At 38.0% G+C, this 250432-nt stretch overlaps 6 protein-coding genes, 1 long non-coding RNA gene and 1 other non-coding gene across 16 annotated transcripts; 6 read left to right on the top strand and 2 right to left on the bottom strand.

Moving 5' to 3' along the window:
• Positions 1-22455: 22455 nt before the first annotated feature.
• Positions 22456-58807, top strand: TACR3 (tachykinin receptor 3). The gene is made up of 5 exons (XM_005517971.3): positions 22456-23129; positions 35905-36093; positions 37835-37985; positions 55397-55593; positions 58492-58807. Exons 1-5 carry the CDS (start codon positions 22660-22662, stop codon positions 58805-58807), a joined length of 1323 nt encoding a protein of 440 aa, XP_005518028.1. The 5' UTR covers positions 22456-22659.
• LOC148184171 (uncharacterized) lies at positions 53634-109584 on the bottom strand. Its single transcript, XR_015772672.1, has 6 exons — positions 109490-109584; positions 61653-61935; positions 61165-61228; positions 57054-57276; positions 55734-55861; positions 53634-54875 (listed from the first exon to the last, which is right to left on the bottom strand). It is a non-coding gene; the product is annotated as an uncharacterized LOC148184171 (long non-coding RNA).
• Positions 109585-109816: 232 nt separating this feature from the next.
• Positions 109817-117506, top strand: LOC102110750 (radial spoke head protein 4 homolog A). 2 transcript variants are annotated; one of them, XM_005517969.2, is made up of 6 exons: positions 109817-110501; positions 110943-111177; positions 113444-114190; positions 115352-115490; positions 116310-116427; positions 117034-117506. In XM_005517969.2, the coding sequence occupies exons 1-6, from the start codon at positions 110269-110271 to the stop codon at positions 117251-117253; spliced, it is 1692 nt and encodes a 563-aa protein (XP_005518026.2). In that variant the 5' UTR covers positions 109817-110268; the 3' UTR covers positions 117254-117506. The 2 variants fall into 2 exon arrangements, with proteins under 2 accessions (XP_005518026.2, XP_087912742.1); XM_088056616.1 differs by having other exon boundaries at positions 116285-116427; positions 117034-117150.
• Positions 117507-118385: 879 nt separating this feature from the next.
• CENPE (centromere protein E) lies at positions 118386-156454 on the top strand. Of its 4 annotated transcripts, XM_088056807.1 has the most exons (46): positions 118386-118523; positions 118732-118823; positions 119671-119760; positions 119839-119957; positions 121060-121179; positions 121514-121595; positions 121790-121857; positions 121939-122010; positions 123532-123583; positions 124400-124487; positions 124666-124792; positions 125442-125561; positions 126604-126762; positions 127086-127230; positions 128240-128334; positions 128647-128703; positions 128784-128951; positions 130915-130989; positions 131214-131336; positions 131676-131810; positions 132295-132472; positions 132949-133103; positions 134561-134875; positions 135685-135996; positions 136170-136328; positions 136823-137032; positions 137564-137860; positions 137977-138135; positions 138923-139165; positions 139658-139867; positions 140864-141148; positions 141265-141423; positions 142207-142449; positions 143501-143743; positions 144612-144812; positions 144895-145044; positions 147511-147723; positions 148945-149154; positions 149676-149885; positions 150982-151203; positions 151846-152046; positions 152606-152718; positions 153209-153306; positions 153874-154033; positions 154444-154706; positions 155509-156454. In XM_088056807.1, the coding sequence occupies exons 1-46, from the start codon at positions 118468-118470 to the stop codon at positions 155604-155606; spliced, it is 7350 nt and encodes a 2449-aa protein (XP_087912933.1). In that variant the 5' UTR covers positions 118386-118467; the 3' UTR covers positions 155607-156454. The 4 variants fall into 4 exon arrangements, with proteins under 4 accessions (XP_087912933.1, XP_005518025.3, XP_087912935.1 ...); XM_005517968.3 differs by lacking the exon at positions 130915-130989; XM_088056809.1 differs by lacking the exons at positions 154444-154706; positions 155509-156454 and having other exon boundaries at positions 153209-153317; positions 153874-153985.
• A 3275-nt stretch (positions 156455-159729) lies between these two features.
• On the top strand, positions 159730-171745 carry BDH2 (3-hydroxybutyrate dehydrogenase 2). Its single transcript, XM_005517493.3, has 10 exons — positions 159730-159806; positions 161198-161278; positions 162741-162819; positions 164735-164831; positions 165341-165449; positions 166643-166703; positions 167335-167448; positions 167961-168019; positions 168709-168801; positions 169872-171745. The coding sequence occupies exons 2-10, from the start codon at positions 161207-161209 to the stop codon at positions 169923-169925; spliced, it is 738 nt and encodes a 245-aa protein (XP_005517550.1). The 5' UTR covers positions 159730-159806; positions 161198-161206; the 3' UTR covers positions 169926-171745.
• Positions 171746-172116: 371 nt separating this feature from the next.
• Positions 172117-198645, top strand: SLC9B2 (solute carrier family 9 member B2). Of its 4 annotated transcripts, none has more exons than XM_088056115.1 (12): positions 172117-173003; positions 175567-175666; positions 176819-177002; positions 178324-178494; positions 181171-181313; positions 183065-183192; positions 184079-184254; positions 184794-184900; positions 186027-186176; positions 188551-188659; positions 188828-188964; positions 198539-198645. In XM_088056115.1, the coding sequence occupies exons 1-12, from the start codon at positions 172630-172632 to the stop codon at positions 198632-198634; spliced, it is 1875 nt and encodes a 624-aa protein (XP_087912241.1). In that variant the 5' UTR covers positions 172117-172629; the 3' UTR covers positions 198635-198645. The 4 variants fall into 4 exon arrangements, with proteins under 4 accessions (XP_087912241.1, XP_087912239.1, XP_087912240.1 ...); XM_088056113.1 differs by lacking the exon at positions 198539-198645 and adding an exon at positions 189945-194071; XM_088056114.1 differs by lacking the exon at positions 198539-198645 and adding an exon at positions 189945-194071 and having other exon boundaries at positions 176822-177002.
• Positions 198527-204511, bottom strand: LOC102107097 (uncharacterized). The gene is made up of 3 exons (XR_015772641.1): positions 204377-204511; positions 200900-201109; positions 198527-198651 (listed from the first exon to the last, which is right to left on the bottom strand). It is a non-coding gene; the product is annotated as an uncharacterized LOC102107097 (transcript).
• Positions 204512-218179: 13668 nt separating this feature from the next.
• On the top strand, positions 218180-241024 carry UBE2D3 (ubiquitin conjugating enzyme E2 D3). 2 transcript variants are annotated; one of them, XM_014261868.2, is made up of 8 exons: positions 218180-218617; positions 232886-232949; positions 233035-233066; positions 235528-235605; positions 236438-236543; positions 237872-237965; positions 238470-238519; positions 239537-241024. In XM_014261868.2, the coding sequence occupies exons 1-7, from the start codon at positions 218594-218596 to the stop codon at positions 238516-238518; spliced, it is 447 nt and encodes a 148-aa protein (XP_014117343.1). In that variant the 5' UTR covers positions 218180-218593; the 3' UTR covers position 238519; positions 239537-241024. The 2 variants fall into 2 exon arrangements, with proteins under 2 accessions (XP_014117343.1, XP_005517546.1); XM_005517489.3 differs by lacking the exon at positions 238470-238519 and having other exon boundaries at positions 218181-218617.
• The last annotated feature ends 9408 nt before the right edge of the window (positions 241025-250432 follow it).

Raw genomic sequence — 250432 nt, forward strand, 5'->3', positions numbered from 1 at the left:
TTATTGCATGTAACAGACTGGTAAAGTCAGAGGGGCACTCTGCTAGCTTTGGTAAAACAATCACAAGATATGTCAGTGCAGCCAGAATGCAACACCTTAAAAAGCCTCTTTAAAGCAGTGGGTTTTTATCAAACGTTAAGTGTGGGGTGACAGAAATTCTGAAACAAAGTGACTAAAATGAAATCGATTGTGATGAAATGAGGAGCAGTGAAATGGACGGAACCTTGCTAAATTGACTCTCATTGAAGTCTCAAGATGTCACTTCCTTTCATGAAATGAAGGCTTTCCTTTCATGAAAGGAAATGAAATCTTGAAATCAGAGATTAAAGTCTAACAAAAACTCTGGAAAGGAGATATGATGAAATAAAATCAATTTAAAAAAGAAAAAAAGAAGAAAATTTTGAAAAGAAGTTGACTACAACCAAATGGATTGCAATGAAATGAGGTTCAGTGAAAAGGACCCATACTTGCCAAATTATACTCACTGAAATCTTGAAGTCAGGAAGACAGAAGAAACTGATAAAAGGAAATGCTGGGAAAAGGAAAAAATTCTTCACCAAAGTGAAAAAAATAAAAGGGAAAAGAGTGACATGAAGCGCAGGGAAATTGACTGAACCTTGCTGAATTGGTCGGCATTTAAATGGCAAGATTTCACTTCCTATCATGAAATGAATCATTTCCTTTCATGAAAGGAAATGAAATCTTGAAATCAGGGAACAACGTCAAATGAAAAGACAGGAGGAGAAATTGATGAAAGGAAATTGTAAAAAAACCAAAACCAAAAAACCTATACAAGTAATGTCCAACTGGACTTACACTATCAATAGGTACTCCAGGCGGGGTGAGTAAAATGGACAATTTAAGATCTTAGTACTTTTCTCTTTGTTAATGTCAGTTTCCTTAAATATTTCTTCAGTGGTCCATTTTCACTCACTTCCAGCATGTATTAAAATTTTCTTAAATCATGATGCTGAAGATGGTTCTGTGTTACAGCCTGTTCTATACTATTACAGCAGCTGGGAGAAGAGACAAGAAACAAAGCCCTGTTAGAGTAAGTTTCCATAGCAGTTTCTCTCACAACAGGAACAGCTGGGAAATGGGGTGATGCAGGCTCCATATGCTACCCTTTAAGCAGAATTGGAAATGGAGATAGGTAAGAAATTGTAACCAAAAGTCCCAAATTGCAGGCATTCCTATTTAGCCTCTGTCAAGAAGCAATGGCTGTCAAAACTATCATTTCAATACTCTGAAACAACAATGTGAACTGGCTGATGAATTTACCTTTGAGGACACATTGTCACTCCCAAGCTATTCCTCTGTACTGGAAAGTCTTGCCTTTCAGCTGTTTTTTCAATACTATTTTGTAGTATTTGAACAATTCATGTTTACAGGAATCACTATTACGCATAAAGAAAAAAACTTGCAGGATTTCTATTAGAGTCTCTATGTTGGGAAAAAGAATTTGTTTTCCTCCCTAAATGATGTAAAAAAGTCAACTACTTGGGCCTCCTCATTAGCCTAAAGGAAATGCATCCTATCAAAGCCAGTGTGAGATGGATTGGGTCCATGCCTGAGACAAGTCATTGCTTTTGTTAATACAATGATTCATGTGTAATAATAACAGTGAGCACTTGCATGCTGTTTATATTTGTATTTTCCAAAAAGCTTTATAAACATTAGTCATTTACATTACAAAACAAGCATCCAAAAGGAAATGATTATTAGATAAATGCCTGAAGAACACAACCTAGAGGTATTTTCTTTAACCTTTTGCCATGATTTGACTTTCACATGCTTCTACCATAAATCCCTGCCGGAAAATCATTCAGAAAATTACTGTTAATTACTGTTTACAAGTTTATTTTTCTACTTCAGCTGCAGAAGTGAACCATTTAAAAGACAGGCTGTCTTACCCCTTTTCAAAAATCTTCCTATGAACTAGAGTCGTTGCATTTAAACAGCATCAAAGGACAAACAATGGGAGGCTTTGTGAAAGGTGGCTCTTCTTCATTCAGAATGCTGTTGCTGTCCTAGATGGCCCGTCCATCTCCAAGCACAGCCAATTAGACACCATGGTAATCTTTATTAACAACAAAACAGGATGTTTCTCCTCTATGTTTCTCACTTCTCTCAGGCAGCTATTTTCAAAATATTCATATTTAGAGAAAAAAAATATTGCCAGCTTTTACAAAGGAAAATAAGTAGCTAGACTGACATTTAATAAAAATTTTACTATCATTTATAAGAGTTTGGTGGTGGATGATCCTTCTTTGAAATTAATTCTGCCACTTTTCCAGGGGCTTGCTTTAGTGGACAGTAGCTACACAGTGAGCTCTGTTATTTGTGCTGCTATATATCCATCAGCTGCTTCTTCCTCAAGCCTAGCACCTTTACATTTCCCCAGCTCTCCTTCTCTCTAATTAGCACCAATCTTACAAGTGTCTTCAAAGAGCTGGAAGTGTGGCCTTCAGCAAGGAAGTGCCACACACAGGTCACTATTAGATCAATGGGGAACTCTCCCACACTGCATGATTTATTCACAGATATCCGTATCAGAGGCTTTGAAAGGAATGACTAGGGTGTGTTTTCCCAAGGTGTAAAAACAGACTAACAAAACCAGAACATTTCCTCACCAAAAATGCAATAGTCTCTTCCAAGAAGACTCTGTACCTCAATTTAGATGCTTTTGAGATAATCTGAATAACTGCTAATGATTTTGTTAATTCCAGGCTCACATACAAAAAAGAGCTCCTGAACAATTCCTTACACAGTTTTGTTAGCTTCCCCTGGACTAGTTGGGCTGATAAAGGGCTCTGGTCCGTTGCTAAATCAAAATTCAGACCCAAATGTCTGAAATTAATGCCATTACTGAACTGCAAATACTGTCACTCTCCTGAAAATATCACTAACACTTATTAATGTTTGAAAATACATAATTTTCCCTCTTCAGTGTTTTCCATTGACTCCCCCAACATCTCTTGCAAAATGTCAGCATTCTTCTTCAATGACAGTATATATTTTTTACAGTGTTTGATGTCTTATTGCTGTATTACTTAATTGATTGTTTTCTTAAAAAAGAACCTGTACTGACCTTTAAGAATTAGGTATGACAGACAAACGTAAACAGCCTCCTGCCCTTCTGAAGCAAATGCTATTTTTTCACCTTGTCATTTAGGCTGTCTTCAATTTTCTCTTGTCAGTGTAATTTTTAGATTCTTATCCCAAGAGAACAACAGTTACTCAGTCAAGGTGTTTCTGGCACAGACTTTGTTTTTCAGGTATAAGGCAGATTAAAAGATTAAATTAATCAAGCAGCCTGATTACCATATAATCATAAAGTTTGGTGGTGTATAATATTTAATGTCAAGTCCAACTGTTAACCCAGTACCACTAAGCTATGTCCCCAAGTGCCACATCAACCCATCTTGCAAATACCTCCAGAGTTTGCAGTTAGGTACATTTATCCATTTCTAATCCATTGTCCTACCAGTCTGAAGACTTAATACTTCAAGCTGTTGCTTGCTTTTCATCGACCATAATGCATATTCCTTATAGAAGAATTACATTTTACTCATCATTTAGCATTTTACTCATTATGATCATCCTCCAGAAACTTTAAACTACCCACAAAAGGCTGAGACTTGGGGCTGTTCAGCCTGGAGAAGGCTCCAGGGATACCTTATAGAAGCCTTCAAGTACTTAAAAGGGGCTTATAGGAAAGCTCAAGACAGACTTCTATCAAGAGCATGTAGTGATAAGAGGGAATGCCTTCAAACTAAGAGTGTAGGTTTAGATTGGATACTAAAAAGAAACCTTTTAATGTGAGGGTGATGGAGAACTGGAAAAGGCTGCCCAAGAAAAGGTTGCAGATACCTCACCCCTGGCAGTGTTCAAGGCCTGGCTGGATGGGGCTTTGAGCCACCTGGTCAAATAGAAGGTGTCCCTGCCCGTGGTGGGAGGATGGCACTAGATGATCTTTAGGATTCCTTCCAACCCAAGCCATTCTATGATTATTCAGTAGTTTTCTTCTACATTTTGAGCTTTCTATAATTCTGAAAGGCACTGCTAAAATTGCTAGCTAAGGCCTACTAAGAATCTAATTGAAAAATTCAGCCCAACGAAAAATCTTAGGAATTAGAAGAAATCATCTTATTTTTACACACTGTAAAAAAGCCTGTAATAGGGAGTGATATTTCTCTACAGGTTTTGACAATCTATTGATGTTCCTTTTCTTTTTTAAAGTCCTACAAGAATGCCTATATTTTCTCTTAATAATCCAAGAAAAAACAAACCGGTGAAGTCCTGTTACTGCCTCAGTTACAAATGACTGACTCATCGTACAACAAAAACCTGCCCTTCCCTATTCATTAGCTGATACATAGATAATTCTAAAAGAAATTTAGGCACCCCAGTCTTCTGTCAGGGCAATTCCTGTGTCTCACTTATCCTAATCTATAACCTCTCCCAAGGGATGGCTGCTTCAAAGATTTCTACAGCCAGACTCCTTTCCACTCTCTCTTTCTCTGGACACCCATCCTTTGCAATTCCCTAACACAAGAATAAAGATACCAAGAATCCAGAAGTTTTTTGATCTTTTGAAGGCAAAAGTGGTCCAGTGAAAATCCTTCTCATTTGCATTCTGGTTTCTCAGCGTATGTTTGAAGTTCTTCAAATTGCCTTCTGTGAGACTTTATCTTATTTTAATGAAAGAAATTTTAAATCCTGCAAACAAAAACACGTTATTTCCAAGAGCTTTTACTACCAAAAGAGTCAGTAACAACTTTCACAGAATAAGCAGCTTTTTCCTGTGGCCATGGGCCCACCATGTCTGGCTTTAAATGGCTGCTTGACCTTTAGAAAGCATTGGCTTATAGCAATGAAATTCACATATTAACTATTCATGTTAATTTGCATATTAACTACCAGAAAGGGTATAAAGAACAAAACACAATTATACTGCTCTATTAATATAAAATTCAACTATAAATACTCAGAAAAAACATACAGGTAACTATAAGATTTGCAGATAAAGGCAACAATATTTAACAGAAATGAGACTTATGGTGTCATTTACAATTGGGAAAGTTTAAAAATATTATAAATCCTCTACTTGCAAAAGAAACACATCTAATACATCTTAACAGGGTTTGGAGAATATAGAAAATGGCTATTTCTTGAGTTTTATAAACAACAGTATTAAGAAGAGTCTGAAGAAATTAACAGGCCACAAATTTAAGAGACAAGATGTAATATCTTCTTGAAGCTGGATATTATTTTCTTTTGGATCTATCAAAAGTATAAATAAAACCCCTTTTTCCAGGTCTCATCATGACTATTAAGAATGGTACCCCAAATCTGATCTCCTCAGCAAGTTCTCTGTTGATATATTTTATATATTAGTAAAGGCCTGTATGCACAAACCAGCCTTTGAAATAAGTTGTGATATTAAAGGCTAAAGTCCTTGAAACCTTCATGCAGAAGAGAGAGTAAAGCAAAACAATATCCTTGTGTGTAGGAGAAAAAATGTAAACTGTGTGTGTTAGCCAAGAGTAGCTTACTCTGCCTGCAGACCCTGTAGAAGCCTATAAAAGGTGTACTAAAGATAGAAATAAACGGCGTTCACAATTACTTCTGTGAAGACTGGTGAATAAGCTGGCAGTCCTCTCAATATTTGGCGCTCCGAACGGGACACCCTGCGGACAGGGGGGCTTCAGTGGATCCTCGCAAGTGGAGCCTTGGACCGAGGTTGGTGGAGCGGATCTGAGAGCAGATAGATGCTGCCTTGGATCGGTACCAGATAGGCAGCCTGAGAGCGGTGAGACGCGGAGCGGTAGGACGTGGAAATTCAGGCTGCTATGGGGGACCGAGAGGCTAGGGCATAGTAGAAGGGTCGCAACCTTCCCTCTCGTGGTTTGCTGCTAGCATGGAAGCGGAATGTGCAGCGGTGGAAAAACTGCTTCTCCGCATCCTCGTTAAACGAGGCGAAGCAGCCCAGGAAAAGGACCTGGATATGTTCATTATATGGGCTAATTGTCATGGGCATTTGCAGTGCCCACACTGCTTTTTGCGGTGCAAGAATGGACTGATATATCGGCTCTGATATGGGAAACGGCAATCACGGAAAAGAGCAAGGACACTGTGTCTCTCGGTCGAACTTGGCAGATTGTAATTAATACCTTAAAAACCAGAAAAGCGAGACATGCTGAGGCTGTGAGCCCCGTAATTCTACCTGCGTCACAGCGGCAGATGCTTTTACCTCCCACTGCTGGGCAAGCACTCCTATCTATGCTGCCCATGGAGAGAGGGAGAGAGAGTCAAAGAGAAGAAAATAATGAGAAAAAGTTCCACAGCGAACGCTGAAACAACGAACAGAATCTGTTCAGTTATGGCAGGATGTGATACATCCAGAAATATTTGCTTCATTTTTGGAGTCACTTTTAGCATTACAATCTTATTTAAGTTCCATCTTTACCACCCTGGAAGAAAAGAAGCCAAATTTAGATTGGTTTCCACCTGAACCAGGGGGACATGGGGGAGCGAGGTGGGCGCAGAGAACAAAGGCACCCTCGGGGTAGAAGCAGCGCAAGAAAAGTTCCAAGGCCACGCTGATAAGCTGCAATGATTGCCGCTGTTAGCACCTGGCCGTGAGAGACTTTTCGTGTAACATCGCCTGCTTTTGTAAAATCATGCCCCTTTTCCTCTATCTGCAAACAGCGAGAGAGAAATTGAGAGAAAAAACTGCATTTGTTAAAGTTAACTTTGTGAGGTTTTTTTTTTCTTTCTCTCCGTTTTTCCTCTCTGCGAGAGTATGTAGAGAATGTGAAGAAAGGTAAGAGCAGAGCTGCAGCAGCAGGGCGGGCAGTTCATTCCCCCGCTCCCTCTCTAAGAAAAAGCACCGGGATAGTACCCAGTTTGTTAAAAAGTCATGATTTATTGGGTTTTCAAAATGTTTTTATATCCATTGTGGAGTTAATTTTGTGTTTTAAGTAATTATGAGTTTATGCAATTGCAGTTTTTAGGATTTTACTAGAGAAGTTATTGTGATTCTTTGAACATCAAAAAAAAAAAAAAAAAAGAAAAAATTTTTAACAGAAGTTGCCTTGCAATAATTGGTTTTAGAACTTAAGGTTAAAATATGGTGTGATTTACAGCTTCAAGGAAAACCTTCCAATTAATGTTATCTACAGAAGAGATTTGTGGTTTAAAAAATAATTAGTTAAGAGAACTTTACTGTACAAGACAAAGTTAAGTTAAAGTATATATTATCCATTTGCTTGTTTTTTCCACAATTTTAAAAAGGTAATTTTAATGTGAGTTCTTTTGTTATATAAAACACATATAACTGCATATACACCAATTTGGATTTTGGATTTTAGTTTAAAAATTGGACTTAATGTTTCTGAAAAAATGTAAATGTAGTACTTTTGAAAAGTGCTACAAAAGCTGGATGGCAACTTGCCAAATCCTGTGTTGTTGTGGTTTTTCTCTAGAAAAACCGCACTTTAAAATCCTAACCAATTTAAGCATATACTAGGTAAATTCCTGTTATGAATGAGTATTTTTAGTAACATTTGCAGTTATTGTGGGTTATTCTCAAAGCTAGATGACATAGAATTGTGATGTATTTGTTACAGTTTTCTAATCTTTATAGTGAATCCATGTTATTGTTATATTGTGTTTAAAAGGTATATATCAATATATATATATTAGTTGCTTTTTTGTAGTAACAGAATAAGATTAAGTTATGTTTTTATTTAATATAGATTAAGTGCTAATAGAATTAAGGATAGTCAAGTTTTATTATGTCTAGGCTTGAATGTTTTTAAGTTAAGTTTTCTAATTTAGATATTCTTTTAAGGTTAAGTTTGTTATTTCCTTTTGTTATAAATAATAATAGTTAGGTTTAAATATTGTTTAATTTAAATTGTTTTATGTTTTATTGGAGACACTTGTTTAAACTGCAAAGTATAGTTATTTTCCTAGAGAGATGAAGACAGTCACAACTGAAACAGCTGTGATAGAACACTGATGAACACCTGTTTGTGGATAGAAGTGAATACAGTCTGTGACACCTGTGACTTCATTGGGAGTTCTATTGAGTTGTTGCAATCTCTGCAGTTTTGTTTGTTATAGCTTTCTTATTTTTCAGTGTTTCCAGAATTTTAAGAAGATGTATCATTGTTGAAGATCAGCTGCCATAGGAGAGGCTTCAGATTAAACCAACTGCTGCATGGTTTAATTGGTCTGTAACCTAAGGCTCCCGATCATTTGCTTTGTATAAATGCATTTCAACAGTTTGCTGTGCTGTAAGCATCTCATAGCTGCTACTATTGAGAACCTTGTTTTAGAAATGAGTTAAGAGGCAGCTTTCCAGTTAAAACTTAAGGCCCTGGCCAAGCCTTGACTTTACCTGGATGAAATGTTTGCCAACAGATCCAGATGTTTTCTGTACCAAATCAGTATTTGAGTCACTTTTTGACTCAACAATTTGACCCTATTAATATGACAGCTGGATCAATTTTGAAGTGAGCTTGGAGAATCATTTCCGGAGGTGATTACCCAATCCTTCACTGATCTTTTTTTTGTTTCTGTTTGTTTGCTAACTATGGGATGCTGGTGCAGTTTTTAGTAATTAATAGTAGTTTTATATTACATATGTTATTAATAATGTTTATGATTTAATTGATTTTTAACTGGTATAAGTTCTTATTAATTGTATATGGTTTTGTGTTGCTGTTGATGTTTATAACAGAAGTACATCTCATTTTATTTTTTTTTAAGAAAACAGGGGAGATTGATGCCCTAAAAGCATTTGATTAGTGTAATTCATTAACTTCAAGGAGAGAAGTGTCTGTGTTTTGTTGGCAGGTTCAAAAAGGTCACCTGTCCATCTGACCAGACTGTCTGCCTCTGAACACACGAGATCCAGTGAACAGAGATGTCATCACACAGCCTTGGTACTCCAGATATGGATCAGAAGTGGACCTGTCAGGACACAGTTGTGTCTGAACACTATACAGACAGTTGCCAACAGAACTTTTATGTTGTTATTATGATGTTGTGTCTCTACCAATTTTTCAGTTATCCTTTGTTTTAAGATTTAGAAGGATCTGAAGAACAACTTGAACATCAAAGCCCTCAGTCACCAATCAGCTGCCAGCTGACATCACGGGAGCAGTGAACATTCCAGGACTGAATCGTGTTAGAGAAATTCTGTAGAAGATCTAAGAAGTGTAGAGACTCCATTTAACTGTATATAAAGCAAATTGTAGTTGTGTGTTTACCCTTTCAGCAAATTGCTTTCACGCTTAGACTACATATATACCAGAGCACGTGTGTTAAAGGTAGTTAGATAATAGTTTAAGTGTTTAGCCTGTGTAGTAATTGTTATGTTAGTATAAAGTATAAGTATTCCCCCTTCAAGAGCTAATGTAAGCATCTGTGAAAGTTCATTTAATGTTAAAGTTTTAGCTGTGAGTTTGCAAATATGATGTCATTTACATGGGACAAACTGCTTATGGTAATTGTGCTGTGTGTAACCCCAACCAGCTGTCTGCTGACTAGCATCCAAAAGCGGCAGAACATATGGGTCACTCTGGCACATTGAACTGGCCAAAGGCCAATGTGTCTAAGCTTAGCCACACCTGGAAATCTTTTCGCACCTGTCTCGTGGGAGTCCCTGAATGGGATCTTCCAGCATTTAAAGGTTTTGTTAGAAATGAGATTCGACTGAATCGATTGGCAATGTTGCAAGAGTGTAATCGCACTGTTGGCTTCATATTAAGACAACTTGAAGCCTGTTGGCAAGCAAAAATTACCAAAGTTCTCAATGTTACAACCCTCAGAAGAATTAGATTTGTTAAGTTCCACCAATACCTCAGGTGGATGGATAATGTTTGAACCCCCGACAAAAAGTCATTCTAACAAAGTAATGTAGCACTGAGCTGCAGTCAACCGTATAGTTGATCTCATTACTACCATTGAAAGTGAAGCCTTTATTCGTGGTGCAATCTCACAGGACAATTACCAAAGCGATTACCTAGTTCCATATTCCTAATCTGTGGAGATAGAGCATGGAATTAGATTCCTGCTAATCCACAGAGGACCCTGTTATCTTGGGAAACTCACTTTGTTCCATCCAAGCTTACATCAATTGCTAAATGTAGCTAGCAAAGTGAAAAACATCAAACAGTCAAAGTGAAGCCTGAATGAATTAAGGCCTAGCAACTCTAAAAAGGCTCGCTTGTTAGACTAAGGAAGGATTGAACTTAATATCCACAATGTTAAGTGAGCTTTCAGCCGATGTGAGTAGTGTACGTCATGCAGTCTTATGAAATTGAGCTGCAATTGACTTTTTGCTCTTAGCACAAGGACATAGTTGTGAGGAGTTTGAAGGCATGTGCTGTCTGAATCTTACTGATCATTCAGCTTCCATCCATAAGCAACTACAACAGCTACAGGATGGGTTACATGCCCTGAAAGAAGATAGTGACCCCACTGGAAGTTGGATGGCCAGCTGGGGGATCACTGGATGGTTGAGGTCTCTTGTGCTAGAAGGGGGACGGACTTTACTTACAATGTTAATCGGGATGACAGTCTAAGTTGTATGTTATCTTATCCAAAGCCTGGTTTGTGCAAAAAGAGAAAGGGGGAATTGTTGATATATTTTATATATTAGTAAAGGCCTGTATGCACAAACCAGCCTTTGAAATAAGTTGTGATATTAAAGGCTAAAGTCCTTGAAACCTTCATGCAGAAGAGAGAGTAAAGCAAAACAATATCCTTGTGTGTAGGAGAAAAAATGTAAACTGTGTGTGTTAGCCAAGAGTAGCTTACTCTGCCTGCAGACCCTGTAGAAGCCTATAAAAGGTGTACTAAAGATAGAAATAAACGGCGTTCACAATTACTTCTGTGAAGACTGGTGAATAAGCTGGTGGTCCCTCAATAGTTCTCAGGACACCATAAAACAAAAAGCTGAATGGCACGCTGGCGGAAAGACCGTAATACACTTCTTCAGTTCTTTGTATCTCTGCCATAGAAGACTACAGCTGATCGTTGTCATGTAGAGGGTTCAGCTTTATCCATCTTTGTAGTGGAAAAGACCTGGTGGCCAGCTCTTCACCCAGAAGCTCACCTTTCAAGAGTCATCCTGTACTTACCTGGAACTACTGAGGCCTCTTTGTCTGGATAAAAAAACAGCAGCAGCAGCATCATTGTATTTGAAATTCTCAATGGCTGTTGAATAATATTTTCATTGCAGCAGAAATTCAGGAGAGTAATTTACTTCACTGAGATTCCTTTCTTTTAAAATTGAAGGTTTTTATCTCTAAATCTAGTATCACACATTCTGTGCCAACAAGGAAATACTATATACAAATTTTGGAATTAGAACTTTTGGATACATGTACTTTTCAAGACTTAACATCATAGGATTGAAGGAGAGATTTCCACTGGACCAATTGCTCAGTGAAGCCAATGGTAAAAATAGAAAAGGTGAGATACAGAGATATGGATATAGATATAGATATATTAGCACCTTTGCATGGGATTTGGAGCTAGGGCTGTTAACAATTTATAATGATAAAATACATCCCAGCTGTAGCTAGGAGTCTATGATTCTGCCATAGACAAAAGATGCAGAGTATATACAGCAGAAATGATTATGTCCATTTTCTGTGCTGGGAGATGATTTCCTGGATTAGATGATTAATTGCATTAGCAAAGCATTTTGCAAAAAACAACAAAGCCTGTGGGACAAAGAGCCATTCTGACATTAAAGAGCTCGGTACAAAGGTGACAACATACATTGATTAGCATAAGAATATGAATTTGTCAATCATATAAACCTGCAATGCCAGGTTGCACTTAGCTTTACAAAAAGAACAGTTTGCTCTTTTCAAACAAGAGGTGACAGCAGTGAAAAACACAGTTGATTGTCACAAATTAATGGCAGTTGTGATAAGGAAGTTGCAACTGGATAAGGAAAATCCTTTTTTTATGTCCATATTATCAAAACACAATTTCCTGGCATTATGACTTTGGGCTGCTGGTAAAGAGATGCCACAAGCTGTATACTATGCAAAAAAATCAGCCTCCAGTGTACATGAGAAATTTCAGTATGTACTCTGGTCCTGAATCTAGACAAAAATAACAACACAGAGTTAGAGATTTTCTTCCCCAAGAGGAAATTCTCAAAAGTTTAGATTTTTTAAAAAAATATAAAAACCAAAAAATAAAAGCCCCACCCCCATGCAAAATGTTTTGCAGTATTTCACAAAAGAAACCATTTCCACGGTCTGCAAGTTGAATGCTTTCATCTGAAGTCTGGAGACATGAGAAGCATCTGGACTCTGGTAATGGAGGATGAATAAAATTCTGCTGCTGAAAGACAGGGGTCTAAACAAGACTGCTCTGTGGTGACAGATAAAACTGCATCCGTCACTGTGGATGCCTATTGAAATTCATTGGTATACAAGCCCTAATATAACCACAGAAAAAAACAGTGTTTCATTCCTCCCTCCTCTTCCTCATCCCCCAAAACAATTTGCTTCAGTTTCCAATTACCTTCAATGTTTTCCTTCCAATCACTTATTCCAATCTGCTACTCAGTGATTTTTCATTTACCCTTTAGTCCTTTCTTTGGATTCCTTCTCTCCAGTTTTCTCTCTTTTTGTAGTGAATGTAAATTTGTTTTAGTAGCTATCATTGTCTACTTCCACAGGTTCAGACTTCAATTGCTCCTTGCTTTTCCTTCTTGGGCAGCCCACACACTTACTCAGTAAGGAACAAGAACATGAAGGAAAAGCACTGCTTTGCAGCACGGAATATTAGTTCACCTTTTGAAGACAGCAGTATTTCATTAGGGCAGTGCTGGAATTTGTACACCAGCCCAAGATTTCCCTATCTTTATCATCCATAAAAGAAAATGTGTGCTCTACAGCAGGAGAGATGGAGGGCCCTTTTCCCACCAGATAAATCTGGAAATAAATCCATTAGATAACACTCTGAATACAAGAAGTCAGACACAAGAAATTGGTTTCTTCAGCCTACAAATGCTACCTCTACACATTCTCTACACTACAAATTCTACTCAATAAAATTAGATTATCTGAACAATTTAGGGAGACAACAAACATTTTATCAACACCCACCATCTGGTTTTAAAGGAGAAAAAGATTTATAAAATAGCTTCAATCTCCAGTTCTTGCTACATAAGAACAAATTCTTTTTAGACAATAGCCTGAAGGAAATGTAAGAGATATAATCAAAAGATTTTTTTTCTCTCTCTGCCTCAGAAAAGGTAAGGAAGACTTACATTTTAATTTTTATAATTCCAGTTCCTTGAGCTCCTTTTATAGTCTTTTTATCAGCTACTGTCTTACAAGAGCCACTGCACCAGGCAAGGGTAATTGCATCTGTTTTTCTACAGTGAGGCTTAGTTTGTAAGTTTATAATTCCATAGAACTCGTTTTCATTTGTTACCTGTTGGAGTCAAACATCTTATTCAACAATAAGACACAAAAATTGTCTTCAAAACATCCTTGTCTGTGTTTGTTTATGTGAACAGTGGTGTGCACATGTGTGAAAAATTCAGGCTGTGAGCCTCCTCCTTTGCTGTTTACCTAGACAGGAAAGGTTGTTCATGTACTTTAAAAGAAATCCAGTAAAGCAAGAAAGCATTGTTAGCAAGATATTGCTCCAGCTGTCAGCCCTAAATGAATGGCATTCTTTAAAGAGAACAGTGTTGTTGCCAGATTAATATGAGAAATCACCAGAGGGGCAAATACTATCACTGTTAACACAATGACACATTACAGGTGTAGACACACTGTCAATCCATCTGCCTTGAATCTGGGATCAGGAAAGCAGTAGCAAGGCTATCTATTGATTTTTTTTATCATTTCCGCATAAAAGTTGGGTTCTTGTTCCAAAACCAGCAATGAGGATCAGAAGTGGCTGGTTACTTGAGAATTAATAAAATTAATCTTAAAAGAACATGACTATAAAAATAATCTTAAAAGAACATGATGATAAAAATCTAAGTACCTTCTATGATATTCGGAAGTTTTTAGTCACTAAATAAATCTAAATGCTAATTCTTGGAGCCAAATTAATAAGATGCATTCTTTACAAATTATATTTAGTTACTACATTTTGCTTTCGTGCCTCTCCCTTCCTCTTTGCTACTGCTTGTTCAAAACTCATCTAGTGATATATGTCATATCCACAAAAAATAAATTAGGCTAAGTCATTTCACCTTAGAAAATTAATTGCCTTCCTTTCTGTTGCCTTACAACGCCGCTGGAACTTGCTGAATTATTGAGAAAGGTTAGGTCACTTGAACCCTTGTTCTCACTTAAATAATCTCTTTCAACATGAATATAGAAAATTGGATTAATAGGAACTCCTTTGTAAATAGAAGTCATAGCAGAAATAGGAATAAGCACAATGGTTTGCAGAAAAGGTGCAAGAGAATGAATGACTTCTTGAAGCCACAAATTGAATTTCACTGATATGGCAGTAGCTGCTTTTTCTTTCATTCCAATTCCAAAGGAAGAAGGAAGGTCACGCGACAGAAAAACAGAACTTTAATATTAGGGAGAATGTAGGAAAACAGAGCAAAGGCATGATATTTTAGTCAAAGCCTGTCTTCACAACCCAGCTTTCAATCCAGGTGACAATTCTAAGGACAGTGTCCTTGAAGCTCTCCTGGAACAGCAAGAATAAAGAAAAACAATGGCAATGTGCATAAGAAAAAGAATGTTAAACAAAATGTATTAACCAATAGTAGCTTTTTAAGCAATGCTCACCCTGTCAGACCCTATAAAAGTGTGCTGAAGATAGAAATAAACAAAGTTCACTATACCTCTATGAGGACTCAATAAATATTCTGAGAGGTTTTCCATTAGGAGAACAAAAAAATACATTTGTATTTTTTTGTAAACTTTCAGTTTATCTAAACTACCTTCTAGTCAAGATGCTAAGTCAGGAGCTTAGCTTCTGCTATGGCTAAGTAGGAACCATCAGTAAAAGACAGACACAATCATTTATTAAGACATGATAATTTCAGTAATAGGCTCCATAAAAGTTTACATAGGTAATTCACATGGTATTTTGGACAAATAAATGAATTATTTTGCTGAACACTAACTAGCAGAACTTTTGGCTTAAGAAACTTTATAGTTTAGAAATAGAAGATGTGTGGTAAAATGTCATAAGAATGTCATAATCCTTGTGCATCAGTTTTGACAGTCATTTCTTTTCCACTGACAGTCACACAGGTAAATGCACAAGATATGGCAAGACCTATCACCAGTTAGGCGACAAGGTGGTTTAGGATTTGGAAAAGCTAAGTTCAGATCTCCTTTCCACTTTTATCTCAGATAAAAAAAAACTGGATTCTAAAAAAGACAGGGCACAAATCAGATTACAAAATGTAGAACAGAACAAAAGTGGGTTTGCACATGTGAGAGAATAGCTGAAAATATTTTCATTTTACCCTTTACTTCCCATGCAAAATAGATATATTTCAAGAAAAAAGTTTGCTATGTTGCCAAAGGCTTCCTCCTATATTTATTACACATTGGCAGATACAGCTTTTCTAAATTATCATATGCCTACCACACAAGCAATTACAAAATCCACTTTACTTTAATCCTGCTTTAGCACTTAGAACATAAAATAATTTCTGGTAAAAAGCCATAAGAATGTAGTAATGTCAGGTGTAAATTTGTATTTTTACTTTTTTTCTAAAGAGCAAACAACTATTTCTGTGCTGACAGGACCAATTTCATACAAACATTCCAATTAGTCTTCTAAAGTAGATGAGAAGATACTTTTTTTAAAAAAAATACTGTCTAGATAGTATTTTAAATATGTGAATTGCCTGTAGTGCTTTATATGAAGACCAATCCATAAAAATTTTATTTTAGTTTAAAAAAAAAAACATATAGACTATTCTCTTGATACCACAATGATAAGATAGTATCCCCGGTTATTAAAAAAGCAAGTCAAAAAGCCTATCTGTTTTACTTTTCAGGTAACAGTGAAACACAGATGTGTCACTGATGCTCTATAAATAATATGGATAAAACTATCAGAAAATCTTACTTTCTGATTTTACTCAGCACTGAATTACTGCGGTTCCATTCATGCCTTTTTAACTTGCTCAAGACCTTAAAATATGTATTTTATTATGTAAGAGTATGTATGTAAATTTATTATATACATGTATATAATTGAGTAGCTTCAAGAGTCAGAAAAATCACCAATAAAATCCCCCTTAATTTGGATGTTTGTAAGCAAACAAATATCTGGGAAGAGCCTGGTAGGAGACAAAGGAAATTATTTTGCCAGTACACATCTTTTTAAATGACTTTGGTGGACTTGCACTTTCAGGTGGCTATAGCAGCTACCCATTAATTTTAAGGCTGTAGGTTCTGAACCTACAAGATCCAATTGAACACATTCTGACTTAGGTATAATTCTGTTGTTAAATGTAACTTTTAAAAAAGTCATTACAGCAATTGAAAAGACGAGAAGAACATGGGCAAACATAGAAGTCAGTTGGTAATTCATCTTACCTATGACATTAGACAGGCACTTGAGAGGTTGGAGAAAGATGAAAAGGAAGAAGTTCCTGGATTTAAAATTGCAAATAAATTGTCTTCCACTAGAGAAAATAGAGAATGCACAGCAGCTAGGAAAAAAAATAGCATCAGTGAAGGTCCCCCACTAATTTGTGTCAAGGGCTGCCACAAAGAATGTAAAGAGGAAAACAATAATAGCAGGAAAGAAGACTAACCACAATAACCCAAGAATATGTTTATTATACCATGGTCCATTTCACTTTGGCTTTACCTCCTCTCCAGATATACTGCTGTCATGTAGAAGAACCACTTGAATCAATCCACTTTATTTCTTCTAAAAAATTGCTAGTATCACACTTTGTATAATGTATTTTCCTCTCAAAGCCCTAGCTGACCAGGAAAGCAAATGAGTAAGAATTACTTTTCACGGAAGGACTGTGCCCTTCAAATTACATTTTGGCACAGGCACCTCACCATGCCAGCAATTTAGCACCCTCAGTCATGTCCTGTGTGTAGCAGCTAAGGAACTGAAGGATCAACTATGCTGATGACAATCGAAGACATAAATTTAGCTTTTCAGGAGGATCAGAAGATCGAACTCTGAATAGCTGAAGAAATCTTTCATCCAGGAAGAAAAAAGTTTTCTCATACAAAATAATTTGTAAGTATTATCTGAAATTCAAAATAGTCTTAATTTCTACTTACTGTTTGTTTCTCATAATTCATCTCTAGACACATTGAGTTTAACTTTATTCTAAAAATAGTTCCAGTGGAGTTGCGTCTCAGCAACTTCACTTCCAGAATCACCTTCCAGAAGAAAACCTGTCTTTAATCAGTTCTTTGGCTCTGATTTTCCTCACTCTTTGGCCCCCTCTAGCCATGATGAAGAGCCACACACTATATTTCTGGTTTTGGTCTTTCCCCTTTTCTGCAACATCCTTATTTGTATGCTTGTGAAGCTGCTAAATATCCTACTGAGTCATTTGCAGTTGGTGACAGGAATAAGACTTTTGCATTCATAAACAATTATCAGAAACCAAGTTCAAACTGAGTTTTCTAGCTGTGTTTTAAGCTACACAAATAAAAGCAAACTGCTCAAAATCTAGGTGGTTTGGCACTGTCATGACAGCAACACAATGCAAGTGCACAGCCATGATAAATAGGACAGTGCTGAGCATCCTTAAATTGCATAAATTCTGCTGCCCTACCTAAACCTTTTCATGACTGACTGATGGACGGGAGATATCAAAGCTGAAGAATAAAAAGAAGCTCCTGCTGAAGGATCATTTCTTCCAGCTGGGCATTGGAGGAACGAGGCAGGGAAAGAGGTTATTAGGCTAAGCCTAATTAAGCAAGCAAATCCAAAACCAAATGTAAACTCCACAATACCCTCTGTTCTATATACAAAAGAAAGGACAGAGGACAGGCTTTGTAAAACCTCTTAATGATGCAGTTATCACTCATGCTAAATAGAGATACTGTGCAGGCTGCTATTTTACCACAAATCCTTACTTGTGCAATAACAATGAAATTCTCTGTCTCTCATTCCCATAGCACACAGAAAAAATTAGTGGAAGAACAATTTCCAACAAAAACTTCACACACAACAGAAGACCTGTAGTAAATTAAATCATAATCTCATAAATAGCTAAGAAAAGAATAACTTCTAAATCTACCTTCTAGTCAAGATGCTAAGTCAGGAGCTTAGCTTCTGCTCTGGCTATGGAGCCAACTAAGCTGGAACTGTGAAAAAAACAGCTTCAAACTATGTAACACAAAGGAAGAAGTAGAGACAATCACATCTGTTCACACTTTGGATATATCTTTTAGATTTCCTAGTGTTTCTGTGAAGCTGGGGAGCTGCTAATAGTGACAAGTTTAACCACAATTTAAAAGTACAACATGCTTTCACACAAGCACAAAGTAGCAGTCAGTGGAAAAGCAAAAGAGCAAACGACCATCAGGAAATAGCAGGTAGCAGATGACCAGAAGAAAGTCACTCTAAAATTGAGTAATAGCCTTCAAGAGTAGGAAATTGAACATTCCCACTGCAAATATACATAAGCTGGAATGGTGAAAAGTTAGCCTAAGAAACCACATACCTGTAACAGTTCTGGAAGAAAACACAGAAAACACAGTTACTCTATACTGTCTATGAGAGACTGAGAAAAAACACAGATCCTTGTGTTAGCGTTCAGGAACACATAATCACAGGATGATTATATGAAGGTGCTTTATGAAAGAGCTCTGGGTGTCAGGGGTACACATACCCAGATCTGACCCAACTTGGTTTTGAGCTGAGCATGTTTTTATACTCTATTGTTATATAACTTACATATTAATTACGAAACTTACATTGCTCTATTGTATGCTTTGATTTTACCCAAGCATGGATTTCTCATGATCCCCCTCAAACCCCTAACATAGTTTCTCATGATTCTTTAAACAATAATTATATCTAATCACATCTAACAATTGTATTATTTATCATATACTGACTACACAGGTGCAGTTTCACATGATCTTAGCAAGCATGAGGTCTAACGTTTCCCAGGGCCTACTTTTTCCAGGGCTTGCCAAGCCTAGCTTTATTTCTAACTCCCTGAATTTTCTATGATTTTAAAATCTTTTACTATCACTTGTCTTTTGTACTACTCTTTTGCATAAAGTGCATCCCAGTCAGGCAGATTACACTACTCAGAAGTTATTAATACAAATTTTCACCAAAGTTATTGTGGAATTTTTTTGAGAAACTCAATGCTGATTACCTTCAGCTGACTAAACTTCAATCAGTACATCTGTAATCAATACAAATTTTGATGGTGAAGCACAGCTGACATCACTATATATGTGAATTTCCTCTATAGGTAAGATCCAATTAATGACTGGCTGCCTAAAATATTTTCTTACTTAGTTAAGTAAAATGTTATAAAGGCAGACCGCCCTATTTTTTTTTGTAGTCCTTCAGATGTAGGAGAATCTGGTTTTGCTCCAATTGATTGTACCAAACTACTGCTCTGTGGTTTCAGTAAGAGTGAAAGCCAGAATGACACAGAGAATTTATTCTAGCAAATTTTTACAGTCGTCTCCAAAAGGTGTCATAAATATACACCATGGGAGACTGATCCAGCTGCCCAACATTTGTCCTGTGCTGTTCAGTTTTCCACTTCTCAAAACAAAACAACTCCAGATATTCAGCCACCTCATCTGCCAAATACATGCTGCAGGCTGATACCATCCATCTTACTGAGCTAATAAAAAAATCTAGGTTGTCCTTTTATGCTAATGGTACCCCACAGTTTTTCTTCTCACGTATGGGGGAGAGGGGATGGAGAAGAGCATAGTGTATAACAATTTCCCTACAGGGATGTCTTATTTCCTCAGGGTGCCTCTGAAGAGGAAGACAGAATCAATGACATTTTGATTTCTACACTGCAAAGCTGACACCTGTGCTGGTGGCCTGGCTGACATCGCACAAACACAGACTACAAAAAGCTTCCTGATTTGTGTTTAAAGTAAGTTGCAAGGACTCAGTTTACCTACACTTCTGCTAGAATAAAGAGATGTTGCCTTGTTCTGTCTTCTCACATTGTGACTAGGAATGCATTGAGAACAAATTCCCTTGGGGGCACTACAGATGATTAGGGCAAGACACATGGGAATGGTCTCTCCTCAACACCTGGCGTGCAAAGGCAAGCAATTTTTCATGACAGTTAGAACAAGCTTCATTCCAGAACAAGAAATTAGACCTCTGCTTTCAAACTCAAAATCCAGCCCCCAGTTTGCAGCACTACTGGATATTGCATATTTTTCAGGGAAATCTGAGACAGAATTTACACATGACCAGAATGTGATTCCATGAACTACAGCAAGTGGTTTGAACACAGATCCTTTATGTTCCTATACAGGGGAAGTCACCACAGTGCTCTACAGGACTCTGCTCCTATTGCACACTTGTCTGTACTTTGTGCTAGAAATAAGGTACCTGTGTCTCTGCTGAAATGAAGGAAAAATATAGCTGAGGTTGGGAGAGATGGATAGAAGCAACAGAAGCCTGTGGGACACTTGTGCGACTGGTGTGAGAATGTGAAAAACACATCAGCTTAGTAAAAGGATAGTCTGGAGTTCCTAGTTTGGGCATAAAGGTGGAAAGGTATAGGGCACAGGGCTGGGTTTGTACTCTGGCTTTCAGCCATATAAAAATCTTGAGTGAAGCTGCTGGAATCAAAAGTTGAGTGTCCAACTCTCTGTTACAACTAGTCATTGTTCCTGACTCTTTGGAACCACCATTTAAATTTTTCATCTCTCAGACTGTCAGAGATTGTCTACAATGGCTTTCTTCAGGCTCGCCTCCAGGGAAAGGAAGGAAGAAGAGGCAGGTGAAAGATTTAGAATTCAAAATGGAACTGTGGGATTAACTCCAGTGACTTTCCTGTTACAAGCATCTGCAGTGCATGAGTGGGTTCTAGATGTGCTGTAGCACCAGGTGATTTACAGCAGAGCTTCTGTGGTCTTCAGCAAAGCTTCTAAGCCTGACATGGGCAGCTGCTCAGGCTGGGGTAAATTGGTAAAAGCTCATATGGAAACAGCCACAATTACGTTCATTCGAATTAAAACTGCAACGAAGACCTGACAATTAAAGTGCAGGCACTGCTTCCACTGAGTAAATACATCAGGGAGAAGTGGTACACAGGAGTATTTGATTTTTGTTTGAAGCTTTTGTTTAAAAAGTACTGAATGTGTCATTGCTGATAGGGACATTGAATAGCTCCCACTGCTGTGAAACAATTGAAACCTCTGCTGATGACAAGTAGTAGCTCTAAATTGTTGAAACATGAAAGATTGGCACTAAAAGACGTTTTCTCCCTTAAGACTGCAGCCTATTGAATAACAAAGGTTTGTCAGTTGAAGTCCCTTGCAATCAATCCTTGCATTCCTAATGCCAGCTGTTGTTAACATATTAACAAGAAAACTGATTTTGGATGTGAAAACATTGAGTGTTAAATTTCCTCATTTACCCTTCTCGACCATTATAGGAATCATTGAATATTAAAATATTGGTTGCTCAAAATAATAATAGCCCTAAGTGTGAAATAAATGCAAATCAGGAACAAGAACTGAAGTAATTTTTTTTCCAAAGACGCAAATGAAACAAACCCCTAATATTTTGCCTATAACTAGGGACACCTATGGGCTGCATACTGTTTCAGTATACATGTTTCAGTAAACATGCAGTAAACAGGCTTTATAAATGTTTCTTGATATCAATTACATATTACAGAATGAAAAGTGAAATTAGAGAGCAGCAGAATGTATTTGTTTGTCTGAAAGAGTCACTATTCTAAATCTGTAGGTAACAGAACGGTTTAAAAGAAAGTGTATACTAAATGAAAATAGAGCAACAAAAAAAGCAGCTCTGAATTGATCTGGAATAAATTCATCTGGAAAGAGCTTTAATAAAAAGGCAGCCTCAATCCTGGGAATTTCAACTAAGCCAGCTGATTAGCCCTACAAATACAGGGCAAAAAGGCTATTTAAAAAAGGAAGCACAATAATGAAACTTTAAGAAAGACAATATAAAACAAATCTCTCAACATAAACGAGATGAGAATTCATTTTCCCTGTGATGCTTTCCACAGCTCCTGAAAGTGCCTGCTGCTGGCAACGAATGAAACGCAAGGGGAGGGAGAGTAGAGGCAAAGAGGTGTTAGCTTACCAGCCGATGGAGCTTATCGCTCCACTCCCTTCGTGACGCTGGGAACTCACAAGCCTATAAAATGTGCCTTGGCTCCCAGTCCACTTCTCCTTGAGCAAAATCAAAAGCAGGAGGCTGTACAGAGGAGAAACAGGATACTGTCTACTCTGAGGTAGCTCTCCTGACGTGTCTGTTAGAGCATTTCTAACAGTTTGAACAGCATAGCCAAAGATCTCTTCTAACAGCTCTCCTCCCCAGTACCTGCTGTGCTGCCTTGCTTCCCCCTTCTTATCTGTTAGTGGGGTTTTGGGAGGGTTGAGAGAGGGAGGTTGGAGAGGTACATCATTCCTGGAAGAGAGGAGAGAAACACCCAAGATGACTTCGGACCCCACAGCCAAGTGGAACACGAGCAGCAGGTGGAATGTGAGCATTGCTGAAGCAGGTGATCCCTGGGGAAAGGCTCTGGAAGCAACAGCTGTAAATGCTTCTGCCCCTGTAGCCTCCTCAGCAGGCAACTTCTCCAATCAGTTCGTACAACCTTCTTGGCGCATTGCCCTGTGGTCTCTGGCTTATGGTGGTGTGGTGGCAGTGGCCGTTTTTGGAAATCTTATTGTCATCTGGATTATCCTGGCTCACAAGCGCATGAGGACGGTGACAAATTACTTCCTGGTGAATCTGGCCTTCTCTGATGCCTCCATGGCTGCTTTCAATACTCTAATCAACTTCATCTATGCACTGCACAGCGAGTGGTACTTTGGAGAGGCTTACTGCCGCTTCCACAACTTCTTCCCAATCACAGCTGTCTTCGCCAGCATCTACTCCATGACAGCAATCGCTGTGGACAGGTGAGAAAAGAGAAAAGTTTAGGGGTGAGAGATTGAGATCAGATTCTCTGCCAAAATAAAAATACAGAGATGATAATCATAGTGATGAGAGGTGAAGATCTCAATAGTTCATTCATTGTGCTCCTCTGCACTTCTTTAGGATCTCTCCCTAACACACATTTTTTCCTGGTCTTTGGTCTTTCTTCTTCAGTATTCCATTGTTTTTATTCTGCTTTCTTTTATAACAAGCATTTCCTCTCTCTGTTTGACTTCAGCTGCTTTCTGTGTTCCATCTTTCAATACTTACTCTGTAACAGCAACTCAGGGTTTTGCTTCCCACTGTGAAAACAGTATCTCTCAGCCGGTCTTCTAATGCATAGTGATAAGGAGTTGTAGAGATTGTGTGTAAAGGGAGAGGATTTCAAATTTCCCTCTTCTCTGTATTTCTGCAGATGGCAGAGGCATTTGCCTCCTCTTCAGAAATCACTCCAGACCCTGTTTTTAACAGCTTTTCTCACAGTCAGCTCTGAGATGCTTTGTTCCTGCTGATTTTAACTAATGAGACTATTTACATCGCCATCTGTGCATATCTGGAAGTCTGCTAAGAACATAGTTTCAAAGTGCTCAGGTTTTTTTCTGATTTCTTGAAGCAAAATAAAGCTTTGTGACTGTCAAAGAAAAAAGATCACAAAAAACTTTACCTTAGTATTCCTGATAACAATGGAACAGGGCAGCTGTAGTGTCTATACAGCAAAGGGGAAATGTAGTTGCTGGGTTTCCTACACAGATGCATTGATGGACTCTGTTTTTCAGAGACTGCTGTGTGCCTCACCTGGAAAATGCTTCTTTCTTTAGTATTGTTTTCATGTTTTCTGTGCTGGAGATATAACTTACTGATTTTTTTTCTTTTTAGAAAAACAGACTGATTTGTATTTCAGATATTTTATGCCTTTAATCAATGCACTGAAATTACTCACTAAATTACTTTTTACATATTCAAATCACATTATATATCTTACTGAACTGACTTGTCAGAACTGCAGTATTTCCAAGTGATAGTAGCTAAGATTTTACAAGGTTCAATCCACCTTCTGAAATGTTATTTCTCATTTACAGATACAAAGATTGGGGAACACTGTTGTGCCTTTTGTGCTTGTGGACAAGTTCATAATAGTACTCTTCTGTTTGCCCTACTAATTGTGAATTTTCAGTGGCATTCTCAGCTGGATGCATTTCTGTTCTGTAAAGCTAGAAATGAGAGCAAATGGAATTCTTGGCAACTCTTTTACTTTTCTCCTCTGAGGATGGGAGAAGACATGAGGAAATCAGAGGACTTTCCTCCTATCAGTGATGTATCTTCTCAACTGTTAATCCCCATTAAAAATTTAAAAGGTAGTGTAACACCAGTGCGACTACCTTTGACCAGGCACAGATTTCTTTTATTGTCTTTTGGAGTTTCACTTAAGACTCTCACCTAGCTTGAGGTTTTCAGAAACATAAAAGGGTTTTAGTTGAAGTACTTAAGCAGTTTGAGCTGCGCATTTAATAGTTACTGCTGCAGCTCATCAAGTCATTAGTTGAGCAGTTACGTGGATGCTCTGAGTAATATCTTATTTAATTTTTCCTGACAAAATTATCCACAGAGATGTAGTACTTACTACTTTGGCAGTTTCTAAATGTATGCTAGGAAACTGGGAACAAAAGTGAATACTCAGTTCCTTAGCAATGTATACTGCATTTCCAGGGTGAGAGAAAATAGCTCTGTTCCACACTGACTGAAGTGCAATGGATAGATACATATATTGGAAATGTTTTCCTTGGTTTAGCAATGCAAAACGCTGGTGGCTCAGGAGTAAATAACTAGTTACTTACTCTGATCTAGTTCTTGTCTGAAAATCCCCTAAAGAAATCACAGTTTGCACCCCCATCCCATCCCCCAAGTTCACCTGTCTCCAAAGGTAAATTAAAATCTTCCCAATGAACAATGCCATAGCTGTGTTTAGGTAAGCTCTTTGTAGTACCGTAATGTATCATGTAAAACAAATGAAAGAGCAGTGTATCCCTCCTTCCCTGTTCTCACTGCTATTCCTTTTCCTTTTATACCAAATCACACCTGATGCATTCAGTGCCTTTAAACATTCCATGGCTACCTCTGCTAAACAATTCTGCCAAGCTGAAGAAACCTAAGACTCAAAATAAATCCCAAGGAATGTCCTTGGATGTACAGACTGCCCTATTCCAGAGCAAATATCTGCTGGGTGGATGTATTTTAAACCTTTGGTACTCATTTACCTTTTGTAAAAGTTCAGTCATTTTAACCAAGTAAACATCCTTATATGTTCATTTAATCAAAAAAAGTTAAACCAACAAAAGCTACAAATTAGGATAAAGCTGCTGAGGGAACTGAAATTATGGGATCAGATTATTTTCCTTTAGAAATTGTTACCATCCCAAAATACTAAAGGTTATTGGTTATAACTCACTAAAAAGTATGTTGTGATATGCTCCACTGGTTGCTTTAGAGCATCCAAATGTTCACAGAGCATAAACGTGTGACTGTGAACCTGGACATCACTGAGCAGAGGTCATGGACTGTACATGTTTCCTTTCACATCTGATCCTGTAGAACATTCTAAGTTGTGTGAACTGTGAGATTACTGGACTGACAGAGTTTTGTGGACTAGGCACTTCCTGCAGTGCGGGTGAACTGCACGTGGAGTTGAGGATGCAAGTATCCAAGACCTGATATCCTGGTCACTGAACACAGAACTCAGATTTATGTGGGTTTATTTACACTTCTGACCATCCCTTCCTGGTGTGGGTTGTTGGTTTTCCCCCCTGCTTTCTCCTTTTCCAACTTGCTCTTTGCAGTCTACTGCAGAGATGCCACAGGTAGCTCAAACCCAGTTGTTTCAGGCACCAGAAGCAGCAGAGATTTTACACTGTGCTGCTTCATGGGCATTCACTCCTGCATGCTTCTGTAGCTTGTGCTGCACAATTCCACAGTTCCATTGCTTCCAGTGCTACAGCTCCTTTAGCAATGTTATGGGGATAAACTGGTAAACAGTCCAAGACAAACTGAATAAGAGATAATTCTGGAGCCAATATACCCTTGTCACTGACCAGTGCATGATCCTAAAGGGTCCATCCAAGATCCTAAACTCCAGTTATGATCATGGCAATACAATATGTGACTGCAGTACAGTTCCTGGACATACAAATGACAGTACATTATGCTGAATTTAGTCCACCCAGCCATTGAAGACCTGCTGTCCTTTTCTACAAGATCTTAGCATGCAAAGAAGGTGGTTCAGGTGTGCCACTAATTAATTTTGAGTCTAAAGATTGCTTCATTATACCAGTTCTGTGTGTAAGTATAAAAATTCTCTGCCGATACTTGATGGTTAAAGTGTAAGTTTGGAGATATAGCAATATAGCACAAAATAAGGTGCCTTCAGTGGAGCACTTAGTACTGTGCATTTTTTCCTGGTTTTAGCACATTTACTGTATTTCTTCCTCAGTTACTTTTCTCTCTGCAATTTCATAATGATTTTCTCACCTCAATTAATTTAACTCTTTATAAAAGCAACTCCTCTGGACTTAAAAGTATTCTAATAGTGATGGTGAGTAGTTGCCGATCCTATTCATATCTTAGCATTTCTTTTCTTTCTAGTATGCAGGCAAGTTTTTGGTCTTTGAAGGTAAAAACCATTTGTTTCATTTTATTTGACTTTATATTTAATATTCGGTTTTATTTCTCCTCTTGCACAGTCTTCTCTCTTTTTTATGAACCCTAGTATTACCTAGTTTCTAGCATGCATATGTATGTCCTTATTCAGTACCTGTCATTCTAGTTTCCCACCTTATTTTCTCACTTTTAATATATCTACAGAGGCACACCTATACTGGGTCAGTTTTCTTTTTTTCTGTGACACTGTTCAGTTACGGATGGCTGTTAATAATCCCTCTACACACTCAGACTCAAGCAAAAGTAATAGGATACAAGCTTGTAACAGAAGACAGATATGAGACAAACGCATGATTCACCTTATAAAATAAAATCCAAACTCATCATATATACACACATCCTCAAAATATCACTTAAGCTCTTCAATCTCTCCATGTGTATTCTGTATGAGCAGTTATTATTGTCACAAAATAGTACCACAAGCCCTATAAATTAACGTTACTGAAATTATGAGGCAGCTGGCACACTGTAAAGCATCTTATCTTAGCAGTAGAACACATTTTGGTATCAGTCTCTGCCTGATTTCCCATTCCTGGGACAAATTGCTCAAGGCCTTCGTGCACCATAAACATTATAAACCGATATTCCTTCCAAACGATCCATTATCTATTATTAAATATCTGTTACCTGTCTTGTGTGCTCCGAAATACTAAAGTACAGGGAAATGTGTATGTGTGAAAATGATCTCAAACATTTCTAGCAGGGTAAGATATGGAGTGCACAGGGCATGACTCTGTGTTGTGGTCATATGGTAGCAGTGTCAGCAGAAGATGCACATGAAGAAGGTCTATTGGTCCTTGCATTCTTGAACATGAGCTTGGCACCAAGTGTTTTGTGCTTGGCTCACTGGTGAATGGAGGAGGCTGAAGCAGTGACAGACAGACAACCTGCACTGCCAAGCCAGCTGCCACACCTGGCACAGAGCTCAGCTCAAACAGAACTGTAGCCTTTGGCCCCTCTTCCATTCTCTTTCCCTTAGATTCAGAGGTCTCAAAGTAAATGGCTTTCATGTAAAAGAAGTGAGAATTTGCACTGAACTTGTGAGAGAGGAGCATCAGAACAGGAAAAATAAAAAAGGAGATGGAGTTTTTCTTCAGGTTTCTTGTGCTTCACAGGCTAGAGATCTGCACCTTATATCTGAGAATATTTTCACCAGAAGAAATGGTGAAAAGAAATGCCACTTTACTGTCACAGCTGGCTTTTCCTAAAGCCTCCCGTGCCACATAACTACAGAAGACACTGCCTGCCATACCCCTACTACCACACTAAAGTGCAATACAATGGGTTTTTTTCAAACTAATGGATGACTTGAAAATCACGACTTCAAGAATCAGCCTTGGTCACTGCACATCCTGAAGGGAAAAAATGCAAGATATGCTTTAGAAATTGTCACTATTATTTCTATTCTTAGTTTGCCAGCCAAACTATAGAATTCAAAGAGGAAATCCCTTCCCCATCTTCCTGTCTTCCTCAAAGAGTATTTGAAGGTGAAGCACATCTTATTTGTGGGTTCCGGTATCTGGGCTGCCCCCTGAAAAATACTAGTTCTCAGAACTGGAGAGAAAGTTCAAATATCATGAGCTGAAATATTAAAGAATATCTATTATCTATTATCTGGGGGTAATATAAAAATATTTTGAAAATTTGACAATTCTCTTTCTTTCTCTCTTATTAAAGAGGTGAAATAGTTTCTGCAGAACATTTTGATGCAATGGCTACAGTATTCAGCATGCAGAGGCCTAGGAAAAATAAACCTTTTCTTGCAATGGTACAATTTCATAGTGATTGAGCAAAATAACAGGATTTCTTTTGCAGTTTTGGTCAAGATTTATGTCAGAATTACATTATTAATAACATGCTGGGGCAGTCTGGGAAAAAGATACATGCACAACAGTTATTTTTTCCTTTTTGTTTTGTACTGAGAAAATATTCTATTGAAGAACCTGCTTTCAAAAGGTACTGTAAAAAAAAAAGGTTGATACACCAGTATCTTAAGAAATATAAGCAACATTTGCAACAGCAGCAATCCCCCAGACTTCTTGGTCCAGACAGGAAATATCCAATAAGTTTGAACCTTATGTTCAAACAAGAAGTTTTAGACAGAATCTTAGCCTTAAATACATACTCTTATTAATAATTTAATGAAAGCTATTAAAATATGTTCTGTGGTTTATGCAATGTAGTCTCTGGTGCTTTTAAAAGTTAGTCAAGGGTTGGGGTGATGAGTTTTTTGCAGAGAGAAGTTTGTTTTATTTATTTATTTTCTTAAATATTATTGCCTAAATGCATGTTTTTCTGACTAATTTACCAACCAGGAGAGAAAGTTGTATCCTTCACATATTTGTGTTTCCCTAAAATAAAATTATTTCAAGATAACTGCAGAAACAAAAAGGAAGCCACCTAGATGACAGGGGCAGAAACATAGACACTAACAGTGGTTTTATGCAGCTGGAGTTGTTTCTACAGACTTCACAGTGATACGCATCCTTGATAGCCCAGGTAGATAATATTAAAAGAAAAGGAGAAACAGAAACCTTTTTGTCAGGGGAAGTCAATCTATCATTTTATGAGACAGACCAAAGAAAACTCTTATCCCTTTTCTATCAATATTCGTAACTATAGAATACATTGTGTAAAATCACTTACACACCCATAAAAATCTAGCCCATTGTCAGTTACCAGATCCTCCCCAAGTAGAAAGCACTGTTTATGAGAGCTCAGCCATCCTGATGACTTTCAATATTACTGGTTTTAGGTAAGAGGTACTTGGAAGCAAGGCATTGGAAGCTACTCCTAATTTCAAAAAAACTTCAGTGTTTCCCTCTGCTCAAAGCACAAATAGCCATTCACCCAGAGCAACACACATTCCTCTGGGTAAATCAAGGCCAAGTTATACCACTGGGATATTGTCCACTGATCTCTCAAATGTATCATGTGTTTATCTATCATGTTGTCACACACTTTCTTTATGGCATTAGCACTACACAACAGACCCTTCCAGGCATCAAAACCAGTCTTTCTCAACAGTGAGTTATAGGCCTAAAGAAATGGCCACAGCCACTCTACCTGCAGAGAAAGTCAGACTAAATAAATTAATACAAAACAGTCCCTAAAGAAAAGAAGGAGCCTTGCTCTAGTAGGTTGCAGATAGAGATTAAAGAATACAAAAGTTAGAGATTTTGTTTTTGTCATACAAAAAATGCCTTTTAAATCTAAGTTCATTCCATCGTCTTTAGTCTACTCTATATAGCTTACCTTTTGGAGAATTTTCCACAGCAATGTTCTAAACAAGGGCAGGGAATGATAGCAATTTCCCTAAGTTTTTAAAATACCAATTGATTCAAAATACAAAGTCTTAAAACCAGCTTCTGTCTTGAGGGAATAACAGCTTCTGTGTACTCATGAAAGAAGCATGCTCTGCTATCTCCTGTTGACAAGCCACTTACATACAACCATTATGATTTTTCACTCAGTCTCTTCCTTTGTCAAGTTCCAATTTCCTGTTACAATCTGGGATCATTACATTTTGACCCATGTGAGTTTATAAACACACTGTAAACAGGTGAAACAAATCAATTAGGATGATTAAAGTCTTCCAACTGTGTCTCCAGACGGGCATTTGTAGGATCCAATTTTGAACATCATTTTGTTTTAATAACATCCTGTGTATTTTTGACACAATTTTCTAAATGAGGTGTTAAAGATGAAAGGTTTTCCTGGCTGTGTTAGCCAGTGTATGCTGTTTTACAAAAAGACAAATTAGGTTTATTTTTTTTCTCTTTTCTATTGTTGGGGTGATACACAAACTTTGTAAGCTTTTACAGTATGCAGCAGCTATTTGGCTCGTGTTACTTGAAAACTGTAAGAAAGATACATGATTATGAGGCCATTAAAACTACTGGCTTAAAGAGTTTATCAGTGTTATTCAAAAGAAGACTGTTTCTACTTTTGTTTCAGAGAAAGCAGGTTTTCTTGATTTGGTGAACCCAAGACACAAGAAGAGCAGAGTCTACAATATAGACTCCAGACAAACAGAACAGTTCAGAAGGGAACTGGATCTAATCTGACCCCAGCAGCTAAGAAATGAGTGCAGCAGCAAGTACACCATGAGGCACCAGCCATTATATCATGCAGCCTGAATGATTTCTCATTAAGCCCAGTGGAAAGACTCTTGCTGCTTTCAGTAGTAATCAGTTAGGGACAAAGATTAACACAAGATAAAGCTGTAAGAAAAGTGATGACAGTGGGATGTCATATGGTCACAAACCACAAAATCATGTGCTAATGATGTGCATATGAAACTGAAGTGCTACCTAAAAATGCTTTAGAGTCATACATGGAAGAAAATAGTGCAGCTGTTGAGCAATCCACATTCTTGGAAGTGCTGGCTTGAGTCTACCTGCACATACTTCTATCCCTGCATAGCAAAATGCGCATATTCCATCTTATAATTATTTTCCAAGTATAAATGTTTTGTTGGGTGGGGTAATAATGATTTTTGCTTGTTGTGATAAATGAGTATCAGTTCATTCCTTTCAGGAATGTATAATTTATATCCCTGATTTGTTGTGTGGAATAAGTTATCTGTGGCACTATCAGCAGCTCCCACTGGAGTGAGAAAGCATTAGAAGTCCCATCTTTAAATCAAGCCACCACAGTGGGAGTTCAGAGCCCTTTATTCAGCACGAAGTCACACTGCTCAAGCCTGGTGACAGACTGAACATTAAATGTCCAAAGACAGCAAAGCAAATTGGCACAGCACCCCACTGAAAAAGTGTCTGCGTGGCTCCAGAATGGTTTTCAGTGGTGTAACAAGCCTTCAGTTGCTTGTAGCCATTAGAAATCCTCCTTCAGCTCAAATATCTACCATCTTCTACTGTCCTTGGAGATGAGGTGTGGAGAGGTGCAAGGTCTGTGCATAAATATCACAGAACATGGTGAACCATGAGGGCTTCTGCATTTGTCACTGGCTTCAGAACAACTGCATAAATTTAGCCACTACATACATAAAGAAGGCATTAATCTATCTAGATAGCATCTAGAGGAGGACTGCAAGGCTGGTGAAGGGTCTGGAGGGGAAGCCTTAAGAGGAGCAGCTGAGGTCACTTGGCTTGTTCAGCCTAGAGAAGAAGAAACTTGACAGGAGACCTCATCACATCCTCACAAGGGAAACCAGAGGGATGGGCAGTGATTTCTTCACTTTCTTGGCTAGTGAAGAAGAGATAGCATGAAGCTGAGTCAGGGGAGGTTTAGGTCAGGTATTAGGAAAAGATTTTTCACCCAGAGGGTGTCTGGGCACTGGAAATCTCCTCAGGGCAGTGGGCACAGCACCACTGTCTCAGTCCATGAAGTGTTTGGATAATGCTCTCAGGCCCACTGTGTGATTCTTGGGAATGCTCCTCTGCAGGGTCACGAGTGGGACTCAATGATCCTCATGGGTCATTTCCAACTCAGGTTACTCTATGATGAATTTCAGACCACTTGAGAGTACTGTGGAGTAGCAAAACAGTCTGTAAGACAGACAACATCAGAGCATCCATGAAGTCCTGCTGTTCCCCTTGCATGCTATTCATGGTTGGCTGATTACACAGAGAAAAACTCCGGGAGTTCTCTCCCATACACTTGCAGAGGCAGAAGGGATTGCCACCACATAGCCACACTGACAAAATTATCTGGTTTTATGCCAGTTCTACTTACCTTGGAATCTCTGGTACACTAGGACTGATTTTTGTCATGTCTTTTGCTCTCAGACAACCCCCAGTTTCCTTTCTTATTCTCTCCTCTCTCAACACAATTTATATATGCTGTTATTCTACAATTCTCCTTTCTTTGCTTCTCCTATTAGTTTCCCATTTTACTTTTTTCACTTCTATTTTTTCATTTAGCAAACTGCTCCCCAGTCTCAGTTCTTTTGCTAGATCCTTTATCTCGTCATTTTCACTCCTTTCACTCCTGGCCTACTCAAGAATTCCTATTACCTCTACACCATGTTCAGCACCATTCAGTGCACAATTCAGACAGCATGTCTACTCTTCCCCCTTGTAACTGGAATTTTGTCATCCTCAATATATGTAAGAATATCATCCACAGTAAAAAAATTCTCCATAATGACAGAGCTACACCATGAAACACAACAGACAGTTGTCAGCCATGGGGAATTGTAATATACAGGGGCAATATGCTCATCATACATTCATATTATCCCATCCTTAGCCTCCTTATCTCACTGATTTTCTGAGCAACACCAAAGCATGGAACCTCTAGCATGTGCTAGCAGGAGCTTTCATTCCTGCTGGAAACACCCTTGCTGAATGGAGAGAGATCAAAAGCCAACTGAAAAATTAGCTACTGCTACTTCAAACTGAGCCTAAAGAGATGCAAACTACCCTTTGATACCCATAATGGCAAGATAACATTTACAGAAAACTAAATCATAAGCAGGAGCATGTGTGTCTCCTTTGCAAATGACAGCTAACAGTGCAGGAAGAACTCAGGTCTTTTCAAGGCTTCTTTTGGCTAAGGAGATAAAATCCAGATTCTGTTCAAATGTGGAGATAGTTTTTGACCTGCAATGAATGGCCATTCCACCTTTTCTACTTTACTTGTGGCAATGACGGCTTCTCTAAGAAAATGCTACCAAACATGTATGACAAGTGAGTGAATGTAACAATTTCCATTATAAAGCAATATCTCACTATATTACTTAAGCAATTTTGTTTCTAAGGAATGCAACTTAGAGAACTTACGCTTACAGAACACACTGTAATTGTTAGTGTACTGGCAAAGTAGAATAACTTAGATTTGTTATCAAAGGCTCTGTAACAGAGCTGTCAAACTCTCTTCAGCTACATCTATCCTGCACAAAGATATTATTGAGGGAATAGTCAAAGTTCCCTTACTTCCTTCCCATTTTGCTTATTAGAATGACTGCCTGCTACATATTTGTAATCCATCTTGTGCAATAGCTAGGCTGTTGGCTTATCACTCAAATTTGAACTCAAGAGATAAATAGCCTGCTTTTAATCTGATCCTTGTCCTTTGACTTACCTTACTCAGACAGCCAATTGTTAAAATTTCCATCAGTACAGCTGTATGAGTCATTTCACCCAAACAATCCATGTCTTCAAAGGGCAGACAGGAAGATAAAACAACCAAATTTTATCTTAGGCAACAAGAACTACTGTTGGTATCTATTGGGAGTAAGAATAATATAACTGGGAATAAGAATAATGTGAATGTAATAGAAATCTGACAATAGCACATAAAATAATAGCAATGTGCAATCTGCAGAAAAGTAGCAATTAAAAGGAATAATTCCAGGCTAGGAGAAGATGCCCTAAGCGTCTCACAAGCATGTGAAAATGATTATTTGTTTATGGCTTATCACTTACTACAAGTAAAGACCATCAAACATTTGGACAGTGGTTGGCAGTCCACACAAAATCCAGCTCAATTTGAAAGACAGGGTTCATGACTACCTGACTTCTTTATCAAGCACTACTTACTCTTCAGAGAAGAAGGGAGCTAGGTGGTAGGGGGGCAACAACCCAACTGCTGTTCTCAAGAAACAGAAGACACCCAGCACTCAAATAAAACTATTTCATAGCATGTAATACCAAAAGCACCAGTTTAGCTGAAATAAAACACCAAAAGGCACATAAAGGAGAGGGGAACTAATTCTTACTCTGTGGAGAAAAAATATCAAAGTGCAGTAAAAGCAAAAAATGAACAAGCTTAAAATACTGTATATGGAAATTGATGATTCAGAACTGAAACTTTTTTAGATCACTCCCTGTTTCTGACAGCATTTAGGTGTTTTAAGATACTAGGGTACTAGGGCAGTTATCGTGTCTACTAGAGAAGGCATAGCACTATTGTGACCACTGTTGGATTTATCACATATTTTATCATTAACTATAAACAGAGATAGCTTTGCTAAAACAAACATCTGTTCTGTAATTACTCATCTGTCAAGTATAAAATTTTCAAAAAAATAAGACTATCTTGAGTGAAATTTGTGTACCACTGCAGGTAAATATGGATGCAGAAGATTCTTGCACAAATTCTTATCAGGAACAGTAACTTACCAATATTATTGTTATTGTCTCGTGGTTAATGTCTGTACCTAAAATTCTTGGGCAAGTCTGCCAATGTGTACTGTAACAATTAAAATATATCACTCCTTCTTTCACTTGAAATGAGTACAAGTCTTTCAATTGCAGCAAATACAACTCACCAAAAAATGATTGATACAAATTTTGTGTCTCCCTTGTTCCTTGTTTCTATAAGATCAAAAGACAGAAAATAGGACTTGTTTTTCTATTACTGTCTGTCTAGATGCTCTCTCTCGTTGCTTTTTTCCACTAAGCTTCTACATTGTAATTACTTAGAAGGAATTTTTTGATTATTTTTTGCCTGTTCTTCTAAGGTTACCAGCATACATGAATTGCAAACACAGTTTTGGGGCAGCACAAAAAATGCTATCCTACCTGGGAGTATGGGAACTGAGAAGGCAAATGAGATGTTTTCTTGCTTTATACATCTATTTTCCTTCGTGCTTTTACCAGTTCTGAACCGGCCCTTCCCTCAGCCTCTGTATGAATCACTTACTCCAGTGTTCTTTGAAATAAATGCATGTGGACTTATCAGGTTGCTGTAGCTTTGGGACAGATGACTAATAATCCTGACAGCTTGGCTACAAATTTTTGTACTAGAAATAAATGCTGTATGACCTAGCAGAGTAACAGAGGATCCAGCTGCATTGATGCTTTTCTATCAGGCTGTACAGTAACAGAAGGGTCCTACTCTTAACAAAATAGTTTCTCTACTGATATATACATATATGATTAACTGGGTGTCCCACGGCTGTAAAATGATATCCAATTAAACTTCTTCATTGGACCTGAACCACACAAAGAGCACAATGACATCAGAACTGCAGGAAGAAAAATATCTCTGCTTTTACCCTTCTCTTTTATCCTAAGCTTTGGCTGATTATAGATACATATGAATCTCTGAAAAGTTCTTACTTTTTGCTTTCTTTTACAGATATATGGCCATTATTGATCCCTTGAAACCTAGGCTCTCTGCAACTGCTACCAAGGTGGTCATTGGGAGCATATGGATTTTGGCATTCCTATTGGCCTTTCCCCAGTGCCTATACTCCATAACCAAGGTGATGCCTGGGAGAACACTTTGCTATGTAGCATGGCCAGGTGGCCCAAAACAGCATTTTACGTAAGCTTTTGTTCTTTTAAACTTGTGCATGATGGTGTCTAGACTTGCAATGGACTTGGCAAAATCTCTAGCATCCTGCAGATACTCTACACACAGAATAACTAACAGCTTTGATCACTGAGAAATGCAGAGCCAGTTCTCTAAGTAAAGATGGTAAAGCATTATATGTGATAAACTGAAAAAAATTATTCTCTTCCACATCTCTGAGTGGGCTCCCTCCTATGCTGCACTTCCACTGTCATTGCTCCACCTAAGTTGGCTACTTCTATAGAGACAGATATGGTCAGAATTGGGAACATAACATGCAATCCAAAGCAAGCTTCCTCTTTATCCTAACCAGGAAAACAAGGATTTCTAGTCTCTCCTTAGAATTCCTTAGGTTGGAAAAGACCTCTAAGGTCATCAAGTTCAAGCACTAACCTTACACTACCAAGTCCACCACCAGACCATGTCCCTAAGTGCCATATATGCATATTTTAAATATATCCAGGGATGGTGAATCAATTGCTCCTCTGGGCAGCCTGTACCAATGCTGGACAACCCTTGCCATTTAAAAAAAAATTCCTAATATTCAGTCTAAACCTTCCCTGGCACAGCCTGCAGCCATTTCTTCTCTTGTAACTAGGGAGAAGAGACAAATACCCACCTCACTACAATCTCCTTTCAAGTAATTGTAGACAATGAGAAGGTCCTAACCAGATTTTTTCACTAGATCTCTTCATAGGAGGGCTGGATTTTGCAGCTTCATTCTGTTACACTATAACAGTTACTTAAGTCAGATATTAGTCCAAAAGAGAAAACTGGATAACCTGCAACTGGTTTCACTTTCTGAAAGTGAGAATATCAGTCAATTAAATTAAATATATCCTGTTTGTCCCTCTAGTAGAATTAGGAATAAGTGGCTGCTTAGGCATCTGTCCTTTCATGTCTGCACTGACATTTAAGAAAAACATTGTGTTCAAGGCTGAAAGCCTGTGTAACCATCTAGAATCAAATTTGACCTTTTGCTCTTTTTAAGGCAGGTGAAAGAAGTCCTGGTCATGTGCAATTTTTATCACTTTAGGAACTGTACACAGACATTTCTCTTTAGGGCAGGAAGGTCACACTCAGTGACAGCTGGGGATTCTTCACTGATCATTCACTAGGATTTTATCTGAAGTTGGCATTTAACCAGGAACTATAAGGAGACAAAAGAAATTCTCTTTGTTTTACCAGAGTTTACATCAGCAGTGGTGACTATACTGCACACAAGTCACAGATCTGTGTTGTCTACATGGAATAGATTTGCCATATGAAGAACAGTGGGTGACAGGACTCTTATCAGGGGTTTTGCATCAATATATGACTAAAATATTTATTTTCCTCTTTCATTTGTGGTCCAGACTAGAGCTCCAAATGCCTAGCTTGCCCTCATGATACTTGGCTGTGCAATTATATCAGCTCAGCTGGTTATGGACAAACATATCTTATTCTGCAGTCACTAATCATGATAACTAGAGTCGTTCATAATACATACTAGTGCAGGCTCAGCATCAGACACCCCACAAATCACATGCATTCAAATGCACATAAATTTGCAGTGCAATCCAAGACTTTCAAAAAGACAGTGAAAACACCAAGGACTAGCCAGTTTATGCAAAACATGCTTCGTGTTAAAGTAGCAGACTTGATTTCTAGCAGCCCATTCCATTGGTATAGCTCCTCTGAAAGCACTTACCACCTTAATACCTTCTCGTTGCAGGTATCATGTTATTGTGATTGTGCTGGTCTACTGCTTTCCACTGCTTGTCATGGGCATCACTTATTCCATGGTGGGAATTACCCTCTGGGGAGGAGAAATACCAGGTGACACATCCAACAAATACCATGAGCAGCTCAAAGCTAAGAGAAAGGTACTGTTCCGGTAAATCCCACTAAGTGGATACTTATAAAATCATCTGCAATTGTGTTGCAACATAGCACAGTAAATTCTTTCAGAAAAACCAAATCACTTGAAATAGCAGTAATGAGAGACCTGCTTCAATACAGAATTTGATTATGTTTGACAAGTTGTCTTCTCTGTTCACTGGCTGTTCTTTTTGTAACTTTAATGCTTGTCATTAAATAAAGGAAACATTTGGGTTTTAACTTCTTACTCCACATGTAGCAGCACATACCGTGTCTGCTATATCTAAACGAAGGCAAAAAGTTTAGCCTTGGCAGAGTTAAGATACTGAGTTCTGAACAATGGGCTAGCAAATCATTAGCTCGTTAGGTAATATTCTCATCCTACTGAAACAAAAGTGAATCTTGTAGTAATTCTTAGGTGATTAAGGTCCATGCATATTTGAGATAAGCACTGATCAGCCTGTTTGTAATAAACAAATCAGAATTTAAACAATAACTTTTTTGTGAGAAATGCAAACAAGTTTTCCCAGATATTTTCTTTCAATCTCTTTCACTGTAGGTATTGCTTAAACTAACTAGACTTGGGATTGTTTATGAACTAAGTATTTTACTATCTCCTATAGTATATAGGAGATATATATAGTATATAGGAGATATATTTTAGTATATAATAAAGATAGTATTTTACTATCTTTGCTAGATCAGTTTTCCTAATGTTGCAGTGCAATGAAGGTTTCTCTCCCATAACATTCTTTTTTTTTAACCCAGCTTTTCTTGTTTAATAAAGTGGCCTTCTGCTTTTCAGTTCAGATTTTTTTTTTTATACTAAAATGTATTGAACCTTTCAGATTTGAAAAAATGGTACCCTAATACAAACTTCTAATTCACAATGATGAGCACACTTTCAGTTGCTCGATTTGCTTCCTGATACTGTATGTTTGAACAGTGGAATATGCTACTGTGCTGCAGCAATAACAGAGTGGGGCGTATTGGGTCCTGAGACAACATGAGATCTCCTGAAAATTCTGGAGAACACTAACATTTTCATTTCTTTCAGGACACTGCAGAAATAACTTTCTGTAGCAGACACAATTTGCAAAAGCAAATGTGGAAGGGAAATTATTAAATTATTGCAAAACCAGGACATGCCAGAAATTCAGGACTTTTTATCATAATGACTAAGTAAAATAATCATATTGTGACATAGAAACTAGAGGTTTCTGAAAAGACAATCTGGCCTTTACTATATGAAATAGAAGGCCCAATTAAATCTCTTGAATACTTTAAAAACAGTACCTGTTTAGAATTCTAAATATATACAGGAGACAAGGAAGAGCATCCTTAATTAAAGGATTTTAAATGTGATAGTATGGGAATGCATACCTTCATGGCATGCAACAAGGGAATTAAATTATGTGCAGATACATTATAACTGCATCAGTGACTTTATGGGTAGAGCTCCATGACAGCACTTTAGCTACACTGCTGTGCTCTCCAGCAGGATTTATGAAATAACTGGTATTTGGAAAGATGAATCATAATTGGTTATTCACAGAGAGGAACTAACAGACTGGAATCCAAATAAAGCCATAACTCAGCCTGTCTCTGATAACAGAGCTTGTGCTTTGCCTTTTCAGGCAAAAAAATAATCTATTTTTCTTGCTATTTAGTATATAGGTATCTAGACATATGGAAAATCTGTGCACTTATAATGAAGGAGAAATATAAAATGGCTGACTATGTTTCCTATCAGACAATGTTACAGTGCAAAGGTGTCTGATTCGGGCTGTTTGAAATGATATTTAATATTAAGAATGTAGTGAAGAGTTCATGTAAGACCTTTAAAAGAAACAATGTTTGCTAACAAAAGATTTGAAGCTTGACAAAGTTGCCAACAAATGGTCTTACCATTTCATATATATGATTGGGCAATACAGTCCTGAATCCTCCTGAAAGCAACATTAAGGGATGAAGGATTCAAAGAATAGACTGCACATTGTAGGTTAGACAACACAAAGTCATGCTTAGTACCTTTAAGGTCAAAGACAAAGTATTTAGAAATTCAGGACTGGATTAAACTACAAAACTACTTTTGCTTTTTTTTTTTTTTTTTTTTTTTTTTTGACAGACAGCTCAAATATCTCAGGGACTGACCCATTTAAATCTGCCAGACATCAGTCTTTTGAACTTTTGAACATTTGCTACATGAGGGGACTTTGCAGCCATTATCCCTTCTTCTTAAAGCTCCCAGCATGAGACTGACTGATATTCAGCTGAACATCATTTATTCTCCTGCAATTCCCATTTTCACAATATGGAATTATAGTCTCAATGGTGTCATACATAACAAGTTTATACAAGTGGCTCATAATATTAATGTAAGATTTACTAGGTCAAAATGTTCTTTATATTCACGGCAAATACTTGCTCTCAGATGTTGTCTCCACACCCTGCTTTTGCTATCTAACAAATTCCAATCATTCTTTCAGCATTACTTAACCCATAAGAGGGAATAATCCATGTACCACAAGTAAAATCAGTTAGTATTGTTTTTATCAAGAGATACAGTTCTGATACAAATGTTTTCTGAAAAAAAGAACATTTATCTCAACAGAAGATGCTATTGCCTGGCCACAATGTGAAGAATACAGAGGAACAGAAAACGTTCTCTGTAACTTCTATATTTCCTTTACTGTTCCTTTTACTTATGACTGTTAACTTTGTGATAACGTGTCACCAGGCATCTTTTTCAGTAATTTTCATTCCTCCACACCTATGCTTCTGCCTGTATTTTCTGTTTCCCCTAACACAGCTTGAGGTATCATCTCAACTTCTTTTAGTAATGAAGATTGATTAAAAGCCACATTGTTTCAATATATTTTTTTTCTCAAATATGAGTATAAAACAAGAAAAAAGTCCTACATGTTTGCTAGCAAATCACAGTCTCTGAGATTTCCTGTGTGAACACTTCATACATATTTCTTTGGTTTGCTCTCTTTCTTTCCCCTCCTTTTCCTAGATTTAGAGGAAGTCCAGAGAAGGGCAGCTAAAAATGATCAAAGGACTTATGAAGATATTAAAATGGCCTGAACTTTTAAGATTGGAGATAAGGACATTAAAGGACAAGATGTCAGGGTTTAAGGAAACAAAAAGGGGGTGGATAAAGTGACTGAAGAACTGTTGGTGACCAAATCCTGAAATACAAGAATTGATAGGAGAGCAGCACAAGGCTGGTAGAAGAGAGAGCACTTTAAGAAAGGATAATTTAAAAGTCGGTAAAGGGCGTCTGATATGTTCTCCTGCCAGATGCTTATGATGTCAGAGGATCCAGAAAAGTTTTAGGCAGATTAACAAACAATAAATTCATAAATCATAGTTTTTTTTAAGGTTGGAAAAGACCACCAAGATCAACAGGTCCAACCTCTAACTGGTCTCCATGGTCAACCAGACCACAACGCTAGGTGCCACGCCCATTCATTTCTTGAACACTTTTAGATATAATGACTCCACCACTTCCCTGGGTAGCCTTTTCCAATGGCTGACAATCCTTTCAGTGAAGAAATGCTTCTTGATGTCCAAAAATTCTCCTTAAGGTCCAAGCAGATACTGAAAGGATGAATCAGAGATGCACTTCTCTTTAACACAATCATGGGTGCCAGGGCAGTATTAGGAAAATAGAAAATGAAAAATGGCCAGGTTCATGAGATTTCCATAAACAGGACCTCCTACTGCCTCTGTGACATATTAGTAGGAGAGATGGGCAACTGTCTGATTCAGAAGGAACTGTCCTATGTCTTTATGCTCCTGTTTTTACATACCAGTGCAGCTATAAAAATACTCCTGACTTCTCATTGGCTTTCAGTGCAACTAAAAATTTCCTTTTTTATTTCTTTACTGCATATGAATACATAACATGAAAATACATTAATATATATTTTATACCACACATTACAAAGAAAAGTACTAATTAGAAATAATGATACTTTTTCTAGCATTAAAAGGTAGCCTTCCAGGTCAGACCAAGAAAAAAAAAAAAAGATAGTTTCCCTATGGGGTAGTTTATTGTGGAGCAGAGGCAGGGAGAAAAAGAGAAAAGGAAAAACAAATCAAGAGAGTCAAAGCCTAAAATATTGCAGTATGGCATCAAAACTCTTGAAATACTGGATTAATTATGGGCTGACATTTGAAAAAACAAGACTATACTCATAATACAAAGCTTATTCTACATAAATAGGTGATGAGAGTATTACACTATGAACTCACAGATCAGATGATAACCAATAATTAACTCTGAAATCAAAGATCCTCCTAGTTCACAAGCAACCACTAAGTCTAGACAGACTAGGATTAGATATTGCTCCATTCATAAAACCTTTTGTGAAAGTTTGCATCCAGCCATGTGAAATAAAATGTTTTGACACTCTGGGTCCAAGGATTTGTCTTGCATGTGACTTCCTACACCATCTTGAAACTTCACTTTTATCCTACATATTTGTTCAGACTTCTTCCATATTGGAAAGTAATTGCTTCCTCATGGGACTACATAAAGACATGGGATGTTTAAAATCTTCCCAGTTATTTAAGCAATCCATCTTCTCCTCGTTTATCCTAGCATGAGAACCAGCACTGCAATCTCCCCTAATTTATATATTATATGCCATTTTCAAAATGACATAAGGGAATAGAAGTTTAATACAGCAGTAAGTAAATATAACTTGATTAACCTAAATTTAGTTAAAAATACCCCCTTAAATCAACTACTCTACACAAATTTGTACCACAGACTTCAAGGGAAAGCCCATCCTTCACAGCTGATGGCCTTATATACACTGAATCAACACGTGTGACTAATTTTTAAAAGTCAGACAGTAAGAAACAGAATTTTTTGGTCTTTTTTCAGGAAATGGTATGCCAAGGCTACACATACATCAAAATATTCACTAGACATGTTTAGATGTCCAAAGAGAACCAAATCCTAGAATACACTGTATGTAAGGTGAAGGCATCTGGACTACACCTCACCCAAACCTACCACGCAACAGCAGTCTGCTGAAGAGTACTCATACTGCCATTGTGCTGTTCCCATAATTTATTTATTCATGGGGCATGAGTGTTTCCACCTTGAAGATTCATTTGTGCTTGTGCACCATGGACAGAAACAACTTCCAGGGTGGTGTCGGAGCACTTTGCTCACACTGAGCAGGTGTCCACTCCAGAACGGAACAAACACACACAGAGGGCCACGGGCACTTTCCCCTGGGAAGGCACCTCTTCCCTTTGGCTGATCTTACATTTCTGGGAGTGATATGTGAAACAACCTACCCAGCCTGTTGTGGGGTAATGAGGTGCAGAAGCTCAGTTTGCTATGAATACTGTGTATCTCCTGCCGAAAATAGGGGCCTGTATAATTTACTGATCCATCAACACTCATCTTCTGTAAAGGGGTCTGCTCTTGGACTTTGCAGAGATTGACAATGAAAAGAAAATGCAAAACAGAATAAATAAATACTAGAAGAGAACTAACACAGAAGATTAAGCTTGAGAAATAAACACTTTTTAAGGAAGAGGTGATCTCGCTGATCTAAGAGTCATAGCACTATGGCTTATATTATAATGTGTGGGTGGCTGTATTGCTTGACTAGCTGAAATTTCATACAGCTACAGTGAAATTATCATTTATCCAAAATGCTGATGTATTGTGAGCACCTTGCAGGCCAAAGCTCCATCATGATTGAAAACCACAGGTGCACTTCGGTGCAGCCACATTCACAAATTTAGCAGTCATTGCTCAGCGCATTCAAAAAGAAAAAAAGACTTGGTAACAGGAGGTTGAAGAACAACTTAGGCCAGGTAGCACCACTTCTGTGCACTCCACTGCTCTGTTATCTGCCAACAATCAAGAGAAACAGAGATGCTTTTTAAAGATTGCAGTCCTTACGCAGAAATGTCCACTGATTAATTCCTCAGGAAACTAAAGGTGTAACAAAAATACCAAAGTGGCAGCTCATTATGCCCGTAGACTGTTTCTTCTATGCAAAATACAAAGAAGTGTCCCAAAAGTCTCTGAAGTTATTAGTCCAAATCTATGATTTCATACTTTTAAGTCAGTCTCTTCCAAGGTAATAATCACACAGTAATGTATCTCAGACTTTGTGAAACTACTCTAGAAATTAAATATTTTTGAAGAATTTCATATCAATGAGTCATGCAAAGTTTTAAACATCAACTGGTTCTGTTCAACAATGTCACATTTCTTACTCAATGTAAAGAAAGAAAAAAAACAAATCAGGAAGATTCTCAGATGCTTTTAAGGGTTCTCCAGAAAACAAACTTATCCCTTCCTTGCCAGACACTGGAAGATGATGAACTGCATCCAGTGGTTTCTCCACTTCTTCACTGAGTGTCAGTTCGTGTCTTTCAATATTAAAATGTTAAATGAAAACAGGACAGGAACCAGCCTTCAGGCCTGTCACCACAGACAACTCTAACAGAATTCCTCTGATATCATCTTAAACCTCCATCTTCTAAAAAATCTTACCAATCCTAGAGTTCAGTTTTCCGGGCTAAATTTCTTTATAGACAGCTCTATCTACGCCATTATTTCAGTTAGTTTCATTAATTACTTAACATGCCTCACTGGTATCACCTCTACAGATATTTTTACTCCTATTTCTTCTTTCAGTCTTTGTTTACATTTGGTACATAAATGAAACAAGTGCTTCTGATCTTCTTTTATATAATATCATTATGCAACAAGTGACCAAAACCAGAGAAGGAATGAAAGCAAAGTAGTGTCACCATGGTCCTACACAGGCATAACTCCCTGTTCTCCACTGAGAATGCCTCATCTGGAACATCCTAATCTCTCATTTCTTTCTTTCATTAAATGGATGACCTGGTGCTACAATGAGTCTATAACATCTGTCTCCTCTTCATTTGTTCATGACAGGCAAACAAATTCACAGTAGCTAGTTTTATTAGTCCTTAACTGAGCAAATCCCAGAACTCTTCTGAGTTTGATCCCCACCTACCACAGTACCAGTCCAGCAGTTCCTACCTGTCACTGCCACCACCCCACCTAGGGACACAAACACTACTGGTACCATACAACATGTATGACCAGCACTGTGAAATTGCATTTCTGCTCCCACAGTTCTTCCACATCCCAGTTCTTTCTCTGCCTTGCTTCTGTAGCAGCAGGGTTGCCTAGAAGTGTCTTGTCATCAAACTTACCTGACATGCCTTTACTGTACAAAACTCCTCAATAAAAACATTAAATGAGGCAGATCTCAAGACTGATACTTAGAGAATATATCCCAGAGTGGAGGGAGATAAGTATTAAATACTTTCTAATAAAAATATTTTTTTTCTCAACTACCTTTCCAGTGCAAAGTGCTTTCCAAATCATGCTCAGTAATGAAATGTAAACAGGCAAAATTACTTACAAAAATTAATAACTGAAGATAGGTTTCCTCTCATTCTACCCCAGGGCACGTCTTACTATGATATCCTTAACTCTGACTATTTATAGGAAGTATGAAATAGCCTTGTTAATCTGGTCGATTCAAACCAATCTTAATGAAGCTAGAGCCTGACTTCACAAACTGATACACATGCCTAAAACTGGGTTTGTAACCCTGTAGAGATGGAGCTAGTTACACAAGGAGATGTGACATGATGTTTAGTATGCTTCCTACAGAGCACAGATGCTTACCCTGCCTGCTGCTCTTCTCCATGGCTCTGCATCTGAGAGTCAGGACTGGCCATTAAGAAGGTTGTTGGACCAAACTGGAGATTTAGTGTTCCGCTAACATTTTGAGCAATTGTTCCATAACTGTAGACAAAAAAAAAAGACAAATACCCTACCAGACTCACCAGATGGCTATTAATACAACAGTCAAAGTCTCTACTTGCAAGTAATTGCTATTACAGCCAAAAGTTTGCATACTAGAATTTTTAAGCTTATTTTCTCTTAAGTTTAAGAAAAACTTCAAAAGGGTAGTGAGGGTCAGGATATTATGAATATCTTTCTGGTGAAAATACTAGTGGAATAATTTTCCAATTTTGACCAGTAATACATTCCCATAATTACCTCAAGTCTCCACAAGAATACAGAATACTGACAGGAAAGCCTGATTTGGGCATTTTCATTTACAATTAATTAAGTTCTTGCACAATCACCATGCTGATTAATGTATGACCCCCTTCCTAAACACATACACACAAAGAGGCACATTTTTTTCCAGTAGATGAGGCAGAATAACCAATAATCTTTGGTTTTAAGTTGTAAAGAGTTCTGTTAACTCTTTCTATTACCAAGTGTATGGACTGAAAACCTACTGAAAATGTAGGGAATGAGCAAATTAATTATTCATCTTGTGAATCATGATTTTTATTTCACAGTCTCACTCTTCACATGTTTAGAAATTGCCTAGGGAAAGATGGGCACAAGGTACAGGGGAATTACTGTCATTTCATGTTAAATCCAAAATATTTTTTACAGAGCTATTTTATGGTCTTAGAACTTCAGAAAATAAAGGGTTCACTTGTTCTCCTTTTCAGGAAATCTTTTTCTAGCAATTTGTCCTCTTTTTAATGATCTGCCCATAATTTTGAACAAGATTTTGTATTGAGGTAAAAATAAAGTCAGACCTCCTCCTGAGCATTCTCTGAACATGATTGACATAATGAAATATAACAAAATTACTGGAAGCTGCTCTTCTCTGCTATCTCCAAATAGCTACAAAACACTCAAGCAGCTGTATCAGCTTCCATTCACTGCCTCAAGTTCCTAAAACTCAGCTATGAACTGTGAACAAGAACATCTTTCCACATCCATCGTCCTTGCTTCAAGCAGCAATCACACAGAAATAAAAGCAGATTAAATACTAAAAACAGCTTTGTACTGTGCATAAACCTTGACAGTGTAAGTATTTACGTACAAACTGATGGAAGTTTTCTGGTCAATACTTTTTTATAGAACAGCTGGCAACATCTCCAGGTCAGGGGCAGATTTAAGAGACTGGTTCTGCATGGTCAGTGATTAGGCTCAGAATTGTGCTCTTACAGTTGCTGTGATATTTCTCCTTGTTATTTTTGTATTTCTGATCACTGTTGGCAAAAAATTATGTGAAATGTAAAGTCTATGCACAGTCCAAAGGGCAAAAATTTCTTATTAATGGTTCATATTTTTAAGAATGGAAGTAACACAATCTTAACAGACAAAAATTTCAACAGTGCTTAACTCCAATATTAGTGAGCCCAGTGTGTTTTCAAATGCATTGCTTAAGTACACGTTTGTTAATAATAAAATGAAGATATGTATGAGAAAGACAAATGAAAGCCAAGTGTCTCTTTTTCAGCATTCAGATTTTCAGAATGGAGATTATGATCTCCATGTTTCAAACTGTGGAATTGGGGTTTTTAAGACAGACTTCATTTTCTCTGTGCAGTTCTCCCCAAGTTCAAGTTTGGGACCTGGCCCTCCAGACCGACAACCTTAACATCCCACATTCAGGACAAAGTGTGTTTTTTAAGCTGCAATTTTTTTCACCAGCATATAAACAAACCTTGGAAACTCCAAAAGTTTTTATTGTATCATCTAATCAGCAGCCAAAGTTATCCCATTACATATCCTAAATTATGACTACATGAATAGTCCTGTGTGTGCATGGGTGTGTAAAAACATGTATATATATATATTTACACACAGATGGAAGCGAGTGCGTAAGAAGCCCCTTCCTCATCGAGTCCCTCTAGGGAAGTCGTGAACAAATTAATTTTAGCATGAGTTTTCACTGAGCTCTCTGGAATACTGCCAAGCATCTGTGTGGTGAAAAGCACAGGAAATCTGATGAGATCACTCATTTTGGAGGACTGCAGAGCCAAGGCCTGTATATTCAGCACAACAGAACTGCAGTTCCAGTATTACACTTACACACTTCCACGTTCATTACGGGTTGCTCTTCATGTCAAAACAAAACATAATTTCAGCACAGGTTTTTTCTGAGTTAAAGCAGAAATCTAAACACTTACACACAGAGTGTCTGTTATGTCTATTAATGCCTTCACCTAACAAATCTAATCCTTTAACTCAAGCATTTAATTATTTAGAAATTTCTCTACCGAAACACTGTAAATAACCTCTTCAAAGAACCTTTATCTCATTACTCATTTTCTGAGGTGGAGAGAAGTAGTTTTTTTATTTCTCCAGGTTTTAAAGCAGGTTTCCTAGGAAATAGTTTCAGCCACCCTGACATGGGTCAGCTTATTCCATGAACTGGGATATCACAGGAGTATCAAGCCAATGCAATAACGACCATGTGTTGACCATTATGGCCAAGTCATGTGGCTACTTTAATACTTGAAGCATTGCTTGTCTGTACAAAAGTAGATGCTGTCAGGAGAATGACACTCCTGATACCTTTCATCAATAATTGACCAGAGCATGTACCACTTTATTGACCAAGTATTTCCAGAATGTTCTCTATGCGAGTTACAAGTCTACTTCTAATAAATTCACAACCTTGTACAGTCATTTGGAGACTGACAAAAATAAACTAGGTGCATGAAATGCAAAACATAAACCTTAACATCACTGACATTAATAGTTTCCTTTGAAGTCAATTTAAATGAAAATAGAATGGGGGACAATATTAAAATTTTTTGCTTTTTTTTTTCCTTAGGTGGTAATAAACATTTTTTCTTCAAACTTTGAAAGGGAGGATGCTACTACTACTGTAAACACGTAACTATGATGGCAATTTAAAAATAGCTTTAACTGTGCTTTTTTTTCCTAACAGAATTTTGCCATGCAATTTAAACAAGTACAGTCCAGGAATAATTCATAGTTATTTTCTTATCAACAGAAAATAGTAGAGCTTTTTCAAACTACGTAGTAAGCAATCTGCATTCCTTCCCATTATGTTCTTGTGCCAAAATTCTAGAGAAATATGGTAAACATTCAGATGGCTACTAATTATATAAATCACTTATTTAATCCTCCTAGGTGAATAAGCTGGAAATAAAACAATTCAAAACATAGTCTTTCCATATGAAATAAGAGACCATGCTCCTGTTTTGAAGATAACCAAAGGTACCCGTCTCATTTTAGGTTCAGGAGGACAGTTTTCATAAGGAGCCCACATAAAGTAAAACACAGATAGGATGCTATGCAACTTTTGCATAGTTCATTGCCATAATTCATCATAGCATTAGTTGTTTATTGCAGTGTCCAATATATAATATCTAGTTTTCAAAAGAAAACATTCACTAATGCCATGTCTTCAGAAATCTTATATGGAAAATTAATTTAAACATTGAGCCTATAACAAGGATAAAAGTTCTAGAACACTTTCAGAATTGTATCAGTAAGTCAACTTCAGAATTAACTACCCCTATTAGCAAAACAAAAGAAGATATGTTTATTTTATTTCTTCCCATATCAAAACTTATATTTGGTTGGAGGCATGGAAATGAATTATGCCCCATTATTCATTCCAGGTAAGGAAGGAAAATATTGTAAAATAAGTGGTGGTATGAGCCCTAAGTACAAAAGCACTAGATTAGCTTTTTCACTTTTTTCCCCAAACTAGATCTCAGGTGGATAATCATGCCCAATAATACCAATCTCACAACAGCCATTCAGAGTAGTTTTCTAAAGAACATAAACTTCTTATGCTATTCAGTGGTTAAGACCATTGAAGAAATTATACAAGGCCACCTACTTTTACTTGCTGTCCAGCTTCCAGAAAAAAACTCTTAGTCTGAGCAGCAGACATTAGCATATTGCTTAATATCCAGCAATCTCTTGTGAGAAATTGAGACATCTTTTATTAGATAAAGTAACATAAAACTTGTGTAAACTTCTCCTTCTTGCCCCCAACCAGCTTGTAAAATCATTTGTTCTCCAGGAAAATAAAAGTCTGAGCAAAATATTTACCCCTTTTTTTGCAATGGAACACATATTCCTTGACATGTTGAGAGAAACTCTCAAAGTCTCAAACTCAAAGTGGCTCAAAGTCACTGTCAAACCTGTGTTCTATGCAACTTCAGGGAACCATAATTTAACAATGGCAGTAGCTATGACCACCCAAAAATATCAAAATAATTGCTTTTATTTTAGGGGAATCCCACATTTTAGTATTTGGAAGAAAGCAAACTAATTAAAAACTACTTCACACTAGAAGATAATATATTTTTGAACTTTAGAGCTTAACTAACAAAGTAAATGATTATGAATTCTGTTGGCAGGGATTATGCAAACTGAAATGAAAAACAGTTTCTTTATTTCAAGTAATTGAGAAAAACAGATGGAAAGCGCAAAACGGAAGACTAAAATTATTTGGAGCACTGGAACTGGCAAATACTTTACCTGGCTGAAAGACTTCCAAGCTCTCATACTTTCTCCTCCTAAAAGTGCAACTATTAAGAATCCATCCTTTCCTATGGGGTGAAAGAATACAGAAAATCCCTGACTCTGTCAAAGCACCTGGTACCTTAGAAGTCAGTTCCATCTCTATTGCCAGTAGAACTATCTTTGAATCCTAACTTTCTTGCAGAAGAGAGATAGTTTACTCCAAATAAGCACTGTGGAGAAGCAAAGGCATACTGGTGTTCCTTTCTCTCTGGTGTTTCATGTATAACTGCCATGTAGTCCACAGGACTGGGAAGTGGATTTACTGGCTGCATCCTAACATGCTGGGAAAAACACTTTGTGAAATGTTAGTGTGGCATTTTACTTCTCCCAAAAGAGCTCAGGACATAAATTATGATCCCAGGGATTATCTGTGAACTGTGTTTAAGATGTACTCATGAATAAATAACATCCAGGACAGGGTAAACAAGACATTCTTACACTCCATGGGTTCTTAAATAATTTGCTTCTCATTTATATCTGCATAACACCCAGGAGTAAAAGTTCTGAAAGTAATTAAATTGTTCTGTGTGATATAAGTGCAAATGAAATCAAAAGCCAAACTCCTGTACTTGTAGAAGCAGCAGCATCAAAGATGACTTAGAAAGGCAATAAGGAGCTGCAGAGAAGATTGAAAAGGAAATGATTGCATGGTCCAAGTCTTAGGTATTGCTGGCAAATCAATGCCTTGCAATGAGAATTGCTGTATTCCTCCAGCAGCAACTGAGTCTCCAGAAAATCATATGTTATTCCTAATCTTTCAAGAGCTGCTCTCAATGCTACATGTTAAATCAGACTACATTTCTAGCTATTCTTCATGCAAAATAAAAACAGGATGGAAAAATAAATGTACTTCTGTTTTTTCTGAGTGTAGCAGAATCAGTTTAGTTTGTTTTCACCTTTACCGTTCTAAATGTTTCACAGCGAACTTGCAAACTCCAATTCCAATGAACTTATATTGCTTTTGCTCTTTTAAATACATTTTTTTCTCATTACATCCATTAATGGAAGAATGCCTCTTACTCAGACAAAGGATTTAAAGGAATGAACAAGACAAAGCACATAAATTAATTTTCTTTTCTAAACATAGTTTTTCTTAGACACAGGCAGCAGTGAATCAATATCAGCAGAACAGGTTGATGAAAATCAATGTATAAAATAAATACTTTGATTTTCCATTTACAAATCTAGCCTCAAGACTTGCATGAAGGTTGCACAACTGGGAGACTCAGTAAAACTCATTTAACAAAAGTATTGCCTAGAACAGAAAAAACCCTCTTTTCTCCAGTCATGCTGCCCACAATAAACACAGAGGGAGACTGAACAGAACACCAGGGGAAAATGGTGCCACTGGGATAAAAGGTTTTCACTACAATTCACATTTTGGAAAGCTCCATGGTGAAATGGCGGCAGGAGCAGAGCTAGACTTTAAGCTAAGCAACTGAATTCAGTCATTTTCTTGCTTTAGAAATGTTTCCTAATGCACAAGAGCAAACCCTTATTAATGAATTCTATGCAACTCAGAACAGAAGGAAAAGCAACTAAAAAATGGTAATATCGCAAAAAAGCGGAACATAACAGACCTATTAAAAAGAACTTTTTTTCCAGCCACAGGTTTAAATAGTCAAAAAACAACCCCAGTGCTGAAGCTGTCTTTTATACTCTGCAGTTGGACCTGTAAAGAGTCACTGGGGTTTCTTTAGTGAAACATCACACTACTGGGAAAAGACAATCATGTTTTTGTGATAAATTCATACTGGACCTGTTTAATTTCTTTTTTCTGTTGGTTTATGGGCATCTGTTCATCAGAATTTATTCCAAATATATTCAAGGTGCCCTGGGCTTATAGGCCTTGAAGTCACTTTCTCTTCATAATTATTGATCTAATCAAGAAATGAAACTTTATACTGGAAAGACCAACATTAGGGACAAGAACCTCAGATATAAACTGCAAGGTATGGCCTTGCACAGTATATGCCTCTCTCTGAAAGGGAAAAGGACATTGGGAATAAGCTCCTTCCTTTTCCTCGGATTCTTTTTTTTCCCTTCATTTCTGCCAACACAGTCATTCTTAGACTATGACATGAGAACAGACTAGGGTTTTTTGATTCCTCTCATGACTTCTGCATTTGACTTTAAATTTAACCATAATTGCCCTGTGTTTACAACAATTTTACACCACACAGACTTGGAACATCTCACTTATCTTCTCCTAGGAAATACTTCAATAATTGCACTGTACTATATAAATATTCAAAATGACATGCAAACCTGAATTATTAAGAATGTAATGCGCTTCACTGTCTGTCATTCAAGTGACTTGTTACTTCACAAATTAAATCAAACACTAATGTCCATCTAAAATCATCTGTACCTTATTTGTCTAGTTTGACTATTTGCTTCAGAAATTTCTGCTTTCAGGATGATGAGGACTTACTATTTAATCATGGATTTCCAGACAGAAACAGCAACAAGAAAACCTTATACTAATCTCACTCTTTTAAAAGATGATGTTTGGTTTCTTTTAAACAAAAGAGTAACCTTGCAGGAAAAGATGCAATTCTCTGGGAGTGATTTGGCATTTTTCATTTCAAAACATAAAAAAGTAAACATTCAAAATTAGAGATTAATTGCCTGAAACTGTGACAAGAAAAATTGTGGATTTTCTTTGCAGGGTAAAAAGTTAGTTGGGGATTTCTGGTCCCTTGAACAAAATCTGAAATGTTATATTTAATAGTAATTTAAATCGAAGCTTCATTCTGCCATAGTAATTTCTGCAGCACCTGAAATCTAAAGGCTATTTTTTGTACAGATAGTGAAGATTTATTAGCTTTAGGAGACCTTTAAGTAGACTCTGGAAGCACTTCTTGTCTTCCCTTCAACATTGCACAGAAAACTAGGCAATAAGCATTTGGATGTCAGAAAAAAGACAACTTTCTTTTGGAAAAAATTAACACAACTGAGTATGCCAAACAGGCAATCTGGACTACTCCTGTGTTCCTAGCATCTCTGGGGCATGAATGACAGTGTTCAAACATATTAAGTTACATTAGTTCCTGGGAAGCTCTACTATTTTGGTCCTCAAGCACTGCACAGATGAAACATACACTGTAAAAATCCAGATTTACCTGTTTACACTTTGAAAATTTGGACACAAGTCCTTTCATTATGTACCTATGATATTCCAATGATGACTAATTCTAGGAACAGTTTCACATGCACAGCTGGTCCTGCAAGACTTGCTAATTAAATATCAAGATAAGTAATTAGACTCTCAAGGGTTCTAAAATTATAGAAGTCCTGAAAGGTGCTGAGGTAATACTTATCATTCCTGACAGATCTAAAAACACAGCAACAAGCACAGTGCACCTGTAAATGAATGACTAATGAAATGGTAAAACTATGGACATAAGGCTTCTATCTATATATACAACATGTGCAGGGCAGAGGTGTAAGTCCCCAGCAGAACAGCAGAAGTTATGTCAAAAGCAGTGAAATAGCAAGGCCATTTAATGATAGACAGTGATTTGACAACATATTTTATGCGTCACTTCACATACATAGTTTAGTCCAGATATGTCTATCCACATAAAATTATAACCTCTTCCCCCCCACCACCCCAAAAAATTGCAAATATAGTCACATAAACTTCTGTATATGCCTAGATGTAGACACACAGATGTTTATGTGAAAGGTAAAAGTGATACTACGTTTTGGTGCGTTGCCTTCCATTATAATAATACTGATCTTCCTGATCACAGATGCTTTATAGTTAACTGATGAAAAGTACTTCAGAAGAATCAAGTTATTATTAATGTTGTATATGTGGCCAGATACCTCTTTTTTACCTTAAAGTGATAATCAGTGCATATATGTCAGCAATAATAAGTATTCTTATAAGCAAAATCTTGCACATTACAGTCCCGTCCAGCAGGCAAGGTTGTTAATTGGTGCCAGCTATTAAATGAAAAAAAGCTTTCTATTTCTCATGGGAAGATGCAATGCGAGTAAAGGAGAACACCATAACAATTATATGTAAAACTTATGCTAGTTGGAATTTTATAAAAACATTAACCAAAGACATGTAAGTACAGGAAATTTCAGCTCTTTGGATTTTTCCCCTGGTAAAACTAGAAACAGTATGAAATGGCACCTTGTACAAAGAAAAAAGAAAAGGAACTGTTCATAGAGATCCTTGTTATTCCTCAGTATTCACAGGTACAAATGAACAAGAGATTTCCCAATATAGATCTATCATGTCTAGTTCCATTTTAGCTACAAAATAAAATCTGTGGTGTAAACATGTGACATATTGTGCTGAAAATGGCAGCTGGACTAGTATTTGACATAGGTGAAAAGAGAAAGATGGGAGTGAAAATTTTACATTAGTTGCAAGATTTCTTCATGTGTTTGGAGCACAAAGCAAAGTTCCTCTTCATTTATGCTTACTGGAAACTATGGTAGCTACCAGATGTGATGCCTGCAGAAAACAACAAAAAAGGATCACCAGCCAAGAGAATTGTTAGGCCCTGAAATTAAACAGGATGCTGCAGTTGTTCATTTCCTACAACCTAGCGTTATGCAAATCACATCTAAAAACTGGGGACAAGAAATGGACTTGCAGACCACAATAAAAATAGACACCAAGGTCAATAAAGGCCAAAATGAGGTGTCCGAGTAAAACACTCTGTAACCTTATGCCATGATTAGATGTACAGGAAAGTGATATTTTATATAGCCAAATATAAGTAAGCAAATACATAACTTGTAAAAATCAATACAAATAAAGGAAAAAATTTCATGTTATTTTTCTTTGGAAAAAGAAGATCTCCATTCAAGAAAAAATTAATTAAGAGAGTGAGATTAAAAGGAAAAACTAAACAAAAGCATATTCAGCTTTCCTTTGACTGACTTTAAAAATTAATTACAAGAATGTTATTAATAGATGTTGAAATGCTAGTCCACATAAAAAAGGCTAAATATCATTATTACTTCTTTCAGGTGGTAAAAATGATGATTGTGGTTGTGCTGACATTTGCCGTCTGCTGGCTGCCCTACCACATTTACTTCATAGTTACTGGGATTTATCAACAATTAAATCGGTGGAAATATATTCAGCAAATCTATTTAGCCAGTTTCTGGCTTGCCATGAGTTCTACAATGTACAATCCCATTATCTACTGCTGTCTTAATAAGAGGTAAGAGCTGGTTATGAAACAAGGTGCGTAAATTCACCAAGAACAAATTGCTTAAATGGAAAAAAAAAGGAATAGAATTTTCACTTAAGTAGTTTTCAGTTAGTAGGAAAGAAAACAAAATGCAAAAAAAACCCAATCACCTTTCTTTAGGTTTGTAATTGAAAAGAATCCCCAAAACTCCGAAGGAGGACTTGCAGTAAATATTTTGGTCTACTTAAAATTTCAGAGCAAAATTCAGCTTTCAGAAACCAGTCCTTTCCATGTCCACCTGCAAAATGAAAAAAAACCATAGCAGTTTAATGTCTTTTGGTTTCCAAAATATTAAAATAAAGAAGACAGTAATAAACAATATAGAATGCAAGCTGTATGTTCGCTAATTGTAGCCCAAATTTTGTTTTGCTGGAACAATTTAATATAAAATGTGATTTACTGTGTTTTGTATATCTTGGCATGAGATTTCTTCTGTGCTCCAAGATCTGCAACAGGTTGACAAATATTATACAAATGTTTACATTCTCATTACTTAATACTAAATTACAGTATTGTTTGATAGCAACACATTTTGCTCCGAATTTCAAAGGCACTGCATCTGCTGAGTTTGGTGATGTTTTACAGATACTTGCTATTCTGAGACTACTGCATTGCAAAATGAACTCAAGTCTTTTATTTCAATTTATAGGACCAGGATCTACACAATCATCATCCTGGACATCCTCTTTGCTAGTATTTCTTCTAACACTATTGGATAAAGATCACCAAGAACAATTAATTACTTCACAAATCAGTCAGTATGAACCAATATTGAATAAGCAATCTTAAATATTGTTTCAAATCTCTTAACTTATGAACCAGTGACAAGTTTAATTACTGCCAAACCTTATAGCAACAGTGCAAGGTATTTCTAAACCCTCACTAAAGATTATACAGTACCTGACAAAAGGAGTCTAATCAAAAATAAGTGAACAAATCCTAACGAGTTTTTATTGGTGTAAAAACACTGGCATCTTCCTCCTTGATGAGAATAACTTACGATGATTAACATTCATGATCTTTTAAAAAGACAAGGTAATGACTAAATTCTTAGAGGCTTTTGCCTCTTTTCATCATTTACAACTGTTTAAAGATGAGGTAAAGTTTTAGCATGCCAGAACAAAATCATAACTCAAATGGCAAATTTTCCATTAATTTCAACAGAAGCCAGATTTCAGTAAGTGTCCAGAGTCTGCAAAATCAAAGGCAAGGAAGAATGAGGCCTCATATTTTTCAATTACTACTACAAAACTTCTAAACCAATCCTATTTTCTTCAAAAACTTTTTATGCCATAGTTACAAAAGTATTCATAAAAAAATAATATCTCTGATATAGCTTATGTTGACACTTGCAAACTGAAAAATTAAATGTCTGGATTAAAGAATACAGCCAAAGAAAAATTACTATTTTGAGACATACTAAAGATCACCTTGTTCAGAATTTGATGCAAGAATGAAATCCTGGTGACAGTTATCTTATAATTAAGTTCCATATTGAAATGAAGATACCAGAATGTCTGCTTCCTTTTCATTAAGTAGGAAAATAGATCTTGTTGCTGGGAGTCAGATAAATTCATGCCTCTGCTGGATTTAGTATCAGACAGAACATCTATCCCCAGCCTCATCTTCCAGGCTAATTAGGATATTACATATCTAGATAAAGAGAGCATTATTTCAAGATGAAGAAATAAACATGCCCTGAATTAGAAAGAGGATGGAAGGTACCAAGAAAAGTAATACAGTTTAAAGATGTTTTGGTTTTACAATTCCTATCACTAAATCCATTTCCATTAGAGGTTCTTTCAGTATTTTTCCAAAATATGAACTTGTAAACAGAGGATGCTAAATAGCAACCTACTTGCTCGGTTGTCATCATGTGAGAACTCCACAGCAAACTTAAAACTTTGAGGAAGGAAAAGTCACTTCTGTGAGATCCATTAACTTTAACTGAACGCCTTATCTGCATTTTTACCTGCAGTCTACATGTGGTAGTTGATTGCTTAAAAAAACTTACAGACAGGATAAACCACAGAGCTGATTGTTAAAACAAAACAAGAGAAGCAAGACAAGTGAGAAAGTCAGATAAGCTTTAGGTCTAGGTGAAAAGGTGTTCTTTTTCCAGTTAGACACAGATACAATAGGGAATTGCTTTTCTAATATGTTAAACTTTTATTCTGGAAATGCATACATACAAAACATAACAATGGTCTTTAAGGTGAATCCCTGCCTCTGTATGCGTATTGCAAACACTGATGCTCGAGCCTCAACATGCCTGTTTGTATATTGCTCAAATTCAGATTTCAGCTTTCTAGGAGCCTCTTAATAATTAAAAAATTATTTTCCATATATTTTAAATGAAGTTATTATGAATGAATTATTAACCATTACAACATTCCCATACAGGTATCTGTAGGGAATATGGAAAAGGATATGGAAATTTGGCAACTGGGATGATGTTTTAGACAAAAGAATATTACAAAGTTTCTTGCTGAAGTAAGATGAAAATATATGTGCAGATTTCATTAGAGGTCAAATCAAAACAATTTCTGTGGAGACAGTTCTATGAAAATTAGTGTTTGTTTATTATGCACAGACAAAGGACAGGAAATTCATTCTAAGGAAAATACCACTGTTAAAATGCAGGGAGAGTATATAGAAAATCAGAAACCGAAACTAGTTGTTACCACTATCTTTTTTGCCCTACTCAGACTTCAGTCAAGTAAATTCCCACTGACTTCACCATATCCAGACTGAAGGGCAGGATAATTGGCCAAGTCAGTGTCCTGCCAGCAGAGTGTATGTTTTCAGATGAAGGCCTGGGGCTGCCTCTCTCAAGCACAGGCTTTCACCAGGCTTCTTTCCTCCTAGGTTCCGAGCTGGCTTCAAGCGAGCCTTCCGCTGGTGCCCTTTCATTGAGGTGTCCAGCTACGATGAGCTGGAGCTAAAGGCAGCCAGGTTCCACCCCACCCGGCAAAGCAGCCTCTATGCTGTGTCCAGGATGGACTCCAGCATGACAGTGGTGTTTGACACTAATGATGGGGACAGCATGCACACCAGCCATAAGAAAAGAGCAGCTCCAAGGGACATGAACATCAATGGTTGTTCACAAAGGAATTCCAAGACAGTCTCCACGGCCTCAAGCCTCATCAGTTCACTGCACACATCAGCAGATGTTTATTCTTAAACATATCACGTTGCTAGAACGGCAACGGCGGACAATGTTCTATTACTTTGGGACTTGGTATTCATACCACAGGAAAGCAAACCAGATTCCACCAATAAATCCCAATTACAAATATTGTGAGACTTCTGTGAATCTCTTACTTTTTTTGGTTTGGAAATAAAGGGGAGTTAAAAGACATATGTATGCCTCAGTCCAAAAGCATAGTTGCACGTTATGCACAACAATGTTTGTAGGAATTAGCCAAAATAAACCAATGGCATAAAAAACTTTGTTTTAGTTGTCTCTGACCTGTGGCATTTATGTCTGACTTATTGAAATGTAACAGGCTCCTTTACTTATTGAAACAGAAATGCCCAGTGTTTTCCATTATGAGTGTATTAATTCCACAGTAACAAAATTATATGAGATTTGATTATAAAAATGAATTTATAATGAGTACCTAATGAGCCCCAAGTATATTAAACTGGTTTACAATTTAGCCCCATTCCCAGAAAAATAGATAAAATTAAGTTCACATGAATACCGTACAGCTCTGTCTGCAACAGTAAAATTTTGCAAATATATATGAGAACAGGAGAACATGACAAAGAGCCTAAGTTAAATTCTACCAAAGTTTGCATATTAGTAAACATTAGACACTAATGGGATCTCTAATACTTCCAGAGGAATATATTGCTTTGATGAACATCTCATAGCTTTGTATCTTAGTATTAAGGGCAAGGTCTGTCTCCGGTGACCTTAACAGAATCTTTCTGATTGACTTTAGAAAGGCCAAAAGATTAAAAATTAGAAATTCATATATGAAAAAAAATACCACTGTGGCAATGAACTCTTCTCTGTGGAAGATTAAGTAACAAGATGCATGATGAAAAACTTCCACTGGAAAAAAAAGCATTTGAGCTCTTCAAGAATTTTCCACAACTTAATTAAAAATAATCCTCCTCCTGCCTCTGAAAATACACTAGGCATTCTTACACAGATACATTTCCACTGAATTCAGACAAAATCCACTTACCAACACTGTTGCAGAGAAAGCTGAATGTAACAGAAAAGGGAAAAGGGACTAGAGAGCAGACTTTTAATTAAATGACTATCATTTGCATGGATAGACTGGCTACATAAATGTTTGTTGTCAAACAGTTAACAAAAACATAAGCAAAAGAATGTGAATGTCTTCCTGAGTTAGCCAAACCAGTACACAACAGTGTATATCTGGCTGAACCCAACACAGTACCAAAGCTAAGGAATTGAAAAAGTTTGAAGAGAGAAAGGCTTGAGCTGGCTTTAGTCCACATTCCTTCCCAGCAACTGGGTATGATCAGCATTGTGACAGTGAGTATATTAAACAAGACTAGTAAAACACAAATCTTATTAGTATTGTGATTCATGTATATAGTCAGTTGTTATCTTCTGCTAAGTGTAACTTGTATGGTGATTTCAGTGCACTGTGGTATCACTTAATCAAAATCCTGTATAAGGTAAAATATCCTCAAATACATAAACCTGATACATTAAACTATCCATGTATGGAATAATTAAAGAGCCTGGTCACAGACTATTATACTCTCATAGAAGCGTATCACAATTCCAGACTCACACCTTTTCTATCTATGGCCTGATCTTAAATCCACTGAAACAAACAGCTCTGTTCGTTAATGACTTTCCTTTTAAATGTCAGTCCATGCTTTTCAACATTCTGTTCCTCTAAAAAAACAAGTATTTTCCAACATTGTAATTGTTATACTCTCACTTCTGCTTGTTGGTAATTTTTTTAAGTGTGTAGTAATCCAGAAAGTGTTATGCAATGCCTATAAAATACTTTTAAATTTTTTCCCCTCAAATATTGTTTCAAGAATTTAAAAATCTTCACAGGTTTTTAACAACTCTGTTGAGAGGATCCAGGATAGCCACACACAAACAAAAACATGACCCTAAGTATATTGACCTAATGGTCATGTACTACAAACACATGCTCATGTACTATAAAGTCACTCATGTACAACTTCTAAGAAACATACATAGAGAAAATGTATACTTGTTAAATAAACAGTGTTTTCTAACTATGGCTATTACAAAATCAGTGTTGATAAATTTATTGTTTTTAAATGTAGAGTATAAAAAAATGAAAAAGCTGTATATAAAAATACAGCAGCATAAATGTTTAAAACATCATCTCCATGTAACTTTTAGGATTCCTCATTGACAAATATCAATAAAGCAATGGTGGCTTCCTTACGCTTGTACCTCTAGTGAAACAATTTCACTTGAAGTGTTTTGTGACGTAACCTCCTGGACAACTAATCCACTGATAATCTCGCTATATTTTGGTGGGTTAGAGGCATCAACAACACACTCACCATTCCTGTAGTTCTTCTCTGAAGTCACAGGATATTCCTGTACTGTAAATGAAGATATCTGTGCCTGTAATTACAGCATTGCTTTAACAAAACATTACAGTGATACACGGTGCAAATCAAACTCTGTGTCTCAGCCCTCAAGAACATGCAGAGTTACACAGTTAAAAAGCAGCACAGCAAAAGCTGTGACTGACAGCAGCTTCCATATGAATTACTAATTCAGAGCAAACATTTTCAGCAAGTGGCCTGGTCACTAAAAATTTCTTATAGGCCTACTGACATCCCTCAATGAGTGTAGAGGAAATCAGGTCATCCTCATCCTTGAGTCAATAAGACTGCTCAAAGCAGTAGTGGGCATGCAGAGCACATGCTCTTGTGTGATTGCTGGTGAAGCACTGAGGCTATCTCATGTCTGCAACCTTCAACACACATTCTTTAATTTTGCTAGGAGTTAAGGAAAACAGACAGATACACAGCTAGCTTCTTACCAAGAAGGGTAAAAATAATACTCCAAAACTGCATCAGGAAAGGTCTTCTGACCTGGAAATCTTCTGAAACGTGTTAGTCCTTCTCACTATAACAGTTCATAGTACTTCTGCCCAGGCTCCTACTGGAGTCTGCCTCTAAAATGTATATGTGATGAAGAGGTATCATTCCTCACTGAACAGCCATTTTGCAAGGAGATACACTTGGTAGAGGGTTCTTTCACATCACCAAAGACAAAAAAATCATCATCAGCTTACTCTGTCATTCCCTTGACATTGGCTAAACCTAAAAAAAAAAAAAAAAGAAAAAAGAAAAAATAGAAAAGAAAATAAAACACAGTCAAACCATTTTATAAAGTTAAACACAACTACTTAAACAATAAAAAACCTCCTCATTTCTTGTCTCAAGTCTTTGTGGCGGTGCATTCTCCTCCCCACACTCTTCCTTGGAACCACTCTACAACCTCAGAAATCCCCACTGGGTCTTGGTCTTTGTATGAGGAGTTGGGTGGTCAAGGTTCCCTCGACCATATGGGAACTCTTGTGTGATTAAGCTTGGAACATCCCTGAGATAAAGGACAAGAGCACAGTCAGTCTCCCACTTACAGCCTTGAGACTTGCCCTGGCCCATAACCCAAGGGGAAAAGTACCATTGTGATTGGAGTTTTGAAAATAATTTGAAATTGTATTGGAAACAATTTGGAATTGTTTTGGAAACTCCCATGCTTACTGATCTGAGGAGGGAAATTTTAAAGCTAACATCTTGCTACCCTATAAATAGGGGTCCTAAGTGAGGCCCTTTGAGCTTCCCTGGACTTCAGTGGGATACACCAGAATCTCCCTGTGGGTGGGATGGCTCTCAGAGCTTGCAAACTCTTATGTTTGTGAGAAAGATGATGACATGGCATAGGCTGATAAAGACTCTCTCCTTGAGCCTCAACCCTCATCCACTGAGAAAAGCCAAGGCACTCGACATGGGTATTTGACTGAAATCAGAGGGAATTTTTCACAGGTACTTCTGTACACATTTCATTATGTCTGTGTGCATGCATGTGTGTGACTTGATTTAAATACCCTATAGCAAGTAAAGCATAAATACTGACATCTCAGAACTATAATTAAGTAACTGCTGCAATTTTAGTCAATTTTAGTGAATTACTTTATAAATGCTGGATTAGTCAATGGATTAAGTACTGCTTAAATCCTTTAAACATGAAATGTTGATCAGGTCTAAGGCTAAGTTTGTCAATGGGGTCCACTCTGAACCTTGTGACTCTATGAGAAAGTCTTCCTTACCCTTTGCACCCTTACCACTTGCATCCCTGGCCTCCATGCAAAGCATTCTAATGATTTTAAAACAATATTCCTTTGTATGCTTCACCTACATAGTAAATAATAGAGAATATTGCCATTAAAATTTGTTGCACTTTCACACATTTATATTAAAACTCACTTCTGCCAAAACCTGTGATAGTGATTCTTTAAGCTACCTAAACCACTCAATTGTAACAAATTGGCGTAGTCAGTAGAATACTAAATCAGGATTTGCAACAGTATTCCACATAAAAGCATGATCTTGAGAGGAAAAATGAACTCCAGGCAAGCTCAGGGTACTCAGACAGGATGCATTCAGCAGATTGTAGCCTGGATCTCTTTGGCAGGAATCCCTTGACAGCTTTCCTTCCAGTTCACTTACAGCACATTTTCAAGGCTGGGAGGCACTGGCAGACCTGCACAGTGTGAGTTATTTGCAGCATGTTTATGTCTGGCAACTAAATGCATCACTGAGGAAGGTCACTGATCAATACCAGCATATATTTTCAAAAATAACATACAGAAAGAACTGATAAAAAAAATAATAAAAAATAAAAAATAGCAAAACAGGTTTTAGAAGTTGGTGCTTTTATCTAAAAAAAACATTCAGGTATTTTGGAGGTGGAAGTTTCTCCTTTAATACTGGGGAATTTTTTTCACACCAGTGAAGAGAACCTATTTCACTGATATGAATTTCAGAACCTTTCAGGCTATGCCCACCAGGATACAGAATTTAGAGAAGCTCTTGTTCCTTTTGCATTTATTTCAAGGCTTTTGAAGTGCCTATTTCAAGTAGAAATTTACTGCTGAACTTCCTCCTCTAACTCAAGATCCAGTTAGAGCTGTTTGTTAAAGGATACCTCCAAAGACTGCTACAAAAGATGCAGGAGGTACTACTAGGGATATATCTGGATACACAGGATATACCATTTACAAACATCTTGTGAGTTTCCAGTATAAAATAATACATTCAATTAAATTTGTGTCTTCCTGTTCATAAGCAGATTCAAGTGCTTCTATGTTCATAAATCAAAATGATCTGTTGAGACCAGTCAAAGATAATTCTTTATCAGTCCATGAGTAGTCGCTGTGGGTATTTAAATACAAATTGTATTTAGATGGGCTCATATATCACATGGGATGTAGTTACTGGCTAATTGAATTGCTTCTCTCTCATCTATAAAACTGAAGCATGCATTTTGTATTACAACTGGAATCATATTTCCCAAAGCAAAGGTTTAAGCTTACAAATACCAAACCTGTCTGAGTACTCTGTAGCAGCCCCCGGAATCACTATTCCTAAGTTTCACAACAATGAGTTTTTCATTGCAATATTTGTGATGCAAATGGAAAAAGGGACACCATGAATTGTACTTCCCAAGCACACTTACTATGAAAATTCATGTTTCCCAGTTTGCTTGGATTTACACACTTTAAATATTAAAAAGCCCAAAACCAACCAAGTAATAAGTTAATCAGTAGGCATTCACCAATTAAATCCTACAAATCTGCCAAAACTTGAAATGCTCAACAGCTCTTCTACAACATTGCCCACAAATTCATATGCAAATGAAAGTAACAAATGGAGTCTGTAGATATTATACACATCAAGACTTCAGCCAAGCTCCTTCTTGAATGAAAGGGAAAACATTCTGGACAGCATCTCCAGATCTGCAGAGTTTCTGCCACATGAGGTCTGACCAAGGACAGCAAAATGTTCCAGCATCAAAGGACTTCACAGAGCAGCCCAGCCAGCAGCTCTTTCCTGTTTGCAACACTGAAATCCATATCTTGTATGACAACTGAAAAATTTAAGGCATCAAGGAACACCTCCAAGATCAAAGGCACAGCTTTGCCTCGACCTGAAGTTCTACTCAGTAGTATCTTATACTAAGCAAAGTAAGCTTTTATTCATAATAAAATACTCTAATTCTAATATATTCAGAGCCATCATTCGTTTGAATGAGTTTGGAACCTTGAAAACATTTAGACAAATTCATCACCAAGAAGGCATGGGCCAGGTGAGGTGGCCCATTTGGAGCAGTTCTCCTGAGAAATGGTAACTTCAACAAGGCAGAAACAAGTGATCATGGAAGCATTATGATCCTCACTTCTCATCCTGTGTATGCCCTGCACCACAGCACCCTCATGGCTACTAAGTCATGTGATTGTTGCCACCCAGCCAGGCTAATGTGTATGAGGTAGGAGGACCAGTACTAACCGAGGAAGGAGAAAGCAGTCAAACAGCTTACCCCTGGCCCCAAAACCCCTTTTCGTAGCTTGTAAGACCCTAAGACTAATAGGATGTGGAGATACTTCAGAGCTAGAAGCAGATAAGCTGAGGTACAAAAATCAGCATAGAGCTCTGTGAGGGCCAAAATTTACCTTACTACCACAAGTAAACTTGCCCATGCTGGCATTTGGCTAGACCATTTCTACTATCCCTAATCATACACATCCCACTCATAGTACATGTAGCTACCTCCACATTCCAAAGCAATTCTTATTCTAATGTGTACCAGGGATAAAAAAAAATAAAATAAGAAAATCAGTCTAACCATCTGCAAAGCTCTCAAAAAAGGAAAGGACAGAACTTTTCACACACCCTACACACCTCCCATCTTACTGCCAAAACAAAAGCCTCCTTTCAACCCGAGAGAAGCTTAACCCTAAGGCCATGAGGGAGCTGTGGTGCAACCTGACGGATTTCCCAGCATGGCTGCAAGCTCTGACACAGAGAGTTCCACACCTTACCTCAGAATAGACCTAAATACCTGAAAGAGCCAGGAGTGATAATCCTAATTGCCTTCTACCAGATAATTCCATTTACCTTGCCTGCCACAGTGAAATACCAGGGTGGGTGTCTCGCATAAATTCTTTGAAACAGAGCAAATAATGGACATATACACACACAAGTTCCAGGGTAGGAAATTGACCCTGAATGGAATCCACAAGTTTCATCCACAGAAAAGACCTATGCAATTCCCCAGTGCTCCTTGGAACCTCAGCACTGGTTTTGGGGCCCATTCACAGAGCTCAGATGCCTGCAAGAATTTTTAAGTAATATAAATAAACATCCAACAGGAATTCAGAAATAAGATATTGGGATGACCAAATAGTTGAATGCTAATAATCTTCCCACCTTCTTCCACTGGCAGGTGAGTATTTCAACAGAAACCCATATGGATGTGTCAGAGGTTGATATGATAGAGAAAAGTGTGCTAATCATATCATTTTGAGATACAGCTTTGAGGGGATCTGGATGACCATTTGCCTAATCAACATAATGTGACCTTCAGCCTGAAGCACATGTTCCTGTTCTACTGAAAAACTTTGCCTGGGAACTAATAATTGCATAAGGGCCTTAAGTCTTTTGAGGCCTCTGAGGACTTGACAAAGGAACTTGGCGTTCAGGTACCAAAATACTCAGGAGCCACTGGCTTTAGGGGTAATTGAAAACAGAAAAAAACTCCTCTTACACAGGGCACCGTATGTTTCTGGATATATTCGAACAGCTGTCCATGTTTTAATTGACAAAGCCCTGCTAACGTTATTCCGTCTTTCCAATCACTGCAAAAGCTCCTAATTAAGGTCAAACACTAAATTAACTTTGCTAAAGAGGTAGAGTACATATCAGGGCTGTTAATTCTGCAAGATCTACAGTTCCTGCCTGAACCTAAGGGTAGAGAAAAATGGAATAGATTAGAATAAGAAGCTAATCTTTTGCCTGACAAATTTGACAAATTTGCCTGACAAATTGACAATTTGCCTGTGAATTTGAAATTCTGAAAAGCACTGTCTCTGGAGGGATGTTCACCAGTGTTGGAGAACACCAGAAGCAGCAATTCTAATGCATATCTTAGGCCACAAAAGAAGGAGCTTGCACACTGCTGTTCTGCAGAGCACTAAATCATGAGGAAAAGAGCCAGGAAGCTCACCTGGAGTTACTTGTGTCTACCTGGCAGGACCTAGCAAGCACACTACTCTAGATGCACTGGTGCTACTGACTCTCAAACCCTTTTCCCAGTTTGTACCATGCCTTTTCTCTCCTTTGGCTTTTTGGGGTTTTTTTTAATGTGATATAGTTTCTCCTCAAACTAAGAAACTTCATCTGCTCTCTCTTCATGGGGCATATTTAATCATACTAAAGAGGAAGGCACAGAATTCTGTTGTCTGTGCTGGGATTATACACCAATCAACCTCCGAAGAAGCAGCATAACTATCCTGAGAGCAGCTGACACTTGTAACAACTGAGCATCAGCAGGATGCTTTTAAAAACCCAGGACTATGAACACAGATGAAATTAGCATACATAACTTGTTACCACAAGTTATTGATGCACAGGGTCAGACTTGACTATGATATGATCAAAAATGGATTTTACTCTCTTCTAACACAGCTTTTCTGAATGCTTCACAAAATCACACTACTGCAGCATAACACACTGATGAAATTCAATCTCTTGAAAATACTTGGAGCTTGCCATATTTCTCCAGTAGATTAAATAGTGTTACAGATGTCAGTTTCATCATCAGCTTCTGCCCATATTTGTAAATTCCACTACTTTTCTCTTGCTCCTCTAGCAAGATTATTAAGACAATTATGTATAGCCTTGTATAGTACTTGTAAGGCTGCCTGGAAATGGCCCCATTGAATTATTGTGACCTCCATAAGAGAAGTGTGTTAGAGTTAGGCCACTAAAGCTGAGAAACACAAGTCTCCAGCTCTTCCTCCTCTTTTGTTAGGAGGTTTTTCCCAAATTCTGTAGATTGAAAGGGGTTAACTACATTTGTTCATAACCTTAAAGATGAGAAACGCAGAAAATGCTTTGGCGCTCCACAAGAAAAAAAGCATTACTCTGTAACACAGATTCAAAGCAGTAAATATCAAGCTCAAGACTATAGTTATATATTTTGACCTTAAAAAATTAATACAAATGCTTTTAAATAACACCCTTAGAAATAGCTGGTTATTCATTCTATTTCAAAAAATTTCAGGGGGAGAAAAGAGGAAAAGATAATGGGAAAAGAGAAAAGAATAGAAATAAAAGTAGGTTAATCTTGTCTACTCTGAGGGAAAGCAGTCAGTCTCTAAGCTATAGAAATCATTAAATGTATCTTTTTAAAGCTCAGCATTTTCCTCAATGAACACACCAGAAAAGCTTTTACTGGAAATAAGGGGGGGGGGGGGGAAGAGAAAGCAAAGGTAATTCCTTAGAACTTGCTTTCCCACAAATGTTAAGAGAGCTTTTTTTAAACTTTATTTCCCACTACCAGATAAAGTACAAACATATCTGTACCATTCTAATATGAAAAAGCAATAGCTCATTTTATATATCAAACTGTGTACCTGAGGAAGGCACTGGGTAAATACAGCACTGTAAACTGACAGGGCATGGATATGTCTCATCTCATAGATATTAGTATGATAAAATAAATTCTTATTTTATTATCCTAATATATAAGCACTGTATTTCTCTCACATTAGTAATATTATACTGACTAAGGTCTTGCCATGGAGTAAGACCCACTGTGCTGTGTATCTCACACAACAGAAAACAAAACCACTGCTTCAATGTGCTTAGAATTAAAATGTAAAACAAAGAATGACTGACAGATGAAAAAAAGGTTTGCTAATAATATTAGTCAGCTTGATTAGGAAAGGTTCTCAAAATGTCTCCTGGTTCTCTCAATAGAAAAGTACAATGCCTCCCTTTCCTGGCAAGGTTAACACTGAATTCACAAGATGGTCTGAGAGAGAGTATTTGGGACCAAATACAGTATTCTTTTAACTGCATGCAACAAAGTTAAGTCACACAAGGTTCACTATGATATAACTGAGAAAAAAATCAACTCATATTTTCATTGTAATGTTTCATTTGTATTCATTCAGGTAGAAAAAAATCACTATTTTTCTTAGCTTTGTACCTAACACATCCATTTACACAGAAATTGAGAACTTGTTAAAATTACAGAGCTATAAATGACAAGATTTGTTGAAATCATAAGAGTCATAGAATATGCTGAGTTGCAAGAGACCCACTCAGTTTATCAAAGTCCCACTCCTGATCCTGCACAGGACAGTCCCAAGAATCACACCAGGTGCCTGAGAGCACTGTCTGAACACTTCTTGAATTCTGTCAGGCTTGGTGCTAGAACCACTTCCCTGGGGAGCCCAGTGCCCAACCACTATCTGGTGAAAAATCTTTTCCTAATATCTAATCACTTGGCTTTCTGGGCTTCAAGTTCACACTGCTGGGTCATATCCAGCCACTCACCCACCAGCACCCTCAGGCCCTTCTAGGCAAGGCTGCTCTCTGTCTGTCCATCCCCAGCCTGTGTTGGTACCGGGGGTTGTCCCAACCCAGGTGCAGCACCTTGCACGTGGCCTTGTTAAACCTCATGAGATTCCCATTGACCCACTTCTTAAGCTTGTCCAGGTCCCTCTGGATGGCATCCCAACCTTCATGTGTGGCAACAGCACCACTCAACCTGGTGTCATCTGCAGATATGCTAAAGATGCACTCAACATCTTCATCTATTTCATTAATGAAGATGTGATATAACTCTGGTCCAAATACAGACCTTTGAGGGACTTCGCTCCTCACTGATGTCCATTGGAGCTCTGAGACATTGACCACTACCCTCTGGATGTGATCATCCAACCACTTTCAGATTCATCTGACAGTCAACTCAAAATCCACCTCTTTCCAATTTAGAGAGAAGGATTCTGGAGAACCATGTCATCTTTATGGAAGCCTAGATAAATGAAATGTGTAGCCTCCCTTTGTCCACTGACATAGCCACTCAGTCATAGAGGGCCACCGTGTTGGTCAGGCAGGCATCACCCTCATGGAAGTGAAAGAAAAAAAGCACTTCTCCATACATTAAAGAGATCTTAGGTATTTCCACTAAGCTATTCAAACTCTTTGATTTACTGAATGTAAGAAAAGCCTTTCCTGCTGTACAACAGTGGGTGTTTGCAAAGAAATCTTAGAATTATAAGAAATGTAACAGCCAGGGTCTGTTCCCAGAACCTCATGACTTTTGAAAGCACTATGTTGGTGAAATAAAATCCTTACCTGTGGACATGCCGCATCCAACAGAGGCAGCAGGTTGCACAGCAGTCTTTGGCTTCTGCTAGAAGAATTTTATCTTTCTTTCATCCTAAGACCCTTGGATCTACCAGCTTTTAATGATCTTGTTTACCATATTGACACAGGGTTTATGATCTGTCCCAAGTGACTTTTCCTCCACAACTGATACTTATCTTTCAGTTCTTAACTAATCCATCATGCTTAGAAATCTTAACAGCACAGCAACCCAGCCACAGTCCTAATCTTTGAAAAGCACAAATCTTTCTTTCTAACTGCATAAAAGCAAGAACTTGTAATAGGCAAAAATCACTTAAAAAGACAAAATCATTTTAAAAATTGAACATATTAAAAATCAAGAGCTGCTTTTATACATATTCTAAGAGATATTAATAGGGGTTATTCGACAATTGGTCTACAGTAATCTGAGCTCGGGATGTCATTGGTGTTATTAAGAAAATACAGAGCTTCTCAAAGTACTCGTGGTACCACACCTGACATGGGAGGGCATTTTAGTGAATTGAGTGATGTGGATTTACTACACCTGAATAGAATTTCCCACCACTATCTGGAACTCACTAGCTTCTCCTCAGTTGAGAAAACAAAGGATGAAACAGTTTAAACCATCACAGTTTCTCTTCTGTATTTGAGTCATTTAGTTCACATCAAGCAAGGTCTTTTCACAGTGCAGAAGAGCATCTTTCTCTGAAATACTGAGAAATTCTGATTCCTGACAGTCAAGGGAGATGTTTTTGAAATAGTTCAGCATCTTGCCAAAGATGCTTGACAGTGCACATACTAGATCTTATAATGCTGTGAATTGTGATGTTATGAAGTAGAGATGAAAAGAGCACATTTCAGATCAATGCCTTTTTTTCAAATATGAAGCAAATGCACAGAAAACAAGCTATTACCTCAATGACAGCTATAGACTCAAAAGTCACAACTTAGTTGCTTTATCCTCTGTGAAACAGGTTTCAGGTGCATGTGTCAGAAATTGGAACTCAGGTAGCTGGTTGTCCTTTTTTCTTATCCACACAATTTTTACTCTGCAAAAGTATCTAAATAGAAATGGGCTGGACTGAGAGGTTTTTTAGAATATGTATTAAAGTCTAAGAAATGGCTTGCCTGAATGACTGCCATAAGTGGAGCATTCTGTTCCAGGGGAAGAAAAAAAGCCCCACAATAAACCTCCACAACATGTGATAAAAGCCCCAGCAACACAGTAAGAAACAAAAAGAAACTTCTAATTTAATGCTACAAACTGATACGTATACATGTGTGTATTAAATTATGTGGAACTTAAGCTTGCTGCAGACCATACGGAATAAAGGGTGGAGATTGTATTGTGCCTGAATATTAGAATCACTTTTCCCCACAGCTGCCCTCACAGTGCTATGATTTGAATTCATGGCTAGAAATGTGTTGATAACATAGCAGTGTGTAGGTACAAATTACAGAAATCACTATATCACTCAAGGCAGAAAGCTCTCTTAATATAAACATGAAACTTGTAGGCTGAAAGTGTATTGTACATTCTCTGAGCAACTCAGGGACTGAAATGGATCAATCACAGGCATAAAGGAAAAAGCTAACAAAAGTATCAGTGAAAATTATTCTTGGGCAGGTATCTTACAAAATGCACACACCCTACCATTACAAGAAAAATAAGCACAGCAATCATTCACTTCCCTTGTGTACCAAGAGTTATTTGACACCTCACATATCTGGGACATACTACTCTTTCTTACAAGCATCACAGAAAGCACACACTCAGCCTCAGCTACTCCCTTGCTATTGCTAGTGTTCACCATTGAGGCCAGGGCATCATTTCACAGCTAAACTAAAGCTAAATGAGTTATCATTCGAAAATATTATGTAGCACAACACCTTACAATTACAAAGCAACTGAAAGAACATTAAAAAAATATAGGGATCAAATCACAAACCAGCTTAGAGAAGAAGAATACCTCCAAGGAATCAGAAACTGAGGTTAAGAGAGCTTTTTAAGAGAGCTTCAACTCAATTACTAGATAAATGCCTGTGTAGGTATTTGGGCACATAGGTGGATTCCCTGAGACACAATCAAGTAGTTTGATACCTAACCAGAGTATCATTGTCTCTCTTCCCATTGCAACCAAAATCTTTTCATCTTGATGAACTTGGGACAGAATTTAAGAACAAATGTTAAAAGTCAATCCCTTTCCCCTTAGGAACTGGTGAAACTTACCGAATCTGTAATTAAAATGACCCACCTCAGGCACATGCAGATGTTGCCTAGGCCTCCAACCAGAAACTTCAGTGGCACCCATTAGAAGTTTTGCTAAAAGTTCTGTTTTAGCAAGTAAAGTACTTTCTCATAACCTCTGATTAAAGCAGTACAGGGAACATCAGGCCTTGTAGGTGTGCGTTACTTTCACAGACATCTGTAAGTTTAACCCATGCAAGATGACAGACCAAGAAATCTGACACCATAGAGCTTGTAGGTGAGACAGAGTGCTATAAACCACTCTTCTCACAACTAGACTCTTCATCAGTCCCCCTGCAAAATGATGACTATGGGAAACAATACATTGGTAGGCTTTATAGGAACAACAAGTACTGTAGTGTCATCTTCAGTGCATTAAAGATGACCACTGCTGGTTTTCTACCACAGAAATGTGTCGTGTCTAAATTTTCCATCTGATAGCTTTTTGAAAAAAAAAATATTTCTTACAACATGTTTTACAAGATTTTTCCTACCATCCTTTAAAGAATTAGAATTAACAGAAAAGAAACAGAAAGGTCTGTTATTTGTTCTGTCATATGATACTTCTGAGGAAAGCACAGATCTTCCTTGGTTTTTGCAGTTGGTCTGTTTCATTACACCTCATATTTATATCAACATTCACAGCAGTAGCCCTTTCTTAAAAAATGAAATTCAGTTTTCAATAATGTATTATTTTCTCTTTCATTATTGAACAAATTTTAGTTTTCTTCTTGTTTTTTAATTCCACTTTTCTCCTTATATGTTTGTAAAGATCCTTACTCTCTCTAGTTTCTTTGCCCAATAGTAAATTACTGTTTACATTTGCTTGTCTGTACCGAGTAGAAGAAAGGTAGAGAAAAATCTTCTGAGGCTTGACCTTCTGCTAGAGCACAAGTCATAGCAGACTCTAAAATGCACAGGAATGGGTGGCAAACACCATTGCAGTAACAGAGCAGTACTCCTAAGACAGTGAGCTATACGCTAATGCCCTCCCCATCCTCACATACTCACACTTTGTGGTGCATTCAGTTTTGCAGTTCTGTCAGTACAAAGTCTCACAGGCAGATCTGTTGTCATACAGAATCTTTTGGAAGAATGAAGCTAACACTTGTCCTTAAATGTTTAAACGCTTTTGTGGAATATAACATAAGACAAAGTCCTGCAAACTTATTACACCAATTATTTAATTTTATTTCTAACAAATCTCTAGGCTGAATTTCAATTTTACAAAAAATGCACACATGTTGTTTTCTAAAAGTAAAGAATGATGCTTCAGGAAATTGAGAAATAAACTATGTCTACACGTCACAGATTATTAGATCTGTCATCAAGCTGTTCTCATTATTTTGCAACAGGTAAAACAGACAATAGTTAGATTTGACAGTGGTTTACTTGCTGAGATGTCTTAAATTGTTAATGTGATGGATTTCAAATTCTCATTGATGGTTGCTAAGATATCATTCAGAAGTCAGCACTCAACTTGGAAATGTGTTCTGCTGTTCAGCTACTACCACTGGAAAACTTCCCATCTTTACATATTTACCTTAATATCAGCTCAACACAACTTGCAGCAACAGAAAGCTTTGCTTGAATCCCTAGTCTCATTAATTTACTGGCTAATGCTACAGCAAACACACACTACTGTAAAAAGCAGTAACAAAAATAGCAGTATCTAGGACAGTCATTCTATTGTGATAAAGAAACTTAGACTAAATAAACTAAACTACATTGAGCAATTAAGAGGTACAACTGTATCAAACAGTATGAAGCAAGAGTACACACCATGAAGATTCTAAAAGAAAATGGGAACACCCTTGAGAGTAAGAACTCCAGCTGAACTGTCCTTTTCCCATCAGTGAGTATTCCCTTTTTTACCAGCAGTATTTTCTTTCCATCTAGCCAGTAGAATGCCTGTTTTTAGAGACTTTTGAGAGGGTTTGTGTGTTGCTCGTCAAGCTGACCTAGACACATGAGGAAAAAAATGGTCAGGAACAAGAATAGTTAAAGATGTTGAAGCAAATATCTGTGATAGACAGAAAGGATTGGTGTGTACAGAAGGCAATTTTTTCTCAGGCAGATTTCTAAGGGCCATCACTCTGGTGTTGTTCATTATTGCTGTACGTTGTACTATTTTAACTTCAGTAACTGCCCTTTGACTGCCAAAGAATGAAACTAATACAATGTGGGGTTTCTTTGATCTTTTTGCCATTATGCACTTTTGCTTCATGTGACCCAAAACACACAAGAAAAGTGCTTTGAGTAGAAGAAAATTATTCCTTTCAAGTGACTTCAAGGTACATATATGTGAAGGAGAGCAGGAATTGAGTCTGAGTAAAAGACAAATTAAAGACATAATAACACTGTAAAGAAGACAGAAGGGCAGGTCACCGGTAGATACAGGAGCCATTTCTAGCTACTAATTCCACTGCTAAGCCAAATCACTTTTGCAAAACAAGTAGCTCACTTCACAGGCAATAATAAAGATTTCAAGACAGCTTTGGTCAGACACATTATAAAGGGAAAGAAATTGCACAGGTAAAGAATCTTACCCCTATAAAGGACCTGTCTGTATTTGCTCCTTTAGAAACCAGGAAAACTATTCTTGTTGAAACACGCTTCTGCTGAGTCAGGTGTTAAAGCACACCTTAATGTTATTCAATAAGGACACAAAAAATGAAGTGCTACAAATGACAGTCTGAAATTGTCCTTTAGGTCCAATCTTCAAGCTTTCCTATGCCAATATACAGCTTTGTGCTTAGTTATATATGCAACAAATGCACTTGGGATATCTTTCCACACAATCACTGAACAACTGCTTTGAGAAACAACAAATATACACAAACATAAAAGCACTAAAGAAATCCTAGAAAAAATCAGCTACCTGCAGATTCCCAGACTACATTCCAACACTGAGAAAATATCAGAAGCAGTTTTGGAGCAGAAATGAAAGAAGAAAGTCAGAATTTCTGATCTGGTGTCAATGTTTTATATGAATTAACTGCCTATCTCTCTGTAATAGAAATGCAATTTGTTTGTAACAAAAATGAAAAAAAAAGCTATTCATGACTGGTTACTTGGAGCGGGGATATAAATGAACTTTCTAGCTACTACAACAAATTCAATGTAGTCTACAGAGGATTTTTAAATTTTTTTATACAGTTCATATGAAGATTTTACAGCCTTCTACTTGCCTGGATGAATACACAGTCCAGTTTGCAAAAGGAGAAAAAAATTTATCCCAAACAGATTGTTAACAAGAATCTATTTACTCTTCGATATGCTCTTCTTATCTAGCTTTCAGCTATTAGAACAAATGAAGAATATGTGTAAAATAATTCATTTAAAAATGGCAACTTATATACCAAACTTTATCTATCAAAATTCATTTAAAAATGGCAACTTGACTAAAATCATAGAAAAATAACCATTAGCTAGTCCACAAAAATCTGAACACCAGAAAGTCCTAAACATGGACAAAATACTAAACTGTTTTACATTTTTTTTCTCCCCCTGCATTCCCTTTTTTGTTTAAATATAAAGTGGATCTTGAGCCAGCAAAAATGAAGATGATTCTTTCTCCACTGACTTTCCGTGAAAAACACTAACTTTTAAATCATATTTAAAAGTTTAATTTCATAAAGTTTCTTTTGCTATTCCAATCATATCAAGAAGACCTACACGGCATTATCTGAAAAAAATACAAACAGAGCAGCTGACTGGCATAATTTATATGACACATACTCAATAGGAATAATAATTCTTTCACAAAACGAGTTTATTATATTTCAATATTATCACTCATGTTTTTGGAATTTTACTCCATTTCCCCCCCATATGTCAGAGATTCCATATCATTGTTCTAAAAGATCAGATTTTTTATCAGTTTCAACCTCTTGTTGATTCAAACATTCTATTAGTGATAAACAGATTAGTAGAATAATGAGTTCAAAGTATCACTGTGAGAGTAGGAGAAGTTGTAACGCTGATGTGAGAGCAATATCTTGGCAATTTTGACTCTGAATGTAGAGCAGATGCATGAAAAATGACCCAGAATAAATAATAACTGCAGTCACAACAGAGCAGAAATTCCGTAAAATCATAACCATGTTGAAGAAGGAGAAAGTACCTTGACTTACAAAAGAGGAGCTGAGTCCTACTGAACACATCACATCCAAGATAAGAGAGGCTGGGAGGATGCAAAGGAATTTCTATTCAATTCTCAGCTTGAGGAACAATTTCAGCAAACAATTCACCATATTTTGTGAAAAAGTGTTTCCCTGTCTCCCCAGAGAATGTGTCTAACCAAGTTTCCACATCTTTACACAGTAGGCAGTAATGATTCCTAGTTCCCATTTCCAGACTTGTGATACAGAATACTCTTGTATGCTGATTAAAGGAGACTTACATGAATAAGATGCAGTGCAAGATATCCTAGGAGGTCTAGATAACACGTTTTCCAAATAAATGGAAAGAATACTGCCAAATACTGCCACAGGAGTCACTGACAAACTTTTCTAGAAAGTAGTACTACTACCAAAGAAAAATACTTAAGAGTTATAAGAAACCTACACAACAGGAGTAGCTACAGGACAGGAAATAAAAATGGTAACTTCCAACCAAGAAATAACTTGTGTCATTCACATCATATGCTTGACTTGCACTTAAGCATCCATATTTCTGTCTCTAGATACTTTTGTTGCTGGTGGGAAGACTTGTGAAGGTATCCAAAATACAGCAGTACTAGAGAACTGACTGGAATGGAAAAAAAAAATCAAATAAAATTTAAAAAGAAAAATTAAAAAAAAATTGAGCAGGATTTATTATCCAAGGAGAAGTTTGAATCATTGCCAGAAGATTAGTTCCACTAATGAGAAGGTAAGAGAACAGAGATAAGAATAAAAGCCATGGAGCAGCAAACACAGGATTAAGACAATTCAAATAACTCTGTTGTCCAAAGTCAAATTAATAGCTCCCAAGTCAATGTTCCTGTCAACCTGGGATAGCCACTGTCTGAATCTCCTCATAGTTACATTCTAAGTTTCATTAAATCCCAAAGATTTTCTTTCTCCAGTTTTTTTTCCAGGTAAAAAAAGTCACATCTTTCAGACGTGAGAGACAGAACAAGCAATCTTTCACACCTAAATCTAGTATTTGCCATAATCATTCAGTTGAGTGCACTTTTTCTCTGCATCATTATTAGAAATGTCCCCTCTCTATATTTATTGTATCATTTTTAAACTGCATTTTAAATGCATTTCTACTTCAGAGGTTACTCTCCTCTTGTTCAGTTCGGTAGGCTTTCATGCACTAACCAATAAAAAAGACTACAAAGTAGGAAAGAATTCTGGTAAGTCAGTTACCAGTAAGTGAGTAGTAACCAGACTCATGGGCTACATATTTATTATTGACAACCTGCTTGCTTTTGAAAACCAAAGCTGGACTATATTTAAAAACCAATTAATTGTCTGCTAGAAAACCCTGTTGGTGCACCAGCCACGTATGTACCCTCATATATGTAAAGGCCTGTCTGGTTTGTTCCTAGATCTCACAGTTCAGCATGAAGCCTCCATAGGGCTCATACCCTTCAAGAACATAGTATGAAAAAAAGATACCAGGTTTAGAGCACAGGCAGGACTGAGATCAAGAGCTATGAACCAGGTGCTGGCAGGGCAGAAATGGGTAAAAGATATGAGGAAATGGTACTAGAATGGAGATTGCTGGTGAATGGCACTGTATGAGTCCACAGGTATACCACAAATATCATAAGGAAACTGCAGGAGAAGTTGACAAGGACAGCTGGAGTAGCTGAACACTGCCAGGACACTTGCAGGAAAGAAGTTCCTTGAACTCTTGCTCATCAACACAAAATCATTTTGTGTTGCAAAGCACAGAAGCTTTGCAGGTAACCTTGAGTTACTGTGGTAGCCTTCTGTCACCATGAACCACACACTGAACAGAGATAAGGCTGCTCCCTTCCAGCATCAAATGGGGCTGGCATTGCAGCCTCCTGTCAGCACTGTGCTGATATTACAGAGGTGGACAGAACAAAAACTGTAACTTTGCTTTACAACACACACATCCTCACACATTGCTTGGCTTCACAAATAACCTGTTTACATTTCCTTGGAAAACAGTTCATAATACGGTGACGCTCCTATCTTCTTTTGAAGAAACCTATTTTGAGTCTTTGAGCACTGAGTTTGGCCTGTGCCCTTGTCTCAGGCTACTTTTTTCTTTACAAAATTTCAGTAACTACTTTACTAGGCCTGCTCCATATCATAGCACAATCTACCTACATTTTTCTTGCCTGCTTCACAACTTAGTTTCTGGATTAGACTTCCTAGAGAACTAAAGTGTTCTTCCCTCCTATGACCTGACAGAATTATTTACATTGCAGACTTATGCATGCTCAAGGAATCGATATTGGTACATTGCTATTCTGAATGAATATAGACATTTATAGAAGAGACAGATATTTAGCAACTTGTCTGCAAAAATATTCTAAGAAAAAAAAAACAGTAAAGAAATTACTTTATATGTCTCCTGAATAATGCACAGGATAAAAAAATTATATAAAGTATCTCCATTAAAATAAATAATTTCCATAAATTTAAAGCCACTTTTCAGGAAAACCACATTTTCATTGACAAAAAGATTATCAAGTTCTGTCTTGCTCTACAATCCCCTGGCACCAAAAAAATTGAACAAATGCATTACCTTGACAAAAAATTTCTCTAGGATATGCCATCTTCCAGTAGTAAAAAGGCAGAATTTAGTTGCAATGCTTTTATAATTTAAATTATGAAGAAATCTGAACCTCCACTAGGCTGGTAAAAGAGATAAAGTTTGAAATATTTAAGTCAAGATGAAGTTAAAAACTAAGTCTGTCTTTAGGCTCATCATAGCACAGCACAAGGGCTAAAGGGTTGACAAAAAATCAGCTTAGACAGAACCTGCACTAACAAAATTATTTTGTGTTTTCACCAGTTGCTAATTCAAGTCTTTCAGACAAAAGAGTGTAACTTCAAAAGTAAAAACAGCAGAAACCTCTTTCTCTCAATGGACAACAGAAAAGATCCTGGCAGCAAATATGATAACATTTCACATGGAATAATTGAATATAACAAAAATAATGAGCTGAAAATAAAAATGCATCTTACGTGAGGTGCCCCATAATAGTATACTTCAAAGAGTGTGATTAGTTTCTGTCTGCATTCTGCAATATTAAAAAGTCCTTCTGCAAGCAATGCTCATCAAATAGAAGCCATCTTCAATTAACACAGATTCCTTGTAACCAAAAAAAATCATTGTTTCACCCTGCGAAATAACAAAGAAGTAGCTCTGAAGACACAGCAGTTTCAGGATTCTTTGAGTGTGCAATCTGGTCACAAAGAAATGGATGTATCTAAAGTTTGCAAGATGCTTGGTACAACAGGATAAACATAGTGTAACTTCTTTATGCTGGAGAACAACATAAAGATAAGAAGTTGCACTATCCTCCAGCAGATTTCCACTTACAACCAAATCATTACAATGAAAATTCTCTTCTCACACAGCAATGGATGAACATTATGATGTTAGGGAACTTCTCCCACCTTAAATTATTCTATGATTCTATATCAATTTTTAATCAAAACCTCCTGATAGTTCTATTCCGTTGACTCTAAAGAGATGAAAAGGGTTCTATTTTACTATTCCCTACATAATTATGTAATATAGTTTAAAATCAATAGATGCCTTGAAAAGAGACACTATCATCTCACTGTTATCCCTAGAAGCCAGTTCTGTGTAGACACAGTTTCATGTTAGCATTAAAGTGGGCAAGGAAAATTTGACATATAAATGCCATTGCTAAATAAAGTAGAAAACTACCCTGTCTTCTGGAATGTGTCTTCCTCTCCTTCTCAGGGAAGTTAGGATTCCCGCTAAATTAGATCAGTTGGTAACGGAGATACTTAAATTAAGATACTAATATTCTGCCTTCTTCCTGATGAATTCTGGTAAGATTTGAATTACTTTGTTTGAACAGCCATCATTTTCTTTGCATACATTGCCTTTGAAAATTATTCAGCACAGTTGCCTATGAACCATTTAAACCTCTCCTCCAGTGTATAATTTTAAATTTTATGATTTTAAAAAAATCTTACCTTTAATCATTATGATTCATTTTCTGTCAAGTTGAGTTTTATTATTCAAAAATATCATTTCTAGTTTTGATGAATTAGTGTCTAAAGGCTGAAATGACACATTTATATTCAAAAGCAGTTCAGAAAAAAATTTCTTATCCAACAACAGTAAAACTGTTGCTATTACATTATCTGAAATCTATAGCCTACCTCTTAGCTTTATCAAGTTTTTCTCTATTCCCACTTTCTTACTTGCTCAATCTTTTTTAGATCTTACAGATGCAAATAGACCAAAAAGCTGAAAATGAGAAGTAAACTCATTACAATTTCTTATGAAGGACTTCTTGCTGATATTCATAAATGTCTGCTGAGAAGTTCTGTGTTACCAGTATACATTTCAACCAGTACACCATGTTCCCTTCTATGCTGGTAAAGTAACCTAAAGACTAAAATTAGGACAGGAGGTGGGGATGAGAGCCACATACAAGTGCAAGAAAAATCAAAGAAAGAAGAAAAGGCTTTTTGTATTGTTATTAATAATTATTAATGCATAGTAATACAATTCTCAATAGATTTCAGATGTGAGCAGGCTCTGTATTTTAAAAATCTATAGGTCACATGCCTTCTGTTTGGATCCACATACAGGCACTAATTCAAACTTCTGTTTATAAAGACAGTTTATCTCCCAGCCATTCCTTGTATGTACACTCAGTTAAATGAATTATTTTCACAGATTGAATTTATTGCCAGTGGGAAGCAATGCTGCCTGTACTACTAGCAACTCTTCTGTTGCCCAACTAGGCAGCAACAATAAACCACATAACATACCTCTACTCATAATTACTAAGCTTTAGCAGGGAAAGTTCACAGACAAGGTAAAATTGGGTGCTGCTGTGGGTCTCAGCTAAGCCATTGTACTTTCTATCAGTCCAAGATCTGTCCTTAGTCAAGTGAAAAAGCTAGAACAAGCAATAGCTCAGGGTGAAATTTGACATAAACCAGGAAGTAGTCCTTAAGACACAAAGCTTTATTTTAAATAGGCCTTCAAATTTCAGTACAAATGACCAGACTCTTGGTTTTTAAGGATTTGACTAATAGGGCTGCAAACAATGTAACAACCATCAGCTTTTGTGCTCCAGCACCTACTCCTTGTAAACCAGGTAACAAACAAAAGGTCTATTCCTTCACAAGTGTGTTGGACAAGGGTCAATGAGAAAATTATGACTCTGATCTGAGCTGCCAAACTAAGATTTAATTACAGTTGTACATTTGTTTTGAACTCAAGAAAAGTAGAGTGCTCATAAGTATCTCATTTAATGACTAACTCAACCCCTTTTTTCATCATAAAAACAGAAAATAAGAAATGGCATTCCCTTTGGCTTCATCTGGAGTGCTGCAAGAAAACCACTCTTAGATATTTTGTAAATCTGCAATGTGATCAGTCCTGTACTGTCCTGTAAGTTATCGTAATTAAGCAGTTACTGATACTAGAGGCTGACCTGTCACTGAGGCTGTAACTCAGTGCCTGCTATCACGAAGTCATTATTCAATAGTTACAGATTCAGGCAGAGAATATTACACCAGTGACTCACATCCTGAGGATTTACGCCTAATCACAATCCTACAATTGGTTAAATAATGACTACACTCATCTCAAAATATTCACTTATGTGTGATAATTATGTAATTAATTATATAATGATGATTTAATTATATAATTATGAATTATTTAATAATTCATTTGTCAATAATAATTTTGTCCTTTTTTTTCATCTTCTCAGAAAAATTTGCATTCCAGCATTCCATTACATCTTGAATTGGAATAGACAGTTGTTCTTCATGCACAATAGAGCTATGGTATTTTAAATGTATGGCTAAGCTTTCAGCCCTCTCTCCAGCCTTCATAAAAGACAAGCACCTTGAAAGACAGGCATTAAACTTTCCCTGAAGACAGCATCACTCAAACTACTAAAAAGACAAAATATATTGATACAATATCAATAACCATGAGAAGGACAGGAAATGTAAGCATTCTTGAGACAGCAGAAACAAAGAAAAAATTTTCTTAAGCATCATCCCTTGCCTCACTCCCCAAACCCAAGTTCAGGGACTTCTAACCCCAATGACAAAAAAATGCACATTTCTCTTGCTTTCTTCAAAATAGTTTAAGTGCATTCTTTCAAGTTTTAATGTGGGGAGAAGATATGTGCTAAAGCTTTTACTTCAGAAGTAAAGAATAAATAATGGACAAATATATTCAGAAAGCAGAGAAACAGCTGGCTATAATATATGTCTTTACACATGATGCTATGCTGGTACATTTAGTTAAGGATTTAGCTCAAGGCTGTCTTGATGCAGAACAAAGGCAAAATTCCTACCACAGAATGCTCAGGCATGAGGTATTGTAGCATTTCTTTTGTTTTAATTTTATATTCTTCTAATTCACCTGTCTTTTAAAAATGTTCTGCCTCAAACTGTCAGCATTGCATTACAGCAATAATTAAGTGACTTATTGCTAACATGTTACCTTTGAAGCTCCAGAATGTCAAGAAGGGCTGAAAAATGGATTGTATGACATCCATTTCCCTTCTGTGAGAATGGATCAGACTTCTCAGATTTATTGATTCTTTTTTCCAACAAACCAATCATCATCTAACTTATCTGTTCATAAATCAGTTATGACTGTTTCACATTACTATCCATGTATGACGAAAAAGTCTATAAAAATAATAAGAAAAATTATTCAAAATGTGTATTGCACAAACCACAAAACCGTTTAGCTGCAGAAAAGTAGAAACTGAGTAAGAATAGAATAAATTAAAGAAAAAACCAGGAATTTATAAATGCAAAATCCAGAAAAACAGATTTCCACTCTAAATTAAAATGACAAATCCGAATTATTTCTATGTTGATATAAACTTTACTTCCTGAATCTTAGGTATTTAAATGGCAACTCAATACAACATAACTTCAACCATAGCTTGTTCCTGTTGAGATTGAGCAATTCATTCTACACAGCAGCATAAGGAACATCACACAGCTTGAGCTTACAAGGGTTTTTCCAGGTGATTAGTGACAATTTGTCAATCTTTTTGATAAGTAACCCTTCATACATACTTCACACGTAGTGCATTTGAGAAAAATTTAAATTACTAAGGTTTACATGGTTTAAAAACCTAGTTATAGGAGCAACAGGTCTAGACTAAAACAATGGCTTTTGTTTCAGCCTTCATATATGCATTCATCTGATAAATTTTCCAAATGTGCTCAAAGAACTTCCTCCTTACTCTCATAAAGTGTTTCACAGCTTCACTTGTGACAACCATTACTTTGCTAGCTTTGCATATAACAGCAAGGTTCCTTGCATGATCATATTGTCCAGGATTTTAGTGGCCTTGTGACCCAGATGGACCTTTTCAGCAGCAGAATGTTACAGTTTGTCCAAAGTTTTAGTTGTTCTGCTACTGTTAATCAAATTATTGAATCCCCAAACATTCCACAAAGCCAAGCTCCATTTTCATCACCCTATTCTACCAATCTTTTTAATAATCTCTTCTATCTGGATTATTTTTTCATTTTGCCATTTCCTCTGTCATCTTACTTTACCTTCACATCACTTTAATTTTTCACCCTATCATCAAGCACTGGTAATACCACTGTTATTTATAAACATTGCAGGAATAAAAATTACTTCTCAGTCTCCCACTGAGACTGCTGCTTATTTTCCATTGTTAATTACCTTACGATATTTCAAAACAAAATCTTATGAGGATGACAGTCACAATTAGGCCTTACCATATAAACAAGTTGGCTAGAACTCTAGCGCAAGGTAATTTTACACTTTATGGAAAATTATCTCATCATGCAAGAAAACATGCTCAGCAGTGTTCAAGGGAAATAAACGCCAAGAAGGCAAACCTCAGCTGTCATCACAAACCATGAAACCTGACATCATACATTATGCTTTTAACCTTTCTAGAGCAGATTTCTTTTGTATACTATTACCCTATTCCTACATTAATGAATTTCTGCCTTAATTGTCAGATTGCAGTATCATGCTGTTTGTGTCTTGAAACTAAAGTTCACGCAGAGACACACGTCTCAAAGGAATATTAAGTTTGTTGATGACACTAAACTGGGAGGAGCTGTTGACTGTCTCAAGGGAGGAAAGGCCCTGCAGAGAGACCTTGACAAATTAGAGATGGAGAGTCAGCAAGTGTATGAAGTTTAAAAAGGGCAAATATCACATTCTGCACCTGGGACAGGGCAGCCCTGGTGGTGTGTAGAGACTGAGGAACAAGAGGCTGAAGAGCAGTGCTGCAGAAAGGGACCTGGCAGTCCTGGTTGAAGAAACCTGAATGTGAGCCACTGTGCCCTGGCAGCCAGGAGGGCCAAGCTAGGGGGATCAAGCACAGCATTGCCAGCCAAGCAACTTGCTGCTCTGCACTGGAGCAGCCTCACCTTGAGTACTGTCTGCAGTTTTGGGCTCCATGATACAAAAAAAGACGCTGAACTATTAAAGAGCCTAAAAAGAAGGGCCACAAGGAAGGTGAAGGGTCTGAAGGGGAAGCCATATGAGAAACAGCTGAGGACACTTGGCTTGTTCAGCCTGGAGGAGACTGAGGGGAAACAGAGGGACAGACACTGATCTCTTCCGTCTTGTGACCAGTGACAGGACTCAAGAGAATGGCCTGAAGCTGTGTCAGAGGAGACTCAGATCACATATCAGGAAAAGGCCCTCCACCCACAGGGTGGTTGGGCACTGGAACAGGCTCCCCAGGGAAGCAGGCACAGCACAGCACAGCAAATTCAAGATGCATTTGGACAATGCTCTCAAGCACATGGGGTGACTCATGGAACATCCTGTGCAGGGCCAGGAGTTGGACCCAATAATCCTCATGAGTCCCTTCCAACTCTGCATATTTGGTTTCTGTGGTGAGTTGCACTGGAGTCATTGTCCACTTTCTTTTCCAAAGCAATGTTCATACTAATTTTATAACCAAAAACTATATTCTGCTTTTTCTGTAAGAAAACAATCAATTTAAGAGAATGGTCTTATCAGTGAGTAATATGCCATTAGCCTAAACACAGCCAGTGTCTCTGCTAAAAGGCTGTAGTAATATACGTCAGATATTGCCTCATTGCATTTAATTAGAACATTGCATTTCATTAAAACATTACTTCCATTGAGGTATTTACTTCTACTCAATATGTGGAAATAAACATAGGCCAAGCTACTAGAACATAACATTGACAGAATGACTGCTTAATCATTAGTTTAGTTCACAGACCCCATAGCTTCAGGCTAGAAGTTCCTTCTCATTACATCTGTGTTCATAACAATTCAGAAAACATTTACCCTACACTTCTACAGGAAATATTAGTTTACACTACATGAACAAAATTTGTAGCAAATAAGTTTATTACCATAGATTCAGACCTGAATTAGAAAATTGTCTTGCAACATTTCCCACAAAATAATATTCTGCAATGCAAAAGAGAAGTGGTCTTTGTCTTTAGTTACTAGTTCAGGGGATTAAGTTGCTACTTGCTTTTTCTATTGGCCTGTCCATAAACTACAGACAGAAAAGAAAATATTCCCCTTCCCTCAAACAAAGTCACACAATGCATCTGTCAGCATTCACAACACTGCTACACAGTTAGTGCACAGCAGCAGCCAACCAGGCTTCAGAAGCTTATCTGGTAACCATTTGGACAGTCTTTGAGGTACGTGGACATGTTGGCAACCCAGAAATTGATAGATTTATGCTTTCTTTCTATACACAACTTTATTTACATGTATTGACATAAATTACCCATTCCAGGAAATGCTGGCCAAGACCACTGCAATGAATCTATCATCTCTCAGGTATTTTTTCACTCTGACAAGCAACCGACAATGCTTTTTATAAATCCAGGTTCATTGTATAAAATGTGTTGGCCACTGACGAAAAACCTGAGCTGCAATTTAAGTTTCTCTTATACTTTCAAGTTGGGCTCCTGACTACTCATCTTCAATTGCTGCTTCATATCATGGTTGGTTTTCAACAGTTTTTCTCTCAGTATTTTGTGAGGAACATCTAGAGAGTTGGCAACACTAAGTGCTGAAGAAGCAGCAAGCCTAAGGCCAGACCCTGTGCTTTGTCTGTAGGATGGTACAAATGATCTTCAGCAACAGAATTTGAAAAGTAACTATCAGCCTACCACATAAAGGCAGAGATGGACAGGGTTTCATTCAAGAAATAGGGATTGTGGGAAACAATCTATCCTTTTAACTTGCCAAAAAATCATCAAGAGGTTAAAGGGAAGTGGCAAAAAGATTAATTCTTCTTTTGCTTACTTAATCTCCTTCAGTCTACTGACCAGGTTCTGTATACTCTTCATTAAGAACTTGGATCTAACTCCAGGTTAAGAGACTATAGGCATATGAAGTAAATACAAATCAGATAATTTCATTCAGAACTAACCAAAGCAAGAGACAAAAAGCCTTAAAAGTCCTAATCATTACCTAAGAAACACTTAGCTTCAGTTTTCACTAATTTAGTGGACTCGATATCAAGTCAGGCTGTGATGGACCCAGAAGCTAATGGGACTTTGAGAAAGAAAAGTGACTCCATTGGCTAGGTGGGACATAAGTCCAAGCTTTAGACTTCTTTTCTGCCTTTGAATAGTAATTTCAGATTTTACCCAGGATTCACTGCCATATTTAAAAGCAAAAATTGAAACAGGAACTTGAAATGCTTCAGAAGACTAAAGAAACCTGAGGTTTCTAGGCCAGTGTCCAAAAATACAGCGGTCTATCTGCTGTCTGTGAACACAGGAGGACTGAATTTGCCTACTGTGGAACTCAAATGTCAACTCAAGGTTTTTCCAGTACCACATGGCTTGGTGCAATCTTCTTAGAGTACTGTTACTCTTATTTTTTGGTTAGGTATGAGAAATTAATGACTGAGAAGTGAAAGACTCTGAACCTTATTCTGTGTTCCCCAACTGTACAAAGAAAGACCGTCGTCCATAATTATTATAGGGATATATGTCTATATCCCCTGTACATTTTTATAGAATAAATTATTTCTTAAGATAAAAAGGCAACAAAGTCAGCATTTCAGGGAAGAAGAGAATTGGCATATAAAATACAAATAAAATATAATATATATATATAAATATATAGAATATAATAAATATATAACTATATTAAAAATTTATATATAATATATATAAATACACTACATATAAAATCATGAAGTTTTCCCTTCAAAGATGTAAAATTCTACATTCATATATATACACATGCAATTTGGGAAACTATAGCATTCAACAGAACACATTCATTTAGGCAATGACCTCTTTAAATAAATGTTACAGATGTAAGATTGCTGCAGCTGTTTGGGGGAATAGCCATCCAAAGACCAAGTGTGCCTTGAGGACTCAGATCTTGTAATAATTCCCTCTTCAGTCAGAGGCTTTCTGTAAACAGATACATAAAATTATTTCTATAATCAAAATTAATGGAATAAAGACATTTAAACGCATCTCAGCTTCAGTGCCTCATTTTTTCAGTGCTCTGTCATCTAAGCATTCTCCTACTTCACCAGGGCTGGAAGGGAATAAATATATCAGGGAGAGTAAAGTGTTCATATCATTGTGAATGCATTATTTTTATGTATAATAATAGGAATAGGCATTAAATATAATTTGAAGTCTTACACATATTCCAATGCAGAGGAAATACTAATTTGAGCCTTAATGAAACACTGTAAACAGAACAATATGGTTCTCTATTAGAGAATTCACAGTGCCAGATGCTGATCCTGCCATTATTTATGCACAGACATAACTCCAAGGACATAAGTAGTCCATTGACTGATTTATGACTCCAACAAGTGTTCCCGCAATCAAACCCAAACTATTCAATGACAGGCAACAAGTGAATTACCACCCAGACAGGGAAAAATAATTTCTGAATCACTTCTGAGCTGAAGCACATTAATCAATTCCCCTTTAAAATATTTTCATTTTGATTTCCCAAGAGACTACAAAGTATCTATGCACACAGATTTTGATTTAACAGGATTCCACTAACTAGCAGTCTCCCAAATATAATCGTGGAATTCTCTAGCATAGAAGCTAATTATCCAAAACACTGCTAATTGTGACTTTTATGTTATGCTAGTCAAAAAGAGTTCTAATTAATTTGTATTGCCCTGGAACTTATCTGCACAAAATCAACAAAGGAAGAAAGATGCCATGTTGCACCAATGGGTATGAAAGGAGAGCTGAAGCACCCCCAGCTATTCATCCACAGACAAGCTCTGATCTCAGAACACAAAACTTCATGGGGACTTGTCTGCCGACACTTTGTTGACACCAATATAACCTTTATGTTCCATAACTGATGTTCAGATGTCAAAGCCTAGCAACTTTCCCAGTGAGGAAAGAGGTTAGGAGTTTCATTAATAAGACTCTTTATTCACTATTTATAGAGATTGCATCATTTTTGATGACTAAGTTGCAGAATAAACTTTTTCAGCAAGATCATTTGAAAACTGAGACATGTTCACATCATATAAACTACAGTCAGTCATTTTTCATAACTTTTTTAATGTGTATAGATTTTAGCACTTGTCACAGGGAACTTTATTAGTATATTGGTTCTGTGTCTGATAATGCTCCAGAGACAACTCAAGAAATTCTATAACACACAGTTATCTAGTAGCATCCATATACAGATGCTTACTTCAGGTTAGTTTATGTCATCAGGCACAAGATTTTGAATTTAAGCCAATTCAACTGGCCTTTCCACAGCTTTTCATCACCAACCCCATATGCCTGACTCACTACCTTTTCAAAGTGCAATTTACACAAAGCCCTAACTCAGCATACCACAGTGAGGCATTTCCTTGCTTTCCTTCCTGTCTTTCAAGTCAGCATTTAATCCTATTCATTCAAAACACATCCTTTTTTAATTCCAGGGAACACAACAGAACTACCCTAAAAATAAGGCTTCCATCTTCAAGTGTGATATTTTTGAAATACAAGCTTACTCAATTTCTGTTGCAAGATGAAACCAGTTTGTGTATAAGATGACCGATTGAAGATTTTTTCAGTAATACTTTTCATACTGTTTCTGGTTTTTGTGTAGATCATTATTCTGCTGTTTTTCTAGTATTTACTTCCCAAATTACCTCTTTTCAATTAAAAAAAAAAATGCTGAAAGAAAAGGAACCAGAGATGGAGAATTATCATACATCTACATATACTACTTTAAGGGTGCATTTGTGTGAAAAATAAGAGAACAATTAAATGCAAATAGTTTACTTCAGAGTTGTTAAGTGTTTGACAACACAAACACATCAGGCCTTCCTTTTCCTATGTTCTCCCTCTCCCTGCTTGGCAATTGTAATCTACAGACAGCTACAGAGCCACATGAATATGCAGTGTTGTCACTGCAGTGGCTGCATAGGTCAGTAGAGAGGATCCCAGAACCACGACTTCAGGACTCTAAGATGATTCAGGACAAACCTCCCTGGAGTTCAATCTCATGGCTCCTGCTGCACCATGAGCTACAGCTCAGTGAATCCAGTCTCTGCTTTACTGGGAGACCAATTAAGCACAATTCTGTGCTTACCCAAACCTTGCCATGACTGACATGCTTGTTCTGTTATCCACCCCAAACACAGAGCTATTTGAGTGTCTGTGGCTAACAGTCCTCCAGATTCCTTAGTAGCATACTTGAGTTGAGGAAAACACTGCCATGCACAGAGCACAGAATTTTAGGGCACTCAGTGGGAGAATGTAGTTAGGAATAGGGGTCTACATCTCAAACAAATTTGGAGTGTGGAAAACTCTGCAGCTCACTTTGGATCTGTTGATAGAAGACTAGAAAACCATGGAGAGACCATTCTCTTCAACCTCAAGTTAAAACAAAATCTTTGTGCATTTAAGCAGCAACAGCTTAAATGTTGCTATGTTTTAATATGTTAAAATAATTATACTCAAAAGCATCAAATGTATAGTCTCTTGATAAGACAGCACGTTTACCACATCAAAAATATTCACAGTAGTTTTTCCAAAGAATGTTCTTGAAAACATTATGAATTAAATACGTTTACAGAAGAAAAGTGTCAGAAAGCGAAACAGAGCAGAAAGGTTATAAAAGACTAGCAAAATAAAGTTCTATCAAGTATAGCTAGTGGAACCTCATTATTTATTTCACAATTTTTATCAGATTTCTGAGCTTTCTAGTAGGGAAACAGAAACCACTATCAGATCTGGATAGTTTCAGAGAGCTCCTTGTTTAGTTCAGAACTGATTCCTACTACTTGTAATTATTCCATCCAAAAATCTCAGTAAAATGTACATTGGAAATGTTCTCAATATGCCTCCCCCCATTTTCCAGGCAGGCAGAAAACCATGAGCTTCAGTAACCAGTTACATGTAATGATCTTGCTGCATTTTAAATTTACTCCTTGCAACTAACCCTAATAAACCCTACCTTCCAGTAAGGTCAAACCACAGTCAGCTCCAACTTCTGTCTGCTATCCAACCTCCCCATGCATGATCATCCAAAAACATTTTAAATTCCATCCTTGCCCATTAACCAAGTGAGAAATAGGTTATACAAAGCCACAAAAACTGAAACTATAAAGTTATTCAGTACTAACATTACCAAATAATCACTTACAAAGACCAACACAAGACTTCCACCTTGTTTTATCCATGGACAAATACAAATAAACACACTAAACATACACTATTTTAGCTGCCTGCTGGTACCCCACAGTCAATAATATACCACTATGCACAACATTCAACACATACTCTGGAGCAACCAATGCCAAGCTCCAACCAAGTATTTGGCATAATCTGACTGCTGAGTTGATCAAGCTGAACTGAAACTAAAAAATGTGAGAAGAAAGCCTATCTGTTATGTCTTTAAACACTTCATTTTCTTTGCATATTTATTAAAGTCAAGATGTGTCAGGTAGCCATTCAAATGTGGAAATAAAATATGCAAGAAAACCTGAGCAGCAGAGTAGGTGCACTCTGCCCCCATCTTTGGGGGCATCCTGCTGAAGGAATACAGGTTGATTTTATTTAGCTTAAAACTTGATAAATCTGGTAATCAGGTGATGCAATTCCCATTTCTTACACAAAATAATACTAAACTGAAAAAATCAGAGGCCAAATTTGTGTATTGGCTTTATGTTCATGCTTCAAAGCATAATACAACCTGAAGCTGACAGTGCTTATCTGACATCCCTTTAACGTGCCCAGGGGAGCACAGAAAAATACATTATTATATTGATTTTTCAAAATGTGTTAAATATCTGTCCACCCGGAATAACTTAACTTCATGCGGCATTTTAGCTGCTGGAAAACAGTGTTCTGCTCTCCTCTCCCTTTGTACTGCAAGGGACTTCACAAAGACAGCATAAAGGAAAAGACTACTAACTTTTCACGAGTCTGGATCAAAGCTTACTAAACTTTCACAGTCTTCTGCTACCAAGTTGATATCTTTAAAAGAACAGATATCTTTAGGAAGCTAAGAAACAGCAATAAAGCCATTTTCCCAAGTCACTGATAGTCAAACACAACAACACTGGAGAAACAAAAAAAACAGTAAATCAGACTCTGTGGCTGAGAAGAAACACCCGAGTTTAACACCACTTTAGCACAACTACTGACATATCATTCTTTGCTTTCAGCAGCATGTACCATTTCAAAGAACCAGAACCTAAGCCAAGGATAACGACAAAATGCTGTCACACCAATCACATTTTGGCAAGAGGTTTTCACACCTTTTTTTATCAACTTAGTCCAAATTCTTGGCACTCTCATTTTATATTACACTTTTCGACTTGTCCACTATTATTATAAAGAATCATCACAACTACATGCTCCAGTTGAAGGTCTCATTGAGATCTATTTGCTTTACACCACCATTGGACATGAATTTATTAACAGCAGGTATGAGAAAGCAACTTGTATGTAATCACCAGTACTAACTGAATCTTGCAACACTTCCATGTTCTAACGACAAATGACACCACTAAGGTATGACTTAATAACACTTTTACCTTGTAGCAAGTCTAAAACTACACAGCTAAGAGGAAGAAGCAAAGCAAAAGGTTTTTTTTCTAAGCTATATGTATAGAGAAGTACTAATAAATTTAAAAGGCGCTCTAGTCTACAGACAAAAAAAAAAAATCCAAACAAAAAAAACCCACCAAAACTCTGTTTGTGTCTGTATATGTTCTTTTGCTAAAATGCATCTCTAAATTTGAAGATCTGATCAAATATCCTGCCAGCTTTACACAAGATGATTTGGCAAGTATAGAGCCTAAAAGCTGACAGCAGATAAAATAATATTTCGTTATTTCATATTTTATTGCTCTTCTGAGAAAACTCAGTTTGTATCTTCCTTGGCTGCAAACTACCAAAACCCATTAAGTCAAGTCTCTTCAGAAGACTCCTCCTGGAAAACAAAACATTCTTTTTCAGAGTAGTAGAGTACTTTGGCAGTGGGGCAGGGAAGAAATTGGATGAAAGGTGTGTTATTTTGAAGTTTTTTATTGCTACCTAAGTTCTAGTCAAAACTAGGTTCCAATTTGCTAGCAATTAAGAAATTGAGGATATCTTTTCCTTCCTCTTCCTCCTCCCCAAGACACTATGTGGCTAGTTTTCTTCAAGCTTCCAAGTCCTCAGCTGAGTGGCTATGCTATGATAAGTAAACTGCACATACATATTTTATGCAACTCAAAAGCAGTGAGGTGACCTATCTTCCCAATTCTGTAGGAAAAAACTAAATACAATGTATGATGGCTAACAAGTAAATTTTCCCTACAGCATTTCTATCTCAACACAAGAAACAACAAAAACAATGATCAAGGATTGACCACGACTCCTTGTAACATAGGAAATATATTACCATAGACTATATTTGAATAGGTAGACTAGCAACCAAGTATTGGCTATATTTTTACCTCATCTGTCCTTTTGAAGAATAAGCAGTTCCAGCAAAAAGGCTGGTTTACTTACAAAAGAGAAGGAAGGAGTAAAAGCTACACAAACAAATGAGGCAGTCACTTGAGAATAACCTGATTGGGTCTAGCGTTCTTTATGACTACACTAGTGAAAACCAAAACCCATATTCATGGCAGTACACTATCTGTTCATTGCAGCATGCTGCTTCAGTGGACTTATTTTCATACTTAAATGTGGGTGAGGGGATTTCTGCCTGATTTCTCACAAGCTGACATCCTACCTGCTCTCAGGACAGTTCTGCTCACATTCAGCCAACTGTGGTATGAGGAGTTGTGTGAGAGCAGCTTTCAGCCATAGGCTGTGTACTCCTGAATGAGGGTTGTTAGCTCAGGCTCAGAGCTACACTCATTGAAGGATATTGTTTTGGACAGCTCGAAGGGCACATGGGGTGAGATTATATCTCCAGGCAAATAACACCATGGACAGAGTATTATGTTAGATTGAGACCAGAGATCTGGCAGATCTAAACTCTAGTTTTCATACATCTTGCCCCACAGGCAAAACAGTACATACATCTAGAAATTAGAGATGAAAAGCCTTCCTTAAAAGTCTTAGAAAGTTACCTGTTACTCCTAGGACAAAACTCATGATTGTCTTAACTTTCTTGGTGGAAATACTAATCAATCCTTCGGCTATGAATTATATTTTTTTTAATTGCTACCTATCAGTTAATGTTCAGTGTTATTGTGTGCTATCAGAATTGCAGCCCTACCCTATGAGGAGCATTACAACAGAGATATACAAATGTACATAGCTCATATTCAAGGAGAGCAGCCAGAAGAATGATAAGCTTATGAGCTGTTTGACTAAATCACCGTGATCCACCACCATTGAAAAACTGCTTATGTTGTGTCGCTCTATTAGGAATGGCTGGGTAAAACAACACAGACTCTCACAGAGTCGGTTAGGAGAATATCTCGTAGTTTATTACTTCAGGTTTGTTTTATAGACTGATAAGTGGAAAGTACAGAAAGGAAACTCTCATTGGTCAGCAAATCACTACATCACCATCATTGGTGCACACTACCCCCTGACTTTCTCTTGCAAAGAAAACAAGAGAGACAACAACACCTGCAAGGGCTGTTTTCTGTCTTTAAGAATTGTTTTGAATACTCCCATTAATTTCTCGGGCTAGCTTCTCAGGCAGGACTGAGAGCTATGTGGCCTGTAATTTCTACAGGCTCTTTGTTTCAGAGTTAGACACAGAGTCCACAATGTTGTTTAGGGAAAATTTGAACTCGGAAGGTTTACATCCATTTCTCTAAATTAAAGAGACAACAATGCACACAAGCAAAGATTTTGTCATTTGAAAAAAAAAAATCTGAGGTTTAATTTAGCAAAAATTTTGAAATCACACAACAATTAAAATAATTAAGGACCTAAAAGACTGCATTAGTGAATCTCAGTCTCAGGAAAATTTGAGAACTGGTTTCTTTCAGGTCACATTCTAAGAAATCCAGTGTGCCCATGAAGAAAGTCAGAATCCATAATATAAAAAGAACATATTAAAAGAAAAAAGCTCAGAATTACAGTGTGCACAGAAAGAGTTTAAACTATAGGTGTAAAAAAAAATAAAATCACAGCAATCACCTAACGCTGCTACTGCCATTTCTCAGAGTGACTTTCAGGTTGATGTCCCACACATGCAGAGAACTGAGCAAAGCAGTTCAAAATTGACCTCTTCCCAAACCAAACCGATAACTATGCTTTTTCCCACCACTGAAGTCCTCCGTGAAGTCTTGTGGGGAAAAAGTATGAAAGAAAAGAGAAGATACATTAAATAGATTTTTTTAAAATTATACGGAGAGGGTGCTTTCTTCCATATTGATCTTCATTAGTGTTCTTTTATTCTACACCAATTTAGAATCAGAATCAGTTCTTAGCCATGCCAGAGCCGACTATAAGGGAGACATATTAAATTCATTGCTGAGATTTATAGGCACAGATGGGGCCTGACATTTTAAAAGCAAAACAAAAGTTAAGTGTGTTCAAATGCAAATGCTCCAGGACAAGCTTAGACTTCAGTTTTCACCCCAATCACCCATCAAAAACACAGCAAAAAAATTCCTCTCCTCCCCAGCAGAATTAGGGCTCTAAATTATGTTAAGAGACTATAACCAACACACATAAGAACAGAAAATAATCACATAATTCAAACTCAAACCAATTGAAAATGTTAGAAGGTAGATATTATCTAACCAGAGGACAGCTGTGGACCAAAGAAAGGAAGATTAGGATGAATCATCAAATGAATTCTCACATCATAATGTTACAAATAATATCTGGCCACCCCCACATCTCTAATTTTTGTGAAAGAAAAACATTTTCCTTCCCAATGCTCTCCCCAGAAAGAATAGTGTTCATATCTCTTTTAATGCTTCCTTTATGTTTTGTGATGGTATTCAATATTTGTACAGCAAACCAAATATCCTCAATATTGGATTAAGGGATTACGTGCAGTGGGTTTTGCAACCATTTTCATTTTCTCACTCCTATCACACCAGTATTTGCCAAGCTGAAGTGGGCTGGAGGCAAGTTCAATTTCCATCTCTGCTCAGGGGAGTGATTAAATTTAGCTGATGCTGAGAAAAGGAAATTCAGTGTGATGAACATAGCAAGACTTGACTTGCAAGCCTGTGAGACAGGATTAGTACCATAAGCAAAACAGAGCTACCAAAATACCTGCAGAAAATATGGGGACTTACAAATAGGAGGGGGAAAAGTAGGAAGGAAATGGAAATTTAATTTATTTTTTTTAAAAAAACCAAAAACACAAAACAAAAGCAAAAAACACCCAAATTCTATCTGCCCAGGACTTAAGCACATTAAACTCCATTTTGTATTTCAATATCCAAGAGCACTAAAATTTTACTTTCATGAGAATCCCCTTTAATTTTGAGACAACTTGGAATACAATTTGAGGATTGGATTGAGTGGCTAATATGCATCTTTTAACAGAACTGAAATGGAAACCTAAGTGAGTTCAACTCATGTTTGGAGTAGATTCAAATTTTACAGGAGCTCTTCATTCCTGGCAATAAGACATTAAATGGCTGCCTCTTCTTCCTCTAATAGGAAGAATTATTCAAACATTTGCTTGTGGCAAACTGGAATAACCTTTCCTATAAACTGAAACTTTCCCACCAACTGCAACAGCAGGCATCTCTTCCCTCAAGGAGATCAATGAACACTTCAAAATTAACCGTTGAACAAAAAGGATAATTTCTACTCATATAGCAAATTGAACACCTTGTTTTGGAGTTATTAGTCCTTTTTTTATATTTTTTGTTAACTTAATCAGATTCAACTGAGAGCACCACCTTGTTGAGACTGGCAAAAAAATGTATTGACCCAGCACAACTATAGACAAAAGTTTTCACTATTTTTGCTATTTAGAAAGAGCATGGTGTCATCTTAAGAGCATAATGTTATCCCTCCTGTCAGAATGAAGGATTATAATGTATTTTCCAGGACTGAAACAAACATATGCAATGAAGTGATTTTTTTTTTTAAAACCTGCTTTTCCTCAAGAAGGAAAACACAAAGGTGTTTAGGGATTCTTTTGGCTTTTTTCTAAGAAAGCAAGCAGATCCCCTGGAGTTAAGACCTGTTAACTTGAGTAAAAGCTAAGGAACAAAATAAGTTCAAAATTATTTAATTCAATTTTCATTAACTGTTAATTTTGAAAGCCTTTTCAGTTTTGAATTATGAAAAATATAATAATATTTATATTAAAAATATTATATATTTTAATTATGCTGAACTATTCATAACAACTATATCAGATACCAGCATATTAATATCAACAAAATAACCCTGTTCATCACCAAGTGCACAGAACCATTCATAAAAGCAGCTCAGTTTGATAAATTACCATCGACAATATGTGTGTGGATTCATATGCGCTTTAAAGAATGATCATATCCACAACTAATTTACTAGTGTACTGGTTTAAGTAATTTTACTAGTAAAACTGCACTACTGCATGGCCCACCTGCCTAAAGCAGTGTTATGTGTTATCTTTTCATTTATTCATTTTGGTGTGGGGAAAAACAATTAGCAGAGAAAAGGGTTCAGTTCAGATGTGCCTTCCAGATGGTTAATGTTAATATCAGCACATTCATACTACCTGCTCTTCACATATGACTCAAGAATTAGACTTGAAGTTGCTGAAACCTTGACTATTAATTGACCATAAATCAATTCTTGCTACTATTTTGAGAACATTTCACTCAAGATTAAAGCCATTTCATCAGAAACTAACAGATGAGTGACAGAAATTATATATATCAAGTATAAAATATCTTCTACAACACAAGCTGAGTATATTAGATTATCTGCACTCTAAGTCATATTAAGAGTGTTCCTGCCATGACTACACAACCACAATGCAAGAAAATGCCCCATGCTAACACAGATGCCAGTTGGCCCAGCAGCTGTTGCAAGAATGAATTCCTACCTTCTACAGGTAAGATGTTGGCTGCTGCTCCCATATGCCTGCACATCACCACAAAAAAATAAAGTGAATACACTTGTAATCCCAAGACAAAACTACTTAATGATGAAAGGATAAGAGGTCCTTAATTTTGCACAGAGTCATCTTGAGAAATAATGTTTGTTCTTGTAGCTCCCACAAAGCTACAGAGTTTTCCTAACTGCCCTCTATATGAAGTTCAGAAATACATCTCTAAAGAAATGTCTCTAATTTCTGAAATTCATCTTATTGGAAAAGAATAAAATATTTCAGTAGTGAATTCTTTAATTACAAACAGCACAACCACTCAGATCTTTCTCTTGGTATTTTATCTCACCTGTGTCTCACCAGATAGCATATAGATTATATGCCATAAATATATATGTCTCAAGTAATATAAGGAAATCTCTTCCACTTTTCCCAAGAGGTTGAGTGAACTGTCCACTTGTGAGGTTTTTGCAGCATAAACATTTGTGACATCAAATGCTGCCCTGGTGAGTGCTATTTACAAATTGGTGAAGGACAGAAAACATTAATTTAGTGTCAGATTTGCTTTCAAGATACAAAATTCATTCAGTCACAGTAGAATCAGTCCACACTTTTAAATGTGGAACTAAAGCTAATTCTCTACATGGCTTCAGTCTGTCTGGGGATTCAAATCTCCCATGTAAGTAAGGCGTAAGATTTGCTACCCTAGCTACTGCTCCACATTAAGCAAACGGGCAGTGCCCAATTTCAGAGAAACACAGAATGAAGTCAAGAGGGGAACTTCAGGGGCAAACATCCTAAGTGGCTAAAAATCTAGATTAAATAAAAACTAAAATACAGGCTGACATTAAAACCGTAACAAGTAACCATTCTCACACATAGCTATTCCCTATTATATTTACTCCTGTGTGTATTAAAAGAAGATCCAATACTTCCAAGCAGCTGATTTGTGGGGTTTGAGTTTTGGGAATCAAATAAGTTATTTACCATGCATTTGTTAAAATATTTTCCACTCTTTCCCTAAAGGTATTAGCAGAAAAGTCTTTCAAGATTTGCTTTTCAAAGGCCTTTCTTCATATGAGATGTAAAAGTTCCACCAGGACAAGTATTTGATACACAGAAACTAATGAGCTATTATTTAACTTCATCCTAAGTGTCACAAGCCTAAAGCAACAAGGCTTAATTAAGATGATGTGTGCCCCAAGTCTTCTCCCAGGAAACTGGTGACTCACAGCAGATTCCCTTCATTGCCAGATAGATGCACAGAATTATCTGAACACATCTGTTATAAATATATGAATGGCATGAAGTCTCCTGCTGTTAATTCAGATTGATTACTTGTTAAACACAATTAATTGAGGCAGGAGGGAGCTTAACTGATGTTTACATAAATATATTTAAAATAATGGAGAAAAAGTACTTGTGGTATTTCAAGAGAGATTGAAGGACTGTTTGAACATCAGATCTTATATGTGTTCAAATGTAACACATGGAAAACCGTAAAAAAATAAATATTTTCTTTTTATCTTTTACTCTTGTATATCTACTAGTTTAACAGATTTCAAAGTTTGAATAATATAAACTAGACATGGTAGACCCTTTTTTGTTCCTAACAACAAATAAATTATATGCCTTCATCAGGCAATGATTACTTCTAAATCCTAATTAATTCACAGGCTGATTACAGAAACAAATGCATTACTAGACGAAACTTATGCTCCTGAAAGTACATTACACCTAACTAGAGAAATAAATATATATTTCTATAAATTTTTGTCCTGTGTTCATTGCCCTTCCATTGAATCTCAGAACCAGAAGGGTTCTAAGCCAGCTGAAACTGAAAGACTGCAAACATTCAGTGAGAGCCAAACCAATTTCTCAATTTTTGTAAACTCACCATGATTTTGCCTTGATCTCTCTGGGCTAGATCTTGGGAAACCTACCAGAAAAGTCTCAGCTTCCTCTTTGTTATTTTTTTTAATACAGAAAGCTTTGATCCATTTTAGGAGGACAGCTATTGTCACTGCAACCCCAACTTCTTTCAAGAATGTCACCTCTACAAGTAAAATATTGCCTTTATCTGCTGCATTAGGCATGGCCTCTCAATGTCTTCTGGAATATTATTGGCCAAATCTGTTTGCCTTTCCTCAAACTAATCAACTTGTTGATTAGTAAAACATCCATCAGCTTGATACTCTAATCTTATCTGCTCTTCTCAAAACACCCCTGATCCTTCCCTTTGGAATTAAAAGAGGTAGAGAAAGTTGGAAGGGGAAAAACAGCAATATAGTATAAAGAATACCACAAGAGAGATTTTCATCTGCCAAAGGGATGCAGTTTTATGGATTGCAATAGAGCTTCTCTGATTCAAACCTGTTGAAAATAGCTTTCTAATTACGATTGTATCCATTTAGAAATTATTATAACTATTTCTCTTCCTCTCTCCATCTTTGTCCAAAATAAAATGTAAAAATTAATTTCAGTTCCAAATGGGGTTTACTTAAATACAGTATCTTCAAAGAGTGGCACATTTAGTGCTCTTTTGATAAAAAATCCTCTTGTCTTTTCCCCATAATTCAGGCAGTAACTTCTGTATAACTAAACTTGAATGAAAAGAGGCAAGCTCTCTGAATAATTTTTCTGCTAACACCAGACAGAAAATCTCAAATCAGGGCAAAAGGTAATTTGTGACCTTACTGCACTTGCTCAAGGAAAAGATGAGAGAGGACAAACTCCACAACATAGTAACTGAGTTCTCCCTAGCAGGAAATTATTAAACTTCCATTCCTCTCCCCACACACCCCAGGTGAATGGAGCTCATAGACACTAAGTTATGAGCTCTCAGACTCACTCAAGGGCAAGATCCACAGTCAGGAAGAAAAGATGGAATGGAAGATAGTTGTGGTAAATTAATTTATAGCACATACTTAGAGGAAATGAACACCATATCAGCTGCACGGAAAGATACACTTAGGTCAACAGAGGCAGCTTTCAAGAAATGCCTTGGACCACAACTAAAAATGAGAGAAGGTAAGGCTTGGGAAAGAAATACAACTTCCGGAAGAAATCAGAATTTCAGAAACTACAGTTTCCCAAAAATAAGACACATGGCAATTCTTGCCATTACTGTGTTTTGATTTTTATTATATTTGAATCTCTGTGTTTCTCATAATACAACCAGAAACGTGTAAAAATGTTAGGATTAAGAGATGTAAAGTTCAAAGTACTAGTACTTCTATTTAGAAGCCTTTTTCCCCCATTTTTGCATTTTGATTTTAATATTGTACTTTCATATTAAGCAAATGAAGGAAAGGCAACATGAACTATACAATTAAAAACTGGACCTGATTTTTTTTAAGCATCATGTCAAAATAATCCAGTTTTATTACTGCTTAGTTATCAAAGGTTAACTTTCTGATCACAAAATTATTTAATACACAGAGTGAAAGGCTGATTAAGACAACATGGCAAGAATTGTTCAATTACTAATCATACGGAGATCAATACAAAATCTATACCTCATTCAAATAAATTTCAAACTCTGGATTACACATTAAAAGAAGCTTTGAGTCCCTAAGATCTCAGGCTGAAGAAGTGCCTCTTAAAAACATGTAAAGCATTCACAAACCTGGTAATGAAACCAACTAGATGCTAATTTAATCTCAACAGAAAGAAGAATATTAATACACTGTGTCTTCAGGCACTGGGTAAGCTAATTCAGAGTCATATGGTGCATAATTAAACCTCTTAATTCAGAATTCCATAGCCATGATATTCTTCTGAATACAAATAAAGTGTCTAAACCTATTCAAAAAGGTTTTGCTGCTTGTCTCAATGCAGCAGGTAAAGCAGTACCTCACAACACCCAGTAGTAGTTATCAATAATACTCTCAACCTAAAGCATCAATTACCATGAGTTGTCAAGAAGAGTGGAAATGCAACACAGGGAGCAGGCATGTTAAGACTGCTGAAAGTTTTCCTGTTATGATTTATTTTCATCTGCAAATACGCCGCCTTGTAAGTAAAAGGCGTAGCTTTCTTCTTTTAAGAAAGAAGCATTATTGTAATTGCTTCACACTTATTTATATCTGTGCAAAAAATTAGGGGTTTTTTTAATGCATGGGTTTAGTATGTCCTTCTGTGAAATATCATAAATGAAAAAACCATAATGCAGATTACTTTCAGACAAGATTTGGAGCCACAACTGTCTCTCTGAGACAACTAAGAAACTCTACAAAGCAGTTTGGCCCTCTGAATGAAATCATGGTCACTTCAGGAAGTAAATCACTGTAGGACTAATAGATCATACTTGGACCTAAATTCATTACAGAGAAGTATAAGCTCTATTGTGAATTATTTTAATGCCTGGAATTTTGCTCCCCATGTTTGTTCTCTTTACAGCTATGACTGTATCCTGGAAAACCACTGTTGGCTGTGAAGTATTAGCACTCATTGTTTTCATCTTTCCACTGACAGTACTGGATTCTCATAAGAATTTACTCACACCTGTAGTCCAGGGTCACAGTTTTGTTTTATAAAAGATGAAAAAAAAACTTTGAATATTAAGCTAGGAAAAGTAATTTTGTAGCCTACTCAAGTCCCCACAGACAGAGCCAGTTCCCTTACTCAGATGAGACAAATATGATTTGAGGCTTAGCCTGAAGGGAGTTGAATTCAGGTCTCTCCCCTAGTGAGATCTCTCCAGGCAAATATAAAGGGTTTGTGCCCCAGCACCTGTTCTTCAGAAAACAAGCCCTACTCATGTCTTTGTACAATAAAGAATAAGGCAGAAAGTTGCCTTCTCCTTCGGTAGAAGATTAATAAAATTGGAGTCATAAACAGATAATTGTGACCCCTTTCCGTTACAAAAAAGGTGACAAAAGCCTGAAGAGATGCATAATTTATAGCATATGATGACAGAATTTCCCAGTCATTAACTTTACAGTCCATGCATTGAGTAAAGTTTGGTTAAGTCTTTTTAAATTCCAAACACTTTACCCCATGCATATTAACTCCAAGCATCAAAGAGTTCTCAATCTCACTCCAGACAGTTATAAGTGAAAAGTTATAGCCCCAAGGTTTTATATACTTAAGGGCACATCTTCAGATGCTCTTACATTTTCTTACCTAGAAACAATATTTTTTTCATATTTTGACAAAGGAATGCAAAAAAAATACGGTTTAATATTAATGCTTTGAACACTTATTAACACTGACAGCAAAAGAAGCTGGTTTTTCATCAGCAGAGCATAGATGGAAACAAGTTTCAAATGTAGGTGAGCAAGATACTGTTTAGAACGGTTCTATAAATATTTTGCAAGAAAAACAGACTAACAGAATCTGTTATACTATCTAAATGAACTAATATAACTATTTTCTAAGGAAAACTTATATACATATAAAACAGGATAGAAAGTCAAGGCATTGCATAGTTGTTAATATAAATTAAGGAGAAACATCTGAGACACTTCATAGGTACTCCTGCTTACTTCCCCTAAATATATTCTTTTGAATGCTCATGCAGATTTTTGCTTTGTTTATCTTGTGCTTTTCATAGAGGAGAAAAAGGACACAGTGACTAAACAACTAAGTGAAAATAAAAGCTCTATTCAACATAATAAAAAGTAAGACAGAAGAAAAAAATCTGTTTTTAAGTGAGTACGTTTTTACTAGGAGAAGATCGTTTACAGGAGTTCTACAAGTTTGGAAAAAAGAAAACAGGACAAAATTGTCTGCAACAATGGATGCTGATCATAGACATCAAAATTAAAATGAAACAATGTTTGAACTTGTAGAAATTATTTCCAGATAAAATGACTGATCTAAGAGCATGTCATGAAAGCTCAAGGATAGAGATAGATTTCTCTTGATTGGAAATCAAAGTGATCTTTATAGGCTCACTTCCCCATTACACTTTGAGTATCATTTCCAATTAAAAATGCAATTGCATTATTAACTCAGTGAATACAATTTAAACACAGTATTTTGAGTATACTGCTATCCTCAAACATGTCCATTATTACATATCACACAGTCAAAACACCCTAATATAGGACAATTTGATTGGGTGTTATTGAAAAACAACATGGCCTGAAAAACTGAAATTTTTAAAAGTCATATTCAGTAACATGAATTTCATGACAGGACTGCAATATAAAAATGGATTTTTGAGTAGAATTTCATATTCATGAAGTCTAACATGACAAGCTCCTCCTGTAAAGAATTAGGTTATACTTACATGCATGACTAATGCTAGTGAAATACTTAAACCTCTTCTTTATATCCCAAAGTTCCACAAAACCCTGTAGTCATTTCCAGTTTCTAATGGAAAGAATTCCATCTACATGTCTGAAGGATTTTGATTTTAGAATATTTATAATTATTTGAAAAATAGCGAAGAACATGCTTCTATCCACCTCATAAGTATTTGAAAGGGGAAAGTGTCAGGACTGGTTCTCTATTTCTGCATGTTTTAGTCAGCTTTGGTAAAATACCGCTGAATACCCTGTTTTACACTGCTGCTGTGGACTATAGGGCTTACTATAATAGAGGGGAAAACGAAAGAATCCATCCTCTCCAAAATGAGAGTGCTGTGACGCACACAGCTACAAAAAACCCAAATAAAGACTGAAATTTTTAATCATCCTTAAGTATTTGCCCTTGCTCAGCTTCATGAAAGAATAAAACCTTTCTATGTAATCATTGTAAATTGAATGCAGTATCTAATAAATATAAAAGATGACTCAGAAATGCAGCAAAAGTTCCAGATCTGCCAAGCAAAAAGTGAACCTCCCTTCTAGTAATGACAATAAATCATTGCTCCATTTTAACTGTTACTTAATTGACTCTTCACTGAAACAAAATCCCCAAGAATTTCCATAGTGAACAAAATCTCCCCTCCCCTAACCCAACCCCCCAAAAAGGAGAAATTTACAGGCACAGCAAGATAAAAACAAGCCTGGTAAGGTTTTACAAACCTTCAAGCAGCCAAGGCAGAGGAGTGTATTTGAAGCTAATTCCACCACACTAGTGCAGCAAAGATCCTCAGCTCCCATAGACCCATTTTGCACTGTTGCAACACAACAATCACCAGGATCTCTACTACTCTGAGGAACAAATTGAGTGTCTTCATCATGAACCACTGAATCTTTGATGAGAATAGTGCTGCAACACACTATTTATTATGCATAGTCAGAACTTTCTGAGGGAAGACCCCATCCCACCAAGACATTCAGATTTCTCTGCATACCAGCTGACAAAACTACGTAGCAGAAGCTGAGCTGGCACTATGTGGATCCAAAACAGGCTCACTTGAACCCCATAGCACATCTGTAACATGCTAGCAAGAGTCACTCTGCCTTTCTTCCCACCCCAGAAACTGTCACACAGCTCCAAAATCTGCAGTTGTGATCTAAGAGACTTGTAGGAAATGGATGGTTCTGAGCACCAGCACAAACCACCTCGGCAGGCAGTGGTTCAACTCAGCACTTAAAAGACGCACAACTGCTATACCCTCTTTTCCAGAAAATTCAGCTTTCTCCTCTTAAGTATCAAAATCCACTGTTTTAATCTAGTACTAGCAGGTCAGAAATAATACATCAACATCAATGAAAATTAATATAAATTAGAGATTCAGCACCCAGAAAGCACTAATGCTGTCCAGTGCAATTTTTAGCCAGTTACACAGTGACCAAAGCCAGAGAAATACCATCACCTTCAGAAATAGAAATCACATACACAAAGACATTACATCTCAGAGCCTAAAAAACTATCAGTTCTAACTATCAAATTCTTGCACTTCTCCTAACAAAAATCCTCACATATCACTGTAATAATATAGTTTGAACAAAAGCTTAGTTTACAACAAAGCTTTAGAACTCAGATTACCAGGTGATAAAAAAATGTTTTCCCCCTTGTAACATTACGGGTCCATGCCTATGCTGCTGCCACTGCACCATTACCTGTAGCTCATGGTGATTTTCTGAACTCAGGGAATGTAAAATACAGAATTCTCACATGAGCATGCAAAGTCACACTCTGCATTAGCCACAGAGGCTCTCTACCAAAAGCCAGAATTAAAACCAGTTTGTGTCCCAGCATATATCCTCACCTATGTCAAAACATGAAAATGAAATGACAAAGGACCTAATCTCACTTTCACAGAAGTCAGTAGCAAAGCTCCTGCTGACTTCAATAAGAGCAAAAGCCAGCACTAGATCTCCAACAATCATTATTATTTCCTTCAGAGCGCCAAATGCATTTCCTATCAGTCCCCTGAAGAAGGATGATGGTCTCTCAGCTTTCCAATAATATTGCCTCATATAGAAAAGCATCTCAGACTGCCAGTGCTAATCTAATGTCTATGACCACCTGAGGAATACAGTTTGACTTCAGCATATAGCTCAAAGGAGAGGAATAAGTCTCCCTATGGGAGATGAAAGATACATACCTGCAGTAACAACCCAGTGAAAACTTTGGAACCAACAGAAAAAAGTCTGCCATATTTTAAGGAGAACTTTTATGAGTATCGCTTCCTGTCTGAACAATAAACAGTTAAGATTCAGGTAATAATATTTACTTTTATATGTACAAGAACTTCCTTAGATATTCAGCAGGAAATTTCTATCAGAAGTGACATACAAAGAACTTTGACTAGATAGAAAACTATATCCTGAAAGTGATGCAGAAACACATTTTTATCCTCTATGGGTTTAAATAATGGATAAAAGTGGAAACTCCATTACACAACTAAAAACACTTATTGTATGTTTAACCAAGCATATAAATTGCATTTTTGGAACTGCAGGAGAAACAAATGTCACTGGCTTCTAAACTGAATGTATTTATGAAAAAGAGATGAAAAAGTAGTAACATAGTTCATTGTCTTTCAACAAGAATTAACAAAGGTAGCAAGACAAAATCTGTGCTTTTCAAGTACCTTTCCTCTTGAAGTCATTTGGAAACAGCCAGAGCAAGCATAAGTATTTAATCCATGAACACAGTGTAAAGAAAAAGCTAAAGATCATCTTCAGACCCTCAGGATCTAGAGTCTTGACCACAGCATGTCATTTAAAACCAATGCCATAGAAAATCCAACAAGAACCTACTAATTAGGCCCTCCCCTTAAGAGAGTTGCCAGCACACCTGCAACTACTTGATGGAACAAGCTCTGAGCAGAAAGCAACAGCAGCTGCTTCCTATTGTATAGGCTGGAACTAAGTTAAATTTGCCTTGCCAGCTACACAGGAGAGATCAGCTTCACCTCATTAGTTACAGGTGCTACTTACTGATGTGGAGATGAAGGCATTTGTCTAGGAAAACACAGTTGGGACCTGAATCTGGGCTTTCCAATTCAACACTTGTTTGCAAAGAAATCAATAAAGCACAGAAGGATTATCAGCTGAAAAGGGAAGCTTTCTTTATGTTGCCTGTCATTCCCTTCCCAGTGCAAAATTCACATGTTCAAAATTCACAAATGAAGCTGTATAGAAATGCAACAGATGTCCAGTTCTATCTGCAACATTTTATACCATCTTTGGATCTCCATCTCAAAGCCAGTAACAGGTTCAGTTTAAAAAAAAAATACTGAAAAGCAGAATTGATTCCACAGGATAAGAGATAATAGCTACCTGGCCACAGCAGAGAAAATACAAACCTCCTTTGGAAAGGAAAAACATTAATACTTTAGTTACTGTTCAGCTAATTAACCCATACTACTGACAATGATCAGAGAATGATTATTCTGGAATATTGCACATATCCATTTCCTACTTTTTGGTATCAACAAAAGACCATCATAGCACCTTGGTGAAACATCCTTCTGCAATAATGTATTATTTTTACTGAGCCCTCGCATATTTTTACATGTGTCCTAACTTAAACAACTGCAATATAGGTGCCCCCAGTTTTCTTTCTTTGCTGAATAAAATTGAAAAGACAAAGCACTTGCCCTTTCTTGAGCAGCTACTTCACTCAGCACACAAACGGAAAGGTAACTTAGTTCATACAGCTTTAATAGAAGTGAATTACTAAACAAGTTTTCTCTCCAAATATGAGATATGGAAATCAAATAAAAGGGAATCCACAAGTAATTTGCAAGTACTGTATCGCCCTCTGCAGTCAATGGGTAAGTTCTGCAAAATTAACCTGGGCACATCCCTTGCAAAGATCAACAAAAAACCCTCCACAAGTAGAAACTCAGCAGAACTTTTTTATGAAAATGTCTTACTTGTTGGAATCATAGGAACACAATGCAGAAACTTATTAGTTCTTGATATAAATGTTCCACCTGTTAAGGATGTGGAAAAGTATGTTCTGCTGCTCCTTCACAATGGGTCAGATTCCTTAATGAGACTTCCAGCATTTACTCTCTTGGAATGTGACAGAAGTTAGCCATATCCATTACATAACTCTTTTGTGGTTGCTTCTAATAAATATCCAAAATAAACTGCACTTTTTAAAAGTTAGATTAGCTGATCCATCAATGACAGAGAAGTATATTTTACAGTTCAGGTACTGAACTATTTTATTTAACACAACTTACAGCTTTAATAGGGCATTTTGCTGAGATTTTTACAGCACTGTACTGGATTCACCCTGGCTGGATCCCAGGCACTCACCAAAGTTGGTTTTCTATCACTCCCTCCTTTGAACCAGAGGGGGGAAGAAAAACACAACAGGTGAGCGGAAGGGTCATTCATCTATTACTGTCACAGGCAAAACAGACTTGCCCTGGATAAATAGACTAAATCCTTTACCAATGAAATCAGACTAGGATAATGGGAAAGAAAACCAAATCTTTAAACAACGTAGGGTTTGAATAGTGTTATAAAAGAAAGTTAATTAAGACCACCTGTCTCCCTAATTCTTCACTTTCTCAACCTGTGATAGTACTCGAGGAAATAGCATGAACCTGAGTCAGGGGAGATTTAGGTCAGATATCAAGAAAATATCTTCCACCCAGAGGGTGGTTGGACACTGGAACTAGCTCCCCTGGGGAAGTGGTCACAGCACCAAATGTGTCTGAGTTTGCAAAGCATTTGGACAATGCTCTGGGGCACATGGTATGACTCTTGGGGTGCCCTGTGCAGGGCCAAGAGTTGGACTAAGTGATCTTCATGGGTCACTTCTAACTCATCAGATTCTGTAATTCTCTTATTAACACTGATTGCACTGCATGACAAAACTAATTTCTATACAAGCATCTTCATTCCAGCTCAACTTATAACTGCTTGGGTTTTCTTCCCCTTGGATCAATTAATAGAAACTTTTTAAGCAAATACCAGATTTTACAGTATTTTTTTTCTCTTAAAGAAAAACCTTTGAACTTTATGAACAGCATATCACCTCTAAAACACATATGAAAGCAATGAAGATAAATTAACTACTTTTTAAAATAAGATTAAACTTTTGAAGACCCATTCTTTTGCTCTCAGCAGACGGCTGAAAGACTCGTACCACAAACATTCAAGGAAAAGTATTAAAAGCATTTGATGGTTTCACAGGACCGGTTTGGGTTGGAAGGGACATTAGACATCACCTATTTCTCACCTGATACCATAAGCAATGACGCAAATCACTACAGCACATTGCTCGGGACCCCCGTACAACTCAGCCTCAACCACCTTTCTTTTACTATCACCCCGTGAGTGCCACTGAAAGTAATAAAGAAGGGCTTAAAAGCCCCACTGGAAAGGGGAGTGGCAGCTGGGGCGGGTCACTGGGGCTGTCCTCCCTCCCCGCGGCCGCGTTCCCCCGGCGACGCCCCGCCCGCCGCCGCCGTTGTTGCTCCGGGGCTGCGCGGTGTCCCCGGGCCGGGCCCCCAGCGAGCCCCAGCCCCAGCCCGGGCCCCCAGCGAGCCCCCGCCCCAGCCCCAGCCCCAGCCCGGGCCCCCAGCGAGCCCCCGCCCCAGCCCGGGCTGCGGGAAGGGCAGGATCGAACCCGCCTGTGGGCCGGACACAGCCCCCACGCTGCTCACCCGCCCCAGCGGGGCCCCGGGCAGCCGCCCTCTGGGACCCTCCTCAGCCCCAGACGTCGGAACCGAGACCGGCTCTCTGGGAATACCCAGGAGATAAGGCGAGAGTCCGAGCAGCCACGAGGACTGAGGAAAAGCATCTCTCAGCCGCAGCAGGACCCCCAGCGAGCACAGGACCAAAGGAGGAGTGTCGGCCACACGGGTGCAGCAGGACAAGCACGGTGTCGGTCACAGAGGCCAGTTCAAGACCTCGGCCACCCACGGCCGGCAGCGCCAGCCGCTGAGCCGCTGCAGGTGCCACAGCTAAACATCAGCCAGGGACAAGGCTCTCCAGGCACCGGGGACAAGGCACAGCATGGACGAGTCACTGGGATCAGACCCTTCGGAGGAACCACAAAGTGCCGACCCACAAGATGCCTATGAACGTGGGCATGGCCCTTACCAGCCACACGAACCGGGCTATGGTCTTGACCAGCCCGGATACAGCCCATACGAGGATGAGATTCCTGATCCCCAAGCCCAGATGCTGGCAATCAAGAATGCAAAAGCCTATTTACTGAAGACCAGCACAAAATCTGGCCTGAATTTGTAAGTCTGAAAAAGGATCGCAATCAAAAAGGGTAGGAAGTTATGAGGGGAGAGAAAGGTAAAAGGACAACAGGAGGTACATATAGAATGGGATTATCTCATCACTAGTGATACTTGCATGTGTCCAATATATTTCAGAACCAAAATTCCTAATGGAATTTTATAGAGAGTTCAAAAAGGAATTGATATGATTGAGAGTAAGTTTAAATTCAGATTCAGCTCATAGATAGATGAGGTATATATTAGAAATGGAAGATGGGAATGCTCTTAATCAGACTAGCTTTAACTCTAATTCACCTTAATGCTCCATGATTTCCTTTCTTCTAACTATTCCAATGATTTCTCCAAAGATCCAGATTATTAGCCTTTACTTTTTTTTACTAGAATAATATTCTAAGACTTTTGTATAGTAAGCCAACAATATTTACATTTATATGACAGATATGATCATTTTGCTAATATACTAACAAAGATCCTGGATGAACAGCCCACAAATGTAGTAGACATAATTGAGAATATCAGCAAGGATGTGAAGTGGGCTCAGTTTCGGAAAAAAATGGACACTCTCCGAGATGAACATCTGATTCCTCCAACATTTGAAGCTGCAGAAAAGTGTAAAGCTTTGTTCGTCAAGGAAGGTGGAGAAGAAGAACATGAAGAAGTAGAAGAAGAGATGGTGAGTTTTTATCGGAGTGAAACAGGTACCAAATATAGCAGGGAAGGGGTGGGTGGATGGTGGGAAGGGAAAGGGGAAAGGGAGGAAGTTGTGGTTTCTTCTGTAGGACTGCCCCTCCTGACCATACAAATAATTGTAGTCACAGCACCATGTACCCTCTTCACAGCTGAGCTCGTCCCATATCTAGTTCTGAAGAAAAAAAACATCTGGTTACTTAGTTGTGATTTTTTCCTGTAGTAAATCTAATATCCTGAGCCTTTATAATCAGGGATGTTCTAGAGGCGATGAACAGAAAGTAAGGTTTATAATATGTCCCATATGCCAGATCAGCACAGAATATTGCATACAAGTTTATTTTCTTTATATAAAAGGGATGTTTCTTTACCTAAAGTGACCATAATTCTTGATGCCAGTTAGACAATATTGTGCACAGCTGCTACTGTAAAATAGCAGAATGCAGAATTCTGTGATTCTTCCAGCTCCTGGTTGGTTCCAGTCTGTCCTTCTCCAACTGAAACAAAATACGGTTTTAATGAAGAACTAATACAATTGAAAAGACTTCTTAAAACAGGATTTTTCATTATTCACTTGCTTATATGCAGAATCATTCTCATCTTGTAATGATAAATACAAGAATATAAATGAGAATTCTAACAGCCAAGGAAAATCATTCAACAAGATGTTGATTTTCATATGAAGTTTATTCAAATGAATTGCCATCACAGACTACAAATACCAACCACAGAAGAGATAATCCTTCATATTTTCTATAGCCTCTTGTGTATCTTACATTAACAGTATAGGATGCTGAAAATGGACAAAAATGTAGGACAAAAGTTTCAGAAAGGAATTCTGAATTTTTCATACTCCTGTCAATCTTCCTTTGATATAAGAAACCTGTCAGATTGAAAGAAATTCCATATGAAACTAGCACTCATTCTTCCAAATTCCCCCCCCGTCATATCCAACTTCTGATAACTCTGTGTTGTATGATCACCTACCCACCATTAAATAAGGGTGGTAGAGCAACTAGAAATACTTAATTATTGACCTTGTTCTGCTTCCACTGAAGCCAGATGGAGTCTTACAGTGGACTTTGATAAGAGCAGGGGGCAATATTTTAAAAACTACAAGGAGCTGTATGCCAAGCAACATTCACCCCAGCGAAGTGTTGTTGGTCTGGTGCCAGAATATATAAAATCTCTATTATCTACAACACAAGGGGCAACAGTGTCACTGTTTGGCATCAAGGCCTCTTAGCTGACATGCCCTAGCACTGAATCCCTTGTAGATCTTGTGTAAGTATGCTGACTTTTCTTATTTTGCAGTAATTAGGAGTTGAATTTTGAACTCCTGTGTTCTAAGAGCTGCAGTTCATCTGTATTCTCTTCTTTACCACTAAAAGATTTTCAATTTTTCTAAATGATAGTAAAAATAATAGTGAATGAATGTCTGTGTCTTGGTTTGAAAAGACAGATGTCTGCTAAGGAAGGCAGGAAAATTTCCCTTGAAATGGAAAATGCAAACCCCCTCCCTCTGAATTATTATAATTTTGAAATGAAGGTTTCTTAGGCAAAGATATGGGAGCATGAATAACTAAGTTCTTTACTAGTATGTATAAATAAAGAAAAAAACTACAACTTAATAGGAAAATTAAAATAAAATGCAGTAGTACAAGAAACACTGACAGAATACAACCTGACACCCTGTTGGTCAGGGTGTTGGTAGCAGTCTGTTTAAGTGGTGGCTGCAGCCCTCCTGGAGTGACAGATGTGGTTCTGTTGAAGCAATGATCCCATAGGAGGGTGCAGTTTTCTTCTGAAGGTCTGGTGGTGATGTAGAACAGTCTGGTCTTCTGGGAATCCAGTGGAGAAAGGCTGCCTGTGGTGTTCTGAGTCTCAGATTATATCCAGGTAGGAATGCTTGGCTCCTCCCCCTGGGTGGAGCAGCTCCCAATGGGATGATGTAATTTTATCAGTCATGCAGTGAGACTCAATGGCCCATTAACAGAAGAGATCCCCCTGGAGAGAGGATGGGTCATGGAAGGGATAAAGAATAATGCCCCACCTGTTTTTAACAGATGGTAATATAATACTTACTTTTTGATTGCATCTTGCATTGCAACTTAGGACAGTCTGCAAAGCACTTTGAGATAATGAGTGGCACTACAGGAAATGAAGTATAATGTCCAATAGATAACATGTTCAGTTTTTGAAAGAAATAATTATCCTATTCTTTAGCTCTAACTCTGAATCTTCTTTCCTAGGGACAGCCCTCTCTACCAAATGTGATGGAAACAGCCTTTTATTTTGAACAGGCTGGAATTGGCTTGAACAAAGATGAATCCTATTACATATTCCTTGCCCTTAAAAATCTAATTAATGTTCATCCAATCCAGACCTGTCGCTTCTGGGGCAAAATTTTGGGCCTGGAAATGAACTATATTATAGCTGAAGTACAGTTACGGGAAGGGGAAGAGGAGGAAGAAATAGAAGAGGAAGGAGAGGAAACTATTGCAGAAGGAGAGAAAGAGTTGGGTGAGGGTGAAGAAGAAGAGGAGCAGAAAGAAAAAGAAGCTGAACCACCAAAGTCCACCTATAAACCCCCACCTGAGATCCCAAAAGAAGCAAATGGGACTGGGACTAATAAATATGTCTACTTTGTCTGTAATGAGCCAGGCAAACCCTGGATGAAGTTGCCTCCAGTGACACCAGCCCAGATTGTCTGTGCCAGGAAAATCAAGAAGTTCTTCACTGGTCGGCTGGACGCTCCTGTTGTGACCTTTCCTCCTTTTCCTGGAAATGAGGCCAATTACCTGCGCGCACAGATAGCTCGAATCTCAGCAGGAACCCATGTCTCTCCCACTGGATTTTACCAGTTTGCAGAGGAGGAAGAAGAAGAAGAAGGAGCAGATACATATGAAGAAAATCCCGAGTTTGAACCTCCTCCTGTGGTTGAAATGGTGGAGTCCCTCACAATGTGGGCACACCATGTCAAGGGCATTCTAAATCAGGTGTGTGCCAGCATAGCTCCCATGGACCTTCGATACCGCTCACGCTGCAGTGCTTGTAGGGTTACAGAATATGGATGACACTCCTCACCTGCACATGCAAACTATTCACCAGAAATTATATTGGATGGAAAGATTTTTATATAGAAAATATATTTTATATCATGTCTAATACCAAAATATCTTACATATAAAACATATATTTTATATGGTATATAATAATGTAAATATCTTGTATGTATTTACATATACCAGATATATATATATGTATTTATGAAAGTTCTAGGTTTAGTACTTTTTCCAGTGATGTGTTCTTTGAAAACTATTGATTGAAACCTGTCTTTAAATAACAGTATGGAGCTAGGCCCTGATAGATAATAATAATTTCTTGCAGTCTTCTGTATTAGGTTTTCTGCTTTGAGATCCTTATGTGACAAAAGTGTTTAAAAATCTCTTTTCTTGGGTAGGATGCTAAAAAGCAGATAGCTTATGTTTATATGCCAAATGGAACTTACTTGGTGTTTTCTTGTGTTTAATTTTTTGTTTTATACTTTCTGGTTTTAAGCATTCAAATGAAAAAAACTTAAAAACATGTTCTATCAGATGAGTGCTAGAAAGAGGTATTACTAGTTAGGTTTTCATTGCTGGATGGTTTGATGGCCAGTCTTATCAATTCAAGGATGCTAGTGTAAAATAACAGCAAATGATAGGAAATAAGGTTTAAAGTGACTACCAGCCAAACAATAGTTGTAAGAAATAAAATTTATATGCATTAGAATCTTAAGAGCATTCTGTTATGTTTCTCAGACTCATAACCAAATAACAAAGCAGATTTTAAGAAGAAGGGGTAAGCCCATAGTTTGCAGTAACTGTTAATCCAAACTGGCCAGGAACTGAAGAATACAAAATTACAAAAGGCTGATTACAGAGGTATAAGGTTATTCTCAAACAGTAAGCAGGAATGAATGAGGGGAGGAGTGAGGGGAGCATTCTGCCCAGAGAATACAGTATTCTGTTAACAGCATATCAGTTATGGGATATGTACTTTTCTTCTCCCCATCCCTTAACTGTGTGTGTGTCTGAGCCAATTGTTTTAACTAGTTTTAACTCGTATTCTTTCAATGATTGTTACATGTATTTATTACTTTTCCACATCAATTATAGGGTCGCTGTTCTTGGATTAATCCTTCTCAAAAATCAGAGGAAAATGAAGAAGAAGATGAAGAGGAGGAAGAGGAGGAGGGAGAAGAGCAACAGGAAGAAAGAGGACCACCCCTTCTTACTGTAATCTCTGAAGATGAAGGTATTCTTCATGGAATATGAAGTTTTTGACAGAGAGTCGCTAGGAATATTGTCATTTAGCAGTAAATATTTGAAGTTACAGAACTCTGACACTTCTCGGGGGAATATACCTTGCCACTGTAGGGTAAACACATTATTTTACAAAATCAATCAAAAGCAAAATGGTTAATAGTATTGACATTAAAACTGAAATAATCAGGTTTACTAGGTAACCATCTTATTGAGATTAAAAGGAAAAAATAACTTAGACTTTTCATTTATTGCAAGTTCAAAACTTGAAATACATTCAGCTATTTTTATCTCTTCTTTTTAGGAAAAAAGATAAGTGTCTATGTGTAAATAAATATAATGTTTAATATATACACACATGCACTGATATACATTAGTTGTATAAGAATTTAGATCTCTTAGCATACCACTGCAGCAAATCATGGGAATAAGGGAGCCTGAATATTAGATTACATCAATATTTGATTATTTTCCTACTCTGTTTTTTAATCAAGGTGAAATATAGCTATAGAATTTATCCATAAGTGATTAAAAGTCCTTGACAAAAGAACCAGGGGTGAGTGCTACTGAATTTTTTCTGTATGTGGGGGGTCTACCAGCATTCCTGTGCTACCTACCCATACATGCAAACTACCTGTTTGAAAACAGTGTGCCTACACTTGCTGTTTCTGACTTCTGGCTCTTCTGTTGTGCAACTTAATATAAACCTTGCTTGAATTCTGTGCAAGTCTTTTAGCTCAGTCTAAAGGACTTTTTTAGATGCTCATCAAGTCCATCTTTTCATAGACAATGTGTGTTTGGCTGTCTCCAGGCATGAAAGACATCCCTGCTTGGACAGCTCAGGCTTCTACAAACCTGATCCCGCAATATTCTATTGCAATCCTGCAGTCTAACCGATGGCCTGGAGCTTATGCCTTTGCTTCTGGCAGGTGAGAGTCCACCTGACAAGGTTACAGCACTGACTGTATATGCTACACACAGGTGCCTCTCTAATGCAGGCAGTTACTTTATTATTAATTCATTGACTGAATTCTAACTATTCCAGAGACTGGTGGAGAAGGCCACTTAAATGTGCACAGCAACAGTAAATATGTATTTAAGACTGAAAACAAATAATCATTGGAAAGGCTAACATGAAGTTAATGGATGTAAATGCTGAGTTAATATTTGAGCACAGTCATTGATTTAAAACATATTCTTGTGTCTGTGGGACATTTTACAAAACTAGCTATATTCTGTAGTTCTAATGTTAATTTGTTTCCACTACACGTGGTTATTACCTCCATGTTTATTTCCACTACACAGTCATTCCACTACACTGTACTGCAGTGCAGTGCAGTGACACTTCAGCATTTTAAATAGATGTATTGATAACCATTAGAGCAGTTAAAAAGAGGTACCATGTTTAAAATTCTTCTGCTATAGGATATCTGCACCACAGTGACTTCTTGCGCAGCAGAGTAAGGATGCCTGACAGTGTCTCTGCTAATATTTTGTCAGGGGATGAATGTGTGACTTTCACTTCTCTTTCCCAGGAAATTTGAGAACATCTACTTTGGCTGGGGTCACAAATACAGTCCAGAAAGTCACACTCCTGCACTGCCCCCGCCAGCACAAGCAGAATTCCCCAGCGGGCCAGAAATCACTGAGACAGTAGACCCCACTGTGGAAGAGGAAATGGCTTTCAAGGTTGCGCAGGAAGAAGCCTTAGCCGAAGCTGAGGAAGAGGAAGATGAGGAAGGGGAGGATGATTAAAATATGGAAGAAAACAGATTGTTTTAAAAGTTTGAACATAATCAGCATTTAACGTAGTCATTTATTTGCTAACCTCAAAAGAAATGCAGTTGGAGTGTGCCTTCTTTTTTGATTTCTGTAGGCTTTTCTTTGCAGCTATGTTCATCTCCTTCCCTACCCCTCAAACCTGCCCACGCTGGCATGAAGGCTTTTTCTATGTTTGTTTGACTAAGCAAACACAGTCTGCTTCCTAAATGATACCGATTTGAACTAATAACTAATAACTACCACCCACCAGATGTTCACACTTTCTAGTCAATACATATATACATTTTACTTAAATAAATAAATTTTTTCAAAATCCCATGAGTGTCACTTTTACATGTAAAAGCATACTATCCAGATTCGGTAGGCAGCTTATTGAGGTACGGGCTCAGTGCAGGGCAGTGACACTGCTCATCATTGGCACTCGGGGGCTGCGCCTCCACTCCCGTGCTCAGTTTTGGGACTCTCAGTGCAAGACATGGAGATGCTCGAGCGCATTCAGAGAAGGGAGGTGGAGCTGGGGAAGGATCTGGAGCACAAGTCCTATGAGGAGCGGCTGCAGAAGCGGGGAGTGTTGAGCCTGGAGAAAAGGAGGCTCAAGGGAAGCCTTATCGCTGTCTACAGCTGCCTGACAGGAGGGGGTAGCCAGGTGGGGGTCGGCCTCTTCTCCCCAGTTACAAGCAACATGACAAAAGGAAACAGCCTCAAGTTGCACCCTGTTCACATGGCATATTAGGGAAAAAAAAAATCCTTAATGGAAAAGGCTGTCAACCTCGGCACGGCTGCCCAGGGAAGTGGGGGAGTCACCATCGCCGGGGGCGTTTAAAACACCCGTGTATGGGGACGTGAGGACACACCCTGAGCGGTGCCACCTGGGCGCTGCCGTCAGGCGGGGGGGGGGGGGGGCGGGGAAGGTGTCGCGGGAGCGCTCAGGGGCTGTCAGTCCCTGACCGTGGCCGCCCGCCCATACCTCCCCTCCAGCTTGTGCGAATGGTGCGCTCCGCGCACGGCGTGCGTCCCTCGCGGGCCAATAGGGAGCGGCTGCGAGCGCAGTTCAAACTGCGGCGGCGGTTGGGGCGGGCGCTCCCTTCTCCCGGCGCTCCCGGGCCCGTCCCTTGTCCCGGTTCCGCTCCTCCTGTCCCGGTTCCGCTCCTCCTGTCCCGGTTCCGCTCCTCCTGTCCCGGGCGGGTATGGCGGACGAGGGCGCCGTCACGGTGTGCGTGCGTGTTCGGCCGCTCATCGCTAGGTGAGCCGCCGGGCGGGCAGCAGGGGGAGGCTCCCTCCGCACCCCTGGGTGCTGCCGTGCTCCCGCACCTGGGGCAGGGAGGCGGACGGGAGGGGTCCGGAGCGAGGGGCTGGCACCCCTCGGAGAGAAAAGGGGGTCGAAGTAAGGGGCCGTGTTTTGGGAGCAAAATCCTCGCCCAATAAAGGTAACAGAATGTCTCTTCTTTTAGAGAAAATGCCTCAGGAGATAAAGTGTCCCTGCACTGGAGAAGTGAGAATAATACTATTTCCGACGTGAATGGTACCAAAATATTTAGTTACGGTAAGAATGCGAAAGCAATTGCTTTACTTAGATGCTTACGCGGAACTTTGCTATTGTACTCATGAGCATGTCGGCTGTGGTGAATGCCGTGAGCTTCTTTAAATGCCCCCCAAGCCTCCCAGCTTCGTAATTCCGAAGGAGTGTCATTGGGGGACACAGGATTTCTGGTGTAGGCAGTACTGGGATGCGCTTTTGAGATCAGCTTCCTGAGGGACGTTGCTTTCTCTGTTCTGGTTCATGCCATAGTGGCTTTGGAACATGTTTGTTTGCTCTGAAATCCAGTTACAAATGGACTAAACAAGGGCTAGTCCAGAGCATTTAGGGAGAAGGTTATGGGAGAACACAGTCCTAGAAGTGACTAGTGTGAGTGTTGGATCCTCATAACTGGCTCCCTTTGAGTCTTCTCATACTGGTCGACTTTACTTGTTAATATGAATGTAGCCACTGCAAATATTTTTCCCAAAATACAGATTCAATGAAAGCATGCACCAGGCTAGGAGTTTAACAATTAACGTGTCCTGTCAGGCTTCATCCTTGTAGATAAATTAGCCAAAATTTTGTGGGATTAAATGGGATGACCATTTAACTGTTCATCATTCTTAGGGTTTTTTTTTAACTTGTCTATCATCTGTGCATTGTGTCTTTCTTGATTTTGTGTTTAATATTTATTTTAAAAGAAAACTTTAAAAGCTTTGTGTTAGTGATGTTATAATTATATTTATATTTTAATTAACCTACAAACAATTATGCAAATTTACTGGATTTGAAGTCAGGAATACTAAAAGACAGCTTGTTTTGGTTTGCAATAGAGTGGATTCACATGCTTTGTATCTTTTTTTGTTTCAAGATCGTGTCTTTCACTCAAGTGACAACACTCAGCAGTTGTATGATGGTGTAGCTGTTCCAATTATACAGTCAGCTGTGCGAGGCTATAATGGTAAGTTTTAAAACTGTGTTTAAATCCTTTTTGTAATGTATTTCAGAGATAGTCTGTAAAGCTTAACTGTCTTTCTAGGCACGATTTTTGCTTATGGACAGACTGCTTCAGGGAAGACTTACACAATGATGGGGAATGAAGATTCCATGGGCATTATCCCTAAGGCAATTCAACATGTGTTCAAAATTATTTGTGAGGTGAGTAATTCTATTAAATTGAAGTGACTGAAAGGACTAGTAATATTTGTGATGGTTACATAAAAGTTAATTTTAGTATCAAGAGTCTTATGAAGGAAATTAATTTATACTGCACTATATGTTGCAGTTACTTTGCTAGCCTGGCAAAGACGAGTGTTGCAAACAAAAAGCTAATGGGACTCTATTAGTTGAAATCAAATCAGAAAATAACTGAGGAGCAAAACATGTGAAGTGTGGAATATGAACAAAACATACTCCAAATATATTAAACTGATTACAAATAAAAATAGGTACTCACTTGTTAATGTGGTAGATAAGATAATGTGAAGCGTTGTGTTTATTCTGCTATTTTAAAAGTCTAAAAAATTAACAGTTAAAGACTGCTTTTTAGCAGGAAGAATGTGACACTATATTTACTTATTTCAGGCTTATGAAAGAATTGCCAATTCTTTTGTAATAATTAATATTCTCAATATTAATAAAAGTAAGGACAAAGTGTACATTAAAACACTGATTTCCAAAACAGAGTGCTTGCTTCTGCCTTGAGAGTTTCAGGTAATTGTTACCAGTGAAGTGAAATGGTCTCTGCTCCTTTAAGGAGGTGCAGAGTACCCTTAGAGGGTTTATAGAAGTAAACTAAAAGCAAGAAAATTTTCCTTGAGTCCATTGTGCTGCCTTTCCTCACCACAACATTCTCTACCAAGGAGGCAGGGGAAGAAGGAGAAGCAGCAAACTAAATCTAAGCAAGCAAAGAGAGAAGACAAGGTATACAGAGAGGAAGGAGCCTAAGCAGGAGGAAATTGGTTATGGAAATGGCATTTCAGTAGGAGAATTATTGTCGTGCTTCTGTAGGACGGTTATCTTAATTTTGTAACCTTTTAGAAGTGGTATACCATTAATGCAGCTGGAAAGAGGCGGGATAGAAGAAAAATTATTCTGTATTGGTAGATGCTAATGTACAGAAAGACCGAAGAGAAAGAGATCTGTGGAACAATGTTCAAACCTTTATCTCCAATATAAGAATACTTGCATTAAAAGATGTCCATCAGTCTGGTTTTTATTTGGTTTTTTTGGTGTTTTTTTTTTTTCCTTTCAACATTAGATTCCAGATAGAGAATTCCTGCTAAGGGTTTCTTACATGGAAATCTACAATGAGACAATTACTGATTTGCTTTGCGATAATAGGAAAAAGAAGCCTCTGGGAATTCGTGAGGATGTTAATGTAAGTGGCTGTTATGTTTAAGTATTGTATCTGCTTGGAGTAAAAGAAGTTGGGGAAGAAAACGCCCTCAGAAGCATCCAGTAGAAAACTTTTCTGCGACAATCTCTGTAATTGTATCTTCAGCATTAGGAAACTTTTTAAATCTGTTGTTTGATTCTTGTGCTCTTGGGCCACAATTGTGGTCAAAGTCTAAACTTTACCCATGCCGTGCATTTGGAGTAAAAAGACATTCAGCTGTTGAATAAATGCCATAATAATTGCTGGTAAAGTTAACTTTATGTACTGAAGTGTGTTTTGGAGTTCAGCAAAATTTATTACTCTGTTTATTCTATAGAGGAATACATATGTAGAAGATCTGATTGAAGAAGTGGTGGTTTCCCCAGAACAAGTTATGGAATGGATCAAAAAAGGAGAAAGTAAGTATTTAGACAATGTCAGCTGTTAGCTTAAAAAAGTGTTGGTTAATCAGGTATATTTAGAACCATGGAGTATCCCTTTTGGTTTATATTCATAAACCAAAGTTTTTCAGGAAGTTTTAAAATTGTGCTTTTTGTCTATTTATCCCCAGTTTATCAGATAAGCAGAAGTATTCTAATACTGTTTTTGACAGGAAATCGCCATTATGGAGAAACAAAAATGAATGAACACAGCAGCCGTTCTCACACTATCTTCAGAATGGTAAAAACTGTTTCACTACTGGGAGTGGTTTTATTGTTTTCAAAGTAACAAAAACTTCATTGTACTTCATTGCATTTCTAGATCATTGAAAGCAGAGAACGAAGTGACCTTGCAAATGCAAACTGTGATGGAGCAGTCATGGTTTCCCACTTGGTAAATGTCTATTTAATATGGGGTACAGCTTAACTAGAGAATTTACTGTTACTGGTTGTTTGAGACACTAATGGTACTTCATAATGACTTACAAGAATTCTTTGTTGTTAACTCTGACAGATGTTTCTTAAGTATAGAGGGAGACTCCTGTGGCATTATCTAGAGAAGATGTTCCCACCAGAGGGAATTCTACATGAGAATTATTCATGCTGGACTGGGGAGTGTCATGATCTTCTAGGAGCATAAAGGACTATGTCAGAGAGCTCTTGCATTTTGTTAAATATATCTTCCTTACAATTGTTCCTGACAATTGACAAGTCCTGTGAAATACCTTGTAGAATGGGTAACCTTAAGACTTCCCTTATCCTCAAATTTAGCTGTTGTTAAAATAACATATGGCCTACATCTGCAATGGCCAAAAGATTGGGTTTTTTTCCAGAAGTAACCCCACTTAGCATGTTTTTGGTGGATTACTGGTATATGAAATACTGTAAACTGGGGGGAATACCATTGGACATCTCTAGGGAAATATTAAGGTTTCAGAAACCTTTTCTATGGCCTTTCCTTGAATCTCAGAAAATTATCTGAAACAACTGCAGGAATGGAACCAATGTGAAACTATTTTGCTTTTGCTTTGTGAAACAATGTTAAAATCTGATGAGCACTCTTACTCAGAATTAGAAATAGCATTAAGTTATTCACATGCATTGTGGAAAGAGCCTTCTGTCCTGGTTTCGCATGAAAAAGCGCTGAATGTAGGTGCTGCTCATGCAATATCTCAATAAAGTAACGCATGCTTTTTGTGCTTACCATAACTTCTGGTATCCGCTCTTCCTACACCACCCCCTCCGCCCCATCTCAGTTCCAAATGACTTTAGATTAACCACGAGTAGCAGGGGTGAGGGGAGAGGGATTTTGGCCCTCTTGGTCTGTTGCTGTTCAGTGGAGTTAGTACAGGATTTTACTCCTCTGAAGCACTAAACTGAGGGTTACTTGCTCAGGCAAATCATTATGGGATGCCATAATGTTCTAGTTGGCTTTGAACTAGGTTCAAAACCCAGAGGTTTTTCCTCTAGTAGTTCATTTCTTTTCCTTATCTCCACAATGACAGGCAAGGAGAGATATACAGCCAGCTTTGGACAGGACACCAGATAATCTTACCTAGCCTCTTTCCCATGAAAGATTCCTACAGCTGAAATTAGTAGTTAACACTTCTGTATTGAGAAACTGTGTTTATCTTCTTATGACTGAGGGGAGAGGCGAGTTTGAAACACTTTTTGGGGTGGAATAATAGAGTTCATACAAACTTACCCCACACCTTTGTGTATCAATATTTGAAAATACTGGTTGTGTATAGTAGCTGTGCATTAATTCCAGTAATGACAGACCCTTTGCTTTTTTTTTTTTTTTTCCTTGAAGTTTAAATTTAGTTTATGGAATTCTTAGCAGAGATTTAGAATTATGACGACTTAAATTAAATTGCCTCAGAACTAACCTGTGAAATATTTAATGAATTTGCAGAACCTGGTAGATCTGGCAGGCAGTGAAAGAGCTAGTCAAACAGGATCTGAAGGTGAGTGTTAAATGAGGCTCCACTGACAACAACTTCTGTTAATTAACCCTTATGAGAAACTATGACAGAAAGGAAATAATTTGATCCATGTGCTATTGTGTTATTTATTGTTTATAAATAAGGCCTTTTCCCCTTGGTAGGACAGGATCTACTCAGGAAAAGACTGTAAATGCTGTGAAGTGCAAACAGTTAAGTAGTAATATGCCTTTTCTAGAATTGCAGACCCAGCAACAGTCCTCCACTGAACTAATAGAATGGAGGTGACTCAGTGAAGGTGCGCTTGTAATAACAAAATCACAAGAAGCTTTTTAGGGACTTGTGTGTAAAGGTGAAGAGTGAAAAGATGGCTTACTCTTCAGTTCAGAGGAAGCTTGTCTGTTAATAGTGACAGCATGAAGCTGCACCAAAGTGCCTTGATCACAATAAAGTGATCTGAGAGGGACACAAGTAAGTCTCTCTTACAAAGAATTACTAACCTAAAACTTGTATCTAAGACTGGTTTGTTATATGTGTAAATGTGGGCATTTGCAAAATTTAAACAGGAAGCAAAATTGTAATTCTTATGGGCTCAGGTGCTTATTGTGTAAAGGTTCTAAATGTTTACTTTTGATTACTGTTTTATTTCAGTGCAGTTTGGCTACCATAAAGGATTTGGTACAGCCTGCTGATGGGTAAATAGGGCATTGTGGCACTTAAGGTTTAACTCTTGTACAATCAATCCCTCTGAGCACAATGTAGCACAAAACCTTGACAGGTTGAAAATGTATCTTAATATTGTTTGAAATTTAAAATAATGATAAAATGTGTGGTACCTAGGTGTTCGACTGAAAGAAGGCTGCAATATAAATCGGAGCTTGTTCATTCTGGGCCAAGTTATCAAAAAACTTTGTGATGACCCTTCTGGGTAAGCCACTGTTTTTATACCTGTTCTAAGATAAATCACTGCTAAACTAAGAAATTAAAATCCTTTATTTATGAACTTATGTAGGTAACTGTTTCAAATAACCTATTACCTCTAGAAAATATATTTACCATGTTTATGCAGAAATCTGATTTTTTTGTTGTTGCCTCTTTTTTATTAGCTTCATAAATTACAGAGATAGCAAGCTGACTCGAATTCTGCAGAACTCCCTTGGAGGAAATGCTAAAACAGTTATTATTTGTACAATTACTCCTGTTTCTTTTGATGAGACACTCAGCACTCTTCAGGTAAAGCTTCTCACCTCTTCTCCAGCACTAGTCATTGTAGACAGGTTTGAGGGGTGGAAAACATCATCTGCTGGATCTTTAATGACTTGAATCTTCTGAAGGACTTCTGTAAACTCAGAACTTGAAATATTTTTTTGTACACAGCATCTTTTCCCAGTCCTTGTGCTAGGTTGTCTACTTGGAGTTTTTTGGAAGTTGGAACAAAGCTCCTTCTCTCACTTTGCAGGCAGGAGACAACCACTCTTGTCTTGTTTGCCTTTTCCAAACATAGTTAGAGAAGTCTTTGCTAGCGCAAGATGTTAGGCACTACAGGAATTGAACTGTTAATGAGCAGTATATTTTCTTTAGGTAGGATTGTCTCCCTTTTAGATGATCTTTTGAGCTTTTTATTAAATAAAAAACAACTTGGGATGCTCTTACTTAAATGTTATGCTTCATGTTTTAGGTATTAATATCAAGCAAGGAAAACTTAACTTTTTCAAAGCTTAGAATACATTAAAAATAAGCTAATTCACATATTTGTGTCCTATTGTATGCTGTTCTTTTTCTAATAAACTCTCCCTTTAATTCTGTTGGGAAATATGGGATAAAATAAGTCTTTTTAGATTTTTGTTCTTCAACTATTGCCCATGAAAGCCTGTTCTTCCAGTTTGCCAATACAGCCAAAGGAATGAAGAATACACCAAAAGTCAATGAAGTACTTGATGATGATGCCCTCCTGAAGAGATACCGCAAAGAAATTCTGGATTTGAAAAAGCAGCTGGAGGAAGTATGTAATAAATTCAAATAAATCAGTCGTTAGTACTGATAGCTGTTTGGAGACCATCCATTTTAAACCAAAAGCAGTTAAATTTGGAGGAGTAGATGAACTCTTTAAAGTGATAGCTGCCATTTTTGTTGAGAGAATAGAAACTGAATAAATAGTCTAGAACACCTAATGGTAGTCAACATCTCTGTGTGCAAGCTAAGGCTGAATGAGATCAACTGACAGAATTGTTAATTGGCTACACATAATCAGTAGGTTAACATAATTAAGAAATGGAAATTTGTGATGCCTTACAGCACACTTCACTGATCAAAAGAAACAATTAATATAATTAATTAATCTAAGAAGTGATTAAATGTCTGTTAAAGATCCCAATTTCATATTATTTCCTGCCTCGATGTCTAACTTCAGTTTGAGTTTCGGGAAGTTGCAACTTCATGAGTATCACTGGCAAAACTTAGGTCATGTATAGGTGGAAGTGCATTCAGAAAATGAACAATAGCAACTTCTCACCAAACAATGTAGTCTCTGATGTTTTTCCTTCTTAAAAATCTATGGAGCTGTGGAACAATCTTGGAGGTCTTGTTAGACCACAGATGATTAAACATAAAGCACAGGAAAATAACAATGCTGAACATACTGTTCTAGTGCATTAAATCAAAGAATGCGCATGTTTTATTGCAAATTATAAATATCCTTAGAGAAAATTTTTAGAAAAATTATTTCTTATTTTTAATGATAATGAATTTGCGGCATGAGCTTGGGAGTATGTTTTCTGTCTTCTTTGATAGCAGGTAGCGAGTTATAGTTGAAAGAACCTGAGGCTGTATTGTTTCTGGGAGTTTGGACCACTTCCAAATACTAAGTCTGCAGTCAAATTGTAGGCTAAATTCCTTCAGTTTCATTAGTAAGGATTAAAGATTTCTCTTCCAGACTTAAGAGTATATGTGTGTAGCTGTTTTTAAGTATCAGCAATTGTGTATTTTCTCTAGGAGTAGTTTCTGTTCTTAAAACACCAGTTTGATTAATATTCTCTTTATGGAAGGTGTCTTCAAAAACTCAGATTCATGCAATGGAAAAGGACCAATTGGCCCAGCTGTTGGAAGAAAAAAATTCCCTTCAAAAAGTACAGGAGGACAGAATACGAAACTTAACTGAGATGCTGGTGACTTCTGCTTCCTTTGCCTCAAAACAGAATGTTAAAGTAAGCACCTGTTCCAGATCTTGCCTGATAACTCTGAAATACTTTGCAAAAGGTAACATTAAATACATAGGGAAATTTTCACCTTTTTTTTTTTTTCATATTTTTAAAGGGCTAACTTTTTAATTAACTTCTGACTGTCAGTATTTCCTTGTGGTGAACAGACTGCAGGGACTTTTTTGCTTTCCAAGTAATTTTGAGGAAACTGCAAAATACTGTATAGTAACTGCTGATACAGGTACTGATACAGAACTAGCCTGAGCCAGCATTTACTCTTTACCTAGTGGTTTGGTTTTATCACTTTTTCTGTAAATCCTTTTTTAAAGGCCAAGAGAAGAAGAAGAGTTACTTGGGCTCCTGGTAAAATAAACCAGGCAAATGTGAACTTTTTTGAAGACTTTGAAAATGCAATGCCGACTGAAACAAAAAAAATGAAGTTGTCTCTGCCATCAGTAGGAGATGCGGAGGATTGTAAGTAACTAGATGGTCTTTGATGTCCTTTCCAACGCTGTTCTATGGTTATCCAATGACTGTTCTATGGTCTATTTCATTTTCTGTGAAATTCTTGGTAAAAACTTTGCAAGCATTGCATTATATTTTGCAAATTACATTTTGATCCTTTGATAGCACAAATTAAAAAACAAATTAACAAGACTCCCAATGTTCCTGTAAACACCTTTCAATGAAAGTGCTTCTACCATCCCAACTTCCCTGGATGTTGAGCTTTTAATTTCTTAAAACTGAAGGGGAGAGCTTTGAGGTAAGTGGCAGGGTCTACAAACACTTGCCATGCAGCCTACCCACACCCCATAGTTTTTTGGGAAAGTGTTCTTCAACACAGACTACCCATTTCAACCCATGTTCTCTCCCCAAAAATGGTGAGGTGTGTGTGTAAAATCCCCAAATCCTCAACAAGAATAGGAAGTAATTATTCAAAGATCAGATTGAGACAGAGAAATTTAAGGATTCATAAGAGGAGTGAACTGAAAATTGTAAAAGAAATTTTTCTAAGAAAATTGAACTGAAGTCAAGAGTACAATTTAGCAGTATTGTTGCTGATTTACATCTTTCATCCTTATTACCTCTCCTGTCAAACGTATTTGCTTGCAGGTTAATTGTTCTGGGCTTTTTTTTCTGTATGGGGGTGGGGTGCTTTTTTCTCCTTAAATCTTGTAGGTTACTGTTGAGTGGTTCTTTCCTTGACACTCAAACTTTTCCTAGTCTGTAGTTAAGTATATATTCAGGATTTGGTTTAGACTTCATTAACTTGTGATAAGGTCATCAGCATAAGTATAGGGACTGGACTTTGGTGGTGCTCCCTTTTATAACAGAAGATCATGAGTCATAAGTCTTACTCAGTGTGCTGTGTTTTTTGCCATTGAACGATTGTTTCCAATGTGGTAAAATTATTTTAGGAGAAAATTCTTGATGCTCAGTTTTAAATTGACTGGTACTTTTGTTAATATCCCTTTCTTTTCAGCTACCTTAGAGAATTCTGAGTATGACAGCACTATCCTGATGGTTCCTGATCAAGTTTCAGAAGCAGAATGGATTGCTGGTCCAAACATGAATTGGGTAACATCATAATCCATTTTGACTTTCTGATACTGTGCATATCCATAACATGCTTCTCAGTAAGATTTACCTTACTCTTCTGTAGAACACCAGTATTCTGTGTCTGCAGAATTATTGAAACTGGCTAGAAAGTCTCTTGGACATCTCTGTCAAGTTGTAGTATGGTTCTGTGCTTCTATGGGTTTGTGGCAAATGATCCAGACCTAAACTTTGGTCTTTAAACAGGGCTAGCTGTGGAAAGACAAGCGTCAAGGAATATAATGTTCAGCTTGCTTGATCTTGTAGCTCTGCTAACTGAGAATGTTTTTCTAGACCCAGAAAGACTTTGAAGAATCTGTGCAACTCTGTGAAGCATTAGCACTAGAAAAGGTAGGTCTGTTCTGAATTTTCTAGAAATAAGGCCGACATTACAGAAACAGCTTCTAAAGTTTCTTTTGCTGCTTCTTTAGGACATCGCTGTAAATGAGGTCAACATCCTGCAAGCAAACTTCAATAACCTAGTGCTGGAAAATGAGCAGTTGAAGTCAGAAATAAATGAAATGAAAGAGAAACTGAAGGAAAAAACAGAAATAGATGAATTTGAAGCACTGGAAAAGCAAACACAAAAAGATCATGAGGTAAGGTGCATTGAAATAGAGAGATGCAAATTCTCAATGCTCAATTGCTTTCAGTGTACGTAGCCTTGAATGTTGATTCACAAGCAGATGGTGTTATAAGCTAAAGTCAACAACAGAATGAATGAACCCAGGATTTAAACTGGATTTACTTGGAGTGTAGAATTCAGACAAATTTTTGGACAGTTACGTACTGAAGCCTGGTTAAACATGTATTTATGTGTATATAAGTATCTGTATGCTATTTTTATAAATATGTGATCTGAATTTCAGTCTAAATTTCTGTGAGGCAGTTGTTTTGCTGTTTATATACATTTAGACCTGTTTTGAAGTTAAAGTAAGGTAGCTAAACCATATTTCCCGTATTTCTTGTGCGAAAGATCTTGTCTTACTTCAAAGATAGCTCATTTTGGTAATCCACGGACTACATAAGCATTACCTTTTAACATACTATTTAGCTTAGTCATGAAATTATTTTAAAATAATACTTGGAATAGTAATGGTAAAAGCAAAACATTGTATTTTGTGCCAGGAAGTCACAAAAATGTGGAGTTACCTATTGGATAACTTAGAATATAGGAAATGCTGAGTTTCAGTTCTCTTTACCTCTTTGTGTGGTTACTGGAGATGTTACTTGTTTGTCCAAATGTTTATGCTCTGATTCTGTAGTATAAAATACTTACTACTTGTATTAGGTTCTACCCTGCCTAAAGGCTAGACTGTGAAATAAGTTATGGCAAAAAAAAAAAACAAACCAACAAAACCAGTAACTTGAGGTACTGGGACGTGGATGTATTATTCCATTTCTTTCCTGATACCTTTGCTGGACATTATTGTGTAATATCTTCTGATCATGACACCAGTTTGAAGTTTGTTACATCCTTTTGCATTTTTATTTCAGGTAACAATTTAACAATGCCAGTGCTTATTTGCATTGTGTTCCCTTGCAATGATCTATGGATCTTCAAGTAAATGGATCCATAAAATATTACCATTTACCTTGTATTTAAGATTCTTTTTAGAAGACCCTTTGTATGCTAGACTGAATGTGCTATCTTCCCTAGCTAATTTTTAACAAATCCTAAGTTAGAGTTTTCCTGCAGTTTTTTAGTGTCTAATAACAAATGTAATGTCTAAAGTAGTTTATATTGCAAGAATTGCTTTTTGAATGATTTGTTTTCAGATATCTGAAGACAGTTCATAAAATGGAAGCATTTATTGATAGCCATGTAGTAGATTAATTATAGCAATACTGAAAGGCCACATATTTCACCAAATATATTAGATGAAATATATCGGTTTTTATAGGTAAACTGCTTAGGAATACTCACAGGAGGGTGCCTGTTTGAAAGCTTTGCACTCATCTTAAATTTACAGATTGCATTTTCTTACCTTTGCTTGTGACTATACATAAGTACTTGTGGATGAGTGCTTATTGTAAAACTTTTATAACAAAGACAAAAAGAAAGGAGCTTTTTCAATTTCTATCTGGTCTTCTACTTGTGACTTCTTTCACAGAATGCCACTAAATGTGTTCATGGCTTATTTTACTTCCATTTTGGCACCTTCTTATTCCTGTTATTGAATAGATAAAATCATAAATATCTGCCCTGTGTCATAAAAGCTACTTAAGATGACTAGAATTTGAAGTGTCGTATCAGTACAATTCCTGCATTAATTGCTTTGATCACGTTGCTCTTGCTTGTAAAACTATTGCAGATTAAATTGCACTTGATTTCTTTCTAATTATGGGGAAGCTAAAACAGAGCTCTGCATCTCATGTATCCATTTTGAAAGAGTATGCAGCATCTTGCTTTGTAGCTGTTTAAGTAGATGTGTGAGTATATACTAATAAAAAAGAAAACACAAGATAGACCTGGCTTGTTTTCATGGTGTTGGCAACTAAAACTACTGGTGTGGGTGCTTTCTAACATCCTCTGCAATTTTGCTTTAATCTGCTCCACAGATTCAACTAATGCATGAAATTACCAAGTTAAAGAATCTAGTTTCAAATGCTGAAGTGTACAATGAGGAACTTGAGGTGAGCCTCTCCATGAATTTACAGTAGTAAGACTTGTATGAAATACCATATCTGCTGAGGACAAGCTAGACATCATTGCGCTTGGGTTAATCTTACCAGCTAAGAGGAGGATATGTCTAAAAACCATGAATGCTTTCTGTGTAAGTTTTGATAAAAATACTAACCTGAAAATCCAAACTGACTACTAGAATCTTCTTTCCTCCTTTTTTTCCTCCAACTTTTAGGCAGAAATAAACGCCAAACTGGAACAGCTAAAAGAGAAAGAGAACAAAATAAAAATATTACAGAATCGTGTGGAAGAATTACAAAAAGCAGGAGTGGAAAAAAAGGAGACATCTTTTTCAGTGGTAAACTTGAGTTTTACTGAGTTTAGAGATTACTTTATTTTTTCTGAGTTGGATTAAACTTAGGCATAGCCTTGGTACGATGAACATGTTTCCCTTCCGATCCTGGGAAATTTTGTTTTACAAAGATTAAAATGTTAATTACTACATATCATACAGCATTACTCTGGGGAAGTCAACCTATGAGAAATGCTGCTGTTTATCCCATCTCTCAAACAACCTGCCACTCTTTCTCTTAAAGTTTTCTAAGCCTGCATTTACATTTTTACCACATTAAAATGAACACATTTGCTTTATTATGGCTCTATAGTTTTTCACTTCTTTGAGTGTTGTCTTTTTCAGGGAGATTCTGATAAACTGATTGAAGAAATTCAGCAGCTGAATAAATCCTTCTTAGATAGCGAAGCCATAGCCTTGGATGCCAAAAAGGAATCTGCTTTTCTCAGAAGTGAAAATTTGGAGTTGAAGGAGAAGATGGCAAGTAACTTTTATTATGCCATTTGTGGAAAATAGGTCTCCAGGAAAGAGATAAAAACAAAGTGAAGGCTTTTCCCATAGGAGTGGGTTGTTAGTTTTAGGTTTACCAGGAGCAAGAGAGACCAAAGCAGCAGTCTTTAGGGCATTATTAGAACATAATACTGCAGACCTAATTTTACCAGAGAACAAAGGAGGATAAGAGATGAGGACTCAGAAATGGGATGGAGCTGACTTTGAGCTTTGAAAGAGTAAAGACAAAATAGTAGTAGCAGTTATGGCCCTGCCATATGGCCATGCCTCTAAGGCATGTTTTGTTAGAGAACTCTGACAGGAATGTAGTTAAGTTGTGCCTTATTCTGCCATATGTGTCAAGGTCAAGCTGGTCAGAGTGACAACAGAAAATGTACCAGATGCATTATTTAAATGTCAAGTACATAGACTTTTATTCTGTGTGTGACTTGTGTGTTGTATTGTTTTCCTGAAGAATGAACTCTTAAATAACCACAACCAAATGCAAAAGGATGTTCAATTATATCAAAGCCAAATAGAAGCGGGAAAAACCAGTTACCGAAAAATGCAAGCTGACTTGCAGAGAGAGCTGCAATTTTTATTTCAAGAAAACTCAAGACTAACTTCACTGATGGAGGGTAAAGTTCCAAAAGGTACTGTTCCAGGTGGTGCCTTTCCACTGCTCCTCTCCTCCCTTTTCCCTGTAATAGTGGGAGGACAGGCAAAGCTTTGGCTCTTGTCTTCCTCAATAGATGGAGACGATGTCAGTATAAAGCAATATACCAGAGTATCTGGTATTGCTGGCATGGAGTAACTATTTGAGCACTTTCTTGAACATTCTGGAAAATTGCAGCTTACAGAATATTTTGCATTTTGCACAGTCAAGTTAATGAAGATTGTTGGAGAGACTCTAAAATATACTGGATATCAACCTAACTGGATATCAACCTAACAAATGCTGACAGAATTCAGACCAGGAGCTTAGTTTTTTATTTGCTGGCAGCAGTAAATTGTACTTTTCTGGAATTATAAAGATATGACATCTCAAATGCATTATAAATCTGCTTAATTTAAAACATGCTTTTTTTTACTCTTGCACTCGCTTATTAGTCTAAACTTAATTTTCTAGATTTGCTTTCTCATGTGGAGCTGGAAAAAAAGGCAGCTGACTTAAAAGGAGAACTAGAAAATGCTTTGAAAGAGAATGAGCTTCTACAAAAACAAGTAAACGAGCTATCAGAATTTCAATCTCTACCAACTACTGTTGAGATGCAAAAGAAAGAGGTAAAAAAAAAGTAACCTTTTTTCTTGGTTTTGTATTGTACTTCACTGGTAGTGTATTAATGGAGGCCTATTGGATATGAAGTTTTAATGCCAAAAGTTGTCATGTGTCAAACTGAGACTTTACAGTTAAGTTTGTTAAATTGTTGCTTCTCAGATATTTAATATTTGTACCTAGGAATAAGTTTATGTTTAGTTCAGTGTGTTTAGTCACTGACTACTATAATGAATCATGATTTTCTGGCCCAACATTTGCATGTCTATTTGCTATGGTCACCACTGACAACTGAATGTATAGATATAATGGTGTTTGATCCTGGACACTATTCTAAAACCGATTTTTTGGTCTAACTGACCAAAAAAAAATGTCAAGATACCTTAGCAAAAATTCTGCTTGAGAAATGAGAGATTTACCTTGCAAATTCTGGAAAACTTGTTAGGAAACTTTTATTTCGTGGAAGGTAAGGGGTTAGTAGACTTGGTATGTTGTAAATATTTTAAAGGGTTTGTTTGCAAACACTTTCTAGGTTTCTTTGTTGCAAGAACCACTTGCTACTAAGTATGTGCAGTGAAAATTATTCAGGGCAAGTAATCTACAAACTTATTAATGCTTTGCAAAGAGTTCCAAACCCTCCAAGGGTCTACTTCCACTAATCAACAAAATGTAATTAGATGTTAATGACTTCATCTCTGTATTGATGCCTTAAATTTTTAGCTTTTATATTTTTCAGATTCTGGACTGCATTAGTGTATAACTCTGAACTGTATATAAAATGCTAGTTAGCTTTCTTCATATTTGGGTCAGACTAAACAATCCTTCTGGGCCTGGGAACCAAGGTCACACCATTTGCCTCAGGCCCTGGAAAGCATAAACAAAAGTGAATGGCGGGTAGGAGAGAAGCAAACCAGGGGAATGTGACTTCATTACTTGAAGATATAATTGGACAATTAACCTCTGATGCGCAAATAGACCAAATTTATATCCATCTGAGATCTGAGAAAACCTGTGACTGTTGTGCATCTTGGGTGTAGCCTCTGCCAGGCTTTTGCACTGCCCAAGGTGCCCTTTGAAGGCCTTTTAATAAATACCTACTTTATTGTCCAACTCTGTCTAGCCTCTGTTCTAGGTAGCTAGTCCAAGGCATCAGTATCATAAAGTATTGGTACATGTGAATATTCAGTTTAGGAGTCCAGTCTTAGCTCAAAGGTAGGAACTATTGAAGAAGATCTAAAGTGTTAGAAGAAGGATTTCAGGGAAGGGGCTTGACTGCCTTCCTTATCTTTTAAAGTGTCTTTTCTAGATGATTCCCTCCCAACACAGCAAAACCCAATGTATTGTGGTGTATGTTTGTCTGCGCTTTATTTCCTGTATTTTCACATGTGCCTGTTTTGTATTATGTAGTTTTGACAAATAATGATTTAGAAACCACTATATATTAATATTGTTTTTCTGTCTGCAGATTCTTGAAAAATGTGAGGAGTTGTGCTTATTAAAATTGGAAAATGAAAAGCTGCTTTCTGAAGTATCTCATAATGAAATGAGACTTAAACATATGTCTGAAGAAATTGAAAAATCAAAAGATAATCTGACAGATGCACAACTGAAGTATGTGAAGTCTGATGAGGAATATGTAGCACTTAAAAAACTCCATGAAGAAATAGAAAAAAAATACATAGCTGCATCAGAAACCAATGAACAAATGAAGCTCCAAATAGAATGCCTATCTAAAGAAGCACAAGAGTCTAAAGCAATTTTAGATGAAGTCAAATTAGAGGTCAGTGTCAGCTTACTCCTTTTTACATATGAGACTTGAGGAATTAATTCATAGTTCTAAAAAAGAAAGTTTTGGGAGAAATACTCCTAAAGGCGTAAATGGCAATACCACTGACTTCCTCTGGCATGAGTGGGTATTACTTTTTGTGTGCCAGGAGTATATCGAAGGATTGGTCAGCTCAATGGTCTCTTTTTGTAGGCAAAGAAATACATCTTGCTCCAGATTATTCTGTAATTGACCATTTAATTTTTTTTTCTCCATTCTTAAGAAATATCTTTATTATGTAAGTTTTTTTTTCCCATCAGTGCTGCTCTCACTTACTCTATATAAAATCATAGAAACAAAGTTTCCTGATTAGCAACTGGAGACCTTTTAGAAGGTTTCATCCAAAAAAGAGAATCGCCACAGAAATTGGCCACTAGAATGAAAAAATAAATATAAAGAATTTTAAAAAGAAAAGTAAGTTAAACATACATATTTTTGACAAAGCTTTGGGCAGTGCTCCAGCTGTCATATTCCACCTATGGGTTTGATAATTCCTAAACTATGCTGCAGTTTCACATGTATGTTTTAGTGCTATGTTTTAGAAAGACTTCTCTGCTAAGGAGCCATCACAGGAAGGTTCCATAAACAAATGCTTATTTATTGTGGGCAAGAGTATAAGCTGTGACTTAAAGAGAAATTACAAACTTGCTAGCTAGCATCTTTTGTCATTTCTAAGGTCATAAAAGAATCTGAGAGAACATGTCCATATAATGGAGTTCTGCATTACAATGAAAGTGTCTGTCCTTTTCCTTTGCAACCTTAAGCTCTCTAGCAAAATGAAAGAACTGGAAGAAAAAACAGCAGAGCAAAACCAACTTCTTGAGCTAAGAGAAAATCTTATTCGGACTCAGCAGAAGTTAAATGAAATGGAGCAATTAAAAGAGGAAGAAAGGATTAATGAAGTGAGACAGGAGGCCGAAGATCTGGAGATCCAGGCAGTTTTGCAGCAGCTTACAGAATGTCGGGAAGAAATAAAAATTCTAATCCAGGAAAGAGATGACCTGAAGCAAAAAGGGGAGACTCTCCAAGCTGAGGCAGAGCAACTCAGAGAGGATATAAAAGACACTGTTTCAATGGTAGGAATTTTGCATTTTTTGAAACAGACCATACATGTTAGGAGAAAGACTTATAAACTGTATTAAAATGTTTAGGAGAACATAGGAGTATGATGTTTTTAATCAAGGAATGCTTACCGATATTACAAAATATATGTATTTTCTTTGTGGATTTTCTCTCTTGTATTCTAAAGAACATCTTGGCACATGAAGATCTGAGAAATACACAAAGTTCTCTGCAGGAATCCCAGAAAACTGTCAAGAAGTTGGAAAAAACGATTTCTGAAAAAGAATCTCAGATTCTGAGTGTTGAAGAGGCATTAGGGAAAACCATTAAAGAACTCCAAATACAGGTAAAACTTCATGCAGTAATTAAAACAAGCCCAGTTAATCTGCTTTAGTCTCTTCTGCGTGTCCTTAAAAAGCTTTCTAGGCCCTTGGTAATAACAGGTGGGCAAGAAAACAGTACTGGCTAATCCAAGTCTTTACCAGCTGCTGCTGTTTCTGTAGAGCTTCAAAGCGTAATGTACAGTTTAATAAAACTTTGCTTAACCTGTGTGCCCCGTGGTTGTGAATTTCAGTGGTGGCATTGGATGGGAAATGGAAGAGGAGATGAGTGTTACTTAAGTGTAGAAATGAGGCTGATTTATATTCAAAATATAAATAATTTCATGATTTATAATAGTCCCAATGAGAAGTGTAACACATGATTGTCAGTGGCAGCTCATATCCCAGCATACTGCAGAAGGCTGTTATAAATACTGTAGAAGAGTGAATTAAACATAACTTGGGCATTTAATTTTATATTGAATTGATGAAAAGGCTGTCTTTGTGTGTTTTTTAACAGATCTCAGAAATGACAGAAGAAATTAAAATCATCACATCAGAGAGAGATCAGCTTGCTGAGGAGAAATTGGAAAGTAATAGCTGTAGAGAAAGTGATCAGCTTCAGGTGCAAAAGGAACAAATCATTTTCCTTACACAAGAGAACCGTTCATTGCAGGAGAAGCTGGACAGCTTATTTTTGAAAAAAGAGGAGTTTGGAGAAGGAACTTTGGTAATTATGCTAAAGCTGTAATGGGAAGCTTGCCTATTTAAACTTGAGTGAAATAATTGCAGAACACGCTGCAGAAAGGGTCACTGTACTTGGCTGTACCTCATTAGACTCCAAGTTTATTATGGTTTACTTATATATTATAACATTATAATAATAATAATAAATATAGAGATATATATGTAAATAGTAGGAGAATGATTATAAATAGAATATTAACTTGATATGGGATAGTGATGATCTGTGGTGATCTGGACAAGAATGTTCTTTAAGTAAGTAGATGAAGCTATAAACTATCTGAACAGGGTGTTTGACTCTTTTAAAGCATAAGTGGAACTGACTTTTTTTCCTGACAGTGGAAGGGACATTGCAACCAATACTTCCTGTAATTGGATGTGTTGATTGCACTCCTGTGTGTGTGTTTTTATAGCAGTGCCTCTGATTGCTGTACATAATCAATCTGTCAAAGGTGTCAGATAAGTTTTCCCTAAAGCTACTTCCTGAATGTGTTTACTTTACTCTCCTACAAAACAGGTATCACCAATGCAAGGACAATCTATGGAGCAAGAGTTAATTCTTCTGAGAGAAGAGCTGAGCCATGCACAAAGGAAATTGCATGAAATGGAGGAAGCAAAGGCCAGTGAATATCAAGGAGAATCTGAAGAAATGGAGAGAACAAATGTTATTCCAAAACCACACGACTCCCAGGAAGTCAGCACCCAGACAGAAAGAGATGATGATGATGATGATGATGAATTTAAAATGCAACTGGAAAATCTCCAGAATGAGAGGGAGCAGCTGAGGGAAACTCTACAGGAGACAATTAACAAGGTAATAAAAGTAGTCCCCTTCCTGTAGGAGAAGAGCTTCAGTAGATTTCAGCAGATAATCTGTCTTAGATTTGGAAGTGTTGTTCAGGCGTTAATGTACTTTAATTGTGTCCAAAGAACTCGGAGATGCAGGAAGAGTTGAGATGTACTCGTGAATCTCTTGGACAACATCAGGAGACAATTGCAGAGCTGAAGGGCAGTATTTCAGAGAAAGAAAATCAGCTCTCGAGGGCACAAGAGGCGTTGGAGGAAAAAACTGATGAACTGCAGCAGAAGGTGAGAAGCAGTTTTGTCCAGAAAGCCAGAAGTTCTGTTGGCTTTGGCAGCCCGTGTCTTCTGCAAACCTCAGTTTGCAGGGGCTCCAGTAGATGTAATAAAGAAAACTGAATATTTATAACTAAATAAGTCTTGGTGCTGAATGACCGAGTATTTTTTGGAAGCAACAATGCACTTTGACTTCTGTCCATTTGCCGAGTCCTAGATTTCTTTCTATTCCAATAATGTAAATTAGCTAGGTAATTCTGAAGATCCTCGAGCACTTTTAGGACACCTTAACTCATTCTTGGATTTATTACACTATTATAAATTTGTTCTCTACATTTATTTTCACGTCTAAAGCCAGTGTGGCTTGTAGGCTTCACTTTAGCATATAGTAACATCTCCTGTCTACTGTGGATACAGCAATTGGGGCATTTTTATGGATTTAGAATATTTTACACCTTTTTCTACATTTTACTTTTGCCTACTGCTAAGACACAAGCACTGACATTTGATTGGCTTTTAAACAAAATTGGGTTTTTTGCAGGTTTTTTGCTTACCACAGCAGGAAATCATTGAGGATGTCTTCTTAAAATAGTCCATTTATAACAAGCCATATGTACACACAGTGCTTCTGAATGATGATCCAATAACATTCTTCAGTCCAATCCTCATTGCTGGGACACAAAAATTTAGAAACATGAACTGTTACTACAATTGTTTTTTCTCCCAAGTACCAAATTATTTTTGCCCATTCAAGAGTTGATTATTAATACCAGTACTGTTTGGGATTTGTTCTTTCCAGCTCACTGAAGTCACTGCAAACCTGACTCGTGTCTCAGCTGAGTATGGCAACCTCATGGCAGAAAAGGAACAAACTGAAAGGGCAATGAATGAGCAAGTGTGTCAGCAGCTTGAGAGAATCACTTTACTTAACCAGGAGAGAGATGAGCTACAGCAAATGGTAGAGACTTGTAAAGAAAGGGAAGAACATTTGTTAAAGGTTCAAAGGCAGTCAGAGATCTTGAAGGACAGCCTAACAAGCAAGGTGAGTAGTGTTGGTGTTTAGTCACTATTACGTATTTTGTTGTACCAAACTTGCTCAACAGAAATCTTATTTTTTAATTCTCAGCACATTATTTTTATGGTTGGTAAATGAATAAAGGATTTTGTCTAAGTGTCTTTGCTGATATTTAGTAATAACGTCCTCAACTTGTCTCAGCCTTGTAATCCCTCTGATTGGTCCGTCTTCGGAATGAATGTAAATTTATCATATGTGTGCATATTTAATATAATTATCAGTATTTGAATATGTATTCCAACTTTGAAAAGACATTTTGTAGACAGCATGAACTTAACTGGGTTTTGAATTCTTGCTGTTTTTCACGCTTTCTGAGTAACAGGTTTGGTTTGGAAGATTTTCTACTTTGGTTATAGTGGTTTGATGTTAAGAACACTGTAGGAGAATGAATCACACAAAATTTGGCCTTTAATTTTGTTTTCAATTGATGAAAATGGTGTCCTTGCATTTTTTTAATAGATCTCAGAAATGACAGAAGAAATTAAAATCATCACATCAGAGAGAGATCAGCTTGCTGAGGAGAAATTGGAAAGTAATAGCTGTAGAGAAAGTGATCAGCTTCAGGTGCAAAAGGAACAAATCATTTTCCTTACACAAGAGAACCGTTCATTGCAGGAGAAGCTGGACAGCTTACTTTTGAAAAAAGAGGAGTTTGGGGAAGGAACTTTGGTAATTATGCTAAAGCTGTAATGGGAAGCTTGCCTATTTAAACTTTCACTTGAGTGAAATAATTGCAAAAGACACTCCAGAAAAGCTGTTTTACTTGACTGCAGACCATTAAACAGCAGATTCATTGTTTATTTGAGCATATATAGATCTGTATATATATAGATCTGTATATATGTGTGTATATATAGATATATATACACACATATATACTATGTGTATGTATATGTGTGTATATATATGTGTGTGTGTATGTATGTATATATATATATATATATATATGTATATATAGACATTTGGTGCCAGAATGTACAAATGTGTTTTTCTGTAAGTAAAATATTGATATAGGATGGTGATGATCTGCATGGATGTGGTTCTTATAACCAAGTAAGCTGAAGCTAAAAGTTGCTCATCTGGAAATGATAATTTTGCGTTTTTAAAGTATATGTAGAACTGAGAGACATCACAATCAACACTTTGTATAACTTCATGTGCTGATTTGACCTCTCTGTGTGGGTGTGTATATATATAGATAGATATAGATGAGCTCTTCAAAAGAAAAGTAATGTATGTGCATTTATTCTAATATTGAAGGGGTAGCGGACAAACTTTAAGTAAATAATTCATATTCAGGCCTACCTAGCATTATGTACTGCTGAGACTAGAAATACAGATAAAGTCTTAAGATTTGAGACGGGAGAGATTTGTTGTTGGGCTTTTTTGTTTTGCTATATTCCCCTCTGTGATTAAACTATGGCAGTGAAATTCTACTTCTGATGACTTTAAGAAGTTCTTCAAGTTTTATTTTTACATGTTTCTTATTGCAAGAAACTTAAATTGAATATGAGGTTTGGTCAAATTTTGATATACTAAAAAAGTAAAATCCTCTCTAAAGTAGTGTTGCTGTCTGTTGTACATAATCAATCTGCCAAAGGTGTCAGATAAGTTTTCCCTAAAGCTACTTCCTGAATGTGTTTACTTTACTCTCCTACAAAACAGATATCACCAATGCAAGGACAATCTATGGAGCAAGAGTTAATTCTTCTGAGAGAAGAGCTGAGCCATGCACAAAGGAAATTGCGTGAAATGGAGGAAGCAAAGGCCAGTGAATATCAAGGAGAATCTGAAGAAATGGAGAGAACAAATGTTATTCCAAAACCACACGACTCCCAGGAAGTCAGCACCCAGACAGAAAGAGATGATGATGAATTTAAAATGCAACTGGAAAATCTCCAGAATGAGAGGGAGCAGCTGAGGGAAACTCTACAGGAGACAATTAACAAGGTAATAAAAGTAGTCCCCTTCCTGTAGGAGAAGAGCTTCAGTAGATTTCAGCAGATAATCTGTCTTAGATTTGGAAGTGTTGTTCAGGCGTTAATGTACTTTAATTGTGTCCAAAGAACTCGGAGATACAGGAAGAGTTGAGATGTACTCGTGAATCTCTTGGACAACATCAGGAGACAATTGCAGAGCTGAAGGGCAGTATTTCAGAGAAAGAAAATCAGCTCTCGAGGGCACAAGAGGCGTTGGAGGAAAAAACTGATGAACTGCAGCAGAAGGTGAGAAGCAGTTTTGTCCAGAAAACCAGAAGCTCTGTTGGCTTTGGCAGCCCGTGTCTTCTGCAAACCTCAGTTTGCAGGGGCTCCAGTAGATGTAATAAAGAAACTGAATATTTATAACTAAATAAGTCTTGGTGCTGAATGACCGAGTATTTTTTGGAAGCAACAATGCACTTTGACTTCTGTCCATTTGCCGAGTCCTAGATTTCTTTCTATTCCAATAATGTAAATTAGCTAGGTAATTCTGAAGATCCTTGAGCACTTTTAGGACACCTTAACTCATTCTTGGATTTATTACACTATTATAAATTTGTTCTCTACATTTATTTTCATGTCTAAAGCCAGTGTGGCTTGTAGGCTTCACTTTAGCATATAGTAACATCTCCTGTCTACTGTGGATACAGCAATTGGGGCATTTTTATGGATTTAGAATGTCTTGCAACTTTTTCCACATTTACTTTTGCCTACTGCTAAGACACAAGCACTGACATTTGATTGGCTTTTAAACAAAATTGCTGTATCTTTTTTGCTTACTATAGCAAACAAGGAAATCCTTGAGGATGTCTTCTTAAAACAGTCCATTTATAACAAGCCATATGTACACACAGTGCTTCTGAGTGATGATCCAATAACAATCTTCAGTCCAAATCTCATTGCTGGGATAAGAAAATTTAGAAACTTGACTGTTACTACAATTGTTTTTTCTCCCAAGTACCAAATTATTTTTGCCCATGCAAGAGTTGATTATTAATACCAGTACTGTTTGGGATTTGTTCTTTCCAGCTCACTGAAGTCACTGCAAACCTGACTCGTGTCTCAGCTGAGTATGGCAACCTCATGGCAGAAAAGGAGCAAACTGAAAGGGCAGTGAATGAGCAAGTGTGTCAGCAGCTTGAGAGAATCACTTTACTTAACCAGGAGAGAGATGAGCTACAGCAAATGGTAGAGACTTGTAAAGAAAGGGAAGAACATTTGTTAAAGGTTCAGAGGCAGTCAGAGATCTTGAAGGACAGCCTAACAAGCAAGGTGAGTAGTGTTGGTGTTTAGTCACTATTATGTATTCCAACGTTTTGTCACTGATGTACTGAACTTGCTCAACAGAAATCCTATTTAATTTTTAATTTTGCCTACTACTAAGACAGAAGCACTGACATTTGATTGGCTTTTAAACAAAATTGGTTTTTTTGCTTGCTGTAGCAGGAAATCATTGAGGATGTCCACTTAAAACAATCCATTTATAACAAGCCATATGTACCCACAGTGCTTCTGAGTGATGATCCAATAACATTCTTCAGTCCAAACCTCATTGCTGGGATAAGAAAATTTAGGAACTTTTACTGTTATTTTGATTGTCTTTCCTCCCTAGTACCAAATTATTTTTGCCCATGCAAGAGTTGTGTCTTAGTTTAGGGCAAATTAGGGAGGAAAACTCCAAATGGGGGTTTTCCAGGGAAATGACCACTCCCCACCAACTGATCCTAGAAAGAAAAAAAATTCCTTGGAGAGAAGTGGAAAAAGCTGTTTATTTAACAGAAATTGAATAATATTAAATAATAAAACCTCTCACTGTTTGATGTGATGGCAAATCTAGGAAGAAAAGTCCTTTTCAGGTGGTGTAGCTCGGCTCGCTCAGGTTTTTATCAGTCTTTTCGGCGCTGGAAAGGACCGAGGCCCAGGCCCCGGTGGGCCACAGGCATGACCTCCCGGGGTTTGGCTGGGTGTTCAGTCCAGAGCAGGTTTGCACAGATCCAAGAGAAAAGGGAAAAAACAAAGGTCTGGGGAGCTCCTCTGCCTCAGCTAGCTAAAGCTAACTAAAAACCAGCGAGAAGCTCTGTCCTGCTGTCTGTCCGTGCTGCAGACAGCACAGTCCAGGAGTGGGATGTGTGGGAGTGATGTTTTTCCTTAACACAAACTGTGTGCTTCTTTTTCCCCCCACTCTCGCTCTCAGAGCCAGTCTTAAAGGGGCAGAACTTAATATATAACATAAACTAGATGATTGGGGATACCAGTATCATAAAGTCACCTCAGGACAAGTTGATTATAAATACCAATATTGTTTGGGATTTGTTCTTTCCAGCTCACTGAAGTCACTGCAAACCTGACTCGTGTCTCAGCTGAATATGGCAACCTCATGGCAGAAAAGGAACAAACTGAAAGGGCAGTGAATGAGCAAGTGTGTCAGCAGCTTGAGAGAATCACTTTACTTAACCAGGAGAGAGATGAGCTACAGCAAATGGTAGAGACTTGTAAAGAAAGGGAAGAACATTTGTTAAAGGTTCAGAGGCAGTCAGAGATTTTGGAGCACAGTCTAACAAGCAAGGTGAGGAGTTTTGGTGTTTATTCAGTGTTTTGTATTTTGATGTTTTATTACTGATATGCTTAACATTTGCTCAAACTATTTAATTTTTAATTCTCAGCACATTATTTTTATGGTTGGTAAATGAACATAGGCAAAGGGTTTTGTCTAAGTTTCTTTAGTGATGTTTAGTAATAACATTGTCTACTGGTCTCAGCTCTGTAACCTATTGGATTAGTCAAGCTTTGGAATGAATGTAAATTTATTATATGTGTGCATGTTTAATAGAATAATCAGTACTTGAACACGTATTCCAGCTTCTTAAAAGGCATTGTGTAGACATGAACTTAACTGGGTTCTGAATCCTTGGTGCTTTGCACACTTTCTGAATACCAGACAATGTCTGAAAGTCTTGGACTTAGTTCTTGCCAACTCATTCTTTTCATAGTGTTTGCTTTTAGGCCTTTCACCTTTCAAACTCTTCTGTTGTAAATCAATGAGTATAATTGCGGATTGCTTCAGTTTAGCAAATATTACTCTTCAGTAAAGATATTGCCCATTTTTATGCTCATCTTCTATTTATTTTAATTTTCTTTTGATATAGACTTAGGTTGATTGACTTTTCCTCTGATTCATCTTGCTTATGGAAGACCAAAGTTGACTGATGAGGGCTTTTTTTGGGTGTCATGCTATTCCTCTTCCTTGTAAATTTTTTTCTATGTTATTAAAATGCCAATTTTTTTTTTTAACTTTTCTTTCTGCTAGAGTCAATTATAGTAATTAAGAATTGTGATTTTTGTATTTGACTCAACTGATATGACTACTTCATAGGGTGTATCAAGACCATGACCATCAAATTGTGATTTGTGTTTTTCTCCACTCTTCATTGTAGATTCAAAAGTTAACTGAGACACTAAATAGCGTATCATGTGAGAAGGACCAGTTATTAGCTGAAAGAGCTAGTCACTCTTTACAACTTAAAGAACAAATCTCATCAGTTAATCAAGAAAAAGATGAGCTACAAAAACTTCTTCAGGGTGTCAGGTCTGAGCGGGACCAGCTCAAGACAGAATTGCAAAGAAATTCTGAGATGGTGAGTGTTGCAATTTGCATACCTGAGTTACTCATAACTTCTCATCTTGAATGGTACTTAAATATGTGTGCTTTTATTTCAGTGTGTTGAAACAAAGGCAAAACTAGAAGATGCTTTAGAACAACTGAAGCAGAGAAAAGACTTAAATAATATGTCCATTCAGGTACACCCAGTGGATATTGCAGAGCAGGTGGCTGATGACAGCTTGAAAGAAAAAATCTTGAAAATTAAGGTAAGCTTATTTTTTTGCTTGTTTTAAGGATGTACGTAGGAACTTAATGACACTTGTCATGGAGCATATGCCTCTGTTCATTATGTATAAAATGGTTTGCGTATCCTGCTAAGATGCTGCATACCATGGGCTCAGTTGATTTGCTGTTTTTCAGTGATTGCACATCTCATGCAAACCGAGAAGTTCAGTTTAATGTTCACAGAACATCTCACCTGCTTTCATTACCATCCACCCCAATTAAAATAACTAGTCATGGAGAATCACAGAATCATTTAGGTTGGAAAAGACCTCTTAGATTATAGATTTCAACCCTTAAACCAGTACTGCTATGGTCACTACTAAACCATGTCCCTAAGTGCTGGATGTAAACATCTTTGAAGTAGCTCCAGGGATAGTGATTGCACCACTTCCCTGGGCAGCTTGTTCCAGTACTTGACAGCCTTTTCAACTGAGAAATTTTTCCTAATAACCAGTCTAAATCTCTCCCAGTGCAACTTATCACATGTTACTGGAGAGAAGAGGCCAGCCCCCACCCTCCTTTCAGGCAGTTCCAGAGCAGTAAGGTCTTCCTGTGGTCCAGGAAAACACCAGGCCAAACACCCCCCACTCCCTCACCAACACCTCACAGGACTTGTGCTCCAAACCCTTCCCCTGCACCATTGTCCTTCTCTGGACGTTTCCCAGCACCGCAATGTTCTTCTCGTAGTGAGGTGTGGCCTTGCTTGTGCTGATCCCTTTCCTAGGCCTGCTGGCCACACTATTCCTGCCACAGCCAGGATGCCATTGGCCTTCTTGGCCCCTGGGGCACACACTTGCTGATGTTCTGCTAGCTGTTGACCAGCACACTGGGAAGTTTCCCAGACACTTTCCCCCAGCCTGTAGCATTTCAGTGGGGAGTGTTGTGACCTGGCAGTTCCCCTTGTTGAACATCAAACAGAAGCACTTTGCCACTTTGGTTTTGTTAAATCCCTGCGAATTCTCCCTTCCAGTATTCCCCATCAAATACTAAATTGGTATTAGTTTCATTGAAGCGCTTCTGCCCTCAAACTAGGAATTCCTCAGACCTTTTGTTAGTTAGCTATCCTGAGTGTATTTTCACACAGACATGAGAAGTGCTACTAACCTACTGAAAGCCAAAATAAACCACGATTTATGACTGTGTATTGTTGCATATAAGTAAAGCCTTATATAATAAGGGCCTTATTACCCGTGTAAAATCATGGCTCAGGCCTGCTGCTTCAGCTAAGTAGAAGGGAACTATGAGAGAACAGTTCAGCTGGAATAGGGCTAGAGAGATGTGAGAGACATGGTGTGTAACTGCTGCATGTCCACATCCTGGTGTATGCTGGTTGGTTGATTTGGGTTTGTTGTGCCTTAAAAGTGTGTAAACTGATAACTGGCTAACTGCTTAGAAAGGCCTGCTTTTTGCAAGAAAGGGCTCTCCTTCACATTGACTGGGCACTCTGTTGTTACATCTGGCACCCAAGTAACAAGAAATAAAATTACAATGAAAAAGTAAACTACAACCAACAACAAAGCCTTGCAAACCCGAAATACCAAATTACAATGAAGAAATAAATTACAACTCAACAAAACAAACACAACCCTCAAGCTACAAAGTGCAGAGCTCAAACCCTACAACATAGAACTTCCTTTACGAACCACAATCCAACGGAAAACAAAATTACCAGCACAACTGATAAAGTTGAAGCATAATGAAGGAGGTTAACATCAGCCGATCCCTTTTAAGAGCACTCTCCCCTTCTGACATCTGTAACAGATAGGATCTTGTCTGCTTCTTCACAATGTTCCAGTGTTTTCACTGTGAGGCAAAGAGTTAAGAAAACTGGTGAATCTTAGTTCTTTCAACTAAGAACCAAACATGGAGAGAGTATGTCAGGGGGGTTTTATACTTATTTTAAAATGTATAACATAAACATAATTAAACATGATACTGGAGTTGGAGTTAACTGGGTCTTCAAGCCTGTAGCACTACTGAGCCTCACTGCTTGTTCAACCTTTCTTTTCATGGCAGAGTGCTAGGACCCACTTCATGAGCCCTTTTCCTTCAAGAAAGGAGAAGCAGATAAAATTTGGAGTCCATCCTGAGGGAAGGCTAGCTGGCAAACTTGTGTTTGCCAATTAACAGCCACTATTTTTTTTTCATGCCTGTTTTACAAGTCTTGATGTGACCAGGCAATCTAAACCACAAACACAACTGGAGCTTGTGAAATGACTTGCTGGAAAACTAAGAAATTATCTGGGTTTGTGCCTGGATTAGTGATTTTGTCATATCCCTGTGGCAACTCAAAACTGAAGTCTTAATCATAATAACTTTTGCTGTTGTAAAACCACACTGTACTAGGGGTTAGTCCTGGAGTAAGGTAATTTATTTTACGTTTCTGTTTATAGCTAATCACGCTTTTCCTTATTGTGAACAAATTAATTTGTTTCACTTGCATTTAGGAGCTTCTTGAGAAATTCCTAAATGTGGGGAAGAGATACGAATGTCTCTCTACAGTGTCTCTTAAGCTAAAGAGTGAACTGAAGAGTCAGAAAGCACTGATAGCTGTGATACTGCCTCAGCTTACATTGGAGCAGAGTAAACAAGTCAAAACTCTTCAAACTAAAAATGAGGAAATGAACAGTCATCTCCAGAAGTTATTGACCAAATTGAAGGTACCAACTTAAAATGCTGAATATGTGGATGCTTCATGTATATAAATGCTTGGATTTGGGTTTTGGGTTTTTTTAAATAAGCTCTCAATGGTAACAGCGAAGATTTAAAATATACTCTAGCTTTGGCTTTTGAGAATCCATACATTGGAGAAAATAAGTTGATAGTAATTGCTTTGCAATCTTAGAAAACTGGAACTACTTTTTTTTTGTAAATCAAACTTTGTTTTTAACTGTAGTTCAGCTACTTTGCACAGAATTATTTCATTATTATTATTCTATTTTAATTGGAAAATGCAATTTTCTTTCTTTAGTCTATAAATCAAATAATAGATGACTAAGTATGTATTCCTCTGTCAAGGAAGGAGACATGCAAGATGAATTTGATATGTTTGCTTACTCTGCAAAACTACCCAAGTAGTTCAATGATTTTACGGCCTTGCAGATTTTCCCCAGTTTGAAGTCAGTTTCCCCATTGGACTAAAATTTTCAGCAAAAAGGTTAAGGGTAGTTGGGAAAGAATTCCTGTTAACATATGCAGAAGTACAGTAAATGATAAAGTTTCTTGCTTTTCTTTATTTACCATGAAATATTAAGGGCTGAGGGTTTTTTGATTGGAGCATAGAAACATGCACAGGCTTGGAGAGAGGGTGTGAGGTTCTTGAGAGTCAGTCACGTCCATAAATATCCATTAACATGGAATTTGAACTAATACTCCAAAGAGCCTCATTTTATAATTTAACTCAGCTATTTTAGGTTTATTAATTTTTTCCATAGGTGGCTTTTAACTTTGATGGTTAAATTTAAGATTCAACTAGCAAGCTCAGCTAGAATAAAGTTTTAAATCAGCATGGTGATTTTATTCTCATAGATCATCTGTACCTCTCACAGCTCCAAGAGAAAATAATTATAAGCAAGAACACTTTGCTTTGTTTTTCAAAGTTTAGATTTGTGGAAGGCTGTCTAGAGCCTTTTAGACTTCTTGGCTTTTTGTGGAGTCTACAAAAAATAGCATCCTGGAAAAGTGCTGTCTCAGCTAAAAGGCTTAAATGCCATTACTGTAATGCACATGTGAACCTGATTTTCTTAGTCAAGGGTTAACTATAGTGGACATTTAGAGGCTCAGAGAGTAAACAGATTTAATTATAAAATACTGTATTTTAGCTGGATGCAGGGTACAGCTTTAAAAAAGGCTTACTGACACATCCTGTGCTTCTGCAATAGCTTCTGTTTAGTTCTGTTTGCACAAAGAAAAGAGAATATCACTCTACTGTTCACAAGTATGAAACGGAATTGCTTGAGGAAAAAAGAAAACAAAATCACCTACAATCCCAGATTCAACGTCTCAGGAAGATTGATTTGAAGCAGAATGAAGTATCATCTCAAGAGTTAAACAGCAGTGAAGGGCTGCAGAGTTTCCATTTACATGAAGAGGTAATATTTGGGAACAAAAATAGACATAAAGATCTATTCCAAGGCATAGAGTCATGTGGTGGTGGGAATCTACTGGCATTGGGTTTATCTGTTAAAACTTCACTTAAAGGAGGTGAAGGAGTAGAGTTATTTTGTTATGCTACTAGTTCTGTAATAAGAGGATTTTGCTTTGTAAAGCAGCTGAAAATAAAATTAATAGGTTAGAAAACAGTGGGAATGTTACTTACTTATTTGCCCTCTACAATACATACTATCCAATACCAAGATTGTTCTAAAACAATGAAATAAACTTTTGCTAATAAGCACTTTGTTTTCCCTCTTTCCACCTGCCCCAAGAATGTAGATTGTCTTCTTGCTTTCCCAATAGGGTGTAATTTTAAGTCTAGCAAAACTCCTTTTATATGATAATTAGATGCTAAAACAGACTTACTGCTGTACTGATAGCTGAGAGGACAGAAGGTATATTTAGACATGTGATAATCAAACCAGTATTTAAATTTTAATTCTTTTTTTTTTTTAAGAGCATTCTCAAAGATGTATCAGAAATGGAACATGAACTTCTCTGCATAGAAGCAGAGTTACAGAACGAAGAAAGTGCTAGAAAAGAAACAATACAGTTCTGGGAAGCTTGTTCAGGAACTCACTGGGATGCAGAGGAACTGAAAGAAGAACTAAAAAAAGATAATGAAAGGCTCATGCAAGTCCTTAAATTCTGGACTCCGAAAGTAAAGGTAAAATTAAATGTTATAGAATCAGAAATGTATTTTGTGTAAGCAGTCTGCAAATGCCTATGATGGAAAACAAAAGACAAAAAAGGCTCTTAAATGATCATTCATTTATTATCAGCACTTACTCATACTTTAGCTGTCAGACATAGGGATACTTAAAAGACTTTTAAAGATTCCACATGCATCCAAACTTGGAAACTTGCTTTCTAAAAGATTTTCCAGGTAATAAATGAGAGCGGGTGTGGGGTTGTTGATTTGGGGTTTTATTAGTCTGAATTCTGGAAAATGTTATTTTTCTTGCCCAACTTTATCAAAGCTACTACAGTCATTTGTAACTCTCAGTTAAATTTATATTTACACTCATTTCTTTCTCATGCTGACTTCTTGCCTCTTTTGGAAACCTGGACAGCATTTTTCAGGGTTTAGTGCTTCATGAACAGGATTTCACGAGATTTCACCTTGCTGATTAAATCTGAAGTTTAGCTTACTTTGAATAGTTTCTTTTGTAGTGTCAATAGTGAGTCTTGACTTCTTTGGGATTTTGCAGTGTTGGCAAGGTTTTTGGAAGAATTTCCTGACCCTAATAATATGTGGATCAAAGCTTTTAACAAACAAACAAAAATCTAGTAAACATTGTCATTTCCTGACAATTGTTAAGTTTTGATTTATCTGACATGTTAAATATTTGAGCTTCTAGAATAGTCCAATATGTAGGTTTAATTTCCTTTAGTCATTGAATACATTCTAGTAAAAAAAAAATCTGTGAATAATTACGGTTTTCTGTGGCTGACATTCAGAAAGTCTTTCCAATGTAATTCCTTTGTTTCTCTAATATGAGAGTTTGAGTTAATGCAGAAATACTGGTAAGCATGCAATAGACTATCATCTCTTGTGCCCCTTCCTGCCTCCCTCTCTTCTGGAAATGTTCTTCTGAGTGATAATGGTACTATTTCTGACAGTAAGCATTTTCAAATGGAGCATTGAAACAACAATGTGAAAATAATACAGGCTAATGTACTTCCTGTGTCTTCGCTTGCCGTATTTCTAGCAGATTAAAAAATTATTTTAAATTATTCTGTATGATGCTGCTGATTTTCAGATACTCCTTGAACTTTCTTCAGAGCTGGATGACAGAACTGCTAATTATAGTAAAAATGCTGATGTTGAATTAAAACAGAGAAAAGAGAAAAATGAAGAGTTGCTTCAGGACCTAAACACTCTAAAAGAAAAACTGGCCTCTGGTGGCTCTGCCAGTCTGGCGTTACAAGAAGAAAATTATAGACTTCATAATAAATTAAAGGCTGCAGAACAAGATAAAAAGGTACCAATACATGTTTCTAAGGCAAACTTCTTTGATGCTTGCTTTCTAAAGGAGAGTACTCCAAACTGAAAATAAGAATTGGTGGCAACTGTAAGTCTATGCCACCACAATACTAATAGAGTACACTTTATCTTAGTAGCTCTTTTATTTCCAAAGTGGAATTTTGAGCTTTTGCCGGTAACATGATTATTTTAATTGCCTGATTTCTGCACACAAAGAGATGTTTAGTTTAGAAATTCCCATGAAATGTTTTTATTTGCTTTTGAAGTATTGATTTTAATAGGGTGATACTCTTGATGCTTCCTGTAAGTCCATGGTATTCAGTATGTCAGACATGAAGCTCGAAAAGAATTCTCTATTCACAGGAATTGAGAACTTATTTTCTCTCTTCGATTTTTTATGTCACAGTTACCATTCTCCAAAGCACTTTTTCTTTTCTTAGACTTGAGTGTTCTAGAATATTAAAAGATGACACAAAACAGTGAGCTGGACATGAAGAGTTACCATAGAGCCTGTAGTGTTGGATTTTTTTTTGGTGTGGTTTGGGTTTTTGCTAGTTCATGCTAAAAATATGACCATATGCTGTTACTGTTACTACCTTTTGACATAACTGCACATAACTGATTGATTTATATATCTCAGGCTATGGAAGTAAAAATTCAGAAGTTGGAAAATGTAATAAATGAAGTAGGAGAAAGTGTCAAAGAAAAAGACAAGATAAACAAGTTACAAGCACAGATCAAAGTAAGAACAGAGACAAGTGAGCTCACCCAACTTCAAGCCAAACTGAATGAGATGGATAATTGCCTTAGGACTGCCTTAACAGAGAAGCAGAGTCTTCAGGTAAGAGCAAAATACTTCACTCTTCTCTTTCTCCTCTAATGAAAGACACAAGGAATCCTTGACAACAGTTGTAGGTGAAAAGCAGCTCTCTATAGTCAATGTATTTGTTCTGTATGGCATTCCTAGAGTAAAACACTCCATTTGACTATTTTGCAGGCAATTTCACATTCTACCACTGCAACCTTCAGTGGAAACATTTAGACCCCATATTTAGAAAGGAAATGTTTCACTTGTATGTGATGCATTTCTGAAACATTTTAAAACCTTTACACCGAAGCATGAACTATTTACTCAATGTGATATGTTTGCACCAGATTTATATCTGCACAGAAGTCAGCAAAACTTGCTAAAATATGGTTGCATGTCATACACCAGAGTAGGATACCAACTGCTACTGTAGTGCTAGTTGGTAATGTGAGCCACCTAGTGAAAAATAATTTTCTGCTCCTGGTCTTGTCCCGCAAAATCTAGCAGATCATAGTAAAGATACAAGGTAAACAACCCTTCATTTCATTGCTAAGTAAAAAGCCCTTACTTGTACTAAATATTTTCTTTTCAGGCAAAATTAGATAAAGGTGCTGAGCTGCACAAAGAAGAAATTGACCATCTCAAAACACAATTGGTAAAGTGTAATCTGGAAAGAATGAAACAAACCAACTCCTTTGAAGTGAAGTAAGTTCAAATTTTATCTTCTTACAGTTCTCAACTACTTCATTCTTAGCTTCTACTTCTGCCTTTAATTTTCTCACACAGTAAGAAGTAAGCATTCATCTTGAGGTGTTGTAAGTTTTTATGGTCGTTAGAGAAAGTAAAATCTATATCCACCTTGGGTTGCTTACAAAAATTCTTCCCTGTACACCCACCAAAATTTCTCAATTAACCATGTTCAGCCATAGATGAAATAAATGCTCTGATAAAAGCAGGAAAGGGGAAAGCAGTAACTGAAAGTACTCTCTACGTCACTAGAGAGAATACACCAAAAATAATTAGTCCAACTTTTGAGTGCACTTTACCTAAAATCTAACTGCCAACCAGGTTTATGTAGTTTTTCTTGTATAATGTGGGTGTGTCTTGTATTTGATAGCTATTTGGAATTAAACTGAAACAACTATTAAACTGGGGTTTTCTGGGTTTTTTTTCCCTCCTTTCCTGCCTCATATAGACTTGCTAATTATAAAGCCCTTGCAGAACACCGAGAAGAACAGTTAACAAAGCTAAAAGAGGAATTGAGAAGAGCACACCAAGAGCAAGATGTTACTGGTAAATTCAAGGTTAACATGAAAGAGTCCTTTCTATTTAACGTTGAGTTTTGAGGTTATATGGGTAGAGACCAGATTGAGATGCAGGCCCTGTACTCAAAGGGTATGAGGCTAATTGGGTGCGCTGGAAAATGAGATGGAAAGTAGATTCTATTAGCTGCATGTGGATGGCATTTAAAATCACAGTAGTTCTTGTGTTTTTCTCCAGCCACGTTTGCCCTTGTGGAGGGATAAAGCTGCAGTGGTGGTAGCTCATGTTGCCACTTTTCCCTTGACATCCGAATATTTAGTTCTCATCACAGCTATGACATGCCTGGAACAATAACTATTTTACCTCTAAATGGCCCAGTGAAGAATACGTCATGTTTCTTAATATCTCCCTGGCAGTGTGAATACTGGGAGGTGTATTTAGTGTAGAAAAAAGAGTAACTGTTATAATGGTACTTGTGACCCAGTGAGGTTTCACATGTTAGACCACAAGACCAAAGAATAGGCTAAAAAATTTATTGGCTTGATTTTAACCACTCTCCAGATAATGCACACACGTATGTGTAAATGTGTTTTCTAGTGCTGAAAGAAGCAGATCCTCAGCAATCCCAAATACCCTTTACTTGTGGTGGTGGCAGTGGTATTGTGCAGAGCACACAAATACTTGTTCTAAAATCTGAACAAGCTAAGCTACAGAAAGAGAACTTGCAGCTGAAGAAACAAAATGACCTTCTGCTGAGGTAAGTGGACAGCTGACTTAGCAACATGTCAAATCATTTGTTGTATTTATGTATATCATTAGTGTTTCTGGAAGACCTATGGAAGTAAGCATTTATTTTAGATTTCACATCATAAACTTGTATTTAAAGCTAGTTTTATGGCTTATAATGTCATAAAGGCCTTTTGAACTTTAAATTGCTTGCTTCCTTAAGAATCTTTTAAATGCTGGAAGATACACTTGAATTATGTGTTGGAAGGAATTTCAGCTTTAAAAAAAAATCCTCTGAGACCAAGATATACAGCTATTGTACTGCCATGTCTGTGATATGTCATCTGAAAGTACAGGAACTGTCTGTTCTTCAGGAATTTTTCCTTAAAGAAATTACTTTAAACTTTTCTTAATTGAATGCTGAGGTTCTTTTCTTTGTAGTGATGAACTTCAATTGAAAGAGGAACTCAGGAAATGGAAGGAAAGAGCACTAAAATGGAGAGAACGATCCTCAAGAGAAACTACTCGAGAGACAATACCCAAGTCTCCTAAGAAGGCAGTGTCATATTTCTTTAAAGAGCAAATGCCTTCACCCTCCAAAGAAACTGTTTCTCAGGAAATAGTAACTCAGGACATAGCAAAGCCACTGCCTCTGACTTGTCCAACAAATTTCTTTGATAATTCCAACTTGGGTGTGCTAACAGGTACGTAACACAGTGGTAGTGTCCTCTAAGATTTGAAGATGCAAAATGTAAGGGATGGCCTGAGATCTGAAACTTGCATGATAACAGTTTTCCCTAATGGTTTGTCATCTGTCTGTTGAAAAGCTGACCATCTGAGCTGTGAAGCTTCTTTCTGTATGCTCTACAGAACTGAAATACCGAAATGAATCCTTCACCCACTGAAGAATATACAAACTTTTTTCCCTTTTCTGCAGTGGAAGTGTTGAGTAAAAGTGAATCAACAAAATATTTTTGTTAGATAGCTGGTGCTCTAAAATGTCTTGCTTTTTAACTTTACCTTGGTTAAGCACGAATTTCTGGTAAAACTATATAAAATTAAGTGCTGGTTAACTTCTTTCTGAAGTTTTTCAAGATGGTAGACTTTAATCTTTGATGTTGCATCTGCTACTCTGCCTGGCTCCAGCTGCAATAATAACTGTTTTGATGATGATAACTTTTGTTCCTCAGATTCACTTCAGATTTCTTGTATCTGTCTTGCCGACTTTTAGTGACCTTTCTCCCCTCATGCTTCTCACAGCTTTCAGAAGGCCCCAGCAGACATGTTGAAGAGTAGCCAGTTTTTGAGGTATTACTAGCAGGCTTACAGAAAGAACATTGGCTCATTGATGGCCAGCTTGGTAATAGCACAGGTTCCTCACAACACAAAGCTCCTCAGAGGGAAGCTTTCATAGCTGACGTACAAAACACTAATCAAGATTAAATCACTGTATTCGTCCTGCTTGTCTAACTGAGGAAGGCTTTAATGTTTTTGTCTTCTTTACAGATACTCGACCTGCAGGCACAGAGTCTACAGAAGAACACCTTAAGCACTTGTTTGGGACTTCAGACAAAGATAAAGCCCCTGATTGCAGCACCCAGTAAAGATGCTCAGTCTTAAGCTGCCCTTACAGTGTCTATAGCCAGGATCTGCATATACAAAAGAAAATTGCTTCAGGTTAAAAACCATCAGCCTCTTCCATCTTTTCTATCTTGGAGTTTCTACTTCCCACAACTGGGAAAGCTGGAATATGAGGACAAAAATGGAAAACCAGACGTTGCACCACAACCTGCTAATCTGCTGATGTTCTGCTTTGGTGTTTTGATGCGGATTTTTTTGATGGCAAAGAGAAATTACTGTATTGAAGAAAGAAATGGAAGAAGTAATGGATCACAAACTAATCTACTGTGAAACTTCTCAGTCTTAAACTTCTCATTCTGTCATTTCTAAACCGGCCCTTTTCTGGGGTGTTGATATTTGTATCTTCAGACTGCTGCTGACTTGGCAAGAAATATTCTTTTTGTTTCTTAGCATGTGGTTTTTATACAAAGCTTTCTTTAAGCCAGTAGAAACTGCATTTTCACCACAATCTTGACCTCTTTGGACACTGCGACCAAAGTTACTGATCTTCTGTTTGTAAAGCACACAATCAAGGGTTCCTCTTAAACTCCTTAGAAGTTTCTGCAGCTCAGCCAATTATGGTACCATGAGTAACTTTGAATTTTGCATCATTTTTCAAGATACTTGTCTGAGGTTTTTGCTTTTTTTTTAATAGTAAGCAATGGACTTAACACACTTCTTCTTCTCCAGTGAAGGGAAAACAAACCAGATCACTGGGGTAAGATGGACTCTTATTAGCTTACTTATCTGTATTGTGAGACCTACATTTTGTATGTTTTATATAAGAAGTTTTAACATGACAATAAAATTTACTATTTTAAATATGTGAAAATGGTTTTGCTGTTCACTTGTGCTATGATCCAAGGATGCCGATTACAACACTCAGTGTGTAAATGTTACCAAATTACTCTTTTATACTGATACTTTATATTTTATCACTTCCATCATTATTATTCTTGTCTCCATCCTCTATAACCTTCTGCGGCAATTACTTGTGCAGAAGTTTACTGTTGTCAGAGTTTTATTTAATTCTTTAGTCTGTCAGAAAATGGTTGAAAAAATCCAAACCATTCTAAAACATAGATCCTCCTCCCTTTCCTCCCCTCCATGCTCTCCACTGCCAACTAAATGGGAATTGGGCACTCAGAACCTGATGTCAACTCCATTAAGGATGGAATCATCATCATGAGATGAGAAGGTCATACCTAAGAAAGATCCCTGCTTCAAAAGTATCATTCTTATTTTATAGGAATAAATCTCTCAGTGATGCTAGGTCCTGTTTGGGTCACTGCGGTGGTTTGACATTGACATTTGGGGAAAGAAGTAAGAAAACCCCACAGAAGTGATGTCTTTGAGAGAAGCTGCTGGGAGCTTCCTCTGTGCCTAGGACAGGCCAATAGCTGGATAGTTCTGAGAGCTGACATTTTGTACCATTTAGAAATTAGGTCTGCCTCTGTGAATTCCACCTTTTAAAAACCACAAGCCCAGGAACTCTCTCTCTCTCTGGTTCTGGCCTTGAAAGGTAGCAGAGCTCTGGTGGAGCTGGCCCTGCTCTCCTGCAGCCTGGGGGAGGCCAGGCTGGACCCCAGTGGCTCCCAGGTAGCGGTTGGGGACTGCAGAGCTCCGGTCCCAGGCTGGGCCAGGCCACGGCTGCTGACGTCTCACTGACACTAAATCACCCCCAGCCCACACCGAACAGCTCCAGGCTAAGGACTGCCTGCACCCCACCAGTGGCTGCTGGACAGAGGGAGGGGCCCATCGTGGCCTGAAATCCAACTTTGTGACTGCTGTGGCCACTGGGCAAGAATTAACCCTTTAACTACATAGATGAGGCCTGCAGACCTTGTTCCTCTCTCCAGGGAGAGAAAAGGACAGAGTGGCAACATGTAGAAAGACAACATGAAAATACCAAGGTCAGTAAAGACAGAGTCAAGCCTTAGGTGAAAGGAGGATGAGGGGTTGCTGAATGAGGCTGAAATATTCTTTTGGTAGGGCCATGGAGATGGACAATGATATACTGAAGTGTCTCCTTTAATTCGTGAGTATGGGGGGATGAAGTATTCAAACTGTAGATCTGAGCAGAGGCATCTACTGATGAAACCAAGCAGATGTTGGAGTAGCTGTGATCCCATAAGAAGCTTGAACAGAGAGAGAGAGAGATGAGATTGATGAAGACCCTTTGGCCCTAGACAGAGAAGAAAACTTCTGTTCCTAGAGATGATCACAGACACAGATGAAGAGAACCTTTGCCTTTGGATAACTCAAAATAATACCCCATGAGTTCATGGCCCATGGACACACCTCTAGGCGGGCTGTGACAATGGGAGGAATGTCATGATGTTCAACTTTTCCTGGGCAGCTGCTATTAGTGGAAATGAAAAGCCACAAGAAAACTTTCTTGTGGAGAAGCCTCCATGGCATGACAAGAGAAAACTACTCTCCCTATGAGGACTGATGAAAGACTATTGTATAGTTGGTACTGCTCTAACATCCCAGGTTTTGTCTCTGCATGGTCAGTTGGGAAAGGAAAAGGTTGGGCAGGGGAAGGAAAGGTGTTCTGGAGGTTTTATTTCGATGCTTCTTATTCTTGTAGTCCTGCTAATAAAATTCTTTATACCTTTTAAGTTTTAAGCCTGCTTTGCCCTTCCTCTAATCCGTATCTCATGGCAAGAAATGAGTAAGTGCACTGGTGATTTTAGCTAGTGCTAAAACCCACCACATTATTTGGTATGTTGGCCAGGAAACTCAAATTGGTGAATCTAAACCACTACAGTCACTCAAACTGACAACTGATATATTCCTGAGCATTCAGCAGTAACAGGAATTGGGGGAGTCATACAAGGGATTATCTGATGGAGGTACTTCTTTAATGAAGAACCAGCCTTCTATTTACTTCGAAGGGCTGAAAACTGCCAACTACTGTACCTACTAAGAAGTTCCAAGGATTTATCTCAATCTCTGGACTGGAATGTGTTTTGGGAAGCTTTTAAAAGCATGACAAGCCAAATAAATACCATTACAGAGTTGGGCAGTGCCATGTCTTCTTTCTGGCCACAGGTATTTGTTTTCTGACAGGGATGAATGCAAAGTGCTGGTGTGTTTGTGGTGGTTTTTTTGTTGGTGTTTTTTTAGGTTGGTTGGATGTTTCATGGGTTTGTTTTGCGTTATTGTTTTTGTCTGGTTTGTTACTCTTTTTGTTTCCCACTGTGATGAAAGGAATTTCTTTTGTCTACCAGCATTTTGGTGTTCTAATAGATGAATTAGACTAACTTTTTTTCTTCCAGAAAGGGGAAGGAAGATGTGTGTATATAGATCTACTTCTTCCGTATACAATTCCCAGTGGGTTTTTTTGTTAATTATAGTTTGCTTGGAACTACTAGATTTGGTGATCTTTCTGGTAAATGAACTAAAGAAAGCAGAAAGTTATTGCAATAGGTCTATGGCTGAATTCAGGTGGCAAAAAGCTTAGGGGCAGATGGATAAATGCTTTTAGCAAATAAAGACATGAAAGATTTCATTTACTGGGGAGCTGATTTAGAAAGCCTTAAAAGCTGTAGTTGAGCAGAAAGACAGGATAAACTGAACTTTTGTGTATCTGTGTCCCAGTTTATCTGTAGAAGTGGCTTTTCTGAAAACAAACTAACTGAAGTTCAGGCAGGACACCAAATTCCTTAATACTATCAGGTAGTTTTTAGTCTGTTGTGAGCTTATAGCTAAATGTGTTTGTCCTAGAATTTTTCAGTCTAATGATACTAATTCTGCTTTAACATACGCAAGTTAAACCACTAGAAACAAAAGATATCAGTTTAACAACAAAAAAATTATCACATAAGTCCTGGTTTGGAATTTGATAGTTTATATTGCAAAAAGACATTGCTTGGAAAAACATGTTCGTGGCCTTTTGGTGAGAATCCTCCTGATACCTTGAATTTGCATTGTAAGAGAGTCAGCTAATGCTGGTGATACTTTTGTGTCCTTTCCTGTGCATGAGAAAAATCACACATTTTAAAAACCCTGAGTTTCACTAGATGGCAGCATCTCAATGTTTCAACAGGAAATTGCGTTCGTATAGAGAAACTTAGCAGTTGGACTACAAATCCCAACAAGCACAGTTAAAAAAAAGAAAACTAGAACTTCCTTTTGTACAAGGGTCGGTAAATAACAAAGCTGTTTGAGGTCTCTTGGTGAGTGACTATATTAATATTTGTTTGTAAATGCTTCATAGAATCAGTATGGCAAAATTTCATAAAACCTGATTGTTAGATTGAAAAATGTATTTATAATGCATTTTGCTTCCCATGTTTTAAGGTGATTTGGGGAAGTACTTGAACTGATCCAGGTGGCTTTTGGAAAGAAAATAATTTTCCATTACATTGCTTCAGAAGTTGAATCTGTAATTTGTTGAATTTGTAACCTTCAGGAAAACAGTTTTGCTGCAACTTTTGCCAGGAAAATCATCTAACAAAACAGAATTTCTGATCAAAATAAGAGAAATTAATAATTGATTCAAAAAGTAGGATACTGAATTTGAGTCAGTAATCTTGAGTCACAGCATGGGTTTGAGTATCTCTAGAGGATAACATTGGCTGCTAACAAAGGGAAGGTTATGGCACCTTTATTTTAATTTCCAAGTGAAGTACTTGGTGTGTTGGATTTATGTGTATATTTAAAGACTTTGTTCTTATGACACCTTTCTACACTCATATCTACACAGACAAAGTTGGTTGGAGGATTATGAAAATGCAGGGTGTTTGCTTATGGGGAACCCAATTAAAAAACTCCAGATACTACACTCTGGCACACAGTGACCTCACTTTTTAGGAAGTTCTTTGAGACTTGGCATTTGTTTTTACTTGTTTGTCTGCATTTTTGCATGCTGTATTTCATTAAACCTAACACAGCAGTTGAAGAGGGCTGTATTTTGCCTTTTGGCTGCTCCATCCAGACAAAGGTAGCAATGCCTAGAGGTTCCCTATTGCCCCAAGCACAGTCAGTGCCCGAAGAACAGGGACCAAGAGGCAAGATTGGCAGTTTCATTAACCCCCACACTTTTCCTGCTTCACTGGGGCTGGGAAGCTGCTGCACTGGAAGATTCCTAAGACAGCTGAGGGCAGATATCAAGGCTAGGGCATTGTGTAGAATGTATTGCAGTCTAGGACATGAAGAGTTGGTAGGGAAAAAAAGACAATCTGCTTTCTGAGAATACCATGAACAGTGGAAACACTAGTTTACAAATTATTGTACTGCTGTTTCATCTTGGCTTTTTGCCTGTTTAAGAAAAATAAAATCCAGTTTCTGTTATAATTAAGCTTAGCTTCTGAGCTCAAATGCCTTTTGACTTCTTGAGGTCCTTTATGTATAACTGGAAAAAAAAAAAGGAAAAAATAAGGTGGGGCAGCCCTGCCTCTCAGAACCCTGAATAACTGAGGGTCACATGGCAGCCAAACAGGACAATTGTGATGGCAGAGGTACACCCTGGATCAAGTCTAGTTTTGGGCATGTATTTGCATCTGATTCCCAGAGGTGGTCTTGGCTTATCTTTGTTAAATTTCTGTGCCATCCTGTGCCTGCACAGGTCAGTACCATGGGGCGTCTGGATGGGAAGATCATCCTGTTGTCTGCGGCAGCACAGGGCATTGGCCGAGCAGCTGCTATTGTAAGTTGTAAAATGTTTGTTCTGCTGTGCCTTAGCAAGGTCTCTCATTCTAGCTTGTCCAAAGACACCTGCACCAAACCAGTTCTTGAGTCAATACACCATAGATGAAGCCAGACTATGCAGTGAAAAAATCAGGGAATAATGTAGCCACTATGCTGTATCATGCACGCTTTGTGCTGTTTCAATTTATGAAAATCTTCAACTCTGAATGGAGATGTTAGATAAGGATAAAAGCAAGATTTGAGGACAGCTGCAATTCTTTTTCTAACAATATATGTTTGGTACTGTTTGTACCTTTTATCCAGTATCTCTGTTGCTTTGTTCTGGGAGAAAATAGAGGTGATCGAGGGAATATTTCCTGGTCTAAGGCTGGATAGTGTGGGGATCCCCTACAGTAAAGCCAAGGCATTTTACCTATATTCACGACTGACATAATCAAGTTCACGTGATACTAACACATTGTTCAAAATGAGCAAATGTAAGAAACCCTTTACAAATTTTGTTTGACTACTGTTAAACAGAATTTAAGGTACGTATTAACTAACAAGTTAGTTTGTAACTCCTTTTGACCAGTTCTTCTCCTGCTACTTCCCTTTTCCATGGCAAATAAAAAACCCGGTAGAGTTATCTTGTTGCCTCTGTAATGTAATTAACAACTCAGGAAAAGCTCCTGTAGCATTTTTGCCAGACTGATTAGTTTCTTATGCCTGTGGTTGAGAACACAGAAGCCTGCTGATCTTGGCTCTTAAAAAAATCACTCAGTCCAAGGAGCAGGTAATCTTCCTGATGGTTTCACTTTGTAAATACCCAACAACCCATGGAAGGCTGGTATGATTAATGTCACTGTCCTCTTAAGCTGCACTTGGGACACTTATTTTGAAGACTAGTGGCTACAGTCCAAGATGTCAGAATACTTGTGACAGACTTTACTTTGTTAGCTGTTGATTTATCAGTAATCACAATAAAAGGAAAGAGGCTTTTGAGGAGACTGTCAAGAATGAAGCAATGTCTCTGGTTAAATATCAAAAGTCATGCTGCTTTTAATATTGTTCTATTCCAATCATTTTCATACAAAGGATTTAGTTTTAAAAATCCTGGTTTATGACTTCTACCTTTACCTGTCAAATTTCATTATTTCATTTAAATCTAACAGTACAGATATTTCTAGCCCTATTGCTTACTAGTGCAGCTAATAAGGGCAATAAGAATATCCATTATCTTTGCCTAGTTTCTGTTCTTATACTTTATTTATGGATTCCTTCCTTTAGGGAAAACACCTTAAATATGTCTTATCACACAAAGTTACATAGTTGTGTGCTGATATGACCAGAATCAACTCTGAGAAACCAGCTGCCTTCAGCCAACTTCTATTTCAAGCCAAAAAGCACCTGGAAAGAAAACATTTTATTCCTGGTACAATCTGGAATATCTAAATATAAACTGCTTCTCTTGTATTCTCCAGGCTTTTGCTAAAGAAGGAGCCAAAGTCATTGCTACAGACATCAATGAGTCTAAACTGCAAGAACTGGGGAAATATCCAGGTAAATGGCCCTACAGCAGGCCATTAGTTCAGCTCTTAAAAGTTTTGTGTAGGTTGTCAGAGATACATTTTGGGGATAGGAAAGTTTGAAAAAGACACAGAAATGAAAATATCCAGACTAATTCTTTCAATGTTTGCATTGCTTTATTCTGTGGTGTGAAATAGCAGAGATTTAGCATGCAACATTGCAACATCAGCATATCAGAATATTATTCTAAACACGTGGAATAACTGATTTTCTTGTGTCACATAAGAAGCTGATATTTGTTTGCTAGAATAGCACCCATTTCAGTTACCTTTTGGCATCACTGGGCTAATTATCAAGTGCATCACTCTGGAAGGCATGGGATGCTTTTCTCTGATCAAGAGAACATCCAGCTATACAAAAAGGTAGACCTCGTGTCTTGCATTTCTATGGTCCATACTTGGCTTATCCTTTTAATGCATTCCTTACTCTCTTGTAGAATCCATATGTCTTCAGAAATTTAATTATAGCAACACTAGATACACTTATTCTGTTTGTACAAATAATCAGGCCTGAAGGTTGTTTTCCTACTGACACCACAGGAACATGCTTCAAGGAGCAGGTTTTGCACAGATGTGTCTCTAATCACAAGTGACACAAGTGGGACAGTATGTTAAAAAGTATTTTTTCAATATTGAAATAAAAAATAAGACTTGGATATAGTTTACAGCTGAAAATGCTTCTAACCTGATTTGAGAGAAGAAAGTGGATTTAATGAATTCCTACTAAAGGCTGACAGTAAAATACACAAAATCACAGCTGGCACATCTTTTAGCATGAGAATTAGTCTCTGCCAGCTGGAGTTCACTGCAAGCAATCCCTTTGTAATTGTTTGGGCTTGAGGGCTTTTCAGGTTCCTTCTGAGGGTGTTTGGGAAAGTGCTACTAGTCCTTTTCCCTCTGCTAGTATGCTCACAAGTAAAGAAATAATTTTCCATCTACTCAGAGCTATTTCCATCCTTTAGACCTATTAGTCAACTTATAATTCATCAATATTTGGCACGTTGAGGTCTTTGAATTTTATCCAGGAGAGGTAATTCCAATGTCATGTCAATCACCAGCCTGTAGTCTGATCAAATACACAAATCTCTTCAAAAGTGTCTCTATCATTTACCTAAAGCCTACCTTACAGAAAACCTATTCATGGGCTTGTTGCTTTGGTTTCTTAAAAAAACCCGATTTTTATCCATTTCAAATCAAATTCTCCTTTAAGTTTGGCAACACTCAGATGTTTTACAGTATTTCATGGAATCATATCTGCTGGGTGAGACTTCTGGAGGCCATGTAGTTCCATCTAGTGCTCAAAGTACCACTGGTTAGAGCAGATTGCTCAGGACTGTGTTTAATCAAGTTCTCTAAGGATGAAATTTCCTCAATAACCTCTGCAGGATCCTGTTCCAGTGTGACTGCTCTCATTATTTTAATAATTTATGCAGAATCATTTTTTATTATTAATTAAATTATATAAAGCTCATTCATAATATCATCAACTACACATGAGAATGTGACATGTAATGACACTGTAAGACACATGTAACTATTTCCAAGTGTTATTCTATGATAATTAGCATGAAATTTCATTATGATTATATAGATTCTATAATGCTTCTGTATAAGAGTATAGTGGAATTCAAATGTATTTGGAATGTTTTTTTATGGTAAATTAAGCTAGCTCATCTGCTTTGTGTCATGCTGTATAACAATTAAAACAGTTGATCATTTCAATTCTCTCCTGAAATTTTAAATAGCATGATATGCTCTTCCAGGTTAACCATTGCACTAACTTAATCATTGAGTGAATTGAATTGTAAGTGCTATCCTCAGCTCATCAGGAAAGTAATCAACTAATCCTTAGTCAAATACATAGAAACAAATGCCATGTTTTTTTCTAGGCATTCAAATACGGGTTCTGGATGTCACCAAAAGGGAGCAAATAGAAAATCTGGCCAAGGAGATTGAAAAGATTGATGTCCTCTGTAACATTGCAGGGTAACCAGATTCTCTTTGCTACTACTGTTTTTCCAGTTTTCCCTGTCCTCCAGAACTATTTTCTATTACTTCAATGCATTTTACTTATTATGTTTGAATTGATTTTGTCCTTTTAATACAAACCTTTGTGTGTTTTCATCAAAACTGAACTTCTTTTTCACAGCAATATAACCCAGACCAAGATAGAACAGCTCTGGAACTTGTGTTTTCCTCACTCTATGGGTAGCCTGTACTGATGGCTTTGACCCTTCTAGCACAACAGTGAACAAAGTCTGACAGTCTGTTACTGCGCTTTTTTTTGTCTTCTACTGCCATTTTTGTTGCACATATTGAGTCTGCTTTGTGTCCTTGGTATTTATCAGAAGAAATACACTGCTTGCATTCTTCAAAGGAACTCTTATCCCCCTCTTTTCAATGTTGGAAAAGTTAATTGCTAAAAAACAGTGATGGGAAAAGGGCCATAGAAATGTAAACCATAGACAGTAATCTGCTTCATGCACTCATTCCAGCTTTGTTCATCATGGAACCATTCTGGAGTGTGAGGAGCAAGACTGGGACTTCACGATGAACCTCAATGTTCGCAGCATGTACCTAATGATCAAGACATTCCTTCCAAAGGCAAGGCTTGGCTACCCATGACTTTTAGTCTCTGCTGCATTGTTAAAGTGTGAGAGATCGGAGTTGTTGCCACTTTGCCACTGTGACAGCATACAAAATACAAGTGTGCTGCTTTGGATAGGGGACCCCTTAGATTACAGTGATCCTACTGTAAAACATTCTCTGCATTGTGTAAGACAGACAATTTCTCTAAAGGATATGGTAAAGAAGATTTGTTTGGGGAGTTGACCTATGTAAACTAGCTAAAATACTTCAGACTTTATGCAGAGCAGTGAGAGAGCCATTGCAATACAGTGCTAACATATGATACTACAGCACATAGCTGCGCAATACCGCTGCTACAAAATATTTATAAATAATGTATATTAAGATTAATTTTATACAGCTCTGGAGACTATCTTGTGAAGAAATTCAAGGATGCTGATGCTAACATGCTGATTAGAGCTAGCATGAACTAGCTAACATGCTAATTCAATGAATGTAGCAGCTCAAAGATGCTTCTTGGTTTTACATAATCACTAGGTTTGGGCCTACAAAATCTTTTGGACTGAATAAGGTGTTTGCATCCCCATAAATGCAAAGGCCAGACTGGAAAGCTGTGACCATGACTGGATGACAACTACTCTTTTCAGTATTGTTCCAGTTCTTTTTGCTTAGCTGGTTTGGTTTTTAGCTTGGGGGTGGGTTTTTTCTTAGTTGAACTTAATTTTCAAAGTTTGGGGTTTTTTAACAACTTCAGGCATATCAGGGTTTAGGATGCCTAAAAAAGGTTATAACTTAAAGAAAATTAGCTACAATTCATAGATGCTAGAGTATTGTGCTTTAGTCTTCTCCAAAACAAGAGGAGTTTGAGTGGGATCAATGGGTTGCTGCATTGGTAGATGGTACAAGCAGATGTCTGTGTGGTGCAACTTCCTGTGAGGACAAGAGGGCAGTGACTGAGAGGTGGCGACCAAGGGAAAAAATCCTTTCCTGCCATAGTTTTCAATCCTGACATGGCTCAGGGGAACTGAGTGAGAATTTCAGACTCTACTACTTCAGCCAACAGCACCTACCCATTAAGCCAATTAAGCTTTGTTGCCCTGTCTATCAAGTGCATGTAGAGCTGTCCTGTGAGCTGCTGTGGGCTATTTTGCTGAACCTGCAGATGACAAAATAGCTTGTATTTAAGTGACAAAAATACTCTTTTGCAGATGCTTAAACAGAAATCTGGGAATATTATTAATATGTCTTCTGTGGCATCCAGCATCAAAGGTCAGTAGCTTGCTAGAATTACTTATATAAATCTTTAAGATGATGGATATACAATATAAATATTGCACAACTTTGAACTTGGAGGACATTCTAAATTCAAAGGTATTTCTAAATCCTGTGGAGGTATCAGTTAGGAAAAGAAAAGTGAACCCATTCCACTCAAACAAAAATGCAAGGACACAGATGGAAAATTGTATAAACTCCAAGATTCTTATCTCTGAGCTTTTTCAATGTTTTGTTGCATCCTTTTTACCAGTATTTAGTAATTACTTCCAGTGATATCTTGGTACATCATGACAATTACCTAAGTGCTGTAACTATGCTATCAAAAGAAGCCTGATTATGACTGACAGATGGATTTCTGCTGTTCCTAAATCTTTGCTGCTTCTTACATTTTCAAGACTAGTCCCCAGATTTACACTATTGAAAGATTGTGCTTTCCTCTGGTGTATACCTGAGTAGAATTCTGGCAGTCGGCATTCTAGCTAGCCTGCCCTTCTGGAGAGGCTACAGATGCTACAGGAAATGCTGGAGTTCAGAAGCAGGTGCATATTGAACAATCTTGTCTCTTTTTTTCTTTTTCTTTCTTTTTACTATGTTTCTGTGCTGCCTTAACACGACCTTCTGTTAGGAGTTGTGAACAGATGTGTCTACAGTACTTCAAAGGCAGCAGTTATTGGGCTAACTAAGGCTGTGGCTGCTGATTTCATTGAACAAGGCATCAGATGCAACTGCATATGTCCTGGTAAGTATTCTTACATTATTCTGTGAGCTAGGAGCAGATACTAGGAGGCCAGATTGAGTTTGGCTTTTTTAAGAATAGACTTGCAAGTGGTAACTGAAGTTACCAGCAGTCTACAAGAACAGAGCATGCTTGAAAGGCTTAATATAGAAAAGTTGTTATTTTGTGGTTAAACTGGATGTTTAGTCTGATTAACCTAGTATCTGCACTTTATACATCCATTACACACTATCTGAGTGGTTATTTTCAAAGATGCAGTCTAAGAAGTTAGAAGCAGGCAAGAGCTAGCTAACATTCTGACTATTGTTTAACCATCCAAAAAGTATTGAATCTAATTCTCAAAACTCTTGCCTCACTACTGAAATGTTCTCTGTTGGTAGCTTTGCAGTCTTGCTCCTGAATTACAGTACAAAGTTACACATAGGTGTTAAAAGACATACCAATAGAACAAATGAACTTTTGTTGTGATTGCTGATGCCATTGATTTTTAACATTGAATTTAAAATTTTGCTTAGGAACTGTTGACACGCCATCTTTACAGGAAAGGATCCAAGCCCGGCCTAACCCAGAACAGGTGAGAAAGCAATTTATTAGCTGTGTATATATGCTTAACTCTCTTTAAAAAAAAGAATATATAGCTGCACTTCTGCCCATATTCAGGAATGTCCTCAATTTCAGAGTACTGTGGACAATTTAACATTGCTGTCTCCTTTGAAAGTGTGGTCAGCTTGAACTCGAGACAGAAGCCTTAAGGCCAGACCAGAAATGAAGCATAATACGGCTTAATGTAGAGAGTCTCTCATCCATGGAATCAACTCCAAGTGTTGGTTACAGTATCCAGTGCAAAATCAGGGGACATTTTCTATTGTGGCATGTGTCAGCCACGAGGTAGTGCAAAAACAGTACAGACAGGGCATTCTGGCCTATCCATTTCAACATTATTTGGGATGCTTCACCATCCCTATTAGATAATGGCAAGTTCTCATTTGGAGGACATGGGAATATCTACCACCAAAGGAAGAAGGATTTTATACTGGCTTTATTCTGGAACCAGAGATTTGTTGCTTTCTAAAAATCTCCTAATTTTTTTCAACCTGAAGTTCCCATTCCTGTTGATTTTGTTTTTCTAGCTTTAATTCCCTACTTAGTGCACTAAAGGAAGTTATGACTAGAGGCCTGTTTCCAATATTGCTTTTTACATGTCAATAGGCTGAAATAATTGCTTCTTTATTTTTGATATACAAAATGCTCTTGTATATCCAGGCATTGAAAGACTTTCTAGCCAGACAGAAAACTGGAAGGATGGCTACTGCTGAAGAAGTGGCCCATCTCTTTGTGTACTTGGCTTCTGATGAAGTAAGTATAGACAATAAAATGTCCTGTTATAGAATGCCATGCTACTTTGCTGCTTCACAGTAGAGAGGGTATTTGTTTTGGGACAATTTATGTTCTCTTTGAGGTGGATTATTACAAAAATAAAAAACAAATTATGTTCTTTTACTGAGTTCATCCTGCAATACAAAAGGTGTTCTGAATGTTGACAGTGATTGCAAAGCATTATGTATTTGGTGTCATAGCCCGGTGGTTTCATGTCACCTGAGAAAATTGACAGACCCCCAGATCATCCTGAATGGTGAAGAGAAACGATTTACCAAGCTTGATCATGTTTTAAGGAGGTAGATTTAGTAGAGCTGCTGGAGATTTTAGCTAATGCTCAGGGCGATTCTGCCGTTCCAGCATAAGGAAAACAACAGACCCACTGTGGTTGTTACACACCAGACTCTTGATGACCACTGCAAACAGCACCAACACTAACAAGCACACACCAATGTTATTTTTAAATATAAATTTACTGAGACTCTAAAACTGGACTGGATTTGTCTGGATGTGTGCAGCAGTCCTAATGTTCATATAAAAATACTTCAATGGATTTAGTTCAGTATTAATGTTGCTATCCATCAGTAGTCTGTTTCTCAATTTCACCTTGGTTTTAGTATTTCCATAACACTAGAAATTTTTTCCAGTCTGCTCACAGGGTTTTAAACCACATGTAAATAGAATTCAATTTTCTCAATATATTCAGCATGTTTCAGCACTGACATAGGGAAGAATGTCAACAGCTCAGTTGCTTACCCCACTATCTGTATAATCTAAGTTTTTAGTTAGGTCCCATTAACTGGCTGACCTGGTCAGATTCTGCTTAGCTGGACAGACCTAATAACATCATAGTGTGATGTGTTTATTCCTGCAGGTAAGATATCTGAAGTCCAGCTTTTATAAATTTGTACTCTCAGGTATTTTTGAAAAACAAAAAAAAAGTGTATAAAAAGAAAGCAGATTTTTTTCATTTAAAGGAAAAGTGTTTCTCTGTAATTAAAAGCCATGAAAAGTTACTTGAAATCATTGTTTATTTTGTGTAATTTCAGTCTGCCTATGTGACTGGTAATGAACTAATCATCGATGGAGGATGGAGCTTGTGATTCACTCTACCTGCAAATGGAAATTCATACTATGATGGGCAAAAAATGAGGATGGTGTTTCTTGCAAAGATTGAGATCATGCATGTGATGTCTTTCCAAAGAAATTTGCTGCTATCTCTCTCTAGATTGATCTTACTGATTAACTTTTCCTTAAATAGAGAAATACTGGAGCAAAACGTACTTCATGTGGCTTCAATTTATGGCGACTCAAAAAACATGAAAGAACAGCAGTTTAATGTTTAAGATTTCAGGAGGCCAGAAATATTATTCAAGTTACAAAATCTGAATTGTGTTTTCAGCAAAATCTGAGTGAAAGGAATTAACTATTATCTTTTTTCTCATTTTACAAGGTATTTGGAAATTAAATACTCCCAATTAGATTTACATGTACAAGAACCACTATGTAAGGGCAGTACTCTGTCAGGTATGGATGGGGGTATATGTGAGAGGAGTATTCTTAAATACATGGCTGGATCTTCATGAATATGCTTGACTTGTAGACCAAAAGCAAAAGGAGTGGATTTTACCACTCTAGATAGAGCTGATATATTCCTCTCCAAAATATTACATTAATATTGGACAAACTGTAAAATCTGTTGCTAGGTGCTACACTTTGGTGCTCTATGCCTTATTATCAAGTACCAATACAGCTCACACTAAAGCACAAAGCAAAATTTCTCTGAAAGGGACTGTTTCTATAAGAGTATGTGCTGATGTTTTTGTTGTGATAGCACATGGTATCTTTCATTCATGAAATAGAAACCTATTATTGTCAAATTTTATACTCTGGGAAAAAACACAGGTCCTGACCCAGAGATCTAAGGTGATGAGTAATCTGAATTCACAAAGCATTTGTTTTACTAACATGCTGCTTAAAACCAACATTAATTATATGGTCTGTCTGCCTAGAAATATGGCTACCTTTAACATAGCTCCATTTATCCAGTTCATAAATGAAACTCTATGTAATTTAATACATATCTATGTGAGGGAGGAATTAAGGACTAAATGCTACTGAATATGATTCATCAGTAATCAAAGCACAGGAGAAATGTACAATATTGTGTGTGTTTTTCTGTAACAACAACTGCCATGTTCATAAAATTATTTCTTAAGCTTTCCAATATCAGCTGAAGCATTAATATAAATTATTTTATTTGAACGATAATGAAACACATCTAGTTAAAATCTGGCCTCTTATTTTAAAATAATTGTATGTAAATGTAAATTTTACAAATGAGAAAACTATTGTGGATGTTGACTTCATTTGGCTCATTATGGGTTTAACGTTTACCTTTAATCGTGGTTGGAGCATTCTGACCTTGTCTAGTTTGTTTATAGGTTTTTAGAGAATCTAATATTTCAATCAAGTGACCCTGGCAGCCAAGCAGGATCAAGTTGGGGCACAAATCCAAAGTTATCCAAAATGGCTCCAAAACTATTCACTGACATAAATTCAAACATTAAAAATCATCCTGGCAGGACACAGTTTCAATGGTTTCAGAGTTTAATATGAAGGCTAAAATCCTTCTTCTGTAGTAGATGCAGGAGGCTTACCTTGAAAAGGGAAAATTTCCCCACTGCAGTAACACAGGGAACATGTACTGTGTATTCTGAAAATAAGAAAGAAGAAAATAAGGATCTGGGACAAATTTCATTATACTTATTGCATATTGGCCATCATTACTTAGTGTTTGTAAGCTCACTTAGAAGTGATTGTAGTTGATTGTAGTATACATTTGCTGCTCAGAAATGGCTGCTGCCGTTGTTGTCAAAGCACTTGTGCAAGAATATAAGTACCACCTGCCTCTAAATTGCACTAAAGGCACAAAGGGCTGTTTTAGTGGTAGACCAAGAATCTGGTGGACCAGAAAAGTAAGTATCAGCAGAGCTTGCTGCCTCTTGCCTTATTAGCAATGTTTTTCATGGAGGTGTTAACAATTGCAACTCTGAAATGTGTTCCAATGTCATGAGGTTTTCCAGCAGACTTGCAGGAATTATTAAAGGAAAGTGCTTCTTAATGCTCTCATGACCTAATTCCCCGGTCTGTTTTTAATAGAACTGGGTAATTCTCTTTGTTTTCCTTCCACCCCAGTGGTAATAAAAAGAGGCTTTTTGACTTTTCAGATTTTCGGTCAAACTTTTCTCTTGTGGGGGAGGGAGGAATAGATTTCCCTGATTCTGAGTCCTGGAAAATTTAATCTGATCAAAAAATTCTTTGGTTCTCTCTTGGATTTGTAGTCAGTTTAGTTCTGTGCGATGATATCAGGAGCAAAGTAGCAACATGTGATATTTGACTCTGCTTTCACATGCACTCAGTGCAGCTTGCAAATTTAGGGTTGATAAAGGGAAGGTCTGTCTTACCTTACATTGTCTCATTACCTCATGTGCACTTACAAATGAGGTGGATGAACTTGCTTTATCTTTAAGAAGTCGAAATGCCGGGAAGGGAACAACATAAATATGCGAGTTGTGTTTGTTCGGGGTGGTTTTGGAGATTGGTTGGTTATGTTTTTTTTCAATTCTCCTCCCCGCTCCAGTGCATTTTGCCTGTGTGCACCCAGAGCAGAATCAGCAACATCTCCTCACCCTTTCCAACTCCTCCAGCGCTGTAGCCTGGGTTAAAGGACCGCGTGTGGCTTCCCCGTGCATCTTCCCACAGCCATGGGAAAAGCAGCACTGAAAACCTTCTCGTGTGTACCGGATGCAGCGAATGCCATGGGGGCCTGGCTATGAAAGACACAAAAATCTTCCTCCTGGGTGTCCTGATGGGTATCCAGAGCCTTGGATGGGCTCAGGTCTGGTCCATCGCTTCCACCGGCCTGACAGCTCGGACCACGGCGTGGCTCCTGCCGCCTTTCCCGCGGTGTCCATTCAGCAGAGGCATGCGGGAAGCCCCTTGGAGCATCCCCAGCCGCAGCTGCGGGCCTGTGGAAGCCATGGAGCTGTGGAGGAGGCCCTGTTGCGCCGGCAGCGGCGGCGGGGGGAGGAGCCGGAGCCGCTCCCGCGCTGTCCCCTCACGGAGCCGGCGGGAGGCTGCGGGCAGCGGGGCCCCGCTCCGCGCCCGCCGTGCCCCAGGTGAGTTTTCCGCCGCTCTTGTCGCGCTGCATCCCCATCCCCTGCAGCAGGAGGGGTGACTGGGGTGGGAACTGAGAGCCGGCTTGGCAGGCAGGAGGCTGCTCCCGGGTTTACTTGGCGCCTTTTTGTGGATAATGATGGTTTGGGTGTTTTAATCGTAATTTATTCAGAGCGCCAGTTGCTCTGGTGGTGTTTGTGGTATTTCGTTTGCATGGCTGTCTGAGAGCAGAGCAGAGTGCTGAGAGTCACCGAGGCAGCAGCAGAGCTCATGCCATAGGCATGCACGCAGTGTCCCTGTCAGCCAGCTCTCCCTCGCTACCCATTCAAAAACAGCTGAAATGAGAGGATCTAACACAAACCTTGCTGCTTTCGAAACGAGAAAAATGTATTTTAAAGGGAGGTACTAAAATGTGTCTGTTACTTGTGCCTTCAATGGTTTCTCAATCACTGATTTTTGTTGGCATAGAAGGTGAAATTGAAAAATCAAAATAACACAACCCCCCACTCCCCCCCCCCCAAAAAAAATCCCCCAAACCTTTGAACTTCTGACAGACCCATGCTGACGTAGGTACACTAACTACTCACTTTGGTCCTGTTGATCCAAAGGACAGTTCTTGAAGGCAGGTTCTTGATCCTGCCAACAGGGTGAAGATCTGCTACAGAACAGGTAAGGACAGCACTATTAGATTCCTCATTCACTCCTGAAACCATTCCTGTTAAACAGAACATTCAATATCCCTGCTTAGTGAATCTTTCCTGTCCCACATGCTGCTGTGAACAGCACTTTCGGGAGCGGAAGCTGTGGCAACGTAGACTTGCCTTTCTCAGAAGTATTAATGTATTTTGTGTCAACAGCTACGTGACTGATCTGGGATGTTGCCCCTGCAAAGCTGGATGCAGAACAATATCCTTCTATCCTTTGCTTGCACACAAACCAAGTGCAAAATTAAGTACATAAATCCACCCTGGGAAAGTGGTCAGTGAAAGGAAGGAGGGAGGCCCTAGTAGGTTGCTGATACTTTCTGTTCTAGTTAGGAGGACTGGCATTTGTGTATTCCCCGCCCTGATGAAAGGATAAAAAAACCCCAAAAGTATCACTGATGTCATTTAAAAAACCCTAAAAACATAACTATTTGGTTCCACAAGTACTAATTAAAAATACAGAAAAGTACTAAAAATTGAGTAAATAAACACTTTACCTTTAAAAAGGAAAGGGAAAAAAGCAAAACTGTTAATGTAGAACACACTGAAAATGTTTGCATGTGGCTCTGTATTCTTCTTTAATGCTTTGGTCATGCCTCAGACCAGTTTCATATCAGAACAGCTCAAACAAAACGTCATAGGTATTAGAATGGCCCTTCTCTTTATGGTATCAGCCATTCCCAAGTATCAAATATTTCATTTTAAACTTGAGGCTTGATAATTGTGAGAATTAGCTTTGACTTATTTCCAGACATCTAGCAAGGAAGGAATTTCTTGGCTCAGAGGTTCTGGCTTAACTTCACTGGTGTTTCATATGGCTAGAGCAATGTAAAAGACTTGAAAGACTTGAAATTTAGCTGAGGGAGAATATATACCAACCTTTGCTGTAAGAGAGAACACTATCAAGCCTTGTTTCCAGATATTTGCCTGCCCCCCTTGATAGCTCACACTTGTGAAACTGCAGTAAATATGTGCACCAAAAAATATCTGACATACAAAGCAGTGCACTGCCATATCTCTTGTTAGAATCTGTGGGACAAAAAGTGGACCAGTTAGAGTGAGCAAAGACAACGATAATTATCCACAAATTACTTGGATCTTATTTCCCGCTCAAAGAACTATCTCTGTGGGATATAATCAGTAAAATAGACCCATGTTTAATCAGGCTGCAAGCTGTGAAAAGTTGTGATCTTTATTCAAACAGGCATCTTCACTTTCTTAGATACTCAATGTGTTTGTAACTAGTAGCATCTAACAGAAACACATTCTTAAAATTCCTCTGAAAATCAATGTGGATCACTCAGGATTAAGTTAGGGAAAGTGTCCCCTCCTGAAGCTTTAGAAACTCAGAGTTTTAGAAACTGTAGTTGTTCTAACTTTATTGGATGGTCACTTGCACTGACAAGTACACAGGGCCTGTGACACTTTCAGAACCAATGGTCCTGCTAACTGGTGCTGACAGCAATAAATCTTTATTATGTGCTGAAAGGAGGCACAGATAGATAAAGATGTACTACAGCCATACTTTTAAGATGGAATGAAGAGGTTAGCACAGATAATTGTGATTCTAATACTCATATATATATATATATATACATATATATATATATATAATTTTTTTTTAGTGCTTGAATTGTGCTTGTGATTTCTAAGCTTAATACTGTTCTTTGGTTAGTTTATGTCTCTTGTTCTTAGGTACAGCATACAGAGGGACACAAAAACCATTAAACCTGAAATTGGGCTGAGAGGATTTTTCCACCTCATCTGTGGGGAAGAAGCAACATCACTGACAAGTCATCTGTTTGGAAAACAGTGATTATTTGCTTCTATTTAACTTTTCTATCTTTATTTCTTTCTTTAGGTTTGCAACAATGGTAGAGGAAGATGTAAATCACTGTGAAGATTCTGAACCATCAGTATGTGGGAGAAATGGCATGATTCCTATGCATGAGCAAAGTGAGGTAATTAACTATGATCTCAAAGTATTGTTCTAGTCAGAGAGAACCCTCCTTCTCCTTTTTTCCTCTTTTAAGAATAAAATTCTTAATGTAAAAGGCACTTAAAAGTAAGCATACAGCATTGAGTGTATCTCATATAGATGTTTATATGGCACATCTTTATGTACATGGTGATCATGGGTAAGCAAGTAACTCCATGCTGAAAGCTCATGAGATTTGTGTTCCAGTCATGACTCTGAGTAAGGAATATATATATATATGTAGAGAGAGAGGGAAGAGACAGAAAAATAATCAGAAATGTGGAAGTATTGCTGGAGAAGGGCCAAACCACATTATAAGCAGAATTCCATGTCTACAGTATGACAATAAGCTGACATGAATAATCATACAGGAAGGCAGATGATTAACTTGTCAAAAATAATGCTAAAATTAAGTGAGACATATCCAAAAATGGTCAAAAAGTGCTTTGGTTATGAATATGGATAAGTTGGTGTACCAGTATAAGAGACCAGCTTCAAGGAATGTCAAGGGAGTAACTCCCAGGGTAGTATTTCTCCATCTCTACTTTGACTTACCAGCTTGAGCCTTCCAGCAATGGATCATGTGAGTAAAGCTTGTGCTGGCCATCTGTGCTGTTTCTTTCATCCTTGTTCAGTTATTTTGGTTCAAGGCTTTGCAACAGAAGTTATTTAGGAGTTAAATTAAAAGCACGATCTCACTGGAATTATGCTAATCATTGACTGTATTGTAAAATCCAGCCTAGAAGCAGAACCTTATCAAATTGTAGAAAATATTCATAAATGTTTAGTTTTGTACACAAGACAAGCTGAGCCTGGCTTGCTATTATTGTTTCTTCATCAAATATGCAAATATTGTTACTGCACAGGTGTTATATCTATTGGGACAGGAGCCCTCTCAGTTGCAGATAAAAAGGCAAATGTCCTGTAATATCTCACATGCAGTTTTTTGTGCCATGCAAGAAACAAACACAGGGCCAAAAATATGTCAAAGCTGGACACTCTTGTAGTGGTTGTTTATATAACGTAATTGTCTGCAGCCAGTGTGGATCCAGTGACTCAGCTGACTTCAGGTGTTGCACACTACTTCAAGTAGATACAGGGCCACTTCTGAGGGAGTCCCCTTGTTTGCATTCAGCAGGGACCAACAGCAGATGCCAAAGGTACTGATGGGAATGTACAAACAGAAGAAACTGCTCTCTTGAACCATTGCACTCAGCAACCTCCAGAACCAACAGCAGGGTCTTCAATACCTGCAAGAACATGGAGGCAAATATTTGCTTGTCCTCCTCAGGGTTTAATGGCCCGAGCAGTGACAAATGGTAAGTAAGACAGAGTTTAATTAAAATGAGAAATGGCAACTGAAGTACTTGTTTGTCTGAATGGGATGATATCTGTCCACTATCCTTGAAAATAATGAATGGAAATAGCTTTGTTTTACTTATCACACCGTTGTTTGAATGTTTTAGCCAGAGTTAAAAAAAGAAGAAACAAAGGTTTGAATTTGTTTTTGTTTCTCCAGTCTCATGTGTTTACTATGATAGGTGTGTTTTTGCACTGCAAACTATTTTTATCAGAAGAAAGACTTCCTAATTTTTGTCTTGATAGTTTGTCCTTAATACCAGAGGCTTGCAAAGCCAAGAGTCCTCACTGCAAGGCAAACTGATGTATTTTGTTTAGAATTTGTCCTAAACTGAAAACTCCCAAAAGAGATGCCTGGATAGCCAATTATTTAAGATTTTTCCTAACAAAAGACATTCCATGTGTCTTTGACTGCTTCCACAGCAACTTGGAATTCTTAGGCTTTTATGTTTGGAAATCTACTGGTCTTCCTTTGCCACCTGACACCCTCAAGTAAGATTAAGAAAAATTCCAATCTGAAAATGCAGGACATTTATTCAACACATTTTTTTCATTGCCTTTGGTCTTCTGTTTTATATGTATGCATGCCTGCTCTTGTTGGACAACTGTCAGAACAGATTTGTGAACCTTGGAACAGCTTATTGTTTTCACATATTTTATATTTTCACGCACTGTTCTCATAATATTTTTCAGGATTTTTTTTCTCCTCTGTATTATCCTGCTTTGATTGCTGTATCAAGGGAAGTATTTGTACTCCAGATGTCCAGAGACATGACTCTCCTCAGAATTTTTTTCCCAGGGATAACAATGTATTGCACAAACGCATTCAGCCAAAAAATTATGCTTAAATTCTTTTAAAAATTAGACTGGAGCTGCAGTCATCAGCTTGAAGATATGCCAGGCTGTTCAGCAGTAAATTTTACTCTGATTCTGAAGTAGCTGAAGCAAATGCAAGATAAATTAGTGAAAGTCTTTGCTTTAAGTTTGGAACTGTGAAGTGCTTTTCACAGCAGACCAAGGCTCAGTAAATTTATTTTGATATTTAATGATATTCCTGTTACCAATTTTAAAGTATTTTATCATCTATAAAATCAGAACATCAGTTTAGGGACCATCAAAGATTAACTGCATTGTTATGATTAAACTAATTTTTAAGGTAAATAATTTAATTTCTAAAAGTCATGGTAAACTTTTTTCTTTAATAGCAAAACAAAGGTGATCTAACAGCAAAGTTGTTTCTGAGAGATGATTAAATATTAATTATTTTTTGTTTCATTCCAGTTGCATTTGTGGTCCTGGTTTGGGCTGTGGTTTGGTCCATAACTGGGGCTGAGTGTCTCCCAGGTGGAAATCTCTTTGGAATTCTGTTTCTTTATTTCTTTGCTGTCATCGGAGGTAAAATTTTTGGATTCATTAAAATACGAACACTACCCCCTCTCCCTGCTCTTCTGGGTAAGATATCCTTCCTTCTTTTCTTCCTGCATATTTTGGTGTTTAAACCATCAAGTAGTATCTGGATGGTAGACATGTTTGGATTGGGAACAAATAAACTGTGTCACATTCAACATTTGTAGCTTTTCCAAATTACTTTTTCTGGTCCTCTCTGAAAAGGTGCAAAATTCCCAAGACTGGCTCAGGTGAAGTTTACTAAGGCTCTCGTCTTAATTCTTTGTGGGTCAGAGAACTGTCTGCCTACAGACTCAAAGTTTATTGTCCTTCAGACCTTTCTGTCACAGTTACTTAAAATTTGGCTTTAATAATACCAAACAGGAATCTTAATCCAGACATCATTTTACAGTAGAATACTAATCTCTTTGTAAAATTATTGCTGAGCTATTTCTCCAAAGAAAACATTACAACAACTCCCTACTACTGGTAGTCCAAAGGATTTCTTTCTTCTCCTTCCTTTATCTCAAGATAATTGAAACCTGAGAAAATAAATTCACAACAAGGAATAATTCTTCTGCAGAGAGTTATTCTGATTCAATCATAACATTTTTTTTCACATCAACATCCTATTTTATTTTACATAGAAATGCAAAATAGAAATGGGAGATGAAAATAATGTTAATTCTGACATCTTTAAAATCTTTCCAGGTTTCTTTCCTAGAGGAGGTTTTATGCTTATTTAGATGAGTACAGTATTTTGAAGGGCTGTGATATTGGTGGAGCTGGAAATGAAGCTCCAGGTTCTTCTCACCAGCTGTATCTTGTCCCCTTGCTATGTTTAGTGCAAAAATGGGTAAAGCTGTTGACGGATAGTAAAACTCCCCAGCAGAGTGGGCCTGCAGTGCCCAGCTGTGATCCTGTAGCCTGCACAGCTGCTGTTGTGCCTCACACAGGAGCTCCACACACGGCTCTGTTGAGCTGCTTGATTTCACCAGAGAAAAGAAATTCAAATGAGAGGGAGGGAGGTTTTGCATATGTCATGCATGCCTGCAATATGAACACGGAATGCCACATGCAGGGAGTCTGCCCTTTGTAAGTAAACACCCCTCTTAAACAAATAAAAATATTTTTGACCATTTGGATTCTGCTTGTCTGGGAGTTTTTTAATTACATCTATGTCTAAAAGTTATGAGTTGAGCATGAAATTGCTTGTCAGACAAGTAATACTGGACAACAGAAACTTCAGCATGACAGCACATGTCTCTTGAGTTGTTTAGGACAGAATTCATTGTTCTGATCCCCAGTCTTTGAGGAAAATTGGAGAAATCTATGACTCAGAAAACAAGATAGACAATGTCTGTGAATGTTCTGCTTTTATGTTAAAAATACAAACTTTGCTTTTTGCTTTTACATGCCTATAACCCACTTTTGCTAGGTCCAGTAGAGTGTAAGGTGGCCGGCTGAGCACTTAAGCACCTTACTGTGAGCCTCTCTTGCAGGAAAAAAAAGAGCGAAATTGGTACTGAAACAACCACATAATATATTTTAGGTGCACGTTGCAGAGAGGTTTCTGCAGCAGGAAACATGGTGCAGTGAAGACATCCTTTGAGCTGGACATTTTTACTTTGTTAAGTAGATTTCTAGATCGGGGTAGCTCCAGTGACTTGGACCACATGCAAACATTGCAAAGAGCATGTGATCACAGTGCCAGCCTGATATAATTGTCATGAGGTACCATAGATTTATTATGGCACCGTTTTTTTTCCGAGAGGTGGTGGAAAGAATGATTTCTAAAAGTTTAGTGTCCTGGGGCAAATCAAGTTCACAGTCAAGGCTCACACCGAGCTGGGACCAACCTGAGCAGAGTGATTTGTTTGCTTTTTGCCTTTTATTTCTTTTACTGTTTCTAAACATGACTAATATAAAATTATACCACAAAAATGTATCTTTGAGTCATCAGGACTCACAATGAATCCTCTGTAGATCCATATTTAAAGTGAACTTTTTCTGTACTTTTCCATATCCTTCCAGAGCTATGGCTTTGATAGCTTTGCAGGAAGTCTCTGATTGGACAGTTTTATTAATATTTGTAAAACATTGTATCTTGCAAGTATCTCAAACAGAGGATAAGACTAAGTTTCTGATTTCCCTTCCCTTTTTAGTCCACTCTTTGTGTAAGTCTCATTGCCAGAGCACTTGAAAATGTTTAAGTTAGTCCATGATGAGCTGGTTTAGACTATATTTCCTAATGAATGCAGTGTTATGGTTCCTGTGACACCTGCATTTCTTACACCTAAGAGGATTTTTAACGAATCTCAACTTCTGAGATAAATACACAATATTAGATGATCTTCCTGTTTTTGTATTAAAACAAGCTAACAAGGAAAAAATCTTTAAGGAAGCAGAGGTGTCTTTGACTGTGGTATGACCTGCACCTGATAAACAAAACCAAATTATTTTGACTCAGACTAAAGCTGTGTATCAGCATCCTGCTGATTTATTCATTGGTGACCTGCTGTGCTCTTAGGTCACTTTCACTGCTTCGAATGCATTTATTTCTTCTCATGCCTCAGTCCCATTGTTAAAACATGGCTCAGAATTCAGAATACAAATTGTTTCTTTTTCTCTCATGAAAACATGATATAGTGTCTATTTTTAAGAGTGCTATGCAAGCTATGCAAGTTTTTCTTGTGCAATAAATAAAATAATTTTACAGGAGCTTATTTGTTTTGACTTAAGGGATGCTACTTGCTGGTTTCCTAATCCGAAATACCCCATTCATCAGTGACTTTGTCCAGATAAAGCTACGCTGGTCTGCAGCACTGAGGAATATTGCTCTTTCCATTATCTTGACCCGAGCAGGACTTGGCCTGGATCCAAAGGTATGGCACCAGCCATTTGTGTGTGACAGTCTATACAGCAGCAACCAAAAAAATTTGAATAATTGGTTCCATTAAAAATACTGAACTGCTTTGTCTTGGAGCATCTGCAAATTAGATCATTATAGAAATTACATAGTTTCTGCTGTATAATTATATGTATGTTAATATTGGCAGTTGGATTTGTACAGTAGGCAAGCAATCAAAAAAAAACTGAAGAAAACTGATTTTATGATTATTTTCATTTCCTGAGTTTTGTGAGTGGAACAAATTGAGGATGTGTGCACTGTCATGGTCTGTCAGGAAGAGTCTGCACTCCCTGACAAACTCCCTATTAGTTTATACTGAAAATTTGAAGTAATGGAAGGGATCCCCAGTCCTTGAAAGAGAATGTTTTTCTATGGGCAGAAATCCAAAAAACCTAACCAACCAAAAAAGTCTAAACCCTGTGTGACTGTTTTACTTTTTTTTTTTTAATCATTGCCATTTTAATGCAAATATGTTAATTGCAAAGATGAACCCTGCTGCACTATTGAAACAATGATTCTCATCACAATGATGCCCATAACAGTCCTGTGAACAAAAAATAGTCTCTGCACCCTAAGAAACATGATATTTCATAAATTATTGAAGGCAAGGTTTTGCTTATTCAAAATGAGCTGGCTGAAGTAAAGCTGTTCCATATTGACCCCTACTTGTTGAAGGAACCACACAGAGTTTTATATAAACTTAAGTAAAGTATGGGAAATTTAGAACATCCAAACTAATTTTTCTTAAACAAGAAAAACTAGAGAATTGCCAGTGCTACAGTTATTTAGGAAAAGAAAGGTTTTGCCAATATTAAAGAATGTCTTTTCCTTTGTTATAATAATCTTATTTTCCAAGACATTGAGGTCTGTATGAGCATGTGTGTTATTAGACACAGCTTGGATGTCCAGTTCTGTGAGACTGCATTTCTTTCTATTTCATGACAACTTTTTTTTTGCTGAGGGAACTTCCTTTTTGACTCATTTTTCTTCTGTGGCCACAAAACTGCCATTTGGACTCTGTGTGTGGCAGTGCTTTGATGCAGTTAAAATTGTTCGTCATGTAATTGAAACAGAAGAAGAAGACAAAGTCAGTTTCTCAGCGCTGATTATCTGGGATAAACTGGACTGGAATGGAAAAAGTGGAATTCACTGATGATTTTTTGGTTTGTTTTGGTTTGGTTTTTTTAAATTCCATGTCAAAATTAGGAACCTGTCCTAGCAGACTCATGTTTGTGACTAACTATTAAAGACAGCCATTACAAGCAAATATGCCAGTTTAGAAATTTTCTTTAAAGTTGCTGAGCTAAAAGGAGTTTAATCTCTGAAGATCAAATGAGAGACAGCTGAAAGATGCTTGACTCCTTGTGCCAAGTCGATGTAGTTCTACAACTTTTCATGATTTGTTCATAGATTTTGGGACAATTTTTGGTGGTGCTCATGCAGCTTCTGGGATTATACCAAAATCTTTTGTGGATGGAGCAAATTACAAGAAGCCAAACAGAATTTTCTGCTACTCTTTCCTGTAAAATTCATGAACCTTGTCAAACCTAGATTTAGGGTTTATATCCAAATCCGGTTGGGCTTGGGCCTGTCTCTAGTTTCGGCCATGTCATGTCCTGTAGTGCACCTCAGACGGGATTCATTAACAAGCCATATCAGATTGTAAATGCTTTTCCTTTCTGTAAAGCCAAGGGTACTGACACTATTGTGCCTGTATGATTGCAGGCTCTTAAGAAGCTCAAAGCTGTCTGTTTACGGCTCGCTTTCGGACCGTGCCTCTCAGAAACAGGCACAGCTGCTGTCCTTGCCTACTTGCTCCTGCCTTTGCCATGGCAATGGGGATTTATATTAGGGTAATGTACTTTCCTGTTCTCCTGTATGATAAAAGTGCCGCTTTTCAGGCCGCAGCTAAATGATCCAAGTGTTGTTAGCTCTCTGTGCCAAGCAGAGACCTCAGTTCAATGCCATTTGGGAAGCTGTGCTTAGCCCCTGTGGTCTTTTGCTTACCATTTATGTCTGTCTCTGTGGCTAATTTAAAGGTCATATTTTCAGGCTACAGACTACTTGCATCATTACTTTTCTGTGTCTGTGACCTGAGTACTTGAAGAAGGAAGGATAGTGCAATTCCTGAGTCTTGAACCACAACAGATGGGGATTTTTAGGGACAGAAAATCATACCACAGTTTGGAAAATTTTCATACTGGAATTCAGAACTTCTGCACATAGGACAGCCTTCCTGTCACAAGTCAAGGATAAGGATATGGCATGGTATAGTCTAGGGTAACATCCTTGAAGAGAAGACCTTTTTCATCTAGTCCTATCTAAATTGGTAGACTTGGGCCAGACACATATACTAGAACAAGCTGGATGAACTCCTGTGGCACACACTGAATTTTATGAGAATAAACTGGGATTCTGAGTCATAAGCACATCTAGACCAGGTTTCCAAATGAGACTGTCAGGGCATCTATCAGGGAGTGTAACTGGCCTGCAGTGGAGACTCCAGTTTTAGTCTGTGGAGCCCTTTACTTTCAATGTTACTGAGTTGTGCAGAGAGTAAGAGCTGATTGCAGACCTGCATAGAAATATCCCCGCTTGTAATTAGAGGGGAAGGGTTAGGAAAATACTTTACATAAAGGTCTACTTATTTATACTTCAAAAAAATTAAGGTCAGAACATTTTGAAGTTTTTTTTAGTTCAGTGTTTTCTTTTTGAGGTGCTGAACCTATGTGTTTTCAGTTTTGTTCTAGGTGCAGTCTCCCCTGCTGTGGTGGTTCCCTCCATGCTGATTTTACAAGCTGGGGGATATGGGGTGGAGAAGGGTGTCCCAACTTTGCTGATGGCAGCTGGCAGCATCGATGACATTCTGGCTATCACAGGCTTCAACACTTGCCTTGGGATGGCTTTCTCCTCCGGTATGCTGGTTAATCTGCACATGATGAAATGCAGAACAGTGATATTTTGGAGAATGTGTGCTCTGTTATGGCTGACTGGTTTGTAACTTAATGGCATCTCGTTATAAAATTCATGTATAACCTTAAATAGTGAGATGGAAATTACCCATATTTAGAAGTTATTGTAACATTGTCAGCTCAGAGTTGTGGGTCATAATAACTTTGAGAGAACATTTTTTTCCTTGACTGCTCCTTTAGCTGCCAAGTCTGGCCCCTGCATATGCCCAGCATAATGCTGCTTTGAAAATTCAGTGGGTTTGGCAATGTTCTTACAGTGGCTCTTTCTCTGACTTCTCTTGCACACCTTCTTTGCAGGAGCTTTCAGAGAAAGGAAGTTGCACCATCCAGTTCCTTCAGGCTGATAGGTTCCCTCCTGAACTCCTCTGCCCCAAGTAATTCTAAGCAGACACTCTCCTGGAATCACTCTCATAGGTCTGGAGCATGGTTTGAGTGAAGATCTGTGTATGACTTAGTGAACATGTTTTTATTTTGCAAAATAGGTTCTACTCTGTACAATGTGCTCCGTGGAGTGCTGGAGGTCGCTGTTGGCATAGCAGCTGGGGGAATTCTGGGAATGTTTATTCGATACTTCCCAAGCCATGACCAGGTAAAAACCTAGTTAAAAAAAAAAAATTATCATAAAGTGATTCTTCAGTAAAAGATTATTTTCTTTAGTTATTAATTTCCAAGTCTTCTGAAGCTGGTTTTAGGGGAAGCTTTTTACAGTGATAGCAGCTTCCAGATGGCAAAACCTATCAAGTGAGGATGTGTTTTAAAGGTGTTTACTGATTTACTGCACCAATAATAATGTATGATCTCATAGTTCTTCCTGATGGAAATTTGGAATCCAGCTCGCTATCCTGCTCTCATTGAAGGTAGTGGAAATGAGGGAGGGTTTGATACCCATTTCAGACAGTAAAATAGTAATTTATTAGATTGATGCAGAACATATTTTCTTCTTCAAGATGTATCCAGTAGGCCTAAGATTAAAAATTAATAAAGCAGATGTATTACAGGTTTTAAGTGATTGATCATATCATTAGTTATAATGTGTTACTTTCCATAAAAATTGCATTTATAGAAAGTGGTAGATGAATTTTCGAGGGGTAGTTAAATGAATAGAAAATTGTGGAAGAATGTAGATATGCTCTGGACTACCAGTATTCAGAGCATCTATTGCCTTCAGTGGCATCAAATTTTCTTATTAAATAATATAAGAAGTGTTATACAAGAGCTAAACAGTTAGAAATGAGGAACAATGGCTGATAACTGTCTGCTATGAGACTGAATGAAATAAAACTAGATTATTCCTGACAAATGTTTGACTTGTCCTTAAAAACATCTGGTGGCAGATTTTACTTTTCCTTGGATAAACTGTTGTAATACTTGACTACACAGGTAGAAAATCCTGCTATCGCAGAGTTGAGGCAGAGCTGCTAGAACCTAGCATCATGTTCCTTCTGATAAAAATAGCTTAGTGGCAATAAGAATTTGGATGGGCAGAGGAAAAAAAATTATGTTTTCAAAATTTGTATTCTTAGGAATTAATGTTTAAAAAAAAATCCTCAATCCAACTGAGCAGTTTAAGTCTCACTTGAAAGCTTTGATTACTTCAAAATTATTAAATTTTCTTTTTTTTTTCAAGTTCTTATTTTCAAAATTAACAGGAGTAACTTTTCTCTCTGTTTCTGAAAGAAATTCACTTTTATGTTTGTCTCTTTCCTTGGCTGCAGGCATCTTTGGCATGGAAGAGATCATATTTTGTACTTGGACTGTCCATGTTTGCTGTTTTTGGCAGCATCCACTTTGGCTTCCCTGGATCAGGAGGGCTCTGCACATTAGTCTTAGCTTTTGTTGCAGGTGTGGGATGGTCTGATGAAAAGGTGAATGTTTACTTAAGAAGCACACCATATCCAAAGTCTGGTGAATGTACAGCCCTAGAGGAGCTTGAATTTCTGTCAGGAGTGGTAGTGGTATATTTGTGAAGTGTTAGAGGGTGTACAGATTTAAAAAACAAACAAACAAGCAAACAAAACAAACAAAAAAACCCCCACCAAACAAATCAGCATATTCTACATTTGTTTTGGAAGTCTTTAGCATTTCCCATGCCAGAAAGTTACCGTCTATGTCAGTGTATACAGATTGAGAAATGCTCAGCATTTCTTAGACATCTTAAGCTGTATGAAGGAGACTTAGTTGTGAAGGCACTTGACAGTAGCAATCCAAATCTTTAATTCACAGCTCTGTGAGTGTCTGTGCACAGTCACTTTATGGTAAAATTTACAAATGGATGTCCAAGATCCTGTTGTGGACATGGCCTGAATATCCTGAGGGTTTGTTTCCTGTGATTTGGAGAGGGTGAAATGAAAAGCAGTGATTAACTATCCTCTCTCATCTTTCCCAAACCCCAGCCAGTGTAATTTGGATAACTTAGAGAGCAGGGTGCACACAATAAATGATACTGTAAGACCATACAAAAATCATACAAAAGACTACTTTTTAGTCACTTTCTCTTAGGTACTAGCCTACTTCATCTTACTGCTGCTGCCCCAGTCTTTCTGTACCTTGCTATGTCTGACAGCTTCTTTTTCTTGATACCTACATTTAATATTTTGTGGGCATCTTTCTCTCCACAGCTATACCTTTGTGACATTCAGTAGGAGAAGGGGAAGAAAAAGGAAAGGGGATTAGATATAGTAGAGTCCATGTTATTATCCCCATCTTGACCTTGACTTTACAAATATCTCAAGGTTTGTTCTAACAATGAAAAGAAACTAAGATTGTCCAGTTTTAAAGGATGAAAAACTCTTCTTGGGACTTAACTGTTGAGGACATTACAACTGATCAAGCTCTCTACTGAAAAGCTTTTAAACCATTTCAGGAGGAAGAATAAATGCTGTCTATAAAGGCTTAGTTTAAATTCTTCTGATCTGTGAATGGAGTTTCATGACCTTAAGTATACTGATGTCAAATGCCTTAGTTCTTTTTCCCCTCAGATAGAGATAGAGGTGTCTGTGTACTCAATATAATACCAAGGTTTTCCTGCTGAGCTTCTCAAAGGCCACTGCCTCCTACTGTCCATGGTGGAAGGCACTTGACAAACACTTATCTACGGAGAACAATGAACATTGAACCTATTCCTGGAACAGTCAAATGGGCAGTAAATAGGCTGAAATCTGTGAAGAGGGGATTTCTGGGGGCTTTTTGTTTGTTTGTTCTGGTTTGGTTTGTGGTTGTTGTTTTTTTTTTTTTAATTTATTTTGTCAGAACTGAAAAGGGTGAAATAACAAGGAGAAACAAGGCAAAAAATGTTTATGTTTTTATATATATGTATATATATATATATATATATATACCTCATTTTCTTTAAGGTTACAGAAGTTTTTGTATTATTGTAACCTACCATTCCATTGACAGAAGAGCAAGGGGTCTTGCAGGATCAGTCCCAAAGAGAATACCAAGGATGGGACATGCCTAGGCCCTGGATTGATTATTGACAGAGCACTGCACTTACATTTTCCACATACTCCAGCCTGAAGGCTCATTTGCAATTGTAGAACTCACTTAATTAAAAGACAAGTGCTATTTGATATACTGTGTGTACATTTTTATGTGAGTGGAAGATTCCTGTTTAACCTGGCAGCAGTTGTTTTAGGAAAATTGTGTAAAGTTCAAACATGAGGAGAAAAGATGGTTTTGCCTTTATACACTATATTGCAGTGGAAAGTTCAGCACTTTTGCCTGGTATGTGATTTCAGACTTGCTCAGACTGACTTTGCTCCTGCTGACATGGAGAGAGGTTTCTTACTGAGTGCAGCACGAACAGAGTTAGGTCATGACTGAAACTTGGGTGAGCCTGACTCTGCTCAGCTAAAAATGGAAGAACATGTTTAGACATGTAGTTCCCAAAGGCTCAGAAACTTCATGGCAAAGCTGTTGAAATTACATCTTTCTAAATACTGAAAAACAACAATGCTTCATTTTCCTCCTCTTGTCTGCAAACTGCTGTTACTGTTCAAACAGCTTTTTAGTTCTCCTCTCAAGACATCAAACATTTACTTGCTAGGACAGCTAGACACAGTCTGACCTTCAAAAGTTGTACAACTGATTTTGAATGTTTTAGTATTAGGTCAAAGAAAGAGAAGCAATTCTGGACAATCTTTATGAGACATTTTCACTTTGTCCTATGATTTCTTCACTGTTGTGTCTCCTTAGCCATCTTCTTGTGAATTTACAGGTTTTTTTTTTTTATTGCAGAGGGAAATAGAAAAAATTGTGGCAGTTGCATGGAATATCTTTCAACCTTTTCTTTTTGGTTTAATTGGAGCAGAAGTATCTGTTACATCTCTTAGGCCTGAAACTGTTGGTAAGATCATTCACAAATTATCCAGCTCTCATTACTGGCTTTGAAAGAATCTCTATAAAGAAATCTAAAACAAAGCAGACTATGGCTGACCCCCCCCCCCCCCAAAAAAAATCAAAAAGCCAGAAGCACCAATGCAGAAAAGTACTGAGAAATGTTTGTCTGTTGCAGGGCTCTGTGTTGCTATATTAGGCATTGCCCTAGTTGTGCGAATCATAGCAACGTTCCTGATGGTGTCTTTTGCTGGGTTTAATTTCAAGGAGAAGCTGTTTGTCTCACTGGCATGGATTCCCAAAGCCACTGTCCAGGTAAACAATCCAACATCACTTTCATTCCAGGGTAAATCTATTTTCTATAGCAAAGCTCCCTGTAACTAGAATAGCAGTAAGCAGGAAAAGGTTCAAGCTCAGTGACAGCTGAGTATAGGATATTGACTGCTCCCACTCTAAAACACTCTTTAATTGCTTGGAAAGTGCGTAGAGAACTTTGTGTGAAGGTGATTTTCTTGCATCCTGGGTTTACTCTTAATAATGACAGTGAATTGTATATATATACCACAGGAAATTTAACAATTTATCAGCCATTGCTGATTGTTGGGCCATCACATACAGATTCTGAGACGTCTCAAAGGTAAAAATGTTTCACTGCTGCATATGAAGTGTCTGCAAGGACAGTCACATCAGGACTCAGAATGGGTTTCAGTTTGTGATTATTTTGGTAAGGAGTAGCCTGAGAGCCATATTAATAGAGATGCCTCAGGCTGGATACATTCCTATTCCTTTATTTCAGTGATTGGCAAGTCATTTAGACTTTGCCTCAATAGCATGATTACTTGCAAACAAAAGTTAATAATCAAAACAGGCAAGCCTTATTACACGATCAGTGAATTAAATTTTCAGAAGCTGCCACTGGTTGACTATTGTCAGGATACATTCTCCAATTGTGGCATTTTAACAGCTGCAATAGACAATATACTGGCCTATTTCATTAATCACATATTCTCCAGAAATGTAGATAAAATGGCAACTAAGTAATGTTCTTCACAGGAGGAAACCACACAGATAAACTCATTATCTTAGGAAATTCCAAGCGAAGTCAAAGCATAGTGAAAGTTGTTCTCATATGTATAATATGTTTACTTTGCTGTGTACAGCCTAGAAACAAATGGGTTGAATGTACTAAAAATGTCAAATTTATGTGAAATGTTTACTAATGATAAGTTTCCTTTTTTCCTCATTCAGTGCTAAAGATTACTTACTCCATCTCAGCAATGTTTTCTTCCCTGCAGGCTGCAATAGGTTCTCTTGCCCTGGATACAGCAAGACGACATCAAGATGAGCAACTGGAAAAGTATGGAATGGACGTTCTTACAGTAGCTTTCTTGGCTATCTTGATCACTGCTCCAGTTGGAGCCCTGGTTATCGGCTTGGCAGGGCCCAGACTTTTGCAGAAGGCTCAGACAAATAGCAAGGAGGATGAGGAAGGTGCAGAGGTTGGAGAAGAGGCAGAGGCCTGAACCTTCATAAGACAGACAACTACAGTAGTCTGGTCCTTCAACCCTGACACTTTTGTTGAGTAAAAATGGCATGTCTCTAATCTTGCTGGAGGAACTTAAAACTATCAGTTACCCCTGCTATTTTTAAAGCAGCTCTGGTGGAGTTCTATAAAATATTTTTTTGTGATGATGGTGCCTTGAGATGAAATAGCTGAACATACAGTGAATAAGATGACCTGGCAGTGAGTCACTGAGAAGTTAGCAGTCAAGAGTTACTTGAAATGTGTGGGTGGTGAGGCCAGAGAAAGGATCAGAATTGTTGAGGCATGGAGTGGAGTCATGAGGTAGAATATAAACAGAAAAAAATGGAGACTAGTGTGAATAACTCCTTGATGGTTGAAACTGGGCTGTGAGATGACAAGTTCCACAACTCAAAGAAAGCAACTTCCAAGAAAGAGATTGCTGAGACATAGTGAATAAGTCCTGCTATGGGTTGGTGATTCCCTCTCCTTCCTCATTTGTGTTCTAAAACTTGCCTTTTCCTGTTGCTGTTCTTCCTCACAGCTGAGGCACTCCTTTGTGCCTTCAAGGACTATCAGCTCTGGTCATAGCAAGGAACAGCAAGTGGTACTTACATGCTCAAAGAGAGAGTTGGGGCCATCATAGACTGTGGTAATAAAGATGTTGGTGCTGGCAGAAAAAAGGACAGAGCCTGAAAATGAGATGAAGGTTGTGGGATGGCTATAAGGACTGGGGGAGGGTTGTATGGGATTGGGATGGCTGCTTCTTCACCTCAGCCTTCACACAACATGATGTCAAGGGAAAAATGTAACCCCTGCTGATCAAAACCCTGCTCTTGCCTTTTAGGTTTGGTACCACTTGACAGATATCAGCAAATCTATCTGCCTCTGCTACATTTCATACAAGTAACTAGCTCAGAGTAAGTTGTTGGTAACTCCATTCTGAGGCATGGGGTCAGTATGGCATCCCTCAGTAACTGGAAGTTACTTTGTTATTTTTTGGAAAGGCTATTAGATTGTGCCTGTAACTGAGGCAGACAACACCCTCCTGAGATTTCCACACTACAGTTCACTGAACTCATTTTACAGGATACTGTGTAGAATATATTTGATAATGTCTAGATTTTGGCATTAGTAAGAACTAATGATTTCTATTTTAGCTTTTAAATTTTTAATATGCAAAGCAAAAAATGTACAAAAATACTTTTAACTGCTTAAATACTTCTGAGGTTGACACTGTACTATTTGCAGAGTCATATGCCATACAGATGAGCTGTATACAGCTCAATATGCATGCCTTTGTATAAGCCTTACTCTCTAAGCAAAAAGAAAGCTTCCTGAGATATACTTAAATTTTACAGCCTGCAGTTCCAGCACAATGATAAAAATACCAGGAAATTCTTTGGTAAATTTTCCCTTAACAGTTGTCAAGTACATTATATTTTTGTAACTATGCACACGGCTGTTCTCTCTGCATCCTTGGGAATGTACCATCTTTAGTTCAGTTTGTCTCCTAACCTGAAAGGGAGAAGCTTTCACCTGATGGGTTTGAAGCTGGAGCAGTGGTTAAGGGTGGTGTGCTTGGTTGTTATTGTGACATACCTGGACTTCTGTGCCTGTTCTGTCTACTTCACATGCAATCCTGGTGTCCCCCTGGCCCAGTATCTTTACTGACAATCTGGATGAGGGAATTGTCTACCCTCAGTAAATCCACAGGTGACACCAAGCTGGGTGGCAGTGTTGATCTGCTGGAGGGCACAAGTCTCGGCTGGGGATTTGGACAGGCTGGGTCAATGGGCTGAGACAATGGAATGAGGTTGAACAAGGCCATGTGCTGAGTTCTGCCCTTGGGTCACAGCAACCCCAGGCAGTGCCACAGGCAGGGGACAGAGTGGCTGGGAAGCTGCGCAATGGGAAGGGACGTGGGGTGCTGGTGACAGCAGCTGAACATGAGCCAGCAGTGCCCAGAGGGGCAAGGGAGTCCTGGCCTGGATCAGCAATGGTGTGGCCAGCAGGAGCAGGGCAGGGATTGTCCCCTGTACTCGGCACTGGTGAGGCCACACCTCGAGAGCTGTGTCCAGTTCTGGGCCACTCACTACAAGAAAGGCATTGCAGTGCTGGAGCGTGTCCAGAGAAGGGCAGCAGAGCTGGGGAATGGTCTGGAACACAAGTCCTGTGAGGAGCGGCTGAGGGAGCTGGGGGTGTTTAGCCTGGAGAAGAGGCAGCTGAGGGGTCACCTGGCTGCTCTACAAATCCTGACAGGAGCAGGTAGCCAGGTGGGGGTCAGCCTCTTCTCCCACACATCCAGTGACAGGATGAGGATAGTCTTAAACTTTACCAGGCAAGGTTTAAGTTGGACATTAGGAAGAATTCCTTTACAGAAAGGGCTGTTAAACAGTGGAATGGACTGCCCAGGAAGGTGGTGGAGTCATCTTCCCTGGAGGTGTTTAAGCAAAGACTGGACATGGCACTGAGAGCCATGGTCTGGTTGACATGGTGGTCATAGGTTGGATTCAATAATATTAGAAGTCTTTTCCAACCTCATTGATTCTATGATTTTGTGAAATACGTGTAGTTTTAATAGAAGGCTAAGTATTTGGAAATTGTAATGTTGGTTAAACTAACTGACAAGATGAAGAAATACAGTGTTCAGTTCATATGTGACTGTCTATAAAATAGTTCTACCCAAGTAAAACTTACAGGAGTTCACTTTTTTGTAAAGTTTTTATAATCCATAGGGATCACTATGCCAAATTTGGAATGTGTTCAGTAACAGAAGTGTTATGCGGTAAGGATTACAGCCCTTTAGATTTGGACAAAACCTTAAGTATGAAAGCAAACCTCTGATGAAGAGCTCTGTTTGTGATAGCCTCTAATACTTCCTCATCAGCTAAACAGCATCTCATAAATGGGATTTACTCATTCCCTTAACCTCAGTGCACTCTCAGTTATACATTACATCATGTCCACAATTCTGAGTGCTTGAATAAGCTATACCAATGAAACTTGTCATCTTTTTTGCTCATCTGAGATTTAATAAATTTTTATTTCCTTGCCATTTTACGTGGGTATTTCTCATGAGACCCCTTTCCCCCAGCTTTTATTAAATCTTCAAAAAGTATAAGGTCAGAGCTATTACAAAGACCTGCAGATCTAAAAGTAAATGCTTTAATGCTTTATAATGTTCCCTCTCCTTTTCTTCCAGAAAGGAAGAAAACGCATCTTTTCATTAAATGATCAGAACTAAAAACTTTAGAGACTGGGCTTTTTTAGTATCATAACAATTTCAGCTGCTTTTAAATAGCAACTAACTTTGAGAGATTAGATTTCAGTTTTCATCAGAGTACAGGTGAAGCATGACAGTAAAGACCACCTCCCTTTTAACAAAATGCTGTGAAAATCATTACTGAATAAATTCAAGCATAAATTCAAGCCAATAAAATCATTATGCCATAGCAGTCTCTTATTTGCAGGAAATATTAGAGCACAATGCGCAGTAACAGATAACCAGAGTCCCGCTGCCACGCAGACATAATCACAGGCATAAGTGTGGGGGAACTCTGAGTGTGTTGTTCCAGAAGGTTCACAAGAACCTCTGCAGCAGAAAGGTCTAACAGCAGAAAGTGTTCCCAGCAGCCAGCATCTGGAAGTTACAGCAGGCAGCATATGGGAAAAGACAGAAATTGTCTGTCTGCAAGCAGGGAGTCACACAGGCCAGGGGATGTGATGATGATGTGATTATAATCACTGCTTACTCTCTTTTTTCAGCCAAACGGAGCTTTTTGTGGAATTTAAATTGAAGTCTAAAATTAATTGTGAAACAGTCATGGTGTAATACAGCCACAAAATGAATGATCGTTTCTGTGCCTTGCTTTAAATAAAGAGTGCAAGAGATCAAAATTTTGGCCAATTGCACTTCAGTTACATTTACTTTGTCTAGTAGTTGCCCAAAGTCAGACACCTTTCTCTAAACCTGTTTTACAAGTTTTAGTCTCTTATAACCATGTTCAAAATAATTATGAAAAGGAAAACATTGCTGTTCTTGTAGAGTGTCACAATACACTGATTTCAATTTCCCCAGATTTTCCATCAAGACTGAAGACCTGGTCCCACAACCTCAGTTCTGGTCTTTATTAGCATTTAGGGCAAATTTATTCCTGTGTGTGGAGCTTCCCAATTAGATTAGAAAAGTCAGGTGATTGGTTCAGCTTCTCAGTTGCTGGTAAGATACAGAGCTGTACAGGCACTTCAGCTTTTAGCTATCTGTCTCTGTAGACTTTAGATAGAACAGACTGGTAAATTCTTTGAGATTTTCTACAGAAGTTCTGCAGACATGAGACAGTATTACCTTGACAGATTTTGAAATGCAAGAAAATGATGATTTGCTTGTGATTCTCATTGTATTATTACCTTGTGGAAATTACTACAATGTCCTTTCTACAAAATAACTGTGACTTGCTCTTGCAAAATCACAAATTTGTTCCATTCCCTTACAGTTACAAGCACAAACAAAATAACTGTCCCTGTTTATCATATAGCCCTATTTGTAGATTGCTGTTAAACTATCTCATCTAAGAGCAAGTAAGGAGAAAAAATACTTAATCAAGCTGTGTTGAAGATGGAGTGAAGTTAAACCTTACCCTGTTCTTCAAGGAGCTTTTTGGGAGAAACAAAACCATGTTTTATTACTCACATGTATTACTCACTTTAACAAGGTTTGTTTTAATTTAACAGGTTTGGTTGTGATTTCAGAGAAAACCAAACTGTTTGAATACAAAAGCATCCTGATAAAAGCTGGAAGCACATACAGGCCTGTGTCTAGTAAGTCTGCTACAGTAGACTACCGTTTTTAAAACCTGAAAAAAAAAAGTCAAATACGGGGCTTTACATTTCACAGTAATTTCTTCACCAAACACAAGAATTCGGGCTTGATGTTCTATATACATCTGTAAGTGAAAACTTGAATATAAGACACCTTTATATATTCTTCTGTATTATAAATGCTTATATCCTAATACATTTATGGTTTGCTCATCCATTAAGGGAAGACCACCATGAAGATTTAAACAAAATACATTACACCATGGTTCTGTTACACACTTGGTAAAGGCAGGCATTTCACACACAGTCACATCCTAATCTGCCATCTTTTTCTGCAAGGTAAGAGGTTTTGGAACCTAAAACTGTCACAAACAGAGGAAGACTGATCTATTTTAATTCTACTGCTGCTGCAAGAGCCCTTGTATGAGAACAGCTCTCTGACTTGCCTGCTGTTTCAGCACTGTGGTGATCAGCTTTGGCAACAGCTCTGGGGCTTCCCACCTAACAATGGGTCAAATGAAATGCTGTTAACGGATGGGTGAGATCTGTCACAGTACCGTTGTCTAAAACTGTAGCACGGACCAAATTTTTATTTTTAAACTGATGGATACACTATTTCATGGGAGAATTAAGCACTTTAGAATAATTAATTAGAAATCTAGCAGTTAGGTAAGTAGTAATTATCTGCATCTCAAAATTAAGCCTCACCACAGCAACCTTCTAACTTGCCTAAATAATAATTCTGAATGGGAACAAGCCAAGAGAACAGCTCAGCTCTGCATCTTCAGTTCTGTCTCTTAACCCATTCATCCCTTGAAAATTCCCGTTGCAAAACATAGTGACTATAGTGCAAGTGAACTTGCAGGAGACAAATCTGTGTTTCCTTACCATCATCACAGGGTCCAAAATAGAGGGGTAATGTTGGTGGCTGACCTGCCCAATAGTTTGGTTTATATATGGCCTGGAACTGCTAGTATTCCACCTGGGATGCTGTGTGAACCTTTCCAGAGGTGTGGGATTTGTCTGAGCTGGGCTGCTTTGTGCAAGACCAACAAACTGCCCACTTAGGAACCATGCAGACCAGACCTTCAACCTGCATGACTTAACACTGATCTGCTGCCTGAATATATATTCACAAAGGAGGAAGTTGCTATCTTTTTCTCCCCCACTTAAGTACACTTAAATTTGTTCCTGAAAAGCAAAGTAAAACATGATTTCTCAGCAGAACAAACTCAACAGAAAAGTACACTTACATCACTTGAAACAGTGACAGCTTTGTAATTGTATGTTCATACAAAAAAATGCTTAGTTGTAGAAAGTCAATTTATTCTTGAAATAAACGACTTATTTACAGATAGGTACAGTTTTACAAAGCAGGCAAAATTCTTCTCAGAATAAGGTACCAAAACAGTGACAAATTCATCACTGTCTAAAGGCAGTTTATTCCAAAAAGAAATCTACAACAATCATGAAACTAAATCATACCAATCACATAATAAAATGCTGTCCCTTGCAACTACAACAGTAGAAAAGATTTTTTTTCAGTCATGAGCTAGATTAAGTATCTGCTATACTTCTTTCTTCTTGAGTATTAGTGGACCTACATTATCTCCTGTCAATTCATTGTGCTTGTTGTGGGAGCCATCACAGACAGGGAACTGAAAAAAAAACATACACAAGGAATTAGCATAATTCTGTACAGCAGGTGCATGGTGATTTCTGTATTTCTATGACTCGATCTTCTCGAGTGTGGCCCGGCTAGCTCAGTGATGAGGTTTCTCTTCACTCGAGTTTCAAGCCAGCATGTGTTTGTGGGGTTCACTGATTTTCTTCAAGAATCCAAGTCTATAGAGCGAGTAAAGAAATCGGGGTGGGGGGACTCTCTCTCTGGTTTGCATTCCACAGTTTATTTCTGTGAAGGGGAATCCAAAGGACGAGAGACAAAGGATTTGGGGTCTGGGGGGTCTCTTTTAACAGGGTTTCTCGGAGGGAGGGAACATCAGAGAGAGAACCAATTATTTTTCTCAGTTAGTACATGTTACAAACTTTCTACAAATCAAGGTTACACACACCAAGATAAGAAGTAACAGACACCAACTTCTTCAAATGCCCACAAAGGTGTAGGAGTATTCTCCACAGAGGGGCAGAAGGGGAGAGAGGGGGGGCTTGGTTTCCTGGCAACACAGGGGGGAAAGAAAGGGAAGGCAAGGTAAGCATGTCCTCTCAGCTTCCATAGTTTAGAGGCATTCTGGGACAGGAAAAAGTTACAAACTTCCGTGTTGGAAAGAAGAGTTCTCTTCTCTCAACCCCGTGCTTTCCTGGGCTAACGAAACTTCAAGCAGCTGGAAATGCCAGCGGGGTCCTCTCTTTACTCTACCCGGCCTCTCGCCGTGGGGCTGAGGAGAGAAACTTCAGTAACCATGGTAACGTGACGCCAGGTAAACAGTTTGGAGAAAGAGAAGCTGGGGGTGGGGGGAGAATCACAACTAAAAGATGGGAAAAGATACATTTCAGGCTATCAACTACAACATTTCTACACCCTGAGCACTCTGATAATGTTACTAGTTCCTCCTGTGATGTCCTGGTTCAACGTCGAACTCCCTGCCTCCTATCAGACACAGGATATTAAGGAAAACAAATTATGTTAATGCATAACTAAGTTTGTGAGATCCTAAAATAGCTGTTCTGAACAAAGTCAGGGACAAAGCCTTTTCCATGAAAGAACAGCAAACAAAGCAGCTATCACAACTACAGATGGATTAATTGTGGAACTACTAAGAGTGCTCTTAATATATCTAGTCATTTGCAACCAGAAAGCACTTTTTCAAGAAAAACTGAAATACTTGGCTGAAGTGATTAGTCCAAAGTGAGAATAACTGAGTAAGCTCTTCAGTTCAGGGTAGAATTTTTTGTTTTTATTAAAAAAGGAAAGTATTTGGTCCAGAGACAACAAAACCAGAGTGTGGTCAGGACATTCAAATCTGAATCAGAAAATGAAAACTGAGGCTAGATGAAATACACTCATTTACATCTAGTTGATTTGGGGGATATGAAATATCCCAACCAGTCATCTCCCTCACCAACACAGGCCCAGCCTTATTTTCATTCTAATATGAACAACTTTCTAAGCATTGTATTTTGCAAAACAAGAGTAGTAAAGTTTTAGTTAGTTGCAATATATTTCCAAATAGTAAAACAGGTTTGCTAGGTTTTATTCTACTCATGTGTAGTCACTCTAAACATTTCTAGAAATACTCTACTGTGTTTCTTTCAAGTTTCTACAGTTGCTCTCTTCACGTAGATACATTTGTGCCATTCTGCAGAGTTCAGGAACATGTTCCAACTCCAGACAAAGGCAACAGCTCAACACAGAGCAATCCACCACCAAAGCACTGATAAAATTATGCAAGTTTCAATCTCTAAACCTACAGTAGCACAAAGTCTTACCGTCTTCGAACGCCAACACCTGCAGTAAGCTTTAGTGAGGCACAGATCTTCAATGTTTATCTCATTCACCACTTTGGGATTTTCCTTCTGGATCTTGAGGTTAATCAAGCTATCCTTCTGCTGTTTCTTCTTGGGGAGGAAGGGACGAACAGCAAGGTAACCGAGCAAGGCCAGCACACCCAGGAAAGGCAGTAACCGCAGCCATTCTGAAACTAAAGGTAAGTGAGATTTAGGGTGGCTCTTGACACCACTCCAGGATGGTGCAGCATCACCTACTTTCAAATGGCTTAGGCTGAGGATGTAGAACAGGGCTGCTAAGTCAGCAGGGCCCTCAGGGCAAACAAGATTCCATTGGTGAGTCTCAAAGAAAAAAATATAAAAATACGGTCCTATGATATCCTCCAGCCAATGTAAAAATCTGACTCCTAAAATTTCATCTGAAATTGAATTTTATCACTCTAGAAGATGATTAAATGGAAGACAATAAATACAAAACAAAGATTTACCAAAATGGGCAACTAAAACACTGGCAAAACCTTCACCAATCTTTTTTGTTTTATTTTTCAGACCTCTGTTTGCTCAGGGATCTGCAACTAGTTTCTACAACACAGAGAAAGAAAGACACCCAAGATCAGTAGGTCAAGTCACAGAAAATTGCTTTCTACCAAAGTGAGGAACTTCTTTCAAGTACAGGTAAAAAATAGAAGTATCTACTGCCGATTTGGCTGTCCTGCTACATCATTATAAATCTTCTAGGCATACTGGTGAGAGAAGACTTACTGGACTTGTAAAGAAATGCATCAATAATTGGCATTTATTTATATATATACAGATAGATAGACTATACATATAAGATGGATCCACTTTTCCAGCCAAACATGCTGTGACTATACTCCAGTGCAATTTAAATACCACGGTGCACTAAAGGTTGACAGCATTTTTCTAAATTTCTGGAGAATATATTTTATCTAAACATTCATACAGAAGGGAGTTTAAAAATATTTTAGAAGAAAAAGAAAAAAGTATAACGAGCTGGAGCACAAATAGCTGCACAAGCACTTTTTAAGACAAGACACTAATCAACTTACTCTTCTAAATTATTTACAGTCAGAATATATCAAGATTTTGTTCTACAATTTATTTTTTGAAATTAAGAGGTACAAGAAAGAAAACACAACAGAGCAGGCTAAGGCTGCCAGGTGGGTTGTAGCCCTGAGAAAAAGGGATTTTTCTGTACAGCTTGATTATATTAGTAGTAAAATGCATGTTTAGGCTAATACTTCTCCAGTTAGAATCTAGTGGATTTTTCTTAAGGACTTGAATTTTCTAGAACCAGACCATGTAATGAAAATAATTTTGGGGATTAATTTTTTGTTCTTTGTTGCCCTTGATGTGACAGCCACATTAAGTGCATTTATCTAGAAATGTATCACAGCTGCATAAATGCTAAAGGCACTGCAAGAAGTCTCAGAAGTCATTTCCCAGCTGCACCTGCAGCAGTCCCTACACACCACAATTCACAACATTCACTAAGACTCAACTGCAATACATTAATCTCTGACGCTCTTTCCTTAGTTCCTCCAACAAGCTGCAAGCCATGATTAATAACTGACTCTGAGATACTTAAATGTTTTCAGCTACAGAGAATCCTGTGCCTCCTGGACAGCAGTGCCTGTTTGCCTTTTCTATCATTACTTTTCCAGAACACTCCATCAATTCCATCAGGAATCTAAATGCACTTGCTGACCTTACCTGAAGGACTGACTCAGAATGTATTTCAAAAGAGAGGAAAAAATTTTGGTCACTGAAAAAAACTTCCAGAGTTTGTATTTAACCTGACTGTTGGCAAAAATGTGCATCTCTACAAAGCTACTCCGCTGAACTCCAAGACAACAGACATTCCAGGAGGTACACCAGGACCAGGGCATCTATCAAACGTGTGGTAGATATAACTGGGCTAAGATTGACACACAAAAGGACACATCTCACACTCTGATACAGCATCAAAATCTGAACAGTGAATGACTCATAGCCAGTTGGGTTCATTCAAGTGAAAGAGGAACATGATAGCTGTAACCTCTGAGAAAGGAAATTAGAAATAAACATGAATAGGATTTACAAGGCTATTATTTAGAATTGTTACTATTTATTATTTGTACCAAGATAACTGCTAATAAACAGTTTTGTCCTCACTAGCCAGTAAACTCTGTGCTTACTTCTAATCTGGGAATCTCTGGAAAGCCTGCAGTTATATTCATGTGTACACTAATCATAAACTGGCTTGTTATGGCCAAAAGACTGGCTGAAAAAATCAACCTGATCATGTTCTAAGGCATAAGACACAAGACACTGTCAGACTTTAGGCTGAATGAGCAGGGATGGGAAAAACCCTTCATCCAAACTAATGCAATTATGTCTTCCTACAAGTATAGACTGCTCTGATTTTGAATCTATTCATACCTTTCTGAAGCAGATGCAGAGCAATTCACAAGACTGTTTATTTCCACAGCTGACAACTCAGAATTCAGCCATTACACTGATTCTGGAGATTCTTTATCGGTTCTGCTGCATGGGGAGAGGCAGATTTTGGAGACAGAAATGAAGAGTAGTGCATGGAACAGGTCAGCCTTCAGACTTGTGTTAGATAGAGACCAATCCCAAAGGTAAGTCCTGGAAAGTATCAGAAACCAGAGAATTCCCAAAAGCTGAGGCCACAGATATTTTCAAGGAGAGGTTGTCTTAATTTTTAGTCCAACAGTAACATGTACAAAAACAAAAGAAACACATATGCTATGAACAAAGGTATAGACCAGTCACTGAGAGGAGACTCAAAGCAGATATTCCTTGCTTGCGTTCCATCAACTACTCCTTTGGTATCTTTGACTTATGTTTCAGCTACTTTTTGTGGAAATAACCCTATGCAGACCCAAAAGCAGCTTCTTACAGTAACAGCTCAACTGCAAACCAAAATTTTAACAAGTATTAACTACCAGTCAAAAGGAATATTGAAACTGTGCTTGTATATTCTGTAAACTGATGATATTCTTCATGAAAATTTGAAGTACTTACTAATTATATTCTCTTCAGAACTAATAAGCAGATCTATCCTGGTTTTGGTTTGCTATTTCGAGGTGAATTTTAATGTGCCATTTTAATGACATCTTCCAGGACAAAAAGCAACACTGGCATGAGACTACACTGTTCATTTCACTGAACTTGAGAAGGGAAGGCTAAAGAAGCAATGACAAGACACTGAAAGAGGCTTCTGAACAGCACAGTGTGATAATTTAGATATCCACTTTCAAACCCAAGGTCAAACATTCTTTCCTTCCTCCCTCACTGCTTTTACCTTCAGGAGGTATGCACTAGATATTAACATCTCTTTCAAGTCTTTCTCTTTAAACAAGAAGTTTTTCATTCTGGTTTTGTAAGGTCACAACAGACAACAGGTGTCCAGATCTTTAACCAGCTCACCATAAAACATCCTATAAAGAAACCAAGGTGCTTCATTCACTTTTGGTCTGTTGTTTCTACAACTGATGCACTGCAGAAACAGAAGTTGCATCTGCCTGCAAGCTAATGAGAGTTTACAGAAGCAATAAAAAAGTTAAGAAAAGACTGCACTGTCCCAAACCTGGATTCTGGCCTGCATTTGCAAACAAGGTCTGTGTTGCCCAGTGTTTCATAGTGCTTGTCCCGGATTAAGTTCAATAGATCAAAGGGCAAATATTAATGCACTTTAAATGTTTTTAAACCAATGTTACTTCTCACTTCCCAAAAAGGAGCAAAGTATGCCATTTGCCGAAGAATATATTTTGTAATTTGTAATAGCAGCAAACACAAAAGGGAACATTAATTTTCTCTAATAGTCTTTCCCTAATGATAATTCACTGCAAAATAATCCCAGGACCTGGAATCCCCTGCTCTTAGAGAATTGTAATTTTTGGACAGGACAAAGACCATAACAACACAGAAGAAGCACTTGCTCAGGCAATCATTTTCTCAAATGAAACCGAAGACTGACAGCAGCTCTGCGTGCAAGTAAGCACACGACTCTTTAATGAGCAATGACGTTTCAATGACTTTCAATAACCTTTACACACTGAAAGATGATAATTTTTAATTTAGGTGCCTATGATGCAGTGTCCTACAATATCCTTTGCAAAAGTCTCACGGTGTTGCATTTACCCTATGCCGTAACTTGAAGCAGCTTGTACAGTTTTGCTTTTTTCCCTTCATTTTCATTCATATTCACCTTGGGAGGAAGATGTGCAAGCACAGCAGCAGATACTAGTCTAGCTTACTAATGAAAAAAAAAAAAAAATTAAACTGTAAAAATGATCTCGCTAAAGCCATGTATTATTAAATATACCTTTGTCTCCCGACTTTAGCGTCCATCAAAAAAAAAATCACTAAGAACAGTGGCAGTGGATTTTTCAGGTATTCTCATTAAATCCTACCAGTTCTCAAAGCAGTTTCTAACTCAGCTCCTTCTTTTACTTTTGTTTAATATTTTGGGACTGACATTTCATATGTTTGGTCTACACTTAAGAAGTCAGTTGTTTGCTTCTGGCCCTCCCTCCAAATTCAGCCAAGTACCTTGAAGTCAATGGCGTAAACAATGTGACAACAAAATAGTTCTCCCTCACTGACCACACTGTAAAAATCCCAAAGTCCTGATTTTGGTCTACAGACCAAACCTTTCAGAGCTTTTCAGAATAAATTATATTACAACTACGCACTATGAGTACAGAGACTGCACAAATAAACTCCTGTTACAGGAAGACACAGTTAAACAAGTGAAGCAGTAAGATACTAAAATATTACTAAGCTTAACAAATTTTAAGTCAAGTTGTGGTTACAAGGGCAATAAGTTTCATTAGGAAACTGCTAAATACTAGAAACAGGAGAAGCTGCATTGTTCTGTAGTTTGTTTTATCCTCCCCTATCTCCCAACTTCGTAGCAGCTTAGTTTCTCTATTTGGTAAATATAATTAACAGGTTTTTCATATGAGACTGTTGTTGTGGAAGAAGAACAGTTAATTTAAAAGAGATTTATTTTTTCCTGAGAAAGATAGTGAGGCTTACAGTTCACAAGCAACATGAACATGCTGGAAAAAAAGAAGTGCTTAAAGCAAGCTTTAAATAAACTGTGCCTGTTCTAAATTTAACAATTTTCCAACACTATTAAAGTCATGGTCTTAGTGCTGCAAGATAAAAGGTTGATTCTGCACTTTGGTAACTTTTCCACTTCTTTCTGTGGAGAGTATTCCTTCCTTCTTGTCCTTCACCGAACCACTCCTGTCACTTGACGCTGCCTGAGGGGCCGCCTGTGTTCTCACCGCCGAGCCTGGGCACCCAGAGTCTCAGTGTGCAAAGCACTGAGCACCCACAGAAGTCGCCACTACTCGCTTTTCTTTCTTGTTCATTCTGTGACGGGGCTACAATCAATGAACTGGTGTTTTTACTCCATCGCGCAGAAAATACTTACAAAAATTACTAAATTAAAGAACTATCCTAACTTGATGTATGTGGAAAGTTCCCAGAAAAAGATTTCTTTGGTTTAACTCGGTACAGATGCTGTCTTTGACCTGTGACGAAGAGGAAGAAGCCGTGCTTTAGGCCTCCGGCTAAATCCCAATCCATCTCGGCGCACGGCCTCTGGCTCACAGGCGTCGGTTCCCAGAGGAATTTCAGTCGCGAACGCTTTACTCTGTCCCTGCACTTTATCCTGACAGCTCCGCCTGCCCCACAGGGCGCCTGCACCTCCTGTCGGGTCATCCCCCTGCAGAAACAGTTCAAGGCTTGGGGGTTCCCCATTCTGCGACGCGGCCGGGAGACAGCGAGCGATGCCTGGAGCGAGGGCTGAGAGCCGGATCCCTGGCAGGACCGACCGCGCCGCCGGGACGGGAAGGGGGTCCCGCTCCCCGCGCCTACCTGTGAGGCGGATGAAGCCGCCGACGCTCTCGGGCAGCGGTAGGCGCTTGAGGTACGCGGGCAGCTGGACCTTGACGATGCGGGCCAGAGTCTCCAGCACCATTGCCAATCTCTCCCGCCGTCCCCCCGTGCGCCGACCCGGGATGCACCCGCCGCGCACGCGCCGCGGGGCGGGGCCGCGCACGCGCCCAGGCAGCCGGGCCCGCGCCGCCCGGCCCGCGCTTCCGGCCAGAGCCGCTAGGGGGCGCTGCCACCGCGGCGGGGTCAGGAGCGCTCCCGCCGCCAGGGGGCGCGCGGGCGGGGAGGGAAGGGGAAGGGGAAGGGGAAGGGGAAAAAAGGGGAAGGGGAAAAAAGGGGAAGGGGAAAAAAGGGGAAGGGGAAGGGGAAAGGGGAAAAAAGGGGAAGGGGAAGGGGGAGGGGAGGGGAGGGAGGGGAGGGGAGGGAAGGGGAAGGGGAAGGGGAAGGGGAAGGGGAAGGGGAAGGGGAAGGGGAAAAAAGGGGAAGGGGAAAAAAGGGGAAGGGGAAAAAGGGGAAGGGGAAAAAAGGGGAAGGGGAAGGGGAAGGGGAAAAAAGGGGAAGGGGAAGGGGGAGGGGAGGGGAGGGGGAGGGAGGGAAGGGGAAGGGGAAGGGGAAGGGGAAGGGGAAGGGACAGCTGGGGACGTGAGGGACCGTATTTAATAATATGTGGCTTATGCTTGATGGGTTTTATGTAATTACCTGTCATCACCTTGCTGCACTCAAGTTGTATTCCATGTTGATGGTCTTATAAATATTGAAGTAAAAAAATTGAAAGTTTTTCTTCATGTGAATGAGGTAGGATAACGTGAGTGCTGAGAGGTTTAAAGTTACGGGGAGAGGCCCATCTACCTCTTGTTTGGCAATAATTTGAACAGAAAAAACCCTATCACGAACGGTTTTTTGTTTGTCTGTTTGTTTGTTTTCACTTTATTTTATTATGTCTAGGAGACTGGTCATTTTTTGGTATAGAAAATCCTCTCTGTATAGGCAGATGAAAAAGTGGGAAGCATGTAGCCATTCTGGGTCAATTCAGACAATCCATCCAGACACGGAGACTCTAACATTAATCCCTTGGTCATGGCAACACTGTTTGGTTCAAGGTGCTTTGTTACCGTAAGTGAATCTATCAAGTGCTAGTAACATATAGCACAGAGCACAAGCAAGAAGGCTGAAGCAGCACAATCCTACAAGACCCACCTCCTTCCTTACATGATCCTGACGGAAGCACAGTTCTCTCTCCTTCCTCAGTGTACTGAAATCCCACCATATCTGCCCAAATCAGCTGTGCACTTTTCCTGCTGGAAAAATACGGGATGGTAAGTTGAAGATAGGGTTTATTTGTGCTTCTGGCCTATTACTTTTCTACCTGTGACCCTACATTAACATTTCCTGATGAATCATCATCCTTAGCTAGTGAGAATATTCCTGTGATCTCAGAGTATCTAAGTTCCCTACCTCACCTAAATTTATCCATGTAATGACTGTGTCTGATGTCCTCAGACAATTTCTTCTTCTCTAGGTAGATGCTGGCTATTAGACAAGATAATGAAAGAGTAAAACATTTGGTTATTCCTGTAAAAATGATGCATCAGATGTCATGACGTGACCTCATTTCTAAGACTTTCCGAGGGAAGAATACATAAGGTAAATACTCCGGTCCTAAATCAAACAACTTCACACCGAAGATGAGATGTCCTACCCTCCTCCTCCCCACATTCTTCTGCTCTTCCAGCCTTCTCTGGACTCTGGGAGCACAGCTGACATTTCGGGGAAGCTCCGAAGTCCTGCTGTGCTGCCTTTGATCAGTGCTGCACTCATCATACTGCAAGTCCACCTGCACACGCTGAAGAGGAGGAATTGCTCTCCCTGTGCCCGTCCTGTTGCGTAGGGATCAGCTGACATGAGTCACGGATGGGTTTGGTATATCAAAGTCTGAAAGTCATAGATTACAGAAAACCTATAAAGAAAATGAAACCTGAGTAAGATTCTTAGCTGAAGCAGAAGTGGTCTTTAGAAATCCAGTTTGAACCGGAGCACAAGAGATACATGTTCACCCTGCAATTTGGCTGCAGACTTCCTGTTTGCTTTAAGGTGGAAAATGTAAGCTTCAGGCTTGCTCAGTCCTGCAGGAAAGAACAGGGTTTTACACAGTAATCCATCTTCAGGGATCACATTATGGGTTCAGAACTTAAGGTCTGAGGTTAACTTAACATCAGGAGGTTTAGCAGGCAGTTGTGACATCTTCCTTCTGTTCCACATGTTTAACACCCTATGTAGACCTTCTGATTCCAGAGGCAGATTGCTTCTTCAGGATTTTATCAGTGTATTTTTCAACTTAAATATCAATATTGGAATTGGTATCTGGAAAATTTTCTCACTTTTTTGTGGGGAGAGTAACATGCAACAATTCATTCTTGTATATTTAGTTTCAGTCTGTGAGTGGTTAAAAAAGTAGAGATTTTTTAGAGATCATGAAACAAACTCTGTGTGTTTCATGCTAAAGTTGGCCACTGAAACTCTGGTATTGGGAGGACATGTAGAAGTTTCTGCAATAAAAGAACAGCACATAAAGTCCAAACATAGATACTTGAACAGAACCTGGGTCACCTGTATGGAAAGATGAATATTGCTTTCAGCACTAGCTATCCTCTGTCACTGAGATTTTTCATCTAGCAAGAACATTAGAGATAAAATGGGGCATAGAGCCCACATGAAGAGATCTCCATCGTTAGGGCTAGCTCAAGTCTTTGACATGACATTCCCCAAACATCACCCAAATAAGAACCAGCCCATGCTTTGATAAGAATGGTAGAAAAGTTTGTGGTGCAGATGATGTTCGGCAGAATTTGTTCTTGTCACTACAACATAGATGCACTGGTCCAGCTCACAGCAGAAATAAGAGCTGCCTTCAGCATCCACAAGCTGGTTGGTCCTGGTCCAACAGACTGAGGATATATGAAAAGAATCTGTTTGTGTTCGTCCTTTTGTTACCCTTCAAAAATTGCTCTGTTTCCCTCTGCCCTTTAATACAGCTGTAAAATGAGATAACATTTACTGGTCTGTCTAGAACACGTGAGATTTGCAAAGGGAAAGAACATTTATAAATTACATATCTTTTTTTTTGTTTTACCAAGTACACAACAGTAAGGATGAAAGATAAAAGGTTCTGAGGCAGCAGACACACAGTTCTTACATCAGTAAAACAAGCCGAAGTAGCTCAGTAATTTGCTCAGTACTCTTTCATGGTAATGAGCTTTCCTATCAAGAGGGTGTCTGGTGTTGTTTCAACTATTTTCTTGGAATTGGTATTGCCATTTTCCAAACTGACCACCTGGAATAATCTCTGCAGCAGGCTGAAGTAGTACTGCAAACTAAAAACTACATGCTACTGAAGGGCTGACTTCTGTGCTCAGCAAACATAAGTCTCCTGTCTAAGAGGAAGTTAGATCTCTCCTTTTGTATTTAAATCATTTCACAATGAGGTGTGATTAGCTGCTCTTCCTGCTGTGTGCAAAGATCTCTCTCTCTCTTCCACTTCCCCAAAAGCTAGCAAAATCATTACACCCCAGAAGAGCGGTAGGAACTGTGATTCACTTTGTGCAATGTCTCCATCAGCTAGTTATGCAGCATTGTCAACATCCAACAATTAAATAATTGAATCGCAAAAACTAATCTTAAAATTGGATATAAGACCATGTAGGAACAGTTACTTTCTTGTATTTTCTGCATAGCAATGCAAGCAAGTTGCAATTGCACTGCACACAGGTTAGGGTTTTTATTTCATATTTTTACATCCAGGGGTTTAGTTGCCCAAAGAAAGCTGAGAGTGTTGTGCTTTCACTTGACTCTGAGACCTGGCACCTTAAATGCCTTCTGCTCATGTTTATTGGAAATAGCTACCTGTCCATGGTGGGCAAAGTGTTAGAGAGAAAAATAAGTTAAGGAAACAAATCACATTTATAACAAAATCAGTGGGGTAGTCCTGTGATAGCATAATGTTCATATTATAAAATTATGACTAAATGAGCTTGCTATTACTTTCTAATCTAGCTGATGTCCAAGAATTTTATAGTATGTTTTGAAAGGAGGTGCTATCATAATTGCCTAAGTTACTGCAGTGTCCCACTAACAGCTTGTATTATTGTTGAATTTTAAAATTCCCTGAGGCTTAGAATGGCACTTATTGTTGGAGATTGTAGGGAATTAATTTTGAAAAGAACGAAAACAAGCGTGTAAAGAAAAAAAGATTTCTAAGAATTGTATCAGGTTCCAACATGGCAACTTTGTGCATGAGAGAACAGCACAGTAGACACTCTTTTTATTTATTCAAGAAATATGCCATGCTTTGATCTCTCAGCCGTGGGTTTAACGCTTTAATTCCTTTCTCTGATTACTGCTGCTGAGGAGTGAGAAATGTTACCCATGAGTTGGGTATAAAACAAAGTTGAATAAATCCCCAGCTCAAAAAAATCATAAGTGTACTCAGGGCTAACTTCCCAGATATCCCCAGCCAAAGTTCAGTTACTTTCTGCTTACATTGTATGGGTTTTTCAAAGCTGAAGCTGGCTTTTTATGAAGTGGTTATGACTGGTAGTAGTTTCTTCAGCTACTCTAACAGTTGCAGAAACAGCACAAGATGAAATTATGAATAGCCACTCCATTACCCTAAGTTGAAATTGCATTTATTTAAAGCACAGAAAGCAACAAGTTGTATGACATGAAACTGTTGTAAAAAACATCAGCCAAGTAACACTAACGATACACCAGAAAGTACACAGTAAATTTAATATTTCAATGAGTTTTAAATTTTGACCCGTTAAATAAATGACCCCATTTTTCCATCTTCACTAGGTAGCTGATCCAGAGTGTACTGCTCATGAGGATCCAGAATGATCTGATTGCTGGTCACATACAGACTTGCATAGATTTGGAACTTCATTGCCTTCCAGGGAGCTGCTATTTCAGAACTTTCACTCAAATCAGAACAAGCATCCTTATGATTCACTAATATGTTCATAAGAGACCAGATATGTTATTGATTTGTAGCAGGTTCTGCCTGGTTTCTTGCAATAAACCAGACTGCAAAATCCCCAGATTGTCCCCTGCTGCAATGATGGAAAACAGATACATCCTCCCGTTCACTAAAGGACCTACAGAGGACAAAGCTGACATAATCTGGGAAGTACACACTGTTAAATGAACAGATGTGAAGTAAAACCACTATCAAAACACTACAAGCTGTGCTCATGATGGGAATTTGGGAGACAAGAAGCTATATATACACGTCAGTATGTTCAGCAGCAGACCACTCACCTTTCCTTTTTAAACTGCTTTTATTTAAAATTGATGAGTAAAGATATCTGAGGATATATTTTCCCTTAGTACTTTACTCCCTTGGCATAAGAGCTGTCACAGAAAGATATTTCCTTCAATTTGGAAGGCAAAGGTGAGAATGCCACAAGACTAATTCCTGTGACGTAATGTGCATTCTTTGGCGCTGGCTAATTATAGCACAGAAAACTACCAGCTTCCCTGCTGAGGACAGAGCAGATGATCTCTGCTGTAGGACTGCACTCTGCCCTTAAGTTCTTCCTGTGTCACAGTGCCCAGTGACACTGCAGTGAAACAGCAGTTTGTCATCCCTTCTCAGACAGCTGTGCAACAACAGCGCTGAGGAGATTTCTGAGCCTGGCTCCCCTTTTCAAGGTTAGCCAGGTCTGCCACTGACAGTAACCCATACTCATTCTCTGTCATCTCACAAGAATAAAGAGGAACAAAAGAAAAACCTCAACCCCAAAACAACATGGCTCTTTAATTTAGACAAGTGTATGTCCAAGAGATGGAGATGAAAGCAAAGAAAAAAGTGGCTATCTTGATTCCAAGGCAATGACATGGAATAGTATTAAAGTTGGTAAATAAGATTAATACAGCCTCACTTATGCCTATCTTACTAATGCTTTTTCTTTTCTACTTTTTTCCAGACATTCCCCATCCTCTGGACCATAATTTAGTTATAGCCCAATATAGATCTACACAGTTGGCTATTCTCTAGATTTTTAAGTTACTTCCTCATTTACTTTTCAAGGTATTTACAGAAATTTATATAAATTCTGTACTTCACTCCAGTGCACAAAGCTGTAAGGTCTGTAAATATTTTTTTTTTAATAAGATGCTTTACTGATTCAAAGGGGAAAAAAGGAACTAACACAAAATGTAGGATATAAACATATCACCTCGAATTTAGTGAACTTAGAGTAAATGTAATCCTAATGGGTGTGAAAGGAACATGATAATTAAGAGGCATTCATGTTGAACTGCATGCTAGGAAAGTGCTTTTAGAAACTAGGAAAAAGATCCTAGTGCTCCTTTTTATTAGAACAGAAAGTCTTTTATTGAAAGCTAATTTTGTCATAGTATTTATAGTTAATTTATTAAAACACTTGAGAATGTTTTAAACTAATTTCCCAAGAGGAATTAAATTATTTTAATTATTTTTAGGTTTTTTTTGGTTTTTTTAACTTTTGTGTGACTTATTTTGACAGTTTCGGGGACAGAAATGTTTTGATTATTCAGGAAACAAGTATAGTAGAAACCACTGATGCACATAGTCCCTCAAATTGCCTGTCCAACGCGATTTGATACTGTCAAATATCCTGAATGATGAATGGGTAAGGGTATAATTTAGTCTCCAGGTACCTGAGTCCTCCTTTTCTATTGCAGCAGTGCTTTTCTTATATGGGAGCTAAAGGGAGATCATAAAATCATTTGATTGACCAAGTAGTCAGGAAGGAAATTATCTTTTTTGCTGTTATTTTGAATTCAAATTGCAATGACTAAGAAAATTAGTATCTTGGATTCCACTGCCGACTCCTTAAGTGAGTATTTTTCAGGGGGTATTTTTTTAACAAGACAATATCCTACTTTCCAAAGCAAAACAAACCAAAACATTTGCAGTCCTCACTGTCTTTATAAAAACAGATTCACATTTACTGCATGGAAAAGTGACAAATCCATGTAGTATTTCTTGAAAAACTGAAAAGCATGCCTGACCTTAAAGAATAAAGTCAGCAGGAGTACAGAAGTCAGGTTGCCTTTGCTTTTTGATTTGCAAAATTTTCAGCAACTTGCCAACACCTGGCCATATTTCATTACTACCATGTCTGTCACAACCCACCTTCTCAGAAATACTGCCCTGGTCCATCCCTCTAACCATAATGATGAAATAACTGGCTAATTTCAGTACTGGTGACTTAAGAGTCATCAACAATATTTGCCAAATTACCATAAGACAGTAAACAAGAATAATATGCCATCCTTCTAAGAGATATATTTGGCTGTAATTACCTGGATATTTGAGGTTAAAGTAAGTTCTTGGATACCTTGTGATTAACTGGGACATTCCAGAAAAAATAAAAAAAAAAACCAAAACAGGCAAATCTTTAAAGATGAGATTGCTCAAAAGGAAAAAAAGAAAAGTAAAATGACTCCTTGTTCCAATGATAGTTGGCTAGTTAAATTCCTTGTCTAAATAAACAGCATATACTCCTGACAGTTCAAAGACAAACAAACCAAGCAAACAAACAACCAAACAAAAAACCCTAAAATATTTCTGTGGACTTTCTTATTTTCCTAAATCATTAAATTAAGTCAGTACACCATCAAACAATTAAAACACAGCACTCCACAAGGCTCTGTATTAATTTCCCCAGAGAAACATAGCACTATTCTGCATAAAACACAATGTGGGGAAAAAATGAGAAAGAATATTCAAGGAAAAAAAAACAACCTCTAAATGAAGAGTGACAACAAGTCAACCTGCTGCCTCTGCTGTAGTGTAATGTTTATTCAGCTACAAATAAGTGAACAATTCACCAGCAGGACTGCCTCAGAAGAAGAAGACATGGCCAGGAGAAGTAGTTTGCTGCAGGCCATTTGTGACATCAATGGTACTAGGGCTCCTAGCTCAGTGTGGGTCTCTGCTCCAGGTCTTTTGGAAACACTGGCTGATCTCTGCAGGGAAACCTACTGAGATAAAAGGTAGGTGGTTTATACTTCAGTGTATGAAGTACACCATCAGTGTCCTGATTAGCTTAGGCTAACTAATTCCCTGTACCTATAGTCAAACAGTGAAAACTGTACTTTGCATGCAGCCAGGCAGGTGAACAGAAGCCTGCCCTTCCATCAGATTGAGGCCTGTTGTGACTCCTGAACAGCTGTGCCCATACTGGGGAGCCTGTGAATCACCTTAAATGTTTGAGTAACTATCTTTAAGCATTAACATTTTATCTGAACAAGCAACTTTTAAAGCCTATTAGGTACATTGGTCAAATCCTTTCTTAAACTCAAGCACTCCTCAGAGGTTGTGGTTTACTTAGTACATTTGCATCCTGGAACGAGCACTGGTGTAGCAACCGAATTAGGATGGTCCAAATCTGGCTAGTAATCAATTACATCAAAGTAATAAAAATAGACATATCTTGAAAACGCTCCAGAGAATCCTTTGATGTCTCCTTTAGTAAACACAATAGGTCAAATTACCTACTGCTGAAAACTGCTGTTAAGAGCTTGGTCATTTTCAGTAACAGCACAACCCATACAGACTTAGTTTGCAGTCTGAAGGCAGCCTGAGGCGACAAAAAACAGGTATAACAAGGAAAGGCAACCACCTCCAAAGGGATAGGGTAAAGTAGGTCACCATTAAAAACCTTTTTGACAAGGTCTCCAACTGATGTACCCTGGCCTCCTGAAATTGATAAAACTCCCAAGTTGCTCCAGAGAGGGGTTTTGCCTGCTGAATTCAGCCTTATTTTAGCAACAGTGGATAATTGTTTAGCCCTTCACACCCCTGCTATTTTGCCATGTATGTTTATATTATCTATGTTTATTCAGGCATGTAAAGAATTCATAGAAAAGAAGGAAACAGAGGTAGTTAGTAACTGCAAGACAACAAAAATTTTTGGTTTTCAGATTTGGCATCATAATTACACCATGCACATGCTCATCTGACTTTCATGCTTCAATATCCATAGAGCTGAATCAGCACAGAAAATGAACATTCTTGCTGACAAAAACTGCTGGTGACTTGACAGGGATATATTTTTCATCTAGATCAAATGGTAGTTTTGCTGAGAAAAAACCAGGAATGCTCTGTATGCATACTAATAAATTACCTGTAGTGATTTTCAGAGATTCTGTTGCTTAGGTCTGTGAAAATAGCATAAAGAATTTTATGTTGTCATGTGTTTATTCTTGTAAAATAGCTCTTATTTTCTGGAAGCATTTCAAGAGTAAAGAGAAAAATAGTTAACTGAAAGAAAACTATGTTGTCACTATGAAGATAAAAAAGTGCCAAACAATGAAGTGCTAAACAAAATTCTGAAGACCAGAAGATTTTGTGGGGGACTTCAGTCTATTTATCTTGGTGTAAGTTACTCAAGTGTTCTATGCTTTTGTGATTCCCACATGACTGTGCAAGCCATGAAAACTTAGCATATCATTATTCAACAAAACACTCCAGGTTTTCACTGGGAGTCATTATGTAGACTTAAACACTAGGTTTTTCAACTCCCTACACAAAGCTGCAGCAACTTAAAATGGATTGATGTACGGACTCAGCATTTTGTTCCATGACCTAGAAGTGAGACAAAAATCACTTCTAATTCAAAGGAAATGTGGATTAGCTTGGCAATTGTTTCAATTAAAGTATCAGGGAAGCTGTTGAAGAAACAGAGATGAAGAATTGGCCAAGTTGGAATATCAAGAAAGTTATCTTTTATCTGGTATTTCTTAAAAAGCTAACTGCTGCCTAACACACTGACCTTGGGCTTCACTCCACATGTGAAAGGGGGTTGCTACATCTTCTTCCTAATGGAGGGAGACATAATGATCCCTGATGCAACTGCCAGGGAACTGAGCTTGCACTACGAAATCTGTAGCTGTGACCTACACATCCTTATTCAAGAGGAGAAGCTCCCAGCTACACAGAGGCCTGCCAATCTTTGTTATTTGAAAGAGATCAAGTGGACCACAATGGCATCCCCAAACCTGGTTTTTTTCCACTGTCTTGTATTGGCACTTGGCAAATTCAGTCTCTGTTTTTGTGTTAAAAAAAAAAAGCCAATGGAACAATCTTATCAGCTTTCTTGTGTGATCTTATTCTTTGTGGTATCCACTGAATCAAAAGGGTCTTCAATAAGGTGAGTTTTGCTCAGACTAAAGAAGGATTTGGCTGCAAGCTTAATTTACAATAATTAAAGGAAAAACAAGTTGGACAGGATGCTGAAGAGAAAATTGAGGCCTGGTAATACATGCAAACAGGGAGAAGCTGTTGTTGCTGTTGTTCATCTTAGCGCTTTGTTTTCCAGCAGCATGAGCTGAAGTATTCCAAATAGGAACTAATAGTAATCTATTGGATGGACTAGATGGATATCTTGCTTTTGTTGAAGTAATTTTTTTTTCTCTCCTAAAATGGGAAATCTTTTTGGAAAACTTTTGTGTCTTGTTTCCCCCTTTCCTCTCAGATATATGAAGTATCCTGTATGGAATGCTGCTTGGTGTCCAGGATGCTTGGTTGCTCCACCTGTTTTGAAGGTAGGTAGAATAGCAAGTTCCAAATATAAAACTGGCTGGTCTCGGGCAAGCGGAAGTGAAAAACCAGCACTGATGTACAAGTAACCTATGTTAACCTTTCAACTAAAAGGCTGAGCTGCTTTTCCCTCAAGTCCCCAAGGGGCAGTGCTATAACAGCCAAGCAAGGTACCCTCCATTCATGGCTGGACTGTCCTTTACTCTGTTGGACCATCAGGAAGCAGCTGAAATGGACTGGTGAATCCATCCCTTAGAGGCTGTTGGTCACTCGGCCACACCAGGCTCTGGAACACCATACTTGAAAAAACAAAATTCAAAGACGGGGTTCAAGAGAGCTCGTCTGCTCTCAGTATTTTTGTGCAAACTGTTTATTACTGGGTGACTTCTACTGAGCTATTTTGCATAATAAACCTCTAAAAGTCTAACCTGACTCCATTACTGTGGAGGATTAGACATGGTAATACCTCTCTACAGCCACTTCTAAGGATTAGCTTCAAAAATCAAATTAAAATTAAGCAAACACAAATAGTTCCACAATAAGTTGCAACACCCTTATTCAGTAACCATCATCTGCACCTCTTGCATTTTATATTACCATATGAAGAATCTATGCAAAAAGAATATACATGCTGTGTGTGGTAAAACTGAGAAATTCTCCGTATGGGCACATCAACATATTCAGGTTTTGAGGCCTTACTTGCTCAAATTTTCCTAGTGAAGCAAAAAAGACCATTTGGTTTTATTTATTCCCAACTACTGAGGATAAAATACATCACTTTTACCTCACAATTTGAGGAAAAGAAGGTGAGAATGAAAAGTATAATGTTCTCCAAGCAGAACTATGTGCTGTGACTTGCAGAACTGGTCACAGAACTGTGACTGCATGTCTTGTTTTTCATTCCTACACAAGCCATAATTTTTTATTATTTTTCTCAAGTGTATTCAAGGGGCATATTTGTTTTTTAAAAATGACCAGCGAGTGCAATAGAGTGTTAGCCTAATCAAGTTTACTAAACTAAAATTTGCAAATCTGTTTCTGAGAAATGGCTATAAACAAGAGCTATCCAATAAATTTTAAATTCTCTTTGGGGTCAAATGCTAATAGAGATATTGAATTTAATATGTAACAGAACTTGATTTACCAGATTAACAATTCCTGTTGTCTTAAATTAGCAGGGAAAATTACACACTGTCAACAGTGTGTTTGTGCTGTTCTTAATTTCTTTCATTATACAGAAAATGTGAATCACAAATCTGATCAAAAATGTTAATAAAAAGTCATATTAGCGGTCATTAATCTCAAATAATTACAAAATGTAGAACTGGAATACTGCCAAGTAACTAAATCTCCTAAAATGACAATAATGAAGCTCAGAAAGTTTGTGAGCAATTTACAAGGCTGAGGAGGATGTCTGTGGTACAAAGATAGACACGCTGGTGATTTGGAGCAGCTTAATAGCATCCGTAATCCAAAGCAGGAACAGCAAGGTGTTCTTCAGCAATATTCTTGACTAAGATGATAAGAATGAAAATCAAATAGTTTGGAATTACGCTTCCTGAACATGCTGTTCAGTACAATTAAAAGAATAAGCAGAAAATGAAGACTACATAAGGAAGTTGCTAGGATTGGTTTAGGAGATCATACCAAGATAACTGGACTTTACAAGTACATGGCATTTTTTCTCTTTAGCCTGTAATAACAGTGTTAAAAAACTATGGCAGTCTTACTACAGTGCTGTTTTTAAAAGTAATAAAAAAAACTTTAAAAGTAATAAAAAAACCCCACTGCTCTCCTAATCCTCTGATGCCTATTGTCAAGCTTCATTCTGAAAATGTTACAAAGTAAACTTTTCTGAATATTTTGCCTTCTCCAGACCAGTAATAATTAGTATCTTAGACAGCAAGATAACACTACAGCATTGTAACAAACACAAACTGAGTCCAGTGTAATTATGTGGACATCCCCACTGGCCAGCAAATGCCTTATTTGTCACTCTAATACATCCCATCATTACAGCAGAGGGGCAGTCAGGCAATCTTTCTCTTCATGTTTCACAGAAATGGTATAGGAGTCCTTCCCCATGTAGAGAACTATATATAAACCTGCACGATTTATTACTGTGAGAAAAAAACACCTGAATGAGAGTGATCTGTTGGCCCACGTTGCTCAAAATAAAAAGCCCCCAAGGAGCTGGAAGTGTCACAGATGGTATCACTGTAAGCAAAATAATCCTCATCACTCTAGAACTACCGAAAGGGTTGTCGTGAGCTGGGGATCAGTCTCTTCTAGATCGTCTGCTGTGAGGGAACTAGAGGAAATGCCCTTAAGGTGAGACAGGGTAGCTTCAAATTAGGCATTAGAATAATCAATGTTCAGGTGGTCAGGCATTGGAACAGGTTGCCCAGGAAGGTGGTAGAGTCACCATTCCTGGAGATGCTTAAGACGTGTCTGTGACTGGCGCTGGGTGATTTAGGGGTTACAGTGGTAACGCCACGTTATCCTTGGACTTTTATGATTTTAAAGGTCACTTCCACTTTTGATTATTGTATGATTCCACTTTTGATGCGTCTGACCCTTGTACTGACAGTCCACGTCACCGTATCTTCCCTTTCGTGATGCTTTTTCCCCTAGACTGAGCCACTTGGTTTGATACCCTGGTGCGTGTCGATATGCCACTAAAAGAAGCGTCCAGGCCCGTTACTCTTAGACCAGGCCTGCGCTCTTCCTGGGCAAGAGCAGAGGTTTAGCTTCGTCACTCGCACCGCGGCGAACGGTGCAAACCCCACGGCTTTGGGGCTCCTGCCTTGCTCCGTTCCCAGGCGGGCGGTGACCCCTCCGCGGCGCTGACAGCCAGCTGACGCGCGGAGGAACACCGCGCCGCCGCGTCAGCGGGCGGACCTACATCCGGCCGCTGCCGCCATTTCGCGGGGAGGCGGGCGGGGCGGGACCCTCCGTCAGCGCTGCGCGCCCGCCGCCGAACCCCGGGGGCCGCCCAGCTCCGGAGCCCGCCGCGACCCCCAGGAGCCGCGGGCAGGAAGAGCCGCACAGCGGTACCAAGGCGGCGGCGCCCGCCGACAGCCCCAGAACCTTCCTTCCCCTGCCCCGCCCGTTCGCCCTTGGCCCCGCCTCTCGCCCATCGACCCCGCCCCCGGGAGCCGTTGGCGGCGGCGTGCCGGGCCCGGCCCCGCCTCCCTCCCTCCCGCGGCGTCCGGGCCTGGCCAGCGGCGGCAGCGCGGGGCTCTCTCGCCCTTCTTCACTCGCTCTCCCCTGGGCGGGCGGCGCCTCTTGGCTTTCCCCGCACCTCGCACCCTCTCCTGGCCGTGACGGGCGGCGGCGGGCGGAGCGCTCCCCCGGCAGCCTCACGGCCCCGCTGCCCGCAGGCAGGCAGGACTTCGGCCGGCCGGCCGGTCGGGCGCCCCCCCGGCTGTTTCCGGAGGAAGGAGAAGAGCAGCTGCCCCCTCCCCCCTCTCCGCCTTCCTCCCCGTTCTCCTCCTCCTCCTCCTCCTCCTCCTCCTCCTCCTCCTCCTCCTCCTCCTCCTCCCTCCCGGCCCCCCGAGCGGAGCGCGGAGTCACCGCGGCGCGTAGACGGGCCCGGCATTCGCACACACACAATGGCGCTGAAACGCATCAACAAGGTGAGTGAGCGCCGCGACTCCTCCTCCTCCGCCGTCCCCCCCTCCCCCTTCACCGCTTCGCCCTTCTTTTTATTGTTATTTTTTGGGTATTTTTTCTTACCCTTCCCCCATCGGCTTTCCTCCCCCCCACCCCTCCCCCCCGCCCCTGGAGAAGACGGGCAGGGGGGAGAGAGGCGGAGGCTGGAGAGGCCGGGAAGCGGCGGCTTTTTCCGGCGGGGCCGCGGTCCGGCTGGGGCGGCGAGGCCACTCTCTTTGGGCCTGAGCTCGAAGCTCGGCCCTGGCCCATTCCTGAGGGCGGGGGCCGGGGGGGTCGGACAGAGGCAGCTCCCGGGGCCGCTCGGATGTCAGCGCAGCCCGGGGTCGCTGCCGCTGCCCTTCCGCCGAAGCCGGCCCGGATGGCGCCGGCCCGTGTGTGCCTGGGGGTTTCGGTGCGATGGCGGCGCTGCCCGGGGCAGCAGCTGGGCCCTTCGGCCGGGTTTTCCCCTCCGCTGTGCAACTTCTCTCCCGCATTGTAAGATGGCGGCGGGTCCGCCTGGCCCGGGCGCTTTCCGGGATCCCTCGCGTTCCGCAATAACGCGGCACGGACACACGGAGCAGCCACCGCGGTGCTACGCTCGCCCCGCAGTTGCCCCTCTCCGCCGCCCCGAGGCCCTCCGGACCCCCGGGAATCCATCGCCCGTCCGGGAATCGCTTCCCCTCGCGCCCGGCGGGAGCGCGCTGCGCGCCGCCGCCTCCCCCCCCGTTGCACAATCGGAACCGGGTGGAGCAACTTCGCGGCGGCTAACTCGGAAAAAATGCCGAGGTGATGAAAGTTTGTTGGTTTGGTTTTGGTTTTTTTTCTTTTTTTCCCCCCTTTTCTTCTTTTTTATTTCTTTTTTTTTTCTTTTTTTCTTTTTTTTTTTGTGGTGGTGGTTGCTTTTTATCAAATCTTTCCCAGGGTGAGAAGGCTCCCGGAGTGAAGTTGCCCCTTGGTAGGCTTAGGTTTTCTTGGCAGGTTTGAGAATTGCTGGGATGTAATGGCAAAACGCGATGAGAGCGCAGCGGCGTTACCGGGAAGTCGCTGTTGGTCCGTGCTCCTTACGCGAGCTACGTGGAGCATTTACGTGCTTCAAGAGCTCAGAGGAGTGAGTTGGTCATCTCATAGCCTGCCAAGATGGCAGAACGTCCTGAAATCGGTGAATTTCGGTGCACAAAACACCTTTTGTAGACACTGTGTAAACTTTGTGCCGCCTGTTCGTCTCGCTTTAATTTCACGCAGTGCTTGTGGTTGTATTTTAGACAAAACGAGCGTTTTTTTTAATGTTTTTAGTGAATGGATAGTACTGTTACCCTCGAAACTTTTAAATCCATTCCGGGTAGCTAGCTGAATGGATTGCCTTTGAATTATGGCTATGCTCTGGCAAAAATTTCAAAACAATTCCTTTTGAATCTGCCATCAAAATGTCCCTGTATTAGTGGATGATATCACTTGAGTTGAAACACAGCTAGGATACTCCCTGGTATGCTTTGTCATCAACTCATGCTTGTGAAACACGTTCAGGTGCTGCAGGTAAGAATTTACTGTCAAATGTAAACCAAGACAAACCCCCACTTACGTAGTAATCTGGTGGTCAGAACCTGAAAACGTTTCAGCGTGACTCTCAAACCAGTAAGTCATCTCTGACTTCAGCGTTTTGGCCTGTTGTGTACAGTCTCTTGTATTGGTCCTTACATTCTATTGCATTGTGTAGTAGCAAGGTTTTTCCTATACCCAGTGCAAGAGTTTAGGATTTGGAAGATAGTTGAGTTAGGGTTTCTCTTTTTGCCTTTTTTTTTTTTGGTGTGTGCATGTTTGTTTGGATTTTTCTAATCAGTTCAATCACACCACACTACAAGATATACTTATAAATTCACATGGAGTTTGTAGTTTCAATTTTTGTATTTGCAAGCCTGGAAGGTGAACTTTATTTGTGGAATGAAAAAAACCATACTTTGCATGTTGCTTTCTTTCCTCTACTGGTTTCCAGTACAAATGTTTACAGAGGCTGATGCTGACATAAAAAAATAGCAGGGCCAGTTCTGTAACAGAGTGGTTGTGAATGTAATTTTAATCCTGTCAACCAGTAAAGCCCAGAGAGAACAGCATTGTCACTGGTGAGCTGGGATTCCTGTCTTCCAATTGTAAGATCACAGATCAGACCTTGGAACTCTCTGCTTCCTTGCAGTATGTCTTTGGCAGTAGATAAGAACAGGCTAAGGAGAAACCAGGACCTCAGAACACTGTAATCACACATAGCTGATTTAGTTTGTGTTATTACTTGTCAGGACTAGAATTCACTGTCTCCTGCAGCAGATGACATCCTGGATGTACCAGTGAAGATATTTTCAGTCTGTTTGGCTGACTCCGTCTTTGTGGACTTGATGTATCAAGCAAAATAACATTCTTCATTATATTGAGTAAACTAGACTTTGAGACTCTGTAAGTGTGTATGTGTGTGTGTGTGTGTGTCCCTTTAATCTGAAGTCTGTTACACATTCAGAATACAACCACTATTAAGACATAATTGGCAAATTCTACTTCTGTTTTGAAAATGAAAGTAAATGAGTATTTATGTGTTGTGTTGTGTACTTCTGGAACACCCTCTATAAAGCTCTCCCCAAACTGAAGTAGTTGTCAGGTACACATCCAATCCAGAAAGATTATTGTTATGCTGGAGTTTGTCATGTCATCGGTGCCATCTGCTCTGGGGGCAGCTTGTGTTCAGTTGGCAAAACTCTGTCCTTGATACGGCTTTCTTTGCAGTTGTTTTATGATAACAAGCAAGTTCTTTTCCCATGGCATAATGTGAACATGCATCTTAAAATTGAATATTTTCTTCCCTGAGGATGAAATTTTTCCCCAATTTTTTTTTTCCTCCCCAGAATTACCAAGAAATTCAAGTTGATTTATGAGCATGTATCTAAATACTTGATGCACGCTGTAAGCACATTGTCTTGGTCTGAAGTGTCAATGGTGCCTGCTAAAAGCACATCCTGTAATTGCTGCAGCATGCTGGAGCTTCCGCTTCAAGTGATGATGATCCTGTAGCAGGGAAGCATTTATGTAGGAGTAGGGAATCAGGAATGCATAAAATTTGGAAAACTTGGAAATGTTATGTCATGGTACACATCTGTTTTATCACTGCTATACGCAGCCATTAAAGTCAGGTAATACAAGTGGTGTAAGTGATCTTGATAGGCTAAAAATAGAATTAATACAGGAGATGTATGCATGAAATGTCTCATCTATATAATCCTTAGGAAAGGTTGTGCCTGCTGTGTTTTATGGCTGTTTGATTAAGCATAGCACAAGCCAGCATCATTATATTGGAATAATTTATTAGAAAATCTTAAGTGGAGTTTGCATCCTGGAAACTGAAGGCTGAAGGTGGCAAAACCATTTATTGCTATTTAAGTATAGATAGAAGGCTTCCATTGACACTGGTGGAGTGGAGGCTGAATAACTTTTCCTCAGGCTGTAGCCTCCAGCACTGTTCCTACATGCATAATTAACTGCAGCTTTAACCCCCCTTCTCCACATGCTCATAGTGAGAAACCCTGAAAATATAGTATTTTTCAAAGATGAGGTGTAACATACATTAGTGAGGACTGCATGGAAATATGCATTAATTTAACCAAAGTGGAAGAGTTACAAAGCCTGGTTATTACTTTATTTTTAAACTGCTACTTTTTTCTTTTGAACTTCGTTTGAATTAAAAAAACAATCTGTAATAAAGCTGGTTGGAATTAAGTTTTCTTCTCTGGATGAAACCCACAACACTTTTGCGGGCAGTCTTGGATTATGTTTGCTGGGCTTTTTCAAAATAGTTGAATAACTTTAAGTTATGTGACTGAACTCATGCTTTGAATGAGTGTCTAGAAATAAGTCTGGATTTGTGTGTTTAGGGGCTTAGAAAGTTAAGATTAGCTAGCTAACGAAATTCAGTTGATATAAGCGGAGTTGAAATGCTTTAAACCTTTGTAAATGCTTGATGTACTGAATTACCTTTTTTACTGTTATTTCACCTTAACTATTGTGAATATCCAGGGCTAGACTAAGCCCTGCCTTGGGTAGGTAGTTCAGCTCAGCAATTGCACTTGGTGGTAGGAAGGGTCACATTGAGCCAGAAGGTGGTGGTTGGTTTTTAAATCGTGGTACTGCAGTAATGGAGTTTGGGAGGCATTGAAGAACTTAAATGTGTTTTAAAAGTCAGAATAAAAATATTTAGCCTTAGATGAAAGCTGTCGTCACTTAAATTCTATTTAAGATTCAGCTTATCCAAATAGAAGTGACATTTCTATAATGAAATTATTTTCATTAAAATGAAAATAATATTTCTTAGTTGGGTAGGTTTGGTTCGGTTCTCTGTATTGAAGACCAGCATTTATTAATAAAGTATTGGATGTGTTTTAAGAACTGGTCATTTTTTTATGAGAGAGGAATACTGATGTTTCCTTCACTAGAAAGTTTGGACTGAGAACTTCAACGATTTCTCTCGTTAATTGAACACAGTGCTTGTGAAACAACTTCCTAGTCAGCATAGAACTTTGAATGTGTACATTGGAGTGGGAAGAGAATGGGAATTGTTATCTCACTTAAGTGATTTACAGAACTTCAGAGATCAATATTCCATTAGATGGGTACTTTTTGCATTCTTTAAAGAGAGTCCTCCAGTATATCAAGGATTTAGGTGGGATTATGTATACAGAATAAAAAGGTTGGCCAGCTCTTATGATCTTTATAATCATTCCAGCTTTTAGCGATGTGGTTTTGAAAGTAAGTCTGTGCTTTTGCTGTTAGTCCTAGTGTAACATTCTTCTACAGAAGGCCTTCACAGAACGAGCTCCTTCAACTTCCTGCCCAGTCTGTAACCAGTTCTGGGGCTTTTCTCTGAGCTCACAGTTAATGGGTAAGGGAGTGGAGAAGGATGTAAACAGCTGTAAGCAGCAGCTGTTGGGTACTGAACAGTGAACTGCCTCTTGCCGAAGGCATCTCTATTCCTTGTGGAGCCCAGTTCCAGCCTGGTATTATCCCCTACCCATGGATGATGTGTTCTCTGCATCCCTTGGGTTGAACTGTTGGAGGAGAGAGAAGGATGGAGGTTCTTAACTTTCTCTGAGATGTCAAATGGCAGCTGGTAAGGAGGAGTGGGAAAAGGCTGAGCTTTTGTGTTGTTCAGATTAGGGCATTGATACGTCATCCTTGATAAATCTTTCCGTTGCAAATATGAAGGGTTTGCCACTTTAACTGTCTGCCCTGTGCTTATGTCTAAGTCCCTCCCCTGTGCATCAGAGCTGGCAGATGGGAACTTGTGGTCTGCACTTCAGCATTAGGTCTGATCTCTCAGAATAAGCTGACCTCTGTTGATGGCTTTAGGCTAAGATGCTATAGCTGACATTGGAAGGGCTGAGTTACAGACTTTCTTTCCTGTGATTGATTCGATGAAGTAACCTGACAGTAGAATATGTAGAAAAAAAAATAAGAAATGAAAGCAGCAGTGTGAATGTGTGTGTGAATATATACAACTGGAGTCAGTAGTGCATTTTTAAATGTGGTTGCTTTTTGTCAAGTTGGTTTTATCAGAAGAGAGTCTTAAATTGTGTTGAGTTGCACATGCTTGACAACTTTGTAAACTTTGGAATATAAATTTTAATGCCTCAAACTCTAAATGAAAAATGCAGGAGATTAAAAAAAAACAAAACAAAACCAACGAAGCCAGGTTGTTTTCACTGGTCTTCTATAGGGCACTGATCTGGTTAAATTTGGTAATTTTTTTTTTGGCTTTAACCAAAGCTGGGAAAGCTTTGCAAAAAAAAATAGTTAAAATTATATTCACAAGTTGAATTTTGTGTTTAGGTGTTTGGCAACTCTTTGTAAAACACTTGGATGTAGACAAGGTTTAATACTGGAAAATAGAGCATTGCAGGATTCGGGAATGAAAGTGAAACAGATAGGGGGATTTTTACCAACAGTAAACAAGAGTATGAAATTTTTGTGTAAAAGAAGCCTTTGTTCTGACCATCATCCCTTTGAGATGTGTGATACACTAGACATGACGTCTTTAAGATCTCCTGCAGTTTTTTCCACTGTAATGGTGATGGATTTTTATTATGGTCTTAAGAAAGCAAGATGAGAGGATTGTGGACTGTTTTACAAATGTTATGGCCCGGTAAAAAAAGGTGACCAACATTTAAACCTTTCCACAAGCATCTGGACATTGGAGTTGCAAGCTGAAGTGAGTGCAAATGCTGAAATGCTTCAGGTCTTTCTGATGGGAAGGCAAGAAGATGGTGTTAAATATTAACTTTATAGTGAGCTTTCTCTGTAACACAGAGTTAGGTTGGCCAGGTGTTCGTCACCTCTGTGAGCTCTTCTAAGTTTCTAGTAAATATAAACAAGGCAGTACTCAAAGCAGTATTTCTCAACCTTTGTTGGCCTATTTGAGTAGTAATGCCAAGAAATTCTCTTAAATCAGATAAATGCAAGGTTTGTTTTTCCTTTTAGCCTTAGTTTTAATTTTTTCTTGCCTTGAATAATATAGGAGGATCTCCTGAACTTCTATTTGCCACATGAGCAAGAAAGATGCACCCCCCTTCCACTCCCCTTCTTCAGGGTGCAGTCTTCTCATAAAGATGCTCTGAAACTTTTTTTAAAAAAAACTTCCCTCATTTATTTTTTAAGATCCTTCTGTGTACATTACTATTCTTTAGATAGCAGAGGTGGAACTCAACTGTAAGAGCAGTTGTACTCAAGATAGTTTTGTAGTTTGTTTTGGTGGTGGTTGGTTTAGTTTTTTTATGCTGTTGTCTTGGTGTGAGTTGATTTTGTGTGTAAGTGTACCTAATCCTATAGGCTGGCCCTTAGAATGATTATGGAGGGAAGTTACGGAAATAGCATAATATGATAGGGTAATTGTACGCTGTAGCTAAGGCAGTGTAGTCAATCCCATATAGCTGTGTCCATAGAATGCACCCCTATGGTATACTGTAATAACTTTCACATGCATCTTTGTATGCATACAAAATATGGACTGGTGAAAGTCAAGACAGTTTTTTTAAAAGGAGAGCTGATTTTCAGAGTTTTTGAGGCTAATTAATAAATAACAGAATAATATATCAAGCTACTGCTAAGCAGTGAATTCACCATGCTGATTACAGACATGGTATTACTTGTTAAAATATTGATTTGATAACTTTTTTTTACACTGTCCTCATTTTTTTGAGAATAAGGAGAATTCTTGTAGCTTTTCAGAAAGTGCAGACTGACTGATGTTGTGTCCCATTGAGGCCACTCGTCATTTCTACAAAAACTTCTCCTGCAAACTGCCAGTCTCCAAAGTTGTTGTTTGTATCGTCTTGGCAAACTCTGGGAGTCTTCTGTCACATGGAGCTCAGGGTGTACAGGTGCTGCTTCTGATTATGTGTCGAATGTTGGTGGCTGAGGTTCTGCTCTAAGTTACTGTGCCCTCAACAAGCTGAGGGGCAGCATGTTGGAAGGCTCTTGCACAATGCTGCTGACCTCCAGCCTCTAAGGAATATTAAGCCAGCATTTGTTTGAAAATGTCTAGCACAATGCCCAAACCTCATTTCTGAGAGGTGGCCATCAGGACAGAATGCCTTACTTCTTTCTAACTGCATCAATTTACATTTGTCTATACTGAATTTCATATGTCCCTTTGTTTACCAGTCATTCTGTTTCATTTAGCAAGGTACATCTTGGTGTTTCTCATTTGGCCTATTTATACTAGTTACCCTCTTCTTTTAGGGCTGCATTGTAGTCCTGGGTTACAGAACCAAAGATCATTGTGATTCTTGCAGGAAAAAACTCCCAAAGGAAAAGGCATGCTAAGTTTCAATGTCAGATATTCGAAAGCTTGGAAATGTCAGAATTAAAATACCCAGCTATCGCTGAATTAACCACTGAGTTAACCAGTGCTTCACTTCACACTTGTCCCTTCAGTGTACTTCAGCCAGTGTATACAGTCCTCATTCAACACTGAGCATAGGGGTGTTTTAGTAAGTTCTGCTGTTTTCAGGGTATGGTAATTGTTACAATACCTCAAAATTTGCGTTAAGCGGTCAGATTTTCTTCATCTTGAATTAGAAGCTTCTGTGGTTTTGGTTACTTTAGGAGAAACAAACTGTACTTTTGAGTTCAAAGCAGAGCTACAGGTGTGTAGTTGCCACCTTTTTTTAAAGTTTGTTCTGAAAGCCTTTAGGGAGTGACCAGGAAAGCAAAGTCTGTAACTGCATTCCCTTTCCAGTTGGATCGGTCCAACTACTCTGCAAAACACTGGAATAAATAGAGAGCCATTTTAGTTGCAGTAACTCTGAAATTTCCCAAAAACCATTACCTGCATTGTACACCTTCCAGATTTCAGAACAGATGAGAACAGCTGTAAACAATACTCTCATTCACAAAGGGCTTGTGTACTAAAAGGTAGGTTCTTTGAAGAGATAGTAGGTAGTCACCTGAGTAGTTTGTATCACAGGCCAAGTACACTGAGTGATTTAATTACAGTGGCACAGCAGTCTGGCATTTCCTTCCTTGAGTGAGAGGCTTAAAACATGAATATTTCAATGTTTGTCTTTTATTATACCACGATGGTATTACGCTAGGCACTGTGCAAACAATATGTGGGGTGTAGGCTGAAAAATCCAGTATGAAGGACTGAAGGGAGAACCATGAAAAACAAGCAGAATAATCAAAACAGAGAGAATCACAACTGTTACATTCCTAGTTGTGTTTTGGGTTTCTTGAAGACCTTTCTGTGCTCTTTGTCCTTGCTGTTTTCTCTGACTGCTTTTCATATTTGCATATCTTCATAGTTGCTCTAATGTCCTTTAATCAAGAGGAACCTACATCTTTCTGTATCTTGCACTGCCATTACACATTGCTTTTATCTATTTATTATTTGCAAAAAGGCCAGCTTGTTTGAAACTGATAATTTTCTGCTGGTTACATTTGTTTTGTAATGTCTATTGTGCCATTGCTTTCTTACTCAGCTTAGAAATCCACATTCAGTGGCCTTGCAGACTGTTATTTTCTGCTTCCAGGTGTAATTAATTTCCATGCTGAAACGAATGTTTCAAATGCAGGTGTGTGGGATGAAGCAGTAGTTCTTTGCTGCTTGACACTTCTTAATCTTCAAACAGGCTTAAATGTTCTTCCCCTCCCTTTATAGCTGCTTCCAATCCTTCCTTCTTTTTTAAAGCTGTATTCAGCTGTGAGCTAATGAGTAAGACTAATGCAGTGATGAATTTTTGGTTGCCTAGAGTTTGAAATACCCTGTTTGACACATCATTAGACAAGCAGTCAAGTTAATAAATGTTCATTTTTTGATTGGCCTAAGTGGTGTTTTTTCTCTTTGTCCTTTTTGGTTTGATTGGGTTTTTTTTGGGTTGAGGGGTGGGTTTTTTTGTGTGTGTGCATTGTGGGTTATTGTTTGGGAGGTTTTTGCGTTGTGCTTTGTGCTTTGTTATTTTTTTTTAATTTCTGATTTAACTGCGCATCACCTTTCATGTCCTCCAAGTTATTTTCTGGAAATGTAAAGCAAATTAACCCCTTTATGCTTTCTTGAGTACAAACCAGAAAGCTGCAATGTGTAATTTTAACAAATACTTGTGTTATTAACCGATACTAAATGTAACTGTGGAGGACAATCTTCAGTCATTCTGGTTGTAGTGATCTTCTATGACTGTGTTTAAGTCAGCTGTTGCTGTCATTAAAAGTAAGGCCTGGCTATTTCTGTTGTAAACTAAAAAAATGTAGTAGTGCCACAAGAGAGTATGGAATCTGACAAATGGAAAGAAACTGGTGCAGATGCTGCATTATTTGGTACCTTGTGAGAAGGCAGCTTGGTAGGCACCAGGCTGTCATTTCTTACAGAATTTTCCAGAACCTGAAAACTTCTGGTTTATTGTTCATGCATATTTGGATGAGATATCCTTTGTCAGTCTTAAAAGTTTCTTCATTCTTTAAAGGGCTTCTGTAATCTTTTAAATAGCTGGTAGAGGGGAGTTGTTTGAGAGATTTTTTAGCAACTTAGCTGTCAAGAAAAGAAAGATACTTCTGGTTTTATTATAGGATCATAGTCCTGCATTCACACTCACATGTCAAAGTTTTGAATCCTTACTTGAAGCTTAAGCTATCTTTTCTATGTTAGTTGTGATTATATTGCTGCAAAACAAGCAGGTTAATGAGCTTTTTTACAAGTATTCTTTTTCTTGAAAGTACTGGTTTGTATTTTTTTGTTTCGTTATCAGCTTTCTGATAAATGTGTATTGAAAGAGAAGGGAGGAGATAAAAAATAGGGCTGTTTACCAGTGAAACTGAATCTTGATAGAAACCTAATGTGAAACTGGCAAAGGACAGTGATGCTGAATTTGTGTTAGAGCAGATCTGTCTGTTGCAGATAGGTACTGCTGCTCTATTTCTATTGATCTCAGTTTTCCAAAACTCTGTTGCAGAATTGTACATGTATTGCTCCTTGTCTGTGTTACATTGCTGTTGTTCTCTAACAGTAGCATTGGTGCTTACTCTTTTAACAATGTTCTAGTCTGTAAAATGGTGAGTGACTAATCATCCTTGTGGAGAGGTAGAACTATCACACTTTATATTTGGAAACTGGGACACAGAAATGGTGACATGCTGGAGCTGCACCGGAAACCTCTGGCAGTGACAGAGACTGTTGGTCATGGTTATAATTCAAGACTAATCCTTTCCGATAGGTGCATAGCGTGTCACTCCTCACCAAATTTGGTTTATTGTTTCTATGTAAAGTATTTCACATTTGCTGCTTGAAAGAAACCAGAAGTTTTCTTTTGGTTTTTCTCTTAAGCCACCTCTAAATTGAAAAACTAACAACTTATTCCAGGAAAATGTGGGTTCTACTTAGGGGATTTTTACAAAAATTCAGGATGTAGCTTAACCCCAGAGAAAGGGAAGGCACTACCGAAACCATGTTAACAAAAAGAAGCAAGTTGGAGAAATAGGTATGGTAGAAGGAATATGAGAAGCTGAAAGCTCTTATATATAAAAATATTAGATTAAATATTTATTTATTATAGAATTGTTAGTCTTGATTGCTAAGCTGAGAAAGTAGGTTTGTATTTATGTTGCTGAGTTGGAAGCTTTCAAAAAAAAAAAGCTCCTTCCTTTCCTTGAGCAAAATGCTTGAACTGCCCTCCAGATCTCACAGCCCACGTGCCTCTGCTTGTTCAGTTTCCAGTTATTCCAGTTTGCCTGTTGTTTTCAGTGGAGTTGTAGCTTTCAAAAGGAGGTACTTTTTAAAGTTACTCACAACTTTCCACTCCCTTTTTCCAAAAAGCCTACCCTTTTTGTGTAGATTGATGAAGTTGGTCTGGTGTTACTGTGAACCAGGTTTTGCTTCATGTTTGCCCAAGTTCTTCTACAGCCCTTCACACTCTGCTGAAGCAAACAGCTTTACTTTAGCTGAATAAAAGTCTGTAGACTTTTCTGACCATAGTACCCTGGAGAAGCAAATACAAGAGCATGTGCCACCTCAGCTATTTTCCCCAAATTTATGGGTGAATTACTTGCTCTGTGGGTGAAATGCCAACTGGTATATCATTTGTACCCATAATTATTTGTATATTGAACTGCTTTGATTAGCGCAATTAGGGTGTTTTTTCCTACCTGAAGTGTTTTGGACCAGACAAAACTTTAGTCCTTTCCTTAGTGAAGGTCACTGCCACTTTGTTACCTTGAGCAGTTCAAGTAGTGAAAAGGAGTATAGACATAAATTTTGAAATTATCTGAGTCTGGAATATTGAAATTCATTTGTTTTAGCTTTTAAATTATTTTTAGTATTACCAAAGTTTTTTTTTGCACAAATGTTTCACTGGAACTTACTAAATTCAATATATGAATTACATCTGCAAATAACTTTCCCTGGTTGAATTATTGATGTTGAATTACTAATTTTCCTGCTGTGGTAAAATACCTATTTTTATCTTGAGTACTGAATTCTTACTTCTCTGAAGATAGTAGTAGCTTTTGAAGACCTCTCTAGTCTAATACACATATATCTGACAGTCTGCTTTATGCTGATCTTTTCTCATCCTTGTCTTCATGCTACTCAGCTTGATAATTTTCATAAATTGCATGAAGACCCTTTTCATAGTTCTTAGTCCCTGTGATAGTTTAAAAAAAACCTTGAGGATCTTGATGTACTTCCACTGTTAAATCAGTAATAACTGTACAACTGCATTAAAGTAATAACATTTGTTTCTTGCTGCTTATTTTACTACTACAGCTTACTTCAAGGGACATGATACATTTTTTCCTCTCAGATTTTGGAGTGATGGATCATTCTTAGAACTGGAAAATACATTTTGATGAGAAACAAGCCTGACTAACAAAACCTGCTGTATTTGTTAAATAGAAAAAAATACCCTGAAAATTAAAAAAAACAAAACAAAAAACTATCAGAAGTGTCTTCTGCATTTATCATTTGCCTTTACATGAATAACATAAACCTAAGTTAACAAATTCTCCTGGGAGATAATGAACAGCATATGGACCTAAGAAGGGATATTAAATGTTATCGGGCCCCTCATAATATCTAATATCTGGAGAGTGTAGCAAAATTTTAAATGCATTCATTGTGATGATCTGGAAGGAGCTGTTGCCCACACTTCTACAAAAAGCAGCAGTGAAATGATTTGTACTATTAACTTCATTGTGCCATTGCTTATCAAAATTGTTACGGTTTCGTTTTGTAAAACAGTCTGATGCCAGTGCAAAATGGAAATACTGTTAATTGGAAAACTCGTAAGAATTAACACATGTAGGGAGGGGAAACCTGGGACTAAATTTTCTTGGTGTTGGCAGTGCAGGGGATTGTTGTGGGCTTTGGATGATGTGGTTTTGCTGTTTAGTGGGTGATGTTTGATTGTTGTATGTTCTTTTGTGATTGTTTTTTTTTTTTAGTGTATGGACTTACACATGTTGAAGTGGTATTATTCTTTCTGTGTTTGCAGGAGCTATCATCTTACCAAAGAGCAAGGTTTATATTACAAGAAACATAAGTTGGGTTTTTTTCCTCATTTTGTTGGCTTATACTTAGTAAACTTTTATGAAGTGCAGAATCTGTGTAACTTAAAGGATGTACAATTAGGATCTACCCAGGCAAGACTTAGCTGTCTGGTGCAAATATGCTTATGTTCCCAGTATAATAGGTATGCCTGGCTTTCTTAAATGTCTGACAAAGTTCTTGGTTGAATGGCTTGTATAGACTTCCAGGAAAAAAAAATAAAACTTGAGTGGATCTGTTAATGAATGAAATAGGGGCTGAATATTTTGCCTTTTCTCAAGACTTCTAGATACCTTGACAAGTGCAGATTTATCTGTAGAAGCTCTTGAAGCCCTCTATAAAGTGAAAGGGAGAGCAGGGGAGAAAGTAGGTGGTTGTTACATGCTTTAGCTGAAAGTGTAAGTTTAATTTTAAGACGCTGTCTGAACAAATGACTTGTGGAGCATTAAAAGAATTTAATGGAGAGCTTCTTTGTTTCCTCTCAGTTGTATTGTTACTACACAAGGAATCCTCCATCTGAAATGTTTTTTTCCATTCCTCTGTAATGGTGAAGGGAGAGAACTGTTTCTGCAGTTCAGTAATTTTTTATTTTAAAGGTCTAATTGTATTAAATGTAAAGTTTAAAATAAAAAATACAGATATTTTGCCTGATTACAGCACTTGCCAGCCTTTTGAATTTTCTTGTCTTCTTTTATCTTTGCAAGGTACGTCCCTGATGCAGGTAGTGGGTAAAGGGAAACCAAGTTTCTGTGGCTTTTTTTCTGGCTGTTCTTAGTTCTTATGGCAGATGTTACATACAGAGTGATTTCTGTTTCATGAAGACTCATCAACAGTTTTCACTCTTTCCACTTTAGGCTTCTCTAGCTAAGACCGAGTCCTTGTAAATCTTGATCAAAAAGTGATCAGACTTTGCCAGCGTAAGGCTTTGCATCCTGCTTCTTTCTTCAGCAAGAGTGTTTTCACAGCAGTGATATACATGTACCTGGAAAGGCATAGTCACTGTAGCAGTTTACCTTCATGGCTAGTTTTGGTGCTCCTTTGTCTATTATTATTGACATTTTTGATACTGATAAAGTGGTTCTTAGGGTTGTTAATGGCACATTCTTCTGTGTTTGTATATGGAAAAACTATTAAAGGTTTTTGCTAGATGAAGTGAAAATTACTATTTTTGTTTCTTTTTGTTTTCTTAAAGGAACTTAGTGACTTAGCCCGTGATCCTCCAGCACAGTGTTCAGCAGGTCCCGTTGGAGATGACAGTAAGTAACTTTAAGTTTTATGTTTTTTTCTGCTGACTCAAAGCATATCATACCTAGATAATAATGCGGAGTTTTTCTTTTGTAGTGTTTCATTGGCAAGCCACAATTATGGGACCTGTAAGTATTCTAATTCTTGTGATGTAATATTAAATGAGTAGTTCCTACTGAGGAGAAAACTGTGGGGTTTTTGGTTTACATTGGTTAGCTCTCCTTATCCAGCTCAAGTTCTAGAAGCCTTCATTACAATAAAGGAAAATGCAGGAGGGGAAGAAACCCACCAGTTACTTTGTTGTTGCAGTATTTTATGAGGACATGTATTTCAGCTGAAATAATATCTAGAGCAATGTTAGGTATTGTTACTTAATACTTAGAAACTTTGTTTGCATTTAACTTTTTCTAAAGTCTTAATCTAGCATGAACTTTGTACTAGGTCCTGGTACTACTATCAGGAATTAGTTGGGATGGTTTTGTGTGGATCTTAGAAGGGAATCCTTATTTGGTCTGGTGTTGTAATGCTGAGATCTTGAATAATTGAAGGAATAGAATGGGCAGTAATCACTGAAATGTGAGGTTTCAGTTATGAGTGCAGAAAAGTCAGTGTTAAGTGTTCAGTAAGTATCTAAAACTTTAATGGGACTTTTTCCTCATTAAGGAAGCCAGATGTTTGCTTTTGTTGAAAACAGCCTGGAAAAAATTAATACCTGGAGTTTTTCGGTTGTCTGTGTTTAAAAGACAAACCTTTCTGTAACTTGGGAAGTCAAGTCTTTGGTGAGACTACAAAGTAGGAATTAAATGTCAGTGGTGCTGAATGACCCTGGCTTTATATATAGCTACAAGTGTGTTATTAGGAGGTGTCTGTTAGAGGTTCAGTGGACTGAAAAACGTCTCTTCATCCCAAAGTACCTGGTCATCATTGATTGTGACTAGGTACCTGAAAAATATAGAGTTGTTCAGTAGCTATATTAATGCTTAAATGGCAAAGAGTGTTGTGCACTACACTGGGTATGATGATTCTACCTGGCTGGTGTCTGCACAGTCATGAGGTATTAAGCATTGGTTGAATTTAAATTGGGATTATTATTTTTAGTTTTCCCTTGTGGTTTAATAATGTACAGTTCCTTTCTTCCCAATGTGGTTTTCGTGGTGTCAGAAGGTCTGCATTCCTATTTCCAGATTGGGCAGTATCCTGACAGAAGTGACTGTGGTGTTAGTAGTTCTAGTGCTACCTTCAATAACAGACAGGGATTGTAGAACCAATCATTTGGTCTTCCACCTCTGCAGTAGGATATTGTGATTTTCCTGGATAGGTGTATGAGAGTGTGCTTTGTTTTAACACATTTTAAGGAGGAGTTTCTGTAATTGATAAAATGTATCCCCAGAATATGTCCAGTGAAAGGTCTGGTATTTTTTGGCTTCTCAAGGCCTCATATGGTATCTGTTGGCCAAATAAAAGAGATTATATCATGATCACTAGGTTTAATCAGAGAGGATAAGGTATAATCTGTATGTTGAGGATTTGAGTTCCCTGTCTTGTCTTGCAGTTTTTTACTTTCTGGAATTTAAGTAATACATAGTTACTTCCTTACATCAGTGAAATATTTTTGCAATTAAGATGAGAATTCAATTTACAAATAATGCAGAAGTGTACTGTATATGCTTCAAATTCATTTTCCCTAGCCCACAGTCCAGAATTAACAGCAAAGTATTCTTGAAGTTAAACATGGAAATTATTAGCTCTATTTCAGATATTTAATTGTAATTTTGAATTAAAAACCTTTTGCTTCTTCCTTCTTGTAATTACTAACTTAATAAAATCCCTATTTAGTCACTCCAGGTTTTTCTTCTCCTTACTATCATCTTTTTTACTTCCACATGTTGCTTTACTGCTTATAGTTGACACCTGAGTGAATTATCCCAGTAATTCTTTCCTTGGAGTAGAGAAATGTAAAATACTCTCTCATACTAGATTACTGTGAATTTCTAATGCATAAAGACAGGATAAAATCACTTAAATTATGATCATACTTCCGTCTGTTTGGTTGTGCTGGTGGGATGGGTGGTTGAGTTTTTTTATTGTGGCCTTTTGGGGTTTTTCCAGGGAACAAGGATCTACCTGTGTACTCACAGGTTTTTTTTCAGGGCTGATGCTAAGGAAAGAATTTAGGAGGGAATGGGAATCTGTGACCACTCTAAACTTGGGTGGTCATAACAAATAAACTCCAAACACTGAACTGGAGGTTTTTGAATCTGATGGGACCCTCACTCTGTTAACGTTACTTCTTGGAGCTATCTTAGAAACATTTGAATACTTTTGCCCTGTAGTCCTGAGTGGATTGTCAGAGCTGCTAGGTTTTATGATGCATTAGCTTGGAGAGGTCCACATAGAAAGTGATGATTATGTGTTCTGTATTACATACTTTAGGAAGTAAGAATTAAATTTTAATTATGTCTCACTGGTATTGGTGGATTAAACATTTTGGTTCAAATAAATTTCCTCTCCATTTATTTAAAAACAAGATCTTCAGTGATATTTAATGCTAAAGATGATAATAGGAGAATTATTTGTTTGCTTTGACAGAACGACAGTCCGTATCAGGGTGGTGTATTCTTCTTGACAATTCACTTTCCCACAGACTACCCATTCAAACCACCTAAGGTAAGTATTGTTGTCTCATTTGTGAAATTAGAGTTTCTTAAAGAACTGAGTATAGGACAGAAATTGTCAGCATCTGTGCTGTACTATTGTCAAGTTCTCCTTTCTTTTCAGGCGTTCTTATGATCTGTTGGATGTCTGGGTCCCATTCTGACTAACACAGGAATGAGTGTGTTAGCATATTCTTTACGAGCAAATCCATGTGTGTGGATTCTGCATGTCTTGGAATATTTGGCCTCATTTCTGGTTCTCTTAATTGACAGGAAAACTTTTAGTTAGCTTTGTGTTACTATAATAGAATTCTTGCCATGGGACTGTCAAGTATTAGTGTAGGTGTTTGGATTGGTCTGTAGGAATGTGACACTGGGTAGGGATTTACTTGCTGAGTGCCTAAAATCAAGTGAAGGGGTTATTTGATAGGAATTTGGCAGTAATTGCAAAATATGGTCTTTCTTGGTAGCTTTATCAGCCACTAGCTTAGTCTTCCAATTTTCAGTTAATATGAAGGCGTACCCTTGGAGTGACTGCAGTTGTTGGAAGTTCCTTAGCTCTGTGACAGCAGCGTTGCTGTGGTTTAGGCAGTGCTGTTGAGTGTTTTCATCAAAGGCAGCTGGGATTAAAACACTCATATTTGCCCTCTCTGTTTTAAATAACGCATGTTGGGGACTCAGAGCTTGTGGCTTGGGTGCATTTCCCTGAATTTGATGCAGCTTAAGTGCTTAATCCTTTTCTTTCAGAGTAAATTGAATTGACTGGTGGCTTGGCTGAGAAGAACGGGTGCAGCTATTGTCATAGACCCAAATGCACTCTTTGTTTCTTTTTTTTTTTGTTGCAGGTTGCATTTACAACAAGAATCTATCATCCAAATATTAACAGTAATGGCAGCATTTGTCTTGATATTCTAAGATCACAGTGGTCTCCTGCTTTAACTATTTCTAAAGGTAACTTTCATGAAAGGGAAATATTTCCATCTTGTGTTGAATACTGTGCTTTTTAGCTTTGATTGTGTTAAGTGCTTGCCCATCTCTTTGATTTCTCTTAACTTCCCTTCCCCATTCAAGCATATGTTTTGCCAGTTTAATGATACTGCTTTTTTAATGGATATTTTTTTTCTAACACTTTCTTCTCTGTGGCTGTTTAACGCTTTGTCTGGTCACTTTCTTGCTTCAGTATTCTTAGCAGAATTTACCAGCTTGGGCCCAGAGGAATTTGCTGGTATTTGGATTGAAATAGGCCTGTGTTACGGTGTTTGAGCTAAGGCTAAGAAACTGCTTGTTTGGAGCTGCCCATGTAGATACATGTGCATATTAAATGAAAGATTAATTGAAAGTTAGTTTTTAATACTGATTTGCATATTTTTTTTCATCCTGCCTAGAGTTAAATTCATAGTTCTATTGGCATATCTGTGATAGATGAATAAATCTGTTATTGATACATACTGCTTTCTACCATGGTGCCCTGGCATTGCATTACATCATGAACTAAATTTACTGATCCTACTTCATGATAAATTGATGTTGTGTTGCAAGAGAAGGTTTGTGGCTTTCCTCATTTTACTACAGTAAATAACAGATAATTCTCAAATATTTTTGTGATGATCAAATAGTTTTGCCTCAAAGCCACTGGTCACTGTGGCTTCAAAAGATCCCTCAAAGTGCCCTTTTGTCTACAGAACTTGTAACTCCTGTCTGTGCAGTCAGTTTGTCATTTGAATGTGGATTCCCTACATTTTAATGCTTCACTATTTTCTTCTAAAGCTTCTGTGAGTTAGAAGATGAAGTTCTCATAGTTGCCTACAGTGTTACTGAGTTTTTTATGTGTGTAATTTTATCGGTGCAGACCAGGATATCCTTGCCTTATGTACAACAAATAAAGAATTCAGTTGGATTTAAAAACTAAAAACTTAAATTTGAGGATTTTCTAGTTTTGCTGATAATCATCATGGATGTGCTGTTCATCAGAGTACATAATGTGCTTTTGTTGGCTGCTATGTTACATCATAGTGCAGGGGACAACAGTGTTGTTCTCATGTGTGTACTGACAGCTGTAAGTGTTGGGAAATAGGAAGCAAATAGTTCTTACAAACCTTTAAGTTAGTCTGAGCTTTTTACTTAAGAGTGACTTATAAATTTATATTGGCTGTTCATCAGGAAAATACTTCTTAGGTTCTGTCCTGTGATGACATTGTGCTAATGTAAAGATCCATGCTCCATTGTTTCTGTGATTGCCATTCCTCTTTTGCTATTGAGAATGTTTTGTTTTTTTACAGTTCTCTTATCCATTTGTTCACTGTTATGTGATCCAAATCCAGATGACCCACTAGTGCCAGAGATTGCACGTATCTATAAAACAGACAGAGACAAGTAAGTACAGAATTGCACAAGACTGGTATTTTAACAGACTGTAAGAATGCGTTGTGAGACAGCAGTTGTGTTCAGTGAGCCTTTTGTGAGGATCTGAGATGGAGAAAACTTGTGTGTCAGAGAAGTGAGTAGTGAATAATTTAAAAACAAAGGAGCTTAGCATCTTTGAAGTTGTGGGTGGAAGAGACTTATATTTTTCTCACATGTGTGGAAGTATTTTACAGTATATATATTGCCTTTTTTTTTTTTTTGCTTACTGTGCATAAATCTGTCTGAGTTGATAGATCTTCCTAGCAAGTCAAAGACAGTTCTTTGTTGTTTTGATGCCTTCATTTGGCCTTAAATTTTGGTTCTTCCCTTGAAAATGGGCATCAGAACTTTTTTCTCATCTGTGTTGCAATAACTTTATTTTCCTTAGATATCTTTAACATTTTGCACAGATTTATATGAAGAAGATTTTGGGGGTTTTATATATATTAATGCTAAATACATTTGTCCAATTAGGTACAATAGGTTAGCAAGAGAGTGGACAGAGAAATACGCTATGCTGTAGGGTAAGAATATTTGCAAACTGTGGTGCATTTAACAAAATGGAAATTTGTCAGCACTTGGGTGCTGCATGCTCTAGGGCACTGGATTAACTAACAGATAATGGATGCACCAGTTACTGAACATGGAAATTTAACAGCTTGATCTGTGGTTAGTGTGTAATGTATTGGCTAGTCACTATTTCTCACAGATACTACTCTTGCATGACCAAAAAAAAAAGTTAGTATGAAGTAATTGCTGAGTTCTTAGCCAGGTTGTCAACTTGTTCTGGTAAGTATTTACCCAGATTTTGTCAGAATTTGGTTTAAAGTGATGCCCTGTAGTGAGACCTTATATATAGACATGAGTGAATTCAGACAATAGAAATTTCAGTTATTTTTAATCAGCAGTGTCTTGTCTTCCACATATAAACTAGGAAATGTATGAGGATTTTTCTGCTTGAATAGTTAATTATTAACTTCTTACTGACAAGCATGGAGTTAAGTGTTAACTAATTGTCAGCTCAGTTCCTGTGGAAGTAGTGTGGAATAAATAGTCTTTTAATATTCTTATAAAATTTTGAGCCATGTATTCGTGTGAAAAGAATATTCAGTGCAATGAAATGTTTAATGTTGTTTTTCTTTACAATTGGAAATTTGACAGTTTGTATCCAGTGATATTATTAAGCAAGTAATCTTTACTTACGGCGTGGGATATACCGTAATCTAGGAACAGTATTCAGATAAAATACTTGCCTTGTTTATTCCATCTCAGATAGTCTCTATTGCTTCTCTTTCATTTTTTTTCATAACAGATGTCAGCAAATTTGCTTGTCTTGAATTTAAAGCTTTTCCTGAAAACTAGAGGATATCTATCCTAATTGGTGTAGGGAGGGGATTATTCAGTTTTTTGAATTTAAGTATGTCTTGGTACAGAGAGAGACTTCTCAAATGTAAAGAGAATAAAGTCATATTTAATCATAAATGTTTAGGAAATCATCATTTTCATGCTGATGTTAATTTAATTCCTGGTTTTGTCTTCAGGTACAACAGAATATCTCGGGAATGGACTCAGAAGTACGCCATGTGATGCTACCTTAAAGTCAGAATAACCTGCATTATAGCTGGAATAAACTTTAAATTACTGTTCCTTTTTTGATTTTCTTATCCGGCTGCTCCCCTATCAGACCTCATCTTTTTTATTTTTTTGTTTACCTCCTTCCATTCATGCACATGCTCATCTGAGAAGACTTTAGTTCTTCCAGCTTTGGACAATAACTGCTTTTAGAATCTGTAAAGTAGTTACACAAGAACAATTGCCCAAGATTCAGATTTTTTTTTTAATGGAGCATGTGTATTATGTGGCCAATGTCTTCATTCTAACTTGGTTATGAGATTAAAACATTCCTCACTGCTCTAACAGATACTGAAGATACCACCTGAAGGGGGGGAGGGGAGATGGGTTCAGTTTTCTCCCATCAAAGAAGTAACATTGCTGTAGCAACATCCATCTTGTTCCAAATATTCCAGTGTTAGAGAACTGAGGTTTTATTATATACTTCTGCTCATAACTGATGTGTCTGGAGAATTGGTACTGAATCTATAGCATCAGCAGAACAGAAAATGTGATGTATCTTATGCATGTCAATAAAGGAATGACCAGTTCTTGTTTTACAGAGAATGGAAATTGGAAGTCAAACATCCCTTGTATTCCAAAATAGGGTTTAAGAACATTTTTGTAATTCATTTAAATTTTGTTAGGAGGCTTGGAGCTATTAGTTAATCTGTCTTCCAAAACACTGTTTAATATAGCACTGAATAAATGATGCAAGTTGTCAATGGATGAGTGATCAACTAATAGCTCTACTAGTAATTGATTTATTTTCTTCAATAAAGTTGCATAAACCAATGAGTTAGCTGCCTGGATTAATCAATATGGGAAACAAAATCTTTTGTAAGAGCAAAGCTGGATTTTGTATATACTGTTGGCATTTGCCTCATTGTTTAACATCAAATAATGATGTAAAGTTCAATAGAGTGACTCTTCTGCCATTTTCAGTTCTAATGCTCAGTCTGTTGCAGGTTGGCACATTGCTCGGCCTGGTGGATGCAGAATTAATAAGCTAACATAGTTGTGTAGCCGTAGTAGGGGGCTGCACTCGGTGCTGGGAGCCCAGCGTTCAAGGATGGACTTGGGACCCAGCAGATCTGAAGTGGTGTATTGTGGAGATACTTCCTGATGCACCTGTGTTTGCTGACTGAGAACCTTTTTCTTCACCTTGTACACTTGACAACTGAAAGATCTTAATGTGGGGTAATGATGAGGCAAAAAAATTATAAAATAAAGTACTGTTTTGATGTGGGAATTGTCATGAGGCTGTGTTGAAGTGACTTTACTATGTGGGATGTTCGTTACCATTGAAAAGGATTTGTTCAGCCATGCTGCCATTTACATTGATGACTATTTTAATGCAACAGACACTTTCTTCATGTCAGGTGACTAAACGTGAATAAAGACTCATTGCTATTGGATTTTTGTTCTAAAAGAAACATTGTCTTGTGCCATTAGTTTATCTTTCAGCAACAAGGGCATTATTAAACATCTCTTTCCTCCCCTCTTCCTTCATATTTTTCCTTGTTTAATTTTTTTGGTCTCCATTCTTAACATCCATAGCTTCATTTTCTCTAGTCTTGTACTATCACTTTATTGTGCATCTGTGACTTCTCACTGGCACCACTTTTGCACTGCTTATAGTTATGTACATTCTGATTCCTTGTCCCCACATGGATGTGGAAAGCTAGATGTAAAATAAATGTTAAACCTTAATTTTTATAAAAATTTGAACATGTAGTTTGGACATGGTTTGTTCTGGTTCTAAAGTATGAGAGTGAACTTGAAATACTCAAGTTTAGTTGGTGTGGAATTTAGAAACCCGGGCTCTCTTTAGCAGTATATGCTGCAGTGATGACTTTCTGAAAATTATTGATGAAGTTGCAGTTCATTTCTGCTTTGCTAACCAACTTACATCATTTTGCTGGGAAATTGGAATACAACTACCAGTAGCATTACAACTGAGGTAAAAGTCTGTATTTTTAAGCTTACAAATGTGCTGCTCTCAATTGTTTCTTGTACTTGTGTTGTTTTCGTGTTTATTACTTTGTCCTCGGAGTCACAGCCACTGAAATCACTTGCATGATCAACTAGGAAGATGTTCTGCGAGGTGGAAGGCAGCAGGTGTTAGAGAACACAAGCAGTGTGCATTATGAAGGGTCAGGAAAGAAGGAAACAGTAAAATATTATGTGGAGGGTGGAAATCTTGTTTGGACCAGTACCTGTTTCTTTTTTGCATCTGTCATGTTTCCACTGTAATAATTTTTTGTAATTAGCGGGTGTATATTTTGACAAAAGACTGAGGATGGATTGTAGATATTCTAGATGCATGCTAAAGATCTGAAGTGGGAAATGGCAGGTGTTTTGTCCCTGAAGCAGACTCAGTCCTGTCTGGTGCAGGCTTCCTGCAGGAGTCACATTTGGGCTTCCTGTTCAAGCAGGGAAGCAAGGGGAGGAGCTGGTAGACAAGAGCTAATATGGACAAGGTGAAGAATTCAAAGACTTGTCCAAAAAAAAAAAACCAAACCCAACAATTTTTATTTTTTTTTTTTTTTACAATGAGTACCTACCAAAACCCCAGGTACTCTAAAAACTACATAGAGGATCTTGGTACCTGTAGAACATAGGGAGGATGGAAAAATTTCCATTTGGACTTGATGTAGAAAAATCAAGGTTTTGGAAATGTGAGTTGTCCTGTCCTGCTGTGGTAATTTTTTTTTTTTGTCGTCATGATAAATGCTGTGATAATAGCTTCAGAGGGGTCAGCTCCATACTAGAAAACTTGGATTAAACAAAATCTATCTATTTTAATGACTTCTATTTGTGAGTATAGAGAACAAAATGTCAAGACGTAACAGGGAAAGAAACTACAGTGTTCTTCAATATTTTTTTAAGATTGATTGCTGTGTTTAATTGGGGTTTGACTTTACCAACATAATTGCAGTCAGTTTGTTCAAGTTTCACTTGAAAAACCTTGAGTGGTTTTAAGCACAAAAAAGTATTTTTGGGATGCAGGAAAAACTTGATCTCTAGTATTGTCTAGGGATTTTTCTGGTCTTTCTGTCTTCTGATGCACACAGCATCTGTTTTTGTAATAAAATGAGTATACACACATTTTTGCATGCTTGAGTAAAAACATTCTTCTCAGTTGCACTGTGCTGTAGTTTTTATATTAAGATTACAGATGCTAAATTTTTCTGACAAGTCTGGCTTTAAGCAGACCACAGCAGCAAGCTTTGCTTGCTTTGGAGGTATGGAACTACAATGATTAAAAAGACAACCAGTTAGTAGATGGGTGTGCAGATGTACAGTATGGGTCCTGTTAGACTGAATAGTTGCTTATGTAGAAAGGAGTTTGCATTAATTAGCAGGTAACACAAGGATTTAAACACAGCCAGAAATGGTCTAACTCTATTGTATTATTTTTTGCAGCCTCCCTTCAATTTTTTTCTCTCTAGTAATTTTATTTCAAACTCCTACTGCTTTAAAAAATAGTGTTTTAACAGGCATTATCATCTGAAGCAGATATTTTAGGTCCAGCAATGTGGCTGGTGATTCAGAAGTCTTCAGTCTGCATATCCCTAGTAAAACTTAAAGCATAGTTGGGATTCAGCTGAGGATGTCTTGCTCTGTTTATAGCTGTCCAAGAAATACTAGTTGTTTTTCCCTGATTCATTTGTAGTTTCATGCATGCAAATGAGGCTGAGACAAAACCCTCTTTATTTAAATTAAACAAATTAGCACTAGAACAATGGAATGAGATAATGCATGATCAGTAAAGGATCTTAAGGTATAAAGGTTGTTTTACTAAAACACAGACTATACTAATTCCTTCAAATGTGAAAACAAACATGATTGGATTTATCTGCATTCTTTGGTTCTTGGTGTGGTTAAATGGATGGTATTTTACCCCAGTACCTTTAATATAAATATAAAATAAGTATAAATTGAAGAACAGCTGGATTCAGATCATGATAGGCAATTGCATATTTTAAAAGGTAGGTGGAATTGTGTCTAAAATACTTTAAAGTATTAGGCTGAGGTCTTGTATTTTGGCAACAGTGCAGGACCAATGCAGAGAAAGCATGGGAAAATAGGAACAAAACTGGGTAAATAAATGATGTAAAGGGAAGGTACAGAAGGTAAAGATAAGCAGCCCGAATGACTGTGAGGTGAAAATGGGCTGCTGTCAATTCATGTATTCTAGTATAAAAGCAGTTGGTTTCAAAATGATCTGGAATTAGATTGTTGAGAAATTAAAATTTTAAGTATCTATTTTAGCCTGACGTAGAATAGCAATTCAGAATAACCCTGAACTGGAAAACCAGCTCAGAGTGTAGACAGATAAGCTCTTGGAGGTGTGTATAACACACCTGTGTAGAACAGTTTGTAAATTGGTGTTTGTGATGGTTTACCTGATGCCCAAAAACTGACTTAGCATGCTTGGTTAATGCAGCAGTAAATTCTGTAGTAACTTTGGTCTGCTGTGCATTTAGAAGCAAGCACTCAGTCTTCTGCAGGGGCAGTTCAAAGTTGTCAGTGTCTTTTTTTCTGTGCTGCAGTGGTTGGTTTAATACCAATCAGTTGTGGGGGAAAGAGTTTAGTAGCTTCCAGATAAGCAGGAGTAAGGGCTGTAACTATTTCTAGAGCAGCTGTCTGCCTCGGGTAGGTTAGAAGAGGTGACAGGCATCATCTTCACAGTGATGGGTGCCAGAAGTGAAACACTGAATTTGATAGGACAGCTCTGTAAAGTAATACTTGAAAAATTCTCCAGTAAACATCCTTCTTTGCCCAAAATAGCTTTTGTTTTGTTTGGGGTATTTTTTCCTGTGTATTAGAAGTATTGGTGAGACTTCAGTATCTTCTTCAAACAGTGAATGATTTTAATTCATGATGGGACAAAGCTTTATCAAGATACACAGTTGATCAGAATATATTGATTTTCAACAACTTCTAATACTGATCTTTGATCACGGGTGGTTTCTGTGCTCTGAAAGAGTAGGCTCCTCTCTTTAAATGGTTTCTGTTGAGATTGGATCCCCTTCAGGAGCTTCAAACAGAAATACTCAAGCTCTGTAATTAGGAGTTCTTAGGTTTGGCAGATTAGGTAATTCTGGCTTTTACCTCAACTTCATTAATATTCCTATTAACTGAGACTTAATGTGTAGAGTATGAACAGTTGCTTAGAAGTTGGTGATACAATGTTATCCTCATGGGAGGAATGATAGCTGTAGATCTGGATAGCTGGTTTTGTTCCAGCTGCTTTGGCAGGCAAGAGTTGTGCAGAAAGAATTTCAAAATGCTTTTATTTTTATCAGGGATGGGAATTCTGACTTAAGTACAGTCTTAGATGTGATTATATCATCTCTCATGTTTCATTAGAGGCAATGCAAAAATTAAGCTGTAACCTGTGTTTTGAAGAGCTGCCTAACAGGTGATCTCTTAGAAAGCATTTGTAGACACTGGGTATGGTAGTTTGATGTATGCTGAGGAGATGCCTGTGCTTGTTTGTAAATTAAGCCTGTTTTGTTCTTTTCCTCTCTGGCCAGGTAAGCCTCAACACTTCTTACAGTCTTTCTTGCAAGTCAGAAATGAAAGTGTTCAGTCATGAGTCCTGGGGATTATTTTTTTGTTCTGTTTGTTTTGTTTTGTAGGGTATTGGGATTTTCTAGAGAATGTTCTGGAACACAACTTTATGCTGAAAGTGAAACTAGTCCTCTTTAGATCTAAAGGAGGAACTGCAATTTGCAGCCTTACATATAGAACTTAATGTGTGTCTGTAATCCCTTCTTCCTGGCAAATTTTTGAAGGTAAATAGCAAAGATCTGTCATAGCTCTGGCAATGATCAATGTTCAGTGCAAAGCTGTTAATCCTTTGGGGAAAGATACTCTTGCTCGAACAAGATTTGCAGATTACTTGCCATGGTATGAATCCTGCTCTGATAGTGAATGCTGAAAATGAATTCACAGATACCTCAGTAATTGAAGGATCTGTTCAATATAACCATTATTTTATTCTTTTTCCTACTGGAAGATTTGGAATGCTCTTGTTGGAGTAAGAAAGAGGTCCAGATCTCTTCATAAGGTTCTAGATTATGTTTCTGTACTCAGAAGAGCATTAAGGAGAGGATCACTGTTAGTGATTGTAGGAGTTCTCAGGTAACAAACCTAGTGGAACATGGCAGTGATATTTTTCTAGAATGGATTAGTGCTGGGTGAAGAATTTAATTTGGTATTTGGGACTGAGTGGTGGTCAGTCTCTGTGTCTGTGAAGACTTAAAGTACTATACCTCTCAAGCATGTCTGGTCTAAGCTCAGTAACAAGATGCCAGAGCACAAGTGCAGATGATGAGTCTAACCAGCATTAAGAGGTAGAACTTGTGTAAGCAAATAGTGATTCCCTGGTTTTATTGGTTGGTTGTACTAACTGCTCTGTTTTTACAGTTTGAGTTGTATTTCATGGGGATATCTCTTGAGTTCTTGTTTACAGCATGATTTATGTTTCCTGAGAATCCATTCCAAATTCATTGAAAGCAGCACTTCCAGGCATCATCCCACAATCACAAACAATTGAAGTAGAGAGGAGGTAGGTAGATGGCTGCTCCCTAACTTAGCTCTTTGTGTCCTCTCCTACTTCATGTGTGTTGCACTTCGCACAAAAAATTTCTATTTGGGTGCACAGGATGTGAATTTTCATACCCATAACTATTTATTTGTAAACTGAGAAAAAAAACATTCTTTTTGGCCTATCTATAAATGATATGAGAAAAGCTTTGAGAAAATGCAGGTAACAATCATATTTTTGCACATGATATTCTTTCCAATACTGATAAGAATGATGTAAAAAAACATTCCAAATTTTCCAAGTGGAAACATGGAAAGACATGTTTGTGGAAAGACATTGAGCGGGTACCTCAAAATTTTTGGATGCAAAATTTTAACTTGAAGCAGCCTTTTTTGTTGGTTTGGTTTCTTGTTTTTGGTTGTTGGTTTTGGTTTTTTTTTTGTGTGTGTGTGTTGTTTTGGTTTTTTTTTTTTAGTGTGACTGAAGTGGCATCCTAATATCTTACACATGCATTTTGCTGTGCTTTTTTGAGGGGTGGGAGGGGAGGAAAAAAGGAAGGTGAAAAGAGAAGTTGCCCTTTGCTGTTCAACTGAAGCTACATCTCTGGTTCCCAGGGCAGGAGACCAGATACAGACATAGGTTAGAGCTGACCAATCAACCTTCCTAAACTTGTTCTCTTTTCCACAGCCACCCTGCCATGTTTCTCTTCACCCTTTAGAGACCTGAACTTGTTTTTGCCATGTACATTTACCCTGCTAGATAGAGCTTCTCTGCTGCCTTCCCTGATCTGATGGGGAATGTCTTTCATGTGACTTAGCTAGGCAGTGCCTGGAGACTCTGAATACTTCCAATTTACAAGCTGGTATTTTATACAATTGCTAGGGTGAGTAATGCCTCTTGAAGTGCAAAGAATGAAGAAAAGGGGAAGGGGTAGAAAAACCTTTTACTTTATCACTACAGTAGTTCTAATTAGGAAGTGAACTTGTAAAAATAATGAAAAAAATAGATTAAGAAACTTCCTTAGGTTTTTAAGTTATTCAAGTACAGGTAAAACAAAGGTCAGGTATGTATTAAGATTAGGAATCTAGAGTGCAGGTATCCACAGCCAGAGTGAAGGGTGAAAGCTCAGTGTGGTAAGGGTCAGTGAGGTTTTAAAAAGAAGTTCCCATGAAGCATATGCTGACACACACATCATGAATAATTTAGGGTGTGGACAGAGGAGAGGGCAGCCAGCTGTACTTAATGAGCCAGCTGCAGCAAACTGATAAGCTCTTCTCAAAGAGTTCTGCTGGGAGGAAGTAGCAGTAATAGTTGGTGGTTACAAGATTATGGGTCATTGCCGGGAAGCTGTAAGAATAAACAGTGGATCAGCATCCTTGGTAATGAGAGAACACAACAAAAGAGGTCTTGAAAAGCCTCCAAGTTCAAGCTGCCAGCAAGATGTTCACTAAACAATGAGTGACTTTCTAGTCATGCAGTGGCTTTCTTATGTGGGCATTTAGTTGTCCACTGCTAACTGTGAAGGCAGGAGGTGGCAGGAGAAACTTAGTTGTACACTTCATGTGTCTGACCAGATATGGAAGACTCCAAAGTGATTATTGTGGAAAAAGATGTCAGCTTGCTAGCCATAATGAATTATGAATACTTCATTAAAGTGAATTGCCTAAAATATCTTTTTAAAATAGTTTTAAGTGTCTTTTTGATGTGATTGAAATTCCTTAGGGCATTTCCAGGCCTTTAAAACTGTATTTGTCAGTATGACCACTGTTGATAAACTGTACTGAAAATATGCTGAGAGAATCAGCATAATAGAATTGATTCTTTATTGATAGATAAGTACTCAAGATAATTTTGTGTCTTGAACCTTCTAAGTGCTTAATAACATTCTGGAGTCATGATAGCTTCGTGTGATGAAGAAACCCTTTCACTGGAAAGCAGCTGTACCTTTGGAAATGATTGTTTGCTGAAAGCTGTTTATTTTCCTAATATGTAAAAAGTGCCAAAAGCTTAGGTGGCTGTTCACTGTTCAACACATTAATTAAAACTTTAAATACCTTCAGAATATTGTGGCACTTCTGTGAAATGTTCTGTAGACATCATAATATATGCTGAGTATTTTATGCAGAGGTTTAATTGACGTTAGTGTATCTTTGTCCTTTCATTAGATATATATTAGGTTAGACAAGCTGAAGATCTTTGCTCTTGCTGAAACAATCTCGGAAGAGGTTGATTCCAGGCAGTGATCTCTTGTGGTTTTTAGAATCTCTCTAAAGGCTGCTGTTGCCTTTGTGCTTATGTATAGTCCTTATGGTGAGAAGAGCTCTTCCATGGAAGAGTGACATCTGTAGCAGCAATCAAAGGCATAGGGACTAATCTGAGCAGCAGATTATTTGGATCCACTGGGCTGAGAATTCTGCTGTGAACAAAATGTGAGTAGTATTTTAGCCATGGCGACTCCCTAAAGGAGTCCTTTCACCAAGGACTGAGCGGAAGAGACAGGGTTCTTTTCAGATCCCTAAGGCTCTTTTTGAAGTGTTTCTTGCCATAAAACTACTGCCCACCTTTCCTTCTTTCAGTGCAAATATCAGAATGTAAAAATTCTGACTAGTACCAAAACAAGAAATCTAGTCAGACAGTATGAGAAGGTACAAGGAAATGGAATGAAGGTGTATTAGGGATATTCAGATTGGACATTAGGGAAAGGTTCTTTACTGAGAGGGTGGTTAGTCACTGGAACAGGCTCCCCTGCAGAATGGTCACAGCATCAAGCCTGACTGAGTTCATAAAACATCTGGATGTTACTCTTAGTCATATGGTTTAGTTTTATTCAGTCCTGCACGGACAAGGGAGTTGGACTTCTGATGATCCTTATGAGTCCCTTCCAATTTGGGATATTCTGTGACCCTCCTAGTAGTCTTTGTATACTGCAGTAGTCCTTTCCTTTTTGTTGCCATGAGAATCAAGCACATAATGGTTTTTTTTAACAGATGGGTGTATATATAAAAAGTAGTATTTTTAGTGCTGTTTATGTATGAAGTAATTTGGGGGGAAAAAAATTAGAACCCATATTAAAATATGCCTGTTTCATAAATGTGCATGAGTCAATTTCTGCAAGTCTTACTCCAGCGACATTTGTACCAGTGCAGCAAGTGATAGGGCATGCAGCATCCTGGGCTGCATGACGATGTAGCTCTGTTATGTAAAAGGGTTTTCACTAGAATCATTCGGACAATTGGATATTTCTTCCTGTGTAGCCATGCTCTTGGCTTATGTTGTTGCCTAAGTGGGGCTTGAGTTGATTCAGTGAGGACTTGGTTGATTAAGAATTCTGGAAATTCTTATAGGTGATGAAATAATCATTAATCTTTCAAGAGGGGGGAAAAAAAGTCTTCTCAAGTACCCACAACTTTCAGTAAAGTTATTTTGAATATTCCCTGGTGCTTCCATTAGAGTGATTTTGGTAGAAGTGAAGAGTTTGTCTTAGTGCTGAAGCCAGGTGTATTAAGCCACACTGAAGGTCTGAAAGGAAGAAAGGAAGGTCCTGACCTGCCCCAGTGGTTTGTTTAGGGTCACTTGAATAAGAAAAGAAATGCAGCTCCCAGCTGCTTCAGCAATTCCATTTTTTTTTACTCTTCTAGTTTTTCAGCTGCAAACTTTTGTTGACATTCTCTTAATATTCACTTGCACAGAAAACATTCATTACAACATTAGGCTGGATGTATGCTTCATATGTAGTGTGATCTATCTGGTATGTCTTGCTCTCAGTGGGTAAAGTGCCAAGCACACAGGCTCTGTGAAGCCTCTCAAACTTCCGTCATGAGGAAAACAGTTTGCTACCTACAGATACCCACGTTTTGAGGGATTTCATTTTATACATTCAGGGACAAGTTGTCCATTGTACTGTGGTCACAGATGACTGTATAGTTTTAAGCCTCTAAGAAAGGCTAAGCAATCTGTTTCATAATGTCTGCATTTGTACTGCTTATTTTCTGTAAATCATGAAGAATCAGTATGTTTTAAGTACATTTAAATGAGAATTGGGGGGGAGCTTGGACAGCACTGTACAAGGTACTGATTTTGCTGCTCATGAAACTAAGGGTAAATGGCAATGAAAGCGTTACATCATTCTATAAATAGATTAGGATTGTTTCAGAATTGTTTATAAAATAGAGAGAATAAAAGATGTGGGAATTCCACCTTCTAAATAACATGATTTTAGAAATCTGGCCATGCTGGCTTTGAAGATCCTTAGGCTTTCTTGTGT

This window comes from Pseudopodoces humilis, chromosome 6 (genome assembly GCF_049639895.1).
Source record: "Pseudopodoces humilis isolate 2021_Gansu_Grassland_sample_001 chromosome 6, ASM4963989v1, whole genome shotgun sequence".
NCBI lineage: Eukaryota > Metazoa > Chordata > Aves > Passeriformes > Paridae > Pseudopodoces > Pseudopodoces humilis.

Coding starts and splice junctions, on each gene's coding strand:
- UBE2D3 (XM_014261868.2), top strand. CDS start 218,594: ATGGCGCTGAAACGCATCAACAAG. Junction 236,544..237,871: donor TGCTTTAACTATTTCTAAAG/GTAACTTTCATG, acceptor GTTTTTTTACAG/TTCTCTTATCCATTTGTTCA. Junction 237,966..238,469: donor TATAAAACAGACAGAGACAA/GTAAGTACAGAA, acceptor TTGTCCAATTAG/GTACAATAGGTTAGCAAGAG.
- LOC102110750 (XM_005517969.2), top strand. CDS start 110,269: ATGGACGAGTCACTGGGATCAGACCCTTCGGAGGAACCACAAAGTGCC. Junction 110,502..110,942: donor ACAAAATCTGGCCTGAATTT/GTAAGTCTGAAA, acceptor TTTATATGACAG/ATATGATCATTTTGCTAATA. Junction 116,428..117,033: donor TATGCCTTTGCTTCTGGCAG/GTGAGAGTCCAC, acceptor TCTCTTTCCCAG/GAAATTTGAGAACATCTACT.
- BDH2 (XM_005517493.3), top strand. CDS start 161,207: ATGGGGCGTCTGGATGGGAAGATCATCCTGTTGTCTGCGGCAGCACAG. Junction 165,450..166,642: donor TCAAGACATTCCTTCCAAAG/GCAAGGCTTGGC, acceptor ACTCTTTTGCAG/ATGCTTAAACAGAAATCTGG. Junction 166,704..167,334: donor TGTGGCATCCAGCATCAAAG/GTCAGTAGCTTG, acceptor ACCTTCTGTTAG/GAGTTGTGAACAGATGTGTC.
- CENPE (XM_088056807.1), top strand. CDS start 118,468: ATGGCGGACGAGGGCGCCGTCACGGTGTGCGTGCGTGTTCGGCCGCTC. Junction 123,584..124,399: donor TAGTCAAACAGGATCTGAAG/GTGAGTGTTAAA, acceptor TGTGGTACCTAG/GTGTTCGACTGAAAGAAGGC. Junction 138,136..138,922: donor CTGATGAACTGCAGCAGAAG/GTGAGAAGCAGT, acceptor TGTTCTTTCCAG/CTCACTGAAGTCACTGCAAA.
- TACR3 (XM_005517971.3), top strand. CDS start 22,660: ATGACTTCGGACCCCACAGCCAAGTGGAACACGAGCAGCAGGTGGAAT. Junction 23,130..35,904: donor ACAGCAATCGCTGTGGACAG/GTGAGAAAAGAG, acceptor TTTCTTTTACAG/ATATATGGCCATTATTGATC. Junction 55,594..58,491: donor TACTGCTGTCTTAATAAGAG/GTAAGAGCTGGT, acceptor CTTTCCTCCTAG/GTTCCGAGCTGGCTTCAAGC.
- SLC9B2 (XM_088056113.1), top strand. CDS start 172,630: ATGCAGCGAATGCCATGGGGGCCTGGCTATGAAAGACACAAAAATCTT. Junction 177,003..178,323: donor GGCCCGAGCAGTGACAAATG/GTAAGTAAGACA, acceptor GTTTCATTCCAG/TTGCATTTGTGGTCCTGGTT. Junction 183,193..184,078: donor CAATGGGGATTTATATTAGG/GTAATGTACTTT, acceptor ATGTGTTTTCAG/TTTTGTTCTAGGTGCAGTCT.